The 288,358-nt window shown below is 41.8% G+C and overlaps 2 protein-coding genes and 1 pseudogene across 2 annotated transcripts; 2 read left to right on the forward strand and 1 right to left on the reverse strand.

The window, feature by feature from the left end:
- Nucleotides 1–61,048: 61,048 nt before the first annotated feature.
- LOC126484397 (diacylglycerol O-acyltransferase 1) lies at nucleotides 61,049–188,581 on the reverse strand. The gene is made up of 12 exons (XM_050107896.1): nucleotides 188,405–188,581; nucleotides 129,775–129,903; nucleotides 119,961–120,055; nucleotides 112,987–113,039; nucleotides 108,740–108,848; nucleotides 107,208–107,351; nucleotides 106,929–107,097; nucleotides 74,076–74,184; nucleotides 73,902–73,946; nucleotides 73,630–73,808; nucleotides 73,186–73,336; nucleotides 61,049–61,488 (listed from the first exon to the last, which is right to left on the reverse strand). Exons 1-12 carry the CDS (start codon nucleotides 188,527–188,529, stop codon nucleotides 61,312–61,314), a joined length of 1,485 nt encoding a protein of 494 aa, XP_049963853.1. The 5' UTR covers nucleotides 188,530–188,581; the 3' UTR covers nucleotides 61,049–61,311.
- A 38,638-nt stretch (nucleotides 188,582–227,219) lies between these two features.
- LOC126485003 (piggyBac transposable element-derived protein 3-like) lies at nucleotides 227,220–228,527 on the forward strand. Its single transcript, XM_050108608.1, has 2 exons — nucleotides 227,220–227,349; nucleotides 227,671–228,527. Exons 1-2 carry the CDS (start codon nucleotides 227,220–227,222, stop codon nucleotides 228,525–228,527), a joined length of 987 nt encoding a protein of 328 aa, XP_049964565.1.
- Nucleotides 228,528–267,815: 39,288 nt separating this feature from the next.
- LOC126485696 (5S ribosomal RNA) lies at nucleotides 267,816–267,933 on the forward strand (annotated as a pseudogene).
- Nucleotides 267,934–288,358: the final 20,425 nt, after the last annotated feature.

A 288,358-nucleotide genomic window follows, 5' to 3' on the forward strand; every position in this document is an offset into this window, starting at 1 on the left:
TTAGTCCTAATATCTCTAGTCGATAGTTCTCCTTCTCTTTTTCGACCTGTCTTAGCCTCCCTGCTTCTCTCAACGTCCTCACATTCAAAAAACCAATACGGGTTTTCCTTTTCAGGCCAAATGTAGACCCATATTACAAGAAAACAATCCGGCAACGTGTTGAAAAATTTTACTCCCACATAGCACATACCTTTGTAACACAAACTTGCATTAGCAGGAATTAAATCTTAAGCTTCCTGTCATTCCAGGCTGCTTTGCTTCTTTCTCTTCATAGCATGTTATAGTGTCATTGCATTGATTTAAAGACTTTCTCAATATCTATAAAACCCAAAACAGCAGTTATTCATACCCTTTGCCCTGTTCTATAGTTTTGTAGTGGCTCATTGATTGCACTGCATCTGCAGCTAATGCCAGTTTGCTACTGAAATCCAAGATTTTCTGGTATGCAATAGGCAATACTTTTAATGTATATCATGTAAATCACTGAGTGAAGCCTAAAAAATTTATTTTTCCCCTCCTTTCAATTGAGGTTGAATAATTCAGCATTGATTCAATCTGGGAATCATCTTCCTCCAAAGCTGTTTTACAAACAATTTAGCAATTTCCTCTCTATTGCTTTGCCATTTCTGTTGAAACATGATTATTTCCTATCACATTTATTTTTATTACATCTCAACTAACTGTATACATCACTTCTGGCACTTCATCCAGAACTCCATTGTTATCTGAGTTTCTGTTTCATCTCATTAACACTATAAACAATTAAAGAAATCTTCAGTTTTCTCTTCACTTTTAATTACTAGAAAATGGTATAGTCAGTTTTTTACATGCTTGTAAGTGGTTGGTAACAGTTTATTTATTGCCTGTGTTTAGTAGTGCTTTTTCAGTTCTCTTTTGTGTATTTATCTTGCTAGTATTAATATAGTTTTATCTGGTTTTAAAGCATAGTTTCATATAATAAGTATCACAGCTATACAACTAAATTAAATTAGTTGCTATTGATAGCCTGTAGTATTTCAGTCCCATAACTGAGTGTGGATAAGGGCCCACTAGCATTACCTGAGATCGCTGATGTAGCACTTTCCAACACCTCTGACCAAGTTGGTTCAGCCTCACCTGAGGGTGAATGGCAAACAATGATGGGCATGTGATTATCTTTGCAGAAGATGGAAGTGGTCATTTGGATCTCCAGTGTTAGGCAAGTGATGGAGCCCATCAAAGACTGGCTTAACAAGGAGGAAGGCCAGTGTCTGTTCAGTATGTTTGCCAAGGAGTTTTATAGAAGTTGTGAGGAAGATTCTGCTGGTTGCTAGTGGGGCATCTTGGCTCAGATGGCTGTAAATTCTGGCACATTTTGGCATGAGTGGCATCTGGTTCTTGAGTTCAGAGGCCATTCATAGTTCCTACAGATGACTGGCTGAACTGGTGAAGACAGTTAGCTTCACATGCAGGGTGGAAGCTGTACTAGCGTTTTGCAATGTTCATCCCAGAACAAGCAACAGGGCTTAAACTGGAGGTTCAAATGATTATATGATCATTTTGGATACAGACTGCTTGACATTCACTACAGGTGGAGAGTAATATGACTTCCCTTAATATACAGCCACATGCAAAACATAGTCAATTGTTATCAGAAGTTCAGAGGTTGGGACAGTGAGTATTTCATGAACATATTACTTTTTTTAGTGAGGCTAAATGCCTACACAGGCCCAAAAAAAGAAAAAAAAATTCTTAGTTTTGAGAGGATAGAATATCAGCTTCATTAATAACAGATGGCATCACTATTCACTAAAATGTTGACATATGAGGTGTTTTCAAATAGTAAATACTGTTATATCATAAAAAATATATTATTGTTGTGATCTTTGGTATGAAAACTGGTTTGATGCAGCACTCCATGGTAAGCTATCCTGTTCAAGTTTCTTCATCTCTGCAAGACCTACTGTAACTTACAACTATTTGAACTTGTTTACATCCTCCATCCCATTACAGATAGGCCCTTTCATAATGGGGTCTGAGTGAACTGCCCTTCCTTTCTAATCTTCCCCAACACATCCATCTCTCTTCCCCGAGGAAGGATCTAACAGTTCCAAATGCTAGGATTGTGTCATCACTTTTACCTTTGAATGTATGACTCTCCATCCAAGATGACATATTGCTTTCTCGCTACCAAAAAATCCTCAATTCAGCCACAAATTTCACTTGATACCCCATATGAACATACTTTTGACAATATCTGTGGCTATAGGTGTGGTACTGAGTCAAATGTTTTTTGGAAATCAAGAAATACAGCACCTACCTGATTACCTTGAACCAAAGCTTTCATTATGTCATGTGAGAAAAGTGCAAGTAAGGTTTCACGCAATCAATGTTTATGAAATCCAAGCTGGTTGGCATTGAGGAGTCATTCTGTTCAAGATACCTCTTTGAGCTCAGAATACATTCCAAGATTCTACAACAAATTGAGTCAAGGATACTGGATGGTAATTTTGTTGATCACTTCTACTACCGTTCTAGTAGACGGATGTGATATATGGATTTTTCCAAGAACAGGCCACAGTTTTTGTTTGAAGGATCTGTGGTAGATTATAGTTAGAAGATGGGCCAACTCAGCCACAAATTCAGTAGAGAATCTGAAGATTCCTTCGGGCCCTGGAGCTTTGTTCAGTTTTAACCATTTCAACTGTTTCTCAACACCACCGACACTAATACTTATTTCATTCATGTTTTCAATGACACAAGGACTAAATTAGGGCAATTCTCCTGGGTTTTCCTTTGTAAAGGAACATTTGAAAATGGAGTTAAGCATTTCAGCTTTTGCTTTGCTGCCCTCAGTTTCAGTTCCTATCCCAGTCACTAGGGACTGGACACTAACTTTGGTATCACAAATAGCCATTACATATGACCTTAATTTCTTTGGATTTTGTGAAATACCATTTGACAATATTCTGCTATGGTAGTCATTGAGGGCCTCATGCATTGCTTTCTTGATTGCCAAATGTGTTTCATTCGTCATCTCTCTATCTCTAGCCCTATGTTTCATTTTACACCTATTGTGCAGTAATCTCTGTTTCTTTAGAAGTTTCTTTACACTGACTGTATTCCATGGAGGTTCCCTCCCATTATGAACTGTTCTATTGGGTACATATCTATGCAATGTGTGGTCAACTATTCTTTTAAACTTGAGCTGGAGTTCCTCTACATGCCCCTGCACTGTGCTGAAGTTTCAAGTGCCTACTGATTTTTTATCTGGTTTACTGAACATGCAGGGTGTTTCAGAAGTGATGGTCAATAATCCACACATGGAGGCTAAAAGTAGCTAAAAAGCTCCAATGAACATGAGTCCACAAATCGGTGATTGTCAAAATACATAACATTTTCTGTTGCGGTTCATCAGTGCCTAGGAACACATGGAATCTCTAAATGTTAAAGCAGGTGTTCAAAATGTTGTCCATGCATCTGAATGCAACACTGAACTCATCTCTGAAATGAGTTGTGAATCCTCTCCGGCAGTCCTAGGGAATTCTGTAAATGCTGAACGGCTGCTTCAATCCACAAGCATAATTCCTCAAGGGAGCTGACCTCAGTAGCATAGACCATGTTTTTGACATGATCCCACACCCAAAAATCCATGGGATTTAAATCTAGACACTGTGGAGGCCATATCACATGGCCTCTCCTCTACCTATTCAATGTTGGCTATACATCTGAGCTGGAAGCTAGTGCACCCATAAATGAAAATGTGCTGGAGCACCATCATGCATGAACCACATGTTCAAGTGGGACATCATCATGTACATCTGGAAGCACAGTCCACAGAAACTGCATTTACTGTCGTCCAGTTAGTCTCTGTGATAGGAAATGTGGTCCAGTTATGTAGTCTCTGAGGGTCCTGCACAGATATTCAATGAATAACATTGCTGATGTCGTGATATGTGTGTGGCATTAGAATTGACACTGGTCCAAATGTGACGGTTATGTTAGTTAAAAATACTGTCATGGGTAAATCCAGCCTCACCCGTGTACAAAATACTGCTTTCAAACAGGGGATTCAGGGTACACTGTTGTTGCACCCATTGCCAGAAATTCTCTCTGGGAGGGAAGTCTGCATTGTTGACTGCTACTTATATTTCTTTGGGTTCTGTGAAAAATCACTTGTCAGTATTCTGCTTCAGTAGTCTTTGAGGGCCTCACACATTGCTCTCTTCACATCCAAATGCGTTTTATTCATCATTTCTCTGTCTCTAGCCCTATGCTTCATTTTACACCTATTATGCAGTACTTACTGATGTAAAATCCACCACTCACTGGTATGACTCAGGTCACATTCTTGGATAGCAATCCTCCTTGCTGAAGTACTCAGACATTCATGTACAATGCATAACAACCTTTCCTCAACACTTGGTGCTATGGATCTGGGTCAACCTTCTCACACACAGTGTGCAAATCTCCTACTTTCTCTAAGGTACTGATATAACCAGCAAAATGTAAACCTGTCAGGCTGCCTGCAGAGAGGAAAAGCTTCTTCATACAATAATGCAACTTCAAGGACACTGCCATTCCCTTTGTCACACATTAAGTTCTTGTCACCATGGTCTCTGCTGGTGTAACCTCTGTCCAAGGTGCATTAATGTTCATAATTGATTGAGAGGTCATTATGGCACAGCACACAGAGAGGGAAAGAGAAGTAGCTGCGCATGTGTAAACAAACAGATAGCCAATCCCAAACCTTGAGATACCAACGTAAATATTGTGGTGCCCAGAGATACCATAATATTTACTCAAATTAATATGATACTTCAGCAACAGTTGATTTGCAGATCCATGTTTATTGGAGCTGCTTAGCTACTTTTGCCTGTACTTTCCAAGTGTGAATTATTGACCATCACTTCCAAAACACGCTGTATATATCTTTCTGCTTGTTTTTGCTGTCCTTTGTACTTTGGTAACATTGTTTCCACAACCGTGTTATGATCACTGATACCAGTTTCGATGTGGACATCCTCAAAGAGGTCAGGCCTATTTGTTGCTGTTAGATCCAATACATTTCCATCTTGCGTGGGGTTCATAACTATCTGTTCTAGGTGGTTTTCAGAGAAGGCATACAATAACGTTTCACAGGATGTCTTATCATGTAATGAAATGAGATCCATTGTCTCTGAAATTTTGCCCACCACACCTAGAATAGCTTTGTCACTCTCCTAATCTCTGCAATATTTTTGTCAGACCCTATGCTACTTCTGCACCCATCTCCCTACCCTTTGGCTACTACCTCTGTGATCATCCTCACTGCAAGACTTGCTCATGCACCCTCCTACCAACACCTATACCAGCCCTGTAACTGGAAAAGCATATAATATCAAAGGGAGAACCATCTATGAAATGACATGTGTCATGACTACCACCAAATTATCAATTAGGATGAACGGCCATAGGCAAAAGGTGTATCCCAGCAACCCGCAGTATCCTATTGCAGAGCATGCTCTACAACATGACAATCACGAACTTGGTGCCCATTTCACCACACACGCCATCTGGGTTCTTCCCCCAGATACCAGTTTCTCAGAACTCAGCAGGTGGGAACTAGCACTGCAACATATCCTTGGTTCTCACCACCCACATGGCATTAATTTACACTAATTTCTTCTCTCTCAGCATTTCTTCACAGTAACTACTCTTCTCTTCACACTGTTTTAGGTTTCTACATCTTTCATTGTCTTACTTGTCTATTTTTCAGCGTCCCCCTCCCACCTGTATTATGTACAATGCACTTAGGTTTTCACTCTTATTAACCATGTTTAAGCAATAATCTCGGTCTTGTGTAATACCCTTTCTTGCATCCATAAGCTCTCAGGTTTTCAAATCTCATCCAATATAGTCCCAACAGTCAGTCTTTCCTTCTCATCCTGTGCGATAAGTCTCCCCTGACCCACGGTTTTGGGCGACTTTCCCAAAATCTACCTCTTTTCCTAGACCTCTTCAGTCCTTGTCCTTCACCCTTCTTCCTTCCCCTTCAGCCCTTCTGCCTGAAGAAGGAGCCACTGGCTCCAAAAGCTTGACTAGTTATAACCTTCTTTTATCTGTGTGTTCAACGAGTAGATTTTTTTACCTATCCTATTAAATTTTTTTAGGAACAATTGACCGTTTTCATTGTTATAATTTATTGCTAGATACTCAGATCCTTTATACATGTTTTCCAGTCTAAATTCTTAGCTTCATTTCAATCCATTAACTTAACAGAATCCATTTTTGCCCTGTCTTAATTTTTATGATGTTTTAGTTTTTAGCATTATGATTGTAAATTCTGAATTATTTGGGTTTTTACAATGTTCAGATTCAGCTCATTCAGCTGGAATCACGTTGCTTGGCTACTGGGTGTTTTATAACTTGGTCATGAAACTTTTTCTATGAAGGTTTTCATTCATAGAGATTTATTAGCTTTATATAAAACCAGCATATGTTAACATCAAATGAAAACAGAATTAGTCCTACTACATAATTTTTGGAGAAACTTTGTTATTTATTGTCTCCTCTGTTGACACAGCCACCATATTGACTCTTGCAGTTTCATCCACTTCATTAGTATGCCTACCACTCTAGAGTATGTATTTGCATTAGCCACTTTTCTAAAGTACTGTTCTACAACAGGTAGATTCCTGTATTTCTCAGCTGTAACTGATCTTAAAACTGTGCTTAATTTTTGCAGGAAACACCGTTCCATACATTCAAAACAGGCATCAGAGGGCAGCACAGCGACATTGTTGATACTGCTCTCTGAGCTGTTCAATGAAGTTGAAGAAGAATATTCCACAAAAGACTGTCCATGTAAAAGAAAAAGATTAGTATGATAAAGAAAACTTCAGACAAGTAGTCTTTCCTGATTTTTTTCCATTTGTGATTTATTAACAAATTAAAAGAACAACAACAGAAATTAAAATTGTGCGTGTTTTAACTTTTCTGTACATCAAACACATCTTTATTTTGCCCAGCAGAAGTTCTGTTGGGTGAACTGAAATTGAAGTTTTTACTAAAAACTGTCTTTGTAACTGACTTAACTAATATTTTAAGTAACATATGGAGTGAGCATGATATGTCAAACTTAAATTATTTGCAAATGAGCTGTGAAACAGTTATACATCTGTTCAGCTATCATTTTGACATATGTCAGTTTGATATTTGTTGTGTTTAATACTCCTTTTAAAGTCCTTTGTAGATTAATTATGTATTTTTTATACACTCCTGGAAATGGAAAAAAGAACACATTGACACCGGTGTGTCAGACCCACCATACTTGCTCCGGACACTGCGATAGGGCTGTACAAGCAATGATCACACGCACGGCACAGCGGACACGCCAGGAACCGCGGTGTTGGCCGTCGAATGGCGCTAGCTGCGCAGCATTTGTGCACCGCCGCCGTCAGTGTCAGCCAGTTTGCCGTGGCATACGGAGCTCCATCGCAGTCTTTAACACTAGTAGCATGCCACGACAGCGTGGACGTGAACCGTATGTGCAGTTGACGGACTTTGAGCGAGGGCGTATAGTGGGCATGCGGGAGGCCGGGTGGACGTACCGCCGAATTGCTCAACACGTGGGGCGTGAGGTCTCCACAGTACATCGATGTTGTCGCCAGTGGTCGGCGGGAGGTGCACGTGCCCGTCGACCTGGGACCGGACCGCAGCGACGCACGGATGCACGCCAAGACCGTAGGATCCTACGCAGTGCCGTAGGGGACCGCACCGCCACTTCCCAGCAAATTAGGGACACTGTTGCTCCTGGGGTATCGGCGAGGACCATTCGCAACCGTCTCCATGAAGCTGGGCTACGGTCCCGCACACCGTTAGGCCGTCTTCCGCTCAGGCCCCAACATCGTGCAGCCCGCCTCCAGTGGTGTCGCGACAGGCGTGAATGGAGGGACGAATGGAGACGTGTCGTCTTCAGCGATGAGAGTCGCTTCTGCCTTGGTGCCAATGATGGTCATATGCGTGTTTGGCGCCGTGCAGGTGAGCGCCACAATCAGGACTGTATACCACCGAGGCACACAGAGCCAACACCCGGTACCATGGTTTGGGGAGCGATCTCCTACACTGGCCGTACACCACTGGTGATCGTCGAGGGGACACTGAATAGTGCACGGTACATCCAAACCGTCATCGAACCCATCGTTCTACCATTCCTAGACCGGCAAGGGAACTTGCTGTTCCAACAGGACAATGCACGTCCGCATGTATCCCGTGCCACCCAACGTGCTCTAGAAGGTGTAAGTCAACTACCCTGGCCAGCAAGATCTCCGGACCTGTCCCCCATTGAGCATGTTTGGGACTGGATGAAGCGTCGTCTCACGCGGTCTGCATGTCCAGCACGAACGCTGGTCCAACTGAGGCGCCAGGTGGAAATGGCATGGCAAGCCGTTCCACAGGACTACATCCAGCATCTCTACGATCGTCTCCATGGGAGAATAGCAGCCTGCATTGCAGCGAAAGGTGGATATACACTGTACTAGTGCCGACATTGTGCATGCTCTGTTGCCTGTGTCTATGTGCCTGTGGTTCTGTCAGTGTGATCATGTGATGTATCTGACCCCAGGAATGTGTCAATAAAGTTTCCCCTTCCTGGGACAATGAATTCACGGTGTTCTTATTTCAATTTCCAGGAGTGTACTTATTCAGCATGACACACAAGAGCAAGGCAATATGAACATAACTCTGCTGAATAAATGTAATTATTCATTTAACAACATCTACCTTAGTAGCTGGATAATATTAAAGGGTCATTTATGAATGTTAAGAGGGCCTGCAAATCCATTGCCAAACCTTGTTTGGCTTCAGTGCAACTTTATTGATGCCACACAGGTGGTCATTCTGACCAACAGCTTTATGTAGTTAAGACTCAATTGATGAAAATGACATTAGTGCCATAAAATTTCTTCTATTCTTTGTACAGAATCCTTTACCAAAGTCAAACTGAGAGGAATTTAACAAGCTATACTGTGGAAAATAACTAATTGCATTTCTGTAGTCTCAAAAGCTTTTGAAAAAACTGCGAGGAAGGAAATCAGTCTGTAATAAAATCAATTTTATCATCTCCATTTTCATGGATGGTTATTACTACTGCATATTTAATTTGTATTGAGTATTGGTTAATTAATAAGAGAAGTCGTGGATGTCCCATAAAGTTAGCATGTGATTTTAATATTGTGCTAGCAACACCATCATAGAACTTTCTATAATTCTTCTTTGGAATAGTAGTTTCAAAAACTATGTCAGCTAGTGGTAGCGACAGCTCTACAAGAGTAAATGTAGGCCATCTGTATGGTTGCTTATTAGCAGGTGTAATGTTTGTTGCCACCATGGGTAATCATTGAATGTGACGGCCAACAATTTCAAAGTTTCATCATTTCTTCAACAACTGTTACCTGGGAAGTCAATTTCATTTTTAAATTTTATTTTGTGCTATTAGTTTGTATAGGATTAATGGTCATAAGTAATGGCATTATAAGAGAATTGAAGCAAGGAAAATATACAATATGTAGATGATATTTTATAAAATTAATGAAGTCCTGTCTTTATTTTAGTTTTAAGTGTCATAATGAGAACAGTTTTGTTTCAGCACTAACAAGATTCCTTCAGCAAATTGTAAGGTGAATGGAAAATGAAAGAAGTGTCAGAATATATGAAAAATCATATTTAGGATCCAAAGTTATCAGGTAATGTGTGCAGTCAGCAGCAATTTGTGTGGCAGCAGTAGTAAAGATTAGATTAAGTTTTCATTCCATATACCCAAAAAATGAGATGATTCTCATGGGTGTGGAACATGTCAGAAAGTATAACATAAAACATTGGAATATAATACTTACTACCCTGATCATTTGTCAGGAGATTGTCAAAATAGGTGAATACACTGCAGTAAACTGGAACAGCTAATATTTATAGAATTAACACGCTATCAAAATGAAACAATGTCATGCACTATTAAAAAATTTATCATAAACAAAATATCTAATCTTGACTGTTGTGGCCAAGTGCTGTCAAAACTGAAAACTAACAGACATTTTTAACTTAGCTGGCGTAAGTCTCCGCTAAGATAGTCATCTATAGAGTAGGAGGAGCTGCCTATCAAAAAGTCTTTCAAACTCTGTTTAAACTGGCCTTTATCTGAAACCAAGTTTTTAATGGTTGCTGGCAATTTATTGAAAATGTGTGTTACTGAATATTGAACCCCTTTATGGACCCAGGTAAGTAATTTTAGGTCTTTACGTAGATTGTTCTCATTCCCAATATTGATACTATGTATTGAACTATTTGTTGGAAACAGAGATATATTACTTGCACCAAATTTCATTAAGGAATAAATATACTGAGAAACAGGAGTTAGCATACAAAGTTCTTTGAACAGGTTTGTACATGATGTTATTGAATTTATGCCACAAATGGTTATTATTACATGCTTTTGCACCCTAAAAACATTTGCTTGGTTTGATGAGTTAACCCAGAATTTGACCCCATATGATGTAGTAGAATGAAAGTAAGCAAACTACGCAAGTTTTTTTTTTTTATATCTATACCTCCTACATCCAACACCATTCTCACTGCAAATACAGATTTGTTTAAGCACTTCAGCAATTCTATGGTATACCCTTCCCAACTGAATTTATTATTGAATTGATATGTTATCATACCCACTGGGTCATTCCATATCAAATCACCCAATAAAAAATAAATTTTACACCCACCTCCTTAGATTTTCATGAAATTTGGCTCAAATGGTTCTAATACCATCCTGACAACACCTGGAAATTTTTTTTGCTGTATCTCTTATAGTTTTTTTTATAAATTTTTAAAGTTTTTATGTTTTGCGTTTTCCGAACCTTCGGAAATGGTAAATTTAATTTGTATTCAAAACTTTAAAATTGCTTATCTCTTTTAGATAACATCATGAATTTTTGCAGCAAGTTTATTTATTACAGATATTTGAAGATAAAAATGATACTATTAAAATATATTAATATTTTCTATGAAAAAAAAATATATATATGTATTTTTTTTCTTTTTTTTAACGGATGTTTTGTTTTATAAGAATTGCAATATCTAGAGTCTCAGACCTGATAGAATGCTCAAATTTTTTTAATTTACTCTTAAACATATAGGCTACTTGATAAAACAAAAATAATGATGGCTTTTTAACATGTTTCTTAATTATAGTAGATTACATTAGAATTATGCACAAAGATAGTGTTCTTACAACACTTATGTATAACCCAACTGATTGCTTGAAACATTGAATTTTTTGAGTAATTTTGTCTTTTTTAATAAACATTAATGCTGATTCAAACTGTTTTTCCACTTCATCCAAAAGCTTTCAGTTCTTTTGATACAGTCTTTTTTTTGAAGTAATACATTCTTCCAGTGCTGCTTGATTGAGGTGCGTCTACTACACAGACTATGTGCTCCAAAGGCACTCTGCAAGAATCTTCTCTTTCAGGCCAATAAAATGATGCAGCTGGTCCTGAAGGATGTAGAAATAGAATTTCTGCATCTTCTTCATCATTGAATATTGTTTTTACCTGTCCAAAGTACCAGTTACCATCATGATTTGCATGGTTCAACACGAACCCAATCAGAAGAAGAATGGAAAGAAAAGACTAAGGAGGGTTTTACACTATCTGTAGTCCTTCTAATTTCATGGTTGTTTGTTGGAAGTGGTTTGAAGTTATGAAAACTTCTTGTTCCAGGAATGGTTCGGGTTGCTGAAAAAATGTTTTTCTAGTTTTAACCATAGCAAATCAGCTTCTGTTTTGTCAATAAAGTGAAAATGAATGTTTTCAATATTTTTTTTCACAAAACTTGTACACATCGATTGCTGTCATTATTTGTTCTTCATCCAAAAGCTGTAGACTGGCTTTCCTTAAAATTCTTTTAATAGTTCCTCCTAGGCCATCACAAATTGACTTCCCATGACTTGTTGCAAAAAAAGAGTGTTGGGCCTTCAAATTAAAGTCTCTCAAGTGTTCAGTCAAATTTTTAAAACTGTTTCTATTTTTGTACTGCCCAGCACAACCATCTGTAAAGTAGTGAACTGAGTCAATGTCAGTATGATGTAATGACAGCCAATTTGTAATTTCTTTTTGTACAAAGTTAACAAAACCAGTGTCATGTTCTTGGTCATCACTAATAAAACAGTGGTTGGAACCAAAAACATTGTTTTCCTCATATCCTAGGAAAATTCCAACTGGGTGTAGAGTATAACCACCTCTATTCCAGTGGTAACTTTGGATCTCATTTTGTATAACAAAGGAATAATTTTCACTGAAATCCATCACAATAATTGCTGTTTTGGGTGGGGGGTCCTCTTTCAATCTTTTAAATGCTGCTGATTGGGATTTTGCTATAAACGAGTGTGGGGTGAGCTTTTCCAATGACCTAACCAATAAAGAAATGTAGTCTTCAACACTGATAGACTGTTTGATCATTTCTGCCCTGTCTGTGTTAATCCACTGACTGATTACAATTTCTTCTTCTAAATCATAATCTTCACTTAGTTTTTCAGTTAAGTACTCAGTTAGTGCAGCATTTGCAGGACAGCTGTCGCAATGATGTAGCATGCAGTTTTGGTTTTCCGTATTGCACACAAGCATCTTAATTAGGTCTTTCTAAGATTCTTCAATTTTCACAGCATCCAATAATAGTTTAACATTCTGGTGGATACTGCATACACATACAGTGTGTGTGCCTGCAGCACCAGCAAGGATACACCATTTAGGTCTCAAGAAACAAAATTTTGAAAATCCTACTTCTACCTTGGGGTTATCCCATTTGCAAGAATAATAGAGTTCTCTCAAGTTACACAAAATGAGTCTTTTTTGCATGTACAAATTTTTTTGAACACTTACATTGTCTTTTGTTCCAGGTAGCACTCTGGAACTTTCATCCTTTTCATAAAAATCTGTTACAAGTCTTACTGTATTTTCAGAAAGAGTTTTACCTTTTTTTGGACCAGGAGTTTCCAAAATACCCTTTTCAGATTTTAGCTTTCTAGCTTGTCGCACCATGTACTCACTTACATTAAATTCTTTCATCACTTTATTTCGACTCCAAGAATCTGGAGCCAGGTCAGAATCTGGATTTTTCTAGACCTCCAACAGATGACATCTACTCTTTCATAAGAGAAATCATTACATCAAAATCCTTTGCTTTCTCAACCACACTTGTATCTTCTTCGTCATCATCAGAACTTGGTGCATCATATTTTAATGCTTTTGAAACCGCCTTTTTTGCAGTCTTTTCAATACTACTAACCTTCCTTTTAAAATAAGACCCTTTACTTTGTTCTGACAAGCAATGAAGCTTTATCAGTGTTAAACCTAAATTATCAAGAGTAATGTTTGTTTGTACGAGGGATTCATTTCTGGATTCCAATGATTCTAATTCAACCATGACTTCATCATCTGTTTCACTTTCATTGACTTCAACTCTTAATTTTTCCTCACAAAAGTTACGGCATGTTGAGCAAAGCTTTTGTCCAGGTTTTATGCTACTATTTTTTGTCAGCAACTGTTTAGAAAGATCCAAGCCTACACTTCTCAACAACTTTTGATGGGCTTTTTGTGTTTTTTTTTTAGTGGGTCTACACATGTTGTTTGATACTTTTCAAAAACATTTACAAAGTAGTAGCTGTGGTGTGAACATATATTCTTAAATTCACACAGATTAATTCCAGATCGTAAGTGGATCAAATTTTTTTCTTCCTCACTCAATTCAAGTACTGGTTGTAACTTTTTTGAAGGTGTGTAGGTTGTTTGGAAACAGATTTTTTAAATAACCCTACACTACAGGTTTGAATATCTGACATACTGATTTCACTTTTGGTCTGAATACTGTTCTGGTTACTTTTATAGGATATTGGAAAAGAATCTCTGTAACTAAGTAACAGTACTTACTGAAAGATCGAATAAATTTAATAAAATACTATCCAAGCATATTTAACACTGTAATAATTTTTTACTTCAAAACACAGGAATAACAAAACAAAATCCAAGCATACATTGTTACTCCAAGAAGACAAAAACTTATTTTTGGTGTCTAAGTCATTTGGTACTTTTTATTTTTAAAATATAATTAATATTATTTAAAGAATTAGATAACTATTGAACAGGTTAAAAAGTCAACATAATTTTTCTTTTCTCTAATAGCCTATACAATTAAGAGTATTCTAAAACAAATTTGAGCTTTCTATCAGGTGTGAGACCCTAGATATTGGAGTTTTTGTAAAACTAAACAAACAAACAAAAACCCAACAACTAATTGTAATTTTTTTCATTTGGAAGATTTTAATATATCTTTATGGTAATTTTTTTAACATTTAGATATAATACACAAACTTATTCCAAAATTTCATACTGGTATCTTGAGTATTCTTTAACATACACATTTTTTTAGTTGTGAGGGCATGTTTAAGTTACGATTTCCGACTGCTGAAACAACGCCAAATCTAAAAACTTTAAAAATTTATAAAAAAAACTATAAGAGATAGAGCAAAAAAATTTTACAAGTGCTTTCAGGATGATAAAAGAAGTAATTGTACCAAGTTTCATCAAAATCTGACATGATTGGTGTCAAGGCCTGGGTGACTTGACATGGAATGACCCCACTGGAATACTTGGATTTTAAGGATTTTATGATGGATGCTACTTCTGTGGGAGACATGAGTGTCATTTCCTGGTCTCAGATACACCATTGCACTGTTTGCTGAACATAGTAACCTCAAGCTGTCAGTAACAGAAATGAAGTACTTGTTTAAGAGGTTTGCAACATGACATGCATTTGTTACCAAAGTCTCATTTATTTTTAGAGCTATCTGTTCCTCTTCCTTTTTGGCCCCACTTGTCTCTGTCTTCACTATATCCCATAGTTTTTATTTTGTTGCCTGATGTTATTATCATTTTCTCATAATAAAGCTGCTTCAATTTCTGGATTACTTGCTTCAATATTTTGCAGTATTCTTTGTGATTCATTACAATTCTGACATCAGAGCTGTTCCTAGATAGTACAGGGCTATTACAAATGATTGAAGCAATTTCATAAATTCACTGTAGCTCCATTCATTGACATATGGTCACGACACACTACAGATACGTAGAAAAACTCATAAAGTTTTGTTCGGCTGGATCCGCACTTCAGGTTTCTGCCGCCAGAGGGCTCGAGAGCGCAGTGAGACAAAATGGCGACAGGAGCCGAGAAAGCGTATGTCGTGCTTGAAATGCACTCACATCAGTCAGTCATAACAGTGCAACGACACTTCAGGACGAAGTTCAACAAAGATCCACCAACTGCTAACTCCATTCGGCGATGGTATGCGCAGTTTAAAGCTTCTGGATGCCTCTGTAAGGGGAAATCAATGGGTCGGCCTGCAGTGAGCGAAGAAACGGTTGAACGCGTGCAGGCAAGTTTCACGCGTAGCCTGCGGAAGTCGATGAATAAAGCAAGCAGGGAGCTAAATGTACCACAGCCGACGGTTTGGAAAATCTTACGGAAAAGGCTAAAGCAGAAGCCTTACCATTTCGAACTCATTGATGGGGACATGCTGCGCCGAGTGTGGGAGGAACTTGATTATCGGCCTGATGTCTGCCGAATCACTAAAGGGGCACATATCGAACATTTGTGAATGCCTAAAAAAACTTTTTGAGTTTTTGTATGTGTGTGCAAAGCATTGTGAAAATATCTCGAATAATAACGTTATTGTAGAGCTGTGAAATCGCTTCAATCATTTGTAATAACCCTGTAGATACAGTCTCCTTTTTGTCCCACATGATGTCTTTGTATCTTGTGTAAGCCACATGTTTACTTTTTGACTTCTGTATGATTTGAATTACCTTTAGCGGAAAACAATTTTCAAAAGAGGAAGTAACTTTATTAATTAATGCTTTGTATTTTCCATTTGAGTCAGAAGTATTGTAAACATCTATCCAGTTCATGTCTCTGAGCAATTTCCCGAATTTCTCAGTTTTTGACTTATTATTAGTCATGCAGAACTTGTAAAAAGACCTTCTCTCCTTCTTCCGGTCCCTACAGTGGAAACACTTTCGTCAACAACCCTGCCAATCAGACTCAACTAATGAACAATGATGAATCCTGCCTAACTCAGTACACTGCTCCATCAAACCGTGATTCACCACCACTGTCCCCAAATCACCCCCTGTTAACAATCCAGAATTTCTTAACCTAGAACCATGCCCCACCATCATTCCCAAAGTCCCTCAACATGCAAACTAACCTTACATCCGCAGAAAGAAACACAATCCACCATCCAAAAACTGGTCCCAACTTTATAATCCTACTTACAGACAAAGGCTCCACCACTGTTGTTTTGAACTTCAAAGATTATCTGACAGAAGGACTTTGCCAGCTGTCAAATACATCCACCTACAAACATTGCCACAATGACCCCATTCCAGAAATCCAGCAGTATCTCCAGTCACTCCTCAAATCCTTAGACCCGTCCTAGAACCTCTCTGCAGAGTCCATCTCTCTACTCATCCATACCATTCCCCGCACTCCTACCTTCTACAAGTTTCCTAAAGTTCATAAATCCTACCACCCAGGACACCCCATTGTGACCAGTTACTGGTCCCCCACTGAGAGAATTTCTGCTCTTGTTGACCAACACCTTCAGCCTATTACCAAGAACTTACACTCCTGTATAAAAGATACCAACCATTTCCTCCACTGACTCTCCACAGTTCCTGTCAGTTTACCACACAGTGCCCTGCTCATCACTATTGGTGCCACCTCCCATTACACTAAAAGCCCTAATGCCCATGGCCTTACCATTATTGAACACTGTGGTGTTTCTTTATGTACTGGTTTTTATACATTATGAAACATCACTATTGGTGCCACCTCCCATTACACTAAAACCCCTAATGCCCACGGCCTCACCATTATTGAACACTGTGGTGTTTCTTTATGTATTGGTTTTTATACATTATGAAAAGTTGAAGTTAATGTTATTGTGTCTGCTTCACAACTGAAAAATAATTTGCGTCAGTGACTCAGTTGTGGGCCTCTTGCAGTTAATTTGCCCGACATGGTGTTTTTATATTAAAAGATACGACCAACAAACAAAATTCCAGATATATGACTGTATTTGTTGTTAAAACTGATTTTTGTAAATTATTTTTACTTTGGTGAAAATGCAAGGCTAAGCAGCTTCTCGCAATTTCGTTAAGTGGGGCTCAGAATAATTTACTGAACTCAGGTTACTCAAATATGATTCAATATTGGAAATATTGATTAATTTTATTGTTGCAGAGGAAGAACCTCTAATCAAGAGAAATCTTCTACATTTACATTTATTTTTATTTGTCAGGATTAGTGAATATTAAGATATTTATTGCGACTCTGGGCCATTATTTAGAACGACGGTGCTGACAGCACCAGTGTTCCCTTATAAAATTTGCATAAAGACAATTTTGCCGCTTCATGAATATAGGAGCTGGTACATATAAGATTTTACTACACTTAAGTAATATTTGATTATACTTGTAAATTATATATTGCAGCAATCAGTTGTCGTACTTAAATTTTATTATGCAAATCTAGATTTTGGATAGAAGCTAGCCATTCTCAATGCTAAGAATACAGTAAGTATATAGTCAGCTGATGTCATAAAAAGTTACAAGTAATGGCTTAACTCATACGGTTTGTATATTACATACCACTATTATTTTATTTTAAAAATTCCACTGTCAAAAGATGAACAGAATTAGGAAATGGCAACAATAAGGCACATTGCAAAAGTGAATAACTATCCACATGACTTTGTAGGTACTATATGTAAGAACATAGCTAATAAATACAAAAATAGGATGATGCTTTACAATAATAATACGGCTTCTAAAGAACATATTGTTTTACCGTACTACAGAAAAATCAGCGCTAGGATTGCAACTATGCTTAGAAAGTACAATATGATAGTGTCTTTTGGCACCAAAAATAACTTCATGTGTATTTTGCAACACTCTGTAGACATAAAAAACATGTTTCATGGTTCTGGAGTTTATGAAATTGATTGCCCAGACTGTAGGGCCTGTTATGTTGGCCAAACAGGAAGGAGGCTGGAAATCAGGTTTGGGGAACACGTGACATTGGGAAGAAAAGATACCATGGAGAAATCGAGTATGGCTGCACATTTACTTACAACAAAACACAATGTGCTGACTTTGACATCCAATGTGAGGCTGCTGCATAAGTTTGAGAAGGGCAGGTTCCTCGACCTCCTAGAAGAGCTTGAGATCTTCTGCCATCACAAAAATACCGACAACAACATGCTTAATGATCAAGTTGTTATGAAAAATGCAAATTTCTGGGAATTGTTCGAAGATTTGTGGCTGGGACACAGTATAGGGTTTGACCCAGGAGGAATGAGGTAACACCTGCTGTCTTGCCAATATGTAGCAGCCATTTGCATAGTACTGTACGAGTATGATGATTATAATTCTGAACCAACAGAACTACTTCCACGATATGTTAGAACAGATGCATATACAGTATTATTTACAGTAATTCAGCATATTCGTTGTTATGCATTTACAAGGAAAATCGGTTTTAAGGGATAATGAGGTTAGTACCCTCTATATCTATAGCAGAATAGCCAAATTGCACCAATCATGCATCTGACAGACATTTGGTGCCATCTATGAACTATTTAGTAAATATGATGAACAATATACTTATTATGTTTTAATAAAGGGAGATGATACACTACTGGCCATTAAAATTGCTACACCACGAAGATGACATGTAACAGACGTGAAATTTAACCAACGGGAAGAAGATGCTGTGATATGCAAATGATTAGCCTTTCAGAGCATTCACGCAAGTTTGGCGCTGGTGGCAACACCTACAACGTACTGACATGAGGAAAGTTTCCAACCCATTTCTCACACACAAACGGCAGTTGACCGGCATTGCCTGGTGAAACGTTGTTATGATGTGTCATGTAAGGAGGAGAAATGCGTACCATCATGTTTCCAACTTTGATAACGATTAGATTGTAGCCTATCGTGATTGTGGTTTATCGTATTACGACATTGCTGCTCACGTTGGACGAGATCCACTGACTGTTAGCAGAATATGGAATCGGTGGGTTCAGGAGGGTAAAACGGAACGCCGTGCTGGATCACAGTGGCCTCGTATTGCTAGCAGTCACGATGACAGGCATCTTATCTGCACGGCTGTAACGGATCATGCAGCCATGTCTCGATCCCTGAGTCAACAGATGGGGACGTTTGCAAGACAACAATTTATTTATTTATTTATTTATTTATTCTTTGCCCATGGACTCCAGCTGAAAATCCAGCTGAGAGTATTGGGTGTGTCATACAATAGCCTATTAACATCAAACTTGATTTCAATATATATATAAATGAAACAAATGGTTAAACAGAAATAGTCCATAATCATACAAAGGTTTTACATGTTTCACATTATACGTACACACAAATCAAAAAAACATACAGAAATGATAATTTTTACAGGTACATTTCAGTAATGATATATTTAAACACCATCTTAGTATTCACTCAAACTGTATATACATTTCTCTGTGAGATATAGTTTCAAATGATTTTTAAAACATTTTACATCTGTTTCTTTTTTAATGATTTTGGGGAGTTTATTAAAAAACCTTTTGCCTGCTTCTTCTGGGGCAGTCATAGACAATTTTAGATTTCTGTTTATCATGTAGTAATTTTCATTTCCTCTTGTACCGTGTTTGTGTGCATCTTTATTTAGGAGGTGTTTATCACTTGACCTTACCACCATTATGCTTTGGTATATATACAGTGAATATACTGTCATAATATTATAGGGTACAAAAGCTTGCCTACAGGTCTGTCTTGGTGGTATTTTTGCAATGCATCTCACTGCCCTTTTCTGAATTGTGAATATTCTTTTTAGGTAGCCAGCTTGTGCATTTCCCAATATATGAACTGAATAAGACAAATGTGGGAAGACAAGTCCATAATACATTGATCTGAGGACTTTATCATTCACAGTCTTAGCTGTTTTATGCATGATGAAGATCTGTTTGTTTATCTTTTTACACAGTGCATCTATGTGCTCCCCCCATGCCAAATGTTTGTCTATTATAGTTCCTAGAAAATTTGTGCTGGTTACTTCTTTAATAGTCTTTCCATTTATATTAACATTTATATTATAATTTTCACTATGCTTGGTCTGAAATACTACATTCATTGTTTTAGACTGATTCATAAACAGGTTGTTTTGTGTTAAATATTTATTTGCATTTTCAATAGTCAGGAGTGCTTCCTTCTCAAGCTCCTCCTTTGTGTCAGCTGTGCAAATGATTGTTGTGTCATCAGCATACATTATAAGTTTCTGATTTATATAGCTAGGGAAGTCATTTACGTAGAGTATAAATAGTATTGGCCCAAGCACAGATCCTTGCGGCACACCGTGTTTAACTGTTTGTAATTCTGATATGTAGTTTGTTATATTTCCCCCACTAGTATGTCTGATTTCTGTGCATTGTTTCCTATTTGTAATGTATGATTTAAGTATGTCACAGCATTTTCCTCTAATTCCATACTGATATAATTTCATCATTAATTTTGAGTGGTTCACACAATCAAATGCCTTAGATAGGTCCATAAAAATCCCACAAGTCTTTTGTTGCCTGTCAAGTAAATTAAGAATGTGCTCAATTATATCTGTTGATGCTGTTTTTGTTGACTTCCCTTCTCTGAAACCATGTTGTGATGAATGCAGTATACTGTACTTTGTTATAAAACTTACAATTCTATTCTTTATTATCATTTCATAGATTTTAGCAAATGTTGAGATCAATGATATTGGCCTGTAATTTCCTAATTCATCCCTGTTCCCTTTCTTAAATATTGGCTTCACTTTACTTACTTTCAATGAATCTGGAAATATACCTTCTTCTATCGCAGCATTCAGCATGTGTGTCAATGGTTTTAATATACATTCTCTGCATTCCTTTATGAGATGTGATGTAACACCATCCAAGCCAGAAGAGTGTTTAATTTTAAGTTGTTTTATTAGGTTTGACACTTCTGCATCTGTTGTAGGTATGAAAACCATAGTATGATTTGTATGTGGGGGGCTTAACAATTTACTTACTGCATTTGTTTTATTTTGACTTATTAATTCGTCTGCTACAGTAATATAATATATGTTGAAAGTATTGGGTACTTCTAGAGGGTTTGCGTTGCTTTTCCCATTCATCAGTGGGCAGATGTCCTCTGCCCGATTTGTTACTTTTCCTCTCTCTCCATTAATGAACGACCATAAACCTTTTGAGTAGTTCTTTCCCTTATCTATAGACATCCTGATGAATGATGCTTTAGTTTCTCTGATAAAACTACAGTACTCTTTCTTTTTTATTTTATACAGTGTGTTGTAGGCCTCATTATTTTTTGTTTGGAGAGTTCATAATACACTCTCAGATTATTTCTGGCATGGATTACTTCTCCAGTCACCCAGCTTTTCTTTTTTTGTTGCTGTTTGACAAGCCTTTTACTAACAGAACATGTAAAATCATAATAATGAAGCGGGAACGTGTTGTATCCCCGCTTACAGTCGCTCATGTGCAGTGAACCGGCATTTATCGCCGCGCCCACGCACTATGCTCATGGGAGAGGCTTTGTGGCAATAAATGACTAAAGCGGTTTCTGGACAGGACACGTTTATTTTTCCTGCCGTTACAATAAATGACAAATAATATACTTCGCTAATGTCCGTATACATAGGCGCGTTGCACTGGCGGCACGGCTCGGTCACCGATCCCGGAGGGTGTACACTCCAGTGACGAGCCGTGGCGCGACCGCGTGGACCGAGCGAGACAAAAGGCCGCGTCACAGAATGTTCTGCTCTTGGCGCGACCGGAGGCGCCGTAACGTCCGCGAAGAAGCGAAAGACAATTTAACGGCCACTGCGTTTACGACCGCGCGTACGCATTTACGGCGGAGTCACGTTGACTCGACGCACGTGGTCCGCGGCGGAAGAACTGGGGAGACGTGTGTCGCGTCGCGTCGACTAGCTCGCACTGGTGGCAGCTTTGTTCCCGTGCGGTCCGGTGTGCGACGCACCGTTGCCGAAATTCCGCATAACGGTACAGCTGCCCCTACTTGTGTCGGCAGTGCCGTAGTACAGCCCTTCGTGCGTTGGACGGTGCTGCCGCCACACAGATCCCCCCTTGGAGAGCGGAGCTCCGTAGCTGCGAAAACGCGGCGATCGTTCGGTGGTGCGCGTGCGAGATGGCAGTGCGGCAGCTTTGGCGGGGGTCGGTCGGCGTCGGAAGGGCGGCGGCCCGTGACGTCAGCGCGCCGGACCGGCGAGCGTGCGGTGGGCGTGTCCTCGCGCTGGCGGCTAGTGACAGCGGCAGCAGGCACTGGCTGCGACTGTCCGTAGCGATGCGCATGAAGGCGCGCGTTGCAGGTCATTGGTGGTGACGTCTCGAAGGCGCTTGCGCGAGTGCGGTACCGTCGGAACTCGAACGCGGGTCCGGGAGCTACTACGGACAAGCCGGGCGGTGTGGTGCGCGATGTCCGGAGCTCGACGGAGAAGCGAATGAGGTAAGCTGGCGCGGGTGCCGATCCGGCCTCAACGCCCGACGCGGCGGAGGCAAACGACGCGAACGCGGGTCCAGGAGCTGTGACGAACGCTCGACTGGAGTTACCGGCCGAAGGCACTTGCAGCTGGAGGTCGGGTCTCTACAGCGGACGGCGGCTCGTGGGCGCCGAATTCTGACGGCGTTCGGTGGCTCGGGCGCGTGATTGCCGGTTTGGGTGTCGTGGCGCGCTGGCGACGCAGCACGGCCGTTTGAATCGGACGCGGCGGCCGGCGCGCGTGACGTAGTCCGCTGGCGGCTGTGGTGGGGGCGACCGGTGCGCCTGTGGTGGGCGCGGTCCGGGCGGCCGTACCAGCTGCCTGGGCGTGGTGGAGGGAGGCGCACGTGGCGGCGCGATGACAGCAGGCTGCGGCTGTGCGTCACCGGTGGCTCCGGGTGCGGGTTCTGTCTGACCGCTGGCAGAGGGAGTGTCGTCCGTGAACAGATCTTCTGCCGGGTCGAAGAAATGCGTGGCTGATGGAGCGGGCAAGACGTAGGCTGGTTTCACGCGGTCGACTGACACTGTCGACGGCTTTCCGTTGCACTCGAGGACCAGCGTTTTGTCTCCTCGGGCGATCACGCGGTGCGGTCCACTGTAGGGCGGTCGGAGAGGTGGCCGTACTGCGTCGGTACGCAACATGACGTGCGTGCAGCGCTGCAGGTCGGCGTGGACGAATATCCTCCCGGTGCCGTGCCGCGTCGGTGCGTGCGCTCGGAGGCCGGCCATGTGACTGCGCAGACGTTCCGCCAGAGTGGGTGCCACGGCGTCGTGTGGGAGTCTTACATCTTCGACAAAATCGCCCGGGATTGTCAGGGATTGCCCGTAAACGAGGTCGGCAGGTGACGCGCCGATCTCCTCCTTCGGCGTGACTCGCAGGCCGAGCAGCACCAGTGGAAGCGCCTCTGGCCATGAGGTGTCGTGGCAGGTTAGAGCGGCTTTGAGAGTCCTGTGGAACCGTTCGACCATGCCATTCGACGCCGGATGGTAGCTGGTTGTCCTGTGTAACCGGGTGCCACACAGTCTGGCGACGTGCGTGAACAACGCGCAGTCAAACTGGCGGCCGCGATCAGTTGTCACGTGACTGGGACATCCGAAGCGTGCCACCCAGGTGTCGACGAATGCGGTGGCGACGGTCTCGGCTGTGACGTCCGCGACGGGCGTTGCTTCCGGCCAGCGAGTGAAGCGGTCCACCATAGTTAGGAGGTACCGCTTGCCTTGTGAGAGAGGAAGGGGGCCGACGAGGTCCACGTGAACGTGCGCAAATCGGCGTGTCGCGTCCGGGAAGGTGCCCACGGGTGCGTGGGTGTGCCTCCCGACTTTGGCGCGCTGACATGCGGTGCAAGTGCGCGCCCATTCGCGACAGTCCTTCCGAAGCCCGGGCCAAACGAAACGCGCAGCCACGAGCGTTGCAGTGGTGTTGATGCCGGGGTGTGACAGTCCGTGGACACGGTCGAAGGCACTGCGTCGGAATTTCTCCGGGAGAAACGGTCGGTGCGTGCCGGTTGAGGTGTCACACCAAATCTTCCGTGCGGAGCCGGGGACAGGCACCAGCTCCAGTTGCAGGCCGCTGGAAGTGTCGTGACGGAATCGGTGTAGTTCTTCGTCACTCTCCTGTACTTGGGCCACGTCCTCAAAGTTCACAGGGGGTGAAATAACGGCACACGCTCGGGACAAACGATCGGCGACGATATTGTCTATCCCCGAAATGTGTCGAATGTCAGTCGTGAATTGCGACACGTACTCTAACTGCTGGAGTTGGCGCGGTGAACACTTAGTGTGGTTGTTCTCGAACGCGTGGGTAATGGGTTTGTGATCGGTGAAAATGATGAACTGTCGGGCTTCTATGGACGGTCGGAAGTATTTCACCGCCGCGTACACCGCAAGCAACTCTCGGTCATAAGCGCTCCAAGCACGTTGCGAATCGGAAAGCTTTTTGGAGAAAAAACCGAGAGGCTGCCAACTCCCGCCGACGCGCTGTTGTAACGCCGCGCCGATGGCGGCCTGGCTGGCGTCCACGACTACAGCTAAGTCCGCATCATGTACCGGGTGCGCGAGCAGCGTCGCTTCCACGAGATTCCTTTTTGAGTCCGTGAAGCTCTGCTCCATTGCGTCTGTCCAATTCACGAGGGTCTTTCCTTTTGAGGTAGGACCTTGTAACGCCTTAGTCAGCGGCTCTTGCACTGCTGCGGCGTTGGGCAGGTGTCGACGATAAAAGTTCAACATGCCGAGGTAGCGTCGTAATTCTTTGTGCGTCTGCGGACGTGGCATGTTCTGTATTGCCTTAACTTTCTCCGGTAGCGGTGTCGATCCGGTGGGCGTAATTAAATGGCCAAGGAACTCAATTTCCGTCACGCCGAACTCGCATTTAGCGGGGTTAATGACGATGTCGGCTTCACTCAGGCGCTGAAAGATGGTCGTTAAGTGGCGGCGGTGGAGTTCGGGCGACTTGGAATACACCAAGATGTCGTCGAGGTACGCGAAGCAAAATGGCAAGCCTCGCAAGACGCCGTCCAGGAACCGCTGCCAAGTCTGGGCAGCATTCCGAAGACCGAAAGTCATAAACAGGCTTTCGAAAAGCCCAAAGGGCGTTACGATGGCTGTTTTTTCGATGTCTTCGGGCGCCACCGGAATTTGGGTGTACGCCTTTGCGCAGTCAATCTTGCTGAACACCGCGCAGCCCGCCAAGGCGTAGCTGAAGTCTTGAAGGTGTGGGACTGGGTATCGGTCTGGCACCGTTCGCGAATTAAGGGCGCGATAGTCCCCACACGGGCGCCACGAATTGTCTTTCTTGGGCACTAAATGCAACGCCGATGACCATGGGCTGCTCGATGGTCGCACGATGCCTTGCCGCAGCATGGCCTCGAACTCTGCCTTTGCTGCTGCGAGTCTGTCCGGCGCGAGTCGACGTGGGCGACACGATGTGGGGGGTCCGGGTGTGGTTATTATGTGGTGCACCGTCGAATGTTTGATGTCTCTCGGTGCACCGGCTGGGCGGGTGAGGTCGGGGAATTGTTCCAGAATGTCAGCGTACGGTCCGGGGCACTTCACGGGTTTAACGCTGTAGTATGCAGCCTGCCGGCACTGTCCCGCTATCTTTAACTTAGTCGTGGCGTCGATGAGCTGGCCGTTTGCGATGTCGGCTAGTAGCCCGTAGTGGCCGAGAAAGTCTGCGCCCAGGATCGGCTCATTGACGTCGGCCACGGTAAAAGTCCACGAGAACGTGCGCCGTAGGCCCAGATCTACATTGCGGCTGTGTGTGCCGTAAGTTTTAATAGTGGAGTTGTTCGCCGCTGTAAGGCAGAGTGCCTCGGCCCGCCTGCGGTCTCGTAACATAGAACGGGGGAAGATCGAGAGGTCCGAACCCGTGTCGACGAGGTACCTCACGCCTGCCCCCCGTTCCGTAACAAACAGACGCTTCGATATCATATTGCAGCCGGGTGCGCCTAGGTCCGGTCGCAGCTGGCGTTTGGGTGCGAGCAAGGAGCGCGGCACCTGGTTGCTTCGTTGCCGAAGCGGGCGTGGTACCAGCAGTAGCCGCTTTGTGCGTGGTGTGACGTCGGCGGGGTACCGTTGGAGCGGCTGTTGCTGCGTTGCCGGCTGCGCGAGCCACGCCGCCTGTCGCCCGGTCTGCTGCCGCTGCGGCGTGTGCTGCCCTCTTGCTGCGAGCGCGCCAACCGGTCGACTTGCGTCGAGAGAGCTGCCACCTGCGCGGTCAAGTTTTGCACTAGCTGGTGCAGGTCGGCATCCGATGCGGGTGCGGGAGGCGCTGGCCGCCACGGAGGTGGGGGGACGGAGTCGTAAGCTGCCGCAGCCGCGGGGCTAGGCGCCGTTGTCAGCGCGTCGTGCACCCTGTCGGCCAAGTTAGCGACGGCGTCCGCGCGTGTAGTCCGTGCCTGTAGCTCACTCTCTAGCCTCGTGTTGCGTGCGAGCAGTTCCTCGACGGTCTTTTGCAACTCCTCTAGTGTCGCCATCTTAGTTCAGAGTCGAATCCTCGTACAAGAGGAAAGTACACAGTGAAAATAACACAAGGGAAACACACGAAAAGAAAAAAAAAAAATAACACTAAGCAGTCCGCGATCAAAATATACGCACACAAAAACAATACAAAAAAAGTTAGTTAAAAAAAATTACTACGGAGCACTGTTCGGCGCGGGCGTATGCGCGCAAGCCTACTCGCGGTTCCACGTCTCTCGTACCGACGAACGTTTGTCACCACGTGTTTTTTTAGCCTCAAATCACGTCGGGGTCACCAGTGAAGCGGGAACGTGTTGTATCCCCGCTTACAGTCGCTCATGTGCAGTGAACCGGCATTTATCGCCGCGCCCACGCACTATGCTCATGGGAGAGGCTTTGTGGCAATAAATGACTAAAGCGGTTTCTGGACAGGACACGTTTATTTTTCCTGCCGTTACAATAAATGACAAATAATATACTTCGCTAATGTCCGTCTACATAGGCGCGTTGCACTGGCGGCACGGCTCGGTCACCGATCCCGGAGGGTGTACACTCCAGTGACGAGCCGTGGCGCGACCGCGTGGACCGAGCGAGACAAAAGGCCGCGTCACAGAATGTTCTGCTCTTGGCGCGACCGGAGGCGCCGTAACGTCCGCGAAGAAGCGAAAGACAATTTAACGGCGACTGCGTTTACGACCGCGCGTACGCATTTACGGCGGAGTCACGTTGACTCGACGCACGTGGTCCGCGGCGGAAGAACTGGGGAGACGTGTGTCGCGTCGCGTCGACTAGCTCGCACTGGTGGTAGCTTTGTTCCCGTGCGGTCCGGTGTGCGACGCACCGTTGCCGAAATTCCGCATAACGGTACAGCTGCCCCTACTTGTGTCGGCAGTGCCGTAGTTCAGCCCTTCGTGCGTTGGACGGTGCTGCCGCCACAATAATAATGGAATAAAGAATAAAACTGGTTCCATTTGGTGTTTGCATCTTTAGCTGCATATATTGTTTCCCAGTTTTCTGCCTCTAACATCTTTTTTAGCAGATTTATGTTATGTGGGTAGTTCTGTCTTCTCATCTCCCATATCTTCTGCACTGAATCACTAGTCTTTATATTTATGTCTATCATGATTGCAAAATGGTCTGCTAATGTGGAGTTTATTACCTGTGTGTCACAATAGCATGTAGGAATATTTGTTATTACATGATCAATAATAGTTTCACTATGCTTTGTTACTCTGGTTGGTTTATCTATTTTTATTTTTAGATTGTATATGCACAATAAGTCCAGTAGGGTCTTAGTATTGTCTGTATTTTTACTCATGTCTATGTTCAGATCTCCTATAATGATCAAATAAGCATATGTTTTTGAGAGGTGTTGGATTATATCTTCCAGCTGTTCAAAGAAGGTTTTAATTATACCATTTGGTGATCGATACAAACCTAATACACAACATAAATTCCCAGCAATTTTAGTTTCCAGTGCTGTAGCTTCAAAGCTCAATTCTATAGCATATTTTGTTATATTTATGGCTTTAGTTGATTTATAGTTAGAAAAAATGGCAACCCCACCACCTTTATAGGATGTTCTGCAAAAACTGGCTACTTTCACATAATTCTTCAAGTTGTAAATTCCTATGTGATTTTCTTTTAGCCCATGTTCTGTAACTACTAGAATGTTTGGCCTATACTCCCGTAATATTACCTCTAGTTCCTCTGTTTTATTGTTTATGTATTGAACATTTTGGTGAAGTATTCTAACAGTTGGCTTTAAATGTAATAGTTCCCCTTCCTGTAATATACTAAGCACTTCACTTGCTCCCTTTGCTTCTGGTACTATGCAGTGATTTTTTTCAGTTTGTGTCATTAAACCTGGATCGTATCTTTGTCCGGTGTTTATATTCCTCTCACTATTGTCACACTGGTATTTAAGATGGACAGTTTTACTTACATCTTTTTCCATGTTCTCTTTCTGCTTACTCGGTACCATAAAAAATCCTCACTTAGTGTAGCAGGTCTCCTAGTTCTCAGGCATCTGTCTTGATTGGAAGCTGCTTCTGCTGTTGATCTCCCAGGCCTCAGGCACCTCTTCTGTGTGGTTGCTGTTGCTGGTGGCTCCTGTGCTCCCCGACTTGGTGACTGCCCTTCTTTGTTAGCTGCTGCGGCTAATGACCTTTGTATGTTTTCCTCACATGCATTTTCATTGCCTTGAGGTAGTATTATGGGGTCTGCTGTTCTGGATGCTGTTGCTGATGACGACAGCTCTGCTGATGATTGTGGTGATTCTGCTGCTATTGGTTTATCTGACACTGCTGCTGAGAATATCTGAGCCTTTGCTGCTGCTATTGGTGTTTGTTGTAGCTCTACTGCAGATAATGATGGTTCCACTGTTACAGACAACTCTTGTTTTGGCGGAATTGGGATTGGAGACACTTCCATTACAGATGACTCATTAATAAATTTAAGTATTTCGGCACTAATAATCTTTTTCCCTTTTACGTTCATGTGGAGACCATGTCTTGTGAAGTGCTCTCTTTGAACACTGTTTATCTCTACGAAAGTCGTATTCTGGAAACCTCTACATATTTTCTCAAATAGCCTGTTTACTGTAACAATCTCGATGTTTACGCACGAGTTTTCCATCAGATCATGCCTCCTGGGGATACTAACAATGTAGAAATGCACTCGAGGCATCCTTTTGATTGTTTCCTTTAGGATTCTCGTTGCACGCCAAGTTTCATTACAGTAAACATCATTTGCGCCTCCTATTATGATGCAGCTGTTACCTGTCGTTAATATGTTGTCACTGTTTTTCAGAATTTCGCGTAATGGCGCCCCTGGTTTGATGATGCCTGTTACATTAAGGTCTGGGTGATTTCTTCTCATAATTTCCGTAACTCCTCTCCCATGACTATCTGCAAAAATATATGTCTGTTGCTTGTATCCTTGCTTATGCATAACGTGGTTGTTTACTTTTTTTTCCTTACGAATATTTACCTTGTGTTTTTCTCCATTTAATCCACTTGTATATTTTTGTGTGTATAGTTTGTTCATATTTTTATCCATAGATGAACTATTAACACTTTCTTTTCTTGCGTTTAATTCACTTGTGTCTTTTAGAGTGACCAGTTCGTTCATATTTCTAGTTACAGTCGTACTGTTTACACTTTGTACATTTGGTTGTGCATACCTACGAATTTTATGGCTAGCATTAATGAGATCTTGTTGCCTTGACAATTCAGACAGTTCCTGTGTGGTTAGTACCAAATTTTCCATTGTTTTTATATATTTTTTATAATGTCAAGTTCTTTTTGAAGTTCGTCATGCACGCTGTCTTCTATTCCCGCATAGCACTTTTCACTCGCGATCTCGCGGCCGTTACACTCTATGTCACATTTACACTATATTTGTAAATGTTCTTGAGCATAACAGCGTGAATGGCACCATTTATGTTTAAACACGCATATTCTAACTCCATTTAGCACTGTTTCGTCACAAACAATACACTTGATTGAAATTAAGTCCTCAAAAACTGCAGAGTGTTTTAAAATTACATGTACACTTGCCACCATATTTCAAAAACCATCTGCACGAACAGTTCGACGACATTTGCAGCAGCATGGACTATCAGCTCGGAGACCATGGCTGCAGCTACCCTTGACGCTTCATCACAGACAGGAGCACCTGCGATAGTGTACTCAATAACGAATTTGGGTGCACGAATGGCAAAACGTCATTTTTTCGGATTGTTTACAGCATCATAATGGTCACATCTGTGTTTGGCGACATCACAGTGAACGCACACTGGAAGCGTGTATTCGCCATCACCATACTAGCGTATCACACGGCGTGATGGTATGAGGTGCCATTGGTTACACGTCTCAGTCACCTCTTGTTCGCATTGACAGCACTTTGAACAGTGTACCTTACATTTCAGATGTGTTACGACCCGTGGCTCTACCCTTCATTCAATCCCTGCAAAACCCTACATTTCAGCAGGATAATGCACGACTGCGTGTTGCAGGTCCCGTACAGGCCTTTCTGGATACAGAAAATGTTCGACTGCTGCCCTGGCCAGCACATTCTCCAGGTCTCTCACCAACTGATAACATCTGGTCAATGGTGGACGAGCAACTGGCTTGTCACAATACGCCAGTCACTACTCTTGATGAACTGTGGTATCGTGTTGAAGCTGCACAGGCAACTGTACCTGTACACATCATCCAAGCTCTGTTTGACTCAATGCCCAAGTGTATCAAAGCCGTTATTATGGCCAGAGGTGGTGGTTCTGGGTACTGATTTCTCAGGATCTATGCTCCCAAATTGCATGAAAATGTAATCACATGTTAGTTCTAGTATAATATATTTGCCCAATGAATATCCATTTATCATCTGCATTTCTTCTTGGTGCAGCAATTTTAATGGCCAGTAGTGTATATAAAGATAAAAATATTATTAAAGCCATATTAACTAATAGGTTGTATACAGCACGTGTCTTCTTGTGTCTTATAAATTTTTTAAAAAATTTTAAACAGTTTTACCCATCTGACATAATTTAGATGTCTTAATAATAACAACGGACTCACAAGGAGTGAACATGGAAATTTTATTACTTGCCGGAAAATATGAAATAAGTCAAACTACAATGTAAAGAATTTTACTTATGTTTCATTTTATGTAATTCTGATGCAAATATGAAGTGCTTTACTTCCTTTGAATTTTATATATGTAGTTCATGTAGATGGCATCATGTAACCTAACGATGTGTTCTCCATACAGCCTGCCTTCCGCAAACAGTAGTATTCAATAGACTGTGGGTGAAGCCTGATCAACAGGAACTTACATCCACTGAGCAAAAACGATAGTGGTATGGTATATACAAACCATAGAGTTAAGCCATTACTTGTAACTTTTTATGACATCATCTGACTATGTAATACTTGTATTCTTAGGATTCTAGATCTGCATAGTAAAATTTAAAAAGGATGACTGTTTGCTGCAATCTATAATTTACAAGTCAATATAACAGTCGCTGAGAGCAATCACTTCCTGAATGGAAGGTTGATGACATCTTTGCGATGTGGGTTGAGGGTGAGGACACCCTTTTCACATTTCTCCAGAACACAATAACTTCTCCCCCATTTCTTTCACCTGATCCTACTCATCCCAACAGGCCAACTCCACCTCAAAGATGGTTACATCAGTACCTCCACCCATATCAAACCTACTGAACACCAACAATACCTCCACTTAAACAGCTGCCACCCATTCCATGCCGAGAAGTCACTTCCATACAGCCTAGCCAACCATGGCCATCGCATCTGCAGTGACGAGCAGTCTCGCTCGAAACATACTGAGGTCTCAATGAAGCCTTCACAGACCATAATTATCCTCCCAACCTTCTACAAACACAAATCTCCCATGCCTTATCTTTCCAGTCTCCCACCACCTCCCAAACTCCCACCATCCGACCACAGAGGAACATTCCCCTTGTAACTCAGTGCCACCCGGAACTGGAGCAACTGAATTACATTCTCCATCAGGGCTTCGACTACCTCTCATTGTGCCCTGAAATGAGGAATGTCCTGTGCACTTTCTTCCCACCCCTCCCACAGTGATATTTCACTTTCCACCAAATCTACACAATATACTCGTCCATCCCTACACAACCCCTACTTCCAATTCCTTACCTCATGGCTCATATGTCTGTAATAGACCTATATGCAAGACCTATCCCATACATCCTCCTACCACCACCTACTGCAGTCCAATCATAAACATCATCTATGCTATGAAAGGCAGGGCTACCTTTGAAACCAGTCATGTGATCTACAAGCTAAGCTGCAACCTGCTGTGCTACATTCTGTGTGGGCATGACAACTGACAAACTGTGGCCAAAAAACAAGTGGTCCACCCGGTTGCTGAGCACACTGGCAAACGTGACATCCTTCATTTCAATGACTGCTTCACAGCCTGTGCCATATGGATCCTTCCCACAAGCAGCAGCTTTTCTGAACTGCCCAGATGGAAACTTTCGATGAAGTATATCCTACATTCCTGTAACCCTCCTGTCCTCAGTCTTTTAGTCATTATCCTTGTCCATCCAGTCTCCCTGTTCCCATTATTTTGTGACTATCTGTAATTCAGTATCTCTGCACATAGCAGACCACAGATTGAGGAAAGTGGTGTGGGAAAATCATTGATGGCAATTATGAAAAAGAATGGTCAAGTACTGACCCCTGTGGTACCTCTGTGTCTATTGTTTTCATTAGAGAATGTCTATTTCTCACTGAAACATAATTTTTTGTGGCTTAAGTATGAAGCAATTATTTATATGGGGGTAGTTTGTACTCCATTAAAATTCAAGTTTCTCAAGCAATATTTTGTAAGGGATACAATCAAAGACTTTACGTAGGTCACATGAAACCAGTGAGGCTTTATCCCTATATTCAAAAGCAGTGGATATCTGGTTTACAATGTCAAGAACTCCTGAAGTATTTCTTTCCTCATCTGTATACAAGCTGTTTGTTCGAAAGATGGTTATTTTGGAGAAAAAAAAAACCTTTACTTGATTGTATCTAAGAGTTTTAAATATCTTGGAAATTATAGGAACTATTGACACTGATTGATAATTTTGGGGGATATTTTTGTCTCCTTTTTAAAAATTGGTGTAACCATTGAAGTTTTTAATGATGCAGGGAAAATTCTGAACAGAAGAAATTTGTTAAAAATGAATTATTCACAGATAAAATGAATAGTTTTCTTGATAATCGAATTGGATAGCTAGTAATTATTCATAGTTTTAAAGTTGGAAAACTATTTTACAGCTTTTATTACTTAAATAGCTGTGATTTTCCACTGAAAAGATTGTTTCACTGGCAGCTGCATAACAAGTAGTTCACTTGGAGATGGGTTTGTCAAGCTCATTCTGTTTCCAACTTCTTTTACTGCAGTTATAAAGAACTCATTCAGTTGATCCGGTTCAAGTGATACTTCCTGTTGTGGTTAGGGGAGTGTTCTCATGTGATAATCAGCCAAGCTACTTTGCACTTGTTTGGTGCAGTTTCTACAAACCCTTCAAACACTAATTTTTCCTCATTAAGGAGCTCAGTATTATAAAAAAATTTATACTTCACATACTTCCTACAACGTGTATCAGCCTATTGAGTGCCACACTCAGTTTTTTTTAAACATATTTCACAATAATATTTGTTCCCTAATGTTTTCAAGCTGTTTAGTATACCAGTTTACTAACTTTGTTTTAGGCTTACATTTAAACATATTTTTTCTTAGTGGTGAACAAGTGTATCACAGTTCAATATATTTGCTAAAGAATCTGTCAAACACAGTTTCAACAATAGTTTGTCCAATCTGAGTTTCATACAGAAAGTCCAATTTTATATAACTTAGTCTATTGGCAACTAAGTTAACAAATTCATCTTTCTGAGCTCTCATTCATGGTCAGAGAAACATCCACCTGCATGACTAACAGTAAAAATCTCACTATAGAAGTTAATAATATTATCTAAGCAGGCTTCTCTACAAACGGCACTTTTATTTGTACAGAATAACTTAAGATATTGAAAAATATTCTTGATACTCGTTTGTTAGCGTTTGACATTTGTATATTGATGTCACCACACAAAACACTCAAAATTTTTCAAGAATACATCTACCACTCCATTCAGAGATCTATAGACACTTAAAACTTTCATATTCTTGTCTATCAGCTTTATGCAGCTTAACTCACATTCTACTTCAGAACAAACCTGGCTAAAATCAACTTTTGTGAATTTCAGACTATCTTTGAGAAAAATTACAGTTCAATTTTTTTCTCCCTTTTGAACACATAATGTTGGCCACAACAAACCCTTGGGAACAAAAATATCTATTTCAGATTCAGTTAACCAGAGCTTTGATAAATAATCAGCATCCACCTTTTTCCTTCCACAGTAATGTTCCTAATGCTGCACAGTCTGAATTGTAGCATCGAGTTATTTATGTCTGTCAATACTTGGGCTTATTGAGCCTGATATTTCTTTCTTTGGAGAAAAGGGGCATTTCTTATAAAGATAATGACACTGATCATTTTAGGCTGATTGATGTAACTTACATGTGAACTGGATCTCATCTCATTCTTCCCCAATACCCTAAAAATCCTCATCCTGTATTGTGGCTCTTCTTAGTCTCAGTTGCATTCTTGGTTGCTTGCTTCTGTTGTTCCAGCGATAATTTTTCTATTAGTTCTGGGTCTGAGGCACATTTTCTGAATACTGTTTGGTGTTCATTCTTCTATGGACCTTTTTGAGTTTAGACTGCTTTCTGCTGATGATTTTAGAAGACTCACTTGCTCTTTGATAGATGCATTTTGTGTACACTCTTTCTTTGATTTATGGCTGTCAGTGGTGAAGTGTCCTCTTTATAATATTAGCATTGACTGCTTGTTGCAGCTCGTAAAACTCCCTTCAGTTATAAATCTAAAAAAAACACTATGTATGCAGTGTTTAAAAACAAGGAGAAGGCTGTAGACATGGATTTAGAGGTTGATGGAACAAGGCTGGAAGAAATAGAATGTTCTAGATTCTTAGGTATTCTTGTGGATAATGAACTGAAATTGGAAAAAAAACATTAACAATGTCTGTAAGAATCTGAGCTCTGTCATATTCTTAATGATGCAATGATCACAGTATTCAGACAAGAACCTTCTGTGTACAGTGTATCATGGACTTTTTGAACCATACTTATGGCATGGAGTGATTGTGTGGGGGAAACTCAAACAAATGAGAAAATGAGTGTTCACATAACAAAATAAAGCAATTAGGACCATTTTAAGAAGAAAGACCTCTGAAATATGCTGAAACTGTTTCAAGAAGTTAGGTATCTTAATTTTTTCATCATTGTATGTATGAGGACTGGATTACAAATGCTAGTGTACACACTCACAATACAAGAAGGAAGAATTAAGTACGGAGCATACCCCACCAACTGGCAGTACTACAAAAAGGACCCCAGTACTCTGGGTCTGTCTAAAAACCTGCAAGATAGTGTAGTTGACAATGACTTTCCAAAGAAACTTAAAGACTATCTCATTGAAAAAAGTTTTTTTACAGTGTTGCAGAATATTTATACCATTAAATTTGTATATACATTATCAATGATGTAAAAATGTAAGCTAAAGGGGTAGAGAAGTAAGTGATAATGAATGTTACTACTTTGACATGTCTTATATTACACGTACATTTACTGTACACAATGTTTAGTTTAGTTTAGTTTAGTTTATTGAGCACCAGTTTTATCATGTACAATGATATGGGATTTGTCATATGTTACATACAGAAAAAATATGAATAACAACATATTATGTAAAAACTATCAGTGAATAATGTTTAGTTTAGTTTAGTTTAGTTTATTGAGCACCAGTTTTATCATGTACAATGATATGGGATTTGTCATATGTTACATACAGAAAAAATATGAATAACAACATATTATGTAAAAACTATCAGTGAATAATCTGAATTAAATATATGGGCAAAACAATTATAGCTTACATGATATAAATTTGTAACAATATAGGACACAAATAAGTTACATATATTCTGTGTATAATGGACAGCAACAAGAAACAATGATTATAACACTATATATTGACAGATTAATTAATTTTTGTGTGTACATAAAAGAGTCTACCCCACAACACAAGTTTGTATATGAGTAACTTATAAGATGGGTGAAGGCACGCTATCTTTCTGAAGAATTCATATATTCACTAACACTGTAAAAACTATTACTGATTAACATTCTTTTGAGTTCACTTTTATAACTGCTCAGCTGCTGAATCCTTTTTATTTTTAAGGGAAGAGCACTATAGAGAATTTTTGGGTGGTATATTGCACTCTTGTTGTATTGGGCTTCCTTATGCACTTCTCTGTGAAATTCATTACTCTGTCTTGTTGTATAGTCATGGAACTCACTGTTTAAAGAAGAAAACTGGGGGTGAGCCTTCAGAAAGCATATACTTTCATAGATGTAAATGGATGGAAGAGTCATGATTTTATATTCCTTGAAAATTTCCCTACATGGATCTCTAGGTGCAGCTCCTTTTATGATTCTTATCGCTCGTTTTTGAATAATAAAGGAGCGTTTTGCCTGACTTGAATTGCCCCAAAATATGACACCATATCGCAAAAGACTATGCATAAATGCATAATATGTACACAATACTGTTTGATCACTGCAGCAATTTTTGAGCATTCTAAATACATAGCAACATTTACTTAACTTTTTATTGAGCACATCTATATGCTCGTCCCATTTTAGATGCTCATCTAACCAAATTCCTAAGAATTTTGTATTTGGCGTTTGTAGTATATTCTGTTGGCCTAGCTTCACAGTTATATTGGGCTTAATATTATTTGAAACATGTCTGTAATTCATCCATAATGTTTTCCCCTCATTCACAAATAAACTGTTGTCCCTGAACCATTTACTTGCTTCAACTGCTGTTGTTTCAATTTTGCTGTTAAGGTCAGTCTCATTCTGAGCTTTAATAAAGAGACTTGTATCATCAGCAAAAAGTACACAATCAGCTTATGTTAAATAGTTTGGCAAGTCATTTATAAAGATCAAGAACAACAGGGGTCCCAACACCGATCCTTGGGGCACCCCATAACTAACTTCCTTATAACCAGAAAAGTATGACTTTCCATCATGAACTATTTCTACTTTCTGGGATCTGCCAGATAAATATGACTTAAACCATGCATGAGCAGTACCATGGAGTCCATAGCAACTAAGTTTTTCGAGCAGTAGTTTATGATCAATAACGTCAAAAGCCTTTGATAAATCTAAAAAGACCCCACAATTTACTTCATTATAATCAATGGAATTTAGGACAAGTTTTAGAAAGTTGTATATAGCTGTTTCAGTTGATCTATTCTTTCGAAAGCCATTTTGTTCATCGACCAATATTCCACTCTTTTTTTTTTAGGAAAGTAGAGAGTCTTCCATTCATTACTCTTTCTATAATTTTTGAAAAACAAGATAACATTGATAAAGGCCTGTAGTTTTTTACATCATAATGATCCCCATTTTTGTATAATGGTTTTATAATTGATTGTTTCAGCTTTCTAGGGAAAGTGCCAGTACTGAAAGATGCATTAATTATATCTACACGCTCGCATCTCGTGGTCGTGCGGTAGCGTTCTCGCTTCCCACGCCCGGGTTCCCGGGTTCGATTCCCGGCGGGGTCAGGGATTTTCTCTGCCTCGTGATGGCTGGGTGTTGTGTGCTGTCCTTAGGTTAGTTAGGTTTAAGTAGTTCTAAGTTCTAGGGGACTGATGACCGTAGCAGTTAAGTCCCATAGTGCTCGGAGCCCATAATTATATCTACAAGAAGAGGAGAAATATATCTGCTGTGTTTAATGATTTTGTCTGGAATGCCATCGGTGCCACAGGATAATTTATTTTTTAGTTTGCTGATGGCATTCTCTATCTCATGTACTGTTACAGGATACAAAAACATAGTTTCGGAATTCAATGTGATGTTATGACTGATGTCTGTACTACTTTGGGTTTGTATGAGGTTTTGAACTACACTTGTAAAATGACAGTTGAATATATTCGCAATTTGTAATGGATCATTTATAGTTTTGTCCTCAGTTTTAATAACAATGTTGTTTCTTACTTTGCTTCTTCCTAAGTTACTATTGATCACTTTCCAAACTGATTTCATTTTTTTGTTGCCATTATTTCTACTGATATATGAATCATTATTTAACTTTTTTGCTGCAGTGATTACTTTCTTGTATAATTTCCTATAACAGTTAACACGTTGTTTCAAAGCAGGATTTTGCCTTGCTGATTTACTTAACATTCTGAGTTGCTCTCCAGATTTTCTTATGCCCTGTGTTATCCATGTGTTAATTTTGCCTTTTACTTTCATTTTCTTAAGGGGAAAAGCAATTTCAAAGTTATGTTTGTAATCAGCTAGAAATGACTCAAACTTCATGTCTATACTATCATGTTTATCTAGATCCCAACTTTTATTTTTTAACAAGGAATTAAAAATCCTAATGTTGTCCTCATTAATACATCTCCTGTGGATGTGTTTGTCACTTGGTCTAGAGTTTTTACAGAGCACATTATTTATACTAAGTTTTAGTGCTTTATGATCAGAGAATCCAGTGTCAATCACTTCTACAACGTTGTCTAGTTTATGTAAGTCAAGAAATATTTGGTCTATTATTGTTTCAGAGTTCTTTCCATGTCTAGTGTATTCAAAGATAGTTGGTGCTAAATTATGCGAACAAAAGACATTGGTCTATTTTGTAACATTTAAACAGTTGATTTTGAAGTTGACATTGAAATCTCCAAGTACAATAATGCTTTCTGTAGAATGTCTTAACTCACTAAAAAGACTTTCAACACTGTCCAAAAATTCCATAGAATTACCTGATGGGGAACGGTATACACACACAATAATTATTTTAAGGTCTGTTAGTTTGCAAACGCAATATTCAAATACTTTTTCAATGTTTTTTATCTTACTAAACTTGATTTCTTTATATTCAATTCCTTGTCTGACATAAATGCATGTTCCTCCCCCTTTAAAAGTTTCTCTACTGAAGCTACCAACCATTTCATATCCTGTTATTCTGGCAGCAAAAGCTTGATTTTCTTTTAACCAATGTTCACATACACATAAAACTGAAACATCCTTTAGTTCATCAAGCAATAGTACTTCTAATTCTGGAATCTTACTAATTATACCCTGTACATTTTGATACAAAACTACTAATTTTTTATGATTGGCATCTGTTGCAGTGCTCACCGCATTGGCTGATTGGTGCCTGCCTCCAATAAAAAATCTTTGAGATGGCCTGGTGGTGACACTTTTCTTTTGCTTAAGGGGCGGGTGGTTTTCATTGCTTCTGCTCGGGTAGTTGGTACAGTTGTCGAACCTGTTAGTGATGTAAGTTGATCTGCTTCTACTGAAGATGGTGATTGTAGTACTGGAGAAGATGCTGTAGACTGGGCTAATGGAGACAGAAGAATAGTGGGCTCACTTTCCTTAGTAGGTACTGTTGTTGAAGCTGCCAGCAGTGTAGGATGATCTGCTTCTGTTGAAGATGGTGAGTGTTGTCCTACACACGATGCTGTAGACTGGGTTACTGGAGGTGGAAGAATAATGTGCTCACTTTTCTTGCATCTGCCTAGTGAACAAAGGAAGTCTCGGATTTTTTGTCCTAATACAATCTTTCCCCTGTTGTTTAAATGCAGGCCATGTTGGGTATAATGTTCTCTCTCCAGTGAATCTACACTAATGAAATGTGAGTTCTGAAATGCTTTGCATATCTTCTTGAACTGTCTGTTAGCCTTAATAATTTCTTTGTAATCTTACAGGATAAAATTCAGTTCAACAATTCATTTCAATTCAGTAATTATGGTCCTTGCTTTCAACCATGTTTTCATCTCACTTCATTTTCTTGCTATTTCATTAGTAACTGGCAATTACTTACTTGCTGCTTTGTTTTTGAACTATTTTCATAGGCAGTTGAAGTGCAGTTCATGCTTTGTATGGAATCTTCATCCTAAGCTGCTTATATCTACAATTTGTACTTTTAAGGAAGTCTTACAAATTTTTTATTTGCAGGTCTGTGCTGCACATTTCAGTGTTAACACATGACCATGGTTGTAGAATGTTTATGTTTATCACATTTGTTTTAGGTTTTTGAGATGCATGTATATAGCTGTGACAGGCATACATGATTGGCATGATTGGTTTCTGTACGTCATTTTAACCCCCCATCAACACAATAAAACTGTTCAAATTTAAATTGCTTGCTTCTGAGGAATAGTGTTATTTGTCTCATAACACACAATTTCTAATCATATGATTAGTGTACAGGAGACATCAAAAAATAGATAACACAACTTAGGCCTAATTGGTAGAAAGAATTTTAACATTAATATAAACTTTTATTTTTATTTCCTCCCTTTTGTGAAGGACAGCTACATTTACACACAAGACTATATGTAAATTTATCCTCCTCAAATGCTCAGTTCATCCTTCATCAACCCCTTAACAGTGTAGTAGCAGCGATTGACAAGTATATCATATAGCTTTGTTTTCAGTGTCTCTAGGTTCATACTCAGTACATTCTTTCCTTTTAACTTGTTATGAATTTTCATTGCCATATACTGAGGAGACTGTGCATATAGGTTCAAGCAATGAGTGGAAAGCATAAAATTGTCTTTGTTTCTCATGTTATACATGTGATTGAAACAGTTTTTCTCGAATAACTCTAAATTGCTGCGTAGAAAGATGGTAATATCATAGAGGTATAACTTGTTTTTCAAATAGTGGGCGACATGATATGTCCTTGGATGGGCAGTACACATTTCTTATTATTCTTTTCTGTAACTTTAGTATGCGCAATATATTGCTTGAATTTCCCCAAAAATAATACCATACCTTACAACTGATTGAAAGTAGCTGTGGTATGCCATTTTCCTTGTATTCATGTCTGTTGCACCAGCTAATATTTGCATAGCAAATGCAAAGCTACATAATTTGTTTAACAGGTAGTCAACATGTTTATTCCAATTTAAATTTTTATCTAGGTTTAACCCTAAAAACTTCACAGAATCCTCTTCCTCTATATCCTGATTTTTATGAGTTATTTTAATTTCTTGGGGCTTTGACTTTTTTGTTCTAAATCGGACCATGTGTGTTTTGGGGATGTTCAGTCTTAATCCACTGCGTTGGAACCATGTTTCTAGTTTGTTCATTGTGTTTATTATGTAGAGAGGGATGTTTTCTGGCTCCTGGTTTTCAAAATACAAAAAATGGTTCAAATGGCTCTGAGCAGTATGGGACTTGACTTCTAAGGTCATCAGTCCCCTAGAACTTAGAACTACTTAAACCTAACTAACCTAAGGACATCACACACATCCATGCCCGAGGCAGGATTCGAACCTGCGACCGTAGCGGTCGTGCGGCTCCAGACTGTAGACCTAGAACCGCTCGGCCACTTCAGCCGGCCCAGTTAATATAGATGTGTCATCTGCAAATAAATACGATGGAGCATTTATATTGTTCAGTAAATCATTAACATAGAACAAAAACAAAATGGGTCCTACAATCGAGCCTTGAGGACACCTTGGGCTACTGTTTTCCATTTTCAATAGTAATTTGCTGCATTTGATGAGACAACCCATTTGATATATATGAAGTAAGCCAATTTAGAACATTACCCTTGATCCCATACTTGTCAAGCTTATAGATGAGCAGTGCACGATTTACAGAGTCAAAGGCTTTTGTGAGATCACAAAAGATTCCTGCAACTTTATTAGGTTGTCTAATGATGTGCTGATCTTGTCGATAAACTTGTTAATTGCATCAATAGTACTTTTGCCACACTGGAAACCAAATTGATTGTCCATAATAATATATTTCTCCATAAAATTTCGAATCTGCATAGCAGCAGCATTTTCAAAGATTTTTGGTAAGACTGGAAGGAGGGAGATAGGATGATAATTCCCCATATCCTTTCTTGACCCTTTTTTGGGTAACAGTTTTACTTCTGCATACTTCAGCACCTCTGAGAAGCTTCCTTGTTCAAAGAATTGGTTTATTATTTTAGATAGTGGGTATCCTATTATTTTATACACAAATTTAAAGACTTTTGCTGGTATTCCATCCCAACCTGCAGAACTTTTGTTTTATAGTTTTATATAATTTTTTCTGCATCTATTGTTGAAACTGTTTTGAATTGTGTGAGGCATTCAGAATTATGATTTAGTCCAAAGGGACATACATTGTTCTCATAATCTGTAACATTAACCTCTGGTTTCACTGCATTAATGAAGAACTCATTGAAGCATTCTGAAATTTTAGCTGGATTTACAGTGACCTCATCTTCAAACTTAATTGTACTAGTTCCATGTCTAGAGGCTTTGACACCTAATTCGTGTTTTACAACTGACCACACTGCCTTTGATTTATTCTCATGTTTTAAGATTAATTTATTATTTGTCATTTGCTTTGCTGCTTTGACAACTTTCTTAAATGTACATTTATATCATTTAACATATTCAATAAATTCAATTTTTTAATATGCCTTAGTTCCTTATGTAGCTACCTTTTCTTAGCACTAGAGATTTTTATACCTTTAGTGATCCATTTTCATTTTGTCATTTTATTTTAATAAGTTTTTTGTGGAAACATTTCATTGAAAACACTTATAATACCCCTTAGAAATGCTTCAAAATTAGCTGTGCATGAAATATTTTTATCAAAGTGCCATTCTGACTCCTTCAGCTTATCGTGGAATAGAGTCAAAGTTTCTTGACTGAAGATCCTTTTCACATAAGCTTTTTTGCATGGGACTTCTCTACCTGCTCTGGGTAGCTCAGTGAATAATGCTGAATGATCAGAAATTCCTAGATCTAGACAAAATTTATATCCATCTTCAAATACGTAATTCGTTAAAATATTGTCAAGGCATGTAGCTGACTGAGCATTTTCTCTTGTAGATTAAGAAAAATTTAATTTGAAGCCACATTTTTTAATTAAGTCTGTAAATTCTGATACCTCACATGCTTCATTCAACACGCTGATGTTGAAATCAGCAGCAACTACAATTTTTCACCTCTTTTCTTTACTGAGGTTTTCTAACAAACTCTGAAATTTACATAGGAAATGCTCAGTTGTCACCTTCCCTGGGATTCTATAAATTAATGTTATAACAACATTTAAGTCCTTTAACTCAAAACAGGAACCCCCAAAAATACACTCTTCATTAAAACAATTGAAGTCACATCTTACATGGTAATCTAAATCAGAATGAACGAGTATGCATGAACCTCCTCATGACATATTTATCCTACAATAGCTGGTAGCTACCTTGAAGTTTTCAATTTTATTTAAGATTTTTATGGTATCACTACTAACCCAGAACAAATTACTTTAACATTTAGAAATTCAGATAAAAAACTTGTAGCTCACCTAACAGAGCTGTCACGTTAGTATTCAGCACTTAAACCATTTATATTACAATGCATTATATAGTTACTACCGAGATAATCAATTTTACTTTTTAAAGACCTAATATTTAATAATGAGCCATCCTCGCAAAAGGGTAGGTCTGCATTCTTCTGTAGCAGCCCATCAGCTTGCTCACTTGGCTTGTACATTTCTTTGTCACTTTGATACTGTGTACTTACATCCATAGTTACATTCCTGATGGCACTGGATCTGGATGGTGCTGAAGTGATTTCCCTGGTGCCGGCCATTTAAAAAAAATATCACTGTTCCTCTCTGGAGCTTTCCTTGTTCTGAAAGACACACGTACAGCAGCTTGTTTGTCTTCCAGTATTTTTGTAGCTCGCAAAATTTGTGCTTCATTTCTTTTTGGCTTGAACCATTTCGTAATCTGAGTTTGTTTCCCAGCTTGAATGTTACTTTCTGGCCTATTGGTTTTAATCATTTCGTGATGTGACACTGATTGGTGGCTACATTCTTCGCTGCATGAAAAGAACGCTTTGTTATTTACGATCGATTTCCACTTGTCCTGAGTACTTCACTGCACCGCAAAATTTATTTATTTATTTATTTATTCATCCGTGGAACAATAAATATTGTATGGATGTCGTCAGATTACAACACATGAGCACACATTTACATTTACAATTAAACAGGTTTCTCATATTTTGTGTAGTTTTTATAACTAGTCATACACATATTTATAATTACATAATATTTTGGTGATAATGTCATATGTTGCTAATAATCTACATCTATGTTAAATATTCTTTTACAGTATAAAAACTTTTACTTACTAAAAAGGTTTTAAGCTTTTGTCTGAAAGTGAGGGGCTCATTTATTTCTTTAATTTCTTGTGGTAATTTGTTGTACAGTTTTATCCCATTGTAAAATATACGAGTAAAAATTTTTTTCCGTAAGTACCTCCTTTCCTAAAGCATTCAAATGAAGACTGTGAAATGTACGGAGCCTTCGCGCCAAACTGTTTATGTCAATAACGTCTGCATTTACGATGTGGGTACATATTTCAGTGAAACTTGTTGGCGGCATGAAGTTCACTGTTTACACACGACTACCTCGGTAAATCGTGACGATGCGGGATATTTACGAGTACATTCGTGTGAAATAAATTATTGGGGCCTTTTCTCAATTTTGTGCTGGCCTTTAACGACTCATTTCTATACACGTCATTTGATCCAGCAATACAACAAAGTCATCCTCACAGAAACTAGTTACTTCACGTAATTTTGTAGGGTTTTTCAGTTCACTTAATGGATCCCCAGGCTACACGAAACCGTTTGCCCTGTAATTGTATTTTTCCATCAGCACTGCGGCTATTCCACGGCCGTAGCTATCGCCTACCACACATTTTTCCGTATTTTACAATGTTAGCAGTCGGAAGTTCATCGAGCAACGGTTTGTTTACTTTTTGTGGTTCATTTCGTAACTTTTCGACTTCGGCTGGCGTGTTCATTGAATCTTCAGTAGTGAATACTCCCACAAGGTCGTTACACGTTCTAGTTTGACAGTTTTTATGCATTGAAGTTTCACTGCTGGTTTGAGATTGTACTTTCTGAGTGCAGTTTTCTCCCGTCATTGTTTGCAGAGGTCGAGTGTTCTTGCTTCTTCAGCAACACACGTTTTTCCGCATGAAGTTTCTTCATGTCCAGCTTTAAAGCACCGATTATAATTTGTAAACTAGATATTCGTTCGTTTAGCTTCGAGATCTCGTCGTTACAATTTACACACGTATTCTTTTAACTAACGAAATTTACTTTTTTTGCAGAGATACACAAATTACTTTTACACTCTCCGCCATCTTCAATATTTCAGTTGATGTGGCACCAGATTTAATAAAGCTGAAGGCGTTTACACTAATGATTTTGGTTATACCATTGTGGCGGAACCGGTTTATAGTATTTCGTGACTCAGGTAGATCAAAAAATATATAAAACCAATTACCTATTGTCAGCGTAACAATTCATTTGATCTCAAAAATGATTATCCCGGCTAATATTTGTCACTCTGCTAAAGAAATCTCCACTTGACGTTGTGTAGAAATGTTGCCTGTAAAGTCTTGGAGTGGCACTAAATCGCATATCATTTATCACGTTTTACACAACTGTTACTTAATATGGAAGCACCTTTCTCTAAGAAACGAAACATTTAGTCACAAAAAACTACCCGCACGCAACACTGACGTATGACTCCTATTAAAATATTTCATGTAAATCGTCCGAAATAATTAGGCTTCATACATCAGCAAGTAAGAAATTGATGTTATGAAACGTGCTGTGAGCACTATTTTTAAAGGCTTAATATGAGCTGAATCCTGTCTTTTAAAGTAGATTCGGGACCACCGGTAAACATTTATTTCCATTCATTTATATCTAACATCATTTATGTTTGTTAAAATTCTCGATTCAAAACTGCCGCGGAGATATTTTTGCTAAGATGGCGGCGGATAGACGATAGTCAATTTGTCTATTGTTGTCGATTTATTTTATATCAAGGTAATATATTTAGATAAAACTCTTTAAGCCTTTTATCTCTATTCTTTATCATTTTCAATGATAAATACCGTCATATTTTTTTTATGCCAGCTACTAGTGAACTCCACTGTGAGTTACTAGTGCTAATGGCTGCGCTCCTTATTGCGGAGCTGAAAGTTAACACTTAAAAACATTAATTACATTGGAGTACTATTGAAATACATGCAAATCCACATCTAGACAATAGCTACTCTGTTTTTCAAATAATAATTAACAATATATAGTTACAGGTTTTTTCTTTACAGACCTCACACATCTGACGTCCGAACAGTTCATCCGTTAGCACAGGAAGAAGAACTGAACCACAATTATCACAGATAACAAAAAAGATTATAACTGTCGTTGTCTATGAATGTAGTTCTCTAATAATAGTTTTAATTCACCCAGAAAATAAATTTATTACGGAAATAATGAAATAATTATCGACATTTTTACACGATACTGTATTTATACGTAGTATCGATAGTATTTGTTGAAGTTTGTGCACTTAGTTCATTTCAACATCTTGTGGCTAGAACATAGTGTCGTGGATATTACACGATGTCCATGACTGTCACCCAGAATGGTCACTGCCCCCCTTCATTCCCGATTTTACTGGTATTTAATGCCATTCTTTTCATTTTCGAGTTTGTTTTGTCACTACAAACATTTAGTTTATTTGATCACAGGCTGATACAGTTGACTATATGAATGTTTCCTGTTTTGTTCTTTGCTTATAGTTATTTTTCTCATGTTTGTATTGTTTTTCAATGGTCATGTTTGAGTGTTTTATTTAGTAAGTCTATGGTTTACATACGGAAAACTCATCAGTGAGCACAAAGAACGAGTTATTAACTCTCTGAAAACTGAAGTACTCAATTTAATATCGGAAATAGCAGCAATGAAACTACAAAATAGTGAGCTGATGTGACATGAAAAAAGAAACTGTGAAAAATGTGAAAATGAAAAACACAATCTCAAAAGCTGTAACAGATTTGTAAACAAACGTAACAGTGAAAACTCACGAATGGACTACACCCAGTTTACAAAATCTTCTAGCCGAGATATATGTGTAGAAGATGAAAGTGAAACTCAAAAAACCTCCTTCCAATGCAGAAATAATGTGGTAAGCAAACTTAGCGGTGAAAACTTGCAAAATGTTGATATCCAGATTACTGAATCATTAAGTCCCACGGTTTGTGATGGTCATATTGAAAATGAAAAATCTATCAAAAGCAGGAAGGTGTTATAAGTAATCTTACATCTACATTTATACTCCGCAAGCCACCCAACGGTGTGTGGCGGAGGGCACTTTACGTGCCACTGTCATTACCTCCCTTTCCTGCTCCAGTCGCGTATGGTTCGCGGGAAGAACGACTGCCGGAAAGCCTCCGTGCGATCTCGAATCTCTCTAATTTTACATTCGTGATCTCTTCGGGAGGTATAGGTAGGGGGGAAGCAATAGATTCGATACCTCATCCAGAAACGCATCCTCTCGAAACCTGGACAGCAAGCTACACCGCGATGCAGAGCACCTCTCTTGTAGAGAGTGCCACTTGACTTTGCTAAACATCTCCGTAATGCTATCACACTTTCCAAATAACCCTGTGACGAAACGCGCCTTAACAGTGAAATGATACCCATTTTTCTGAACCTTTAATATCCACTGTTTGTGAAGAAGTGCAAAGTGAAAACACATATCCAAGAAACAAATATCACTGGAACAACGTCACATACAGAGAAAAAATAAATTAGTCATCACAGTACTCAAAAGGAAAATCAAGAAGACTTTCTTATTATAGGTGACTAGCTACTAAAAAGTGTTGATGTGCCAAATTCAAGACTGTACATTCGCCTTGGTATCAAGATTCATCAATTAAATAATCTCTTGATCAATATTCGAAATTCAAATCAGGGATCTTCAGGCAAAGCCACAAGAATCTACAAAGGTGTTTACATTCATGTAGGAACAAATTCACTATGCAGCACCACCGAGGAAGAAATTGTCAGTTAAACTAGAAACATAATCCGATCAGCAAGAAACTTGTACTGGCCGTCAAGAATTGTAATCAGCGTAATAATCTACAGAAGGTCTGAGTGATACTTATATGGAGAGGATAAATTGTGATATTCGTGAGATCTGTAATAATCTAGAAGCAATATTTATTGATCCAAATAAGTTTTTAAGCAACAAGTGTCTGTGGAAATATAGTTCTCAAACAGGTTAGGCTCCAATACGTTCACTAAGATTATTACTAACATATGCAACATTATAAATAATAAGGGAAACTAATAAGCAGAAGAGGGGATGATCATGCACAAATGTACCTGAAGAAAGCAATACTTCTTTCCTACATTATAATGTAGAGGGATTAGGTAATAAGATAGTGGTCAAAAACAATCTTAGAGATATTACACGCCACACACTAGTTGTCAGTGAACACCAAAAATCTGCAGATAACAGACTTGTTTAAAATCCAAAATTATTCATTAACTGATTTTTATTGTCGTTCTAACCATAAAGGTGGAAGAGTGGCTATCTACCTGAGAACAAATAACTTAGTAGAATCTTATGAAGATATCACTTGGGTAAAAAGATTATTCCCCTGATTTGCACTGTTAAATTGTAGCAATTAAGCTAAAATTTCCATTTGGTGATCTATACAATGCTAAGATAAAGTACACAACAGACAAGAATTTTGAGTTATTTCTTAATTCCTTTGATACAGTATTATGTAAATTAATGTCCTAGCAAGAACATATAAATGTTATATCATTAGGGGACATTAATGTCAACATGTCACAAGATTCCCAAGAAAGCAAACACTTCAAAGACTGTATCCATTTTTATGGTGCAAAAGATCTGTTGGGAGACATACCCACTAGAATCACTCCAACTAGTATAAGCTCTATAGACCATGTTATTACTAATTGTGAAAATATTGCCACAGCTGCTGTTGTAAATGGTCACATCTCTGACCATCTAAGCCAACTACTACAAACAATATGAGTACCAGTTTCGCAAGCAAGTCAAAAGATTGAAGGCTGAAAAGATTAACTCGAAGGTACAAAACTCAGTTTGTATCTCCAAGATGTGCTGGTCAATAGTAAATGAAATAAGAGACAAAACAAAACTAAAAGGTAACATCAGCATACAAATATCTAATAACAGTATTGATGTCACCAATCCTCAAAAGATCAGTAAAATTTTTAACTACTATTTCATAGATATCTTAGAATCTGACTTTGGTACCACAGATAAAGTACCTGTTTAAAGTCTTGCTGAGGATAATTCTGAACCAAATCAACTCCATGAACATGAAATCAAGGATATTTTGTAGCTCATCATCAGAGAATGTAAAATCAAAAAAATCCGTTGGCTGGGATGAAATTACACATCTCTGACCATCTAGGCCAAATATTAGTGCTAAAGGGAGATCCTTGTCTAGCATATCCTTTGGTGCAACTAATAGTGTCTTAAAATGAGGTGTGTTCCCTGACAAATTAGCCATTGTTAAACCTCTCTACAAGAAAATTGATAACTAGTAGAAAATTACAGACCACTCGCTTTAACTTCCATTTTTATCAAGTTAATTGAAAAAATAATTCTGAAATACATGTTAGAGCATTATAATAGGCACAACATCCTGGGAGATTTTCAGCATGGTTTCAGAAGTGGTCATAGCACCATGACTCCAGCACTTCAAATGGCTCTGAGCACTATGGGACTTAACATCTGAGGTCAGCAGTCCCCTAGAGCTCAGAACTACTTAAACCTAACTAACCTAAGGACATCACACACATCCATGCCCGAGGCAGGATTCGAACCTGCGACCGTAGCAGTCTCGCGGTTCCGGACTACAGCGCCTAGAACCCCTTGGCTACCACGGCCGGCCCAGCACTTCAATTTATGCTGAAAGCTCTTGACAAAATTGAAGGAATGCAAGTAGTTGAAGTTTTCCTAGTCTTATCAGAGGGTTTTGATAGGGTTTATCGTAAGATAGTTTTGTCAAAACTGGCCAGAGATAGCATAAGTGGAAAACTATTGCACCTCATCATATTTAAAAAACAGGACAGTGTACCTCAAGCTCACACAATAATAGAGAAACATTAAAAAGTTATACGTCAAGTATCAGGAATATTAAATTTGGTGGAGCAAACAGTCCATATATTAATGTAGCAAATACTTCAATGCACTGCCAAGTAAATTGAAGGTAGTAACTGGAAAGACACTCAAAAAACTCTAAAATTGTGGCTCATTGAGCAGTGTTGCTATAGCCTACTGTAGAAACTAAAATCTGAAGTATTATTATGTCAAATAATTTGGACTACATTCTTAAGTTCCTATTATAAAGTGAATTTAGATTGTATACTGTTGTATTGTACTACCAGTAGCTATGCATGTAATTAAATGTTTCACGCAAATAAATTACAAAATTCCTCCTTTATCCTCATACATATCCAGAATGTTGCACTTCTCTCACTGGTACCACATAATCCAATTTAGGCCTCATTCTTTCATGTATGTGAAAAGTCTCATCGGTACTTTGACTCTTTATTTGTACATTTTAATAGTTTTTCTTGTTCACTGACTTATTTGCCTTCCTTTCTACTCCTATGTGGTGAACCTATGACATCACCCTTAAATTCAACACTTATTTTCAGATCAGTGATTTCATCAATTAACACTGATGATTTAGGTTATGCTGTCTTTCTTCACAGGCTTTTTGTCTAATTGAGAGTCACATTTTGTGCATACCTGTGTTTTCTGTTTTGTTCAGCATTCACACAACTATAACAATGTGTCACTTTGCACTTAAAACACACACTTCTTTCCATGAACATTTTCCACATGAACAAATGTTTTCTTTCAGAATACACAAGTAATTGTGGCAATAACTTCAGCAAGAAATGAAATACGAGTCGTTATTTTCAACTATTGACTTTCATTACACGAAGTGTTAACAAAGTTGATCTACCATCTGTGGACTGAAGTTTCTTTTATTCAATTCTATGTTGTGTGTGCACAGACAGAATTGTAACAGTTCTTTTATTATGGTGGTTATCCAACAGTATTTTAGTTTTATGGCAGCACAGGGTGTCATTAGCCCAGTAAAGGGCCCTACACAAGCACCAAGAGCTTTCTCTCAGCTTTTTTTTTGTGCCTTGTTACCTCTAAAACAACCAAGGCAAAAATCCCATGTTTTAGTGTAAAACTGTACAGGATCTCATAAAAAAACTCAACAAACTTATGATAAACAAATCACAAACAAGAGGGTAGTAGTGTAATTGCCGAGTTCAGTGTTTGACAAGTGAAACTTTCAGCATTATCTCACAGCAATGTGGCAGGCTTGCCAACTGTTGGTATATAACTGTTCACTATTTATTCAATAATAAGACCTGCTGCAAGAGACTTTGTAACATACCATGTAACATAATTTGTGAAAATGTCATAGTGCTACCACATACTTAACTACTCCTTTAGCCAATGGTGAAGATCTGCAATGTCAACTGCAATAACTTCTAGTGGTTTTCTGGGTATTTAGGGTGTAACGTATCACAGCATTTATTTATGGGCTTTGCCTTTTGATACAAAGGCATGTTTTTACAAGTGCTGTATGTCTTCTCATGTTTGGAAAATATCAATAAGCTGCTGTTATTGAGAAACTTAGATGTGCCATAGTGATCCCATGCACTGTATGTGTACCAGATAAGGCATCCTCACATGCAACTGGAATACAAATGCCTAGTATGTGAGGTTAAGTATCCTGTCTATAAATAGAACAACATCCTGTAATTTGTAATGTTATTTTAGCTTATCGGTAAGATATAGTGTAATGTAAGGACCTCAACTTTATTTTTGTAAAAACACAGACCAATGTACCAAGTGCAGATACAATAATGTGGAAGATGATAAACTCAATGCCTGATAATCACAATAAACCTCAAGTTCTTTCCATAAATATAATATTTAAAATTTTAAAATGTGCATCTTACTGCTTGAGTTTCCAACTCTGGTTGATTAGGTGCATTCACACTCCAAAAATTTCCAACTTACAAAACCAATAAAACAAGTATCTATTTCCATATTCTTCACTTGCTTGAAATAAATGAGCTCCTACACCACAAAATGATGCATCAGTCACCAAGCAAAAATCTTTGAATATGTCTGGATGGTATCGAACATTCAAGTTAATTAAATCATCTTTTGTAACATCAAAGTCTTGCTTGCAGGTGCTGGTCCACTCCCACATGACATTTGTCTTCAATAGATGTAATAGAAGAGTACTATTCAAAATCTGATTTGACAAAAGTCAAAACAATTAATTTAACCTGAAAAAGGCTTTAAGCTATTTTGTTCTGTGATAAGGTAAATCCATAACTGCATCACTTTTGTCATGTCTGACATGATATCTGGTATGATACCTGTAAGATGAAATTATGTTCCAAAGAAACTTAGTTTTGTCACTCACAAATTTCAATTTTTTTCAGGGTTACAGTCGGCCCTGCTTCAGAAAATTTCTGTAAATTATTCTAGCAAATTGACTTGTTCTTCCCAGGTACACATGGGTATAAATATAACATCAATATGTAACTTTAAACTTTACTAGTTCAGGCCCTGATGCAGTGTCTAAGGCTGTTATGAACATGCCTGGATCCCCAGACCAAATGTTAGTACATAACACTGGTAACTTCTTCATTTGAATGTAATGGCAGTATACTTTCTATATTTCTTACCGAGACTTACCTGCCAATAGGAACATCTTAAATTTAGTGAGATATTTAACTCCATGGACCTCCTGTAATTTTTTTATCCAAGTTTTCAGGTCAGTTTCTTACAGGAAAACTACAGTAAGATGATGGGCAAGGTTCAATTATTTTCCTTCCCAGCATCTGTTTTATCTCATTGGTGACTGCTACCATCTTGGCCCAAAGGATGGAAGCTGTGTTGCAACAATAGAGCTGGTGAGGACAAACTTCCATTTCATACTGGTACATGTTAATACCAGGCTTGTTTGCAAATACATGTATATACTTCAGAAAAACATCTCTTAATTCTGTTCGTAGCAGTGTAGTAACAATGAACTCCACGGTGGTGCCTTTCACCAGATTTTCAGTACTTCTACCTGACCACTGGGTGAGAGTGCTACTGATGTACAGTGTGTCTGTCTTAAATAGACTTACCCTTGAAGTCTGGCAGTATTTACCATGCTCTTATTTTGTTTTTATTAAATCTACTACAACATTTTGGCTACATATGTTTGAAATACATTTACCTGATAAGAAATTAATTATTGCATCCTCCTCTCATAGAAATTCAATGCCAAGAATGTTGGTTTTGGTCTTGTTTTGCTTTAGAGTACAGGAAACAACTGGGGTCATAAGTGCCCAAGTCGAAACTATAGACCATGAAGACAGAGAGGAGTTAAAAAATGACTAGACATCAGTCCCAATTGACGTAATAGATGCAGTTAAAACCAGGCACTTGAAGAAAGGGCTAAAAGAAACACCATACAGAAATGGAGGTCAAAAACTAAAAATTAAATGGCCTTCACCATATTGCTTTGGCAGATAAAAAGTAAAATGCGGTTGACAGCCCATGCATTATTTGCTAAAATGGCTGATAACTCCAACGGCAAACCCAAACAGGAATGTAAACAGTTAAAAAGTGGGCATTCCATCATCAGGAAGTGGTGGAGAGTTAAAACTTGGGCACAGTATGTACAAGGTGGGTGGGTGAGAGTGCGGGGTGCGGCATAGTGCCACTTATCAAATGATTATGGCTAAAATGCAGTGCCCACTACGCAACCTAGTTAAGATCTTCTCCCAGTGGGAGGGCTGAGAGGAGACCATCCAAGCTGCTGGGAGAGGCTTAATAATCTGGAGCTTTTTTCCGTGAAGAGACTACCATTGGTGATGCCAAAGGGACACCACCTTGTGACAGACAGCAACACAGAGGTCATCTGAGGGAATATAGGAACTCGTGGGCTGAGGTACAAGGACTGCAGCCTTGTTTCCTAGCAGATCGACATGACCCGGAACCCACAGAAACATCACAATGGCTCCACCAAGAGTGAGCAGGTGACAGTTTTCCTGGACCTGCTGCACTAAGGGATGGGTGCTTTACAGCGCTCAGACTTTGAAGGGCACTGAGTGAGTGAGCAGAGGACACAATTGAAAAGGCTGTGTCACCAGATGTACTCTGTGGCCTGATACAGGGTAAAGATCTCACTAAATACTGAGCAGTGTACCAGAAGCCAATATCGAAAGACATGGGTGCCAATGATGAAGGCACACCTGACCCCATGGTCGGTCAGAGCCATCAGCGTATATAAAGGTACTATCACGAAGTTCCATGTGTAAGTCAAGAAACTGAAGGCGATAGACCGAGGCTGGGGTAATGTCCTTAGGAAGCGAATGAAGGCCAAGGTGAACATGGGCTGCTTCATTACGCCAAGGTGGTGAAGGATTCACACCCACAGGGAAATTTGAAGGTAGTGTGAAGTTAAGCTGCTGTACCAAGTGCCAAAAGCAAATTCCAAGAGGCAACAGAAGTGAGGGACACACCCCATACTGTTGATCAAAGGAATCATAAGAGGAGGAATAGGATGGGTGGCCATGCACGTCACACAAACAGCATGCATACCTGCTGAGGAGAAAGTCACAGTGGTAAGGCAGTGGTAGTTCAGCAGCTTCAGCATACGGACTCTTAACCGGGCCAGTGTAAAAGGCGCCAGCGGCCGAATGGATGCCATGATGGTCGATGGTGTTGAGACAGCATAAGAGGGATGGATGTGCAGACACAAACAAGGCACCCATAGTAGAGTTTCAAACTGACAAGGGACTGGTACAGACAGAGGAGGGTGGTTCGATCGGCACCACAGGAAGTACCATTGAGGACACGTAGGACATCGAGGAACTGCATATAGTGGTTTGCCAGGTAAGACACATGAGAGGACCAAGAGAGTTCCCTATCTAGCATAGGCCACAGGAATTTTGTAGTTTCAATGAATGGAAGGGCAACAGGCCCAAGATGTAAAGATGATGGGGGAAACCATTTGTGCCGCCAGAAATTCATGCAGACTGTTTTGTCAGTGGAAAAACGAAAGCCATTGCCAATGTTCCAGGAGTAAAGACAATCAAGAGATCGCTGAAGATGGTGCTCAGTGAGACAGGTCTCTGGAGCACTGCAATAGATGGCAAAATTGTCAACAAAAAGTGAGCCAGTGACGCCCGGCAGGAGATAGGCCATTGTAGGGTTAATGGCAATAGCAAAGAGGGCAACACTCAGTACGGAAAACTGAGGCACACTATTTTCCTGGATAAAGGTGTCTGACAAGGCAGAACGACATGCACCTTGAAAACCTAATCTTTTAAAAATGATCTAAGGAAACAGGGTAGGCAGACCTGGAAGCCCTATATGTAAAGAGTACGGAGGATACCAGTTCTCGAACAGGTGTCTTAGGCCTTCTCCAAATCGAGAAACATGGCCACAGTCTGGGATTTCTGCAGAAAACCATTCATGATATGGGTGGACAAAGTAATAAGATGGTCAACTGCAGAGCACTGGACTCTAAATTCACACTGTGCATTAGTCAGAAAACTGCGAGACTCAAGCCATCATACCAGCCAGGCATGACTCATACGTTCCATCACCTTGCAAACGCAGCTGGTAAGAAAGATCGGGTGGTAGCTAGAGGGAAGGTTTCTGTCCTTACCGGGCTTAAGGTAGGGGTATGATGGTGCCTTCACACCAGCATTCAGGGAATGTGCCCTCTGCCCAGATGTGGTTATACGTATTTAGCAGAAAGTGCTTGCCCGCAAGAGAAAGGTGCTGCAACATCTGAATGTGGATGGCATCTGGCCCTGGGGCGGAGGATCGGGATGAACTCTGAGCGCGATATAGCTCCCTCATAGTAAAGGCGGCATTGTAGCACTCACAATTTGGAGAAGAGAAGGGTATCGCCTGAGCCTCCTCTGCTCATTTCCGGTGGAGGAAGGCAGGTTATAGTGGGAAGAGCTCAAAACTTCCACAAAATGGTGGCCCAAGGTGTTGGATGTGGCAATAGGGTTCGCGATGACATTGTCTGCTACTGTATCTTGGTCCCAGAGAGCCATTTGAGGTTGGCCCACACAACAGAGGAACTTTGAAAAAACTAGGCAATGAAAACCAGCTAGCTCTTTTGCTATTCCGAAGAACACGATGACACTTTGCACACATCTGTTTATAATGAATGCAGTTTGCCATCATATGGTGGCAGTTAAAAACGTGGAGAGCCCATCTCCATTTGCGAATTGCATCATGCCATGCCTCAGTCCACCAAGGGACTGGGACACAACATGGTAAAGAGGAAGTGTGAGGAATGGAATGCTTTGCAGCAGTAAGGAAAACGTTGGTAAGATATTCCACTTTGTCACCACAACTGGGGAAATTTTGTTCTTTGAAGGTTGCTATGGAGGGCAAAAACTGCCAGTCAGCCTTAGTAAGCTGTCATTTGGGTGTGTACATGGATGGGGTAGGAGTCAGCAAATGGAAAGCACATGGGAAATGGTCGCTCCAGTAGGTGTCAGAAAGAATGGACCACTCAAGATGACTGGCAAGCTGTGAAGTGCAGAAGGTAGGTCCAAATGGGAATAGCTGTGTGTGGGGTCTGAAAGGAAAGTGGATGCTCCAGTGTCAATACAGAAGGGGTTAAGTTGGTTAAGGTGGTCAGCCAAGAGGGCACCTTTCTGACAGGTCTTGAGAGATGCTGCCTTGACACTGAGTGATTTCACAACCTCAGAGCTGAACTGGAGGTCGCATGCCTGCATGACCATGTCCTTCATGGAGCGAGAGGTAACTAGGACAGAACTATAGGTGCCAGATGGAGGAATGCAGGGCTTTTGACTAGCCAGTAACTTGCAAGCAACTGGGTAAGACACATTTTCCTTTACCCAGATCCCTCTGACAGCCCACTTATCAAGATACATGGGGCAATTCCAAGTGGTGATGGCATGGCCACCATTGCGGTTGATACAGCACGGTAAAGGAGGAAGACAATCGCCCTCGGGCACATCCCTACCACAGGTTACACATTTGGCTGGGTGTTGGTAAGACCTGCTAGTGTGGTTGAAATGATGACACTGGTGGCAGAGCATCAGGTTCAGAATGTATGGCCGGACTGTGATTATTTCATAGCCTACATTGATCTTTTACACAAGCACCACTCTATCAAAGGTGAGAAATAGACTGTGGGTGGGCACTAAGGAGGAATCTACCTTAGTCATTACACAATGGACAGCAATGACACTCTGATCAGAGAGATAACGATTTTGGCTTCCGTTAGACCATCGAGCAGCCTGGTGTAAATTACACCATGCGAAGAATTCAAAGTTATACAGGCCTTGAACAGGGTACCCGCAGAGAAGCGAGGCAACAAGCAGTAGTTGTGCTTGAGAATGAGAAGTGATCTCCAAAAGCAAAGTATCATTCTGTAAACGAGAGCAGGATTTCACAGGGCTGGCAATTGCATCAACAACTTTCTGAATAATAAACGGATTTACTGTGGCAAAGGACTGACCATCTTCAGTATATAAGACAACGAGGAACTGTGGTGCAGCAGGAAGGGTCTTTGAATCATTAGCCTCATTACATTTATGTTTCGTAGACATTGAGTGGAAAGATAGTTGACTCATTGTGATAAAGTCCCCACGATTGCTAGCATCTTCGATGGTGTGCTCCTTCCAACTGGGGGCCTCCATTCACAAGGGGGGCACACCCGCCTTAGGTGATTGTTCACACTTCCTGAACACTTAACACAGGGACCAATTGGCAGTTTGGGAAAGTTGCAGCTCAGGCAATCATCCCTCCCTGAAGAGGAACCTCAAACGCCAAAGCGGAGGACAAGAGAAGATACAAGAGGAGGAGGGAAACAAAAAGGAAATGGGGGTAAAAAACAAAGGTGAGACTGATCTTATTTCAGCAACAGACAATGCAGAACATTCCCAATAACACCCCAGACCTGTTTCCCAATGGAAGGGGAAAGAATAGCAAGAGGGCAGACATGAAGCACGGAAGGGAAAAAATTCTGCAAAGGCTGGGGCCCCATGGTAGCCAAGCATGAACCCACCGAAGAGTGGCAAGAATGTGTTCTACTATCTGTCCATTTGTGTAACTTAGCATCCAGCACAGAAAGGTTTTCTGATCATTTTCAGGTGCATCAACTGATTTGTCCAGATCAAGTGGCAGTTTAGACCAATACACTAAGAACATCCCAATTAGATATGAACTCACTACAGTACCCAATTTTATTTAGGTATTTTTTAAAGTTCTTGTGGAGTCTACTTTGTCTGCTACTAAAGGGTCTCAGGTTAAAGCCTTTTTGGAGTCTTTCCTGGATGCACCAAGACCACTACTTAGCTAAACACACTATCTTGTTGCTTACAATCTTGACAATTCTCTGCTATTTCTGTGGCTTAAAGGAAGGCTTCACCTTGTATTAAACCTATGATTAAGTGAATTCTTTGTTGGTCAGCCTATGACCTCACTAGTACACCCTTCAAAAAAATTTATGAAAAGCGATGCAGTGGCGACTTTTCTTATCTGGAGCAAAAACTTTGAACTGTGTTTTTGACAGACTTTCATGCAACTGGACACATGACAATTGAGGTGATGTCCCCATCCCAAATGGTGCAATGCTGGGTGGCATGCCTGTACTATTGTTCCCCTGTGACAATACTTCATTAACCATCTGTTGAACACAACATAGCTTCCGAACAGACTCCAACTTTTAATTGTGTGTCAGAAAATATTCCCATTGTGTTGGGGTGGACCTTGTTATGCACCTTTCAATGCAGTGACTTACATTTTATTTTGAGTGAATTCACCTATTGTTTGCCAAAATAAATCTCTTCCATTGCACAATTTCTTAGTAGTCATGTTCAAAGTCATGGCTGGGAGGAGAGAATCTTGGTGATTGTGGACAATGAGAATATTAAGTACAATGTGACGAAATGTTTTGCATTTAGTAAAAAGGAAAAATGATGAGACTGTGTCAAGAAATTTGGAGTATAAGGTTTGACTTGTGTAGAATGCATGTATGCAAATAATGATGTGCCGATGGCATCTAATTCGACATGTCACCCAACCAGTCACTCCCTAATACTTAAAAACGAAAACAGGAAAGTTCTAGATTTATCAGTATTAACAGGATCAATATTGATTTACTATAAAATAAACCACATGAATGCATATGAATACCACACCACCACCACCACCACCACCACCACCACCATTATCAATAGCATAAATAACAAGAAAATTTGTACTTACATGAAAGTAGACAGAAGAAGAAACATGATATCCAGGAGACTGTGTGTGTCTCTGGTATTTTTTAAATTGAATAACAAAAATCATACCAACGATGGCTATAAGGTAATACATATGCTACATACAATTTTATGTTGGAAGTATAAAAACACATTAATTTATTACAAAACTAATATCAACAATTTGCCTACATTTGAATTGACTTAGATCTGACATAATGCACTCTCAGCTACAAACAACACTATTTTTACCACAACTGACACTTGGTGTGTATTGACAACATTGCACAGGTGCTGTTGATGGTCAAATAAAACAGCACAACCTGCAGGCTTGGCTAGCACCTGTGTTTATGTTCAAGTATGTATTTCTCATAGTGTTTCCATATTTTTGTCCAAACCCGTATGCACAGATAAGTGACAAAATGTTTTATGTTTGTACTTGGTCAAATTTATATGTAATCAAATCTACATGCTAACACTATCCAGCACACATCTGCCCTAAAAAACTTCCACATATGGTATCATATCTTGTTTACTACATGGCATTTTAAACTTTGTACATTTGTGTTGGATTAAAAGTGAAGAAAATTTCAAAGAAATCTACAAGTAGTAAAGTGAAGTGGGATCCAAACTGTACCTGAGGACTGACATCACAAAATAGGTCCACCTTTAAACATATTTCCAACAGTCTTTGTCTTGTGTTTGATAGAACACACTAAGACAATTGTTCTGACATAGGATTTACAGTAATTCTGGTCAACATTGATTATATAGGTCAAGAAAAGTACTGCTTACCTTAGACCTTAGCCAAATTATATGGCTTTCAAGTTCTGTAATGTCAAATTTGATGCCTATTCTAGAACACACTTACTTCATATTTTCTGCAGGCAAGAAACTACTGGAACAAATCTCCAGAAATAATCCATTCACCAGTTTTGAATGAGATTTATTCTAAACTTTTAACTGAAAGTTAATGAAGGAGCTGTGTTTGGCATGTCTTGTTTGTCCTGAATCTTTGTCCAAGCATGGTTACTGTAACTATCTAGTTTTATTGTATTGTATTGTACCTGTACTTCCAGGCAACAAGGAATTTAATTGATGTTCCTATCCTGAATTGTGCCAGGGAAATTTATTGACCATATAAGATTAAAAATAGCATAAAGTACTGTTTTTCTTTTTTTGAGGGAATTCATCAGCTACAACAGTGATAGAAAAATACTCAGTTGAACTAATATTCATAAAGGGGAGTGGGTGGGAATTCAAATATCAATCAAGTTTTCGATTTTTTCCTTCAACTGGGTCACTAATATGGATTACCATTACCCTATCTCCTACACCCAAGACTACTTATAACAAACAGCATAGTATGAAGTCACTGATTATATGCCACTATGTTCTATCAACAGAAAATTATTCTTTGTATTTGGCCTCCTACAGACACTAGGATTTTTTTTTTACAACAGATGGCAAAATTCAGAAGATTAACTTTTGTTATAAATTTTAAATGAACATTGTAGCAAGATAATTATTAATACAAATGAGGAACCTTATCAGTACAACAATTTTTATTTGATCATCACATATAACTGGTATTTTTTTACATAAATAAAGTTACTAATCATATGAAAATAGACATCATTGAACACTCTTTATATACATTAGGAAACAAGGCATTCCATTAGTAACAGTCTTATCACATTGTTATACAATGTTATTTAGTACTAGTAATGACAGTATCCTATAGAGTTGTAAATTACTCTCCAAACTGTGTCTTGTGTAAATGATACCTACACAGTAGGCAAGAAACTGGAGGATATTCACATAATATCTCATACATGACCATAAGCTTCTAATAATGCCTCACCATGATGAGTGATTACATAATCATGGTAATACATCATAATACATAATGGCTGCCCAAGTATTAGTGATGCCCAAACAATTATGTTACTCCACCTTGGACCAAATGTCTTTTCAACACTGCGACTGAGCATTGACAGTGGTACCTGAAAGAGAAAATAAGAGGATGAAGAAGAAATTATATATTTAGCTATAATAAGAACATGAACTAAAATTAGCCCATATTATCATTCCTTCTTATTTCTTGCTTTTACATCATTAATCTTTGTACTTCCTTAAGACTTTTGTACTCAATAGCAGGAACTAGCATTGTTGTTAAGAACCTTTGTATGTTTTAAAGGTAGCCTTGTGGGCATTTCTTATTTAAGTCATACAGTCAAGGATAATATTCCTGATGTAATCAGTCCTCAGATAAACCACCTCTTGAAAACCCAAGTACTCTCACTACTTCATAATAAATTTTACATGCCTCTGTACCATCTGCATATGCTTCTGAAGTTTCTTTATTTTTTTCTTTCCAAGAAGTGTTTGATCCTGTCAAAAGACAATGTCTTTTTAAATCTTTTTTTTTAAGAGGCGTACTAAACATTTTTATGAAGATCACTGTCTATGGACCTCTTACTCATATAGCTTCAAATTATCAAAATCAAACAAAAACTTAAGGGAGTTCAGTCTGTCCAAAGATATCTCACTCATTTTGTAATGAAACAACTAGGGATAGTTTAACTTCCCATCTTGTTTTGCCACCTGCCTTCTTAAATTCGTTTTTTCACTTTTAAATGATTACCATTAACATACATGAATATAATCTGCATTTCCATAAAAGAGAAAGGTAGGCCCTCAGTTTTAAAGAACATAACACCAGATCTAATTTTATGCTTAGTTTTATGTATGTAATTGAGGGGAGGGGAGGAAGAGAGGAGGAGGGGAGGGGAGGGGAGGGGAGGAGGGGAGGGGAGGGGAGGAGGGGAGGAACCAAACTGCGAGGTCATCGGTCCTTTGTTCCCAGTAAAAAAATTACACAATGGGAAGAAGAAAAGAAAGGAGACATACAGCACAATAACAAGAGAAAGGGAGAACCAGAAGAATGACAAAAGGACAACCAACACTATTATGGACAAAAAACAGGAAAAGAAAACCATACAGAGAAGCAAGAAACGGTAGAAGAGGTAAAAACAAGATAGCAGATGACCGTGGCTGGTCAACCAAGAGAATAAAAAGGAAAAGCCAGTCACTCTGCTACACATTAAAATATCCACCGTAAAAGTATTAGAGTGGAGAACACAAAGACAAAGGACATGCTGTGAAACTTATATAGAATGATAAAACCCACTGTCACATATAAAACATAAAACTAAACTAGCCGATGAGGCATTGTCAGATAAAATTAATGGAAACCAGTCCGGTAACTGAGGAGTCCGTCGCAAGGTAGCCAAAGAAGGACAGCTCACCAAGATATGGGCCACTGTAAGCTGGGTGCCACACTGACGCTGAGGTGGGTCATCATGGCAAAGGATGTAGGTGTGTGTCACCCAAGTGTGGCCAATGCAGAGCCAGCAGAGAATCACGGAGTCCCTGTGACATGCCTACATGGAGGACTGCCACACATTCATACTCTCCTTAATGGCAAGCAGTTTGTTGTGTGTGCTGAGGTTATGCCATTTTGTCTCCCAGAGCAGACAAACTTTGTGGCATAATACTGAATGCAGGTCAGTTGCAGAGAAGCTGATCTCCATAAGCAGTTTCCGCATAGGCTGTTTGGTCAGCCTGTCAGAAAGTTCATTGCCTGGGATTCCAATGTGACCTGGGGTCCAGACCAACACCACTGAATGACTGGACTGTTCCAGGGCATAGATGGACTCCTGGATGGTCTCTATCAAAGTATGATGAGGGTAGCACTGGTTGAGAGCTTGTAGGCGGCTCAAGGAGTCAGTACATAGAAGAAATGCCTCCACTCAAGAGCACGAGATGTAGCCACCAGCTCAGCAGTAAAAACACTGCAGCCATCACACTAGGAATGCTGTTCAATAATGTAATCCATGGACATACATGAAGCAGACATGAGTATCAGCCATCGAGCTGTCGGTGTAAACCACTTTCTGGCCTCGGTACTTGTCAAGTATCAAGAGGCAGTGCCAGCAGAGAGCCATGGAGTTAACCGAGTCTTTAGGACCATGTGAAAGGTCCAGGATAAGCTGCAGCCTAGGTGTGCACCATGGAGGTGTACATGAATGGACCTCAAGTATAGGTGGTAAAGGCAAAGACTCCAGTACATAAAGAAGGGAGCAGACATGAACTCCAATTGGAATCCCTGACCTGGACTGCCGTGGGTGGGAAAAGGAGACAGTGATCCAGATGTGCAGGAGAACCACGAACATGTGCTATGTAACTGGTCAGTAGTTGTGCATGCCCAACCTGCAGTGGAGGCACTCCGGCTTCCACAAGGACGCTGGTCACCAGACTCATCCTAAAAACTCCTGTCGCTAGGTGAACACCACAGTGGTGCACTGGGTTGAGTAAACACAATGCTGAGGGCGCCACCAAACCATAAACCAGGCGCCCATAGTCAAGGTAGGATTGAACAAGGTCTCTGTAGAACTATAGCAACGTACAGGGATCTGCACCCCAGTTGGTGTTGCTCAGGCAGCCGAGGGTATTGACGTGCTGCCAGCACTTCCACTTACGCTGATCAAGGCAAGGAAATCAAGTCAATCGGGCATCGAAAACCAGTCCTAAGAATCGATATGTCTCCACTACGGTGAGTGGATTGTCATTAGGGTAAAGTTCTGGTTCCGGATGAACGGTACATTCCCGACAAAAGTGTGTAACACACGATTTTGCAGCCAAAAACTGGAAACTGTGGGTTAGAGCCCATGAATGCACCTTATGGATGGCTCCCAGTAGGCACCGCTCGGCAACACTAGTACTGATGGAGCCGTATGACATGCAGAAGTCGTCTGCATACACAGAAGGTGAGACGGATGGCCCTGCAGCTGCTGCTAGACCATTAATGGCCACTAAAAAGAGAGAGACACTCAATACAGAGCCCTGTGGGACTCCATTCTCCTGGAAATGGTGAGGGGGAGGGGGGGGGGGCTATGGGAGGCACTAACTTTGACATTGATTGTAGGAAGCAACAGGATGAAAGTCAGGAGCAGGTATCTGAGACGCCACTCATACAATGTGGCAAGGATATGTTGTCACCAGGTCATGTCATATCATATGCTTTTCGTAAATAAAAAAAGACAGCAACCATGTGTTGGGATCTAAAAGGCTGTTTGGATGGCAGACTAGGAACAAGATTATCAGTGATAGAGTGACCCTGTTGGAAGCTGCCCTGACATGGAGTCTGTAGGCAACGTGACTTCAGGACCCAACCCAACCGCTGACACCATACATTCCAGCAGTGTACAAAGAAGATTGGTGAGGCTGATGAGCCAATAGCTATCCTCATCAAGTGAGTTTTTACCAGGTTTGAGCATTAGAAGGATAGTGCTCTTCTGCCATTGCGATGAAAAGAAGCCATCGCAACAGAGCCGGTTGAAGATGACAAGGAGATGTCACTTGTATTCAGATGAGAGATGTTTCATCATCTAACTATGGATCTGATCTGGTCCAGGAGCTGTGTTGGGGCAATGTGAAAGGGCACTGAGGGGTTCACATTCCGTAAATGGGGTGTATAGGATTCACTGTGGCATGTAGAAAATGAGAGAACTTCCTCTTCCAGCTGCTGTTTTAGAGTTCAAAAGGCTGGGGGGGTAATTCTCCAACACAGAGGCTCGAGCATAGTGCTTAGCAAAGAGCTCAGCAGTCATGTTTGTGTCAGTACATAACTCGCCATTTATGGTAACACCAGGGACAGCTGTTGGGGCCTGGTACTTGAAAAGAGGTTTGATCTTTGCCCAGACTTAGGAAGGTGACATGTGGCACCCAATGGTGGAGACGTATCTCTCCCAATACTACTCCTGTTTGATAAAGTAGCGAACACAGGCACGGAGCCATTTAAAGGGTATGAGGTGCTCCAGTGAAGGATGCTGCTTATGCCGCTGTGGAGTTCGCCAATGCTCCTTAATTGCTTCAGCGACGTCCGGCGACCACCAAGGGACTGCCTTGCACCTTGGGCACTCTAAAGAGCGAGGGCTCATGTTTTCTGCCACAGAAGCGATTGTTTTAGTCACTTGCACAACCATCACATCAAGGTTCCCATATGGGGGAGATTCACTGGTGACTGCAGAGGTGAAAGTTTCCCAGTCTGCCTTGTTTAAAGCCCATCTGGGCAGGCATCCATGGGCTTGACGCTGGGACAGTGACAGGAAAATGGAGAATTGGTCACTATCACACAGGTTGTCATGAGCTCCCCAGTGGATAGATGGGAGAAGTCCTGGGCTGCAAATTGATAAATCAATGGCCAAGTAACTACCTCAAGCCACACTGAAATGTGTGGCGACCCCAGTATTTAAGACGCAGGGCAGAGTTCGAACTGAGGCAGTAAAGTTTCGACATCTCTGCCTCGCCCAGTAAGCATGGTGCCACCCGATAAGGAGTTATGGGCGTTAAAATCTCCCAAAAGTAGGGACAGTTTAGGGAGTTTATCGATCAGTGCTGTTAATACACTCAGAGATACTACATCATCTGGAGGAAGATATACATTGCAGACAGTTATTTCCTGCGTCATCCTTATTCTGACAGTCACAGCTTCAAGAGGTGTTTGAACGGGCACAGGTTCACTACAGACCTAGTTTTGGACATAAACACAAACTTCACTTGACACTCAATTACAGTAGTTACGTTTCCTGTAGTGTCCCTTATAGCTGCAGAGGGCAGGGGTCCGCATTGCTGGGAACCAGGCATGCAGAAAGCAGGTGTAAAGCTTAGCAGTTGCCATAGCCCAGCCAGGCAGTGGAAAAAACAGCTGCAATTCCATTGCAGGATGACATTGTGAGACTGGGAATGCATGGAACACTCAATGAGGCAGTTTATGCCTCAGGGTCACCTGCTGCCACCGACTTTTTGCCTGAGCAGTCTATATCCACTTTGTCTGAGGGTCCGGTGAGATCTAGGTCCTCAGCAAATGCCAAAATCTCCACCCCATCCACAGACAGAGAGCTAGTAGGTAGTGGTGGTGTGGGTACCACCGCAATTCCTTTGGTCTTGGGGACCATCTTTTTAGATTTCTCTCACTGTTCCTTGGGTTTCCATGGCTGGGAGGACTTCACTGATACAGTTTCCAGGAATGAGGATGAGTGTGAAGCCCTGCGACCAGCTGCTTTTGGGTTCTTCAGCCACTGGTGGGTGTCATCTTTCCTACTAGCAGAAACCTGGGAAGGGAGTGACCCAAGGGACCCCTTCCAACCAAGAGCAGCCAAAGGAGTTTTATGCTTCTCCAGCTTAGAAGTGGGGACGAACATCCCAGATGGTTGTGGCATGTTGCTCCTCAAGTAGGTGGTGCAGGAGCAACAGGGAGGGAAGTGCCCCCACCATCAAGGGGGCAGGTGTAGTCTTCTGAGTCAGAGATAACTGGGGTTGGTGGAGCTGATGGGGCTAGAACTGTTGTAGCAGTGGCATAAGATGTTGCCATGCATACAGGATGTAGGCGTTCGAATTTCCTATTGGCCTCAGTGTAGGTCAATCGGTCCAGGGTCTTTTATTCCATGATCTTCCTTCCTTTCTTTCTGGAGAATCCTGCAGTCTGACAAGCAAGGCGAATGGTGCCCTCCACAGTTGACACAGATGGGAGGCATGGCACATGGAAAATTGGGGTGTGATGGGTATCCGCAATCTCAACATGTGATGCTGGAAGTACAGCTGGAAGACATATGACCAAATTTCCAACATTTAAAGCACTGCATTTGGGAAGGGATAAAGAGTTTTACATCATGTTCGAAGACCATCACTTTGACCTTCTAGGGTAATGTATTACCCTCAAATGCAAAGATGAAGGCAGTGGTGGCAACCTCATTATCCCTCAGACCCCAATGGACACACTGACCAAAATTTACACCTAACCATTCTAAATAGGCATGCAGCTGATCATTGGACTGCAAAAGAAAGTCCCTGTGAAATATGACACCCTGGATCATATTTAAGCTCTTTGGGGTGTGATGGTTACAGAAACATCCCCCAGCTTGTCACAAGTGAGTAATGCCTGTCACTGGGCAGAGGATGCTGTTTTGATCAAGACTGACCCTGATCTCATTTTGGACAAGCCTTCCACTTCCCCAAACTTGTCCTCTAAATGCTCAACAAAAAACTGAACCTGCATTGGCATAAAAGACTCCCCATCAGCTGTCTAACATACAAGGTACCAGGGTGAATAAGAGCCACCACCATCCTTAGTCTGACATTCCTCCTATGGTGTGGCCAGGGAGGGGAACAATTTGGGGTTGTACTTCTGCGCATTGAACTGAGCCTGTGAATGCTTAGAGACTAATGGTGTTTGACTATCAGCAAGAGATGATGTACTACGCTTCATCGCTTGTCATCCACCCTGATGCCATCCACTCCAACCAGGGGCCTTCCCCACAGGCGCCACCCAGCTGCAGGATGGCCATTGCCAGGAGTCCAGATGCCCCAGGGGGATGGGCATCTGCCCCTTGGCATACATGGGGAGTTAATGTCGCAGGCATCAGCAGAGCAATCCCTGTGTGTTCAGGGGGCTACAACCAAAAGGGTACATGGTGGCCCCACTGTGCAGGATATCAGGTGCAACCAAGCAAACAAGTCCATTATCATCTTCAGTGTAGAAAATGATACTGCACAGTTGATGGAAAAATATGCACCCAGGAGGGCAATGTTGCCCGACAGTTGGAGAATGAGCGGAAGTGCAGATCCACGTCGACAAAGGCTGCGATAAGACTTGGCACATGATGGACACGATGCACCATGTAAGGTGTCCTTACCCAATTGGCTCGCTCTTTGGGAAAATTTTGAAAAATGGCGGTCCAACTCTACAGGGGACCATCACAAAGGCCGGAATGTGAGACTCTCCTTTTAGTCACCTCTTACGACAGGCAGGAATACCTTGGGCCTATTCTAACCCCCAGACCCGTAGGGGGTCCCAAACAGTCCTTTATTTGTTAGTTGTAAGAAATTTAATGATTTGCCTAAAACATAGAATAACAAAAAGTAAATGTCATTTGTGAGAGGTTTTTTGAAAGAGGATTCTTATGGATGGGCAGTTCAGGTAGCTGATAGTTGTAATTTGTGGCAGGGGTTTGAGAAAGAATTTTAAAATGAATATTGGTCCAAAGAGTGAAGTTTGCAGAGGAGAGAGATTTGCCTCTAGGAAGGGTACTGTGAAAGGTTCCTGTCAGCTTTGGATAAACAAACTGAAATATTTGGGCAAAGAGGTAGGTACTGAATCAATAATTATGGGTTTAAGAACTAAGTTGCCTCAGAAAGTTAGAGAATTGCTTGTACCTGCCCCTAGGGGTTATATTAGTGATTTCTTGAATTATGTTGATAAAGTGGAGAGGGTGAAACCCTCAGTGGAAGATCGTAGGAGAAATTTTGATGACAATGATCAGCCAGGGAGAGAATTTCAGGTCAATATGATGAACAGGACTAATTACAGCAGGAATTCAAGGAATGGTTGGGTGGAGGATAGCCAGTATGGGCACAAAAATGTTAGGAGAAATTTAAGTAAAAGAAATGGAGGAGATGATTTTAATTCTGAACCAAATTATTTACATTAGATAACGCTCCAGTTTTGGCTCGCAGTAGAACAGTTAGTGATGAAGAGCCACTTGTATATAAATGTGCTGTAATCAAAGGTAAGGGCAATGTAAATGAGAGTAGTAAGATGAGCATAATTACTATTTCTAGTGAGAGGTTGAATGATGGTGTGGGTAGCAGTGTTTATCCAATAAAATGAGAGGAGGAATTTACTGTAATGTGCACTGAACTAGAAGTAAAACCTACCAGCACATAGGGGGTTCAACATTCTGTGTTGGATTCATTATGCGGCAATAATGCTTACTCCAGCTATCCGTCTTTTTTATGTTTCCTGAGGTAGTAAAACTCTTCTATCTTATCAGTAATTTATAAGTGAATCAGAATTATTCTGTCTTTGACTTCCATGTAATTTTGTACAGTAGGATGCTTTATTGTAGGAATATTTTAGAAAATGTTTCTCCAGTATTATTTATGTATATTATGTTGTGTTAGGTATAAGAAATGGAATCTTAAGAGGATGGAAGAAAATACAGTGATACCATGGTTGAAGAATTTCTGTCAAACAATGAGAAAAGGTAAACTGAAAATGAAAGGTGTCAGCATATGTGGATGATAATTACCATTGAAGTAATCAGCTCATGCGTGAAATTAGTATAATTTGGTGAAATTAGTTTAATTTTGTGCAGCAGCAGAGACAATGTGCAGTATAAACTATCTCTAATACTAGAGCTTAGTATTAATTGTGGTCAGTGCAGTCAATATATTGAGATAACTATCTACCCATAGAAGCGTGTCATGGTACAGCCTTTTCTAATATTAAGGAATTACAACTTTAAACCTAGTTGCCTGGAGTAATGTGTGTGGAAAGAATAACCAAGATTTGTATGTACACCCTTCTGGCTAGAATATCAAGCAATTTGATGGGATACAGTGAAATAATAGTTTTTCTGAGGGATAATTTTGTCTGATGGGAAATGAGAGTTAGGTTTGCCTTAGCATAAGGACCAGTTACTGTGGAGTGTATTTCAGTAGAGTCAATTTTGCATTAGATAAGCAGAGCAGGTGTTTAGTTATTGAATAATGAAATAATAAACTAATGAATGATGTTCGCTTCTTAATGGTTAGGGAGCCTGTCTCTACAGTAGGAATATTTTTTGATAGTGCACTCCACTAGTTAACGAGTTAAGAAATTTAAGTAAAATAATGGAGCTGAGAGGCATGCTTGAGTAATAAAAAAGGTAACTCTATACAAATGGATGTGATGTAACTATCTTGATGATCTATTTTTGAACTAGGCTACATGGGGTACTGTGTATATTGTGCAATTCACGACACTGCAGCTGGGAATGAAAAGGTAACAGAAATAGAAATATTGTAGTGATCTCAAAGTCACAATGCTGCATCATTGGATCTATACGTTATCTGAAATACTTAAATATATTTGTGTTCTGAGGAATTACAAGCTGAAAGTGGTAATGCTGGGATGAAGAAAAGTAATTTTGCTGATTAACTGATAACTGTGGTGCTAAACTGATGTGAATATTCTGACAGGTCAGTTATTTGGTAACAGTTTATGATTTTGTGAGGACTTGTCTTCTGATTGAAGAGTAGTGCTCAGCATGGAGTAGAGAAATGGGACAATGATTTGGTATAACTTCCATACCTTTAATTTTGATTTCAGTAGCAATTAAGTTATATGATGGCGACTTTTTTTTTTTTTTTTTTTCATAATGTAATGATTAGTAAATCTATGCTACTGCACATCTTGAATTTTTGCTATTTTTCAAATGGGAAAGAAACCAAATTCTTTCAAGTTTAACTAGTTTCAGACAGTTATGACTTAGAGTAATGTTTTGTAGTGTAATGTGCACTCGATTTTAAATTTTTACTAGTCATTTCCTTTTGTACTATAGTCAATTTTAGTGCTAATTATTGTAATGTTATGATAACTATGTAATGTACCTGTTTATGATGTAATGATTATCATCTGCCATTAGTGAAACATTTTTTTTAGACTTACTTAGAAGTAAAAGTAGGTGTACTAAAGTAGGCTACTTTGATTTTTTCATGTACTGTGGCAGAGGAGAACAACCTTCAAGGGAACTGGTAGCAATGCATTTACTTACTAACTGCCACTTTGACCTGTTGATGGGGTGGACAACTTTGTGAGAAAATGTGTAAAAGTTCATTAAAAGAGTGAATGTGCTTGTGAAAAACACTAAACACTGAGTAAGTGAAATTTTCTGTCTATTGTAGCTCATGAGGATTTGTTATTTTAAGCAAGATAGGACTTATCAAATGACATGTACCTTTAAATGTATTCTTCACTTACCCAAAAAGTACATCACTTATGATGAAGAGGCAAAATTTTGTTGAAAGCATAACTTGTGGATATTTTACGTAAATGTACAACACACTGTATGTAATTATTTTGAGATTTTCACATGGCCAGTTCACATAAGTTAGAATTTGAAAAAGAAAACTATGTATTGTAGTTTTGTTAAGATCTCTTATGTAATATTTTAGTGTGTGTGTGGATTTTAAACCCAATTTCTGGGGTCACTTGTGGTCATTGACTTGTCCAGTTAGCTATTTTCAATATCTATCTGGTCAATCCAATGAGGGGGTGATGTGACGAAGCAAGTAGGAGTATTTTTACTCCCCCCCCCCCCCCCCCTCCTTTTGCTATCTGCCTCCTTAAACTAGTTTTTTTTTTCACTTTTGAATAATTGTCATTAACATACATGAATATAATCTGCATTTCCATAAAAGAGAAAGGTTGGCCCTCAGTTTTAAGTAACTTAACACCAGATCTGATTTTGTGCTTAGTTTTATGTATGTAATTGATTTTCTTATTTATTTTGACTATCACTAGTTAGTATCTTTCATTATAGGGCAAAAATCAGTAATTTTTTTTGTAACAAATTATATTGTTGATGTATAAACAAATATGAAGTCTGTACTAATTGCAAACATTTGGAAAAAAATTAGTAGTTTTCTTGAAGTATCTATTTGGCTCTATTCGAAAAAAATGTTAGCAAAGCCAGCCCTTAATTCCAAAGTAATTAACAGTTTTGTCGAAAGTATTGTTTGTGTAACTATGTATGTTAATTTTGTGATTTAAACAAGTAATTCGGCGTAACTCTTGTTGTAGAAGAAACTGTTAAAAAGAACAAAGATTTCAATGTATTCAGTTAATTTAAGGAGTTCAGTTTTAATTGTAATTTCTGAAAATTAAATTTTGAACAATGTGTAGTTCCAGAACCTATTATTGTGGTGATACGTAAGGGCCCGATTTTTGGTCACGAGACCGTCAGTCGACGGCCATGTTTCAGACGAGGAACCTGTGTTGGTTAGAATGACAACAGTGCATCAACTAAACAGTGAAGTAAGTGTTACACAAATAGACTGTGTGTTAAAGCAATGACAGTGTCTGTTCCATACGTATCTGATTATTCCGAAAGAACTGTGAATTACGTGGTTATGTTTTTACTATTAATGAGGCTTATGGGTAGTTAGAACAATAGTACACAGCCATATATAACTGTGTATTATTGGGAGGTTGTGAAAAGTGAAAGTAAAAGATTGAAACACAATTGTGCGTTGTCGGCTACATCATTTACAGTAGACAGTACTGCACACCCAACACCTATTTTTTCAGCCAGTACATCAACAGAAGACAACAAATCAAGAAATAAAGTAAGCCAACTGCTAAAATTTTAAGATGCAAGGTAGAACTAGAGTGACGGTGACATAGGGAGGAGCCAAAGAATACTTTCTGCAGCAGTACTGCCACATGCTGTACAGGTCATCAGTTTGTGTCCCACTTTTTGCAGTAGTTTATGATTTGACATGTCTGTTTTCTGGAAGGTTGAGAGACACTTTCACAATATTTTAGTTCACTATAACATTATATGTATGCACAAACAAAAACACTCACTACCGAGGCGCACACACACAGTGTATACTTTATATACATTACATAAACGTGCTTCTGTGATGTTCCTGCTCTCTTAATTGGCACCTTATTGAATTTTTATCTGACAATAAAACAGAAAGCTCAATCTTGAAAATTCACCATTTATGATTCCTTTGAATTACCTTTTTTTGGTAACTTCTCACCTGAAGTCTTTTTCACATACTGTGGTATAATATGACAAGTTTCTTACCTGCCCCATCATTCCCATGAAAGCCCAAGTCTTGAATGTTCGTAATGGTACACTCACTAAGTACTCATGGAAGAAAGCACTTACAAAGAATACCATCACACTTGCTACTGTCCTTCCATAACCCATCTCAACCAGTGGTAAATACAAGTGCCTGTAAAACAAAATTAACAACAACAATAATAATAATAATAATAAACACACAAAATAAATCATTTTACAGTGCTTTAATCTTTACTTTGTTATATAAGACAGTATCTTAAGTAAAGCTTTAAGTGGACAAGTTAACAGCAGTCTTGTACTTTTGTACTGTGTTCAGAAAATCTTACAAAATCCTTGATGCTTTTGTCTTTTGTCCGTGGACCTCAACCTTCGCTTATCATACCAGCACTGTGGAGCTGTGAAAAGCATCTCATTTTCACATTACTGTGTAATAACAAAGCTTACCTTACAGCCCAGCGATGCACAGGCATGTTCCATGTTCTCCAGAATATATCTATGTTATTTGCATTCCACCAATCACAGTAAAAATTTCTGTCAGCAAAGTGCAGGAGTTCACCCACCAAATTTAAGAATGAATGAAATAATAAATAAAAGCCGATCAGCCACAGTAAATGGTTTGGTATCTGAAAAGATGGAGGGGGGAAAAAAATAAAGGTAAGTGATTAAATATTTCAGTCGTGGTATATAAATGCATCAATATGAGCAAAATTACTTACAGCAAGTTTTAGGAGACGTTCAGTTGCCTTTGCTACATCCATATTCTGTAAAGATATTGAGACTTAAATAGACCACAAACACACAACAAAATTAAAGTTTTGTTGCTCTATTTCTCTAATTTTTTGTACATGGGGGGGGGGGGGGGGGGGGAGCAGGATTTCTAATATACTCACTGAAAATGGTATGAGTGAATTTTTGACAGATGGTATGATCCACTGCTGACACAATGACATCATTACTTGGAAACCAACTAGAACTTCCAATATCCTCTTCAACAAAAACCTGGAACAAGCAATGTGAAGTTTGGCTCATTTTTCAGTGTCCTCCTAGATTATTAGACTACAGAAATTGTCACTTGTATTCACAAATCTCTAACAAAAACCTTAGGAAACGAAAAGGAGAAATAAAGGACAAAGGAAATAATAAAAAAACATGAATTCTTTAAATGCAATTATAGTGCAACAGAGAAAGAATCTTGATATATGTGTAGTACATAGCTTTCACATCTTGTTATGATTACAGAAGAGAATTTCACAAAAATATCTTAACTTGTATGTAAAATGAAGTGGCAACCATTAATCTATTGTGGACTAATGTTTGAAGCAGAGAAACATTTAACATAAAACAGTATTAACACTAGCTTTCAACTCACGCCCGCGTGCACCCCTTTCGTGCAGGAAATTATGAAGTAGGTCAACCATTCACAAATTGTTCATCAATATTAGAGACAATGAGTCCTGAAGTCTATACTTAGCATGGAGAACCAAAAGGAGAGGGCATTTTACCAAGGTATGAGCCAATATCTTTAAGGCTGCACAATCACAATGTGGACGTGGCTCATTACACACAACTGGATTAACCTGGTATGACTGATGCAGAGATGACGTAAGACTGTGGATTCCTTCGAGCAGAAGGAAGAGTGCAATGACACAGTCTCCCTGATTGTGCAGAGTATGTTAAATAGTGCAGTACCCACCAGATGACATTCCATTTCTGAGTGAGCAGAAATCTCATGTGCAACTGCAAACCTACAGCTAGGATCAGCAAAGCTGACAGGAAGCAAGTAACTGCTCTGCTAGACAAACTTTGGCTGGTTTGTTCTCCAGGACACCCACATTACATGGGACCCAGAGAAAAGAACTATAGGCAGCACAAAGGAAGGTCAGCAAGGTGGTCATGAATAGCAGAGACCACAGTGCGGCAAGAACAGCAACACTCAATAGCCCAGAGACTGCTCATTGGGACAGTATGGTTTAGAATGTGATCAACAGAAGGAAGTTTAATAAAACACAGGGCTGTGCTATCTGCTGTAAATATAGTACATGGTCCCAGCAGTGAATGGCAGCCCATACTATCAGAAAATTTAGAAGTGTATCCTGTCTGATCCATAGTTGTAGAGCTGTCAGTAAAAGATACTATAGCACCCTGGAACTCTTTAAGAATTGGATGTAATAGATGCCAAAGTAGTCTGCAATGACACTTTGGCTTTAGGGTCTTTGAAGATATCAGTCCCAATCCACAGTCTTGACACCATAAAAGAGGGAGTGTATGAGAAAGCAGAGTGCATGAGAAAACATCTTAGCAGATGGAAGCAATGCAAATTACAACTGGTAATCCCACCAAAGTGCAGTTATCACAATGACACACCTCATATGAAAAGGGAAAGAGATATATGAGCTGATCAGGGAGTAGTTGAATGGCAATTGCATAGGAGACCAAGAATTGGTAATGTCCAATTTTAACAGGGAATATCCCCAATTTGCAACGGGGCTATCTACGAGACCAGTCCAGAAGGTACCAATTGCCCCATGTGTGCCACAATTGTGGACCAAGTCTAACAGTTTCAGAGCTGAAAGAGCTACCAAGTCAAACCTGACAACTGTAGGCCAGCTGGGACAAAAGAAGAGCCCGGTAAATACAGGTAACAGTGGCATTATCCGCACCTCGAGATTATGCACAAGGAAGCTTAGAGTGTTAAACCTCCACACACAGCTAGCCTTCAGGTGATAAATATGTGGAGACCCTGTCAGCTTTTTATCAGAAAGGAGCCCCAAGAAATCGGACTGTGCTACAACATCCAGGGGCTGGATACTAAAGTAGAGTTCTGGGTCAGGATATACCTTGGTGTGATGGCAGAAATATATAACCCTTGCATTTGTAAGAGAGAATTGGAAATCATGGGAAAGAGCCCATGCAGATGCCTGCCTGATACCATTTGAGTAATGGCTACAGAGTGGGAGCTGTACCAAATGGAAAAAATTGACGACATTCAAGACATGTCATCAGTGGCCCAGCAGCGGTCACTAGCCCACTGATTGTGATGAGTGATTCTCAACACACAGCCCTGTGTGGGACATCCTTTTCTTGGACCTGTGGGAAGCTGAACAAAGTGCAGGTTGGCTGATTGGTTTAAAAGAGGGGGGAGGGGGAGGGGGGCAGGGACCAAACTGCTAGGTCATCGGTCCCTTGTTCTGAATAAAACAATACCACAAGGGTGAAAATAAAACAAATGAGACTTACAACACAAAACTGAAAGAAAGGAAAAATCACAAGAACAATGGAAGGGCAACAAACACTTAAAGGGACAAAAGGGGACAAGAAAACCACAGAGACACAAGAAACAGGTAGAAGAGATTAAAATGAGAAAGCAGATTACCATGACTGGCTGACCATGAGAATAGAAAGGAGAAGCTAGCCACAAGCAACACATTAAAATCTCCTTCCTAGAAGTACTAGGGTGAAGGACACATGTTAAAACTTACATAGAAGTATAAAACCCACTCTCGCAGTTAAAACTAAATCAGCCTATGAGGTGTCAGATAAAATTAGCAGCAACAAGTGGAGTAACCGAAGATTTTGTCGCAGGGCAGTCAAAGTAGGACAGTGCATCAGAATATAGGCCACTGTCAACTGGGCACTGCACCGACACAGATAAGTCTTCACAGTGCAGGAGGTAGCATGGGCCACCCAAGCATGGTCAATGTGGAGTATATGGAGAACCACAGAGTCCCTGCGAAATGCCTACATGGAAGACTTCCACACATTCGTAGTCTCCTTAATGATAAGCAGTTTGTTGTATGTACTGTTATGCCATTCCATTTCCTGAGGTTGAAAAACCTTGTGGCATAATATTGAACATATGTCAGTTTCAGAGATGCTCATCCCCAGAAGCAGTTTTTGTGTCATCTGGTTGGGCAGCCTGTCAGCTAGTTCATTTCCTGGGATTCTGACATGTCCTGGGATTCTGACATGTCCTGGGATTCTGACATGTCCTGGGGTCCAGACAAACACCACTGAATGATTGGACCATTCCAGGGGCATAGATGGACTCTTTGATGGTCACTACCAAAGGATGGTGAAGTAGCACTGGCAATATCTTGTAGGCAGCTCAGTGCACAGAAGAAATGACTCACCCAGGCATGAGCAGATGTGCTCTAGGCATGAGACATGGCCACCAGCTCTGCAGTGGAAACACTGCAGCCATCTGGCAAGTAGGGCTGTTCAATATTTCCTCCACGATCATACATGAACCCTACGTGACCATCAGCCATCAAGCTGTCAGTGTACACTACTTCATGGCCCTGATACATGTTGAGGACAGATAGAAAATAAGAACGAAGAGCTGCAGGGTTAACTGAGTCCTGAGGACCATGTGAAAGGTCCAGGCAAAGCTCCAGCCTGTGTTTACACTATGGAGGTGTATGTGTATGGACCTAGAGGAGAGGTTGTAAAGGAAAGGACTCCAGTTCAGACAGAAGGGACTGGATGCGAACTGCAGTCATGAGCTCTGACCTGGGTTTCTGATGCGGGAGATGAAACACTATGGTTGAGAAAAGGAGACTGTAATTAGGATGTTCAGGAGAGCTACAAATGTGTGCAATGTAACTGACCAGCAGTTGTGCACGTCTGATCTCCAACGGAGAGACTACAGCCTCCATCAGTACACTGGTCACTGGACTCAACCTAAAAGCTCTTGTCACTAGTTTAACTCCACAGTGGTGCACTGGGTTGAGTAAATGCAACACTGAGGGCGCCACTGAACCACAAGTCACACTCCCATAGTCAAGGCTGGATTGAACAAGGGCTCTGTAGAGCTGCAGCAGCATGGAGTGATATGCACCCCAGTTGGTGTTGCTCAGGCAGCAGAGGGCATTGAGGTGCTGCCAACACTTCCGCTTAAGCTGACAAAGGTGTGGCAGCCAAGTCAAACAGGCATCGAAAACCAGTCCTAAGAATCGTTATGTCTCCACTACAGCTAGTGGATCATCATTAAAATAAAGTTCTGGTTCTGGATGAATGGTACGATGCTGACAGAAGTGCATGACACGACTTTGAGGCTAAAAACTGGAAGCTGTGGGCTAGAGCCCATTGACTGTGCCTTGAGGATGGCTCCCAGTAGGCACCACTCAGCAGTACCAGTACTGCAGGAGCAGTACAAAACACTTAAATCATCTGCATATGGAGAAGGTGCTGTGGCCACTAAAAATAGAGATACACTCAATACAGAGCCCTGTGAGACCCCTTTCCCCTGGATGGGGTGGCACTATGGGAGGCACCAACTTTGACAATGAAAGGATGGAGAGACAGGAAATTTTGGATAAAAAATTGGGAGTGGGGCCCGGGAGACCTACTCATAAAACATGGCAGGTATATGATGTTGCCAGGTCGTGTCTAAGCTTTTCGTAAATCAAAAGAGACAGCAACCAGGTGTTGGGATCCGGAAAAGTCTGTTCAGATGGCAGACTTAAGGGACACAAGATTATCAGTGGTAGAGCGACCCTGGTGGAAACCTCCCTGGCATGCAGCCAGTAGGCCATGTAACTCCAGGACCCAACCCAACTGCCGACACACCATACATTCTAGCAGCTTACAAAGAACATTGGTGAGGCTGATGGGCCAATAGCTATCCACATCAAGCTGGTTTTTACCAAGTTTGAGCACAGGAATGATGGTGCTCTCCCACCATTGTTATGGAAAGATGCCGTTGCGCCAGATCCAGTTGAAGATGATAAGGAGGTGTTGCTTGTAGTCAGACAACAGCTGTTTAATCATCTGACTGTGGATCTGATCTGGTCCAGGAGCTGTGTTGGGGCAAAGTGCAAGGGTGCTGAGGAGCTCCCACTCTGTAAATGGGGTGTTATAAGGCTCACTGGTGCGTAGTGAACGAGAGGACCTTCCCTTCCATCCACCATTTGAGGGTGTGAAAGAATGGGGGCTAATTTGGTGACACAGATGCTCTGGCATAGTGTTTGGAAATCTCATTTGCATTGGTAGGTAACATGCAAATTGATGTTAATGCCAGGGACAACTGTTGGGGTCTGGTACCCAAAAACAGGTCCGATCTTCATCCAGACTTGTGGAGGTGATTAATGGCACCCAATGGTTGAGACATATCTCTCCCAACAGTCCTGTTTCCATCTTTTTGTAAGCTGGAAAACATGGGCATCAAGCCTTTTCAAATCTATTAGGTGCTTCAGGGAAGGTTGCCACATATGTAGCTGTAGAGACCATCTACGGTCTTTAATTGCCTGAGCAATTTCCAGCGAACACCAAGGTATTATCTTTAGCTTGGGGGGGGCACCTCGATGAACACAGGATCGCGTTTACCACCCCAGAAACAATCTTTTGAGTGACCTGCTCAACCACCACATTGATGGTACCATGTGGGCGAGATTCAATGGTGACAGCAGAGGTGAAAGCTCCTCACTATCTTGTTTAAAGCCCATCTGGGTAGGCGTCCATGGGCATGTTGCTGGGGGAGTGACAGGAAGATGGGGAAGTGGTTACTACCACGCAAGGCACTGTGGGCTCTCCAGTATACAGGTGGGAGAAGCCCTGAGCTGCAAAGTGATAAATCAATGGCCGATAAACTACCATGAGCCACAATGAAATGTATTGGGGCCCAGTATTTACAAGGCAGGGGTTGAGCTGAGACAGTAAAGTTTCAACATCTCTACCTTGGCCAGTATGCACGGTGCCACCCCAAAAGGGGGTTATAGGTGTTAAAATCTCCCAAAAGTAGGAAAGGTTTAGCGAGTTGTTGAATCGGTGCAGCCAAGACCAGGGGTGATACACCATCTGGAGGAAGATAAATGTTGCAGGCAGTTATTTCCTGCATTGTCCTTATCCTGGCAGCAACAGTTCAAGAGGAGTTTGAAGGGATACAGGTTCACTACATACCGAGTTCAGGACAGATGCAAACTCTGCCTGACACACTATTATATTCACTGTGGTTCTTGTAATATCCCCTATAGCTGTGGAGGACAGGGGTCTGCATTGCTGGGAACCATGTTTCCTGGAGGGTAATGCAGGAAGCAGGTGTAAAGTTTAACAGTTGCCGTAGCTCAGACAGGTGACTGAAAACACTGCAGCAATTACACTGGAGATCAATGTTATCGTGAGGCAGGGAAGGCATGAAACACTATGAGCCAGTTCACGCCCAAGGGTCACTTGCTGCCACTGACAGTTCCTGAGCAGTCTATATCCATTGTGTTTGAGGGTTTGGCAAGGTCTAGGTCCTCAGACACAGATGCAGACGCAGACGTTCTAGGTTGTGGTGGTGTAGGTGGTGCCACAATTTCCTTGTTCTGGGAGGGGGGGAGGGGGTCTTTTTGGATTTCTCTAGCTGCTCTTTTGATTTCTCTGGCTGGGAAGGCTTCTTTGATTCTGTCTCCGGGACTGAGGCAGTTCGTGAAGCCCTGTGGTTGCATCAGCCACTGGTGGGTGTCTGGTTTGCCACTGGTATGAACCTTGGAAGGGAGTGACCCAAGGCACCCCTTCCTAGTGAGAGGAGCCACAGCTGTCTTACACTTCTCCAGCTTAGAAGTGGGGACTGATGTCCCCAATGGTTGGGGGAGGGGGGTGTTGCTCCCAAAGTAGGTGGTGCAGGAGCAACAGAGGTAGAAGTGCCCCACACCATCAAGATGGCAGGTGGAGTCTTATGGCACTGGGAGCCAACTGTAAGTAGTGGAACAGATGGGGCTGGAACAGTAGTTATAGCGGCAGTATAAGATTATGTCATGCACACGGGATGGGGCCTTTCAAATTTCCTCTTAGCCTTAGTGGAGGTCAGTCAGTCCAGGATCTTGAATTCCATAATTTTCCTTTATTTTTACAGAATCCTGCAGTATGTTGAGCAAGGCAAATGGTGCTTTCTGCTGTTGACACAGATAGGAGGCAGGGCACATTGAGTATTGGGATGTGAAGGATGTCCACAATCCCAACAGGTGATGCTTGAAGTACAGCGGGAAGACATATGCCTGAACTTTCAGCACTTAAAGCACCACATCAGGGGAGGGATACATGGCTTTACATCATGGCAGTAGACCATCACCTTGACCAACTTGGGTGATGTGTCACCCTTGAAGGCGAAGATGAAGGCACCCCAGTGGACACACCAGATGAAATGAACTACTCACCGTTCTAAATTGGCGTGCAGCTCATCAGACTGCAAAAGAAAGTCGCTGTAAAATATGATACCCTGGACCATATTTAAGCTCTTGTGGGTGTGATGGTATCAGAAACATCCCCAGCTTGTCAAAGGAAAGTAGTGCCTGTGACTGGGCAGAGAGTGCTGTTTTGATCAAGTGACTCAGATCACATTTTGAATGATCCCTCCACCTCCCAAAACTTGTCCTCTAAATACTCAACAAAAAACTGTGGCTTCATTGACATGAAGGATTCCCATCAGTTCTCGAACATAAAAGGTACAGGAGTGAATAAAATTCGCTGCCATCCTTCGCCTAACGTTCCTCCCATGGTGTGGTCAGGGAGGGGAACGATTTGGGATCACATTTCTGCACATTAAATTGAGCACTTGAACACTTAGAGACTGTTGGTGGTTGACCACCAGCAGGAGATGACATACTACGCTTCATGGCGTGTAATCCGCCCTCATGCCGCCCACTCTGAGCAGGGGCCCTCCCCACGGGTGTCACCCAGCCTCAGCAAGGGCCACGTGGCAGGATGACCCTTAACATAGAGAAATGTAATGTATTGTGAATACATAGAAAGAAGGATCCTTTATTGTATGATTATATGATAGTGGAACAAACAATGGCAGCAGTTACTTCTGTAAAATACCTGGGAGTATGCATATGGAACGATCTGAAATGGAATGATCTTATAAAATTAATTGTTGGTAAGGTGGGTGCCAGGTTGAGATTCATTGGGAGAGTCCTTAGAAAATGTAGTCCATTAACAAAGGAGGTGGCTTACAAAATACTTGTTCGACCTATACTTGAGTATTGCTCATCAGTGTGGGATCCGTACCAGGTCGGTTTAACAGAGGAGATAGAGAAGATCCAAAGAAGAGTGGTGCATTTCATCACAGGGTTATTTGGTAAGCGTGATAGCGTTACGGAGATGTTAACGAAACTCAAGTGGCAGACTCTGCAAGAGAGGCACTCTGCATCGTCGTGTAGCTTGCTGGCTAGGTTTCGAGAGGGTGCGTTTCTGGATGAGGTATCTAATATATTGCTTCCCCCTACTTATACCTCCCGAGAAGATCACGAATGTAAAATTAGAGAGAGATTCAAGCATGCACAGAGGCTTTCCAGCAGTCTTTCTTCCCACGAACCATACGCGACTGGAACAGGAAAGGGAGGCAATGACAGTGGCACGTAAAGCGTCCTCCACCACACACCATTGGGTGGCTTGCGGAGTATAAATGTAGATGTAGATGGCCATTGCCGGGAGTCCCAATGCCCCAGGGAGACTGTCATTTACTCCTTGGCATACGTGGGGTGTTAACAGTGCAGACATCAGCAGAGTGATCCCTGTGTAATCGTCAGGGGGCTGCAGCCAACAGGGTACTTGGCAGCCCCACCACAATGGACTGGTTACCGTGCTGAATATCAGATGCAAACAATCAAACAAGTCTATTACCATCATCGGTGCAGAAAATGATACTGCGCGACGGATGGAGGAAAAAACACCGGGGAGGGGGGGAGGGTGACCTCACCCAGCAGCTGGATAATGAGCAGAAGTGCAGATCCACATTGAGAAATGATGAGGTGGGTCGTCGGACAAAGTGCAGACTAACCTGGAACAACTGGTGGGATAAAAACTGATGAATAAAAAAATCAGTAGTCAGCTCAGAAGCCCGACTCATGGAGGGTAACTATAATGTGATAAAGCAGTACCTTACACCTCATGCAGATCAAAAGAGACTGCAGTAAGGTACTGGACTTCAGAGTGAGCCTGTCAGATTGCTGCTTCAAACCTAAGCAGACTGGTGGTTGTGGATCATCCGTCTCAGGAACCATACTGATGGAGGCATGAAAAAACCACGAGAGTTCAGAAACTAGCAGAATCTGTTGGCAACCATCCTTTCAACCAGGTTACAGAGTACAATGGTCACACTAATCAGCTGGTAAGTGTCAACAGATATAGGGCTCTGGCCTGGATTAAGGATTAGGACTACTATGCTATGTTGCCATTTTGAGGCAAAGGCACCTTGCAGCCAAATACAGTTGAAGATCCTAAGGAGACGTTGCCTTTGGGGAACGTTCAGGTGTCTGACCATCTGACTGAATTTAATAAGGACCTGGGGCTGTGTTGTGTGATTAGGCAAGAACCTGAAGTAGTTTTGATTCAGTCGAGTTCTTCATAGGATTCAGTTTGGTGGGCAGTGAAACATAAGAGGATCTCTTCAACTTGTCATTCTGCAGTAGAAAGGTAGTAGGATAGGAAGAGGACCCCGATGCTGTTGCAAAGTAGGTTATCTGGCGTTCTGCAAGAACTGTTGAATTGATACAAGACCCAGAACAGCTTCTGATCATAGACCATGGTGCTTGGCCCTTCCAGCATTCCTTCTTACTGTGTAATTACATAATGAGCCTTAGCACACAGTAACTTAAAAGTGATAAGATGGGTTTGCAAAGGAGGATGTTAGAATAATTGTAGGGCTCAACAGGTAGCACTGAAGTGGATACGAGAACCATCATTGGGGAAGCACATATCATGGTCTGTGAGAAGCTGATCAATGAGAAGCCCTATTAGGTGAATTCATGCAGATTTAAGACCCCCTTTAGGAGAAAATGGGGGAAGGGGGGGCAGACATGTTTTATTGATGTTGTCAATTCAACATACATAAGTCACCTGGAGGTAAGCAAACATTGCAAATGTTAATCACCGAGGTCATTGGCACCAAACACTGCTTTTGCTGCCAATGAAATTTGAAGGGGAAGCCATTTACTGATGACAACTGTACAAATCAATGTACAAACCCCTCCAGATACCCTCTTGAGACCAACACAGTTCTGACAGGGGGCACAGTAAGCATGGAGCATTGGAGAGTGGTCATCAGTGAATTGTGTTTCTTGAAGAGCAATGCAAACCACTGAAGAGGAGGAAATAAAGTGTTATAGTTCTGGCAGGTTAAAGTAGTAGCCATTTTATTTACACTGAATGATCACATGACTAGTGGCCAGGTCAGTCATGAATGGGCCAGGAGGACTGGTCTCACTACAGGATCACTGCCTGTCACCAATGAGAATGAGACCACATCAACAAACATCAGTTCAGAACCCAACTGCATGAAACAGTTTGACACTCACAGGGGTAGCAGAGAAGGCTTGTCCCAATTGTTATTACAGTTCTTTTCACACATAACCTTTGATTGGCAAGGTTTGTTCAAAGGGCTCTCTGCATTGAGCATTGGGACAGAACAAGATTGGTTGGTTGGTTTAGGGAGTAAAGGGACCAGACTGTAGTGTCATCAGTCCCTTTTTCCACATTCAAACAGGTCTCAGGTTAAAAGCATTCCCAGAAGGAGTCGCGAAAAGTAAAAAGCATTAAACTAGCTTTGAACCACACTGAAAGACAAAACGAATGTTGCTAACAAAAAGGGGAATATTTACACAAAAGGGAAACAGTAGTGGAAAGCATTAAAATAATATAGCAGATGGCCTGGGCTGGCTGACTGCAAAAATAAAAAAGATGAGCCAGCCACTCTGCAGTGCACTGAAACCTCCAACCTAAACGACAAGGCTAGAGGCACACAGAAAGGAAAAAAAAAAAAAATCAACACCAATGCGAACAAGAAGCAAAGAAAGAGTGAGGAAGAGTTAAAATGGAGGGAGGGTGGAGGCCTGGGAAAGAAGGGCTGATGTCCACCCTTAGATTGAGTGATAAAAACCCCACCCTCACGAATGAAACTTTAAATATCAGCCATTGAGGCATTTTCTCACACCACCATTGGGAATGTGGTGGGAAGGTTAAAAGTCCGCTGCAGAGTGGCCGAAATAAGGCAGTTGAACAAGATGTGGATGACAGTCATGTGGAAACCACAGCAACACCATGAAGGGTCCTCACGACGGAGGAGGTGCCATGAGTTAGCCAAGGATGGCCGATGCAGAGCCGACGAAGGACAACAGAGTGCCTGTGAGTGGCTCGCATGGATGACAGCCACACATTTGTTGTCTCCTTGATAAAACATAGTTTATTTAGTGTACTGAGTAAGCACCATTAAGTATTCCAGATGGTGAAAACTTTACTGTGAAGGAGCGATGAGAGATCAGTCTCTGGCAGGCCAATATCCAGAGTTGGTTAGCTGATAGCCCATTGGCCAGCCTGTCATGAAGGCATTGCCTGGGATCCCGACATGCCCTGGGGTCCAAATGAAGGACACTTAATGTCCACTGTATCTGAGGACATGAAGTGACTCCTAGATAGTCATTACCAAAGGACAGTGAGGGAAGCACTGGTCGAGGGCTTGTAGGCTGATTAAGGAGTCACTACAGATGACAAAGGACTGACCTGTGCAGGAGCATATTGGCTCAAGAGTACTAGAGATTATTTCCAACTCTGCAGTGAAAACACTGCAGCCATCCTGAAAGGAGCACTGTTCAGTATGGCCAAAGTGAGCATAAGCAAGCCAATGTGACCATCGAGCCATTGGTGCAGACTATTTCTGAGCCCTGGAACTGGCTGAGAATAGATAAAAATTACTGGCAGAGGGCCTCAGGTGGAACTGAGCTTTTCGAGTCTTGCAATTCATCCAGATGAAGCTTTAGTCAAGGCATGGACCATGGAAAAATACGTGAATGGACCCGCTGGAAAGCTCGTTGAGGGAAACTGTCAAGTGCAATTAGAAGTGACTGGACATGGACTGCAATTAGAATCACTGATCTGGGCCAGCATTGTGGGGGATGGATCATCATGTTAGGGAAAAAGGGAGATGGTAATTTAGATGGTGAGGGGAACTATGACATGGGCAGTTGCTGTCGCCTAATCCGCAATGGAGGAACGCCAGCTTCTATGAGGAGGCTGTACACTGGGCTGGTTTGGAGAGCTCCTGTCCTAAGTCAGACGTCACAGTGGTGTGTAGGGTCCAGCAATTTCATCACTGAGGGTGATGCTGAACCATACATCAGGCTCCAATAGTCAAGACGGGACTGCACAAGGGCTTTTTACAGCTGCAGCATTCTAGGGCAATCAGCATCCCGGTTGGTGTGGCTCAGGCATTGAATAATATTAACATGCTGCCAGCACTTTTCCTTATGCTGGCAAAGATAGGGAAGCCAAGTTAAGCAGGAGTCAAAGAACAGTCCCAAAAAGCAGTAAGTCTCCAATACATTACATAGTTGGTCATCGAAGTAAAGTTCCAGATGGGCATAGACAGTACGACAATGATAGAAGTGCATGATTTAAGTCTTGGCAGGTGAAAATTGATAGCCATGATTGAGGGCACCACGACTGCACTTTTTATGTGGCTTTCTGCAGTCGATGTTCAGCCACACCAATAGATGAGAAGCAGAAGGAAATACAAAAGTCATCAGCATATAGGAGGGGAGATAGGGAGGATCCCACTGCTAGTGCAAACCATAAATGGCACTTAAAAAGAGGGGGATACTCAGGACAGAGCCCTGTGGGTTCCCATTTGCCTGGATATGGAACAGACTGTGGGAAGCACTGACCCAAACTCAAAGTGCCGAGTGACAGGAAGTTCCGTATAAAAATTGGGTGTGGATCCCAGAGGCCCCACTCATGCAGAGTATCAAGGATGTGGTGTAGCCAAGTTGCATTGTATGCTTTCATCAGGTCAAAAAACATGGCAATACGGTGTTGTTGCCAGGAAAAGACCAATTGGATGGTAGACTCCACGTGGATCAAGTTGTCAGTGGTGGACTGCCCTTGGCAGAAACTGACCTGGGACAGAGTCAGATGCCCCCCCTAGACTGAAGAAGCCAACACAACCGCTGGGTGACATGTTCCAGCAGCCTGTACAGAATGTTGATGAGGCTGGTAGCTACCCACACCTGGCTCATTTTCACCAGGATTTAGCACTGGAACAATGATACTTCCCACCACTAACAGAAATTCACCAGTGTTCCAGATGCAGTTCAAGACAGCAAGGTGGCAGTGCTGGTAATCTGCTAACAGATGTTTAATCATTTGGAAATGGATGTGGTCTGGTTCAGGGGACATGTCAGGACAGTCGGTAAGAGCACTGAACTATTCCCATTCTCTGAATGGAGCATTATATGGCTCAGGGTGGCATGTAGCAAACAATAGATGATGTGTTCCACCCACTGTTTGAGAAGATGAAAGGCACAGCTGTAATTCTCAGCCACAGAGGTGTGAGCATAGTGCTCAGCCAGACCCCCTACTATTATGACTGAATTGGCGGATACAGTTCCAAGTGTGGAAATTCCAGGGACACCTGCAGGGGTCCAATAACTGTGAAGGCATCTGAGCTTGGTCCAAACCTGGTAAGTAAAGGTTCATGTTCCAGTGTTGGAGATTTATCTTACCCAACATTCCTGCTTCCATCATTTGATGAGTTGGTGGACCCAGGGACAGAGCTGTTTGAAGGCAGTGAGGTGCTCCAGGGATGAGTGATGCTTATGTCATTGGAGAGCCCACCTATGGTGTCTAATGGCCACAGTGAATTCTAAATGTCATTAAGGCATTTACTTTCACCAGGGGCAACCTGAGGAACAAGGGGTTGCTGATTCAACTGCGGCAACAATGGTAGTGGTGATCGTCTGTATCACCTCATCGATGGGGCCATGCAACAGAGATTCAACAGGGGTAACAGAGGTGAAAGCATCCCAGTTAGCCTTGGGAAGAGCCCATCTGGGCATGCATCCAGGTGAGGAACATTGGGTGAAAAGTGATCAGTACCTCACAGGTTGTCATGATCTCTACAGTGGATAGACAGGAGAAGGCCAGGACTGAAAATAGAGAGAACAATGGCCAAGCATGTGCTGTGTGTCACACTGCAATGAGTGGTGGCACCTGTATTGAGGAGGCAAAGGTTGAGTTGAGTTAGTAAGTATATCCTTGACATCTTTCCCACGGCCAGTAATCTTCGTTCACCTCCACAACAGGTTATGGGCATTAAAGTCACCCATAAGCAGAAAAGGGGAGGGGAGTTGGAAAATTAGTGCAGCCAATATGTGGTGCAGCATTTCACCATTTGGAGGAAAGTAGATTCTACAGATGGTAATTTTTTGCGTTGCCCTCACCCTGACAGCCACAGCTTGTAAAGGGATTTGAAGAGGCACAAGTTTGCTACAGACAGAGTTAAGGGTATAGATACAGACCCCACTTGACAGTGTCACAGGCAGTACAGTTTTTGCAGTACAACCAATAGTCACGAAGAGCGGGGGTCCACACTGCAGGAAACCAGGTTTCCTGAAGGGCAACACAAAAAGCAGGTGTAACACTTGAAAGTTGTCATAACTCAGCCAGGTGGGAGAAACAACAACCACAGTCCCACTGGAGGGTGATGCTGTCTGTCGTCTGGAAGGGGATGAAGGGATCAAGGAGGCAGATTATGTCTCAGTGTCACCTGCCACCACCAGTTGAGTATTTGTCTCCATTTCCATTGTGGCTGAGAAGTCAGCAAGAGTCAGGTCCTCAGGGGATGCTAAAATCCCCAACATCCTCTGATCCAGGCCTGATAGGGATTGTGCGATGGATCGCCCGCCTTTTTTTTTTCTTCATTTGTCTCCTCTGTGTATGTACTGCATTGCTTTACTGGTTGAAAAATTGTAGGCTGAAAGTCAAACATGGACTGCTTTAAATGATGTAGCTGACAAGTGCACACTTCTGTCACTCAGATTTTAGTTTTACTATTCACAATCCCACAATAATACAGTTTTATGGCCAGTGCACTATTGTATAACTTTTGATAAGCCTTGTTAATAGTTTGCAGGCAAACATCCACACACTGCTAGAGTAGTTTACTATTGAACATCTACGAGTAGTAAAAACCTAACCACACAGTTCACAAGTGTTACAGAATATTGCAGTACATATTGAACAGACACTCATTGTTTTAACACATGGCCTAATTGTGTTACACTTATTTCACAGTTAATTTGATGCATTGTTGTTCTAACGAACACAAGTTCTTGTCTGAAAAACTGCCACGGACTGACCGTCTCGGGACCAAAAATCAGGCCCTTATATATCCTCACAATAATAGGTATGAATAAGTTCAAAGTTAAATTCACAGAAATTACAATTAAAACTTAACTCATTAAACTAACTGAATATATCAAAAAATTTGTTCCTTTTAACAGTTTCTTCTACTACAAGGGTTAGGCTGAATTATTTGTTTCAATGATGAAATTAACAAATATTACATAATACTTCTGACAAAACTTAATTATTTTGGAATTAAGGGCTGGCTTCTTAACATGTTTTTGAATAGAGTCAAATAAACACTTAAAGAATGTTATTGTTTTGTCTCCCAAATGTTTAATTAGCACAGAATTTATATTTGTTTATAAGTCAACAATAGAATTTAAGTTACGAAACAATACTGATTTCACCCTATAATAAAAGATACTAACTAGGAATACTCAAAATAGATTAGAAAATCAGTTACATACATAAAATAAGCACAAAATTAGATCTGGTGTTATCTTCTTTAAAAGTGGGGGCCAGTCTCTCTTTTATGGAAATGCAGATTATACTCATGTATGTTAATAGTAATTAGTCAAAAATGAAAAAAACAAATTTAAAAAGGCAGATGGCAAAACAAGAGGGGAAGTAAAAATATCCCAGCTTGCTTTGTCACAAGTGGTGATATGGGGACTACTGAAGTTTCCTGTTTCTTGGCAGACTATTACTTCACCTGCTTGCTCTCTCACTTCTCTTTAGGGGCAGGCTGGGAGGACTTCTCCGAAGTAGCTTCAGGTATGGAGGAAGACCATGAAGCCTTTCATCCAGCAGCTTGTAGCTCCTTCAGCCACTGGTGAGTGTCCACCATGTCATTGGTGGAGACATTTGAAGAAAGTGCGCCAAAGGACCCCTTCCATGCAATAGGAGCCAGGGGAGGCTGTTGATTCTCCAGCTGGGGGAAGGGTGGGGGGTTATTGCTCTTAAATGCCAAGATGAAGGCACTGGTGGCAACCCTATTATCTTTAGGCCCCTTATAGACATGCTGGTCAAAGTGAAGGCTAAATCATTCTAAATTGGCACATAGCACATTGTCAGACTGCAGCAGGAGGTCACGATCAAAAATAATTCCCTGCACCATGTTGAGGCTGTTATGGGGACTGACTGAAATAGGAATATCACCCAGCTTGTCACAGGCAAGTAATGCCTAGGTCTGGGCTGGGGATGCCCTCTGAATAAGGACCGACCTATTGTGCATTTTGGACAATGCTGTCACTTATCCAAACACATCCTCCAGATGTTCAACAAAAAATAGGCCTCATATCCAGAAAGGAGTCCCCATCAGTTCTGCTGCACACTAAATAACAAGACAAATAAGACTTCTTTCCATAGCTCTGCTTTCCTCCTGTGGGGTAACTAGGGAGGGAGGACAACTTGGGGTCATATGTCACAGCAATGAATTCTACCTTCCCTGTCTTAGAGACATCTGGGACCATTCGGTCCCCAGAAAAACATGACTTTGTACAGTTCATTGCATGTCATCTGCCCTGATGCCACCCATGCAGATTAGGGGCTCTTCCCACAGGCACCACCCACCCACAGCAAAGGCCACCTGGCGCAATAGCCATTGCTGGGAGTCCCAATGCCCCAGGATGTTGGGCAACTACTTCTTGGCATATGTGAGGGGAGGTTGCAGCTCAGGCATCAGTAGTGTGATCCCTGTGTAGTCAGCAGCTACAACCAAGATGGTACTTTACAGCCCTCCATGATGGATTGGCTGCTGTACTGGATATTGGGTGCAGAGAAATCCAATGTTGTCATGGGAGCAAAAGAAGGTAGTGGACAACAGAAGAGGACAATGTACCCTGGAAGGTATATAGCTGCATTGTGGGTGAAGTGGCAGAGCCACAACAATAAGAGGTGCAGAAGGTCAAAAATGGCTCTGAGCACTATGGGACTTGACTTCTGAAGTCATCAGTCCCCTAGAACTTAGAACTATGTAAACCTAACTAACCTAAGGACATCACACACATCTATGCCTGAGGCAGAATTTGAACCTGCAACCACAACGGTCACGCAGTTCCAGACTGTAGTGCCTAGAACCGCTCGGCCACTCCAGCTGGCTGCAGAAGATCAAATCGCACTATGGATATCTCGTGCATCATATAAGGTGTCCTTCCCCAAATGGTCTGTACTTTGGAAAGATGGAGGTCAAACATGAAACATGGAAAGCGAACCACAACTTAGTAAGCCAAAAGGTTGGAGAGTCCTTTTAGTTATCACCTATGACAGGCAGGAATACTTCAGGCCTGTTATAATCCCCAGACCTGCAAGGGGGGGGGGGGGGGGCTAAAGAGTGGACAGTGGACAGCCCTGGATCTCCATAGGCTGTGATTCCTTCAGCCATTGTCTGGCGTCAGGCCTCTGGTCCACGGGTTGCCAGGGAGAGGGATCCTGAGGGGTCATTGGTTGACACTGAATATGAATGCTTCTGTGGCTGGGTGGGGGAAGTGGTTCCTGAAGAACATACTGCATTAACCATTGGAGGGGGAGGGGGAGGGGGGGGCGGCAGTCAGAGGTACAGCTTGGTGCAAGTGGAGGTGGTGTGGGTTGGGGGACTGATCGTTGTGATGTAATTGACTGTCATATCCACAGCATGTAGGCATTCATATTTCTTCCAGCCTCAGTATATGAAAGACACTCAATAGATTTGTATTCATGTATGACCTGTTCTTTCTTTAAACCTGGGCAAACTGGTGATTGTGAGGGGTGGTGATCCATGCAGTTGACATGCAAAAGGTCAATGTTCACAAGGACTAGCTTGGTGGTGAGATCGTCCACAGCTGCCGCATTTTGATTCTACTGTGAAGCAGGGTGATGTGTGCCGAAAGCATGAACATTTGAGGCACCTCGTATGATGGGGGACATGGTTTCACATCATACCTGTACACCATGACCTTAACTTTCTCTGTGAGGACATTCCCTTCACAGATTAAGATAAATGCACCTGTATCTGTACGATTATCCTTCGTCCCTTTTTGGACACATCTGATAAAGTTTATTCATCACCACTGAAGATTAGTCCAGAGCTCTTCTCTTTGGAACTCAAGATCTCTGTGGAAGATGTTTCCTTGGATGATCAAAGTTGTGTGTGGAGGGCAACGGTCACAGGTATGTCACAGATAATCACTTATCTGAAGAACTGGAGATTGGGCTACGGAGGAATAACAAACAATAACAAACCATTTCGTATTTTTCCTAGAAACTCAACTGACCCAAATTTGTTTTCAAAAGAAAATAACGGTTTCATTGCGTGTAAGCATCCCCATCAGTCCAAGTTCATGCCTAGTATTGGGTGAAACTGTGACGAAGCAAGCTGGGATAATTTTACTTCCCCTCTTGTTTTGCCATCTACCTACTTAACTTCATTTTTTTTTAATTTTAACTAATTACCTTTGACATTCATGAATATAATCTGCATTTCCATAAAAGAGAAAGGTTGGCACTCAGTTTTAAAGAAAATAACACCAAATTTAATTTTGTGCTTAGTTTTATGTATGTAATTGATTTTCTAATTTATTTTGACTATTCCTTGTTAGTATCTTTTGTTGCAGGGTGAAATCAGTAATTGTTTCTTAACTTAAATTCTATTGTTGAGGTATAAGCAAATATAAATTCTGTACTAGTTATAAACATTTGGAGGAACAACTAATAGTATTATTGAAGTATTTATTTGCCTATATTCTAAAACATGTTAGCAAAGCCGGACCTTAATTAATTCAAAAGTAATTAACAGTTTTCTCAAAAGCATTGTTTATGTAACTATATTTGTTAATTTCATGATTTAAACAAATAATTCAGCTTAACCCTTGTAGAAGAAACTGTTAAACATGGAATTTTTTTTATGTATTCAGCTAATCTAATGAGTTAAGTTTAAATTGTAATTTCTGTAAATTAAACTTTGAACAGTGTGTACCGTATTTACTCGAATCTAAGCCGCACTCAAATCTAAGCCGCACCTGAAAAATGAGACTCGAAATCAAGGAAAAAAAAATTTCCTGATTCTAAGCCACACCTGAAATTTGAGACTCGAAATTCCAAGGGAGAGAAAAGTTTTAGGTCGCACATCCAAATTGAAACAAAGCTGGTCCACTGTAATATGAGACACAATTTAGGTCGAATGAGTGACTACAGTAGTTTGGTTCGAGTCTTAAGTTTAGCAGTTAAGCTTTACCATGTAGCCATTGCTATGCGTCAGGTGCTCCGTACCTATTTATACGGGTACCATTCCTTTTTCACGTGCTTCGTCTGGTTTGAATTGATTGCTTGTTTTTCTTTGATCTGGTAAGTGTCGTTCTCTTTGTTATAGATGTTTATGTCACTCTAAGCTGAAAATGCATTACTGTACTGTGTCATGCATTGTTTGTCGCATTCTGATACTGAGTGTTTACGACCTGTCGCCGCTCGCGGCATGGCTTGCTTATGCGCGCGCTACCACCGCTTTTTTTTTAAAAAAGAGGAATTGTCTCATTAGCGAAACAATGGCAAGAGACTGCTTGCTATTTGCTGTTACTTACACTGCTGCTTTCTTTGATAATGATCAACAAGAACCAAATAATAGACTGTGTATGATAGATGATGTTCTGAACGAGAGTTTAGCGAAAATTTTTCTCAGGTTGAAAATCTTTGCAGACGCCTCTGTAGTACATTACATTCTGCACAGAAATTAGTCATCTTAGATTTAAAAATCTTGTCAATTGTCGTGCTTCATTTCTGACTGTATCACTATTAGGCATAAGAACAATACGAATATAAACATGGCATGATATTTATATTATTCCGCGTTTGCTGTAGTCTTACCCTAGTTTCGTAGTTTATTAGGCAGACAGGATTTAAATGAGATAGCAGCAAACACAAAAGAATACATGGCAACATGTTTATATTCGTACGGTATTATTCTTATGATGAAAAGAATACTGCATGCGATTCACAATTCATAAAAGTTCTTATTAGCAACGATCTCTTGTCACAGGTAGGAAAAAATTTAGAACGTAGATTTGGCCATATTGACAAACATCCCAAACAATCTTGCCAGTCAGAGTTTCGTAGTACGTTGAAATGCTGCTACATTCGAAGATGAACAATACGGAATTTGTATTTACTTCGTTGGATAATGTATGAAAATGCAGTGGTCGAAACTCGGGGCCGTGAAAAAAAGCTCGTCTTACACCTTTTTTTCTTTTTTTTTGCTGATGCAGAGGTTTTGTCGCCAGTACCTTTGTGACTGCAAAGCATGCCTGTGTGGCGCTACATAATTCGACAGCAGAAGTTAGTTGTGGCGGCACCTACCAACGTTTTTCAGAACTTCCGCTTACTTTGCACTCGATTCTAAGCTGCAGGCGGGTTTTTTGATTACAAAAACCGGAAAAAAGTGCGGCTTAGACTCGAGTAAATACGGTAGTTTCAGCACCAATTATTGTGATTATATGTAGGGGCCCAATTTTTGGTCAGGAGACACTCATTCCACAGCCAAGTTTCAGACGAGGAACCAGTGTTGATTAGAATGACAACGATGCGTCAACTTAGCAGTTAAATAAGTGTTACGCCAGTAGGCCATATGTTAAAGCAATGACAGTGTTTGTTCCATATGTACCTGATTATTCTGAAAGAACTAAATTATGTGATTATGTTTTTGCTGCTCATAGGTGTTCAACAGTAAACTATTGTAGCAGTATGTGGAGGTTCACTTGGAAACTATTGGTTGGTTGGTTTGATGTTTAAAAGGACCAAACTACATGGTCATTGGTTCCTTGTTCCATCGAACAAAGTCCATGGGATAAAACGGAAAACATACAGGACAAACCATATGAGTTCAAGATGGACAAAAAACACGAAGTTGAACACACTAGAGACAACAGATGACAAGAAAAGCATAGACAGACAAGGAACAGACAGAATAGCTTAAAACAGGAGAGTAGATGTCCAGGGCTGGCTGATCACGAGGATAAAAAAGGATGAGCAAGCCACTCTGCAACACATTAAAACCTCTAACCTGAAAGTACTAGGGTAGAGAAGACAGGGAGACAAAGGACAGGAATGAAAACTTAAATGGAAGAATAAAAACCAGCGTCATGTAGAAAATTTAAAACCAAGTTAGCCGTGGAGGTGTCATCTCCTAAAATTGAAGAAAGGGAGTCAGGGAGATTAAAATTCACTCTTAGAGTGGCAAGATGTGGACAGTCCACCAGAAGGTGGGCCACTGTCAAACGTGAACTGCAGCAACAACATGGTGGGGACTCACGCCGGAGAAGATAACCATGCATCAGCCAAGGGAGGCCAATGTGAAGGCAGCAGAGGACCACAGAGTCCCTGCGAGAAGCCCACAGAGAAGACTTCCAATTATTTGTGCTCTCCTTGATGGCATGGAGGTTATTGGGTGTAGCCAAGCCACACCATTCAGCATCTCAAATCCTAAGAACTTTGTGGCATAGCACCGATTGGAGGTCAGGTTCAGGTATTCCAATCTCCAGAAGCAGCTTACGAGTGGACTGTTTGGCCAGTCTGTCAACAAGCTCATTTCCTGGGATTACAACATGTCCCGGGGTCCAAACAAAGACTACTGATCGATCAGATCTTTCGAGGGCACAAACTGACTCCTGGATAAAAGCTGTGAGAGGATGGTGTCGGTTGCACCCACTCAGCGAATCACTGCATAATATGTAATATGTAGGACACGCCAGGGCAGAAACGAATATGTTGAAGGGCATGAGAGATGGCCACCAGCTCGGCAGTGAAGACACTGCAGCCATCCGGCACAGAGCGCTGTTCGATATGGGCCGAGTGAGTATAGGCAAAGCCTATGCGAATATCAACCAGTGAGCTGTCAGTATATATGACTTCAGAACCCTGGGACTTGTCAAGGATTGAGTAGAAGCGACTGCCGAGTGCCTGAGGAGGAACAGAGTCCTTATGAAAATGCGATACGTCCAGCCATAGTTTTGGCCGAGGAATACACCATGGAGGCAAGTGTGTTTGGATCCACATGGGATGCTGCAAAGGAGAGGACTCTAGTTCCAACAGTAGGGAATGGACACATACAGCGATCATGATCCCTGACTGAGTCTGCCATTGTGGGAGATGAATCACAGTGTTTGGGAACAAAAGACTAATTCGGATGCTGAGGAGAGCTATGGACATGCGCTGCATAGTGGGTGAGCAGTTGGCAGCACCCGATGTGCAATGGAGGGACTCAAGCCTCCACTAGTAGACTGGCCACTGGACTCGTTCGAAAAGCGCCCATCGCTAGACAGACCCCGCAGTGGTGTACAGGATCAAGCAGCTTCAGTGCTGAGGGCACTGACGAGCCATACACTACACTCCCATAGTCAAGTCGTGATTGAACTAGGGCTGTTTAGAGCTGCAACAATGTAGAGCGATCTGCCGCCCAAGTGGTGTTGCTCAGACAGCAGAGGGCGTTAAGATACTGCCGCTTAAGCTGTCGAATGTTGGGGAGCCATGTTAGTCGGGCGTCGAAAACCAGTCCTAAAAAGCGATACATTTTGAATACCCATAGTAGAAGGCCATCAAGAAAAAGGGCAGGGTCGCCAACAGAGGTGCAAAATGCAGGTCTTGTTGGCAGAGAAGTGAAACCCGTGGTCAAGAGCACATGAGTGCGCTTTCTGAATGGCTCCCTGTAGTCGGCAATCAGCAACACCAATGGTTGAGGAACTGAAATAAAGGAAGAAATTGTCAGTGTACAAGGAGGGCGACACTGATGGCCCCACAGCTGCTGCTAGGCCATTTATAGCGACCAAAAACAGGGGAACACTCAATACAGAGCCCTGCAGGACCCCATTCTCTTTTATATGGGAGGAGCTAAAGAAGCCTCCTACTTTAACACAGAAGGTATGTAGGGAGAGAGAGTTTCGTATAAAATTCGCCACGGAGGCCCCACTCATGCAGTATGGCAAGGATGTGTTGGTGCCAGGTCGTGTCGTAGGCCTTCTGTAAACCAAAAAACATGGCGAACAGGTGTTGGTGCCTGGAAAATGCCATGCAGACAGCAGACTCAAGGCACACCAAATTATCTGTCGTTGAGCAGCCTTGGCGGAAACCACCCTGGGAGGGAGCCAGAAGGCCCCGAGACTCCAGGAGCCAACACAACCTCCAGCTCACCATTTGTTCAAATAGTTTGCAGAGAATGTTGGTGATGCTAATGGGGCAGTAGCTATCGACATCCAGTGGGTTCTTGCCAGGTTTCAAAACAGGGATTACGATGCTTTCCCACCATTGCAACAGATACGGTTGTAAGGGTCTAGGAAGCATCGCTGGCAGTCCACTGAGAGGTGTTTGAGCATCTGACAGTGGATGCAATTGGGCCCGGGAGCCGTATCAGGACAAGTGGCTAGAGCACTTTGGAATTCCCACTCACTGAACGGAACATTGTATGATTCAGGGTGGCGTGTGTGAAATGAAAGGCTCTGACATTCCAACCGCTCTTTCAGGGAGCAGAAGGCCAGCGGGTAATTCACAGAAGCAGAATTCTGAGCAAAATGCTCCGTTAAGTGGTTTGCAAGTGTGGCGGAGTCAGTACAGACCACTCCATTCAGAAAAGGCGCAGGTACGCTGACAGGGGTCCGATACCCATAAATTTGCCTGATCTTGGCCTAAACCTGCGATGGAGAGGTACAGAGGCCAATAGTGGAGACATACCTTTCCCTGCACTCCTGCTTGCATCGGCGAATGAGGTGGCGCGCTATCGCACGGAGCCGTTTAAAGATTATGAGGTGTTCCAATGAGGGATGCCGCTTGTGTCATTGGAGGGCCCGCCTGCAATCTTTAATCGCCTCAGTGATCGCTGGCGACCAACAAGGCACAGTCCACCACTGAGGGGACCCAGAAGAACAGGGAATGGCAGATTCTGCGGCAGTAACGATGCCGGTGGTGACCGAGTGAACCACCACATCAATGGCGTCATCGGAAAGAGGCTCAGTAGTGTCAATGGAGGTGAACAAGTCCCAGTCAGCCTTATTCACAGCCCATCTACAGGGGCGACCAGAAGAGTGACGCTGTGGCAGTGACAGAAAGATTGGCAAATGGTCACTACCACACAAGTCGTCGTCCACATTGCATTGGACAGATGGTAATAGGCTAGGGCTGCAGATCGAAAGGTTGATGGCTGAGTACATGCCATTTGCCACACTGAAATGTGTGAAGGTACCATTATTTAAAAGGGAAAGATTGAGTTGTGACAACACTTGCGCAACAATGCTGCCTCAGCCATTTGCCACTGATCCACCCCACAGAGGGTTATGGGCGTTTAAGTCACCCAGTAACAGAAAAGGTGGCAGCAATTGGGCTATCAGCGCAGCCAGGACATGCTGCAGGACATCATCTGGGGGAAGATGGAGACTGCAGACAGTAATAGCCTGAGGCGTCCACACCCAAACAGCGACTGCCTCTAAAGATGTTTGTAGAGGGACACTCTCGCTGTAAAGGGTGTGAAGGATGTAGATGCAGACGCCACCAGATACCCTCTCATAAGCTGCCTGGTTCCTATAATAGTAACCCCAATAGCCATGGAGGGCGGGGGTTTGCATCACTGGAAACCAGTGCTCCTGAAGAGCAATGCAGTTCCACTGGAGGATGACATTGTCCATGACCGAGAAAGGCGTGAAGAGACTGAGGAGGCAGATTATGCCGCTGTGTCACCTGCTACCACCAATTGAGTACCCGTGCAAGTGACATCCATTGCGCCCAAGGGTCCGGCAAGATCTAGGTCCTCAGTGGATGCCATAATCTCTACCTCGTCCTCAGACGCTGAGCTTTTATAGAGTGGTGGGAATGGTGTCACCCCAAGGGCTGGATTCTTGGGTGCCTTCTTCTTTGTCTGGTTTTCTTGCTGTGCCTTCATTGGTTCTGGCTGGGAGGGCTTCGCTAGGTCAGTCTCAGGGACAGACTAGGACCATGAGGCCCTACGACCAGCTACCTGTGGTTGCTTCAGCCACTCAGCCACTGGTGGGTGTCCTCTTTTCCACAGGTCAGAACCTAGGAAGGGAGGGGCCCAAGCGACCCCTTCCTGGTGAGAGTAGCTGCAGAAGTCTTACGCTTCTCCGGCTGGGAAGTGGGAACTGATGTCCTCGATGGTTGGTTGGGGGGGTGGGGTGGGGTTGCTCCTGAAGTAGATGGAGCAGGAACAACAGGGGGTGAAGTGCCCCCACAATCAAGGGGGCAGGTGGAATTTGATGGATCAGAGAGCCAGCTGTACACGATGACATGGAAGACGGGAGAACCGTTGTCACAGCGGAGGCATAGGTGGATGTCATTGGTGCAGAATGTAGCCTCTCATATTTCCGCTTAGCCTCAGTGTAGGTCAGGCAGTCCAGGGTCTTATATTCCATTATCTTTCATTCTTTCTGGAAAATCTTACAGTCCAGCAAGCAAGGGGAATGGTGTTCTCCGCAGTTAACACAGATGGGAGGCGGGGCACATGGCGTATTGGGATGTGAAGGACGTCCACAATCTCGACATGTGATGCCGGAAGTACATGGGGATGACATATGCCCAAACTTCCAGCATTTAAAACACCGCATCAGGGGAGGGATATATGGCTTCACATCACAGCGGTAAACCATCACCTTGACCTTTTCAGGTAAGGCGTCACCCTCAAAGGCCAAGATGAAGGCACCAGTGGCTGCCTGATTATCCCTCAGACCCCGACGGACGCGCCGGATGTAGTGAACACCTTGTCATTCTAGGATGGCGTGCAGTTCATCATCTGACTGCAAAAGAAGATCCCTGTGGAATATAATACCCTGGACCATGTTTAAACTCTTATTGGGCATGATGGTAACTGAAACATCCCCAATTTGTCACAAGCGAGTAACCTCCGTGACTGGGCAGAGGATGCTGTTTTGATCAAAACTGACCCAGAGCGCATTTTGGACAAGCCCTGCACCTCCTCAAACTTGACCTCTAAATGCTCCACAAAAAACTGAGGCTTCGTTGACATAAATCATTCGCCATCAACTCGAGTACAGATGAGGTATCGGGGTGAATAAACTTCACTACCTTCTTCAGCCATGCGCTCCTCCCATGGAGTGGCCAGGGAGGGAAATGATCTCAGGTTGTATTTCTTGCCATTGAGGTTAGACCTCGATCGCTTAGAGACTGCTGGTGGAGGCCCACCAGCTAGAGATGATGTACCACACTTCATTGTGGGTCATCCACCCTGTATGCCACCCACTCTGACCAGGGGCTCTCCCCGCGGGTGCCACCCAGCTGCAGCAAAGATCACCTGGCCGGATGGCCTTTGCTGGCAGCCCCAATGCCCCATGGAGATAAGCATGTACTCCTTGGCATACATGGGGAGGTAGCAGCTCAGGCATCAGCAGTGCAATCCCTGTGTATTCAGGGGGCTACCACCATAAGGGTACATGATGACCCCACCATAACGGGCTGGCTACCATGCTGGATGTCGGATGTCTAATATCAATTTATATTGTGAGGGTGAAGATGGAAGTGCACAGTGGAGGGAATGTATGCTACCCATTACACACTGCAGCTGATGTGGTCGGAAGCTCGGTGTAAGTCCAACTCCATGACAATATCGAGTGTGCCAGATCTTAGGGCAAGATGGATTTATGATGCAACACATAAGGCGTCCTTCCCCAGATGGTACACACTAACAGAAAATTTTGAAGAGAGCGGTCAAACCCCTTAGGGGACCATCACATTAAGGCCGAAACATTGGAGACTCCTTTTCATCACCTCTTACGACAGGCAGGAATACCGAGGGCCTATTCTTACCCCCGGACCCGCAGGGGGATGAAAACTATTAATAAGGCTTATTGAAAGTTAAACAATAGTGCACTGGCCATATTAAATGTGGATATGGGGGTTTTGAAAAGTGAAATTGAAGTACTGTGAAATGCAACTGAGCATTTGTTGGGTACATCATTTAAAGTAGTCCATGTTTGACTTCCACACCCGATTTTTCAGCCAGTATGTCAACCCCGGGGACAACAAACGAAGAAAGTAAAGCAGGTGAAACCACTACAAAACTTTTCACACCCAGACATTTCTTGTTTCTCTTTCCTCTCTGCACTATAATGATCTTTCCCATCTGAAGAGATTGCAGTGGCCTTTCAGCCACCAGCAGAAGAAAGATTAATTCACTTGATGTGCAAATCTTTCATCATGGTACTGCGCTCACAAAATGAGGGCTCTCCCCACAGGCACCACCCAGCCACACTAATAGTTACCTGGCCAGCAAACCATTTCTCAGAAATTCCTTTGGCTTGCGTGTGTGTGGAGTTTCCAGCTTGGGCACCAACAGTGCAAGCCCTGTGTAGTAGTTGGGGGCTACCACCACACAAGTACCTTACGACCATGCTGCCCGCCACCACTCAGCCCCCACCCTCCACAATGGAATGGCTACTGTGCTCAGTTTTAGGCACAGTACCTTTACAAGAGAAGAAGGGTGCAAAGAATGAAAGGACCAAAAACGAGGAATTTACACTGCACTGGGTGACCTTTTCTGCACAATCTGTATATCTGTAAAATTTGGAAAAGAGTATTAAGTCAAACCCAACAGGGGGGTCCTATAGTTAAGATTAAAAAGTTGTAGGATGACAGAAAGAAAACAAGTGTCCACGATGATGCACAGATCCAAGCACGATCAGCACCAGGGAGACCTTCCCATGGAAGGGGTGAAAGAAAAAAAAAAGTAGAGAGTTGCAGCTTGGAAAGGGAAGTAGCTCTCCAAGGGCTGGAGCTCTGTGGTGTGTGAGGGGAGTCCCACAACTACAAAGAGATGGCTGGGGGGGAGGGGGGGGGGGCTCATTGCAAAGTAAAAGAAGAGTCAACCTAGTATGGCCAATATGAAGATGACAAGAGTCCCACTGGGAGAGGCAGAAGGCAGAGGGAAGAATGCCCCATGGTAGAGGTCTCCTTGATTGTAAAAAGTTTATTAGAGAGTGGAGTAGCCTGTAAGAGCTGGCCCACAATTGAGCAAGTACAAGTATGACATCATATTACACCTGGTAGTGCATGTGTCATTACCACCCCACCAAAATGTAAGAGACTAACATTAGAAAGTGCTCTCTTTTATGAAGATATTCATCAATGCTTTGAGTATTTAAACTCTTTTTCAGACTGTCTGGGTGAAGTAGGTTTTGGAAATTTAATTAGGATTTTGAGAAGTGCTAGACAATGTGAATTTTATTTTACAGTCTTATGTCAAGCCTCACTCAACAAGATTTTTTGTAGCTCTCAATGCTCCATTCACATATCTGACTGTTCTAGTCATCAATGCTGCATAGCACTGCTATCCAGGGAAGCAGTTCTGTTGAGAGAGGGGGTTACCTTCAAGTTAGTAAGTGTGAAATGGCTAGTACATCGCATGCAGTCCTTTCTGAGGAAGGATTGTAGAGTTTTTAAAGGAATGTCTAAGAAAAATGGACAGTGACAATGATTAAAGTGTCAATGATTTTGATGACAGTGATTCGTTTGTAAACAATTCAAGTGATGGAAATAGTCCATCCTAAAGAGTTCCAAAAAAAACTTCACACAATGGGAAAGTTTTGTATTGTAATGTTTATGTAACAATATTTGAATGAAATTACACTGTTTTATTGTAGATCTTAATTGTTGATCAGCTGCCTCATTTTTCCATGAAGAGATTTGTGCAATTCTGTTTTCTGCACTCACTGCTCAGGCAGCAGTGACTTAAATAAGAGCATACAGAGATGCCATAGTCTACATTACATAGTGCAAATGGTTAATATCATAGCAAATTTTGACTTTTAAGTGAAATTAAATAAGGGAAACCATATGACGAAGTAAATCTAGATGCATTATATATAGTTTTCAGTTCACTAAACTGAAAATAAAAAGTAACTTATGTTAACTGAACAGATCTGAATCTCCTCCATTCCGATCATGAAATTTTACTTTTTGCCTCTGGTGCCAGTAAACAGGAACAGATTAAAAAACTTGGAAAGGGCAAGTGTGAAAATATACTTTAAAAGGATAATGTTGTGTGGCCATAACATGAAAACCGCAAGTTAACAATGAACAGTTACAATCATTTGATGATTTTTGTATTTGGGGTTAACTAATGATAGTGACTGAATGGACATACAACAAAATGAGCAGAGCAAATGCTCTGCAGTTGTTTTGGTGAACTAAATAAATTTCTTGAAAGTAAATTATGGTTTGTCTGGAAAGGATAGTTTACTATCAGTTTACCAGTCATCAGTTTGTGGTGGTCAGACACAAACTTCTAATACAAAACCAGTGAACAATGAAGACTTACTTTTTCATTTATTTTTCATGTTGAGAATTCTTAGAAGAGACTAGTATGACCTAATTAATCAATCATCAAACTGAAATGGAAGACATGATTATGACAAATCAAAGTTACATGGAGTTGTATACGGGTGATTGAAAGAGAAATATTAAGGATATTGTTTGTTTGATTTCAGTAGTAAGAAGATTGAGATGACAGAAGGAATGCAGATGACATTAGGAAATATGTAAAAGGATTCTGGAGAAACATAGCTAAAGAACATAGAGAGAAAAGTTTAGAAGAGATCTTTTCAGCAGAGGATGCTTAACAGCTGAAGATTATGCATTTAATTGTAGGGTCCCCTTAAATGTGCCAGGTGTTCACTACATATCAGAAGCAGCTACTCTGATAGCCCACTGTGTGTGGGGTAAACAATAGTTTTTTTAGATTAGGCAACTCTCCTAATCCAGATAATGACAGCTGTAGGAAACCAAGAGGTGTCAGCATGGATCAAAAGAGATGCCTCCCGTGGGTGAGTGTATTAAAATCCTAATACTAAAGTACCAAAGCATTCACAACAAAGTGCCAGAGTTTGAGGCACTCAACAAATGGAGTGAAGCTCACATAATACTAGGTACAGAAATCTGGTTCAAACCTGAAATTGATAGTGAGATTTCTGACGAAAATTTAAATGTATATTGAAAGGATAGGCAAATGGGAAACAGAGGTGGTGTATTTGTTGCAGTAGACAAGAAACTCAAATCTACAAAGGTAGAAATTGAAGTTGCATGTGAGTGTTTGAGCAAGACTCAATATCACGTGTGGTCATAAAATGATAATTGGATCCTATCTCACACCAGACTCATCTCCTGATGTAACAGGAAACCTTACAGAAAACCTTAGTTAACCTGTACATAGGTTCCCCAATCACACTGTAATCATCAGTGGATACTTAAATTATCCAACAGTTAATTGGAAAAATTACAGGGCAACAAATAGACCTGACCTCTTTTAGGATGTCCACATCAAAACTGGTACCAGTGACCATGACATGGTTGTGGCAACAATGATTACCAAAGTAAAAGGACAACTAAAACAGAAATATATATGTTCAGTAAAGCAGATAAAAGAATGAATGGTATCATATGCCAATGATGAACTTTAAACGTTCAGCACAGAGCAGGAACATGCAGAGGAACTATGGCTAAAATTTAGAAGAATAGCTGATCATGCACTGGAAAGATGTACCCAGTAGAACAGTTCATAATGAGAGGGAACCTCCATTGTATACAGTCACTGTATAGAAACTTCTAAAAGAAACAGACTACTGCATAATAGGTGTAAACAGAGCATAAGACTATAGACAGACAGACAGACAGATGCTGAATGAAATGTGATTAGCTGTGAAGAGAGCAATATGTGATGTCTCCAATGACTACCACATCAGAATATTGTGAAATGGTACTTCACAAAATCCGAATAAATTTTGGTGGTACATAAAGGCTGTTGGTGGCACCAAAGTATGTGTACAGTCCCTAACAAATGAGACAGGAACTGTAACACAGTAGCAAAGCAAAAGCTGAAATGCTTAAACCCATTTTCAAATATTCCTTTGCTACGGAAAATTCATGAGAACTGACTCAGTTTAACCTTCATACCATTTAAAACATGAATGAAGTAACTTAGGTATTAGTGTCAGTGGTGTTGAGAAGCAGCTGAAATCATTGAAATTGTACAAAGCTCCATGACCAGCTGGAATCCCTGTCAGATTCTATACTGAATTTCCAGCTGAGTTTGCCCATCTTTTATCTATAATCTAGCACAGATCCCTTGAGAAAAGAACAGTGCACAGGTCACACCTGTCTGCAAGCAGGTGGTAGAAGCAATTCATAAGAAAGAGTCATGTGGAACCCAACTCGCACTTTTCTCATGTGACATACTGAAAGCTTTGTATCAAAGCATTCAGGTAAATGTTTTATTTCTTGATGTCTCTGAAGCATTTGACTCAATACCAGACCTACACTTATTGTTGAAAGCATGATCATACAAGGGTACCAAGCAAACTTTGTGATGTGATTGTGGACATTTTGGTAGCGAAGGCACAACATGTTATCTCTGATGGAGAGTCATTATCAGATGTAGAACTAACTCCTGGCATGCCCCAGTGAAGTGTGTTGGGATCCTTGCTCTTCATGTTTAATATTGATGACCTTGCAAACAATATTAATAGTAACCTCAGAATTTTTGCAGATGTTGCAGTTATCTATAATGACATACTACCTGAAAGAAACTACATTAATATTCTGTCAGATCTTGATAAGATTTGAAAGTGGTGCAGAGAATGGCAACTTGCTTTAAATGTTCTCGAAATGTGAGACTTTTGCAATTCACAAAATCAAAAAACATACTATCCTATGACTTAAGTAGGAATGAGTCACTGTTGGAATCTGCCAACTTGTACCAATACCTAGGGGCAACACTTTGTAGGAATGTTAATTGGAATGATTACGTAAGGGCAGTTATGGGTAAAGCAGGTGGTAGACTTTGGTTTATTGGTAGAATACTGGGGAAGTGCAATCGGTCTACAAAGGAGATTGCTTAGAAATCACTCATGTGAATGGTTCTAGAATACTGCTGAAGCATGTGGGACACATACCAAATAGAACTAAAAGGGGATATTTGATGTATACAGAGAAGAGCAGCACAAATGGTCACAGGTTTGTTTAATCTGAGGGAGATTGTCAACAGACACACTTAACGAACTGAACTGGAAGACTCTTTAGGGTAGAAGTAAACTATCCCAAAAAAGTCTACTCAGAGTTTCATGAACTGGCTTTAAATTATGACTCTAGGAATACACTGCAACACCCTATGTATTGCTCAGAAAGGGATTGTGATGATAACATTATAAAAATTACTGCACACACAGATGCATTCAAACAATCATTCTTCTCACTCCACATGTGAATGGAACAGGAAGAAGAAACCCTAACAACTGGTACAATCTGATGCACCCCCTGCCATGCACCTACAGTGGTACACAGAATATGCATGTAGATGCAGATAATACTAATTGTGCTCATGAGTATTGCTGAAGTGAGTGAAAGTAGCCTGACACCAAACACTCAAGACGACCATTCACTTAAGAACACCAACCAGAGCAATCTGAAATATCCTAAAACTGTGCTTTAAAATTTTGCTAGCTTGATATTTAGTTGAACATTTACATCAGGTAGTATGGGTTAAACCTTAGATTATGTAACTGAAGGCCATTTGTCACAAAATAATCACAGATTTTCCTACTGTGAAAAGTGAGATATCTATTAACTTTCATTTTAACAATTTGTTTACTTTAGTTCAGTTAAAAATAATTATGTACCTTTTCCGTATCCTTGTTGTTCTTGGGAAATTAAGTTCATAGCATAGAGTAGGTGCTAATATGTAGTAATACAAATCTTTTATATTTAAATTTTCAGGATACTGAACTAGATCAGGATGAGGACTTTTGTCTTTGAAGTGAATGGTTCCATTTTTCACACCAAGCGATTCTGTAAAGATACCATTTGTTAATATTAAATATTTCCCACTGCTATTCAGTATTTTACAAGAGGCAAGCACAGTGCTACAGTAATTCAAGTTGTGAAAAAAAGTTGTTTACCAAAGTTCTGGAGGGACAGAGACTGCCTTCTGAGAGTGTTTCTTTGATTTGCTCTGCTACTGCGGCACCACAAGTTCACTTGTACATATGACCACAGCTTCAAAAACAATATAGAATATAGCATACAGACAGCTGTTGCACCAACTGTGAAAAAAGTTATTTTTATAGTAACACTATATTCAATCACAGTATGTAGGAAACAATTTATTGTGTTGGTCAATTGTCAAGTAAAATTATAACTTTAATCCCTTAAGAAAATGATTTGGGCTACAATAGTGTACTTCCAATATGTGATCAAAAGTATCTGAACACCTCCAAAACCATACATTTTTCATATTAGGTGCATTTTTCTGCCACCTACTGCCAAGTACTCCATATCAGCGACCTCAGTAGTCATTAGACATAGTGAAAGCAGAATGGGGTGCTCCGCAGAACTCACGGACTTTGAATGTGGTCAGGTTATTGGGTGTCACATGAGATTTCCACACTCCTAAACATCACTAGGTCCACTGTTTCCAACGTGATAGTGAAGTGGAAATGTGAAGGGACGCATACAACACAAAAGCATACAGGCCAACCTCGTCTGTTGACTGACAGAGACCGCTAACAGTTGAAGAGGGTTGTAATGTGTAATAAGCAGACAGCTATCCAGACCATCACACAGGAATTCCAAACTGTATCAGGATCCACTGCAAGTACTATGACAGTTAGGCGGAAGGTCAGAAAACTTTGATTTCATGGCTGTTCATAAGCCACACACCATGCTGGTAAATGCCAAACGACACCTCGTTTGGTGTAAGAAGCATTGAACAGTGAGAAAACTGTGTGGAGTGATGAATCATGGTACACAATGTGGCGATCTGATGGCAGGGTGTGGGTATGGCGAATGCCCGGTGAACGTCACCTGCTAGCATGAGTAGTGCCAACAGTAAAATTCAGAGGCAGAAGTATTATGATGTGCTCGAGTTTTTCATGCAGGGGGCTTGACCCCTTGTTGTTTTGCATTACACTATCACAGCACGGGCCTATATTGATGTTTTAGGCACCTTCTTGCTTCCCATTGTTGAAGAGCATTTCAGGGATGGCAATTGCATCTTTCAACACAATGGAGCACCTGTTCATAATGCACAGCCATGGTGGAATGGTTACATGGCAATAATGTCCCTGTAATGGACTGGCCTGCACAGAGTCCTGACCTGAATCCTACAGAACACCTTTGGGATGTTTTGGAACACTGACTTCGTGCCAGGCCCCACCGACCAACATCGATACCTCTCCTGAGTGAAATACTCCATGAAGAACAGGCTGCCATTCCCAAAGAAGCATTCCAACATGTGACTGAACATATGCCTGTGAGAGTGGAAGCTGTCATCAAGGCTAAGGGTGGGCCAACACCATATTGAATTCCAGTGTTACCGATGGAGGGCGCCACGAACTTTTAAGTAATTTTCAGCCAGGTGTCCGGATACTTTTGACCACGTAGTGTATATATTAAGTCTTAACAAAGAAGTAAAATAACATGAAAGACTTACCTAAGCTAAATGCTCCTGATTTAACATTGATTGTTACCATAGGAATCAGCACCAACACCACAAGGTTGACCACATGTATGAACATCCCAAAAGCATTTGGAATAATTTCCTTCAAAAAAATAAATTACCATAATTATTTACTGCAGATTACATCAGTTATATTTTTATGCCTTGTAAATTTATAGAGTAGTACCTTAACGCTTTATGTATTACTTAGTTCTGGATTGTGAACATGAACATCTGAAAAATCAGCAATTGTCCCTAATGGTGAACACGGGAAAATCCAACATTTATGGACAGAGTATTTTCTTTTTTTTTAGTGATGTCAGCTGTTTTTAAACTTAACAGTAGGTCAGTTTGTAACCAATTAGCGTTTTTAATTAGTTTTCCTCAATAAGATGCACCATCCCAGAAATGAAATTGCAAAGTCTCAAAGTCTAACATGATAACAAAACATAATAATTCACAAAGTTTGTATTTTTCCAGTGTTGCAGTGGGGTTCTCAAAGGCAGATGCAACAGCAGCTAAAATAATGCAGTCTGCAAGATGTACATGTCACCCACCAGATCAAGACATCAGACAGTAATGAAGTGACTGTTGTTAAAGAATCACTAATTTGTCCAAAAGTTTCTGTAACTTGCTAAAAAATTAGTCACCATCTGAAGTACTTCAGAAGAGCAAAGAAAAGTAACAATGGAGATATAAAATACAGGTCAATAACAAGTTAAGTCAGTTAAAAAAAGAAAAAATTCTAATTTAATGAAACCTTCACAATGAGCAACAGCTTGATTAACAAAGTGACATTTGTATGCAACCAACAAATACTGAGTTCATATTCCTTTCACTTTATGAACATTTTTAGATTACTATCATATGCATGTATGAAGTATCTTTTACGATGCAGCACAGTGCGTAGTGTTTTTGAAACTTTGCAGCGTTAAGGCAGTTATCTGAACTGGAACTCAAACTGAGACCTTTGTGTTTTGTGAGCAATATTCTTGGTGACTAAGCTATCTAGCCACCCATCATTACCCTATCTTCAGCATCAAGTAAATTAGTACACTTATCATTCATTCCTAAATCTACAGAAGCTCTCCTGTGTACATTACTCATTTAAGGAGGAAGAATTTTAAATAAAACACCTATCCATCCAAACACATTAACCTTCACTATCTGATCAGAAGTATTTGGACAGCCATTGGCAAACAATGTGGGGTGTGTCCACCCTACCCCTGTATGACAACCTGAATTCTACTGGGGAATGTCAGTCACGTATCCAGGTCTGGAGGAATGGCAGCAATTTCTTACTCATGATCCAAAACCAGAGAAGGTAGTGTTGTTTGACGCTGGGATCAATACCACAGTCAGTATTCAAAGACACCCCAAAAGAGTGTTCCACTGGATACAGGTCAAGACTCTGGGCTGGCCAGATCATTTCAGTAATGTTGTTGTCCACAAACCACTGCCTTACAGATGCTGCTTTATGACAGGGTGCATTGTCATCCTGATACAATCTCTCATGTCCTAGCTGTCTCCTAACTGTTTTCTTACTGTACATAGTACACACTGATGTAAAATATGTTCATATTCTTTAGCATTTAGCATTCTTTTAAGAGCAATAAGAATACCACACACTAACCATGAAGAAAACACACACACTGTAACATTATCTTGCCCGTACTTCACTGTTGGCACTATTTATGTAGGCAGGCAATGTTCTCCAGACAGCCAACAAACCTAAGCCCTTCCATCACACTGCCAGAACACACACTATTATTTATCATTAGAATTCACTTATTTACAGCCATCCACTGTCCAGCAGCATCACTCCTTACAAACCCGAAGCGTTACTGTTTTTTTTTTGCAACTTTTTACAATCACCCTCAGCTATGCTATGTGACCTGTCTGCAAGTACAGCTCAAGAGAGCAACAATGTGATATCAATTTGGCTAAAGATATGCCTTCCACAGTTTCAGAAGGAAGATCAGCGTAGCCTCAACCCATGGGCTAGGGAAGTGTATCTTGATTTGCTTACGGCAACTATCACAAGCATTTCAAATGCAATTATGTTACTGGTTTCAGGCAGCCAGTGATCATCACTAGACTATTTAAAAGCTCATGCTGCAACCAGTGACATAAGGTTACCACTGCACTGTCATATATATATATATATATATATATATATATATATATATATATAAACAAAGATGATGTGACTTACCAAATGAAAGTGCTGGCAGGTCGACAGACACACAAACAAACACAACGACCTGCCAGCACTTTCATTTGGTAAGTCACATCATCTTTGTTTTTAGATATATATTTCCTACGTGGAATGTTTCCCTCTATTATAACTATATATATATATATATATATATATATATATATATATATATATATATATATATATATATATATATATATATATATAATGTTTTTGTGATTGTTATAAGGAAATGGAAGAAGATAATTGTTCAGTACCATTTTCAATAGAAAGACAACTTTTATGTCTAAGTGATGTGTTATAAGATGGTGAAATGGTAACAGTGGATTTAAAAAAATTGCTGTGCCCACCGTCGATGGGCTACAGTAGGAAATGATTTCCTTGAATTCAAATACTGCAAGCTTTTTGGACGTAAGTTTGTTAAGTACTATGGGCACTTCTCTAAATTTGTGGATGTATTGATATTTTTATGTATTTGGTATTATATTGTGAACCAAGCAGATGATCAGACAGTAAGATTTTGAATGGATAAACAACAGGGTTACACAACCAAAGGAAATCAAAACACAGTCATGAGCTGGAAGTTTGAAAGAATGAATGGCAATGAGACCCATCTGTCAGGAGAGAGGTTGTCTGTTGTAAATTAGTTTGGAGACTGTGAGAGCCATGGTTCTGGGTGACCAAACTTTTGCACTAAAATTCTGCTTTGGAAGTTTTGACAAATAGTACAATTTGCAATTTATATCACAGTCAAAGTTTGTCATCCACAATGGATATACTGAAAATAGTACAATGCCTACAGTTAAGAAGTGGCCAAACGAAGTAAAAGCCTGTGTAAATTCAGTACCACTGGAACAATACTGTTACCAAACAAATAAGTGTTATGATAAAAAGATAGTGTGTCAGTAGCACCAACTAAATGCCACTACAAACAGGCACTGGTTTGTAAGCAGTCATTGTCTAATGAAGTGTTAGTATGAAGAGCAAGTAACTGTACTATGAATAACCTATTGAAAACTGCTTACATTTTCTAAGGTATTAATCTCAAATTATCCAATGTACAGTGTGAAATTACACTTACTGTAAAACAAGAAAATACCACACTAAAAGGGTGAATTTTCTAGCGTGATAAAATATCAGAACTTAGCTAAACATGAAGAGGAGCCATCTTAAGATGATTAAAGAGCTCCACTTCAATACATACCATATTGTGAAGCACTATTGCTCCAATAAATAAACTGCGCAGTTTAACTTAACACCACATGAAAAAGTAAAAAATGAGTGTTACCAATACCTGACAGAAGATCAGCAAATATTATATGCTTAATCAGAGGTAATGAACAAAATTATAACCACTTCTTAAGATCCATAGCTTTGTGACTCTTCCACTTTTGCACCATAAGAGGAAAAGATATGCAAAGGAAACAAAAATTAGTTTTGTTGACTTTGAGCTAATCCGAGATTATGAAATTCAAACAAAATAAGGAAGTATGAGATATAAAACTGATTATGATATGTTTAAGCCATTCCGAACTCTAGACCTGGAGAAATTAAAGTTATGAGAAAGGATTCAACATCTGTAATTCACTGATAACCTATCTTAATTCCAGATTACAAATGGCAAAGTGCTATTTGTAATTTATAGACTAACGAGGGAAGCTCAAAATGAAATAATAGCTTGCAAATTTCTCTGAAGAAATAAAAGGAAAGATGAACAAAGCATTTATTAACTTTATTAGTACTGTCTGCATATTTTTGTGGCTTATCCTTCATGATACTTATTTACTGATATTGCCCGGCAGCCAGCAATATTTATTTTCATATAGTCAATCTCTTGAGATTCAGCACACACACACATGATCACAGCAAAACTTGCATTTCTTTTAAATGTGTGTGCTAGCCCGGCTCCATTTGTTCTTTTCTTAACCCATAGTAACTAGAAGCCCATCTACTGTTATATTTATAAATATTTTTGCTGCAAAGTTACACTAAAAATGCAATCAAAATTGCAGAATATACTTACAACAGAAAGTGACTTCTCTACCAAAAGGCAGACAACAACAGGTACAACAGAATCTAAACAGAAGAAACATAAATGACTAATTACATCAACAAAGCATCACTTAATTAAGTGTAACTCTTAAATTTAATATTGGGAAATTTTTATTAAAATAGGAAGCTTAACATAATTATCTTACTAGTCACTAGGGTGAACATTTACTTTTTGCTATTACATATGCATAACAAATTAACTGAAAAATAAGGTGGAGTTGGAAGAAGATTTATTTACTCAGTTGGAATGTTTTTAGTAAGTGATCAACAAATGTAAAATAGGAAATTAAAATCTCTAAAAATAAAAATCTTAATTTGAAGTATGTCTTACTAGCCTGTTTAGAAAATTAAGTTTGAAAACTTTATTTAGTCTACGTTGAATCATCTTAAGCTTCCGATGTGTTGACAATGGAAATTTTACAGTAAGTATTTCTTTCAGTTTTGATTTATGATAGTTAAGCAAGCCACTGAAGTGCATGGCAGAGGGGTACATCCCACTGTACCACCTATTAAAGCTTCCCTACCCCCCCCCCCCCCCCCAATTCCATTTACATATGAATCACAGGAAGAATTACTGTTTAAGTGTGTGTGTGTGTGTGTGTGTGTGTGTGTGTGTGTGTGTGTGTGTGTGTGTGTGTGCGCTGTAAATACTCAAGTCTTGACTTTACATTCCCTATGAGAGCAATATGTAGGGAAATCTTAATATATTTTTAGAATCATCACCTAAAGTTGGTTCTAAAAGCAAGTCTTCACAGGATAGTTTGCACCTATCTTTAAGCATCTTCCAGTATATTTGTGGCACACACACATGCACACAGGTTGAACAAACCTGTGACCATTCATGTTGCCCTGATTTGTTTCCATTCAATATCCCCTGTTAATCCTACTTGGCGTAGGTCTCTCACATTTGAGTGTTGTTCTAGGATGGGTTGTATGACTATTCTGTGTGCAGTCTCCTTTAAAGACTGATTGCATTTTCATAGTATTCTGCCAAAATGAACCACAGTTTGCCACCTGCTTTCCCTATGGCTAATCCTACATGATCATTTCATATCCCTACAAATCTCTACACCCAGGTATTTATACAATTTTCATTATTCCAACTGGGAATTACTGCTATTATAATTGTAGAATGCTTTTTCCATTTTCATTTTGTGAAATGCACAATTTTACATTTCTAAACATTTCAAGCAGTTGCCAATCTTTGTACCATTTATAAATCTTATGAAGATTTGACTGAATACTTTCATATCTTCAATCAAACAGTACTTCATTATAAATAACAGCATCTTCTGTGAGAAGTCTGCTGTTGCTATTAATATTTTTGCAAGGTTATTAGTACGCTACATGGATAGCAAGAGTGCCAATAGAGTTCCCTGGGGTACATCCAAAGTTACTGTTAGATCTCTCAATAGTTCTCCGTCCAAGATGACACACTGCATCCTCCCTATGAAAAAAAAATCCTCGGTCCAGTCACAAATTTTACTTGATAACCTTATATTATGATTCTTTTGATAATTAGTATTAATGTGATATCAAGTCAAATGTTTTTTTGGAAATCAATGAATACCGCAACTGCTCGACTGTCTTGATCCATGGATTTCAGTGTGTCATGTGTGAGGAAAGTGCAAGTTGGGATTCACATGATCCCTGTTTTTGGAATCCATGCTTGTTGGCATGGAGGGGGTCATTCTGTTCAAGATATTCCATTACATTTGAGGTAAGCATATGTTCCAAGTTTCTACAGCAACTGGTTGTTGAGGATGCTGGATGGCAGTTTTGCAAGTAAATCATTCCTCTATTCTTTTAGAGAGGTGTGACCTGTGCTTTCTTCTAACTAATGGGCACAGTTTTTGTCTAGGGGATCTATCGCAAATTATAGTTAGCAGAGTGGCTGATTCAGTTGCAAATTTCCACTTTTTTTGAATGCCACTGAAACTAATATCTGTTTCATTCTTCTTTTCAGCAGCGCAAAGAAAAACTGGGGCAGTACTTCTTGGTTTTCCTGTGTGAAAGGACATTTGAAAATGGAATAAAACTTTCCTGCTTTTGCTTTGCTACCCTCAATTTTAGTTCCTGTCTTGTCCATGAGTGACTGGACACCACTTTGATCAGTAACCAGTATGTTGGGCAGTATCTGCAAATGTCAGAATGAAGAAAGTGTAAGGAAATGAGTTACACCCATTGCATGGGCATACTCCACCTTGAGCTAGGTTGAAGTCTAGTAAGAGCTTTTTATAGTTGGCACTAAATACATCATCCAAGAAAGCTAGAGAAAGACTGGGCAGGTAAAAGATGTCATCTTCAAGCAGAGGTAAAGACAGCACACTGCTTGCCATGTGGACTATTTGGACTGTAACACATTGATACTGCGGCAACATTATGCAGAACGAGTGCTCACAGAAGAGATTTGCAGAATGACTGATGCAAACCCCACCGTGTCATGATTTAGACACACAGATCCAGCTTTGTGGCTTCCACTGGTGGAGACCATTTTTTATAGTCTGGAATTTCGGCAGATGCTACCAAGTTTGCACTGGCAGTAAGGCAAGTAGATCACCAATGCACTACGGAAGTGCAAGATATAATTACCGCATGACCAGAGGCTAATTTCTATTACTGGCTTAAAGCAGAATTGATTTGGTGAGTTTCAGCATTGCAGGAAGAGTGAATCTGTAAAGTCCTCACTTGGGAAGATATTGGAAATAAGGCATTTACAATATTTGTGGCACCTAAGAAGCAAAGTATTCAATTCATCTGTTAACAATATACATTGTATGGATGTAGTCCACTACAATATAATTTCTTATATTTAATTTGTTACAAAAACTTGGATAATAAATATAAATATTTCATATCAGTATACATAAATAATACTTTTCCATATTCAGATATACTTCAATGTTATAAAAACTATGTGTTAGTAAAAATTGTTTAAGATCTACCTTGAATTTATGAAATTCTTTAATTTTCTTTACTGTAAAAGATAATGCACTAAAAAAGTATTTTGGGTTGGTAGTTTACACTTTTTCGGTAAAGTGCTCCTTTGTGGATGTGTGTGTGTGTGAAAAATTATCTCTGTTCCATGTTTAATGGTTATGAACCAATTATTTAATGTCGATAATTCCTGGTGTGTTTTAAGAAAGCAGACACATTCATAGATGTATAAGCTAGGAGTAGTCATTTTAAATTCTTTAAATATTTTCCTGCATGATACACTACAGGGAACCTCTTTCATTATTCTAATAAACCTTTTTTTGACATTTGAAAGCTTGTTTTACCTTACCTGTATTTCCCCAAAAGATCACACCATATCTAAGCAAACTGTTCATATAAGCATAATAGGCACACAGCAATGACACAGTGTTGCAACATTCCCAAAGCTTTCTTAGCACATAGCATCATTTGCCTAGTTCTTTACTCAAAACTTCTAGACGCTTTTCCCATCTCAAGTGCTCATCCACCCATATACCTAGGAATTTTGTGTTTGGAGCTTGTGCAATAACAGTTTCCTAACTCAGCTTTTACTCTTCTTCTAGCTTTACTTTCAATACTACTGAAATTCATCAATACTGTTTTATCCTTATTTATGATCAAAGCATTATCACTAAACCATTTTCCTGTCCATTTACTGTTCTAGAGACACTCTGCTGTAGATTATCCTCAGTGTATCCTTTTATAAAAATGCTAGTGTTGTCAGCAAACATCACCATTTCTGAAACTGTCAGATGCTTTGGCAAATCGTTTATGTACACCAAGAACAACAGAGGGCATAACACAGAACCCTGGGGCACTCCATAGCTAGGTTTTTGAAGTCTAAAAGTTACTCTTTACCTTAATGACATATTTGTACTTTCTGTTGTCTGTCAGATAGACAAGACTTTAGCCCTTTGAAGGCAAGTCCCCAGACCCCATAAAATTCTAATTTCGCAAGCAGTAAGTCATGGCTGATTAGATCTAACATTTTAGATAAATCTAGAAATATCCCATAGCTTCGTTCTTGTCCAAGGCATTTAGGACCATTTTCATGAATTGGAAGACTGCCATTTCTGTGGATCTGTTCTTTCTAAACCCATTTTGAGCATTAGTCAGTATTTTATTTTTATTCAGAAAGTCAGCTAACCTTTCATACATTACTCTTTCAATTAGACATGGGAACCATTCTGGACATCATATTATATACAATATGGAGCAGTCATTTGTCACAGCCCATTAAGGAAATTATAGCATCGCAGTCTGACATACCTTTGGATGTAATAGTGGAGTTGGCAGAAAAGATCCAAGATGCTATGATACTGGCTAATGTCACCGAAATCACTGCACAGTGCGCTAGTGTGATGCGAAGTGTTTCAAGTGTAGATTACGATGCTTTGGCAGCCAAGCTAGATTTATTGATGAAGCAGTTCAGTGAACGTAGCTCGACAATCTGAGCAATGACAGAAGCCTGAATCGATACTGCCAACACTTGCACAGCAGGTCACTGATGACTTTTTCAACAACCAAACCTGAGCAGCAAGATATCTGGTGGTATCACCAGAAATTTGGTGAGCAGGTGCACACATGCATAACCTCCTACAGTTACCCAAAAGGCAATGGCGTTCAGAATAGGTGCCTCCACTGATTTCCAGTCAGTGTCTGAGTGTTTGTTAGATATCAGTGGTCAGAAATATTTAATAGGCTCTAGATTCAATTTGTCCATTTAACTATGGACTATGTTGCACAGAAAGCAACCACCCACATTATTCTCCCTGAATACAGAATACAACTCTGTCATGACAATGTACAATGCTCTGTGTTTGTGACTAGACCTGGATTCATGACGACCCTAACCTACAATCAGAACAGACTACCTCACTCATTATAATCTACTGCTGGACATGAAATACTCACGTCTACATGACAACACCACCACAGGCTTAAAAGTGTCAGGATTTTGATAAAATTCAGCTGTTGATACTGCCAAAGTAATACAGATAGTGGACGGTGAGTAAGTGGAGCTGCTGAAGGGATTTCCAGCTCTGATACAACCACGTGGAGCTCCTAAGCTAGTAAGGCATGACACTGTCCACTACATGGAGACAACTGATGGTCCCTCATGTCTCACAGGCCACAATATTTGGCTTCAGATCATCTTAAAATTGTGAAAGCAGAATTTGACAGTATTATTCATGAAGGTGTAATGTGGCCTTCCAACAGCTGCTGGTCCTTGTCACTACATTTGGTCCCAAAAAAAGGATGGTGCATGGTGGCCTTGTGGTAACTACAGAGCCCTGAATGCCTGAACAATACAAGACAGATACCCAGTACCATTGTTACTGGAAGATAACTATATGTTGAGTGGTGCACTTATTTTTAGCACCCTGGACTGTGCAAAAGCATACTCACAGATCTCTGTAGCCGACTGATACATTCCGAAGACAGCAATAATCATTCCGTTTGGCCTATTAGAGAGCAGATTTATTACATTTGGACTTTGAAATGCTGCTCAAACCTGGCAATGCTTCATTGACTCATTGCTAAAATGCACAACTTTTGCTACTGTTTAACCTGGATGTTATTTTAGTTTTTTGTCATTGGCAAAGCAAAGTCGGCAGCAATTAACAGAAGTGTTTCAGCAGTTGGAACACTATGGAATTGTCCTGAACTCTGTCAAATTTGTCTTTGGCCAGCCCCAACTGGATTTATTGGGGCATAAGATAACAGCAGCAGGACCACTACCACTGCCTTATAAGTGAAAGGCATCTTATAGGTTTCATGCCCAAATACAACTGAGGAATTGCATGGACTCCTTGGTACATTAAATTTTTTATCGCCATCCTGTGCCACACACTGTAGAGTTACAGAAACCATTAACTGCAGTGCTCACCGGCCCAAAGAACAAGGGTAACCCACCTATAACATGGACTGATAGTATTTTTGTGGCATTTCATGTGGTCAAACAGAGCATTGAAGATGCCGCACTACTGACGCACCCTGAGCCTGCTGCACCTTTGACACTAGTGGTCGACACTAGTCAGATGGCAATCAGTGCAATGCTGGAATAACAAAGTAGTGACACACGCAACCACTCATTTTTCTGAAACAACCTATCAACTTCACAAAAACTGGAGCACCTATGACAGAGAACTTCTGGCCATATATGAGATTGTTGTCAGTAACCATAATGCCTTAATAAATGAGAATATACTAAGTGATACAGACATCTGTACCCTAAAAATCGTAGGCTCATCTATGGAATATTTCCATTGTCAGTAAAGAGATTGGCGAGTGCTTTACTTCATCTTTGTACACACAGAATTTCTGGCAATGAAGATATGACACCACCACCACCACCACCACCACCACCACCACCACCACCACCACCACCACCACATATATGCTATAATTTTTCTTCTTGAATGTGGCAGTTCACTTTTTCAGCACACCATGCACATTGTTTACTATTAAACTTCGAAATTTGAGCTCTAAGTACAAAATGGAAACAGAATGAGGAAAGTTAGTACATAGAATGAAATGTCATCTGGATAGGGCCTCCCATCATGTAGACGGGTCTCCTGGTACAAGACTTTTTAGTTGACACCACTGAGGCGACTTTTGTGTTGTTGAGTATGATACAATATATAATGACAACACAACACCCAGTCTCCATGCATAGAAAATTCCCGACCCAGCCGGGAATCCAACTCTGTCCCATTGCAAGGCAATCTGCCACACTGACCACTTAGTTATCAAGGTGGACAGATAGTAGATGAAGCTGTATGTGGGCCTTCTTACTAAAATTTCACAATGCTCAAGACTGACATCAATATTTGCTTTCCTCTACTATTCATTAATATTGCTTCCTAACTGATTTGTTTCTTTGGTCACCAAGTGTTTTTTTTTTTTTCTTTTTACCAGGAATCATGAAATTATTCATGAAAGATTATTATAATTATAACAACTTACACATCAAGAGCACAACAGATGGATGGTCTGCTGTCCCCTCTTGTTGTCCGCTAAGGAATATTATCCACTGTCTCGGGTCAACGCGTATTCCATATCTGAAGAGAGAAAGAGAAGAACAAGAAACTTTTCATACATGTTGTTTATGTTCCATATAATACAATCAATTATTCTGATGCTTAATGAAAGTGAGCAAAATATTAAAAAAATGTAATGCACATTACCTTTAAAGTGAAGTTCCAGCAATCATATGGAAGTAAAGGGTGCATAAAATGTAGATCTTTTCTTCTGATAATTTAGTTCATAGTTACCAGAATCAACATAAAACCAACACAAACAACAGTATACAAGCCAATGTCACAAGCAGAAAATGAAGATTTAGATAAAGTATATAATGTTATTGAACAGGCAATTCAGTATGTGAAGGAAGATGAAAATTTAATACTCACAAATGACTGTAATGCAGTAGTAGGGTAAGAACTAGTAAAAAGAGTTACAAGAGAATTTAGACTGTAGTAAGAATGAAAGAAGAGAAGAGTAATTGAATTCTGCAATACATTTAAGCTAGTAATAGCAAATACACCATTCATAAATCAGAAAGGAGATGGTATAGTTGGAAAATAGCCAGCAACATGGTATAATTCCAACAGGATTACATCAAGGTTGGATGGAGTCTGAATTCAAATGTTGAACTGTGGGGCATACCCAGCGGCAGATACATACTCAAATTACAATTTAATAGTGATGAAGAGAGGCTGGAGTATGAGAGAACTGTCTGCAAGAACCAATGTGGAAAGAAGTGGTGTGCTGAAATACCAAGAGATAATGATAGGCATTTGGAGTTCTCTAAGGCTATAGATACTGCAATAATGACCAATACAGTTCAGTGGAAGAGGAATGGACATATCTAAAAAAGGCCAATCACAAAATCTGGACAAACATAGGAACTAGGCAAGCACCTGCTAAGAAACTTTTGGTAATACTTAAACTGATTAATGAAAGAAGGAAACACAAATATTCAGGGAAAGACAAGGATACAGCAATATAAATAAAACTAAAATGGAGTAAATATGAAGTGCAAGGAAGGGAAACGTGAAGAAATAAAAAAAATGGTCATATGAAGGTGTTAGCATGAGAAAAGTGAACACATTCAGTGAAATCAAAAGCATGGGGGACAATATTAAGTATGGAGTGGGAATTCCACTAGAAGAGAAAGCAGATATCTGGAAAAATTACATTGAGGGTCTTTACAAGGATGAGGAATGATGATGTGATGAAAGAAGAAATGGGAGTTGATATGCAAGACACAGGGTCACAAGTATTGAAGTCAGAATTCAACACAGATTAGGAAGACTTCGGATCAAATGAAGCAGATGTGATAGATAATATTCCTTTTGAATTTCTAAAATGAATGGGGGAAATGCCAACCAAACTAGTTTGGCTCTAAGAAAAGTAAAAGCACACAAGAGGCAGTTCTGACTCTGCAGTTCATACTGGAAGCAAGATTTAAGAAAAATCAACACACTTTCAAAAGATTTTTTAATGTAAAAAAATTTATTTAGAATGTGGTGTAGAGTGCCATAAAAATCGATATTTGTTCTGTGCGTAAGTGTGCTATCTTTGAGGAGGGGGCTTTGGAGAGCATGTTGGACGCTAACGGCAGTTAGCCTCCGGACTTGTATCTGTGTAGACGGTAAGTGTGAATAAATCTGTATATGAGAGAATTCTAGTTGTTTACCTACAACTATACCATATTCCCTCACTGGTGACCCCGTTTTTGTGTAATACGCGTCCGAGTTACCGCCTGAAGGTTATTTACGCGCCTATCGCGTCGGGTTTCTCCGCGATCGCGAGGGCCTTTGTTCAGCTCCAGACAATGGCCTTCCAGCATTCACCGCCGCCCGGATTCCAGCAACATCTCTCCAGCACTCCTGCCGTCATAGTGGACATGCCGCAAGAATCTTCAGAATCCTTCAGCCAGAACATGCAGTGGAATTCATCGAGTGCCGCCAGTTTCTTCCAACCTCCGACGGTCGTGGACTCTGGCTTTGTTAGCCTGGACCTTCCCACGTGTTCTCCACAGAGTGTTGGTCGGAACATTTCTACTCCTGTGTCGAACACACAATTCAATACAGTTTGTGGCGTCGAGTGAGGTTTTGCTACTTTGGAAAATACAGTAGTAAATTCAAACTCGAATCTGTTCCCGCCACATGTGTGTCCTTCCACACCGGCTAGTCAACAGGTGTTCAATGCTCGCCAAACAGCAAATATCACACCGAGTGTGCATCCTAGTGGACGTGTGTGGGATCCTTGTGTTGCTTCTAATCAGGTCAACAATTCTGTGCTGGATAGTAATTACTCCGACATCTACAACCAGCCCCACCACTCACGGTCGAGTGAATACTGTGTGCATAACGGACATTCACCGGCGTACTTAAGCACTTGTGGCTTCTCTCCGAGCTACCACATCAATGAGAATGCACATTTTGACTACGATCCTCACACCGTTCGAGCGTCCGTCGCTTCTCAGCCGCCCCCCGGCGTCAAGTGAATTTCGCGATTCCCGCATTACGGGACACTAATAATCCGGACTCGCAATCTTCCACATGCCCTACTTCCGTCCGAAGTAATAGGCGCACCTCCGCAGTGACTGCAGTGCCGAATCTGCCGAAATTACCAGACTTCAAACCCGCTCACCTGGAGTTCTGGTTTAACCTGGTTGAGCAAACATTCAATGTCTGCTTTGGACGACAACGCACGCTTCGCCTGCCTCATGAACCATCTTCACGACCGCGTCGATTTAATTTATGATCTTGTCAAAGCACCCCCCCTAGCAGGGAAGTATGCTGTGGCGAAACAAATGATACTGGAGCGCGTCTCTAAAACCAGGAGAGAAAATGTGTGACAGCTCGTCTACGAAGAGCGTCTCGGCGACAGGTCTCCGTCCCAGCTGTGGTGGTGCATCAATCTTCTCGTCGATGAGCAAGTTATGCCTGATGACACGCTCGCAGAAATCTGGACTGAAAAGCTGCCTTTGCCTATACAGACTGCAATCTCTGCGTATGAAGATAGGCCAGTAAATGAACGTTTACGCGCCGCCAACAGAGCATACTCCGCCAGGCAACGTGAGCTCCGTGCACTGCATTCTGGACGTGACTGCATTAAGACGCTTTCTGACGCCACGCCCTTGTGTGGTGCTGCTGATAATAAGTTTTTTAAACTAGCCGCCCAGCCTGCACCCCCAACTCCTCGCAATGACAGTGCATCGGCCTCTGTGGAAGACTCTGGGGCACATACTCCGTCACCTAGCAACTACCCACAAGGGCACAGGCCCACCCAACCTTACTGTTTCTTCCACGCGAGATTCGGGGAGCAAGCTCACAAATGCCATTCACCGTGTTCTTACCCAAACTCCAACCGCAGGTAGGCTATGGTGCCACCTCCTGCGATGTAAACAACGGTCACCATCCCACGTTGCACTCCGTTTCGGACAATAACAGTAAGTGTGGTCGAGTCTATGTTTGCAATTTATGATCAGGTGTATGTTTTCTGGTAGACACTGGCGCAGACGTCTCTTTGCTGCCGGTTCCCCTAGCAACCAATAAAGTGCAACCACACAAAACAGTACTTCGTGCAGTGAACTTGTCTGCCCTACAGTGTTCGGATTCCACTTTGTATACAGTGAAACTTTCGCCCGCGTGCAAGCTAGAGTGGACATTTCTAGTGTCAACAATTGAAGAACCTATTCTCGGAATTGATTTCCTCAAGCACTATCAGTTGTCACTAGATTTTGTGCAAAATACTGTGTTTTACCCCTCTCTTAACAAACATATTCCTTTCGCTTCACCGAGTGACAGTTCGCCTAACACCAAACATGTGTGCTGTGCTAAGAAGTGTGTAAACCTATCCTTGGAGCTGCAATCTTGGACAAACAAGTGGCTAGTGGAGTGTGCCAAGTCTTCTAAGTTGCGGATGGAACGTATGGAAATGCTGCTGCATCTCCGCAACATACACCACGAGTTGGCCTCCACACAACAACGCCTCGCGGCACTACAAGCAGACGACTCGTCGGCTACAGACAAGATCAGTCCATGCCAATCTGGTGTTCCCGTGCCCACGCACGTTAACGACAATGTTGTGAACTCTGTAAACTGTGTCAGCACCCCCTTTTGTAATGATAGGGTATGCCCAAGTGCTCATGCTCCTTGCGTTCCGAATGGAAAATTAACTTGCCAAGCTTGTGGCAATGAACTACGGCCATCTGCTGTCCGGCCACGCCCACTCGTGCCTACAGTGCTCGTAGCGGCATGGCCCGCTACCAAGAACCAGTGTACCAACCTCGCCCATGTTAACACGTGTGCGGCCTTTACGCAGCCTACGAGCGGGTGGCACACCTGTACTTCCGTGCCCTCAGCGCCACAGCTTGGTCCGTCCGCCACTGCCTGCTCCACTTCACGGACATCTGACTATCATGCTGCGCCATGTATTGCAGTAGTCACTAACGGCACAGTTCATCGGTTACGTCTAACCAATGGGCCGCCCATATCGCAACGTCCACGCCGCCTCAAGCTGGAATTTATGAAAATTGCTAAAGAACAATTGGACGATCTGTTACAAAAGGGAATAATTGAACCTTCTTCCGGTTGCTGGGCTAGTCCTATCTTGTTCGACCAAAAGAAAGACGGTACTTGGCGTATGGTCGGAGACTATAGGCGTTTAAATGCCCGCACCAACATTGATAAATATCCGGTCCCACACATCGCAGACTTCAATCATGCACTCGCAGGTGCAAAGTACTTCTCTATTTTGGACTGTAAGCATGCATTTCATCAGATTCCTATGGCTCCGGAGGACATTGGAAAGACTGCCGTAACCACTCCCTTCGTGCTGTTCCAATACAAATTTATGCCGTTTGGGTTGAAAAATGCACCCCAAACGTGGCAGCGTTTCATCAATCAAACTTTATCCCATCTAGACTTTTGTTTTGTATATATGGACGACATATTGGTTTTTGCTTCTACTTTAGAACAGAGTGAGAAGCGTGTTCAAGTCGTGACAGATATTTTAGCAGCCGCTGGTATTGAACTGAACGATAAAAAGACTCAATTGCACCAGTCATCCGTCACATTCCTAAGTTATGTTGTCATCGGACGGTCTGACACCACCACAGGACAAGATCAAGCCTGTTCTCGAGATGCTACACCCTCAGACCTACAGGGAATTACGCAGGTTCATCGGAACAGTTAATTATTACCGGAAACATTTGCCAGCCGCTTCTGCGGTGCAGGCTCCTCTCACAGATGCTCTCGCTGGCCCACAAACTTCTGGCACCCACCAGGTACCATGGACACCAGACATGGACAAGGCATTTAATGAACTCAAACAGCTGTTGGCCTCCGCTGTCACTATTGCTCACCCACGGGCGGACGCCACAATGTTTATCACTACTGACGCTAGTGACAATGCTATCGGCGCAGTACTGAGTCAAACATACAACGATGTTACGACCCCCCTGCAGTTTTTCTCAAAAAAGCTAAACAACGCGCAGAAGAAATACTCAGCATTCGACAGAGAACTACTTGCAGTTTACGAGGCCATAAGACACTTCAGAACTGATGTTGAGGGACGAGATTTATATGTGCTCACTGATCACAAGCCGTTGGTTCCTGCCATAAAAAATCCTGCGGCTTATCCGCCCCCACGATGCTTTCGTCACATTGATTACATCTTGCAATTTACAAATGACATTCGCTACATCCGAGGAGCGGACAATGTGGTCGCTGATTTTCTCTCGCATGTTGGTGCTGTCACAACCTTAATTGACTTAACGGACCTACCTCGGTTGCAATCGGCAGACCCCGATACCATGCAGTTAATTTCAGACCACAGTTCCTCTCTCCAACCGGTACGCTCTACTTTCCCTGGCATATCTGACTTAGTGTTGTGTGATGAATCGATTGGTACGTTGCAGCCATTCATTCCTAAGCCCCTTCAACGCCAGGTCTTTGACAAACTACACACATTAGCACACCCCAGTGTCAAAGCCTCCACCTGTCTGGTAGCTGAATGGTTTGTCTGGAGAAACATGCGCCGTGACTGTCAGTCTTGGGCAAGGGCATGCATGGTGTGTCAACAGAGCAAAGTTTCCAGGCACACTTCTCCACCCCTTGGCTGTTTTGCCCAACCTCCAGGCCGGTTTCACCATGTTCATGTCAACCTCATAGGCCCTTTGCCCCCCCTCCGAGGGTTTCCGTTACTTGTTTACAGCTATTGACAGGATGACTCGGTGGGCTGAGGCTGTGCCTATTCTGAACATTACCTCTGAGACAGTAAGTCGAGCATTCTTAGATTCGTGGATCTCTAGATTTGGCTCACCTGTTTACCTCACCACTGACCAGGGGCGACAATTCGAGTCTTCAGTTTTCTCTGACTTATGTAAAATGTGTGGTATTGTCAAAATTCATACTTCTGCATACCACCCCCAAAGCAATGGGCTTGTCGAGCGATGGCATCGCACCCTGAAGTCTGCCCTGCGTTGCCATGACTCACTATGGACAGAGGCACTGCCCTTCGTGCTTCTTGGCCTTCGTGCGACTTTCAAGGAAGACCTCAAGGGGTCCGTAGCCGAGTTTGTATATGGCCAACCCCTGTTTTTGCCTGGAGAATTAGTCACTCCAACGCCACTTCCATGGGCCTCTGAACTCCCTTCACTTCTCGAGCGGGTGCGCTTGCACTGCAGCAAAATTCAGCCGCCACCTCCGGCTGCTCATACACCTCCGCGCGTGTACGTACCGCGCACGCTAGACTCTTGTGAGTACGTGTTTCTCAGAGATGACTCAGTCAAAGCCCCGCTTCAGTCGCCCTACACAGGTCCTTACAAGGTCGTCAAATGCTCTGAGAACAACATGGATCTCCTCATAAAAAGACTCTATAACCACGGTCTCACTCAACCGAGTGAAACTGGCTTTCATTGAGCCTCAGGTGAACCTCCCTGATTCTGCCCCTATTTCTCCCACTCCTGCTTCGAGCGGCCATCCATCTTCCCACACCATACATTTGGGTATTGATTTTCCACAGCATGTTTCTCTGCCGAGCACTGCTCCTCCTCCGCGTTCATCTAATTCGAGTGGCCAATCTTCTCGGGGCTTCACTCCTCACAGCCCTCGCAGTCGAACTGCCAACCACTCTGATTCTACCATTGTGTTACCATCTTCGTGTGACAGCTCTTTGTCACGCTGTTCAACCCACGCTGGCTCCTCGTTGCCTTCGGTCACGCTCCCTCGTCTGTCAGCTGATCGCCTGAGGTTGTCTCCTGCACAGTCTAGTGCACCTGCCAACCCCTTCTTAGCAGATGCTTCCCCCTACCATGGCTTTCCCACATCTCCCTGCCTCCCTACCATTGCTCGTACAGGTGCCATCCAAGAATTCACAACACATGTGCACCCTGATGACATACATAAATTATCTGTTGTCGTAGATGGCGATACAGTGTGTGTGGTACTCGCGTGTGGCAATATTGAGGGAGGAAGTGCAGAATCTCGTGTGGTGCGCCGCTTTAAATTGAGCAGAAGTGCTGCGTGTGGCAATTTGCGTGCCTTTGTTAGGCCTTCTGGCAAGGTGATTCTCCGCCTGCCGGCTGACGAAGTGCTACACCTTCACTCCAGGACGGGACGTCGTCTTCAGCCGCCGGCGTCGCTTGCTGACTTCACCATCGACGATCCGGGCTTCACCCCCCGGTCTCCTACCAGTCTACCGCTTCCACCTGACGCAGAAGAACTGTGCGTTACCTTCCTAATTTCTCACCCCCCCCCCCCCTCCATTCACGGGGACGTACTCCGTACTGCGCAGGGGGGGGGGGGGGGGGGGGGGGGCTATGTGGCGTAGAGCACCATAAAAATCGATATTTGTTCTGTGCATAAGTGTGCTATCTTTGAGGAGGGGGCTTTGGAGAGCATGTTGGACGCTAACGGCATTTAGCCTCCGGACTTGTATCTGTGTAGACGCTAAGTGTGAATAAATCTGTATATGAGAGAATTCTAGTTGTTTACCTACAACTATACCATATTCCCTCAGGAATAATAAAATAGTGCAATATGTTCAGTATTCCAAAGAAAGTAGATGTAAACTGTAGATGATAATGGGTATCTAAAATACTTAGAAGAACCAAAGTGGAACAGTACGACTAAGACCAAGAACACAGTGCCTGGATTAAAAAGGGCCCTCCTGCTAAATCTATACACAGGAAAAGCAATGATGGAAATAAAAGAAAGGTGCAGGAGTGATTAAAATTCTGGGTGAAAAAATGTCAATGGTAAGATTCACTGATGACACTGCTATCCTAAATTAGAGTGAAGAAGAATTACAGAATCAATTGGATTGAATGAACAATCTAAATGAGATGTAGCAGAAATGAGAATAGCAATAAACTTATCAAAATTAATTAAAATACTCATTTTTAAAAAAAAATAATGTAATTTGAGACATAAAAATTCTACTCACTAAGTGGCAGCAAGAGAATCAATCTTCCATTCTTATCCCATCTGGTAAGTCTCCACTGACCTGGGATTCTAGGCAACTTTCCCAAGCTCTCCCCATTTCCTAAACCTCACCAGCCCCTTTTCTTTGCCCCTCTTCCTTCCCCTTCAACTCTTCTGGAGTGGAGTGGAGTGGAGTCATAATGGATGAGTACATGCTCAAAAAATGGTGAAGACAGCAGTTGTCTTAGCTAATGGGTTAATCTGGAATTTTAAATTATTTAAGGTAATGATGATAGCAAGAGGACAGTTTAAACCTCCAACTGTAGTGATTCTCTGATTGTTCTCTATAAAATTGCAGACCAATTTTATTTGATAGTTACATTAATTTTATGGATGGTATTAGAGCTATGTAACAAGAAAATGAAAAACTAAATTTAGAAAAGATTTTTTATTTGACATTTAATGTAGATAATGTGGGGAGGGGAGGGGGGGTGAGGGATTAAATTAAGGAGATGGGACGTTAACAGACTGAAAGAACCAGAATTTGTTGAGAATATAATTTAACTGGACAGATAGGTTGTCGAAATTTTCAAAGGGAAAGGAATACAGTAAAAGACAATGGATAGCTTAGATAGAAAAAACAGTGAATGCAGCAGAGGATCAGATAGGTAAAAAGTCAAGGGTTGATAGAAATTCTTGGATAACACAGGAGATATTGCATTTATTTCATGAAAGCATTAAATGAAGCAGGTTAAAGGAATACAAGAATCTAAAAAAAATTAGTGACAGGAAGTGCAGAATGGCTATAAGGCATATTTGAAAGACTTAGAAGCATATTTCATTAAGGGAAAAAAGAGATACCACCTACAGGAAAACTGAAGACATTTCTGAGAAAAGAGAAGAGCTCAGATGGAAAACCAGTGCTAAGCAAAGAAGAGAAAGCTGAAATGTGGAAGGAGTACTAGAGGTGTACAAGGGAGCTGAACTTGCAGGCAATATTATAAAAACAGAAGAGAATGTAGATGAAGGTGAAATGGAAGATATGATGCTGCGAGAAGAATTTGACAGAGCACTGAAAGACCCAGAAGTAAACTATGTCCTGACTAGTAAATTGTAAGAGTGTGAGTGTGCACGCACCAGTTACCTCTGAAAATGGACATTATCCTAAAGCTTAGCATGTTTTCCATTTTGTTTACATGTCTATTAATCACTGAGCAATTCAGCCGTGTGAAGTGGTTGCTTTTATTTCTTCCATTAATTATGTTCCAGTATTCTCTTTTCAAATTTCCATGAAACAATTCACTTCCTAAAACCATCAGCTTAGTCAGTGGATAACTTACTTTATTAGATTCTCCAGAAGCAATCTCATTCCACCAATAGCAAGTAGCAGGAACGCCCAGTTAACAAATCCAACAAAGTTGTCAAATCCTGATGACCATGAAAATAGTGAATCCCTGGGTCTATGACATCTGAAACAAAGTTACATTAGATTAGGTGAGAGTAATTGATAGAATAAGGGTAAAAAGGATACTGTGCAGCTCCAAGGAATGACTGATTTGTTTACCCTCTCATATTTAGTAAGTTGTATGAGCACTCAAAATTACAATTTCACACAAAAGGCACTATATACAATATAAAGTAATTGTATCTTCAAATTACCCAAAATAGACAATTTAAATTTATCAGTAACAGTGCCTTTGTATTTATCAGGAACTTCTCATATGTTATCTAAACTTCAAAAAATATTTTATGGCAGTTGTTTTTTGTATTTGTTTGAAAGGAAAACCTTGTTAAAATAACCAAGTCAAAACTGTTAAAACATTTGCTATTTGTGTGATACTTTGTTTACAATCCATATTTAAATGCAGCTACCGTATGTCTGAAGTTATCCAGGTGGAAAGAGAGTGGCCACTTTTGTGAAAATGCCTTTTTAAACTATAATTATAAAGCTACATCTACACCTACATAATACTCTGTGAGCAACCACAAGATGACGGTGGTGGAGTGCATCTATTAACACTACTCGTCATTTGCTTTCCTGACCCATTCACAAAGATAGCAAGGGAATAACAACTGTCTATAATCCTCCATACGAGCCCTAATTTCTCTTATCTTTGCAGTCATTATATGACATATGTTGGTGGCTGTAAAATCATCCTACAGTCAGCTGCAAACCCTAGTCCTCTGAATTTTCTGAATAATGTGTCACAAAAAAAGTGTGGTCTTCCCTCCTGAGATTCCCATTTGAGTTCACAAAGCATCTCTGTAACATATGTATGCTGAGTGACCTTACTAGTAACAAATCTAGCAACCCACCTCTGAACTGCTTTGATGTCTTTCTTTAATCTGACCCAGAGGGTATCCCAATCACTCTACCAGTACTGAAAAATGGGTCACACTAGCATTCTACACACAGTCTCTTTTACAGCTGAACCAAATTTTCCTAAAAGTTTCCTAAACAATCAAAGTCTACCATTCATCCCCATCATTGTCATCACAAGCTTGTTCCATTCCACATTGCTTTCCAGCTTTACATCTAGATATTTAACCAATATGGCTGTGTCAAGCAGCCAACTACTGCCACTGGACATCACTAAATTATTTTTCCTTATCTGCATTAAATTCTATTTTTCTTCATTTAGAGCAAGCTATCACTCATCCCATCAATTAGACGTTTTGTTTAAGTCTTCTCTTATTCCACTACAGTCAGTTATGATACCTTCCCATACACAACAGCATAATCATCCAATAGCTGTGGATTGCTGTCCACCCTGTCCATCAGATCACTTATGTGCACAGATAAGAGCAGCCTCATCTCTCTTCCCTGGGGCACTACGACAATATCCTTGTCTCTGATGAATGCTTGCTGTTGAGGGTAACATATTGGATTGTAGGATATAATTTCCAACTGATGTTGAGAGTGAGCTGATATGAAACTTCCTACCAGATTAAAACTGTGTTTCCCTACTGAAAAGTCCCCAATCCAGTTACGAATTTCATTTTATAGACCATATGATCATGCTTTTCACAACAAATGTAGGTGTGGCACTTTGTCAAATGCTTTTCAGAAATCAAGGAATACTGTATCTACCTGACTGCCTTGATCCAAAGTTTTCAATATATCACATGAGAAATGTGCGAGTCGGGTTTCACATGATCCATGTTTTTGCAATCCATTCTGGTTGGCATTGAGGAGATCAATCTGTTCATGATACCTCATTATGTTTGAGTTCAGAATATATTCTAAGATTCTACAACATGTCAGTGTCAAGAATACTGGATAGTAGTTTTATGGATCACTTCTACTACACTTCTTGTAGATGGGTGTGACCTGTGCTTTTTTTCCAAGAAATGGAAATGGGTTTTTGTTCAAGGGATCTACAATACATTGTAGTTGGAAGAGGGCTTACTCAACCACAAATCTGGTACAAAATCTGCTGAGGATTCCATTAGGACCTACAGCTTTGTTCAGTTTTAACAATTTCAGCTGTTTCTCAACACCTCTGGCAATAATACTTATTTTATTCACCTTTTCAGTGATATGAGGATTAAATGGGGCCTGTTCTCCAGGGTTTTTCTTTGTAAAGGAACATTTGAAAATGGAGTTAAGCATTTCATCTTGTTTTGCTACCCTCAATTTCAGTTTGTCTCATTTGCTAGAAACTTGACACTAACATAAGTCTCTTTATCACATGACGTGTGAACTGTCGTGGGGTCCTGTAGTGGGCAGGTGTTGTGGCAACAGTAATACACCTTCTCACCTGTATCTGCATCCATACTCTGCAAATTACTGAAATCCATGGCAGAGGGTGCTTCCTACGGTATCATTAAGCTCCCTCTTGTTCCATTCGCATATGGAGTGTGGAAGGAATGACTACTATAACATCTTTATGCAGCCATAATTCGACTAATTATGTCTTCGCAGCCTGATTGAGTGTGACCTAGTAGTACTCACTGTATGTTTAAAACCTGGTAGATGGATAAAAATGAGGCGATTTTCAGAAGAATCAGCACTGAAAAGAATATGTGATAAAACTGAGAAGAAGCAGGGACAGGACAATAAACCACGTTTTAAGACATCAGGGGTAACTTCTATGGTACTAGAGGCAGTTACAGGCTAAAAACTAAGTGAAGACAGATACAGGAAAAAAATTTAACTGAGAAATTTGTGTATAAATTATACCACAATAAGAAGAGTTTGGCACAGGAGAGGAAATCATTTGTAGCTGCATCAAACTGATCAGGATAATGACTTTTTTTTTTTCAAAGTTATTGCCAGTTCAACCACATTGTCTGATCTTTCACCAAAAGATGCTAACACTGACACTCACAAAGATTGTGCCACATCGATGAAGTCAGCTAGAAACCCAACAGCCTTAAATTAAACAGCTTTCAAGATACCACAAGCAGTTACCCAAAGCAATGTCTTAACACAGACATTGGAGACCGACACATCAAAGGGAAGGAGTGTGTCGCTGTATATGGATTCAACCAAGTTGTGAAGGAACAGACAAAATTTTTGTTCTGTGGCACAGTGTAAGTAGACCACCACAGTATAGAAGTGCTTCATAAAGAGACATGATCTCTGCACACTGATAAGAGCTTTCTATGTATAAAATTCCTTGAAACCAATTCTGTAAGCAATACTGAGTTATATCCTGGTGACGAAACAGTAAAGGAAGATTATCCATGCCTTCCATGTATGGTGAAGTCTAAACAGAAATATTCAGTAGAAAGAACAGTCCAACTTCATGGACATCTGGATTGGTATTAGTACTTTCATCACTAGTCAGAATGTTTCTGCAAGCAAGTTTCTTAATATGGTCCATTGTTCACAGAACTTATGTCTCGTGGCAGATTGCAATAGAAGAAATGGGCTTCATCAATGAATTATAGGAATTTAAGTAGGGTCATACTGAGTGACAAATTATACTACACACTGTTGTGATCAATTTGACACTCGCTGACTTTGATGGATGTCAATCTTTACTCACTAAAATGTTTTGTGGGCATGGGCAGATGAGGACAGTACCATCAATTCCAGAGATATATATATATATATATATATATATATATATATATATATATATATATATATATATATATAAAAAAAACAAAGATGATGTGACTTACCAAATGAAAGTGCTGGCAGGTCGACAGACACACAAACAAACACAAACATACACACAAAATTCAAGCTTTCGCAACAAACTGTTGCCTCATCAGGAAAGAGGGAAGGAGAGGGAAAGACGAAAGGATGTGGGTTTTAAGGGAGAGGGTAAGGAGTCATTCCAATCCCGGGAGCGGAAAGACTTACCTTAGGGGGAAAAAAGGACGGGTATACACTCGCACACACACACATATCCATCCACACATATACAGACACAAGCAGACATAAACAACAGTTTGTTGCGAAAGCTTGAATTTTGTGTGTATGTTTGTTTGTGTGTCTGTCGACCTGCCAGCACTTTCATTTGGTAAGTCACATCATCTTTGTTTTTAGATATATATTTCCTACGTGGAATGTTTCCCTCTATTATAACCATATATATATATATATATACAATTTAGGGACCAGACAGTGAAGTCAGGTCTTTCAGTCAAGTGGATGAAGTTAGTAATGTCCACCAGAAATTTAATTTAATTTAATTTAATTTAATTATGAAAGTATCTAGGAGCAGTAAACTTTAGGCACTGAAAGCAATATTGATGCCAAAGCTGAGAAGGAATTCAAGAAGTAGTAGAAGTACATGGATCAAGCCAATGCATGGGTCAGAGCAGACAAATAGTCTTCCAGGGCACATCAGTGGTGAGAGAAAACCTCACCCATACCTGAATCCTTCCAATTCAATTACAAATGTTGTTTTCTTTTAGGGCACAAAAAATGACTGTGGTCATACACTCATATCAGAACCACAGAACATGAAGACAAAAAATGAGTTAAAAGTGACTATACATTAAGCCCAATTGATGTAATGAAAGATCACTAAAAATTGTGACTGAGAAAGGTCCATAAAATACACCATAGGGACAATGGAGGTCCTGAACTAAAACTTAAATGCCCTTCACCAAATTGCTACAATGGATAAAAAGTGAAACATATTTGACAGCCCCCGTGTCATTCACCTAAACTGCCGATAACTCAGATGGCAAACATAAATGAGAACATAAGTGGTTAAGAAAGGGCATTCTATCAGGAAATGACAAACCACCAAAGGTTGAGGTCAATGAGAAAGTGTTGGGGGAGCACCACTTAACAAATGGCAACAGCTAGAAAGACAGTGCCCAAGACACAACCTAGCTAAAATGGTCTCATGGCGAGGGGGCTGAGTGGAGGTCTGCCAAGCCACTGAGAGGAGGTTTAATTCCCAAGAGCTTCCTGGCAGATTAACACTGTGTGCCAGACAGACTCCAACTCGGGACCTTTGCCTTTGGTGAGCAAGTGCTCTACCATCTGACCTACCCAAGCACGACTCACAAGCCGCTCTCACAGCTTCAATTCTGCCAATACCTCATCTCCTACCTTCCGAACTTCACAGAAGCTATTCTGCAAACATTGCAGCACTCCTGGAAGAAAGAAAGCTGTGAGGATGGGTTGAGAGTCTTGCTTGGGTAGCTCAGATGGTAGAGCAGTTGCCCACAAAAGGCAAAGGTCCCGAGCGTGTGTCAATCTGGCACACAGTTTTAATCTGCTAGGAAGTTTCACTGTTTTCAGCAGTTATGAACCAATGGGGAGGGGTTTGTGGAGAGTGGAAGGGGTATGTGGTGACAGCACATTCTGAAGTTCATTTCTAAAAGATTTTGCTTGAAGTCATCCAAACCCACTGTGCCCAGCATCCCTCCCTCAGTCTTTCATCCAAAGTCTATTTACACTCCTGTTATAAGGCCTACTATAATAACTGAAGCCAGCAATTCCAAACACAAATCTTAAAACACCCACATATCAAATGACTGAAAATGCAAAATTAAAAAAGAAAAGAAAAACAAGCAATGTCAGAATTCAGTCTTTTGTAGTGACGCATTTTATTTTATTTTGAAACAATGTGTAACTACTAGTTTTCAAATTCTGCACTGACTTTGTGTAGCTGTGTGTGTTCAGCCACCAAGCTAGCAGTCCCTAGATTCAGGAGGCAAGGTGGTTTGACTCCATCCACTGGCAACCTCAAAAATGATTTTCTGTGGCTTTTCATTTTCAATTTAGGCAAATACTGGGGTTGGTCCCTTACCATAGGCCACCTTTCTTTCCTGACACACTCCAGTTCCCTTAAAGATACAGCCCCTCTACTTAAATGAAAATAGTTGCATTTAAGGCAAGCCAAGCATCTCTTCACAGATCTTGGCACTAAAAGCCACATGATAAATAAATAATAACCTAAATTCTCCTCATTTAGGCTCATGTATTTCTCTGCCAGGACATTCCTTAATCCGTAAAATGAGCTTTACATTGCACAAACTGATACACGCATACTTAAATGTCAAAATCTCTGAAGTGTGAGGAGGAATAATTCCAAATCATTTGTACTTTTGCCACCAAAAATTACTGTAGCTTCTCAGCTGAACAGTGCTCTCTTTATTCCAAAACCATTGTCAGTAATAAACCCAGTGTCACAAAATATTTGTGCTCATACATTCTCCATCGCTTCCTCAGCTCAAATCCAGACTGAAAGAAGAAGAGTGTAAAATGACCTTAGAGGGTGAAGGGAGAGTGGAGCATAACAGCTGTTTAGTGGTTTGCTGAAATACAATACTCCTAAGTAATGAGACTACTCCACTAGTTTTCATCAAGATCATTTTTGGATAAAATGATTTATTGTCCTCTATGGAAATTCAGAATTAATGAAAAAGTTGAGTCTTTTTAAGATCCTCAAACAAATTGGATCCTCCCCCTCCACCCTCCCCTTGATAAAATCCTGGTTATGTCCTTAGTATGGGTGATTTAAAGACTGATATTTTTTCTTGTATAAATCAAAGCACAGCTTCTAGCAAAAATGTTTCTCGGTACATTAAACTACATTACATTTTCTACAAAAAAGGTCATATTTATTTTGGCTTTAACAGTTTCCACATTCACAGGTCAGTAAAAATTAACATTACCCTTAAATGAAGTGGGTTAAAATAAATATTCAATGCATGTGCCACATATAAGTTCAGTAGAACTGTATTAATGGGTAAACTGTGTTCCAGGGGTGCAACAGAGTGGAGGGGAGGAGGCATATGTGGGGTAGAAGGGTGAGGGAAGTTAGGTCACCGAACTGTTTTCATGCACTTCCCTCTTTCATAGCTCTTCAGAATAAAGATTAACCAGGCAATTAGTCTACCTATTCAGCTATGTCACAAGAAGCAACTACAGGCTGTTTCATGATGATCTATCAACCAACCACATTGTGTCTTAATCACTGGTGACATGATCAGCTCGCCCTATTTGCCCAAGAAATTCACAGTGCCGTAGACACTGGCGAGCAGATTGATGCCGTATTCCTGGACTTCAGGAAGGCATTTGATACGGTTCCGCACTTACGTTTAGTGAAAAAAATACGAGCTTACGGAATATCGGACCAGGTTTGTGATTGGATTCAGGATTTCCTAGAAGAAAGAACACAACATGTCATTCTTAACGGTTCAAAATCTGCAGATGTAGAGGTAATTTCGGGAGTACCGCAGGGAAGCGTGATAGGACCTTTATTGTTTACAATATACATAAATGACTTAGTTGACAACATCGGTAGCTCCGTGAGGCTATTTGCAGATGACACGGTTGTCTACAAGAAAGTAGCAACATCAGAAGACTCGTACGTACTCCAGGAGGACCTGCAGAGGATTAATGCATGGTGCGACAGCTGGCAGCTTTCCCTAAACGTAGATAAATGTAATATAATGCGCATACATAGGGGCAGAAATCCATTCCAGTATGATTATGCCATAGGTGGTAAATCATTGGAAGCGGTAACGACCGTAAAATACTTAGGAGTTACTATCCGGAGCGATCTGAAGTGGAATGATCACATAAAACAAATAGTGGGAAAAGCAGGCGCCAGGTTGAGATTCATAGGAAGAATTCTAAGAAAATGTGACTCATCGACGAAAGAAGTAGCTTACAAAACGCTTGTTCGTCCGATTCTTGAGTATTGCTCATCAGTATGGGACCCTTACCAGGTTGGATTAATAGAAGAGATAGACATGATCCAGCGAAAAGCAGCGCGATTCGTCATGGGGACATTTAGTCAGCGCGAGAGCGTTACGGAGATGCTGAACAAGCTCCAGTGGCGGACACTTCAAGAAAGGCGTTACGCAATACGGAGAGGTTTATTATCGAAATTACGAGAGAGCACATTCCGGGAAGAGATGGGCAACATATTACTACCGCCCACATATATCTCGCGTAATGATCACAACGAAAAGATCCGAGAAATTAGAGCAAATACGGAGACTTACAAGCAGTCGTTCTTCCCACGCACAATTCGTGAATGGAACAGGGAAGGGGGGATCAGATAGTGGTACAATAAGTACCCTCCGCCACACACCGTAAGGTGGCTCGCGGAGTATAGATGTAGATGTAGATGTAGATGTAGATGATGTGCAGAAATGCCCAATGGTGTTTATTTGCCACAAAATGCATTAACACTACATAGAAAGCAAAGATGAGTTACTAATAATACCAATGCAAGTAATGCACACCATTCTACATTGCCAGAAGGGGAATTTGTTCTTAGTCATCCTTTATGGCAGTTCTAGTGTCTTCCGAAAAACAGCATTTCTGTCCAATTTCCTTATGAGAATAGAACAAGCAACTTCACTGAGCACATCTTTACATGTAGTAGTGCTATTTTCACGATGACCAAGAAGTGTAATTTGTAAGTTCTGCTGTTGCTTTAAAGCACAAAACAACTAAGGCCCTAAGCAGCCATGTCATAACTTAAAACAATCATTATCAAAGGAATTTGAAGTCAATAATACGCAGAGCCTAATCAGCTGTAGTACAGGGACAGCTAAAAACTTGTGGATGTTATGGGTCTTAGATCAGAAATAACACACTTAAGCTGTTGAATGAATATTTATTTAAGCACAGAACAAGGCAACTACAGCATAGCTGAACAAATTTAGTGCACTCAGTACACATAGACAAAGTGAATCGAAGATCCTCGGATCCAAAGATATGGTGCATTACAGCAGCGGCACCACAGTTCTTGAATTTCGTCGGCACATCAGACCGAACCGAAGGTAACTGCTTAGCTGAGGGGTGAAACAATGTCCTTCACATGACTATCATTCACAATGTCACTAAGTGGCATGCTCTGTGTATAGCAGCCATTTCTGCGTAGCTGCACTTGACTGGCCATGTCAGGACGGTCACGGTTAAGTGGCCACCGGCATGGACGGGCCCAGATAATTTTTCACTTTTAACCAAATGCACATTAGGTACACTAGTAAAGACACAGGCACAGTTAATAGGGTTCGAGGCACTATCACAGAAGGACACTGGTAGAGCCATTGTTCCAAATACAGTGTGGACCAGCACATGAAGTCCGTTAATGATGAAACAAAGCACAAAATAATTCCTGAACACATGACAACGATATTGGGGTCACCATTGTGGATATTACATGTCTTAGATCAGTAATAACACACTTTAGCTGTCGAATGAACATTTATTTAAGCACAGAACAGGGAGAATACAACACGGCTGTACAAACGGAGTGCACTCAGTACACATAGATAAAGTGAATCAAAGATCCTCGGTCAAAAGATATGGCACTTTATGCCAGTGGTGTCACAAACTAAACTATCACTTCCCCTTTGAGGAGGTTGCTCAAACAGTTGAAAATTCAGTTTCCTTGACCATATTACGTAAGCACAGTGGTGCTGGGTCTCCACTTAAGTGGTGGTGACAAACAACGATGCCCAATACGCAGCTAGCTAAAAATGTCTCCTCACGATGAGAGGGGGAGGTGTTTAATTTCCCAGAGTTTGCCCCCATATAGAAAAGACTAGTGGTCATGCCAGAGTGAGAATGTTCCTACAAGCAGCAACACAGGCATCTGTAGAGACAGAATAACTAAAATGCCTAGGTAGTCTGATTGTAGCCTTGGCAACAGCAGCAGAAACTTCATTTCCCAACACTCCAACGTCACATGGGACCCACATAAACATCATGTTTGATCCATCATCAGTGAGTTGACACATTCTTGGATACATTATACTAAGGGGTGGTATGTGAATAGCATATAGAAGCTCTGGAGCGCAATAAGTAAATCTGAACTTAATACACAACAGAAGTGTGTCATCAGATGTACTGGGTGGCCTGATAGAGGGCGGAGAGCCCTGAAAAAAAAAAAAAAAAAAAAAAAAAAAAAAAAAAAAAAAAAAAAAAATCTGGCACTTTACTAGAAGCCAGTATCTAAAATGTATGTTGCCAATCTGACATCACAGTTGGTTTTACAGCCATCAGTGTAGAGGAAGGTGCTGTCTCCAAGCTGCTTGCAAAGTTCAAGGAACTTACAGCGATAGGTTAAGTCTAGAGTAGTGTTGGTTGGTTGGTTGGTTGTTTTGAGGAAGGAGACCAGACAGCGAGGTCATCGGTCTCATCGGATTAGGGAAGGACAGGGAAGGAAGTTGGCCGTGCCCTTTGAAAGGAACCATCCTGGCATTTGACTGGAGCGATTTAGGGAAATCACTCCAAACCTAAATCAGGATGGCCGGACGTGGGATTGAACCGTCGTCCTCCCGAATTCGAGTCCAGTGTCTAACCACTGCGCCACCTTGCTCGGTCTAGAGTAGTGTCCTTGGGAAGCAAACTAAGACCAAGATGAATGTGGACATCTGCAAGAAGTCAAGGCATTTCAAGGCTCTCACCCCTCGATGATATGGCAGGTAACTTAAGATTATGCTTCTGAAGCAGTATACAAAAGCAAATTGTGGAAGGCAACGAAAAAGTTGCACTTACCCCATAAAGGTTATCAATGGAGTTATCAAAAAAGGACACATAAGATGGATGGTTGGGCATAGAGAACACATGACGTGTGTATCTGCTGAGGAGGTGATGATGATGCTGGTATTACAGTAGAACTTCGGAAGCATCTGCATGTACACTTCACTGGGCTAGTCTAGAACGCTCCTGTGGCCAAATGTATGCTTTGATGGTCGATTGTGTTCAGATGGCACATAAAATAGATGATTGTGCAGCTGAGTATAGGAGAAACACTCAGTCCATTTTTATTACCGGTAGATAAGGGATCAGTATAACCAGAGGATGATTTTCTGATCTGCTCCCCATGAAGTATCATTTAAAACACATTTGATATTTAGAGATCAGGTACAGCATGCTACCGGATAAGGTATGTGGGAGAACCAACAGTTTCCTATTGTGTGTGAGCCCCAAGAATTTCGTGGTTTTGACAAATAGAAGAGCAACAGGACCAAGATGTAAGGACAGTGGAAGAAACTCCTTATGCCACAAGAAGTTCAGCCAGACAGTTTTTACAACTGAAAAGTTAAAGCCTTTGTCGATTCTCCATGAATAAAGATGGTTGAGGCATCACTGAAATCACTCAACTAAATATGTCGATTGACAGCTGCAGCATATCACAAAGTCATCCACAAAAAGAGAGCCCGAGATGCCTGGCAGGGAACAGTCCATGACAGGGGTAGTTGCTACGGAAAATACAGCTACACTCAACAGAGCCCTGAGGCACTCTGTTCTCCTGAATAAAAGTATTCAACAAAGCTAAACACTTTGAAAACCTGTATTTTTAAAAGCTCCTGAATAAAATGGGGCAAGAGGCCTCTGAAGTCCCATGCATGCATTGTGCAGTGGATGCCCTTCCTCCAGCAGGTACCTTAAGCCTTCTCCAAACAAAAAACGACAGCTGCAGTTTAGTATTTGCACAGAAAATTGTTCATTATATGGGTTGACAGGGTGACAAGATGATCAACAGCAGAGTGGTGCTTATGAAATCCACATTGTGCATTTGTTAGCAAATTTTGAGAAGTCATCACACCAGTTGACCATTGATCGTGCAATCCATCACCTTGCAGACACTGTTTGTGAGGGAAACTGGGCAGTAGCTGGTTGGAAGATGTTTGTCCTTACCAGGCTTAGGTATGGGGATTACAGTCGTTTCACACTGATAATTTGTAAGTGTGGTGCTGTCATTGACCTATAGTGTTGGTGTTAAAGGGCTGGATTGATAAATGTGGCACCTTACAACCAAATCATTGACATCATACTGTAAAATCATGTAATTGTGTTGTATTCAATTGGTGAATTAATGAATGACCAAAAAGTGATTGCATTTCTCTCACTATTCACTGTGTTACTGGTATAATGCTCGAAAATATTTTTCATTCTGGAATTGAAAGCTAATATGTCTGATGGATTGACACTGATCGCATTCAAGTGTAAACCAATAATCTCATGTTGGTTCACTTAGTTACAATAGCTCTAGTTCTGTAATACCTAGGTGACACACTTCTGGTGTAGGACAGTGCAATTTAAGCCTCTGGCACTTCATATATTAGGAGAGCTGAGGGTGAGGTGAAGCACCTGGTACCCTTCATGCTGTTCAAAGTATTCCAGGCAGTGATAGTGAAGATAATTAAATCAACATTGTCAGATACATATTGACATGTTACACTTTGGACAAGCTCTTCAGTGTAATAGACGATAGCTCCAACTCTTTTGCTCTTTTACACAACTACTTACTTAACAATTTCAAGGAATTCTCATTCAGACTTAAAATTACTCCACTTTGTGAATATAATCTCAGTGAAGTAATTCTGTCTACTCATGTAAGAGGATAGTAAATGCTAGGGAGTTATAGTCAGTCTGGACTGAAAAGTGAGCACTGCTAGTCGTGGGGAAAGCCTCTTGCCTCTCCTGGAAGAACAGTGCAGTTACTGTACAGGTGGACTAAGCATCACTTTCTCTTCTATATGCAGTGATTTACACAGATTTGGTCCATAAGCATTTCTAATGTCAGTGTTATTAGTAACTCATCTGTGTTCCATGTAGTGTTAGCACGCCTCATGGAAAATTATCACCTCCAGCCATGCCTGCACAATGCATCAAAATCCATAAGGTGTGCTGTGGGGTAAACACATTGTAGTTGTTTCCTGTTAAGTAGTTTGGTAGATAGAGTGGGGAATCAGCTGCTTGATCTTCAATCTGTAGACCTATGACGTAAGTCCACGACCACAATCTGTCAACCTAACTTCCCTCACACTTCTAACCACGGCCCTTCCCCCCTCCTCCTCCTCTCCACCATGTTACACTTCTGGAACATAATTTAACCATTATATAGATCTACTGCACTTCACTGGTAATCCACGGTGTTTGATCTTGCAGCCTTTCTTGTCTCTTTACTTTGGGAAATGCTACATTAAAATGGTATTTAATTGTTGAAATAAATGCATCATATTTTTCCATTTACATTCTTGGCCTGTAGGGTTCCATTACACTTACAAGATCAGCCGTTTCGTTACGTAAACGGCCATGACATGTCCACGGAAAGTCATAGCTGACGAATTTTAGATTAACTTTCGGGCACTTTTCGTGTAACCAGTAGTTGCATTTGATACACAGAATACCCTTCATCACACATGTTTCACATTCTCTACTCTAAGAACTGTTCATTTTTTGCCTTTTTAACGAGAGAGAAGCGTCACTACACTTTTCTATCGGCGCCATCTTATGTCACAGCTCAAAGGCTGTTTGGAAATCAACTGGTTATAAATCTAAAAAAAGACTATATATGCTGTGTTTAAAAACAAGGAGAAGGCTGTAGACATGGATTTAGAGGTTGATGGAACAAGGCTGGAAGAAGTAGAATCTGCTAGATTCTTAGGTATTCTTGTGGATAATGAACTGAAATGGAAAAAAAAACAATGTAAGAAACTTAACTGTCATATTCTTAATGATGGAGCTATCACAGTATTCAGACAAAAACCTTTTGTGTACAGTGCATCATGGACTTTTCGAGCCATACTTACAGTATGGAGTGACTGTGTGTGGAAACGTAAACAAACAAGAGACAAAACGAGTGTTCACATTACAAAAACAGCAATTAGGACCATTTTAAGAAGAAAGACCTCAAATGGGCAGAAACTGTTTGAAGAAGTTAGGTATCTTAACTTTTTCATCGTGTGTGTATATATATATATATATATATCAACAAAATTGGCTCTGAGCACTATGGGACTCAACTGCTGAGGTCATTAGAACTTAGAACTAGTTAAACCTAACTAACCTAAGGACATCACAAACATCCATGCCCGAGGCAGGATTCGAACCTGCGACCGTATCGGTCTTGCGGTTCCAGACTGCACCGCCTTTAACCGTACAGCCACTTCGGCCGGCAATAAAACAACAATGTACTTCATAAAAGGTAGTGATGACTGGATTACAAACGCTAGTGCCCACACTCACAATACAAGAAGGAAGAATGACGTACGGAGCATACCCCACCGACTGGCAATGTTAGAAAAAGGACCCCAGTACTCTGGTATCAGACTACTAAGAAGTCTTCCTAAAAACCTGCAAGATAGCGTACTTGACAATGACTTTCCAAAGAAACAAAGACTATCTCATTGAAAAAGTTTTACAGTGCTGCAGATTATTAATGCCATTAAATTTTCATATATTGTTATTCATTATCAATTATGTAAAAATGTAAGCTTAAGGGGTAGAAAAATAAGTGATAATGAATATTACTACTTTGACATGTCTTATATTACACGTAAATTTACTGTACACAATGTAATCTTACAGGATCAAATAAAATTCAATTCAACAAGTGAAACACACATTGAATATTTATTTTTAACTCACTTCATTAAAGATAAACAATATTTCAACTATCTGCAGTTCTTCCAACCCCTGCAAAATTGAAACTATGAGTGCTAGAGGAAAAATTAATAGGCTTTTATATGTAGGAAATTTAATGCAGTTTAATTTTGCACTGGGAAACAATTCCGCAAAAGCAGCGGTTTTTGAGCTATCAAACAACAACATTGAAAGTGACCTTTAAATCATCCCCTATGTCAATGTTCACACTTCACCTGTAACAATTTTTAGTATGCTGTTCATATCATTCCCTTTTATCACTGTGCAAAAATTTAACTATACGAATTTCCCCTACCACCCCCACCCCCCCCCATCCCCCATCTATCTTCTCTGGTCTTCTTTGACTGTTCTAAGAACTCCACTGACAAGTATAAGCTGACTGTATAAGTGGCAGCTGTTAACGGTACCAATGTCCAACAGCAAGGGGGTGGTCATGAAAACACGACCTAGCTGTAGTCAAACTGAAAGGTATTTTAATTTTCACTCATGTGACGAGAAAGGGTTACGCACTGTCGATAGTAAACAAGGCACTCGATCGTTTTAAATTATGGATATACCGAAAGCAGTAACAGCCATCGCCCACCCATGCGTTAGCCAAGACCAGCTACTGCCCATTGTTGGCCGCACTCGAGCGCAGTTTTGTTAATTAGTCCAGTTCTCACTTACAGTTAAATTTAACGGAAGTGCTACCATTTATTGTTCTTGTTCTGTGTACTGCTGTGCTGTTTCTAAACACAGGTAAATGTGTAACCAGAAAGAATAGGAAAACCAATTTCGATTCGTCCACTCGTGTTATGGCGGGTTAAAAGTACGTACGCCCTACTATAATAGCCTTAATACCTATCTACAGCAGTTTAATGCTAGCATTGAAGTCGTCATTTGGAGACAGGGAGAACTTGGGAGTTGGCGATAATTCAGTATTCGACAAGGCAGTGGGGCAGTAAACATAACAACAAATAATATGAAAGTCAGTGTATAAAAATACACTGATTTGCCCATGTCGCTCAAAAATCGCTTTTATAAACGAAAGTATCTCCCAGAAAGGGATGTTGCATTTCTTTATAAACTTTGCTCAAAATTATCTCATTAGTTGGCCAAATGGCAAAATATTTCCCAATCCGGTCACCTGGGCAGTAGGCCTAATCAGTTATGAAAACTGAGTTGCATTATGGAACGATGGGGTCTATGGAGAAGGGAAGGGGTATATGATGGCAGCACATTCCTTAGTTCTTTCGTTTCTAACAGTTTTTATTTTTACAACAGGCTGCTTGAATTTGTCCGAACTAACTGCACCCCACCCCATTACCTTTTCGACCCTAATCGATTTGCAGTCTTACTACTATAATAAATCTTTTCCAGATATTACACGAATATATTTAAACTATAATGTTTTAAGTTACAGAAACAATTCTATAAAAGGTAATGTTTTCGTTATTTTTGTAACAGTACTTATCTTTATTTGGGGAATAATTATGTATTTCTCGGCAGTCAGAATTTAATTTTAACGTGTTTTGCGTAAGATTTTGACAATATTTGTAGTTCGGCGATATTTACAATGCAAGGCAGCTAGCGAACGTCATTTTGTACTATGTATATGTGCATAAAGATGGCTCGCTTGTGGAACGGCGATATATCATGTCTTCCAGCTTTACTGCAGGAAGGATCTACTGTGAAATGTCATTCGTAATATCCTTGGAACAGTGAGTCCAACCGTCGCAACTCTAAAGTATTTACAAATAAACATCACATAAAGGATAACGTATGTTGTACATCACAGACGACGATGTTTATCATCGAAGACTGTGTAACCATATTACTATCGATAAATGAGAAGCTACTGGCATTTTCTGTGATCTGTCAGAAGCCTCTGACTGTGTGAACCACAGCATTCGCGTATGTAAATTAGAATATTATGGTGTCACCAGCAATGCTGCGAAATGGTTTGAGTCTTATCTAACAGGAAACAAAGGGTGTCGTTGCGAAATACCTGTGCAGTAAGTAGTCAAACTTCATCTGACTGGGAATTAATTACATGTAATGTTGCTCAAGGTTCCATCTTGGGTCCATTGCTGTTCGTGTGTACATTAATGACCTCTGATCTGTTACATTGCCAGATGCTAATTTTGTTTTGTATGCAAATGATACAAACATTGCAATAAGTAGCAAGTCAAGTACAGATTTACAAAAGGCCGCTAATCAAATTTTTACTGACATTAAGAAGTGGTTTAAAGCTAATTCACTGTCATTAAACTTTGAGAAGACCCACTACATGCAGTTCAAAACCTGTAAGAGATTTCCTTCCAGCATGTGTATAACATATGAAGACATGCAGAACGAAGAGGTTGACAGTGTTAAATTTCTGGAATTACAACTCGATAAGAATTTTGGTTGGAAGGGCATACCACAGACCTGCTTAAGCGCCTAAACAAGTCTATTTGCCATGAGAATGTGAGACGTAGGAGATATAAACATAAAAGAACTTGCATACTCTGCTTCCTTTCATTCTATTATGTCATATGGGATCATATTCTGGGGCAAAACATCAAACCAGTCAAGTTTTTAGGGTGCAAAAGCGTGTGATAATCATTTGTGGTGTAAATTCAAGAACTTCATGCAGATACTTGTCAAAGAACTTTGTATTCTAACCACTGCTTCTCAGCATATGTCTTCCTTAATGAAATTTGTTGCAAGTAATACATCTCTATTTCCAACCAATAGCTCAATGCATAGTATCAATACTAGGAATAATAATCTACATAAAGACCTACAATCACTTACCTTGGTCCAAAAAGGCTTCCAATATTTAGGATCACATTTTCAATAAATGCCAGCAACCATTAAAAACTTGGTTTCAGATAAAGCACAGTTTAAACAGAGTTTGAAAGAGTTTTTGATATTCATCTATGGAGTAGGAGATGCCTATCTTAACACAAACTGTTAAGCCAGCTTAAGTGAAAATGTGTGTTAGATTTCAGTTTTGACAGCACTTTGTCACAACAGTCAAGATTAGGCATTCTGTGTATGATGAATTTATAGTACATGACAATGTTTTATTCTGACAGCATGTTAATTCTGTAAATATTAGCTGTTCCAGTTTACTGCACTGTATTCACCTATTTCGAAAATCTCTTGACAAATGAAGGAGGTAGTAAGTGTTATATTCCAATGCTGTATGTTATACTTAAATGTTCTACGTGCACGAAAATTCGCATTTTTTGGGTCTTTAGAACGAAAACTGAATCTAACCAATACATTACATATCTAGTGGAAATCAGTGGGTGAATCGATGTCAAGATTCACCAAGTGTAGCTCATAGTATTCATATTTTAGAAATTTAGTTGCTACGGTTTCAAGTTGACACTTTAAGTAATCATATAAAAATAAGTTCTTGATCACTAAAGGAAATTGAATTTTCATGAAATGAAAGGAATTGAAGTGACTTGCTTGGGATTGTTTTGATGTGCTGAAAGAATTCTGGTTTCGTTTCAGGTAAGTCGGGAGTAGTTACATATTGTTGGAATATATGTATTATGCGTAATTTTTCTGTTCTTTATTTTCTTACCATTTGTATGAAGACCTCCCGAAAGAAAGTTATGTACATAAAGTAAAAATAAATGTTTTCAGAATAAATACAACATGATCGTTTTCAAGGACCTCTTTAACAAATCTGAACTCCCTTTGATAATATCCTGGCTGCGTCTTTTAACCAGGCACGGAGCTAGAGATTAAATGACTGGCGTCGTAGCTGCCGCGACCTCTCCATCAGTGGCTGGCAGGAAATGCTCGTCCGGGCAGCTGTTCTCGACAAGCACGACAACCCGTCTTCTGACGTAGCTGTCTATCTGCAGGAACTGGGTTCCCTCGGCTTGTTGCCAGCTGATCGCTTATTTTTAGCCCCAGACTTCTTAAACGCGGAAACCCTTCATGTGCTTCGGCATGCAGAGCTGCATTTCCCAAAACAAATGCAGGCAGCACCAAACCGCGTTTCCTAACTCCCTCAGCTGAAATACAAATAGCTAACTTGCGACAGCAATAACAACTAAATCGGACAATTTAGGTGAATTGCATCACTATCACGTTCAATTAACTGATAAAATTTATTAAGTATGTACTATCACAACTCGACTGCAGAAAAAATGTCAGTCTTTCTGTAGCACTGTTCCAGTGTGCCTCAAATTATTGTACATGCAACTACACTGAAGAATTTCTTAAGCTCATACAAAGAAGGAGATACAAGGCCAGCTTCAACTAAAGTGAATCTACTTCCATCTAATTTTCTTAGATATTGATTGATATGTTTCTGAGATGTGGCCAGGAGCCAATGTACAAAACCTGTGAAATCTGATAAGTACCAAGACACTGTGAGGACATCTCTCCCTGGCAAAATGGCTTTCGAAAGCGACTACATTGTTTACAGAGTTACAACGCTTTAGAAGTTGGGTGAGAAATATCAGAAGGGAATAATCGAGAAGAGCCGGCCGGAGTGCCCGTGCGGTTCTAGGCGCTACAGTCTGGAACCGAGCGACCGCCACGGTCGCAGGTTCGAATCCTGCCTCGAGCATGGATGTGTGTGATGTCCTTAGGTTAGTTAGGTTTAATTAGTTCTAAGTTCTAGGCGACTGATGACCTCAGAAGTTAAGTCGCATAGTGCTCAGAGCCATTTGAACCATTTTAATCGAGAAGAATTAACGTAACACAAAGAAAGCCAGCTGTTTTATTTGCAGCTGAATGTAAGTAGTCGTTAAAAAGAATCAGCAACCTGAGTAGTTGGTATGCAATGGAATAGTCACTTTGGAGAAGGAAATTTCTGTGTTGCTGGATCTACACCTATACTCTGCAAACCACCGTAAGGTGCGTGGCAGAGAGTACGCCCCATTGCATCAGTTATTAGGATTTCTTCCTGTTCCATTCACGTATGGAGCGCGGGAAGAATGATTGTTTGAATGCCTCTGTGCGTACAGTAATTATTCTAATCTTATACTCGCGATCCCTATGTGAACGATGTATATGGGGGTTGTGATACATTCCAAGAGTAATCATTTAAAGCCGGTTCTTGAAACCTGGTTAACAGACTTTCTCGAGGTGGGTATAAAGTATCTTTAAGAGTCTGCCAGTTCACTTCCTTCAGTATCTTTGACTTTTTTTTTTTTTTTTTTTTTGTTTGTGGTTTTTGGGCGCAAAACTTCTATGGTCATTAGCGCCCAGCCCGTGACGTAGAAAACAGGAAAAAAACGAAATTTAAAATCAGCAGCAATGGAAACAAAGTCAGAAAATTTGAGAAACTAAAGGCAGAAGGAATGCTTAAAAGTCCACTATAGAAAGGGGTTGGTTGTCCCCCAAAAAAAAGCTTCAAATGACTGACGTCATTTCACTGTCATTAATAAACTGTAGAACGCGGTCAGCTGAGCGCGTGTCATCTGCTAAAATCGACGATAGATCAGGCGATAGCTGTAGACGGGAGCGTAACGGATTAAAATAGGGGCATTCGATTAAAAGGTGTCTGACCGTCCACAGCTGAGAGCAGTGGGGACAGAGTGGGGGAGGATCACCGCTTAAAAGATGTCGATGACTAAAAAGACAGTGCCCTATCCGGAGTCGAGCTAAAATTACCTCCTCCCGACGACGCGTTCGGGAGGAAGAGGTCCAAGCGCAAGGAAGGGCTTTCACTTCCCGCAATTTATTGTGGGGAAGTGTTGACCAATGCGCATGCCATAAATGAGTGACTTGGCGACATAAACCGCTCCGTAGATCGGTAAACGGAAGAGACTGAAGAGCGGGCCGAGGAAGAGAGACTGCAGCCTTGGCCGCTATATCGGCCGCCTCATTTCCGCAGATACCAGCGTGTCCCGGGAGCCAGAGGAACGCCACTGAGACGCCCCCCAGGTGGAGCAAGCGCAGACAGTCCTGAATCCGGTGGACCAGAGGGTGCACAGGGTAAAGAGCTTGGAGACTTAGGAGAGAGCTGAGAGAATCGGAGCAGATTACGTACTGTATCCGCTGATGGCGGCGGATGTAGTGGACAGCCTGGAGAACAGCGTAAAGCTCCGCAGTATAGACCGAACACTGGTCGGGAAGCCGAAAGTGATTTGGGGTGTCGCCAACAATATAGGCACTCCCTACACCTAACGATGTTTTCGAGCCATCGGTGTAAATAAATGTGGCTTCCGTCATTTGTGCACATAGAGCAGCAAATGCCCGACGGTAAACAAGTGTAGGGGTACCATCCTTGGGAAATTGACATAGGTCTCTGAGCAAGTCGATCCGGGGACGGTGCCAAGGCGGTGCTGTACCCCAAGTTGTCAAGAAGGTTTTAGGAAAGCGGAAGGAAAGAGAATGGAGCAGTTGACGGAAGCGGACTCCCGGGGGTAGTAGGGAGGAGGAGCGGCCTGAATACCAGACATCAAAGGAGGCGTCGAAAAAAAGGTTATGGGCTGGATTAGCAGGCATGGAAGACAGATGGCTAGCATAACGACTCAGAAGGATTGCCCGCCGATTGGACAGCGGAGGTTCAGCAGTCTCAGCATAAAGGCTTTCCACAGGGCTGGTGTAAAAAGCTCCAGACACTAAACGTAATCCACGGTGGTGGATAGAGTCGAGACGCCGAAGAATAGACGGCCGAGCAGAGGAGTAGACTATGCTTCCATAATCCAATTTCGAGCGCACTAAGGCGCGATAGAGGCGGAGAAGGACCACTCGGTCCGCTCCCCAAGAGGTACCATTCAGGACACGGAGGGTGTTAAGGGAACGCAGACAGCGAGCCGAAAGATAGGAAACGTGGGAGGACCAGCACAGTTTTCTGTCAAACATAAGACCCAAGAATTTAGCGACGTCGGAAAACGGAAGGTTGACAGGGCCTAGATGTAAGGAGGGCGGAAGAAACTCCTTACGTCGCCAAAAATTAACACAAACGGTCTTACTGGGTGAGAAACGGAAGCCGGTTTCGATGCTCCACGAGTGGAGGCGATCGAGACATCCTTGAAGACGTCTTTCAAGAAGGCTGGTCCGTTGAGAGCTGTAGTACATCGCAAAATCGTCCACAAAGAGGGAGCCCGAGACATCAGGAAGGAGACAATCCATAATTGGATTAATGGCGATGGCAAACAGTACAACACTCAGCACGGAGCCCTGGGGTACCCCGTTTTCTTGGGAGAAAGTACGGGAGAGAGTAGTGTTCACCCACACCCTAAATGTGCGCTCTGCCATAAATTCGCGAAGAAAAAGGGGCAGCCGGCCTCTAAAGCCCCAAGAGAACAGTGTACGGAGGATGCCTGTCCTCCAACAGGTATCGTACGCTCTCTCCAGATCAAAAAATATTGCTACCGTTTGGCGTTTCCGGAGAAAATTGTTCATGATATAAGTGGAGAGAGCAACAAGATGGTCAACAGCAGAACGATGCTTTCGGAATCCGCATTGGGCAGGTGTTAAAAGACTGCGGGACTCCAGCCACCAAGCTAAACGGTAATTCACCATACGCTCCAAAACCTTACAGACACTACTCGTGAGAGAAATGGGGCGATAGCTAGAGGGGAGATGTTTGTCCTTTCCAGGTTTCGGAACGGGAACGACAATAGCTTCCCGCCATCGCCTGGGAAAGGTACTGTCGGTCCAAATTCGATTATAAAGGCGAAGGAGGTAACGCAGGCTATGGGTTGATAAATGCAGCAACATTTGGACATGGATACCATCCGGTCCTGGGGCGGAGGAGCGAGAAGAAGAGAGTGCATGTTGGAGTTCGCGCATGGAGAAAACAGTATTGTAGCTTTCGCGATTTTGAGAGGAGAAAGCAAGATGTCGCACTTCCGCTGCACGTTTCTTCGGGAGAAACGCCGGCGGGTAATTTGAAGAGCTCGAAATCTCAGCAAAGTGCTGACCCAATGAGTTAGAAATTGCGACGGGGTCCACTAAGGTATCATGCGCGACAGTGAGCCCAGAGACCGGGGAGAAACTAGGCGCGCCTGAGAACCGTCGAAGCCGACTCCAAACTTCCGAGGAGGGAGTGAAGTTGTTAAATGAGCTAGTAAAGAATTTCCAGCTTGCCTTCTTGCTATCGCGGATGACGCGACGGCATCGCGCACGGAGCTGCTTATATCGGATACAGTTGGACAAAGTTGGATGGTGACGGAAAATGCGAAGAGCACGTCGCCGCTCACGTATTGCGTCACGGCATGCCTCGTTCCACCAAGGGACTGGAGGGCGCCGGGGCAATTCGGAGGTGCGTGGTATTGAACGTTCCGCAGCTGTGAGAATAACGTCGGTAAAATGTGTGACCTCATCGTCGACGCTGGGAAAGCGACGGTCATCGAATGTCGCTAGAGACGAAAAAAGTGTCCAATCGGCTTGGGCAAACTTCCAGCGTCGCGAGCGCATATATGGCAGTTGAGGCTGCAGTCGAAGAACACATGGAAAGTGGTCACTCGAGTGTGTATCATCAAGGGCGAACCATTCGAAGCGCCGAGCTAGCGGAACAGTACCGACCGCAAGGTCCAAATGGGATAAATTTGCCGTGGAGGCAGACAAAAATGTGGGGACCCCAGTGTTGAGGCAGACTAGATCCGCTTGGTGGAAGACGTCTAGCAATAGTGAGCCACGTGGACAAGGATGTGGAGATCCCCAAAGCGGGTGGTGGGCATTGAAGTCCCCAACCAGCAAATAGGGGGGTGGAAGCTGATCAAGAAGATGAAGGAGATCAGCTCGTGCCATTGGTGTAGACGATGGAATGTATACCGTACAAAGAGAGAACGTGTATCCAGAAAGGGACAGACGGACGGCGACAGCTTGGAAGGAAGTGTTTAAGGGGATTGGGTGATAATGGAGAGTATCATGGAGCAGAATCATGAGTCCTCCATGGGCTGGAGTGCCTTCAACAGAGGGGAGGTCATATCGGACGGACTGAAAATGAGGGAGAACAAAGCGGTCATGGGGACGCAGCTTTGTTTCCTGAAGACAGAAGAGGACCGGCGAGTAGGATCGTAAGAGGATCGACAATTCCTCCCGATTGGCGCGAATGCCGCGGATATTCCAGTGGATAATGGACATAGGGTGAACAGAAATGGAGGAACGTCACCAAGGGTGCTGTCAACTCAACGTCTGCTCAGAGCTTGCGACCGACAGGATGGAATGGCATTCAGTCGAAGGCAGAAGATCCTGATCCATAGGTTGGTCAGGAGCAGCTCCTGCCACCAACGATCGGCCAGTTGACCGGCCACCAACAGTGCGCCTCGGCGACACAGAAGATGGCCGAGGGCGATTTCCGCCAGGTGGTGCTGTAGATGGGACACGCCTTGGCGGAGAAGGAGAGGAACTGTGTTTCTTCGTAGCCTTCTTGGAGGTATGTTTAGATGAAGGAGGAACCGATGGTTGTGAAGTTGCAGTACGTAAAAACTCTTCACGAGAATGCTCTTTTTTGGAAGACTTGGCGTCTGACTTTTGGGCTCGAGATTTAGCAGAACCCGACGAAGGGTGAGCCATAGAGTGGGCAGGCGAAAGAGGTGAGGTTGAACGGGCGATCTTTGCGCTGGCCGATCTGACGACCGTGGTACTAAATGTGAGATCGCAAGTCTGCGTGGCCGCCTCCTTTGTTGGCCGAGGAGAAGCAAGGACAGCGCTGTATTTTCCTTTCTGAGGCACGGTGGGCTGTCGACTGGCGAGTAACTTTCGAGCAGCAAAGGTCGACACCTTTTCCTTCACTCTTATTTCCTGGATCAGCTTTTCGTCCTTAAAAACAGGGCAATCTCGAGAGGAAGCAGCGTGGTCACCCATACAGTTGATGCAGCGAGGGGATGGAGGTGGACAAGCACCCTCATGGGCATCCCTGCCACACGTAACACATTTGGCCGGATTGGAACAGGACTGGCTGGTGTGATTGAACCGCTGACATCGATAGCAACGCGTAGGGTTCGGGACATAAGGGCGAACGGAAATTATCTCATAGCCTGCTTTGATTTTTGATGGGAGTTGAACTTTGTCAAATGTCAAGAAGACGGTGCGGGTTGGAATGATGTTCGAGTCAACCCTTTTCATAACCCGATGAACAGCGGTGACGCCCTGGTCAGACAGGTAGTGCTGAATTTCTTCGTCAGACAATCCATCGAGGGAGCGTGTATAAACGACTCCACGCGAGGAATTTAAGGTACGGTGCGGTTCCACCCGGACAGGGAAGGTGTGGAGCAGAGAAGTACGCAGCAATTTTTGAGCCTGGAGGGCACTGTGTGTTTCCAACAACAGGGTGCCATTCCGTAGTCTGGAACAAGACTTTACAGGACCCGCAATTGCGTCGACACCTTTCTGAATAATGAAAGGGTTGACCGTGGAAAAGTCGTGACCTTCGTCAGACCGAGAAACAACAAGGAACTGTGGCAACGATGGAAGAACCGTCTGTGGCTGAGACTCAGTGAACTTACGTTTGTGAGCAGACATAGTGGAAGGTGAGGAAACCATTGCGGAAGAATCCCCCATGATTACCGGCGTCTCCGATGGCGCGCTCCTCCCTTGTGGGGGCCCTCACCGAGGGCACACCCGCCTTAGGTGATTGTTCACACCTCAGGTCACACCTCCCGACAAACGGACGGAGGGACCAATCGGCACTTTCGGAAGGTATCAGCTCGGGTAATCACCCCTCCCTGGGCCTGGCCTTTACCAGGGGGTACGTACGTGTCCTACCTGTCTACCCGGGGCGGGGAATTACGCGTTACCCCGTCACCGGCTACGCATGGAAGTGCGTGGGTCGGCCTTCAGACACGCACAGGGAGGAAGAAAGAGATAGGGAAAGGAAAGAAGAGGGGGTCTCAAACGCCGCAGCGGAGAAAAGGGTAAAGAGAAGAGGTAAGGAAAGGAGAAGGACAAAGGAAGGAAGAAGACATACAAGCAAGGAAGAAGAAGAATGCGGTACATTTACAAGCGTCCGTCTCCGGACGTAGGCGCAAACCATACTCCCAGAGGGGGAGAAAGTGAAGGAAACAGCCAGAGGTGAGGGGGGGGGGGTGAAGACAGGGGATGGGGAAGGATGCGGAAAGGGAAGGTATGCAGCCCGGAAAGGAAGGAAGGCCACATTAGCTCGGGGCCCCGTGCTCGCTACGCACGTATCCACAAAAGAGTTGTGAATCCCCTGGGGGGTGTATCTTTGACTGTCCCACGTATTAAACAAACCTGTGACCATTCGTGCTGCCCATTTCCGTATACCTTCAATATCCGCTGTTAGTCCTATCCGGTACGGATCCCACACACTTGAGCAATATTCCAGAACTCGTAGCACGAGTGATTTGCAAGCAATCTTCCTTTTAGTTCGATTGTGCTTCCCAGTATTCTACCAATAAACATAAAGGTGTATCACCTGCTTTACCCACGACTGAACCTGTGTGATCATTTCATTACCCTACGAATTGTTACAGCCAGGTATGAGTTGGCCTATTCGAAAAGTGATTCATTGATATTATAGTCATAGGCTACTTCATTTTTCCTTTTGTGAAGTGCATTTTACATTTCTGAACATTTAGAGCAAGTTGCCAGTCTCTGCACCATGTTGAAATCTTATTAAGATCTGACTGAATATTTATGTAACTTCTTTCAGCTAGCGGAATGAGATTTTCACTCTGCAGCGGAGTGTACGCTGATATGAAACTTCTTGACAGATTAAAACTGTGTGCCGGACAGAGACTCGAATCCCCGAGTTCGAGTCTCGCTCCGGCACACAGTTTTTAATCTGTCAGCAAGTTTTTTCAGATAGTTCTTCGTTATACAAGGTGTACAACTGTTTCCACCGTTTTTTCCAAACATTTGCGGCTTTAATGACACAAATAGATTACACATGTATTATTCAAAGTATTTTCCATCGCTGGCCACTACTTTCTCCCATCTTCCGCGCAGTGTACGAATCAAGCGTTGAAAAAGTTTTTCATCTTTTGAAGCGGTCCACGAATCGATCCAATTTCTGACTTCTTCACGAGATCAGAGGCAGCTGTTCACAAACACACAAACGGCGTTCAGCGTCTCGGTTTCAGCTCACACAAAACCCAAGTTACTTCTTAATCATGCCCATAGTCTTGAGACGTTTTGAAATGACTTGCTGTGTCACTCCCACTAATCGTGCCAATTCTTCTCGAGTTTGACGTTAGTATTCACTCAGCAATATCTCCAATTCTGCATCTTCGAGAACATTCTCTCTTCCACCACTATGCCGGTCTACGACTTTAAAATCACCGTTCTTGAAGCGTTGAAACCACTCACGACACGTTCTTTCACTAATAGCGTTCTTACCATACGTACTTGAGAGCATTCGATGAGACTCAGCCGCTGTTTTCTTCACATTGAAACAAAACAGTAACGCCTCCCGCAAATGAGAATTAGGCTCGTTAACTGACATTTTCCATCAATAACAACTTAATGATGCAGACACAAATCGACTAATGTTCGAATGAGGCTATGTTGAGCGAGGTCCTAGCTAACTGCCTGACGTCTGCGATCTGTTTCTTTCGACCACTACTTACCGTTGTCGCCACCTATCGGCAAACGGCGGAAGCAAAGTTTTACACCTTGTAGATAACTGTATTATCTGCAAAAAGCCCGATTTTACTATTAATATCGTCTGCTACGTCATAAATATACAACATGAACAGCAAAGGCCCTAGCACACTTCCCTGGAACACATCCAAAGTTACCTCTACATCTGACGATGACTCTCCATCCAAGATAACACTATGTCCTCCATACCAAAAACAACTCAATCTATTCACAAATTTCACTTCCTAGCCCATATGAGCGTACTTTTGACAATAAGCGTATGTGTCACACTGGCCCAGAAGCTTTTCTGAAACAAAGGAATACTGCACCTACCTGATTGTCTTGACCCACAGATTTCAGTGTGCCAAGCGATGAAAGAGTTGGATTTCACATAATCGGTGTTTTCGAAATCCGTGCTGTTTGGTAATGAGGACGTCATTCTTTTCAAGATGCCTCATTACGTTTGAGCTCAGAACATGTTATAAGATTCTACAACAAATCTATATCAAGGTAGTTGAACAGTAGTTTTGCGGATCACTTTTACTACCCTTATTGTAGATGGGTGTGACCTGTGCCTTTTTCCAAGTGCTAGGCATGGTTTATTGTTCGATGAATCTACAATAGACTAAAGTTAGATGTGCTAACTCAGCTACAAATTCCATATAGAATCTGATGGATGCCATCAGGCCCTGGAGCTTTGTTCAGTTTTAACGGTCTCAGTTGTTTCCCCAACACCACTAATACTTCAGTCAACTTTTCAATGTTACTGGGACAGTTCTCCTGGGTTTATCTTTGTGAAGGGGCATTTGAAAACGGAGCTAAAATTCTTAGCTTTTCCTTTGCTACCCTCTCATTCACTATGGGCTCAACACTAACTTATGGTGCCACTAACAGCATTTACACATGGCCACAATTTCTTTGGGTTCTGTCAAAGGTCACTTGTCAATATTCTTCTGCAGTAGTCATTTAAGGCATGACGCATTGCTCTCTTGACAGCCAAACGAGTTTCATTCAGCATCTCTCCATCTATAGCCATACACTTCGTTTTACAGCTATTACGCAGTAATGTTTCCTTTGAAGTTTCTTTACAGTGACTTTATACCATGGAGGTCCCCTCCAATTACGAACTATTCTATTGAGTACATGTATCTATCCAGTGCATGATCAACTATACTTTTAAACTTGAGCTAGAGTTCCTCTACATACTGCTGCCGTGTGCTGAAAGTTACAGGTTCCTCACCGAGGTAGGACACTGATTTTATATCTAGTTTACTGGACATACATAGATATCTTTCTGCTTGGTTTAGTTGTCCTATATACTTAGGTAATCTTTGTTGCCACAACTACGTCATGGTCAGTGACTTAAGCTTGCCTATCCAATTTCCAAAGCACAGCTGTCTCTTGTGAATAGAATGTCCGAGTTTGAGTCATGCTCTTCAGCTCTTACTATTCTACTCAGCATAAACGAAAAAGCGTCGCTCGACAGATTTCGTCTGAACTTCCAATAAATGAATTTGTAGCCATCTGCAGCCTCAGGACTGACTGAAAACGATAAAGAAGCGACTTTAACTGTTGCCCACTGCAGTGGACAAGTGGATTGGTTGTTTGAGGTTTAAGGGACCAAACAGCAAGGTCATCAGTCCCTTGTTTCAAATATGCTCCATTCCGCTAATGGGACATCTCAGTAAAGTCAGAACAATAAATCGGAAAAGGGAAAAACGTAAAAGGGCAGTCACGTTGTCATTGGTAAAAAAACAAAATGAGGGAAGTCGGCAAGAGAACGAACCCAACGCTATGCTGAAGCAGCATAGGCAAGACCACCTGTGACTTAAAAGGTACAACTTCTATAATGTAGAAAGTACGTATGGGAATAGACTAACCAACCCCTAAAAAAAAGGTAAAAACAGAGTAAAAGGGGAAGAAAAGAGGATTTCGGTCAGGGAGGTGAATCGGGAATCTCCCAACACTGCCTACAGTGGGAGACACCCAAACACTCACCGCCCTGCCCCAACACCAGAGAGATTAAAAACCTTAAAACTGAGAATAAAAACCACTTTCCCAGAGGAAACCGAGAGCCAGAGAGACCATCCGGGAATCGTCAGCCAACATCAAAGGTAAAGTGTGGGGGAGTCTGTACTTAGCACGCAGAGCCAAAAGAAGGGGGCATTCAACCAAAATGTGGCCTACTGACTGGAAGGCTCCACAACCACATAGTGGGGGTGGCTCATCACGCAAAAGAAAACCATGGGTCAGCCTGGTATGGCCAATGCGGAGACGACACAGTGTGGCAGAGTCCTTTCGGGAGAGGCGAAAGAAAGAATGCCACGGGCCTGGTGTCACCTTAATTGCACGAAGTTTATTAGACAGGGGAGTAGCGTCCCAAGAATTGGCCCATGACTGTGCGAAGTGGCATTTGATGTAAAGCTGTATATCAGCTGCAGGAGGGGTTACAGAAAACGGGGGTAAGTAACTGCTCCCCCAGCCAAACTATCAGCGAGCTCATTACCCGGGATACCCAAATGGTCAGGGACCCAAAGGAAGTCAATGGAACAAGCAGCACGGTGAATATCAGCGAGATGGTCATGGATGGCAGAGACCAAGGGATGGCGCGAAAAACATCTGTCAATAGCAAGTAGGCCACTCATCGAGTCCGTACATAACAAAACGCGGTTGTGTTGGGATTGTTTAATGAAGGTAAGGGCCTGGGAAATTGCCATCAATTCCGCAGTAAACACCCCACATGTAGGTGGCAACAGATGACTTTCCGTTCCAACAGAGGACGTGAAGGCATACCCAACATGATCAGCAGATTTAGAGCCATCAGTATAAAAAACAACAGCATCCCGAAACTCCCATAAAATTTGGCGGAAAAAGGAACGGAAACACCACCAGGGGGATGGAATCTTTCGGACCTCGGCGGAGATCCATCCGAATTCGAGGCCGAGGAACTAACCAAGGAGGGGTGGAGGGGAGGGAGCGAGGAAGACAGGACAAAGAAGGAAGCTGAAAATCACGGCAAAGAGACGCAAGGCGCAGCCCAACCGGCAAACCCGCCCGAGGGCGGGAGTCGGGTGGGCGACGTCCATGGTCTGAGAACAGGATAGGATAGGAAGGATGAGTGGGAGAGGAACGGATAGTGAGTGCATAAGACACCAGAAGCTGGGACCGCCGAACAGAAAGGGGGGGGGGGGGGGATCCCAGCTTCAACCAGGAGACTATCAACAGGGCTAGTAGGGAAGGCACCGGTGGCCAAACGGATACCACGATGGTGGACTGGATCCAGCACGTGCAGTGTGGAAGGAGCAGCTGAACCATAAACTTGACAACCATAGTCCAAGCGAGGCAGAACTAAAGCACGATAAAGACGGAGGAGGAGGGAACGGTCCGCACCCCAAGAGGAGTGGGCAAGGAAGCGAAGGACATTGATTTTACGGAATGGACAAGTGGACAAGTGGACAAGTGCACAATAGTGTCAAGGACTGATGCAAAGGAATTAGCAAAAACCGGAGATTGCATAGCTTTGAAAACTTTTTAGCTTCACTAGACGGTAGACAGCTCTTGACTTTCAACTCCTGAAATTTTTCTTTCCTCATCATTAATCTCACACTTTCTGCTCCACAATGGGTGATTCCAGAGCAGTTAACCCATTTCGGAGCAAGTGTACAAGTATTGCCCAGTTCTTGAGCTGAGCCTCCAGAATTGCCACACGTTGGTATGGCCACATCTTTGATATCTGAAGCATCGCACTGGGTTAGAAACAAACGGGCGAACATTAAAACAGATATAGCCTGTAAGGATAGGTTCAGGTAATTCTGGAGAATTAATTTATTCTAATTTGCTGATTTCTCCAATTTTCCATTGACTCTCCTCATATAGTTCTGCACTTCCATTGCGTCCATATTTTTTTCATTCTTCACGCAACTCCATAGGCTCAATCTCCATAATATCGGAGCAGGTAACCACGCTTTTACAAAAAATTAAAGAGTGTTACGCAACTCAGCTTGGACTGGCTAGTCACCTAAGGCCTCATAGCACACAAGCTTGGATACTTTGAATTAGCAGTTTCAACTATAAGTGTTCCATTACGAAGTCGTTTGACTTTTTTTTTTTTTTTTTTTTTTTTTTTTTTTTTAGGGACCCAGAAATACCTTCCAACGCCTTGCGAATATAGAAAAAGGAGATCTTCTCAAAGGTTCCCCCTGTTCTCTTGATTACAATGAAAGTGTTATGGCGGACTAATGCCTTATTACTATGATTATGAGACTTCTCTTTGAGAGGATTGACCAAGCGAGCTCTCTGATGAGTGGGTGTAGGTACTGCCTGACTGTACATCCGTCCCGTCAGTAGTAGTTTGATAAGATTGTTCCATAGCGATCCCACGAGACACTAGGAAAACAACCGTCGGCCCAGGCAGAGCCCTGCATGCCTCAGCAAGCCTTATAGAACGGGGTGGCGGCGGGTGCCCCGAGTTTGTCCGCTAATGACCGTTTTACCTCAACAGCCATTCACCTCATCAGCATGTAGCACACCTTGAGGTTGAGGGTTCTTTTGTAGAGATGTGTACCAACTTCCCCGCGGTCTAGGTGGTGTTTTGGTTTTGTTTTGCTTTAGGGCGCAAGAAACATCTGGGGTCCTACGCACCCAAGTCAGAACTATACAACACGAAGAGAGGAGTTAAAACACGACCATACATCAAGTCCCAATTGCCCTAAGAGAAGGCTGCTATAAACGGGCACGTGGAGAAAGGACTAAAAGACACAGCATACTGAAACGGAGACGCTCAATCGTGTTCGTGTAAAAGGCACCAGTGGCCATACGGATGCCACGATGGTGGATGGTGTTTAGACAGCGTAAGAGGGATGGACGTGCAGACACACAAACAAAGCACCCATAGTCGAGTTTCGAACGGACAAGGGACCAATACAGACGGAGAAGAGTGGTTCCATCAGTACTGCAGGAAGTACCACTGACGACATGTAGGACATTGAGGAACCACATGCAGCGGGCTGCGAGGTAAGACACATGGGGGGGGGGGGGGGGGGGGGGATCAAGAGTTTTCTGTCGAGCATGAGCCCCGGGAATTTTGTAGTTTCAACAAACGGTAGGGCAACAGGACCAAGATGTAAAGATGGTGGGAGAAACCATTTGCGCCACCAAAAATTCATGCAGAAGGTTTTATCAGCGGAAAAACGAAAGCTATTGGAGTAAGGACGATTAAGAGATCGCTGAAGACGCCGCTCAGTGAGGCAGGTCCGTGGAGAACTGCAATAGATGGCAAAATCGTCAGCAAAATGGAGCCAGAGATGCCTGGCAGGAGACAGGGCCATTATAGGGCTAGTGGCAACAGGAAAGGGGACAACGTTCAGGACGGAACCCTGAGGCACACCGTTTTCCTGGATAAATGTGTCGGATAATGCAGAACCCACACACGCCTTGAAAACTCAGTCTTTTAGAAATTCCTAAGGGAAACAGGGCAGGCGGCAATGGAAGCCCCACGTATAAAGAGTACGGAGGATACCAGTTCTCCAGCAGGTGTCGTAGGTCTTCTCCAAATCGAAAAACACGGCCACAGTATGGGGTTTCAGCACAAAACCCTTCATTACATGGGTGGACAAGGTAACGAGATGGTCAACTGCAGAACGCCGTGCTTGAAATCCACACTGTGTATTCGTCAGTAAACTGCGAGACACGAGCCACCATACCAGCCAGGCATGAGTCATACATTCCACCACCTTGCAAACGCAGCTGGTAAGAGAAATGGGGCAGTAGATAGAAGGAAGGTTTTTTTCTTTACCAGGTTTAGGTATGGGTATGACAGTGGCTTCACGCCAACGTCTGGGAAATGTATCCCCTGCCCAGTGCGGTTGTACATGTTATGCATAGAGTGCTTACCTGCAAGAGAAAGGTGCTGCAACATCTGAATGTCGACAGAGTCTGGCCCTGGGGCGGAGGATCGGGATGAACTGAGAGCAAGATTTAGCTCGCTCATAATTAAAAATCAAACAATGGAAAACCCAGGATAGATTGTTACATTTCCTCGTAGTAAAGGCGACATTGTAGTGCTCACGATTCAGAGAAGAAAAGGGTATCGCCCGAGCCTCCTCCGTTCATTTCCAATGGCGGAAGGCACGGAGATGGTGGAAAGAGCTCGAAATGTCCGCAAATGGTGGCCCTAGGTGTTGGAGATAGCAATAGGGCCCACGATGATATCGTCTGCTAGGCCAGTAACTGGGGAATGGATCTTGGTTCCAGAGAGCCATTGGAGGTTGGCCCACACGAGAGAGGAAGGGGAAGAACTGTTAAAAGAACTAGTGAATGGAACCCAGCTAGCTCTTTTGCTACCCCGAAGAACGGGACGACACTTTGCACACACGTGTTTATAATGAATGCAGTTTGCCATCGTAGGGTGACTTAAAAACGCGGAGAGCATGTCTCCATGCGCGAATTGCATCATGGCTTGGCTTAGTCCCCCAAGCGACTGGGGCACGACGTGGTAAAGAGGTAGTGTGAGGAATGGAACGTCCTACAGCAGTAAGGATAACATGGGCATCACAACTGGAGAAATCTTGTTCTTCGAAGGTCGCCAGGGAGGAGTAAAGCTGCCAGTCACCTTAGTAAGCAGCCATTAGGAGTCAGCAAACGGATAGCACGTGGGACATGGTCGCTCGAGTAGGTGTCAGAAAGAACGGACTGCTCAAGACGATGGGCAAGCTGGGCAGTGCAGGAGGATAGGTCCAAATGGGAAAAGGTGTGCGAAGAGTCAAAGGAAAGTATGTGTGCCAGTGTTAAGGCAGAAGAAGTTAAGTTGGTTAAGAAGGTCAGTGTAGAGGGCATCTCTGACAGGTCCTGGACAACCCCAAAGGGGATGATGCGCATTAAAGTGTCCAAGAAGCAAAAATGGGGGAGGTAGCTGCCCAATAAGCTGATGGAAGACTGCCCTGGTGACATCGAATAATGGAGGGACATAAATGGTACAGAGAGACAAAGTCAGGGAGGGAAAGGTAAACTGCAACAGCTTGAAGGTGGGGTAGTCAGGGAGATGGGTTGACTAAGAATGTCATCCCGTATGTGCAGCATGACGCCTCCATGAGATAGAATGTCGACCTCATGGGGAAGGCCAAACGAACAGGTAAGAAATGTGAAAGCCCAAAGCGGTGGTGAGGGTGCAATTTCGTTTCCTCAAAGCAGAGTACATGGGGACACTGCAATGCTAAAAGCAACCATAAATCCTCTTTGTGGGACCAAAGGCCGAAAATGCTCCATTGGGGGAGAGAGATGTAGGGTGTGTTTACTACAGTCACTACTACAGGAAGAGTCACTACTACAGGACACAGAAGCGGGAGAATCCTGCTCCATGGCGTCCACAGAAGCATCGGCTTGCATGCTCGGTCGGTCTGTGAAGTCCAATGCTGAAAAACGGTCCAGGCAGTGAAGCCAAGGCCCCTGTTCTCTGATACAACATTACACCGCTGCGCCGCACGGAGCTTATGGTAACTGAAGATTAATGGCACTTACCCATCCCATTTCACAAGAACGATATTTTATGAATGCGTGCGAACTGTGTGTCAATAGATCATTCTCTGCAAGATAATTCATTATGTTCGAATACGGTGTATGTTCCAAAATCCTACTGGAAATCTACGTCATTGATATGGATCTGTAAGTCGGAGTATTTCGTTTTGTGTGTATTGGTGTGACCTGTGGCTCTTCTTATTCATTAGGTACGAATCTTTCGTCGAGCGAGTGGCGGTGTATGATGGCTAAACATGGTGCAATTACAGAAGCAAACCCTAAAATGAACGTAACTTATGCAATCACTCTCCGTTTCCATCAAAAAGTAAGACCTGCGGCTAGCTTACTTAACCTGGACTGCAGTCCAGGCGCCATCTAGGTAGTTTCCGTGTGAGTATTCACCATCGACTCGTCAGTGAATCAGGTGACGAACATCAGTGTCTCCAGCGAATTAGAGTTCACCTCATAGCACCAGGTCCAGAGCCACAGAGAAAGTTGACAATACAGCACTCAATTTAACACCACACACCTACGTCAGATATAAGAGGTCATTTTGCAGAAACATCTGCAACTTACACCTCTTCTATGAATGAAGTGCCTACGGAAAAAAATGGGTTAGTCACATTTTGTACATTTTCGGGAAAGGAAATTTAAACGTTCAAAATCAAGTGAACCAATATAACTGACGCCAAATTTAATAATTGCGGAGGGTTTACATTAGAAAAAAATAGCAATTTAAATTATATGATAATGAAAATGCATGCAAAGAAAGTACTTCTTTACCGCAAAAGAACTTTTTGGTAGGCCCTCGTGGTTTTTAGCTTTGGAAGTTCCTTTCTGTTGGTCTTGGATTTTGGTTCTATATGTGGTAGATTGGAATAGAAATTCCATGCGTCTTGATCACAACATTTTATGTTCTTTAAGATCTGCACCTCTTCCATAAGTTAATGGCAGAAGCTCTCAAAACATACCCAAGAATTTGGAAAGCAATCTTTATTTACCTTACAAGAGGTCTTACATTACAAGGCACCAGTGCTTTCACAAAATTCGTCAGGTCCTTGCGGTCGACAGTCAGGCTCTATGCCTACCTCTAGACCGCCAGAGTGTTCCAAATCTACTAATGTCTAGTTCATTGAAGTAATCCTGTATTTGAACAGAGCTGGTCTGAGGGGTCATGTCTTCAAAAAAAAAAAAAAGAAAAAAATCAGTTCGTTTTGAAATATGGTTTTAAAAGGTTCGTCCAATCTCTAACAATTTCTTGTTTAACGGGAATGATTTTTTAAGGCCTTGATTCACTCTTGCGATTTCAAAAATATGAATGATGTCTTTTGGAAACAGTGTAAAATCTTTCTTTCTTTATCAACCCAAAGTTTTTACCATGTTCAATGTAAGAGCGTCCTTAGTGGAAATACTGTATTGACTATTTAATCTCTTAATGGTGTAAATGACAGTGAATGTATAGGAACAATGCATAGTTCTTATTCCGTTCTGGGCAAGACTCACAAAATTACAAGAACTCATACTTTTGGATCAAGGATTACAGTCATGTAATTGAGCAAAAAGCGAATAACTACATTCGTTCTTAATCCATGCGTCTTCAGTATAACGCCTGTAATAAGCATTAGTGCAGACTCTGGGCAAGGATAGGATTTTTGGCTAGTCCGTGCACATTGCTTCGTTTTCCAACATATTTTTGCTTTACCATGTCTTCCACACTAAGCACTTCATTTGTAATTACTAACTTTTCTTTTTCAGAGGTATTTTGTGCAAACACTGCATTCAGACATTATAATTCTGCTTGGGGACCCAACTAAGTTGATTTGCAGTTAAATATTTTCTGGTATCTCTCATACAGAACAGAAAGTTCATGGTATTTTCTTTATGTAACTCGTGGCATTATTTATCGATAATTTTGAAAAAATGGTTCAAATGGCTCTGAGCACTATGGGACTTAACTTAGGTCATCAGTCCCCTAGAACTTAGGTTAGTTAGGTTTAAGTAGTTGTAAGGACATCACACACATCCATACCCGAGGCAGGATTCGAACCTGTGACCGTAGCGATTGCGCGGTTGCAGACTGTAGCGCCTACAACCGCTCGGCCACCCCGGCCGGCGATAATTTTGAAAGGTAAATTCTGTCTTTCCCTTGCCATAGTGCCTCTTTCTTCCCTCAAATGCACTTGTGTTTTATAACGGCTGCCTCCTTTTCTTTGGATAATTTAAAGGTTGATTAACATGCGTACCTCTTGTTTTTTGGAGACATTCCAGTATCCTTCCCACACGATTGCGGAGTCTGCGCTTTGTTAATTCATGCACAGCAAAGAAGGTCTTTTGGCAAGCAGGAATTTCACTCATGACATCACTTCGTTTGATCCTAAGAGTGTATCGGAAAGAACAGTGTCTAGTATTGGGATCATCGTGGCTAGGCCTTGAACATGGAAATAATGTCACAGAAATTGAGATGTTTAAATAGGATGTCTGATCATTCTACAGTTGGAGTAACGAAAGATGGCGGTCGAGTTTAGGTCTGTTCTACGCATTACGTCACGCATTCTCCGACAGCCAATGACCTCTCAGTAGTGTTCTCACCGCTCTGCTGTGAATATCTCAGCCAATGCGAGCAGTAAACGTAATCTTAGCGAGTTATTCAGTGAATTTTTTCTATTTGCTGCGAGCTGTCACGGCTGATGGTGGCAGTAAACAACAAATTCTGCTCAAGCAAGCGAGAGATCTAATTTCTTCAAGCGCAGAGCATGTGTACACGCTTACCGAACCGTCGCTTGGAACCAGTAACAATGAAATCCCTGTCCGAGTTTCGAGCTGCGGTAACCGCCATCGTTCGTGGATCGGACCATAGTCACCTAACAAATCAAAATTTTGATAAGCTGTTCTCTTTCGTGGTGTTTGATTTGTTTTAAACACTCAATAACATTTGCAGTCCCTGCCTAACTCATGAGACATTGCCTAAGGTCTCTACATACATTACTCATTCTGACGGAACCTCTTTAGCTGTTAAACTAAAAAGGGAAATTCATAGGTTAAAGTTAGATATAGTGGGAATTAGTGAAGTTCTGTGGCAGGAGTAACAAGACTTCTTGTCAGGTGAATACAGGGTTATAAATACAAAATCAAGTAGGGGTAATGCAAGAGTAAGTTTAATGATTAATAAAAAATAGGAGAGCGCGTCAGCTACTACGAACGGCTTAGCTAACACATTATTGTAGCCAAGATAGACACGAAGCCCACGCCTACCACAGTAGTACTACTTTATATGCCAACTAGATTGAACTGTATGATGGGATAAAAAATTATTCAGACAGCGAAAATTTAATAGTCATGGGAAAGTTGAATTCGATGGTAGGAAAAGGAAGAGAAGGAAAAGTAGTGGCTGAATATGAAATGCGGGTAAGGAATGAAAGAGGAAGACGCCTGGTAGAACTCTGTACAGAGCATAACTTAATCATAGCTAACACTTGGCTTAACAATCGTGAAAGAACGTTGTATACGTGGAAGAGACCTGCGGACACTGGTAGGCTTCAGATTATATAATGGTAAGACAGATTTAGACACTTTTAAACTGTAAGGCATTTCCAGAGTCAGATATGGACTGACCACAATCTATTGGCTATGAACGGTGCATTAAAACAGCTGAGACTGCAAAAAATGTGGAATTTAAGGAGGTGGCACCTGGATGAACTGAAAGAACCAGATGGTAGAGAGTTTCAGAGAGCATTAGGGAACGATTGAGAAGAACAGGGGAAATAAATACAGTAGAAAAAGAATGGATAGCTTTGAGAGATGAAATTGTGAAAGGAGTAGAGGATGAAGTAGTTAAAAGGACGATGGCTAGTAGAAATCATTGGGTAACACAAGAGATATCGAATTTAACTGATGAAAGGAGAAAATATAAAATGCTGTAAATGAATCGGGCAAGAAGTAATACAAACGTCTCAAAAATGAGATCAACAGGAAATGCAAAATGGCTAAGCAGGGATGGCTAGAGGATAAATGTAAGGATGTAGAGGCACATATCAGGGTTTAGATAGATACCGCCTTCAGGAAAATTAAAGAGCCATTTGGACAAGAGAGCCACTTTTATGAATATCAAGAGCTCAGATGGAAAACCAGTTCTAAGCAAAGAATGGAAAGCAGAAAGGTGGAAGGAGTATATAGAGGGTCTATACAAGGGCGATGTACTTGAGGGCAATATTATGGAAATGGAAGAGGACGTAGATGAAGAAATGGGCGATATGTTACTGCATGAAGAATTTGACAGAGCACTGAAAGACTTAAGTCGAAATAAGGCACCAGGAGTAGACAACTTCCCATTAGAACTGCTGATAGCCTTGGTAGAGCCAGCCCTGACAGAACTCCATCTGGTGAGTAAAATTTATGAGACAGGTGAAACACCCTCAAACTTCAAGAAAAATATAATAATTCCAATACCAAAGAAAGCAGGCGTTGACAGGTGTCAAAATTACCGAGGTATCAGCTTAATAAGTAAGGCTGCAAAATACTGACACGAATTCTTTACAAACTAATGGAAAAAACTGATAGAAGCCGACTTTGGGGAAAATCAGTTTGGATTCTGTAGAAATGTTCGAACACGTAAGGCGTTACTGACCCTACGGCGTATCTTAGAAGATAAATTAAGGAAAGGCAAACCTACGTTTCTAGCATTTGTAGACTTAGAGAAAGCTTTTGACAATGTTGACTGGAATACTCTCTTTCAAATTCTGAAGGTGGCAGGGGTAAAACACAGGGATAGAAAGGCCATTTACAATTTGTACAGAAATCAGATGGCAGTTATACGAGTCGAGGGACATGAAAGGGAAACAGTAGTTGGAAAGTGTGTAGCTAATCCCCGATGTTATTCAATATGGATATTTAACAAAGCAGTAAAGGAAACAAAAAAATTTGGAGTAGGAATTAAAACCCAAGAAGAATAAATAAAAATTTGGAGGTTTGCCGGTGCCTGTAATTTGGGAGACAGCAAAGGACGTGGGAGAGCAGTTGAACGGAATGGACAGTGTCTTGAAAGGAGGATATAAGATGAACATCAAGAGTAAAACGAGGATAATGGAATGTAGTCGAATTAAGTCGGGTGATGCTGAGGGAATTAGATTATGAAATGAAACACTTAAAGTAGTAGATGAGTTTTGTTATTTGGGGAGCAAAATAACTGATGATGGTCGAAGTAGAGAGGATATAAAATGTAGACTGTCAATGGCAAGGAAAGCGTTTTTGAAGAAGAGAAATTTGTTAACATCGAGTATAGATTTAAGTGTCAGGAAGTAGTTTCTGAAAGTATTTGTATGGAAGTGAAACGTAGATGATGAGTAGTTTATTCAAGAAGAGAATAGAAGCTTTCGAAATGTGGTGCTACAGAAGAATGCTGAAGATTAGATTTGTAGATCACATAACTAATGAGGAGGTATTGAATGGAATTGGGGAGAAGAGGAATTTGTGGCATAACTTGTGTAGAAGAAGGGATCGGTTGGTAGGACTGTTCTGAGGCAGCAAGGGATCAGCAATTTAGTATTGGATGGCCGCGTGGAGGGTAAAAATCGCAGAGGGAGACCAAGAGATGAATACACTAAGCAGGTTCAGAAGGATGTATGGTGCAGTAGTTACTTGGAGATGAAGCTTGCACAGGATAGAGTAGCACGGAGAGCTGCATCAAACCAGTCTCTGGACTGAATACCACAACAATTATCCCGAGAGGACCATGCTTCTGTGACACTTCAAAATTAACACTGTTACTTTAAGGAAACAGTAAAAAACTATCACGTCTGCAGTCTGAATGCAACTGACCTAACAAGTCTAATGTAAACAGTGGAAGCAAACCTTGGATTTATCCCATTCTTGCCATGACTAGGACGACTTTGAATGTTCGTTCCGTTACTAATAAAAGTGAAACTCTTTGTATCTTGCTAATTTGTCTCGTCATTTGAACTGTCTTGCAGTAACGATGGGTAATGTTATTGGCACTGAACACTTTTTGAAATATCACGCTTTACTGTGCTCTGATTCGACGGATAGCAAATAATGTACACTTTACAGTTTCACAATTAGATACCTATAATATTTGAGATATGACCTAGAAGGTAGCACTGTCACTTAAATCTGTGGGTACTATTTTGCGTGTACAAATTTCCAGATGTATCAGTTTTAAGTGTGTGCAAAAAGCTATACTTAATTCCTAGGGCCAAAAGAAGGGGACATTCCACCGATATATGGAATACTGTCAGTTTGGCTCCGCAACCACGTTGTAGGGGTGGCTCGTTATGCAAGAGAAAACGATGGGTGAGCCTAGTATGGCTGATGTGTAGACAGTATAAGACAGTGGACTACTTACAGGAGCAGAAGGAAGGGCACTGAACTGCAGTAGTCTCCTGGATCGTGCAGAGTTTATTACTGAGAGCAGTGGCGCACCAGATGTCACTCCACTTTTGGGTAGAGAGTGATTTGATGTGTATCCGCAAATCAGTACCTAGAATCGTTAAAGGGAATTGAGAGGGGGGGGGGGGGGGGGGCGCGCAAGTATCTGCCCCTGTAGCCAAACTGTCAGCCAGTTCATTCCCAGAGAACGATAACTGAGCAGGCAGCATGCCCAAGAGCAGAAAGAAGGTCATGGATAGGGGAGACCAACAGGTGATAGGAGTAGCGTCGATATACAGGGTGAGTCACCTAACGTTACCGCTGGATATATATCGTAAACCACATCAAATACTGACGAACCGATTCCACAGACCGAACGTGAGGAGAGGGGCTAGTGTAATGCACGGTAGTATGTTTAACACAAACCTACGTTTTTTTTAAATGGAACCACGTTAGTTTTGTTAGCACATCTGAACATATAAACAAATACGTAATCAGTGCCGTTTGTTGTATTGTAAAATGTTAATAACACCCGGAGATATTGTAACCTAAAGTTGACGCTTGAAACCTCCGACGTTCAGTTGCGTGTTGTAACAAACACGGGCCATGGTCGGCGAGCAGCATCTGCAGGGACATGTTTACGATGAAGACCGTGTTTACGAGTGTGGCTGTAGTGCACTGTTGTGGTTTGGTCTAGCTGTCGCTGTGTCCGCATGTAGCGCGTGCTGCTATTGTTATTCTGCATTCGTCTCCGCACGCAGACCAACTGTAGTACACTGTGTTACCAGACGTCTGTGATAGTGTAGTGTTGTAGGAACTGTGACCATGGTGTATTCGAACTCTGAAAAGGCGGAGATGATACTCATCTATGGCGAGTGTCGACGAAATGCAGCTGAAGCCTGCAGGGTGTATGCAGAACGGTACCCGGACAGAGAGCATCCAGCGTTCCGCACATTGCAAAACATCTACCGCCAAATGTATGCAACAGGTATGGTCGTAGCACGCAAACGGGTCCGTAACAGGCCCGTCACAGGAGAAGCGGGTGCAGTTGGTGTGTTAGCTGCTGTTGCCATGAACCCACACATGAGTACACGGGACATTGCGAGAGCCGGTGGACTGAGAAAGTAGTGTCATGCGCATACTGCATCGTCACCGCTTTCACCCGTTTCATGTGTCGCTACATCAGCAATTACATGGTGATGACTTTAATCATCGAGTGCGATTCTGTCAATGGGCATTAACAGAGAATGCGTTGCAGTTCTACCTGTTTACCGATGCAGCGGGTTTCACAAACCACGGGGCAGTGAATCTACGGAACATGCATTACTGGTCCGTGGACAATCCTCGCTGCCTCAGACAGGTAGAGCGACAGCGACCGTGGACTGTAAATGTATGGTGGGGAATCATTGGCGACCACCTCATTGGTCCTCACTTCATTGCAGGGGCACAAACAGCTGCAACATACATCGTGTTTCTACATAATGATCTGCCAACGTTGCTCGAAAATGTCCCACTGGAAACGCGTCGACGTATGTGGTATCAGCATGATGGTGCACCTGCACATTCCGCAATTAACACTAGGCTGACCCTTGACAGGATGTTCAACGGGCGTTTCGTAGGACGTGGAGGACGCATAAATTCGCCAGCCCGTTCTCCCGATCTTACACCTCTGGACTTCTTTCTGTGGCGTACGTTAAAGGAGAATGTGTACCGTGATGTGCCTACAACCCCAGAGGATACGAAACAACGTATTGTGGCAGCCTGCGGCTACATTACACCAGATGTACTGAGGCGTGTACGACATTCAATACGCCAGAGATTGCAATTGTGTGCAGCAAATGATGGCCACCACATTGAACATCTATTGGCCTGACATGTCGGGACACACTATTCCACTCCGTAATTGAAAACGGAAACCACGTGTGTACGTGTACCTCACCCCTCATGGTAATGTACATGTGCCTCAGTGAAAAAGACCAATAAAAAGGTGTTAGCATGTGAACGTAATGTGCTGTTCCAGTCTCTTCTGTACCTAAGGTCCATCACCGTTCCCTTTGGATCCCTACGTAATTTGGTGCTCTCCGATACACACGATCGAAGAGCCGAGGAGTGGTACTCAAGCGTCAACTTTAGGTTACAATATCTCCGGATGTAATTAACATTTTACAATGCAACAAACGGCACTGATTACGTATTTGTTTATATGTTCAGATGAGCTAACAAAACTAACGGGGTTCCATTAAAAAAACGTAGGTTTGTGTTAAAAAACACTTCCGTGCATTTTTTTATGGTTTGTATTAACCAATTACACTAGACCCTCTCCTCACGTTCGGTCTGTGAAATCGATTCGTCAGTATTTGATGTGGTTTACGAAATATATCCAGCGGTAATGTTAGGTGACTCACCCTGTATAGCCTGCAGGCTGCTCATTAAGTCGGTATACATTAAAACACTGTATATATTAAAACACTGGAGGAAGGCCTGAGTAACAAAATGGAGGGCCCATTAATGGCTAGCAGTACTGCTGAGAACACATTACATGATCCCATCAATAAATCGTGTCCAATGCCAGTAGGAAACATAGAAGTGTGTCCCACCTTATCTATCGTTTTAGAACTATCAGTGTAGAAGGTAGCACCATGTAACTCTTCAAGGGTAGAACATAAAAAGACACCTGAATACCATAGAGGCGACAGAGACCTTAGTACCCTGGAATGGGTCAGTGCTAATCTATGGTCGAGGCACCATCTGAGGGGGAAAATACATGGGGAACATTCCAATGTGTGGAGAGAGACATCCTGACAGAGGGAAGTAAGATGCATTCCAATGGGCAATCCCACCCTAAGGCGGGAATCAAGGGGGATATGCCCCTCGTTTGCGAGGATGAGAGGGTACGCAGGATGAATAGGGTCAATTAGCTTCAGAGTGGAAGGAGCTGCCGAACATACATCTGACAACCGTAAGCTAGTCTGGACAAACCCGGAATGATAACGATTGAGAAGAGTAGCACAGTCTCTCACCCCCAGATGTATCAGCCAGGAGGTGGAGACCATTAAACTTCTACATGCAGGCAGTCTTCAGGTGGCAAATATGGGGCAGCCATATCAGCTTTTTATCTAAAAGAAACGGGACTGTGCTACGACATCCAGGCGCTGGTCGCCTAAATGAAGTTCTGGATCGAGATGTACTGTGGGTCAACAGCAAAAATGCATAACCCGCTTTTTGGAGGGGGAGAACGAAGCCATGGGAGGAGCCCACACAGAGGCCCGTCAGGTTGCATCTTGGAGCTGGAGTTCAGCAGATGCTACTGCGTGGGAGCGGCACCAGATGCAAAATCTTCGACACACAACGCCGGGTAACCACAGGCTCAAAGGAGCTTACAAGCTTATTGATGGCTATGAGAAAAAGTGTGACACTTAATACACAACTCTGTGGGATATCTTTCTCCTGGATCAGATGGGGGTGCTGAATGCCAACTGCAACCTGGAAGAGCCAGTGGGATGCAAACTCGAGGATAAAGATCGAAAGGGGGCTGCAAAGTCCCCAGTCACAAAGAGTAACTGAAATGTTGCGCCAAGCTGTGTCATATGGCTTATGTAGTTTAAAGAAGACCATGGCAAGGTGCCAGCAGTTAGCAAAAGCCTGTTGATTGCTGTTTCCAATGTGAGTAAATGGTCAGTTTTAGATCGTCCTTCCCAGAAGCCACATTGATATGGGGACAAAAGACCCTGAGATTTGAGTTCCCAACATAATCTGAAGCTAACCATCCTCTCCAGCAGTTTACAAAAAAAAAAGAAAAAAAACTGGTCAGCCGAATTGGGCGGCAACTGTCTAGAGTCATTGGGTTCTTCCCAAGCTTTAGGATGAGGATAACTATGCTGTCTCACCAATTTCGAGTGGAAGACACCCATGAGCTAAATGTAGTTGAAGACCCCGAGTAGATGTTGCCTCTGTTTAACTTCGAAGTGATGGATCATCTGGTTGTTGAAGGAATCTGTGCCTTGGACTGTGTCATATGGAGAGGTAAGAGCCTGCAAGAATTCCCATTCAGTGAATGGTTCATTACAGAATCCGTCTTGATGGGGGTTGTAACATGGGGGGGGATCTTCTACTATTCGTTTCCGTCTGAGGAAGGTAGCAGGATAGGAAGAGGACGCCGATGCTGTTGCATAGTGTTTTGCATGGATCAACTGGATCAGTACACACAGCGCCCCATACGGCAAGACCCTGGAAGGTTGATTATCGCTGGCAGTCCAGAAGGCTTCAGAGCTTGGACCAAACCAGTGATGAAGTGGCATACTTCATCAAGGAGGAAACGTAGTGCCCAAGCATTCCGTTTTCCTCTGCTTAATAGGGTAGCGAGCCTTAGCATGGAATCACTTGAAAGCGATAAGGTTGGTCTCTGAAGGGTATTATTGAAATCGTTGCAGCGCCCGTCGGCAGTTCTGGATAGTAACTGGTACATTCTTGGTCCACCACGGTACTGGTCGACGATGATGGGGGGACCTGTGGTTAGGAGGATAGCAGTGCCAGAGACTCTTTGCATGACTGCATTAATGCAACCCAAGAGAGAGCTGTCAAACTGCAGAGCAAATATATGTATGGGGGGTGGGGGCTCGTGGCAGCAGAGGAACGATAGAACCATCGGAAAGTGGTCACTCTTATTAAGGTCACAACTGGATGAACAATGTAGTGAAAGCCATGATAGCAGCGGAGGAGGTAATGAGACTGATAGCAGTAAAGATACCACGAGTGGCACAGAAGTGGGTAGGGGAAAAGTTTGTAGCAAGTGTCAATGAGAAGACCACCTCCACTGAAGTGGCACTCCCTCACTGCGGATGGTCTGCACTGAAGTATCTGAGGAGGAGATATGGTGGGCAGGAGTTGCTACAGGGTGTTTCAAAAATGACCGGTATATTTGAAACGGCAATAAAAACTGAACGAGCAGCGATAGAAATACACAGTTTGTTGCAATATGCTTGGGACAACAGTACATTTTCAGGCAGACAAATTTTCGAAATTACAGTAGTTACAATTTTCAACAACAGATGGCGCTGCAAGTGATGTGAAAGATATAGAAGACAATGCAGTCTGTGGGTGCGCCATTCTGTACGTCGTCTTTCTGCTGTAAGCGTGTGCTGTTCACAATGCGCAAGTGTGCAGTGGACAACATGGTTTATTCCTTAGAACAGAGGATTTTTCTGGTGTTGGAATTCCACCGCCTAGAACACAGTGTTGTTGCAACAAGACGAAGTTTTCAACGGAGGTTTAATGTAACCAAAGGACCGAAAAGCGATACAATAAAGGATCTGTTTGAAAAATTTCAACGGACTGGGGACGTGACGGATGAACGTGCTGGAAAGGTAGGGCTACCGCGTACGGCAACCACAGAGGGCAACGCGCAGCTAGTGCAGCAGGTGATCCAACAGCGGCCTCGGGTCTCCATTCGCCGTGTTGCAGCTGCGGTCCAAATGACGCCAACGTCTACGTATCGTCTCATGCGCCAGAGTTTACACCTCTACCCATACAAAATTCAAACGCGGCAACCCCTCAGCGCCGCTACCATTGCTGCGCGAGAGACATTTGCTAACGATATAGTGCACAGGATTGATGACGGCGATATGCATGTGGGCAGCATTTGGTTTACTGACGAAGCTTATTTTTACCTGGACGGCTTCGTCAATAAACAGAACTGGCGCATATGGGGAACCGAAAAGCCCCATGTTGCAGTCCCATCGTCCCTGCATCCTCAAAAAGTACTGGTCTGGGCCGCCATTTCTTCCAAAGGAATCATTGGCCCATTTTTCAGATCCGAAACGATTACTGCATCACGCTATCTGGACATTCTTCGTGAATTTGTGGTGGTACAAACTGCCTTAGACGACACTGCAAACACCTCGTGGTTTATGCAAGATGGTGCCCGGCCACATCGCACGGCAGACGTCTTTAATTTCCTGAATGAATATTTCGATGATCGTGTGATGGCTTGGGCTATCCGAAACATACAGGAGGCGGCGTGGATTGGCCTCCCTATTCGCCAGACATGAACCCCTGTGACTTCTTTCTGTGGGGACACTTTGAAGACCAGGTGTACCGCCAGAATCCAGAAACAATTGAACAGCTGAAGCAGTACATCTCATCTGCATGTGAAGCCATTCCGCCAAACACGTTGTCAAAGGTTGCGGGTAATTTCATTAAGAGACTACGACATATTATTGCTACGCATGGTGGATATGTGGAAAATATCTTACTATAGAGTTTCCCAGACCGCAGCGCCATCTGTTGTTGACAATTGTAACTACTGTAATTTCGAAAGTTTGTCTCGCCTGAAAATGTACTGTTGTCCCAAGCATATTGCAACAAACTGTGTATTTCTATCGCTGCTCGTTTAGTTTTTATTACCGTTTCAAATATACCGGTCATTTTTGAAACACCCTGTATATTAAGGTAGGCAGGCCCACATAAGGAAGTAGCCTACCCGGAGGGAGGTAGACATTGTAAATGATGATTGCTAGGGTTGTTCGCACTCCTACTGCTACTACTTCGAAGTTGCTAGGAAGGGTGATCCAATCACTAATGACACCGGTGTGAGCCAAAGAGCAGACCCCTGCAGATACTATCTCACGGCCAGCATGGTTCTGCCAGAACGCCTGATAACCACAAAACACTGGAGAATGGTCATCACAGAACTGCGTTTCTTTAAGGGCAAGACAGAACGCAAAATAAGAGGACACAAGTTGAATTTTTGGTAGGTGGCGGTGATGTTCGTTGCATTTCCACTGGATTGTCTTGTGGAAAAAAAAAAAAAAAAAGAGTCCAAGTTAGACAGAGAAGCCAACGGGAGGTCATATCACTGGCTCAGTTGTCATCAATGAGGATGGGGTGACATCCATAAAAGCGGGTCTGATTCGGAATGAGGAGCGAGCCAAGCCCTCTGGGATACTCCTCCTCCTCCTCCTCCTCCTCCGCCTCCGCCGCTGCCGTCCCCCCCGCCCCCCCTCCTCCTCCTCCATGCACTGAAGCTTGCTGGCACACGGCGCACATGTGTAGCTCATACACAGCTATGAATGTAATGGGGATTTTCAATGTTTCCGTTTACTACCATTACTACGCTTTATGTTTTTCTACGGTTGATAAAATGCTAGTATAAAGCCTGCGAACATTGTCTTTTTCAAATTTTGTTAATAACAGTTTTCAAAATACTAAACCTTAAATCATATCTGGTGGAACGCTAAATTGCCCGAGTCTTCTTTTTAATAGTGAACTCACTAGGGAGACTATATTTCAATACGCCTCTGACGAAAGGTAATGATTTTAAGATAGGTAACCTTAAGTCATAGCCTTTACATCATCTTCAAATGACCAGTTAGTACACCGTCCTTTCATGCCCATTTGTTAACAGAGAAACAGCCCTCAATCACTTTTTGAACATGTTTTAATTTAAATAACTCAGCGCTATATCGAGAGAGACGATCCTGTAACTCTGCATTCTTTTGCCAAAGGTCTTGCATTTCTGTTTCCATAATTTCTTTGATTGCTTAAGGACGCATTGTCGGATTCACAGCAATGTTAGTTTACACGACTAAAGTTTCGTCTAGTAGTAATTTCTTCATTAGCTGGTAATATATTTACCCGTGAAATATTCTTTACTTGTTTACGGTAGCTTCGCTTTTGTGCACTAATATTTGTCTCATTAAGCTCATTGCTACGTCCTAAGTCAGCGCCGGAGGATGGTATATTTAAACCTGGAACAGCATTAGTTTTTAGCTTACGTTCCGAGGGAATGTTTAACAGTTCACCTTTCAAATCCCTTTCATAATTCGAATCAGTAAAATGTGCTGAGTAGGCACGAGAATTTTCAGCCGAAAACGAATCTGTACATTTAAAAGCATTTATCCAATTTCGTTTTCTCTCACTGTGTTTAGGAAATTTGTGAATTCCTAACTTAAAATCAAACAATGAAAAATCCAGGACTGACTGTAACAATATTATGAAATTGATTGTTTCTATCCACCATATAGCAGAGATGCTGCTGAGTCGACGATAGCCAATCTGGCTTCAGCAGCCAGAGACTGTGCGTGTTCGATTTCCGACCTGTTGTGCCTATCTGCGACTGTCTCCGCTATATGGTCAGTAGCATCTGTCCTTTCCACAATATCGTTAATTCCTAACTTACTTGACCGAGCGAGGTGGCGCAATGGTTAGAACACTGGACTCGCATTCGGGAGGAGGACGGTTCAAACCCGTGTCCGGCCATCCTGATGTAGGCTTCCCGTGATTTCCCTAAATCGCATCAGGCGAATGCCGGGATAGTTCTTGTCAAAGGCCACAGCCGACTTCCTTCCCTATTCCAAAGGGACTGATGACCTTACTGTTTGGTCCCCTCCCCCAAACCAACCAACCAATCTTAGCTTGCTTTGTTTTCTGCTGTATTTAGTACAACTGCCGATCGCTCAGCACACCATTATTTTTCAGTTGTAAACTTACCCGAAAATATCCCGCAATATACTGATTACGGCGTAACTCTCAACACAATCGCCGGTTACCATTAAAATTTGACACTGTCGTAAGCAACCTTATTCTCGCTCGTGAACAAAATTGCAATACATTACGGCAATAGCGGGCTCTGAGCGCTGGTTGGGTTCACTATGACGTCAGTGGCGTGACTTACTGCTGCGTCTACACCTCGTGATACCTACCGTGTGTTCTAGTATCCGTGGTTTGTATCATAATCCAGACGAAACGTCAAAATATAGCTTATCTGAGCGAATGATAAAAATAAAGGATGAGTAACACTTATTAATATTCAAGAGAATGGTGATAATATCCGCTTTTCGCAGATAACAGAGACTTGGACCCAAATTAGACAAATTAATATTTCAAATATTTTCAGAGAAGCACGTGTAAAACCTGAACTTATTTTGGTCTCCAAAATAAAGTAGGAGCCTGTAGCATCTGAACTGTAAATTGACAGTCACACATGTTCAATTAAACATATCTAAATTTGCTTTATACACTATGCGCAGGAGTGATGAGCACATACGTCGTCAGTTACTCACCAAAGAAACTTGAGTAACATAATGAACTGAGGGCAACCACTGCACACACGATGTTCGTAAACCTGGAGAATGCTATAGACTTAGAATAACACTTTGGAAGTTTTGTAGAAAGTAGGAGCAAAATATAAATACAAAGTAATTTATGGTATTTTCTTAGGGCTGGGGGCTACGAAAAACTATTCAAAACTAAGCACACGTATGGACATGAGTTTACCTAAAAATTTCTGGAACTCGAAATTGCTGTCTGTGGAAACAACATTCTAGTTAAAACACATTTGACTTGAGCATAAACAGGATAAAATTAATGACGATATTGAAATACCTGTAATATGCTTAAATTTGGTATACGGAAAGGAACAGTCTAAATAAATACAGAATTATATAATACAGCAGAAGCCAGAAAATGGATACTAGAAAGAAGTAAAAATACAAATCAGCTCTCAAACAATTTTTAATCACAAAAATATTTCTGAAGGCACACATCTGGAGCCTTTTACTGCATAGATGTATGCCTTGCCAGAAGAAAATACTACACGAAACAGGAATATTTTTAAATGGCGTTAGAGGGGTAACTAAGAAGCTGCATGGATGAAGTGCGACAGGAAACAGCTTTGAATAGACCACAGAAATATTCTTTGAAAAACGAGTAGTAAAAGAAGTAAGTTAACGGCAAATATCTAAATGCATACACAAGAGAGACGCAGCCCAAAAATCCGGATGGAAATGGTTTACTACTGGGAACGTTAAACTTCCTTTTGAAATTCTTATTTACGATAGTTTCAGAGTAAAAAATAGTGTATGAAGAATAATCACAAATTGAGAAAAAATTTTTTTGAGGAGCTATAAACGTAAATGGTTGTTTACTTCTGTGTCCGACGAACCTTCGTTTCACCTCACTTGCGCACTGCATCAAACAGGACGAATGAAACCAGTAAGTAAATGGCGTGACGTAAGCGTCTGCGTTGCATAACGCGAAGTTGTAATCTGCAGTAGTATTGACGCTGAAGTTAAAGACACAGGCCATAGTTCGGAAATAATAGTATGTGACGACACCTTCCTGTGAACGTTGTTACTTCAGAGAAAGTGCCATTCGATGACACTACAAGACTCGTCACTGAAGTCTATTACTCCAAATAACGCATCCATATCAGTAAACGAACGATAAGGCGCGCGCGCACGCACACACACACACACACACACACACACACACACACACACACACACACACACATCAGAGCTGACAGCACGCACTTCAAACAGTAAAACAATGAACATAACACTGCAACATTTGGCTTCTGTTTTGTTTGGAAAAACTTGTAATTGTGACAAAGGTAGCGACATATTAGTTAGATTAGATTCAGTTTTCGTTCCATAGACCCAACAAATGATGATTCTCTTGGGTGTGGAACATGTCAGAATGTACAACATAAAAACGTAAAGCATTTGAATATAATACTTACTACCCTGACCATTTGTTAGTAGATTGTCGAAATAGGTGAAATGGAACAGCTAATATTTACAGAACTAACGCGCTGTCAGAATGAAACATTGTTATGCACTATTAATAAATTTATCATACACGAAATATCTAATCTTGACTTGTGACCAAGTGCTGTCAAAATTGAAATCAAAGGAATATGTCTTATTTGCACCTGCTATCTCACTTCGTGAACGTTGTTATGCCGATACTACCTGCGCATACTCTCTTGTTGCCACTAGCGCATGCTATTCGTGAGATCCGTAATGTTAGGTCCCTTTGTCAGGACCTAACTGTATACACCTTTACTGTATTGCCTATTTTCGTCTTTGTAATTTCACTGTCAACTCGTTTGTTCAGTAGGCTGATGTCGTGAAAAGGACAGCTTTTCTGGCACATGATGTTTCTACAGATCTTGGAACGCGGTACATAGTGCACTTTGTCCATAGCCACAGTTGTGTATTTATACTGCCGACGTTGCAATATTATTCGTATCCTTTAGAAAACCCAATGTACTTTTTACACAAAATATTCCGCTTGACATGGAAGAGTGTCCTGTTAACACTGTATCCGTCCACAGAATTTATGCTGACTAATCGGCAAGGCACGGATTCGGATCTCAGAAGATTGGCCTCATGCGCTTCCCCGCGGTTTTGCCACTTTGGGAACGGGAGAGAGTTGTTTTACATTGAAGAAATTAGCGTTTGTATTCAGGTAACGAATTTTTGGTCTATAGTGACGACACACTAGCAGGTTTTACCCGAATCTCATTGGGAGTTTCAGGTTTTGTTGAGAAAGCCACATCCACTTCAGATGAAGTGTCAACGTGTACTGCCCATGTCCAGAACATAATTAAGGACAAGTTGAACGTCTTCGTTGATATCCTTTCATAGATTGTGTCAATTGTTAGTCATCCCTTGGGAGGTCAGTATTTCATTTGCTGTTCCGGGCTTGTAACCGCTTACGGTCGCCCATGGCGAATGCAGTCTTAGTTCTGCTCCTGGGCCTGTTGGAATTCATTTTCATACATTTCCACTGTCACACAGAATGGTGCATGTGTATCCGGTGCAACTGCCGTGTTTCGTGGGCCTGATTTTCGGTCAATCCTTTTCTGTGTACGTAACGAATGACTGCTGGTTGGAATCTTTGCTATTTCTCGTTGCGTCCACTACCATAAATTAGTTGCTGCAGCTCTCACAGTCAAGACTGCGGCTTTTTAACATTTGCAAGCTTTTTGGCTGCACATAGAAACACATTGTCGAAAGTTCCTGAGAAAGGCTTAGAAGATACAACGTGATGCATTTGTTTTGATTTGCCTGAAACTTAATCTAACTTATCTTCGTATTAATAAAACTATGTACGGAAGAGTTTATGAAGCAGGGTAACTTATTTGTGTGCCTAAATTTAAAATGTTTGAATATGTTTTCTCTTATGAGTATGCATGTGCTCGTCGTCCGAAACACCATTGAACTGTCCGATTCAAATTTCTTTCAATTTCGCGAAACTTAAAAATCAAAGTGGCCTTTGGGAACATCAAATCATGCTGCTGCGTCATAAAATGAAAAATTGTTCTATTCCAGTTCGCAAATGTCTAACTCAGTGCCTATGCTTTTCTATTGGAAGTAGCATCTGATTAAAAATTACTTTAACCACCGATAACGTAGTAAATACTTATCTATTTTGCAAAGTAAATTGAATCAGGCTTCTCAGAACGTAGAATTTTACTACCACGTTATTTGGGTATATCAATTACAGTAGTTAGTCTATCGAAATCCTGAAGACCACATTACAAGTAGAGAAAAGTACATTGTAGGTGTATTCGGATTTGCACGTGCTGTTAGTGTCCGCCAGAGAAAATCCTTCAGAATTTCGAATTCTGATGTGAGATTTCTTTGGATTGAGTGCGAACTTCCTAAAACAGTCTTCGTTCGGAGAACCTCGCACCGACTATAACAAAGCACAGTTTGTGGTTTCCGTTGTCCATTATAATTATGTTAACATTGTTTCTGCCTGGCAGTTTGGCAAAAACGTGATGATATAGTGGTTGCTGGTGACAAAATATTTTGAGACAGAATCACTGTGTATTTTTCTGTCTTGACTTTTACAACCTTTCCTTTCACCGACCAGGCGTACTGCAGTTTATCAGTGCCTTATCGTAGTCAGTGCACCGCACGGCAATCGGTTTTGGTTGAAACATCGCTTGGACTTGGAGCCAATGAAAATTGGAAAGGAAGTAGACACACTAAGAGCAAAACATGTATAACTACAAGATAACTCGATGTAACAGCATAGCACACGTAGGATTAAGGATGTTCGTGTAATACAAAACAGGACATAAATCATTTCTTTAAACTTATCTAACTAGGGGAGTAGACTAGGTTATCAGTTGAGGTCGATGACCTGTTTTGAGGTCAACGTTGGCAATGAACATTCAGCGTGCAGAAATCCTCAAATTTCTCTGCGTTATATTTTTTCAAACAACATTCGGTGTTTGACTCCATCATTGGTCATTTGTTGGAGGGTGACGGCTGATCTGCTGAAGTCTTTCCGTAGCTTTGTGACTCTTGTCTTGCCAATTGTGGCTTTAATTTTCAATACGATATTCGGGTCCACACTTGCCCTCTTAGCTTGGAAGAAAACATTCTAGGCAGTAGAGAATGCGTCCTCTTTGAGAAGGAATTCGCGCACAGTGTTCAACAGCTAGAAACACTTCCCCAGTATCTTCAGATGTTTCTCGCACGTGCTTTATCAACAAGACCAATTACTAGCTGTGAAACAGTATTCCGGAAATTGGCTTGAGTAAATTTACAAAATGAACCTGTCTTTGCAGTAGAATGTGTGCTTTTTTTTAAAACTCTGAAACTGTTTACGGGGTCAGAACTCTAAACCGGAACCCTGACTTCGTCAAGTCATTTTCTTAGGGGTGAGTTATACATCCGCTACTCAGAACCCGCTCTCACAGCTTCATTCATGTCGGTGTATCTACTTTCTGCTAGGAAATGTCAGAACATTGCACACTTCGCTGGGGAGTCAAAGATTCATTTTGAAAACAACTCCCTAGGCGATGGCTAAGCCATTTCTTCGCAGAATTCTTTCTTCCAAGACTGCTGGCCCGGCACGATGTGCAGCAGAAATTCTGTGACGCTTGTTATGTACGAGGGAGAGATGTGAGGGTGGGTCGTGCCTTGGTAGTTTAGGTAAGAACACTGCTCAGGAAAAGTTCTGGATTTGAATCCTGGTCCGCATACAGTTTGGATCTGCTACAAAGTTGCAGAACTTCACAAATTGATCTTTATCCCGTCACTAGAGACGGCGCCCAAGGTGGAGTAGTGGATGGTAGAAGAAACTGGTCACTTTCCCTTACAGAAACTCTCAGCATTCTTCTCATTCGTTTTTGGGAATCAATTATGGATTTGAAATCCACACATTTGCGAGTCTCGTGCGTTAGCTACAGTCCCAACTCGGTACGAGGACAAAAGGAGACTGAACGAACTACCAAAAGGGGCCACAGACTGGAATCCTGTGCGCAGTTCCTCAGGTAAAATGTTAGGGATTACTACAAACGAAACATAATTCTTCGAAGGACTGCACTATTCTAACGGAGTTCTGACAGGATACGGTATAATCTGTATTTAAAACGAAAACACGTAGCGAAAGGCTGAACGAAATATTTAATGAATACTACAACATTAACCACCGTACTGGAGCTCTTTTTGTTACGTAAGTGTCTCCAACACAGATTCTTTTACTGGACACCTTCTGAAACAAAACTGCTATAGACTGTATGTGGCTTTTAGATTGTTAGGGACTGTATACTGTCAATTTTTATCTGATGGTCATGTCGCCGCTTTGAAGTGACTTAGATGGACAGTAACTGCCGTATGAAGACGCTCACGTCAAAGTTATTGTGATGGAACTCATACCTACTGTTTTGAACACAGGAGCAAATTGGAAACAATATACGATGTTAAACGTGTGCTTTTGCTACACGCGGCTCTCCGTAAGGCAGACGCTAGGCCAAATGGTTCAAAGTTTGTCGCATATTATCGATAACTGTCAGTGGCACAAGATTAGAAATTACTTCCAGTGCTACAACAGTTTTCCATTACACTACTGTTTTTGCATCCTGAGTACTCAGACATGTTTAATGCGTTTTATCAATTATGACTTGGAAAATAATTGCAAAATGTTTATTTTCGGCGTTTCATGTCGAACGAACGTTGATCAGAACAAGGCTTCGTTTACTTGTTTGGGAGCCGACTATCGCCGACGGCCCGGTATCGCAGTTTTGTTCTCATTGCTTCTGATTATTCCTTAAACACTGCAGCTGTAAAAGAAAAAACTATAAAACTGTACGAATTTATCTGTTTTAGTAAACAGTTCCATATTGTGCCTAGCACTGAAAGATTTTGTAACACAAGTTCTGACTTTAAACAAGAGGGTAACAATATTATCTGATTTACAACAGTGCAGGAGATAATCATTTTAACAGTGGAGATTAATAATTTCGTCGTTTGAATAAGTTTATTTGCCAACGTGTTCTTATCTCAACTAAGTTTAAAAACGACAATAAATGGTCTTAGGACAGCATTTTTCAATTTACGAAATATTTCATTAGCAAAGATTGTATTGCGGTACTAGTCGTCTAACATGAAAGATTTACCGCCAAGAATGGTAATTTTGTGGAAAACTTAGTTTATTCACAAATGAGAACGAAAACGTAGATATCTTAGTACAACATATATAAGTAACAACAATTTAATTAATAGATTTCTGAATTTCAGAATTCTCTGTAGCTTCTAGTTAAGTATTCTGTTTAACGCTATAGCGACGTGGCACACAAAGTGTTAAGCATAAAAGAGTAAAAGAATTCATCGTGGATACGATGCGCTGATGCTTTCTCAGGCCGGGAAGAAACCGTTTCCGACGTGACCTGTCAAATCGCCGGTCAAATTCCTGCAGATAAGATTAAACCGGTCGCCACACTGTGTACCGAAGGACTTTGATCCGTGAGACAACCAGTTCGCAGAAAAACACTCCACTCTGCTTGTCACTAGGCACGTGGGCCGCACTACAAAGTAGTACGGGACTGTCGCCGGTGACTACAGCGGGTTCCGTCCCTTACTGGGAACTCCAGAGTTGCGGTGCAGTTTCTGTGCCAAGGCAAGATGAATCATTTCCGACGGACAAACAACAAGACAAGATAAGCTACGGGAGTGTTAATGTAACGAAAGTATGTTCAAGCTGTCCTGCACGGGTGAGGCCCAAAACTTGTTGGCCGAGTCAAAGCAACTCTCTTCCAAATATTGGAAGGCTTGGCTATAAATTATTAGCCATTTTACGTAGGAATCAGAGGATATGTCGTTCTTGCATGTGTTTGCAAGACCTAATTTGTGAGGGGGACGGGGGTAGAGAAAAATTGCTCAATGGCAAATTCATGGCAATTTAAAGTGCCGTTCACGTTTGCGAAGGATATGTACGTGCTGATACTTCCGTGTTACGCTGTGGTTACGAAGGAAGGAGGCAACACTGGGTCGTCATTAGCCCTAGATTACTAAATCCTCGTAAAATCTGCGGCTGCAGTAGGGCATAAAACAAGACATACTTTATTTGGGAAATACGGAAGCGTCCGATCCCACCCGTCTGCTTTGACCCATGGCGTCACAAATATGGCGGAAACAAAAACAAACACACACACTTTCCACAAGAAGCCTAATGACACTAACGGGACAAGCGCGGGAAATGAGGTGTTTTGGGTGGGGGCAAACTAAATATAAACAAATTTAGACGCCTTGCGTAGCTACAACGTGTAAGTGAAGACAGCCATGCATGAATACCCACCTCCCCAGGGGTCTTAACCCCTGCAACCCATAGAAGATAAAGATGCTTCAGTAGCTGATTAGTGTTTTTTGTCTTTTTAAAAAATCTCACGGGATAGAACGAACAGATCAGAAAAGTAAATAAAATAAGATAAAACAGAACTGGAGACAGCCACACTCAAACCAAACTCCGCGCCGCCATGACGTCACACACGACAACACCCTTACGTCACGGGTCAAAGCCGACGCGTTGGATCGGACGCTTCTGTCGACCCTTTATTTGGTATGTAACATACAATTGGAGATCTATTCTTGGTAGAACATTATAATGTCCGAAGATGGCCTTTTAAGCCGAAAACCGGTTAAAACAATAAAAGTAATACTGTAGAACAAAAGCAAACTGGTGCTTTTCATTTATCATAACCTATAAATTATGCCTTCCTTTCAAATAAAATGTCGAGCAATAAACTTGAGTATCGTTTAGTAGCAATTTAACATGTCTTCCCCTCCCCCCATTTCAGTGTTCCAGGGTTAAGGACTTCGCATTAGCTTAGTTGGGCAAGCCAGGGAGAGAAAAATCAGTCAATCTTGTTACAGAAAGCATCTGTGAATTTGGTTTAAGTACTGAAAAACATGCGAAAGCTAGATAAACGAACGGATGGATGAAAGTATGTATAAGAATTTGAACTCTAGACGCTAAGAATCCAATTGTAAAATTGTGGTTGGACATACAACAAACACACTAGGCTACTTTAACGGAAATAGTAATAGTAAATAGCTATTACGAGCAAGAAAAATTTAGATGGCAACAATATTTTCATCTGTCAATTTTTTTTACCGCATAGAAATTCTTTCCCCAATTGTATTTGTAAGAATTCATTAAATCGGCAACATATACACCAGTAACAGTCTCGCTAGCCTGTCTTTCACTGACAATATTCATTGCGCAGAAGTTGCCCCCAGTGATCTGTTTTGAAACAGAACGATGGTTCGTCAGTATTGCGGCAACGAACCTTAGAAACCAGGTCACCTCCTAGCAAGCGATAAGTTCAGAGGAAAGTTTTGGTCGTGAAAGAGGTATTTGGAACGCCCCCTCAGGAAGGAAGATTAGGGCTTAACGTTCGGTCAACAGCGATGTGACAGAGACGGTACGGAACTGGACGTCACAATGGTTGCAGATGTTTACTGTCAATCAGGAGAGATCCAGCACTAATTAACGACTCTCTTAGCACGGACGTAAAATGCAATGGTACGTGCTCGGATTAGTTCATCTCCGCACGTGACTGCGCGGCGTGAAAGTGTAGCTGCGGCGCAGCGTCGTCGGCGCACGCAGTCAGCTGTATTGTAAACAGCCGCTGCTAGGCTGGAGAGTGGCGTAGCGACACTTACGGCCTGTCGGGCTGCGACTTCCTGGCCTTGGCCTCCTCGTGCTGGATCTCCTCGGCCCTGGTGACGCTCTTGGTGCGCCTGTAGCGCACGCGCGTCGCTGCCTCGCCCGTCGCCGTCGTCGCCATAGCTAGTCTAGCACTGTAGCGCCCGCCGCTGCTGCTCGGCCTCACAGGTCTCCCTAGCAGGCGGCTGCCGCGCCTGCCACAGCCGTATCAACAGCACCCCCCACCACCTGTCCTCCCGCTTCCTCCCCTCCCCGCCCCCTTCAACGTCCCGCTAGCCGGCAGACAGCACACTTTTCCCCGCGAAGGCGGCCTGACGCAACGGCCACGCAACACAAACATACGTGGCCCGCCCAACGTTGCACCCGCGAGCGCTTTACGTTATCCAGAAGCTAGCTTCCGTTCACCACGTTATCGGAAAACGGTTGAATACACTTGTTGGTTGTTGCTATAGGGACCCTACACACCCACCAACGGACCGGCTGTCGTACCGACAAATTGGACGTTTGTAGGCGTTTCGACAGACCGACCGACGAACTTCCCATGTCGGCCAGCTTCGGTTCACAACGTTATCGGAAAACCCGACAGTGCCCCCTCCCCCACCCAAGACCTTCCATTCTTTACGAAAAATTGGACCGTGTGAAGCGCTGTCGTCCCAACCGCCCGACAGAAGTTCGTCTTTCGTCACTGCGAGAGGGATTAAATGCTGTTCTAATATGAAGGGCTTATTTCAATAGTAGTAAAGTCCATTTTTGTTCATTCTGAAATAGCGTGTCCTAAAGTTAAATAAACGCTGATAAATCTGCAGTTGAGATGCCAGAAATATTCACGTATATATACTTGAAAAATCTGCGGTTGAGATACCAGAAATATCAATTGCAGATTTTTCAGCGCTCATTTAACTTTAGGACTCTGTATCTCAGAATGAACAAAAATGGACTTGTACTACTATTGAAATAAGCCCTTCATATACATAAGAAGATACGAGGCGGACGAACCTTTAATTTCTGGAGAAATTTAAAGGCTGCAAATGTTTGTGGGACACGTCGTACGAGAGATATAGCAATGTAGATGCAAGAAATGAAGCACTTTTTTTTTTTTTTTTTGAACGAATCTGTAATGGTTTCGTGTGGGACAGAAAGATAATAAAAGTCCTTCGCCCTTTCGTATTCCTGTTTTTAGGTTTTATTTCCGATACTTTAATATACTTTTAAAAGTAAAAACCGAAATATCAACATTTAATGGACATTAATTCATTAAGCACACTTGCTTCATTAGTATAGGTGTTAAAAAAAGTCCAGTCTATACCTGCTTCATTAGTAAGGTGTTAAAAGAAGTCCAGTCTATATACAAGCCATCTGCTTCGAAGAGCAAAGTGAGGCTTTTTTATTACAGTTCTAACAGTTGCTAAATGATTCATTTCTTAACCGTCTGTTGTTTATTTATTAGATAATGTGCGCCATCACCATGTCTAGTCTTTCTTCTCTGAATTTGAAATGAGTTTCTTAAGGCTTTGTTACCTCTAAAACAGCGAAGACAAATGCACGTTTCTGTTCCTGTATGAAACCAACATAAACACTTAACTTCAGACAAACAAATTACAACAGGGCGACACTGTAATAACTGGATGCAATCGGTTGGGACGTAGGCTGCCACAAAATTGATCGGTCGGACGGTCGATCGGTCGTTCGGCTGATAAGTTGGAGCGAGGTAGGGGCCTTATGCCATCCACCATGAATTCTGAACCATGAGGTGCTGTGTGACAGACAACTCGCGTTTTTTTCATATGACATCATGAAAGCCGTACATCAAAGCAGTGGTCATGTAGGTACAGTATTTATTGAATTTTGAAAAGCTTCTTTTATTCGGTATCACAGTAGCACTTAATAACGAAAATGCGATAATACGCGGTATCAAACGAAATTTGTGACTGCTTAGAGGTTTCTTGGTAGCGGGGACGCAGATGAAGTGAATTTAACCGTAGCCCAGGAAAGTATGATTGTGTTATTCATTAATGACCTAGCATAAAATGATAATAGTAACCGAAGACATTACGCAGCTGATGCAATTATTTGTAATGAGGTACCATCTGAGAAAATCTGCACGAATATTCAGTCAGATAAGATGTCAAAGAGGTGCAAAAGCAGAGCAACTTTATTCAGATTTATAGAAAACTAAAACTGTGCACTCCACAAAACACAACACTTGCAGTATCCCACGCTTTAAATATCAGTGAGTCACAACTGGAAACTATTAAGTCATATAAATAACTTGGGGCAACAATTTGTAGGGATATGAAATGGAACTATAACATAGGCTCAGTAGTAGATACATCAGATGGCAGACTTCGATTTATTAGTAAGATACGGTTACTGGGAAAGTGCAAACACTCTAAAAGGAGATACGTACGAAACATCGCACTACCGTGGTTAGCACACTGGACTCGCATTCGGGAGGACGACAGTTCAATCCCGCGTCCCGGCCATCCTGATTTAGGTTTCCCGTGATTTCCCTAAATCGCTCCAGGCAAATGCCGGGATGGTTCCTTTGAAAGTTCACGGCCGACTTCCTTCCCCGTCCTTCCCTAATCCGATGAGACCGATGACCTCGCTGTCTGGTCTCCTCCTCCACAACAACCCAACCAACCCATCGCACGACCCGTCCTCGAACATTACCTAAAGTGAGATAGTACGGCTATTGTTCTCTACTCACATAGCCTAAATGATCTGGCGGACAAGGTGGCGCTGGCCGCTGTGGTCGAGCGGTTCTAGGCTCTTCAGTCCGGAACCGCGCTGCTGCTACGATCGCAGGTTCGAATCCTGCCTCGAGCATGGATGTGTGCGATGTCCTTAGGTTAGTTAGGTTTAAGTAGTTCTAAGTCTAGGGGACTGATGACCTCAGATGTTAAGTGCCATAGTGCTTAGAGCCATTTGAACCATTTAAGGTGGCCAGCAATCTGCTGCTGTTTGCTAATGATGCTGTGATGAATGGGAAGGTGTTAAAGTTGATGATAAAAGATGACTTAGACGAAACATCTAGTTGGTGTGGTGGATGGAAGCTCGTTCTAAACGTAGAAAAATTAAAATCAGTACCGGGAGAAACATCGGATACAACATTAGTAGTATCCTGCATGTGCCCAAGCCGTTTAAATATTAGGATGTAACGTTGCAAAGCGATATGAAGTGAAAAGAGCATGTGAGGATTGTGGTACAGAAGGCGACTGGTCGATTTCGGTTTATAGGGAGAATTTTGGGAAAGTGTGGTTCATCTGTAAAGGAGATTGCATATACAGGTGACACAGAAAAATGGGAATATTTCCACAATCCAATAAAACTAGAAGTGATGAAGGAAAGAAATTGCATTCATAGTAACTGAAACCTTAACAACTTGATGGCATTTATCATTTTTTTTTTAAATACGTCCTTTATAGTGGTGTAGACTTTGCTCTTGAGGTAGCCCCACAATAAAAAATCACAAACGGATAAATTTGGCGATCTAGGGGGCCAGAGAATGTTACCGAATCGTGAGATTAGACGGTTGCCAAACAATTCTCGCACCTATGCTATTGATTGCCGTGCAGTGTGTGATATCGCTCCGTCCTGTTGAAACCAGGCTTCTTGGACGTTTGGAAAGTTGTTCAATGCAGGTGTAAAGGAAGTTCGTAACATCTCCAAGTAACGATCAGCATTGACAGTTTTTGTGTTTCCCTGTTCATTTACGGAAAAATACGGTCCGATAATCCTATGTGATGAGATACCACTTCATATTGTCACTTTACTAGCGTGTAAAAGGCGCTCATGAATGTCATTCGGATTTGTGTTTGCCCAGTAACGAACCAAATGTTCCAATGTGAGTGAATTCTTAAGGGATCAAACTGCTGAGATCATCGGTCCCTAGACTTACACACTTCTTAAACTAACTGAAACTAACTTATCCTAAGAACAACACACACTCCCAAGCCCGAGGGAGGACTCGAACCTCCAGCGGGAGGGGCCGCGCAGTCCGCTACAAGGCGCCTCAAACCGCGCGGTCACTCCGCGCGGCTGCCCAGTAACGGTAGTTCTGTTTATTCACATAACCTGTGAGATGAAAATTGCCTCATGTGACATCCACAATTTGTTTAGAAATTCATCGCCATTGTTTATTTTTGTTATCATTTGCTGACAGAATCCTAATCGTAACTCGCGTTTAACATCATTGTTCGCTGGAGAAGGCACACTTCTTGGTCGTCCTGTTGGTTTCTTCTTGAGCGCAGATCCAGTCTCTTCAAAGTTATTAATCTAAAATTCTATCGTGTGTTTCGACGGAACGGCATCATGACGTCCTAAATTATAAAAACATCGAAACTCCCTCGGCGTCGCTACCAAACTATCATAGTTTTTACAAAACGTTTTTATTGCTAACGCACGATGTTGTACGTTCAACTGATTCAAGATTACTGAAATGGCGGACTGTTTACTCACTAACTGTCACGAACCAGCATTGCTGTCACCTGGCCATGGCTGCCATTACTCATTTCAAACATTCCCATTGTTCTGTGTCACCCTGTAGGACCCTGGTGCGACCTATTCTTGAGTACTGGCATAGTGTTTGGGATTCGCACAAGGTCGGATTAAGCGAAGACAATGAAGCAATTCACAGATGAGCTGCTGAATTCGTTACCGGTAGGTTCGAAGAACACGATACTATTACGGAGATGCAACTCAAATGGGAATCCCTGGAGGAAAGGCGATGCTCTTTTCAGGGAACAGTATTGAGAACGTTTAGAGAACTGGGATTTAAGCTGATTGTTCAAAAGTTCAAATGTGTGTGAAATCTTATGAGACTTAACTGCTAAGGTCATCAGTCCCTAAGCTTACACACTACTTAACCTAAATTATCCTAAGGACAAAGACACACACCCATGCCCGAGGGAGGACTCGAACCTCCGCCGGGACCTTCCGCACAGTCCATGACTGCAGCGCCTAGACCGCTCGGCTAATCCCGCGCAGCTTAAGCTGATTACGGAATGATTTTGCTGGCGCCAACATGCATTCAACGTAAGGGCCACGAAGATAAGACACGATAAATTAGAGCTCATGCGGAGGAATACAGACTCACTCTTTTTGCCTATTGAACGGGAATGGAAATGACTAGTAGTAGTGGTACCCTCCGCTACGCACCTTACGGTAGCTTGCCGATTATGTATGTAGATGTAGATGCGGTTATGTGATACTCATACAAAGTAATATTAAAGGGACATATTGAACGTATACAAAGGAGGGCACCACAATGGCCACAGGCTTGTTCGCTCCAAGGGACAGCATCATGAAGATGCTGATAAATCTGATTTGGTGGACGCTTGAAGATTTACTCCAAACTATACTGCATAGTTTCAAGAAGCAGAATTAAGTGGAGAATCTAGGAATTTACTACAACTCCTTAGGTATCAGTCCCATAGGGTGGCGCAGACAAGATTAGGCTAACTACAGCGCACACAGACACATTTAAGTAGTCTGTCCTCCCGCGCTTCTTAAGCGAATGGACTTTGAAGAAACCCTAATATGTGATACAATGGGGAACGCCCTATGCCATTAACTTCAGAATGGCCTGCAGCGCGTAGGAGGAGCTGTCAATCGTTGTCCACTTGCCAACTGATGTGGTTTTCGAAGGTCAAATGAACACTGATTTCGCGAACGCCTATCACGTGAAGCCAAAACTTTGCGTTCATTTGTGTTCGTAAGATAAAAAGCCCGTATGCGAACAAGAATTCTAGCAACAAAATCGATTTATTCGCCGATGGCACCCGGCAGGCAGCAGATGAGAGAGTCCTGGTTGCTGCTGTGCTTGTCGAATTTCGAAGATTTCGATGCATTTCCATGTCATCGCCTGGTAAGAAAAATACTTGCTTTCGGAATGTCTGGACAAGTATGCGATTATATCGAAAACCTTCTAGCAAACAGAACGCAGTAAATCGTAAGGAGGTGGTCCTCGTTGAACGCATAAAACATACGAGGTCTGTTCAAAAAATTGCGGAACTTTGTCCACAAAATTTTTCTACACTTACATTTTACTTATTATGCACGGTCTCCTTCGAAATATTCTCCTCCACAATTGATACACCGCTCGCAACGCCGTGTCCACTTCGGGAAGCAGTTTTGGTACGCCTCTTACTGGACGGCGCGAAGCGCCGTCTGAGAATTTTCTTTTATCTCATCTATCGTTTCAAATCTTCGTTGTTTCAATGGTGCTTTCATTTCCGGGAATAAAAAGAGTCGGCAGGGGTCAGGTGTAGGGAGTACAGAGGCTGAGGTTGCACAGTGTTTTCGTTTTTTGTGCAAGCCACGCAACAACAGGGATGAATGAATGTGCGGGTGCGTTTCGTTATGCAAGAGCCATGAATTGTCTTGCCGCGTTTCAGGCCCTTTCTTTCTTACATTTTCTTTCAGGCGTCGCAGCACGTTCCAATAGTACCATAGATTAACAATTTGTCCCTGTGACACGAATTCATGATGAACTAATCCTTCAAAGACAAAGAAATCTATCAACATGGCTTTGACATTTGACCTGACCTGACGAGATGTTTTTGGTCTTGGAGAACCTCTCTCGACCCAGTGTGAAGACTGAACTTTGGTCTCAACATCATAACCGTAAACCCACGTCTCGTCACCAGTTACGATTCTCCTAAGGAACATCTCGTTCTCATTTGCGCAACCCAAAAGCTCTTCACAGATTGCGAAACGAAGGTCTTTCTAGTCTTCACTCATGAGAGGTGGGACGAACTTGGCGGCAACACGATGCTGTGTCAGGATTTCATGACATGATCCAACTGAAATGTTATATTCTTCTGTAATCTCTCGGACAGTCAGCTTTCGTTGACGTTCCTGTCATGAGCGTCGTCTGCAGGCGTAGAAGGGCGTTCTGAACGAAGGTCATCTTTAACTCACTATTCGTAACAGTGAGTATGGCTTAAGCACTCATCACCGGAGACTTTCTGCATCATTTGGTGTGTCTCTGTGAAGGTTTTCTTGACTTTCACGCAAAATTTAATGCAGAAGCGTTGTTCGTCTAACTCTGTCATCTCGAAGTTCGCAAACTTTGTGACACTATGATCCACGTCATACAACACTGAACAATAACAACAGACATAACAACAATGAAACTTCCGGCAGATACACATTTAGCACAGGCATCTTCAGGGATGCCAGGCGCATTTCGCTCCAACGCACCATTGGCGCGAAACTACGAATGTTCCGGAATTTTTTGAACAGACCTCGTAAATGATTGTCCTGATTGTTTTTCAAGTAAAATAAAAAATAATGCTGAATCTGCTGATGTAGTTTAATTCTTTACACTTTTTTCTTTAATAAATCATTTTCGTGTCCACATCGGATGCTCCGTCTAACTGCTGCACCTGGTAAAAGGACCCTTTATAGCCGGAACATTGATCATTGGCGGGAATTTCCGACGCTCTCCTATTGGACCCGCACTAAAATATTTTTTTGTAAGTTATTTTCAGTATATTTTCTATCAGCATATATACGATGAACGAAGAATATTAATGTCTAACAAAATGATGATGTGTTGAAAAATGTAACGTTTTTCGCCCAGACAATTGAGACAAAAGCTGTGCCTGGTGTTCATCGTTTCAGCGGTTTGAATTGTCATGCCCGTCCGCCTTACGCCGAACTTGGCGCTTGCTTGGCGCTCTACGTTGTCGGCGAAGCGCCCTCTATGGGAAGCGTGCAGTGCTTGGGGCAAGCAAATAGCGGCAGTTGCCTCTGGGATTTACTTAAAGTATCATCTCCTGTTTGTGAGCTGCCGATTTGGTGTACAGCAGCTGTAACAGAGAGTGTTAATTGTTATTCTTTTGGGATCACTGTTGGCTGGCAATAGTGAACTGCGGATTTCATTTAGCTCTTTGAACTATCAGTCTAAAGCAATTGTTTTATTTTGCCTGTGGTACTAATTATCCAAAAGCGGACATTGTATTGTACTGTATTATATGTTAACCGGGGACCTAGGAACGGCGGAGAGGCTTCGTCCCCGCCGCAGCCGCAGTGGTCCACAACCCCACGACGACTACCGTAGTCTTCACCCCTCCGCCGCCCCACACCGAACCCAGGGTTACGGTGCGGTTCGGCCCCCTGTGGACCCCCAGGGAACGTCTTACACCAGACGAGTGTAACCACTATGTTTGCATGGTAGAGTAATGGTGGTGTACGCGTACGTGGAGAACTTGTTTGCGCAGCAATGGCCGACATAGTGTAAATGGTTCAAATGGCTCGGAGCACTATGCGACTTAACTTCTGAGGTCATCAGTCGCCTAGAACTTAGAACTAATTAAACCTAACTAACCTAAGGACATCACACACATCCATTCCCGAGGCAGGAATCGAACCTGCAACCTTGGCGGTCGCCCAGCTCCAGACTGTAGCGTCCAGAACCGCAAGGCCACTCCGGCCGGCGACATAGTGTAACTGAGTCGGAATACGTGGAATCAGCCCGCATTCGCCGAGGCAGATGGAAAACCGCCTAAAAACCATCCACAGACTGGCCGGTTCACCGGACCTCGACACAAATCCGCCTAGCGGATTCGTGTCGGGGACCAGGCGCTACTTCCCGCCCGGAAAGCCGTGCGTTAGACTACACGGCTAACTGGGCGGGCAAAGCGGACATTACGTGTTGAAGCTTTTTTTTAAAAAAGTTTGTAGGTGACTGGTGATTTACACTGTTTGTTGGTGAGAGTTCTTAACGTCGTTGTAACAGTTGGTTGGTTTTGTCCAAGCACGCCTTCTAAGGTGATATTGGGTGATGTGTACACATGCAAATGCTACACTGTGATCGGTTGCCAAAGGCTTTAGTTTAACTGTGTTCCCAGTGTTCATTTTTGATATAGAATCTGGAGCGGTAGTGCAAAGTTGTCTGATTGTATACCAGCAGCCAACGTTGAGAATTGCGTAAACTACTGGACAGTCGACACTGATGAGGAAATACTGTTTGGTGCTAAGGGTTTTGTGCAACAAAGATCGGCGCGGAACAAGACTAGTGTTGTTTGAGTCTGATGCGGAGTGCTATCACGAAGTGTGACCCCTTTAGCTGCTCCGCCGTTGTCTTGTCCCTCGCTGCTACTGGTCTGGTTTGCCGAAATTACGCAAATTTGCGGTTTGTCCATTTTTTCCTATTTTGCGGTAATGGCCGGCAGTGTTGCTTTACACCCTTACATGGGAATGTGGTTACACACATCTTCGACCGTGCGAAGTCGCGCAGTGGTTAGTACACTGGACTCGCGGTTGGGAGTACGACGGTTCAATTCCACGTCCGACCATCCTGATTTAGGTTTTCCGTGATTTCCCTAAATCGCTCCAGGCAAATGGCGGAATGGTTCGTTTGAAAGAGCATGGCCGACTTCCTTCCCCGTCCTTCCCTAATCCGATGAGACCGATGACCTCGCTGTTTGGTCTCTTTCCCAAAACAACCCAACCCCAACACACGTCTACCCAATGTGTGTTGTCTGTGCAAACGGCTATCGAATTTAACAAAATTATTGAAGAGTTTACGTCTTGTCCTTCGTGGGCGATGCAGTGGAAGTTTCCACTGTAATCATAATATTGGTTAATGTGTTATATGCCATAAGGGCTAAAGGGATTATACATTAAACGTTTGTATGTGGTGTCCCGCATGAGTCTAAGTAAAACCGGGGCATTAAGGCGCGATGTCCCACCACCATTGGTCAGTTATTACAAATGATTGAAGCGATTTCACAGCTCTACAATAACTTTATTATTTGAGATATTTTCACAATGCTTTGCACACACATACAAAAACTCAAAAAGTTTTTTTAGGCATTCACAAATGTTTGATATGTGCCCCTTTAGTGATTCGGCAGACATCAAGCCGATAATCAAGTTCCTCCCACACTCGGCGCAGCATATCCCCATCAATGAGTTCGAAAGCATCGTTGATGCGAGCTCGCAGTTCTGGCACGTTTCTTGGTAGAGGAGGTTTAAACACTGAATCTTTCACATAACCCCACAGAAAGAAATCGCATGGGGTTAAGTCGGGAGAGCGTGGAGGCCATGACATGAATGCTGATCATGATCTCCACCACGACCGATCCATCGGTTTTCCAATCTCCTGTTTAAGAAATGCCGAACATCATGATGGAAGTGCGGTGGAGCACCATCCTGTTGAAAGATGAAGTCGGCGCTGACGGTCTCCAGTTGTGGCATGAGCCAATTTTCCAGCATGACCAGATACACGTGTCCTGTAACGTTGCAGAAGAAAAAGGGGCTGTAAACTTTAAATCGTGAGATTGCACAAAACTCGTTAACTTTTGGTGAATTGCGAATTTGCTGCACGAATGCGTGAGGATTCTCTACCGCCCAGATTCGCACATTGTGTCTGTTCACTTCACCATTAAGAAAAAATGTTGCTTCATCACTGAAAACAAGTTTCGCACTGAACGCATCCTCTTCCATGAGCTGTTGCAACCGCGCCGAAAATTCTAAGCGTTTGACTTTGTCATCGGGTGTTAGGGCTTATAGCAACTGTAAACGGTAAGGCTTCTGCTTTAGCCTTTTCCGTAAGATTTTCCAAACCGTCGGCTGTGGTACGTTTAGCTCCCTGCTTGCTTTATTCGTCGACTTCCGCAGGCTACGCGTGAAACTTGCCCGCACGCGTTCAACCGTTTCTTCGCTCACTGCAGGCCGACCCGTTGATTTCCCCTTATAGAGGCATCCAGAAGCCTTAAACTGCGCACACCATCGCCGAATGGAGTTAGCAGTTGGTGGATCTTTGTTGAACTTCGTCCTGAAGTATCATTGCACTGTTATGACTGACTGATGTGAGTGCATTTCAAGCACGACATCCGCTTTCTCGGCTCCTGTCGCCATTTTGTCTCACTGCGCTCTCGAGCGCTCTGGCGGCAGAAACCTGAAGTGCGGCTTCAGCCGAACAAAACTTTATGAGTTTTTCTACGTATCTGTAGTGTGTCGTGACCATATGTCAATGAATGGAGCTACAGTGAATTTATGAAATCGCTTCAATCATTTGTAATAGCCCTGTAGTGCACCACGGTAGTTTAAGTTATTGCCTTTGCCTTTCTTGGTTTAAGATAGTCAAAAATTCGTCAGCATAACTTTATCTTAAGCTGCACGCAGCCATCAGATACCGCTGCGCGATTTCTTTGGGTTGTGGTTTTCGGGCGAGTTAAAGCGCATGATAAATCATTGCAATGGGCATTAGTAATCGCGTTGTACATGTGTGGTTTGTAGTGGTTATGTCCAAATTGTATATGTCCGTTGTGTATGGTTTACATACATTGATTGTTGTGCATGGGGCCACAGTAATTAAAATCAGATTTTATTTCTTATCAGTTTCATTATTTGTTTCATTGAGTAAAACTTTTATTAATGAATGGATATACATTAAGATAGTAATTTCAATGAGTCTGTCAGGATAGATGTTTTAAAATTTGTCCTAGTTATTGAGAGCTTAAAGGAAATGAAATTGTTTTTGTTACTTGACTGCGGTTTCAGCTATCCGCAGCACTTTCAGTCTGCACGTATCGTTGTTGGATTGACTACTATTCATTGTGGTTAAAGGTTCTAGGAACATTGTAAGTGGTCCAGTCTGTTACACATTGAGATCGGTGCTCATGAAAGGAGAAACCGTGGTGCCCAAATTGTTCCCCTGAGCTGATGGCCCTACAACCGTGAGGACGGCAGCCCTGTAACCAGCTAAGAGTACCAGGTTCACCTAAGGGATGCTTTTGTTAATGTTAGTCAGCTCCGTCTCATCAGTTAATTACCACAGCCCTCCACTCCCAACCGCGAAAAAATCTGCACGAAACGTGCACCGAAAATACTCTTAAAGATATCGCAGAATGGTTACGTTTGCTGATAGAGAATTCAATGTAGAAAGCCGGCACCAAATTAGTCACAATTGTATGAAGCGTTCCTACGGTCGCAGGTTCGAATCCTGCCTCGGGCATGGGTGTGTGTGATGTCCTTAGGTTAGTTCTAGGGGATTGATGACCTCAGAAGTTAAGTCCCATAGTGCTCAGAGCCATTTTGTATGAAGCGTTCCAAAGTAGTTTCCCACCAATTTGAAAAATAGTTTGGAGAAAAACGCGTTCAAAGTTTAGAGTTATATTTCGTGTAGTTACGTTAATCACACATCTGGTCAGCGATCTGCAGACCATCCACCAATTCTTCCAAGTCCAAAAGGAGGCCCTCCTCCATCTTCTTCGTAGTCATGGTGGTCCTGCGGGCGTCTTAGGCAGCTTCTGTTATCCGTTGCTCTTCTCCCTCGATACGCTTTTCGTCCACTTTTATGCAGATGCTGTACCAGGCTAATCCCATCTAACGTCTGAGAACTTTCAAAATTTCCGTAATGCCTATTAGGTCGTCGTTGAAATTACATGCTGCCACATTGGTTGCAATATGGACAGTTTTTTTCCGGCTGTGAATGGTTTTCGGAGACATTTTTTTTCCCAAATCGCCCTGTAATTCGCTAACGGAGTTTCTAGCGAACTAAGGATGAACACAACCATAAAGCAGACATCCCAGACAACATTTTAAACAAAAATCATTTTTTTTAAGTTTTCAAAGAGGACTACACTGTAAAGGGGAAGACATTGTGAGAAGCATGAGTTGTGTCAAGTATATGCTGAGAAAGTATGATTCGACGATTCTCAAAAACGTACCCAAGGATCTGAGCTGGAGGAGTGGAGCTCATTAATTTTGTGAAAAGAGGAGGCGTGAAATAAACGAAGCGCAATTTCTTAAAAAATAAATCCCAGAACTACATTCATTAAACAATCACCAGACTTTTAATACTACCGCTTTATAATAGGTACCTACAACTGAGCGAGAGTAATTTGTGAGATATTTGTACATACACATCGGAGGAAAATGACCTGGAGAACAGTTTCAGGGTACAAGGAAAGCCAACAGAGGAAAGGAAATACGGTATTAACCTGACTAAACAGGTGTTGAAAGTGGCCACCACTTCTCTCGGCGCTTTTGGGCCCTGTTCAGCTAGCTGCTGAAGGTGGATCGAAGCTGGCCTGCTGAAATAGCTTCAGTCTCATCCGAAACGTTCTGCTGCAGTTCTTGAAGATTGAGCGTTGTTATGATACACCTTATACTTGAGGTCTCCCCGTACAATGTAATCGCACACTGACAGATTAGCTGACCTGAGTATTGGAACAAGGCTGACTCTGCCCCAAAGTACTGTTATCCAAGATGACGTTGATGATGTCATGTAAGATGGCAGCTATGACATCATACAAGATGGCAAATTTTGGCGGGAAGTTTGAATTTTGGTGGGAAACTGCCACACCCCCATCACTCATAAAAATGGCAGGAAGTTAAAATTCCAACAGAATAATGCGTCACACCAAGAAAAATGGCGAGAAAAAGGGGCTCGTCTTTATTATTTAACCAATTTCAAACATGCGTGTTTTCCTGAGCTCTAGTGCCCAACTGGCTTAGTTGAAATCGTTGACACCAGAGGGCACCATTGTGACATCATCCAAGATAGTGACTGTGACGTGGTGTAAGATTGTACACTTGGCCTACACCCACTAACCTAACACTCTCCCCAATAAAAATTGCGCAAAGTTCAAATTCCAACATGGTAATGTGGCACACCTACGATAATGGCAGGAAAAACAGACTTGTCTATATTAGCTAACGAACTTCAGACAGATGTGTTCGCCACTGAGTCTGGCCTCCAACTGGCTTAGTTCATATCGGTGTCACCAGAGGGCGCTCTCCTGATGTCTATTCCTGACACAAGTACCATTATGCAAGGTGATGGCAGCCACTGGTAAGAAAAGGTAAGAAAAGGTGTTCAACTATCTAATTTCAACTACTTTTCAATGTACAGACTGCCACCTCTTCCCAGGAACTGGTGCTGAGTTTGAATTCCTCCAGTAAAGAAAGGTCACTTGCACTTTCACTATGTGTTGGGCTATGGAGCTCGTGGTGAATGCAGTGGCTGCCATCATCTGGAATAACGGTACTTGCGTCATGACATGAAGTCAGGAGAGCGCCCTCTGGTGACACCAATATGAACTAAACCAGTTGGAGGCCAGACTCAGTGGTGAACACACCTGCCTGAAATTCGTTAACTAATAAAGACAAATCTGTTTTTCCCACCATTATCGTAGGCGTGCCTTATTATCATGTTCGAATTTGAACTTCCTGTCATTTTTCTGGGCATGGGGGGTATGACACTTTCCTGCCAAAATTCAAACTTCCCGCCAAAGTCCGCCTTCTTGTGTGATGTCAACGCCGCCATCTTGTATGAAGTCATCGCCGCCATCTTGGATGACGCCATTGCCGCCACCTTGGACAACAGTACTTTGGGGCAGAACCAGCCTTGTTCCAATACTGACCAGGAGGCCAGCTAGGACCACGACGAAACAATCGTCTGCTAACAATTACTTCAGGCATGAAGATTGTGTAAATGTGCTCTAAGGTTCAGCTGGCTGTATGCGCTGTTGCTCCATCCTGTTGCTTTTCCTTCTTCGTTATTGCTGCCACTAAACTCCAGTCGCATCCACTTTTATTTGGTTCAAATGGTTCTCAGCACTATGGGACTTAACATCTGAGGTCATCAGTCCCCTAGTACTTAGAACTACTTAAACCTAAGTAACCTAAGGGCATCACACACATCCATGCCTGAGGCAGGATTCGAACCTGCGACCGTAGTGGTCGCACGGTTCCAGACTGAAGCACCTAGAACCGCTCGGCCACCCGGGCCAGCTTTTATTTGGCCCACACTGTGTTTCGAGGAGCGTTCAGTAAGTAATGCAACATCTTTCTCTGCCAATTTCGGCAAAGAAATGCGGAATATGTTGTGGAACATCGTAGAATATTCCCACTTTAGCACCTGTAGTTTTATGAAGTTCCGATAGGTGGCGGCGCTATAAGTAGCTACAAACCAGAGCATCACAGGTGTTCATAGGCTCATGTAGAAGACCTACAGAGACGTGGCAGTGAACAAAAGCACAGTGAGTCGTCGGGTAGGGCATCTGTCATCATGGTAAAAAGGACGCTGCACAAAGTGGACATCTCTGTTGGTAGTGGGGTTCCCAAAGGTGTGTGCCCACTTGGGTCCTCTTCGTCTAACAGAAGATTATAAAGAGCACGAAGCACCATCTATGTGTAATTGCTTTTGCGTTACAAAGCTGATCATGATAATTATATTTCGAACATGGGCTCGTCATTTCGAACCGGAAACAAAACGCCAATCCATGGAGGCGCGACACACCACTTCTCCTACAAAGAAACAGTTCCAAGTCGCACCCTCAGCCAGGAAAGTCATTGCGATTGTCTTCTGTGGCTCTGAAGAGGTTATTCAGTTTGATGTCCTCCCTCATGGTGCAACCATAATCTCTGACGTGTTATACTACATTCAGGAAATTGAAGAAACTAATTCAGGGTTCATTGCCACAAAAATGCAAGCGAACTTCTCCATGACAACGCAGGGCCTCAAACAAGTCTATGCTCCCAAGAGGAGCTCACAAACTTCATAGGACTGTTCTTCCTCGCCTGCTCTACAGCCTGGATTTCGCACCTTCAGACTTTCATCTGTTTGGCACATGAAGGATGCACTCCATGGGAAGCAGTACATGGATGATGGGGGGGGGGGGGTCGTGTGGCTAGGGCCTCCCCTCAGATAGACCGTTCGCCAGGTACAACTCTTTCGATTTGACGCCACTTCCGCAACTTGCGCGTCGATGGGGATGAAATGATGATGGACAACACAACACCCAGTCCTTGAGCGGAGAAAATCTCCAACCCAGCCGGGAATCGAACCCGGGCCCTTAGGACTGACAATATGTCACGCTGACCACTCAGATACCGGGGGCAGACATGGGGAGGTTATTGATGCAGCAGGACGTTGGCTGCGACGTCGACTGTTAAAGTTGTACTGTATGGACATACAGGCTCTCCCACTAAGGTGGCGTATGGCCATCGCACTAAATGGATATTATGTAAAAAGATAGGGTTTCATAGACAAAAACGTGAATAATTTTGTGTATTGGAACGCTGAATAAAAACTACATGCTTTCAGAAGAAAAATTGTTACATTACTTACTGAATGCTTCTCTATTATGTTGTCAGACAGGTTATGTTCAAATGCAAGCGAATACTTTTTATATTCACTTTTTAATAGTTTTTTGACACTAGTCAGTAAAACGACAGTTAGCACGAACTGAACTTAAAATGGTACTGCAAGCCTTTGAATTCCAAGCAAGTGCTATCAGACATTTTCAGTTCCAAAGCAATACAGGCGAACGACGAAATAGTTTCTCAAAATATGGCTGTGGGTGTACCCGCTACTGTCCAGTGTCCATTACATGCTCTGACTTTCCTGAAGCTAGTACTGAATTGACACGTCCGTCTGTGGGACCTGGCGGATTGGGACTACGGTTTGATAAGATAACATTTAATACGTGACGGGGAAGATGCCCTCCCGTGTGCTCTGATGGTTATGCCCATCACAGGTATTGTTCACGATAGTTTTTTACGTTCTGAGTTTGTACGTGGAAGTCCCAGTTGAGTAGTGGAAGGTGGAGCGTCAGCAGATTATTAGGATAAACGAACTTGCAGCTGACCCTACACCTTGATAAATGGAATGACGCGTGAAAATTTATGCCATAGTCCGCCTCCGTAGTGTAGCGGTAGCGTTACCGCTTACCACGCAGGGGGCCAGGGTTCGATTCCCGGCCGGGGACTGGGTGTTGTGGATCCATTATCATTGACTTGCAAGTCACCGATGTGGCACAACTAAAAAGCAATTGCAATACGGCGGCCGAACTCCCCTGAATGGGACCTCCCGTCCAACAATGCCATACGATCACTTCACTTCCTCGTTTGTGCTATACAGGGACTCTGTATATATTACGTCGCGATCGTCCATCGTAGCAGTTGCTCCAATGATCCCGTCCCGGCATGGAGAAAAACATATGTTTGCACTGAAGTAATAGCAGGAAACATCAGTGACAGTAAAAGTTTGAGAGACATGAAAACGTACTCAGATAGTCTAATGATTAATGTAACTGCTCGCAAAAAGTAAACATTCAGAGTTCTAATCCTGGTGCACAAATTACTCCACTGATATTACTTGTTATTTCCTTCAGTTCATCCTAATGATTTGATGTCACTGTAGTCGTTTCAGTGACATAAATATAACTTCAAGATGAAATTAGAAGAAAAGATTCGATTTCAGTTTCCTATAGAATCGGTAATCAAGTACTGCAGTATCTGGGAAACAACCACATGAATCTAGCTGTTGGGAAGACTGATGCTAGACTGAATTTTATCATTCAATTAATTATTGAGCAAAATTTGTCTATCTTTTGCAGTTCGCTGTAAATAAAGATAAAATTCAAAGTGATAGGTTGTTGGTAAAAAGTTATTGCCAGTATGGCAAGTAATTGATACTAGTTTCATTCATAGGTCTAGATCATTTGCAAAGGTTATTGAATGAAGGACAGGGTGAAGATTCCTAGATGAACTGCTTATTCAGCAGGTGACGGTCAGGTAAATACTCAACGAACTGTAATGAAAATGTGACAAATAAGGCATTGTATTTTTTTGTACCACATCCACCAACATTAGGTTTCGCTTAAGAACCAAGAAAGTAAAATTAGAGAAATTCAAGGTTAGGAGGAGGAGTACCCACGAAGGCGAGATGTTGAACTATAACCTTTCTTTATCGATGTTACACTGCTGTCGGAAACTGCAGCTATATTTGCAGCTTACTGGATACATTATGGTATTAGGCACTGATGGGAGATTTAAAAATCAAAGATGACGATGGATGTAAAGTTTAAACAATTGCAAGATGGCGATGGAGGGAAAATTTAAAACATGTAAATTGGTGTAGGTGGGAAATTTAAAAACTGTAAGATGATATTGAAAGGAAATTAAAAAAATATGGTGAAAACATTGACAGGAAATTAAAATGAAACAACCTGGTGGGAAGAACATTTTTGTACATTCGATAAAAAGAAACACCAAATTTTTCTATACCGAAAATGCAACAGGTCAATCAGTACATGCAGCCTGCCATGTTCAAAAGTATTCATATGTACTACAGTATTTCCATAAACTTACATAGACCTTTTCACCTGAACTGCAAATTGCTGTCCTTTGTCACCCCCAACCGCATACACACGACATGCGAACAAACTATTTTCTGTAACTCTATTTCGAGTGTGTCAAAAAATATATATACAAGCTCATAAATCTTTGAAGCAGCAGTTTTATACTCCATTAAAAAATGTTTGTCAAACATTTTACCACTTCATCAGCAAATTTCATCTCTCTCCATTTTATAACAAACTAATGTTTGTCAATTTTAACATCTCTCTCTGTAATGGTTACATGAATGAGCTATCAGCATTATATTACACGGGGAATGGAAGAAAAAATACTCTAGATATCAATTTTATTATATTTATTTAACCACTTGCAAAAATAAATCTTATTTAAAGTTTTCTATTTTACATTTTCACACATACACTAAAACCACAGCTAACTTCGTCTTGCCGCACAAATCATTTGTCATATTATGCTGTAACAAAGTGGAAACATACAAATTAATACACATTCTATCATCTTCAGAATATTATCTACTGGAAATAGTATGTTGCAACATGAACACACATACATCTGCTAAGCTATCCCCTTCCACGATGAGCAGCTTTTAATGTTGGCACTAGAATTATATGAACACATTCAAGTGTTCTTGGAAAGCTGATACAGTTTCTCACTATCTGCTCCCAAATTCCAAAGCGTACTGTTCAGTATGCGAAATCCCCTATGTTGATTATGTTCCCAAATCTTTTGAAATTGTGAAATGCAACTTTTGTGGATATATTTCAACTGACAAATTATTTGTACATGCAGCTTCCCAATCTTCAATTGAGTCATTCACTTTATTATTTTTGACAGCGATCGTAACCTTCAAGCAATAATCGATTCTTCTCAAAATTCCTGTACAATAGATAGTATTTCAATAATCATGTTAGTTATCGCCTACTGCTTTCAAAGATGTCGAGAAAAATAGTCACTCTACCAATTCATTCAGGCATTCAGATGAATAAAATATTGTATGTTGGTTATTTGTTGAACAGCATCTTCTAGTTGTGAATTTCATCATCATCATCATCATGATAATCATCATAACCATCCTTCTTCTTCTTTATCTTCCTCCTAATAATCTTCCCCTTCTTCTACCTCTACGTATTCCTATCCATAATCGTCCTCTTCTTCTTTTTCTTATTTTCCTCCAATATATCCATCTTCTTTCAAAAATACGTTATTTTCTTTGGTGTAATTGTCTTTCACTTCCTTGTCTTCGTCTGTCTTCTCCTATAAGAATTACTGCCATAGTGTCTGCAGCAGCTGAGAAATGGTGGAGACAGAAAGTAGAAGTTCATATTTCATGAATCACATCTTCTACTCTAACAAAACCTGTAAGGTTTTCTGTATCCATCATCTGGCCTAGCTGCAGTAGGGTCAGAATTTGAGAAAAGTAAAGTATCATATTGATATTTACATTAAGTGACAGTAAAAGACTACATAGATATTATATTTACCATTCTTTTACATACGACTCAATGGGTTTATTGTGGATGAGTGCAATAAATCCAAATATGAGTTCCTATCGATACATATTAACTCAATTACTTCTAAGATAATTAAACTTTAGAATTATACAGGGTATGTATGTATAACATTTATTGACAGTAGAATCAGTTTTAATTTTTGGACCTAATCGCTGTAGCCTCGATAAATTTATTTCATATTTATTAGCAGCTTTCCTCTTTGAAGAACCAACTATAACTTTTTTATCACAATATAATATGCTGTTTGTGGTGCTGTGACTCTATATCTCTTCTTTGAGTAATTTAACATGTTGCATTCACAAGGAAAATGCAAAATAAGAAACTTCACATGACAGTGGACAGGTTGTTACATTTTAACAATTTGTAAAAAAAAAATAACAAGCCCTTACAACACCTTTTTATATTCAGTTACAGACAAGCATCAAACGAAAGTAAAACAAACTAGCCTCAGAAGTCGCCACTGTTACAGTGAGATTGTAACAAATTGCCCCATCCTGCAGCAAAAGTGTAAATAATTACCCATTTTACAGCGTAATTATAGCAAATCGCCCTAGATTTTCTGATCAAAAGTATCTGGGTACTGATTCTGGCTTGAACGCGGCTGCAGGCTGCAGGCGTCTGAAAGTCTGTAAGAAAGGTAACCTCAAGAGCCAGTGTTGGACACTGTGGCCTGGAACGAAGTCGATATTCTAAGTAGTCCAGGGGTCTTGTATCGGGTACAGGTTGGGACTCTGGGCAAGCCAATCCGTTTCAAGAATGTTATTGTGCATAAACCATTGCCTATCAGATGCTATTTTGACAAGGAGCATTGTCACACTAATACAATCATCGTCTCTGAACTGTTCCTATAGCACATGCAGTACACAGTGTGTTCATATACTTCTGCATTTAACATTTTCGTAAGCACAATAAGGCGACCAAGTCTGAACCACATAAAACATCTCACCTGTTTCGCATTTCACTGTTCACACTAAACATGACGGCAGGTAACATTCTCCATGGTAGTGCCATAGGATATAGCACGTTTTCCAAATCACTCGTTTCCAAGCATCACAATAGGTTTGTTTATAAATAACGAACCTGTTTCCAGTCACGATTTTCTTTATTTTAATTTTCGCACGATGTGTTTTGGGAAATGATTCTCATTTTCAAGTGCGTTTTTTGTGTTTGTTATGCCATTTCTATGTGTTGTTGTCGATGTGTGAGAGTCTGCTTCATTTAGTTAACTTTACTGCAATATATAGGAAAACACGCGATTTTTAGCTGGTTGTCGATCTTTTTTTGAAGGTAGTGGTGAAATTTAGAAGAATTTGTACTTAAAGTTTCCTGATGGTCTTTTGTGCAGAGTCTCACACACACTAAACATCATAGACAACTTGTTGTACACTTTTAAACATCGAAAACATTTTACATAAACAAAACTGTTGCACAGATGTTCCTACAAGTAGTCAAAACCGATGACATAGGTCTTCCACAGAGTATGATGTGCTTTTTGTACAGAGGTTATTTACCATAACAATTTCGATCATAATTTATTTATATCTATTTTATAATTGTTTTTATTTCTAGGGGATATCAAAGACATCACAGACTTTCTAAATTACTTCAATAATCTACATGAGAAAATCATATTTACAGTGGAACACAAGCAAACTAAAAGCATCAACTTTCTGGATCTAAATATTTACAAGACACAACACCACATGCACATTCAAAATTCATAGGAAATACATAATGACTGACACCACAATCCCTGCAAGCTCATGTTAACCAAATATCCATAAACAGGCAGCATACAGATCAGTGCTACATAGGGCAACTAAAATATTGTGGAACCAAGAAATAAACACAGTGAAAAAGACTGCAGTTGCCAATGCTTACAATGCTTCCATGGTTGACACAACCCTAGAAAAAGTGAAGAAAAACCTAAGTACAAACTGCACCACAGAAGAAAAAGAGAAAAACAGATGTATATCTAGTACCCCATATGTAATGTATCACGGAAGATGGCAAATATTTTCAAAAATCACAAAGTAAAAATTGGATTTTCTACATCTAATAAACTACAACAGAGACTAATACATAATATAAAGTGTAAGCGTGATCCACACTCAGACTCTGGAGTATACAGGTAACATATCAGGAATGCTCCATGTTCTACCTAGGACAAACAGGCCGACATTTCAGCGCCAGGTACACAGAGCACGTAAAAGCCTACACACACAACAGACACACTACATCAGACATAGCAACACTTATACATAATACAGACATCCATTTCAAAAAATAGAGCAAAATGTCAAAGTACTCCACCCAGTAAATGAAGGACATAAAATGGATTTGCAGGAAGAACTGGAGATATATTATCACATTACAAAAAATAGGAAGATAACATATTAAACGAAAAACTTGAAAGTGAATCAATGAATTTCTTCAGATATTTCGACAGTATACTTAAATAAAAATAGTAACACATAGAAATAAGCATAATTATAAAATAGATATAAGTAAATTATGACCGAAATTGTAAAGGTAAATAACCTCTATACAAAAAGCACATCATATTCTGTGGAAGACCTATGTCCTCGCTGTTGACTACTTGTAGGAACATCTGTGCAACTGTTTTGTTTATGTAAAATGTTTTCGATGTTTAAAAGTGTACAACAAGCCGTGTGTGATGCTTAGTGTGTGTGAGACTCTGCACAAATGGACCATAAGGAAACTGTAAGTACAAATTTCTAAATTTCTAAAAGACCGACAACCAACTGAAAATCGCGTGTTCTCTTATACATTGCAGTAAATTCAACGAAATGAAGCACTCTCACACATCGACAACTACACATAGAAATGGCATAACAAACACAAAAAAACCACTTGAAAATGGGAATCATTTCCCGAAACGCTTGTGCGAAAAATAAAATAAATAAAATCGTGACTGGTAGCAGGTGAGTTACTTGTAAACAAACCTATTGTTTTCACAGTCACAGGCTTTCAGAACCATTTATAATCGATCGAATCAGATCCAGTCACCACCGCCAATTGATGTCACTTTTTCACCTCCCCAAGTGCTGCTTTGCACTGACATCACTGAGTTCTCCTGGTCAACTCATTCTGCTGTTACTGCTTCTCTCTTGACAACACAGCACTTCCCACTTCTTTTATACTGGTGGGTTCACTTCTCATAACACCTACTGGTCAGTTTCGCATTACACAGGGCTATTTAGATACTGTTAATCAGACAGTATTAGTCACAGCAAAATTTTAAGAAATTATCCTCCATATTACAGCAAAACTGTAAAAAATTCTTCATGTTGCAACAAAACTGTAACGAACTACAGCAAAACTGTCCCTAACAAATGGTTCTCTGTGTTACAGCAGAACTGTTTCAAATTTCCTATGTTACAGCTAAACTGGAATACATTTCCGTCCATGTTGTAGACGAACTGTAACAAATTGCCCTCCATGGTAGTATTGTCTTTTCTTTACTTGCAGTCAGAACCATAAGATTGACTGATCTCAGCTGGAGTATGCCATCTTGCTAATATAATCAGAGGCGGCAGTTTGCATACTGCAGTGTTGTACGTCGGTAACCACGATTTGTAAATGGTGATTATATCTTATATACAAATAGCAAATTTGCTACATGTCATAGTGTGTTTCATTTTCGAGGGCATTTTCACTATGACGTACTAGGAAGTAAGTTGCAACGTCACTACATCAGAATTGTCATTGAGACTCATCGGTATGATCGACACCCCAAACACCCCCAACACCCCAAAAATAGTAGCGATTCTCTTTTCTTATGCTATGACGTAAGAAACAGCGGCATCCGAGTCATAATGCACTTATGTTTCCTTAGCAAGAAATACACTGCTGCTTCATCTAATAGAGATTAACATATCCAGAGTGAACTGATTTTACGTGGTGCTTTGAAGAAAAATACTTTTTTTTGCACCTACCTGTGAAAGGCTGCTGCGTAAGGCTCTTGCCCAGCAGTGGCTCTCAAGAGAGAACTGGTAGATGCTCATCTCAGGTTAAGTGCAGTGATACACTGTGTGGCATACTTGCAGTAGACAACCGCTGCACCACAACGGACAGCCTTACAAGCAGTAACACTGCCTGCTGTTTTCAAAAGCATCCCAAATGACCTGAACTTTGCATCATGTTCAAAAGTATTCAAACAATTAGAAGTCCATGCAAATTGGTATTGTGTTTAAAAGTATAAAATCAGTTTGTTGGACATGTTAATAATGATCCATTTTATTAAAATCAATAAACATACTCCTTATGTCAGGGATGGAGGTGACTTTAATATAGCCGATGGTTGACAAAATAATGCTGGATGTTTGTATAAACTATTTTGAAATTTATTAGAAATTTCTTTAAGCAGCTCACGGTTCTCGTCAATGCATTTGACAAGGATTGACATAATATGACACCCGTGCTGATTACTTTCGAAAAGCAGGCAGGCATCAGCAAGTCTGAGGCTGCTGACAAAACATTTTTGTTTGTTGGAATAAGCAGTAGCTTGTTGTGGCTTGTCTGGGAAAACTATGCATACATTTTTGTCGAGTTGCCAATATTTGACATGCTGGAAGATTGCAAAATTGTTGACTCATCGAGTAATCAAAAGGGCAGTTAACAATGTGAGACTGGTACTAGCAGAGATAAGTCATTTGATGCTGCTATCCTCTCCGAAAGTGTCATTGATATTTCTGCACATCAGAATACTATAACAAGGAACAGGCCTAGAACTAAGTCTGACAGTTTTGTGGTGAATGTCAAAAATAAGTTTGACCTGTTGCTTCAGTTAGAAACTGATGAGATTCAAGCAGAGGTAGGTGTAGACAGAACACAACAAACTTTCAATAGGAAATTGAAAAAGAATGTAGGAAAGTCATCGAAAAGGAAGAAAATTTTGTTGTTAGGCAGTTCTCATGCCAGAGGTGTAGGCCAACTTCTGCAGGATGCAGCAGGAATTAGGACCAGAATACGAGGCCACAATTTTTTTCAAACCAAGTGCTAGTCTGGATCAGATGACAGAGAATTTAGGTTCACTCTGTAAAGGATTTACCAGGGAAGACACCGTGGTTATTGTGGGAGGGCCAGGGAACAGCATCGACAGAGATGCTGGGTACAGTATAGAGTGTGACCTGGTAAAGATTGCGTCAGCATCGAGACACACCAATGTTGAATTTGTATCTGTCCTGAGACGCCATGGCCGGCCTCACTTGAACTCTTCTGTTGGGAGAGTTAATTTGGAGTTGGGACGGCTGCTTGGGTCGGGTGTGGGGGCTCATATTGGTGTGGTTCCTGTTGATTCTCTCAGTAGGTGGGACTATACCAGGCACGGCCTACATCTCAACAGGAAAGGGAAGGGGAAACTGGCTGGGGTAATAGCAGGAAATTTAAGGGGGGGAGGCACTGCCATGAATGGTAAAATACCAGTGGTTACAGGTGTTGGAGCAGCACCTTTTTTAGGATAGGTAAGACAGAAAGATGTCAAGTTCTACGAGAGGTCAGGATTGAAACAAATCTTCAGTTTAGGAAAGAAATTAAACAGCACAATTCTAGCACATTGGATCACCAATCACAGCTGTCAGTTATAAATTTTCACCAATCACCCGAAATTTTATCTCCACCAAGTTGTATCTCAGTCCTAGGTAATTGCATTGATGAATTAAAGTCACTCAACCCAGTTGACATAATCTGCCTCTCTGAACACCATGTGACCACTGGTATTGGAACTAGGCCTAAGCACAATGAGAAACGCAGACAGGAGAGTACTGCAAATGTTAGAATAAGAAAAGGTTCTCATGAAAGTATAATTAAAAATAATGTAAGTATATTTCATCAAAATATTGGGAGTTTAAAGAATAAAACAGATGAGCTTCTGGTTTGTTTAGAAGATTTAGAAGCTGAGGATGAAATAGATATACTATGCCTGTCTGAGCATCACATTGTTACTGATATGGATAAGGTAAATGTAAGTGGATATAAGCTCTCTGCACATGTAATGAGAGAAAATATGGAGAAAGGAGGAGTTGCCATATATGTCAAAAGTTATCATTGTGCAAAAAGTATAGAAACAAAAAAGTTTTGTGTAGAGAAACATATAGAAGCATGTGCCTGTGAGCTTAAATTAAATAAAAGCACATTTATAATTGTAACTGTATATAGGTCCCCATGAGGAAATTTTCATCTATTTCTGAAAAATGTGGAGTCCTTGTTGTGCTATCTGTCAGACAGGGGGAAGCAAATTATTATTTGTGAGGACTTCAATGTAGATTCTCTGAAAGAGGGTAATAGGAAAAATGACCTTGAAGTATTACTCGGTTCTTTCAGTTTGACACCCGTTATTGATTTTCCTACTCGGGTGGTAAAGGATAGCAGCTCACTGATAGATAACTTCTTTATAGACCAATATAAGTTTAACCAGATAAATGCTAAGCATGTTGAGAATGGTCTTTCTGATCATGGTGCACAGCTAGTTACAATATATGACATAACTCTATTCCGCAATACTAAACAGTCCTCCAAAGTAGTACACTCAGTCAACGATTTAACAATTGCAAATCTCAGGGAAAGCCTACAGCAGTTAGACTGGGATGAGGTGTACCGTGAACCTGATGCCAATTTAAAATATAATTTATTTAATGACATTTTTGTAAATGCATTTGAAAACTGCTTCACCAAGAAAATAGTTAAATATACTCGTAAGAAACCTTGTAACAAACCATGGCTTACTAAGGGTATAAAAATATCTTGTAACTGGAAAAGGGAAATGTATCTGACAGCAAGAAAGAGTAGTGACCCAGAAACTATCAAACATTATAAAAACTACTGTGTTATATTAAGAAAAGTTATTAAAAAATCCAGAAGTATGTGTATCATGTCTGAAACCAGCAACTCTGATAGTAAAATTAAAACAATTTGGAATATTATTAAAAGAGAAACAGGTCAACCATGAGCACAGGAAGACAGTATTACCATCAAATTGAATGAAAACTTTACGAACAAAAAGTCAGAAGTTGAAAATATTTTTAATAATCATTTTCTAAATATTGTGGATATAGTAGGATTCAGGTGTTCATTAGAAGATGCTAGGCTGTTAATGGAAGAGGCCATACCTATGAAATTTGATACAATTGAAATCTCACCCACTTCTCCTTCTTAAATTAGGAAAATAATAAATTTGCTTAAAAGCAAAAACTCACACGGAATTGAAGGCATTTCCAGCAAAATACTAAAAGCTTGTTCTCAACAGATAAGTAAGATTCTCAGGCACCTGTGTAATAGCTCTCTGGAACAGGGCATTTTCCCTGATAGACTGATATATGCTATTGTTATACCTTTGCATAAAAAGGGGGATGGATCTGATGTGAACAATTACCGTCCAATCTCCCTTCTAACAGCTTTATCCAAAATTTTTGAGAAAGTAATGTATTCAAGAGTAGCTTCACATATCTGTAAAAATGAAGTACTAACAAAATGTCAGTTTGGTTTCCAGAAAGGTTTTTCAACAGAAAATGCCATATATGCTTTCACCAGTCAAATTTTGAATGATCTGAATAACCGAACACCACCCATTGGGATTTTTTGTGATCTCTCAAAGGCTTTTGATTGTGTAAATCATGAAATTCTGCTACACAAGCTCAAGTATTGTGGCATGAGTGGGACAGTGCACAAATGGTTTAATTCATACCTAACTGGAAGAGTGCAGAAAGTTGAAATAAGTAGTTCTCGTAACATGCAAAGATCAGCACATTCCTCAAACTGGGGAACTATCAAGAATGGGGTTCCACAAGGGTCAGTCTTGGGTCCTTTGTTGTTCTTAATATATATTAATGACTTGCCATTCTATATTCATGAAGAGGCAAAGTTAGTTCTCTTTGCTGATGATGCAAGTATAGTAATCACACCTGACAAACAGGAATTCACTGATGAAATTGTGAATACTGTCTTTCAGAAAATTACTACGTGGTTCCTTGTAAATGGACTCTCACTGAATTTTGATAAGACACAGTACATACAGTTCCGTACAGTGAATGGTATGATGCCATTAATAAATATAGACCTTAATCAGAAGCATATAGCTAAGGTAGAATATTCCAAATTTTTAGGTGTGTCCATTGATGAGAGATTAAATTGGAAGAAACACATTGATGATCTGCTGAAACGTTTGAGTTCAGCTACTTATGCAATAAGGGTCATTGCAAATTTTGGTGATAAACATCTTAGTAAATTAGCTTACTACGCCTATTTTCACTCATTGCTTTCATATGGCATCATATTTTGGGGTAATTCATCACTGAGGAATAAAGTATTTATTGCACAAAAGCAAGTAATCAGAATAATAGCTGGAGTCCACCCAAGATCATCCTGCAGACATTTATTTAAGGATCTAGGGATATTCACAGTAGCTTCTCGATATATATACTCTCTTATGAAATTTGTTATTAACAACCAAACCCAATTCAAAAGTAATAGCAGTGTGCATAACTACAATACTAGGAGAAAGGATGATCTTCTTTATTCAAGATTAAATCTAACTTTGCCACAGAAAGGGGTGAATTATACTGCCACTAAAGTCTTTGGTCACTTACCATATAGTATCAAAAGTCTGGCAGATAACCAACAAGTATTTAAGAAGAAATTAAAAGAATTTCTGAATGACAACTCCTTCTACTCCATAGAGGAATTTTTATATATAAATTAAGAAAAAAAAGAAAAAAACAAACAAAAAATTATAAAAAATAAAAAACATAAAAAAATAAAAAAGGTGTTATATTAACTTAAGTATGTTGTTAAATTAACTTAATTATGTCATGTATTGGGAAATTTGACTCGCTCCGCATCATTACGAAATATCGTATTCATGATCCATGGAACTAGTATTAATCTAATCTAATCATCTCCATTTTTCGATCTGTTGGCGAGGAAGAGGGCTGCTAGAGACAGTTCAGTAGTCTAAATTATGAGTAAATAATGGTCGAGCACTCTATACAGCATGTTAAAATCAATGATATTCTAGAATGAGTTTGAGTGGATTCACCCTTAAAAATCAAATATATTCTACTGTAATAGTTATGATGGGTTTGATTAACATAATGTAAAACTGTTATAACATCAGAATTCCATGTATATTGCTAATTATCATCATTAGTTAACTCTTTAGCATACATCTGTTTCTCACTCTTTACTCTGTACACTACAGCCCAGATTCAACCTCGAGAGCATGCATTTTGGTCCAAAGGCTGACAAATTCAGTAATAAGTTCACCATTCAACTCATCATTCAATAATCCAATCTTCTTACATGTGGAATGTTAAATCTATCATTTACAGGGAAATCTAAAGTATCAAGCCACTTGATATCTCTAAAGCACAGTTTTACAAGCTTTGCTGGAAACTTATTCGGTATATGTTGTTGTAGTCTTCTGTCCGGAGACTGGTCTGATGGAGCTCTCCATGCTACTCTATCCTGTGCAAGCTTCTACATTTCCCTGTAACTACTGCACACTAAGTCCTTCTGAATCTGCTTAGTGTATTCATCTCTTGATCTTCTCCTACGATTTTTACCCTCCACGCTACCTTCCAATACTAAACTGGTGATCCCTTACGCCTCAGAACATGTCCTACCAACCGATCCCTTCTTCTAGATAAGTTGTGCCACAAATTCCTCTTCTCACAATTCTATTCAGTACCTCATTAGTTACGTGATCCACCAATCTAATCTCCAGCGTTCTGTAGCACCAGATTTCGGAAGCTTCTATTCTCTCATTGTCTAAACTATTTAGCGTCCACGTTTCACATCTATACATGGCTATACTCCATACAAATACTTTGAGAAAAGACTTCCTAACACTTATATCTATACTCGATGTTAACAATTTTCTGTTCTTCAGAAACGCTTCTGGTGCCATTGCCAGTCTACATTTTATATCCCCCCTACTTCGACCATCATCAGTTATTTTGCTTCCCAAGTGGCAGAACTCGTCTACTACTTTAAGTGTCTCATTTCCTAATTTAACTCCGTCAGCATCACCTGATTTAAGTAGACTACATTCCATTATCCTCGTTTTGCTTTTGTTGATGTTCATCTTATGGCCTCCTTCCAAGACACTGTCCATTCCGTCCAACTGCTCTTCCAGGTGCTTTACTGTCTCTGACAAAACTGCTATGTCATCAGCAAACCTCAAAGTTTTTATTTCTTCTCGATGGATTTTAATTCCTACTCCAAATTATTCTTTTGTTTCCTTTACTGCTTGCTCTGTATATAGACTGAATAACATCTAGAATAAGTTACAAACCTGTATCATTCTCTTCCCAACCACTGCTTCCCTCTTATGCCCCTCGACTGTTATAACTGCCATCCGGTTTCTTACAAATTGTAAATAGCCTTTCCCTCAAAATTTGAGAGTATTCCAGTCAACATTGTCAAAACTTTCCCTAAGTCTACAAATACTAGAAACTTAATCTATCTTCTAAGATAAGTCGTATAGTCAGTATTGCCTCGAGTGTTCCAACATTTCTACGGAATCCAAACTGATCTTCTCAGAGATTGGCTTCTACCAGGTTTTCCATTTGTCTATAAAGACTTATTGTTAGTATTTTGCAGCAGTGACTTATTAAACTGATAGATCGGTAATTTTCATACCCGTCAACACCTGCTTTCTTTGGGATTGGAATTATTATATTCTTCTTGACGTGTGAGGATACTTTACCTGTCTCATACATCTTGCTCACCAGATGGTAGAGTTTTGTCAGGGCTGGCTCTGCCAAGGCTATCAGTAGTTCTAATGAAAAGTTATCTACTCCCAGGGGCTTGTTTCGACTTAGGTCTTCCATTGCTCTTTCAAATTCCTCACGCAGTGTTGTATTTCCCATTTCATCTTCCCCTACGTCCTCTTCCATAATACTTGCCTCAAGTACATCGCACTTGTATGGACCCTCTGTATACTACTTCCACCTTCCTGCTTTCCCTTCTTTGCTTAGAACTAGTTTTCCATCTGAGCTCTAGATATTCATACGAGTGGTTGTCTTTTCTCCAAAGCTCTCTTTAATTTTCCTGTAGGCAGTATCTATCTTACTCCTAGTGTTATGTGCCTCTGCATCCTTACATTTGTCCTCTAGCCATCCCTGCTTAGCCATTTTGCACTTCCTGTTGATCTCATTTTTGAGACGTTTGTATTCCTTTTTGCCTGCATCATTTACTGCATTTTTATATTTTCTCCTTTCATGAGTTAAATTCAATATATCTTCTGTTACCCAAGGATTTATACTAGCTCTCGTCATTTTATCTACTTGATCCTCTGCTGCCTTCACTATTTCATCTCTCGAAGCTACCCATTTTTCTTCTACTGTTTTTCTTTCCCCTGTTCTTGTCAGTTGTTCCCTAATGCTCTCTCTGAAACTCTCTACAACCTCCGTTTCTTTGTTTATCCAGGTTCTATCTTCTTAAATTCCCACCTTTGTTCAGTTTCTTCAGTTTTAATCTACAGTTCGTAACCAATAAATTGTGGTCAGGATCACATCTGTCCCTGGAAATGTCTTACAATTTGAAACCTGGTTCCTAAATCTCTGTCTTACCGTTATATAATCTATCTGAAACCTTCCAGTGTCTCCAGGCCTCTTCCGCATGTACAACCTTCTTTCCTGATTCTTAGACCAAGTGTTAGCTATGATTAAGTTAAGATCTGTGCAAAACTCTACCAGGCGGCTTTCTCTTTCATTCCTTATCTCTATTCCATATTCACTTACTACTTTTCCTTCTCTTCCATTTTCTACTATCGAATTCCAGTCCCCTATAACTATTAAACTTTCATCTCCCTTCACTATATGAATAATTTCTTTTATCCTATTTCTTCAATCTCTTCATCTGCGTGGCTAGTTGGCAAATAAACTTCTACTACTGCGATAGACGTGGGCTTCGTGCCTATCTTGGCTACAATAATGCGTTAACGATGCTGTTCGCAGCATCTTACCTACGCTCCTATTTATTATTCATTATTTCACCTACTCCCGCATTACCCCTATTTGATTTTGTATTTATAACCCTGTATCTTACTTTAACCCAGCTATTTCCGTTTTTAAATTTTCTAGCGTACCTGCCGGTTAAGATCTCTGACATTCCACGCTCCGATCCGTAGACCACGTTTCGTTTCTTCTGATAACGACGTCCTCTAGAGTAGTTCCCACCCGGAGATACGGATGGAGGAATTCGGTACATATAACGAAAGTCTATAAGGTGGATATTTCAAATATCGAAGATAGCCATTCATACTGCTGTTGGCTTATCAAGCAGTCCATTAAACCTGTTCAATTCGATACCATCTACAATTTCTCCAAAAGTTACCCTCCTTTATAAAGTTGGTTTTGCAATCAGTTCATCTGCTCCATATCTACCTTAGCACGATGTCAGTTTTATGTCTCTTATCTTTCACAGATTTTGCATCGTTTCTCCAAACACACTGATAAATTGAGCGCTGTTCTGACTTCATTTAGCAGTAGACTACTGCAAGGCAAAAATAAGAGTACATGTTACAATACACATTTGTGCTCTATAAAAGTTGTTTTCTGTACAACATCATTCTCATTTCATTAAACCACTCTGACGTGTTGCACATGCACTGACGTTATTCATTCCAACTGCCATATAGTTTTTGCAGCTCAATAGTGCAAGCTATGTTTATCAGTATAAACGATGAACGTTTTATGCTTAGAGATAAAGTGAATACCTTAGCTTGGGGTCACTACCACCTGAAAAATGATGTCCGGTTTCATTGTGTATGTATTAAAATGTAATTTCTACTGCAGGAAAAAGTTAACTGTGAATCTTGTGTCTGTGAAAGAGTAAAAGTAAATGTCATTTGTAACTGATTTACTGTGTGAAAAATTTCATCTTAAAATTTCTTCATTTTAATAGGAGTGTTGACCTTAATCTGACACATGTTGATCATTCTGAAAAACTTGAGCGAGCCTGTGTGAAATACGTCTGAATGTATTTGCGTGAGAAAATCTATACTTACAAACATATCAAACGAAATTTAGAAGGCAGTTAACTTGTTCTATTTCTAAGTGTCAAATATCATCGAAAACTATTTTCCTCGGTGAACAAAGCTGACTTTTACTCTTGAAATAATTTTCACTGAAAGTACTTGTATTTATGTTCTTATTTACACGCAGTACAGGCTATTTCTTTGTCCAGTCATTGAAAAACCTAAATATTTTTTTGCTTTCAGACATTTCGTCTCCATTGTGGTGGAACACTAGTAGAGATAATACCATGCTATCGAGCAACCTTCGGAATGTGCCGTGTAAGCAAAGCAAACAACAAAATAAATATTAGATTTAGTGCTTTCATCGCGAGGTAGCATATGGGTAACGAGTTTCCGGCAGTGGACTCGATCAGCTGCCAAGTTTTCATCTACCTCCCAGCTCATGTCCACGCACTGAAGATCTTCTGCAAAAGTTCACTTCCAGGTGTTCTGAGATATTCCTCTACTTCTGTACCCATCCGTTGGTTTCCACAACAGTGCTGATTTGGGGAGTCTTGCTTCAGCAATGATTTTATTATATAGACTGCATCTACATCTACATGGATACTCTGCAAATCACACTTAAGTGCCTGGCAGAAATAATTCTCTGTTGTTCCACTCTCTTAACAGCGCGCGGAAAGAACGACCAGTTACACCTTTCCGTGCGAACTCTGATTTCCCTTATTTTATTATAATTATCGTTTCTCCCTATGTAGGTCGGCGTCAACAAAATATTTTCACTTTCGGAGGGGAAAGTTGGTGATTGAAATTTCGTAAGAAGATTCCGCCTGAACGAAAAATACCTTTGTTTTAATTATGTCCATCCCAAATCTTGTATCATGTCCGTGACACTTTCTCCCCTACTTCTCAATTTGAAAAAAAATGTGCTGCCCTTCTTTGAACTTTTTCGAGGTATTGCGTTAATCCTGTCCGCTAAGGATCCAACAACGCGCAGCAGTACTCCGAAAGAGGACGGACAAGCGTAATTAGTGAAGGCAGTATCTTTAGTAGATCTGTTGCATTTCCAAATTGTTCTGCCAATACAACGCAGTGTTTGGTTCATCATCCCCACAATATTTTCTATGTTTTCTTTCCAATTTAAATTGAAATTCCTATGTATTTAGTTGAAGTTACGGCCTTCAGGTTCGACTGATTCATCGTGTAAACGAAGTTTAACGGACTCTTTGTAGCACTTATGTGGATGACTTACACTTTTCATTATTTACGGTCAACTGCCAATTTTCGTACCGTACAGATATCTTGGCTAAATCGTTTTGATCTTCTGATGACTGTATTACACGATAAACGACAGCATTATTTGCAAACAACCAAAGACAGCTGCTCAGATTGCCTCCTAAATCGTTTACATACATTAGAGCAGAGGGCCCCTAACACTATCTTGGGGAACGCCAGAAATCTCTTCCGTTTTACTTGATGACGTGCCGTTAATTACTATGAAGTGTGACCTCTCTAACAAGAAATCACGAATCCAGTCGCATAACTATGACGATAATCTATAAGCACGCAATTTGATAACTAGCCGCCTATGAGGTACAATTTCAGAAATCTTCTGGAAATTATAAATACAGAATAAATATGGAATCCCTTGTCGGTAGTACTCAGCACTTCGTGTGAGAAAAGAGCTAGCTGTGTTTCACAAGAACGATGTTTTCTAAATCCGCGTTGACTGTGTGTCAATACATTGTTGTCTTCGAGGTAATTCATAATGTTCGAATACAGAGTATGTTCCAAAGTCCTGCCGCATATCGACATCAATGACAAGGGCCTGTAATTTGCTGGATTAATCCTATTGCCTTTCTTGAATTTTGGTGTGACCTGTGCAACTTTCCAGTATTTGGGTACGGATCTTTTGTCGAGTGAGCGGCTGTATATGACCGTTCAATATGGAACTATTGTATCAGCATACTCTGAAAGGGACCAAGTTGGTATACAGTCTGGACTCGAAGACTTGATTTTATTAAGGGATTCAAGTTGCTTCACTACTCCGAGGACATGTATTTCTAAATCACTCATGTTGGCAGCTGTTCTTGATTCGAATTCTGGAATATTTACTTCGCCTTCTGTGGTGAAGGACTTTCGCAGTGCCTTGACAGAGCATTCCAAGCCTTTTGTTTTGAATTACGCGTCAAGTTTATCAGTGTTTCCCAGTATCGTACGGCATTGAGGGCTTCAGCCTGGGAAGGAAATGAACAAGCAGTTCTGTACAAGAACACAGTGCACACAACGTTGTTTTCGATTTTTTTCGGGGGGGGGGGGGGGGGGGGAGGGATTGCAACTTAAGTGCCTTCACTTCATCGACTGTTGGTTTGATTCTGGAGTGACAACATGACAAACCCAAGTTTCATCAGCGGCCACAATTCTGTTTAAGAATTCATCTCCCTCATCACTGTATCGGGTAGGAAATGTAAAAACACGACCAAGTTGCTTCGTTTTGTGGAAATCTGTAAACATTTTCGGAGCCCAGCGGAAACGTAATTTGCGAGAGTCTCACTCAAAACTGTTTTTGCAGTTTGTGCAAACTCATCAAAAAGCATTCTTATTGAGAAGCGTATGTTTTCACGAATTTTCTCATTTATTTTCCCTGCCAAATCATCATTGACAACAGAAAGCCACCTACTCTATTCTTCTTCACAAACATTGCTTTCGTCCATTATTGATTGTATCAGTCATTACATTTCACCATAAATCTCTACAAGTTGACGATGAATTTTAGCTGGCTTAATACTCTTTGAGTTCAAAAACCGTATCACAGTAGGCACTTCAGAGTCGATGCTCAGATTGCCTTCAACGTCTTGAACGATCACTAAACACAACCCAATCCGGCTCGACGCCCACGAGAAACACAGGCCGTGGGGCGTACGTCACGGCATCTGACACTGCATATTTTAGTCGAGTTTAATAATTCTTGACTACACGCTTAAATGCATGCAATTATGTAGTGATTTCCAGTGGGGCCTGTACGGAGCCGAGCGTTCGCAGTGTGGTGGGCAAGCCGGCTAGTGTGACTTTACAAGGTCGTTGCGAGGCCTGTAATTCTCGTGAACCACGATCCGGTTCTAATGGCGTCGATGGAAAGACAATGAACCAAAGAGAATAGTGCGAATGTGCGGGACTGCGATGGGCACGCCTGTTATTTGATAGAAGTTTATCGCTGTGGGTAGAGAAATGATGCTGGATCGTGTAAGGGCAAGTCCATCAATAAGCTCCTGTCAACTTGCCTATGAAGTGCACATTTCGAAGTGTACAGCGTCGAGAATGCTGGTAGAGCAACAGTTATATCTTTATCACAACACGATGTGTTCAGGTAATAGAGCTAAAAGGCATTGAATCCAGAATTCAGTTCTGTCAAAGGATTATTATTGTTCATCGATGAGACCTCTTTCACTCCTGATAGTCCTTTCAAACGCCGCTCCTGCCATGTCTGGAACGATGAAAATTAATATGTCACTCCTGCCTCAAACCACCAACAAGATCCTCTAGCAACTTATATGGCGGATTAGTACAAGCCGGTCGGTGTGGCCGATCGGATCTAGGCGCTTCAGTCTGGAACCGCGAGACTGCTACGGTCGCAGGTTCGAATCCTGCCTCGGGCATGGATGTGTGTGATGTCCTTAGGTTAGTTAGGTTTAAGTAGTTCTAAGTTCTAGGGGACTGATGACCTCAGATTTTAAGTCCCATAGTGCTCAGAGCCATTTGAAGCATTTTTTGAAATTCACACAAACAATAATTTGCTCCCCTCTGTCTGACAAATAGCGCAACAAAGAAGCCATGTTTTTCAAAAATAGCTGAAAATTTCCCAGTGGGGAAATATACACAGCTACAGTTATACAAGTATCATTATTTAGTTTAAGCTCACAAGCACATGCTTCTGTAGTTTGCTATACACAAACATTTTTAGTTTACAAATTTTTCACACTATGACAGATGTTAACATGTATGTCAACTCCTCTCTCTGTAGTGTCTCTACTTACATGTGCTGAAAGCTTATATCCACCTACATACCTATGACTATATGATGTTCAGACAGGCATAGAACATCTATTCCACCCTAAGTTTCTTAATCTTCTAGACAAACAAGAAACTCATCTACTTTGTTTTTTAATCCCCTAATATTCTGATGCAATATACTAACATTATTTTTCACTGTGCCTTTATGAGAATCTTGTGACATGCTAACATTATTTTTCACTGTACTGTTATGAGAATCTTGTGTTGTTTTAACACCTCTAGTGCCTTCCTGTCTAAGCTTCTCATTAACCTTAATTTCAATCAATAGAAACTATAGAGGACTTGGTTTGTAGTATCCTAGCTATATACCCCGCCATACAGCAGAGAACAGGGACGTCTGAAAGACTGACGCAAGATTTTATCCGCTGTTGTTTTGCGAGCATTAATAGTGTCAGCTGTCACTTTGAATTGTTGCTATGAGCTTAGATTGTTGCTACAAAACGTAAGTTGTTTATGGCGATCAAAAATCAGAGAAAGAATACTGTCACCACACAGTTTAAATCTGTTAATAACTTTCATTCCAGTGCGCTCTACAGTAATTTATAAAGAGAAAGCTCGCTCTCGTTCTTAGAAGGACCACGTTATTCGTGACGACCCTGTTCAGCGAAATCACTAGATTTCACTGCAGGCCTGACATCTAACGGATATTGCAAGCACCATCCTGTCGCTGGATACCGACCAGTAGTGCCGCCTTACTGACCGCTGGAATGTCGCCTTGGACTCTGAACATCACACTTTCCAAGATTACGGGAAGGCGGCCAGGATACAGTAGCACCGAAGAACATCATTTCCTCCTTGAATTTCTAGCAAACGGTTACTACTAATCCTCTCTGGCGCTCTCGGTACAACACTGCTCGTTATTAATGCTACAGTTTTGAGTTGAATCTGTATAACGCTGCCATTTGGAACCATTACGGCGAAGACAAGTGTCTTCCTTCCGTCTCCAAAATAACACTGAAACACAACTGTTGTGTAGTTATCCGGTCTCTTGCAGACCCACAATATTACCTCGCTGAAATTCAGTTGCTTACATAAAATGTGTTCGTCACGAAAGCTCTATAATCCAGCACGATATTCACACAACAGACCACTATTTCAGCTAGTCAAATACAGTTGTTATTATGTCAACCTTATCGTGTTCAATACTCCTTCCACAATTTAGTTGTGCGAATCATTGGCTTTTTCATCTTCAGTATATCAAGCTGATGCGGTGTTTCTGACATTTCTTTTGGGGTTTCTCGAATACTCTCTCAGCAATACCTGAATACTGCAACTAAGTCAGTCATTGAAATATTGTGCGCAACATTGGAAAACTCATGTCGGCTAGAATCCCGAAAATATATAATCAGGTTAATATCTCAGTTCATAAAAACCAGCTGTATTGTAGGAACAGTGCTTCAAATTGTATCCCCGAGCATGAATGTGATAGCTCGTAAATTCTATGTTATCCCCTCAACTATGGTGCATCACGTAATCTCCCGACGCTCAAAGTGATAATTTATTTTACCATTAACATAAAATTGTCTAACGTATATCTTAGATTTATGCCTTATCGTTCTAAGTCTGATTTCAGCGCGATAATATGACGGAGCTTTCAGATCTGTTTTCCATCTCTGGAGCTGCTTAACTGAGTATAAATACTCCTCCCCCGCTCCTCCCCCCCCCCCCCCCTCCACTTCCATCCTTAACCCTCTATTGCACTGTGTATATTTAAATATACATATTTTCAGAACTCTGTACTGGCTCATATAATGTAACTGTGCCACTGACGTGCACTGTATACTCAGATGTACATCTGTATTTTTCGTGCATCACGTCAGATGGCAGCATCTGCTTACGGCAGTTGAGTAAAAGTTTGCAGAACTGTTGGTATGTCTAGAAGGCTGTGGGTCTCCGGGCGTGCGATTGTTTGTATTTATTTATTCATGAGTGACGTGTCTTTTGAGCTTTTCTTTCGTCGTGTTTCTATTGGAAGAATCTACAAAAGCTATAAACGTATTGTTTCTTTCGAAATAATTGTTTCTTTGCTTTTTATTCAAACTTTTGTGTGTGTGTATCTGAATGAACAGTGTGCAGTAAAGGTAAAAGTGGACAATTCGTGAAGGAAACATGGATACCCGTTTATTTTACCGAAAAAGACAAGGAAGAAGCTACATTCCTCCAGAAAGCAGTGACGAGGACTGTTTGGACAGTGATGACAGTGATCTGGATAAAACCTACGTTCCTGAACGACTTACAGGTGAGTTAGAAATTGACTAGCAATTTTCATAAAAAAATCATGTAAAGAGTTACATCAGTATAAGAAGTTGATTGGATTTTCGCTACAGTGGCAACTTTTACTTGCTCTAATATACAACTCTTTACAGTTCTTTTCATGTGTGTTCTTTTTCTCGTGACAATATATCAATTGTTGTTGTCCCAAATGTGTTTCATGCTTTTTATCTAAAAAATTGTGACTGTGACTTAGACCAGCATTGTAGCCTAGTCAGCTTTATATAGTTTCCCAGCACCATCTCTTGTTCAGTTTCTGATGACAAGTAATTCACACTCTACTTTTCAGGCTCACAATCAGGTGACAGTAGCAGCAGCGAAGAAAACTGTGATGAGCCAGATGAAGTGGGAGTGCCTTGTGTTTCAAACACAGAGCAGATAGTTGAACCTGAAGTTGGTGATAATCTTCCTCAGGCACAATCTCCATCTCGTTGTAATGTGCCGAAATTGAACCTTCTTTGGAAGAGGAACACGGTAAAATCTGTATTTCCTTCTCCTGTTTGGACTGGAGAAATTCCACCATCTACAGAAGTATTTTCACCACTAACGTACTTCAAAAAGATTTTTGACTCAAGTATCATTGACTACATATGTCAACAAACGAATCTGTATTCGAAGCAGTGTGATGTGGCCAACACCTTCAGTGTTACCTCTACTGAAATTGAACAATTTATTGGTATTGCATTCTACATGTCACTGATTGCTATACCTGGGAACAGAAGATACTGGAACAAGAAATGTGGTGTGAAACAAGTGTCTGATGTAATGACACTACGCAGATGGGAACAAATAAAGAGATATTTACATTTTGCTGACAATACTCAGCAACATTCTGCACCTGACAGACTGTTCAAGGTTAGAATGGTAAGCGACATGCTGCGAAAAAATTTATCAAAAATACCAATTGAAGAACACCTTGCAGTGGACGAACAAATTGTGCCATTCAAAGGTCACAGTAGCTTGAAACAGTATAATCCCAAGAAACCAAAAAAGTGGGGCTACAAAATATATTGCATAGCAGGTGCCAGTGGTATTATTTATGATTTCGAAGTCTATTCTGGACCTGTCAATCAACCCAGTCATCTTCCTAATGTAAACGCCAGTGGAAATGTAGTGCTCAGATTGGCTGAAAGAATACCAAAGTAAGAAAATCATAAACTGTTCTATGATAACTGGTTCTGCAGTCCAGAGCTTCAAGTTGAGCTGGTAAAATGTGGTATTCACAGTCTGGGAACAGTACAATCGAATAGAGTGAGAAACAATAAGATGCCTTCTGATGCTGAAATGAAAAAGCAGGGAAGAGGCACATCTGTTGAATCCACTGCATCTGTTTCTGGATATGACGATTCTTGTGAAATGACAAGACAACAGGTGTGTCAGCCTTCTGGGCACCTTTTCAGGTACTCACCCAGAAAGCCAGGTTGCAAGATATGACAAAAAGCAAAGCAACATATCCAAATAAAATGCCCAAAGATTGTGAAGGAGTACAACAAGTTTATGGGAGGTGTTGACACTATTGACTCCTTATTAGCTCTGTACAGAACGAAAATCAGGTCAAAGAAATATTACATGAGACTGTTCTTCCATTTATTGGACATGAGTTGTGTTGTTGCTTGGCTACTTTATAAGAGAGCCTGTCATGAAGATAGTATTGAAGAGAAAACCCAGATGGCTTTGTTTGATTTCAAGCTTGATATTGCTGAATCCTTATGCTGGTCAGGAAAACCATCCAAGAGACAGTCGCTGGATAGCTCACCAGGCAGTGGCACCAAAAAGAGAAGGCAGCCAAATACAGCAAATGCTGACATCAGGAAGGACAGAATCGATCACTGGCCTAACTACTGTGAAAAATCTGCCAGATGTAAATATAATAAATGTCAAAAAATAACTAAAATAATGTGTACCAAATGTAACACCTATTTGTGTTTTGTACCAGATAGAAATTGTTTCTACAATTTTCACAATGTATAAATTCTGGAAATATGTAACTGCATAGTAGTGACATTTTGCTAACTGATGTATACCCAACTTTTATAATGTTTTTTATTTTTGTTTTTTAAATAAAATTTAATTTAAAGTCTTAATTTGTGGATGTACCATAAATTTTGAACTGTGTTCTCCAAAAATTTAGTACCTTATACGAACTAATATAAACGTACTCATTACATCCGTATTTGCGCAGTGTATATTTGAACATACAGAGTGATATTTTCCAAAATATATATACTAGAAAGTTTATCATCATCTATTTCTCATTCATGGGCACTATGAAGTATAAATCCAAAGTTGTTATTTGAAAATTCTTAGTTTTACTGTTCTTGTGCAATAGAGGGTTAATCCTCTATGTTTTTCCCGCATATTTTTCGAGAGTTTTTCGTTGAGCTCGTAGAAAAATGAAATATATTGCCTTAGGTGCAGTGTTTGTAAAGCGGCTACATAATCTGAGTCGCCCCACCAAGGTTAACCAGTTCATAAACGTTGCAAGCTACACTCTCGTCTTCTCGTCTGCGTGTCTAAGTCTCCACTGCACTGTTCTAAACATGGAGAAGGAAATGATCCACATGACAGATACCGAAGACTGGAATGAAACACAGCGTAATTATCTGTTCCCTAGAAACTGGTCTTCGTTGTTATTCGAAACTGAAAACGAAACAGACACACTTGAGAGTAGTTGATCTGATCCATAAGAAAACCAATAGCATTTCTTCAGTTGTGCCTATCTGTTATCACATACCGAGCAGCAAGATTCCGCGTATTAAATGTCGCTTTTTGTCAATATTGCAACTGCTAGTAAATGTTTGTGAAGATACATCAGGATACAGCGTTTCTGAACTGTTCCCGTTGTAGATTCGGGAAATCATCTTCCGAGTAGTATTTCCTACTCGGAAGAGATTGGCACAGGAGACGAAATGTTACCCTCCCTTGTTTCATTGTCCCGTATAATTAATTTATACTAAAAGCAGTTTATAATACATGCTGTTGATTTCCTGTCTTTCTCTATAATTTTTGATTTCTTCAGTTCCATAGAGTACTAAGGAAGTTATTCTAGTACCAAGGAAGTTATTCTATGGTGACTTAACACATGTCCTATTATCCTACGCTGTGTTTCCCTCACATTCCATTCCTCGCAAAGTCTGCAGATAATCTCCTCACTTCTTATGAGTCCGCTTGATTATAAGCATCCTTCTGTAAAACCACATCTCATACGCAACGATTCTCTTCTTTTTCGATTTTAGGTATATAAAGCGAAAAGCAACTATTACTGTTGCAGCGAATAACTAATGAACATACGGGTAATTTCTAAGTTCTTGCACATTTGTAAGCGCCGGCCAATTCTTATAATAACTGGTCCTCGGTGTATGTAAACAGTCTTATGAGCCCCTGCCTTTTTTACCAGTAGCTGGTCTTATCGTGCAGAGCGCATTATCTCCTGGTACAGTGTGCAACTGACAGTCCAGAGTTCGTATCCCACTGAATGGAAGCAGAATTAAATTATCACCATCCGACCATTGGCCGATCAGAACAGTATGTAAATCCTTGGAGTACTTTATTCGTGCATTGTTGACGGATTATCTTGAAACTTACAACATCCATGATAAATATCTGGCTTCTGAAAACGCTATAGTTCACCAACCACATCAGTCAAAAGTGATGACATAAAAAATTTCACTGTCAGACGTGCAGCGATCATTTTGTTCACGGAAAAATTCAAATGGCTTTGAGCACTATGGGACCTAACATCTGAGGTCATCAGTCCCCTAGAACTTAGAACTACTTAAACTTAACCAACCTAAGGACATCACACACGTCCATGCCCGAGGCAGGATTCGAACCTGCGACGCTAGCGGTCGCGCGGTTCCAGACTGAAGCGCCTAGAACCGCTCGGCCACAACGGCCGGCTTTCTCATGGACTCATCAAGGCTTTTGATAGTGTCGATTTCGAATTACCACCTATGACAGCGAAACAGCTGAACTTCTCAAACAGTTTAATGCTGTGTTTCGACATCTATACTGAAAACAGATACCAGAAACTCGTCCGTGGGTCTGCGAAGTCGTCAACGAAACATGTGCCCTTTCGACTCCTTCTGGGTTCTGTCAGTGGTTCATTGCTTTTTCTCGCTGTATATCAATGATATTTAATTTTTTGTGCTACGTTCTTATGACTACCGTGTATATGCCGATAACATGCAGTTGTATCTGAGCGACAACCCCAAGAACATTTTTGCTAGTCCATCATGTACTAATGACGATCTTCGTTCGGTATCACGGTGTCACGATATACTCAAAACCCAAATCTTAGACTAGCTGTAAGAAGTCACAGGTCAGCCTCATGTCACATAGGTGTTGCTTGTATCCAGCATTGACCTTTGTGACATGACTTTTTTATTCGTATGGCTCACTTGCATTGTGAATATACAGGTACATAACATTTGTATACGTATATAGCAAAAATACAGAAAGACGAAACTACATATAAAATTAACTAAATGTCAATATCTAAGTTCGTAATCCATATAAGAGCTATATCGTCAGGCTCCAATTCCTCTGATAGGAACGCGGGGGACATTCATCTCCAATGTGCTTAATTGTGTGGTTCGGAGCCACACAGTCAAAAACCAGAGCCTCTGTAACACCCCACTTGTAAAATGAGTCTGCACATCGACCATGCCCAGTGCGAGCTCTGTACAGTTTGTTCCATACTTTCTTGTCGAGTTCTGTGCCAGCAGGATGACAATTATTCTTTCGGAACCACTCAAGCTCTTCAGAGCTTTTAAGAAATTTTCGCTTTACTTTATTATGTACTACATTTTCTGTATTCCATATTAAGCACCAGTGATGAAGCTTATTTTAATGCTAAATTATGAGAGGCTATCAGAGCTTCTTGGCTCTTTAGAACTGCGGAACGTTAGAACCCTTCGTTCTATGGCTGTTACCATCTTTTACTCATTACATGTTAACGAAATATAGCCACTTCCTTTGACGAACATACTGGCTCCTTTGGAGCGTTGTGGAGACCTCTCCACCGCTGACAAAAGCCACTACAGTGAAGTACAGTGCATGCGACAGTCGGCTGCAAGGAACTGGTGCACTTATGGATCGACGTGGAGACATGGAAGAAATGAGTTATCGTGTTTGGATGTGCCCATGACCACATCGTAATGAATACGCCCGATTTGTTGGTCTATTAAAGCAGTGGAGTACCACTCGCAGTCATGTAACATAGCCTAATAACAGTGGCCGTAAAAATATTATGACTGACAGCAGCCGAGGATGGGAGCCACGCCTTGTCAATAAACAGCTGATGTGTAACCCGTCAGGAACTGTAGCTATCAATGAATGCAGGCTCCATCTCAACCAGTTTCCGAGCGAATAGAAACGGTTTCCAAGAAACTGGGCCCAGACTAATTTCCGCACAGTGAAATTTGACCTCATAAAAGGCTGAGTAAAGCTGGACTAACTAATCGAATTTCCCGAATTGCATCTTTCCCAGCAGGTGGAGTAGCCGAGGACTCTTGAGTGATACTTCTCTTCATAATATCTACTGCTGAAGAACTTTGTAATGACAAAATTTTTACAATCGGAAGTGATCATATTTGTTTTATTTCCTGTTGGATGAAATCACTGAATTTTTATTACGTCCTGACTTTCAGAAACTACGATGGAAAATATAAAGACGAAATTACAAACACGAATGCGAACGTTTTTGGTTAAGCTTTTTACTGATATCGAATGAAACTGTAAGTTTACAAGTCTGTTTATTTATATCCACAATGTGTTTCAACGGTTTGAAACTTCATCATCGGGTGTATTTGCATGTGTTAATATGATGATATGTGTGTATCGTGTTACGACTTTGAGGTAACCTGTGGTACTATGACTAATGCTTGGGGTAAGTTATGGCAATGTAACCGCTGCGGACAGTGCCGTAGGTTATCCCAAAGTCGTAACGCATATCGTATTAACACACATAAATCTTCCTGATGATGTACGTTTAAAGCTTTGAAGCTCACTGTGAACATAAATAAACAATGACTGGAAGAAGTAAACTTGTTGTTTCATTCCACAAAAACGAAAATTAGAAATTTGAATCTCTCCTACTTGACAAACTTTAAAATAAATAAAAAATAAAATATGTCCATAATTAAAATGTGGTACATGTAATGTACGTCTGCCCCCATAGCTAAGTGGTCAGCGCAGCTGACTGTCATGTAGAGGACACAGGCTCGGTTCCCGGAACTCTCAGGGATGTTTCCTTCATGGGAAGACTGGAGCAGGGTATGTCCGCAGCTCGTGGTCTAGTGTCTACCGTTGCTGCCTCTGGATCACGAGGTCCTGGTTCGGTTCCCGGCCGGATTGGGGTTTTTCTCCGCCCAGGGATTGGGTGTTTGTTTTGTCCTTATCAGTTCATCATCATTCGGGAAAGTGGTGAGACTAGACAGTGCAGAGATTGAGAATTTGTACGGGCGCTGATAACCACGCGGTTGAGGGCCCTACAAACCAAATATCATCATCATGGAACGGGATGAATCAGCCTCATGAAGCTGATAGAGGAACTATTTGACCAGACTTACCGACGTCTAGTAAAGAAAACTGACAACAGCAATGGCTGATGCCTCGAATGCAATCGGACTCTCCGTTAATCTTTCAGCAGGATGGGGCTCCACCCCATTTTCATTGTGAAGTTCTTGGGAATCTGAACATGGAGTTGCCGCATCGGTGGATCAGCCGTGCTACAGAAGGGGACAGCTGTCTCATGAAATGGCCTCCTCGATCACCGGATCTCACACCGGGTGATTTTTTTCTGTGGGGGCACATTAAATATCTGGTGTATGTACTGTCTCTACCACGTGATGTAGCAGAGCTCCGGGAGAGAATGCGGGAAGCCCCTGTCGACGATGCCACGCTGGGACGGATATGGCAAGAATTCGGTTACCCTACTGACATTTGCCGGGTCACTCATGGTTCGCATATCGAATGTTTGTAAAAAAAAAAAAAAAAAAAAAAAAAAAAACCTTTCAGAGTTTCTCTTCAAAATACAATATTTATGACATCTGTACAATGTTTAGTTCTTGTGCAATAAATAAAGTGAGAAATGAATGCTTCAACGTAAATGTAGATGCTAACCGATCCTGCCGATTGCGCTGCTGTATTTGACCACGAACGACACCTGTGCAGTGCCCACAATTCTTTGTAATTGTCACTAGTGGTCAGAGCAGTGTTCTGTGTAGGTGGAATTGCATTATATTGCAACTAAGTGAATACGACTGTGGGCAAATTGTTGGTGCTTGTATGTTTGGTGCTTACGTAACCAAGGTAACCGAAGTGGTCGGTGTCTCTAGAGACACCGAAAGGATTTATACCGCCTATTAGGGAACAGAAGAAATATCATTCGCTAAGTCGCAATGCGAACGATGTGTGTTGAGTGATCGTGGCGGACAGTTATTGAAGAGCATTGTGACGAAAAATAAAAGGGCGACAGGTGCAAAAGTCACTGCAGAACTAAATATCGCATTTGCGAATCCTGTCAGCGCCAAAACAAGACGAAGTAAGCTCCAGAAGCAGGGAACCGGAGGGCGAACTGGAATTTCAAAACTATTTTCCATTGATACAAATGCCCCTAACAAGGAAACGCTGTGCCGAGGACATAAAACCTGGACTATGGAGGAATGGAAGAAAGTCATTTGGTCGGATGAGTCTTGTTTCACACTCTTTCCAACTTCTGATAGAGTTTACGTCCCAAGAGCGAAACATTTCAGGAGTTCGGTTAGGATTTGGGTAGCCATCTCGTGGTATTCCGTGGGCCCCATGGGGAAATACAGAAGCGTCCGATCTTACCCGTCGGCTTTGACCCATGACGTCACAAATATGGCGGAAACGACCATAAACGACAATTCCAATACGGCGGATATAAAAACATCGCATACGTATCATAAACACTGAAATACACAGGTTTCACAAAAAGCCTAATGACTCTAACGGGACAAGCGTGGGAAATAGGGGGTTTTTGGGTGGGGAGAAACTAAATATACACAAATGTAGCCACCGACCGCCATACAAAACCACGCAAAACGACGAAAAAAATCAACATCACGAAACTGACCAAATACCAAAAAACACATTCTTATCCAGAATCAGACATTTCCCTTGACCTACATAGATCTACAGTAACTCCCGATCCCATAAATTAGGATCGAACACTTCCCTTGACCTATATAGCTCAACAGAACCTCCCGATCACATCCCCCGATACAAAACTCAAAATACACTTCCCTTAAACCTACATACATCTACAACAGCTCCCGATCCCATAAATTAGGATCGAACACTTCCCTTGACCTATATAGCTCAACAGAATCTCCCGATCCCATCCACCAATACAAAAATAAAAAAAAAAAACCACAAACCATAGCAAACAAACATTTCCCTTAAACCTACATACATCTACAGCAGCTCCCGATCCCATAAATTGTGATCGAACACTTTCCTTGACCTATATAGCTCAACAGAATCTCCCGATCCCAACACCCAATACAAAAATCAAAAACCACCACAAACCATAACAAACAAACACTTCCCTGAACCTACATACATCTACAGCAGCTCCCGATCCCATAAATTGGGATCGAACACTTCCCTTGACCTATATAGCTCAACAGCAACTCCCGATCCCATCTCCAATTACAAAAATCGACATACTCCACCAAACATTGAGATTAACACTTCCCTCCAGCTATATAGCTCAACACCAGTTACCAATCCCATATCGACCACTACCCATGACCTATGATCTCAAACACATCTTCCAATACAAATACCAATACCAACCTTCACAGCCACAAATCTCAATGAAACACTTCCCTATACCCAATACACAACACATACACCAAAAACAAAACAAAAATGGAACTTACCACAAAATAGTTCCAGCCCCACAGCCTAGATTGGCCACCACAATCACACACAAATGCACACACACACACACATGCACACACACACACACACACACACACACACACGCCAACGAAAAAATACTGAACTAAAATAAAAACCCAACCCACTCAAACGTCAACCCCCTCCCCCACAACCCCAAAATAAAAAACCCACAAACATAAACCAAATACAACACAAAAAACATCTCAATCACACACTACAACTCAACAAAAACTTCAACAAAATAGATCCTCCACAACAAAAAGAAAACACACACACACTCCCCCTCCCCCCCACCTTAACAAACACTATACAACAAAATAAACCACCCACCCCACCCTGAACCACAGCCACCCACCCACCTACCCAGCCCACCCTAACTAACCACTTTTGGCCTATACATTTTACCCATAGCCCTTAAAAAACCCGAACAATGCAATAGCCCTCTGGGACACTCTTCCGCCAACAGTACTCATCTAAATGAGACTGAAGGTTGGAAGAGCGCCTCTTCCCCCTCCCAAGAACTGACTTAACCGCCCCCCACATCCCCTCAATTGTGTTAGTGCAAGCCCCTGTATCATAATTCTTAAATTCTAAACTGTGGTTCACTACTAAATGATTAAATCCCCTCTCACCCAACCCCCTATAAGAAGAAAAAGCATCGGAAACTACTGTGGACCCCGGCTCTACATACTCCTCAATTAACCCCACTAATTCAGCCTTCGACCTCCCCTCCACAACCCTAAAAACACATTCGGAACCCCCACCCCCCGGAACAACAGCCCCCCACACCCAAAGACCAGCCACAGACTTCCCCCTCCCATACTTCCTTTTCCCAAACTGCGACTCGTCCACCTCCACAACCACCCCATGCCCCCCCAACTTACCCCTGTACTTAATAAATTCCGAACACACTTCACGACAAAAGGAATACCAGTCTAAAACAGTCCTCTCACTCACACCAGTCTCAAACGCGCAAAAACTCTGTGGGGATCTATAACAAAAATAATACGTAACAAGCACAATCTCACGCTTGCCCAATATAGACTTCTCGAACCAGGTACCGCGCCTTATGGAACGCCATACGCTATCTTTCCTGCAGCACCACGTGTACCCGTCCCTGGTCCGAGAGGCCGGAACTTTATCCAATTTCATCGCCTCACGGCAAAGAGAGCACTTTACAACTTCGGCAATTAATCCGAATAGCTGTAGAAACTTGATCAGGTCTAACGGTGTCTCGCCCATCATCGCCCTCAACCGAACACTATTCATGCGGTCTTTCATATCCATTCCTGAACAAAAAACCACAACCGAATACACTCAATAACAAACTCACCCGAGGTACAGCAATTACCATTACATTAACCATCACACAAAACTGTTAACTCACTAATACAAATTCCGCTTCAAAACCACGAACACAGCACTCACCACTGAGCAACAGCAAACTGACCCCAACAAACCAAACAAACGTAAACCATGAACACACCACCAGAGGGCACGACAAACACCCCCACGACATCTACAAACACGCCACAATCACAAACCAAACTCCGCGCCGTAATGACGTCACACACCACAACACGCTTACGTCACGGGTCAAAGCCGACGAGTAAGATCGGAGGTTTCTGTTGACCCCCCCATGGTTATTCCGCAAGGCTGCGTTACTGCCACGGATTTATGTGACCAGTTAGGCTGATATGGTCCATCCCATGGTACAATGGTTCTTCCCCAGTAATGATGCTGCGTTCCAAGACGGCAGGGTTGTAAGTAGGCTGTTTAGGTTTTTATGTTGGGAACGCCACGTAGCGCTCTATATGAAAATCACTGACTGTGCTGTGTGAAGTCTGTGGCTGGTCTGCATTGTTGGAATATTTGCTATTGTAGTGTTGGGCAGTTGGATGTGAACAGCACGTAGCGTTGCGCAGTTGGAGGTGAGCCGCCATCAGTGGTGGATGTGGGGAGAGAGATGGCAGAGTTCTGAGATGTTAATATGAGCGGACGATCTGGACGTGTGTCCATCAGAAAGAGTAAATTTGTAATGCTGGATATCGTGAACTGACATATATATGATGACTTTTCAACATTATTAAGGTAAATACATTGTTTGTTCTCTATCAAAATCTTTCGTTTGCTAACTGTGCCTATCGGTAGTTAGTGCCTTCAGTAGTTAGAATCTTTTATTTAGCTGGCAATATTGGCGCTCGCTGTATTGCAGTAGTTCGAGTAACGAAGATTTTTTTGAGGTAAGTGATTTATGAAAGGTATAGGTTATTGTTAGTCAAGGCCATTCTTTTATAGGGATTATTGAAAGTCAGATTACGTTGCGCAAAAAAAATATTGTGTGTCAGTTTAGTGAATAAGTAAAGAGAGAAACGTCTGAGTATGTTCAGTTTTGTTCAGCTGTTTGAAAATCAAATAACGTAAGAGGTTTATCAGCACAGTAATTCATTAAATATTCAAAGGGGATGTTTCAGGGTCCGTGTTTACACAGTCTTACATCCTTCAGAAGTGGTTCTATGAGAATGTAGATGAATTGTCGAGTCTCCCCTGGTCACCACAGTCGACAGTTCTCTGTGTTACTGACTCTTCGTGGTCTGGTATGGAGAGAAGGGTACGTGATCGCTATCCATCTCCATCATCCTTACCTGAACTTGCAGCCATTTTGCGGGAAGAATGAGATTCTCTCGAAAACTATACAGGATCGGTATTCATCCATTGCGAGAGGATTGGAAGCTGTTTTGAATGCCAACGGTTTTCCTACAACGTATTGGGTATGGTAAGGTATTATATTTTTGGATTTTCCATATTTTTGTCCAGCACACTCACCTTCTCCTCCCACTTCAATGAAAACAATTTTCTTTATAATTCTCCATATTTCCACCATTATTGCCAAGTGAAAGATACACTGACGGAAAAAATAGCAACACCAAGAAGAAGTTGTGCGAGATAAACGAAAGGTGGTACGCATGTTCCTGCATCTGGAAGATGTCTCGTCGAATTTCGCGCCAGTCACATAACAGCGGCGCTAGTAGCACCGTTATGAGACTGAAAATCACGTTTGCTTAAAATATGCGTGGTTACGGGCATGAGCGTTATACTCACATCCACGAACGATGGCGGTTCGCGCAGGTTGAGACAAGAAAGGGGCCTGCAGTGTTGTCAGTTCCAAGCGACAGCAGAGGTACGCGCATACGCTTGCTTTGCGCCTGATAAGAGCCTGTATCTCGCAAATTATGTCTCTCGCTTACTTGTTTAGAATTTGTAGCTCACCACCACCACCAGCCATAATAAGCTGCAACAAATGGAATACGAAATCGCTGAACAACTGCTAGGATCGTGGTATAATGCTCGCATTGCATACAACATTCACAGCAAAGCCATGGAACACTTCTCAACTCTAATTGGCTGTCGGAGAACGCGTGACGTAGATGTGTAGAACAAGTGTGAACTCGACTGCCATCGTTCGTGACTCCTACTATAGTTACCTTTGAGATTGAATTTAGTGAGTTGATGTTAGTCAGGAATACCTATCCGGCAACAGAGCCGCCAATACCAACAGCTCACTTAGTGTTAAGGTGGTTGTGTAATAGTAATGCACGGAGACTTGACAGCAGGGGTGATTCTAGAAGTCGGTCAAGGGGGGGGGGCTATTAGGGAGGGGAGGGGGTATGGAATATGGCTTAACAAAGGAGAGTTGGGGTCCTCTTCCGACAAACTAGTAAAACTTGGAGTTGCTTAAAGTAGTTTTTGGTAACTGTTTTGGAGTTCAGGGTAAAAAAGTGTATTAATAAACAATAAGACGCCTATTTTAAGTTAAATGATATTTATTGGTTCAGGTAGTAAGCTATTTGCCGCTCTTATGCTTTTCTTAAAATGTGTTTGGAATACATTGCAATCTATATTGCTACATAATTATTAAAAAATGATTGAATCTGTTGGAATAATACACTACTGGCCATTAAAATTGCTACACCACGAAGATGACGTGCTACAGACGTGAAATTTAACCGATAAGAAGAAGATGCTGTGATATGCAAATGATTAGCTTTTCAGAGCATTCACACATGGTTGGCGCCGGTGGCTACACCTACAACGTGCTGACATGAGGAAAGTTTGCAACCGATTTCTCATACACAAACAGCAGTTGACCGGCGTTGCCTGGTGAAACGTTGTTGTGATGCCTCGTGTAAGGAAGAGAAATGCGTACCATCACATTTCCGACTTTGATAAAGGTCAGATGGTAGCCTATCGCGATTGCGGTTCATCGTATCGCGGCATTGCTGCTCGCGTTGGTCGAGATCCAATGACTGTTAGCAGAATATGGAATCGGTGGGTTCAGGAGGGTAATACGGAACGCCGTGCTGGATCGCAACGGCCTCGTATCACTAGCAGTCGGGATGACAGGCATCTTATCCGCATGGCTGTAACGGATCGTGCAGCCACGTCTCGATCCCTGAGTCAACAGATAGGGACGTTTACAAGACAACAACCATCTGCACGATCAGTTCGACGACGTTTTCAGCAGCATGGACTATCAGCTCGGAGACCATTGGTTACACGTCTCGGTCACGTCTTGTTCGCATTGACGGCACTGAGGACGTTACATTTCAGATGTGTTACGACCCGTGGCTCTACCCTTCATTAGATCCCTGCGAAACCCTACATCTCAGCAGGATAACGCACGACCGCATGTTGCAGGTCCTGTACGGACCTTCCTGGATACAGAAAATGTTCGACTGCTGCCCTGGTCAGCACATTCTCCAGATCTCTCACCAATTGAAAACGTCTGGTCAATGGTCGCCGAGCAACTGGCTCGTCACAATAGGCCAGTCACTACTCTTGATGAACTGTAGTATCGTGTTGAATCTGCATGGGCAGCTTTACCTGTACACGCCATCCAAGCTCTGACTCAATGCCCAGGTGTATCAAGGCCGTTATTACGGCCAGAGGTGGTTGTTCTGGGTACTGATTTCTCAGGATGTATGCCCCCAAATTGCGTGAAAATGTAATCACATTTCAGTTCTAGTATAATATATTTGTCCAATGAATACCCTTTTATCATCTGCATTTCTTCTTGGTGTAAAAATTTTAATGGCCAGTAGTGTATATTCGCTGATTTCTGAAGTAATTTTATCCAGTGTAATATATACTCCATGGTGGGGGGGGGGCTATAGCCCCCATAGCACCCCCACCTTGCCACCGACCCTGCTTGACAGGAATGTAGCAACTGTGCATCATTGGTGGCAGCGGAGTTCACGAGAAGGTATGGATGCAAGAAGACCGGGCTCCGGACGGCCACTTGGTACTTCAGAAAGGGAACACCGTCGTCTTAGACATATGGCTGTGGCGCAACTGCAGCAGCAATTCGAGTTTTCAGCGATGGCTGTCTGTAGGTTAGAAGGAGGCGAGGTGAGCGACTACAACCAGCCTGTCTGCGGCCTAGACACACTGAACCTGCGCGCCGAGTTATGGTCTCGGGCACCATTCCGTATGACGGTTATCTCAAGCGCCCTGACTGCAGATTTGCACGTCGGTCTGGTGATTCGACCTTCTTTGCTGCCGTTCATTAACAGCATTTCAGGAACTGTTTTCCAACAGAATAACGCTCGTCTACATATCGCTGCCGTATGTCAACGTGTTCTACCGAGTGTCGACATGTTGCTTTGGTGTGCTCAATCACCAGATCCGTCTCCGATCGAGCATGTACGAGAACCAATCGGACGAACTCCAGCGTCATCCATAACCAGCATTAACCGTTCCTGTATTGACCGACCAAGTGCAACAGGCATGGTACTCCATCACGCAAACTGTCTCCACCACCTGTACGACACACTGCAAGTACGTTTGAATGCTTACATTAATCATTCTGGCGTTACAGCCGTTATTAATGTACTAGCATTTCACGTTTGCAGCGGCTCTTCCCGCTCCTGGATTAATCAGTGGCCTTCCAACTTTAATCGCTTAAATATGTTACCTAGACAGATGTATTCCAGAAATTTCATTACTCGACATTAGTTAATTCTTGGTGTATATGAGTATTATGACATCGTATATTAAGTAAGATATACTTTAAAAGGACGGAGTAGGCTTCATGAAATAACTTACGTAATAACAAACAATTTTTTAAGCTGTAATGCATAACATGATTTTTCATATTAGGACGGAATATATATCACAAAAGAAGAAAACGCAGGATTTAAAAATGGTTCAAATGGCTCTGAGCACTATGCGACTTAACTTCTGAGGTCATCAGTCGCCTAGAACGTAGAACTAAATAAACCTAACTAACCTAAGAACATCACACACATCCATGCTCGAGGCAGGTTTCGAACCTGCGACCATAGCGGTCGCTCGGTTCCAGACTGTAGCGCCTAGAACCGCACGGTCACTCCGGCCGGCGCAGGATTTAAATGTTAAAACAGAATCAGTGCAACATGCAAGTGTAAGGGGCCATATAGTAGAAGGTTATGTCGAGGATTGCTGGCGCTCTTCTTCCGATAGCAGGATGTTTACGTTGGTGGTAACTTGTTTGGTGCCATAGATGCAGCTCGGACTGGGAGACACGGCACCTTACTGCAGCAGTACGCAGCTTTTCGGTGAATGAAGACTTCCAGAATGCAGCTAGTCCGTGACTTACTGAGAAGGCAGTGTCCAGGAATACTGAACGTAAATTTGGCCGATTTTTGTGTGGGCACTGTTTTCTCTTGATGCCTTTTTCATACATCCAACAGAAGCTGAGAAGTAGCTGACTGCCAGCGCTCTAGTGTGGCCCGATGAGTGGCGATTTTGTCCTTTCCTTCCATATGCTGCAGGGTGCCGAGTGCACCGACGACCCCGTGGAGGGTTTAAATCGCAGTGAGTGTAGAGTGCAGTTCATGCCGGAGGTAGATCTGTGACGCTGAGGGGTTCTTTTTCGTATCATGACTTTGGCCCTCTCATTTATGTTACCACGAACATTCTAGGTGACCAAGTGTTCCCCTTCCTTTTACGTCTTCGTGACGAACGTGCTGTAGGCACTGCTCTCTTACAGCCAGAGGTCTACATGCACATATTCCTGGTTTGACTCAAGACACCACCGTACCTCGATTAGTCCAATAAATCACCTGATCTTAATCTCAGATAATATGTCTGGGACAATCTGGATCAGCGGGTATAACGTGGCAGTCAACATCCCGAAAATCGACAGCTATATCGGACCTAAACATTGTTTCACCTGGGTATGGTATATGCGAAAAACTTGTGGGCTCCCTTCCTCCAAAAGACCATTATCAGACCTAGAAATGTAGTCCCCAGGGGGTGACTTTCTTCTGTTGTCCGGCGTGCTTATCTACGTAACTAGCAACGTCAAATGCCAGTATCTACATCTATATCTATACTCCGAAAGCCACCTGACAGTGTGTGGCGGAGGGTACCTTGAGTACCTCTATCGGTTCTCCCTTCTATTCCAGTCTCGTATTGTTCGTGAAAAGAAAGATTGTCGGTATGCCTCTGTGTGGGCTCTAATCTCTCTGATTTTATCCTCATGGTCTCTTCGCGAGATATACGTAGGAAGGAGTAATATACTGCTTGACTCCTCGGTGAAGTTATGTTCCCGAAACTTCAACAAAAGCCCGTAGCGAGCTATTGAGCTTCTCTCTTGCAGAGTCTTCCACTGGAGTCTATCTGTCATCTCCGTAACGCTTTCGCGATTACTAAATGACCCTGTAACGAAGCGTGCTGCTCTCCGTTGGATCAACCCTATCTGGTACGGATCCACACCGGTGAGCAGTATTCAAGCAGTGGGCGAACAAGTGTACTGTAAGCTACTTCTTTTGTTTTCGGACTGCGTTTCCTTAGGATTCTTCCAATGAATCTCAGTCTGGCATCTGCTTTACAGATGATTAATTTTATATTGTTATTCCATTTTAGATCACTCCTAATGCCTACTCCCAGATAATTTATGGAGTTAACTGCTTCCAGCTGCTGACTTGCTAAATTGTATCTAAATGATACAGGGTCTTTGTTTCTATGTTTTCGCAGCACATTACACTTGGCTACATTGAGATTCAATTGCCATTCCCTGCACCATGCGTCAATTCGTTGCAGATCCTCCTGCATTTCAGTATAATTTTCCATTGTTACAACCTCTCGATATACTACAGCATCATCCGCGAAAAGCCTCAGTGAACTTCCGATGTTATCCACAAGGTCATTTATATATATTGTGAATAGCAACGGTCCTACGACACTCCCATGCCGCACACCTGAAATCACTCTTAATTCGGAAGACTTCTCTCCATTGAGAATGACATGCTGTGTTCTGCTATCTAGGAACTCTTCAATCCAATCACACAATTGGTCTGATAGTCCATATGCTCTTACTTTGTTCATTAAGCGACTGTGGGGAACTGTATCAAATGCCTTGCTGAAGTCAAGAAACACGGCATCTACCTGTGGACCCGTGTCTATGGCCCTCTGAGTCTCGTGGACGAATAGCGCAGGCTGGGTTTCACTAGTGCTCGAAGTTGACAAACGAGCAACACAAATGTTTTCAAATCATGGACGGCACGTGACACTAACAGCAAACGCAGCTAGTTGGTGCAAGGTGAAGCAGTTCAGTAGAGAAGGCCGTATCAGGTCTCTCCCACGAGTTCTAATCGCAGCTCGTTCTTGGCTGCCTGTGACACAACAATGCATTGATTAATGGAACGGAGGGGAGAGCGATGACCTCTTTTTCCTCCGGCGCTCTGTTACAGAAAGCCAGCGGCGTCCGCTCACGCGTGGAACTCAAGTCGACGCAGCACTCATTCCAACTCAGGAAATCTCCACTCATTAGTGACGGATACTGCGCTCATTAGGCCATCCATTACGGAACCGGTAACTTTTTTCCGAATTGCATGAATATTTTTGACTTTGCAAGTAATATTGAAGATATTAGTCTTTCATACGAAATACTACGTAATAACATTTATTTCCAAACAACTGGGTCATTCTACTTTTTCTGAAACCCCTAAAACTGAAGATCTAGTCAAAGGGGAAAAGTTATTTTGGATTACAAGAAAGAAGAGAGCGTGTTGTCACTGGTTTTAGTAAGCACGTAAGCGTCACAGATATGCTCATCCAAATCCAGAGGCAGACACTACAAGAGAGGTGTTATGTCCCACGGTGTAGTTTAAAATTCCGAGAGCGTAATTTGCTAGAAAATGCAACCAACATACACTCCTGGAAATTGAAATAAGAACACCGTGAATTCATTGTCCCAGGAAGGGGAAACTTTATTGACACATTCCTGGGGTCAGATACATCACATGATCACACTGACAGAACCACAGGCACATAGACACAGGCAACAGAGCATGCACAATGTCGGCACTAGTACAGTGTATATCCACCTTTCGCAGCAATGCAGGCTGTTATTCTCCCATGGAGACGATCATAGAGATGCTGGATGTAGTCCTGTGGAACGGCTTGCCATGCCATTTCCACCTGGCGCCTCAGTTGGACCAGCGTTCGTGCTGGACGTGCAGACCGCGTGAGACGACGCTTCATCCAGTCCCAAACATGCTCAATGGGGGACAGATCCAGAGATCTTGCTGGCCAGGGTAGTTGACTTACACCTTCTAGAGCACGTTGGGTGGCACGGGATACATGCGGATGTGCATTGTCCTGTTGGAACAGCAAGTTTCCTTGCCGGTCTAGGAATGGTAGAACGATGGGTTCGATGACGGTTTGGATGTACCGTGCACTATTCAGTGTCCCCTCGACGATCACCAGTGGTGTACGGCCAGTGTAGGAGATCGCTCCCCACACCATGATGCCGGGTGTTGGCCCTGTGTGCCTCGGTCGTATGCAGTCCTGATTGTGGCGCTCACCTGCACGGCGCCAAACACGCATACGACCATCATTGGCACCAAGGCAGAAGCGACTCTCATCGCTGAAGACGACACGTCTCCATTCGTCCCTCCATTCACGCCTGTCGAGACACCACTGGAGGCGGGCTGCACGATGTTGGGGCGTGAGCGGAAGACGGCCTAACGGTGTGCGGGACCGTAGCCCAGCTTCATGGAGACGGTTGCGAATGGTCCTCGCCGATACCCCAGGAGCAACAGTGTCCCTAATTTTCTGGGAAGTGGCGGTGCGGTCCCCTACGGCACTGCGTAGGATCCTACGGTCTTGGCGTGCATCCGTGCGTCGCTGCGGTCCGGTCCCAGGTCGACGGGCACGTGCACCTTCCGCCGACCACTGGCGACAACATCGATGTACTGTGGAGACCTCACGCCCCACGTGTTGAGCAATTCGGCGGTACGTCCACCCGGCCTCCCGCATGCCCACTATACGCCCTCGCTCAAAGTCCGTCAACTGCACATACGGTTCACGTCCACGCTGTCGCGGCATGCTACCAGTGTTAAAGACTGCGATGGAGCTCCGTATGCCACGGCAAACTGGCTGACACTGACGGCGGCGGTGCACAAATGCTGCGCAGCTAGCGCCATTCGACGGCCAACACCGCGGTTCCTGGTGTGTCCGCTGTGCCGTGCGTGTGATCATTGCTTGTACAGCCCTCTCGCAGTGTCCGGAGCAAGTATGGTGGGTCTGACACACCGGTGTCAATGTGTTCTTTTTTCCATTTCCAGGAGTGTATATTGCATTCTCAGACATATATCGTGCAAATAGACCCATGGGGCAAAATAAACATTTGAGCTCCCACCAACATTCGTATTTCTCGAGACCATTCGTGGATGGAATAGGAAAGGATTGATACATTAAGTACCCTCCGCCATTCACCGTACCGTAACTTGTGGAGTACAGATGTAGATGTCGAAGCTGTTGAATTCTAGAACATTACAGATAGAGAATTAGTTCAGTTGCGTAAGGATGGAGAAAAGAAGAACTCGTGGTCTCTCCCATGATGTAAGTGAAAACTAATAAATTTAAATCGTCAGCGCCAAACCAAGATCTGAATCACATTCCTTCCGAATGCAAATCCAGTACTTTGGATGACCCCACTCGGTAACTGCAAACGAAAACCCCAAGATTGACGATCTTTTACAGAAGCTCGAAATTTAGCACGGACTTCAAAGCGAGATACTTATCACAGTTTCCACAACGAAACTTTGCCTCGAAACCTGGCAGAAAATCCAAAGAGATTCTGGTCGTATGTGAAGTATGTTAGCGGCAAGAAACAATCAATGCCTTCTCTGCGCAATAGCAATGGAGATACTATCGAAGACAGTGCTGCCAAAGCAGAGTTACTAAACAAAGCCTTTCGAAATGCCTCCACAAAAGAAGAATTCGAATCGAGAACAGCCGCCAACATGAGTAACGTAGAAGTAAATATCCTCAGAGTAGCGAAGCAACTTAAATCACTTAATAAAAGCAAGTCTTCTGGTCCAGACTGTGTACCAATTAGGTTCCTTTCAGAGTATGCTGCTGCATTAGCTCCATACCTGACAATCATATACAACTGTTCGCTCGACGAAAGATCCGAGCCCAAAGACTGGGAAGTTGCACAGGTCACACCAGTATTCAAGAAAGGTAGGAGTACTCCACTAAATTACAGGCCCATATCGTTAACGTCGATATGCAGCAGGATTTTGGAACATATATTGTGTTCGAACATTATGAATTACCTCGAAGAAAACGGTCTATTGACACATATTCAACATGGGTTTAGAAAACATCGTTCCTGTGAAACACAACTAGCTCTTTATTCACATGAAGTGCTGAGTGCTATTGACAAGGGATTTCAGATCGATTCAGTATTTCTGGATTTCCGGAAGGCTTTTGACACTGTACCACACAAGCGGCTCATAGTGAAATTGCGTGCTTATGGAATATCGTCTCAGTTATGTGACTGAATCTGTGACTTCCTGTCAGAGAGGTCACAGTTCGTAGTAATTGACGGAAAGTCATCGAGTAAAACAGAAGTGATTTCTGGCGTTCCCCAAGATAGTGTTACAGGCCCTTTACTGTTCCTTATCTATATAAACGATTTGAGAGACAATCCGAGCAGCTGTCTTCGGTTATTTGCAGATGACGCTGTCGTTTATCGACTAATGAAGTCATCAGAAGATCAAAACAACTTGCAAAACGGTTTAGAAAAGATATCTGAGTGGTGCGAAAATTGGCAGTTGACCCTAAATAACGAAAAGTGTGAGGTCATCCACATGAGTGCTGAAAGGAAACGCTAAACATTGATTGCATGATAAATCAGTCAAATATAAAGGCCGTAAATTCAACTAAATACCTAGGAATTACAGTTACGAACAACTTAAATTGGAAGGAATACATAGAAAATGTTGTTGGGAAGGCTAACCAAAGACTGTGTTTTATTGGCAGGACACTTAGAAAATGTAACAGATCAACTATGAAGACTGCGTAGACAACGCATGTCCGTCTTCGTTTACAATAATGCTGCGCGGTGTGGGATCCTTACCAGATAGGACTGACGGAGTACATCGAAGAAGTTCAAAGAAGGGCATCACGTTTTGTATCATCGGGAAATAAGGGAGAGAGTGTCACTGAGATGATACAGGATTTGAGCTGGACATCATTAAAAGAAAGGCGTTTTTCGTTGCGACGCAATCTTCTCACGAAATCCCAATCACCAACTTTCTCCTCCGAATGCGAAAATATTTTGTTGACACTGACCTACATAGGGAGAAACGCTCACCACGATAAAATAAGGGAAATCAGAGCTCGTACGGAAAGATGTAGTTGTTCGTTCTTTCCTCGCGCTATACGAGACTGGGATAATAGAGAATTGTGAAGGTGGTTCGATGAACCCTCTGCCAAGCACTTAAATGTGATTTGCAGAGTATCCATGAAATTGTAGATGTGGATGTAGATGTAGAGGGCTACGGCGGCGGCGAAACTTCTCCGTCGTTTCTAGAACCCCGGTTCCATACAATACAATACAACATCAGATGCTGCTGTCTCATCAGTAGGAATGATAAATAAAACATTTTTATCGATGCTATCATCAAACGGACTGATGGTATTTTTAGTCGCTCTGATCATACTGTGAAGACTTGCATTATCTTTCCTTTATTCCGGTTTTTTTATGCAAAAAATATGATGTATCATCTTGTTGTGACAAACCCAGATTCTTCTTGACAGAAGTCAGTATTTTCTTTCTCATACTGTGGTTGAGAGCGTATCTTTGACGCGCAGATATGGAGTCCGCTGTAAGGTTATTATCTGATTGTACATTTGCATTTTGAGTGTGCTTCTACACTCCATCTATACAATACATAACCATTTCGCAGTGTTTTTATACATGCCAGTCGCCTGGCAGCGCTGCAGTAGAGGTTACAAGAAAACTGAAGGGATTTCACGACTCATTATCATGGAATTTAGTCAGCGAAAAATATTTAATTAAACAATTTTTAATTAAAACAGCTGTGCAGGGATATGGGGCGGCAACCGTAGCATGTTTTGTTTGTTTATACTTTACATTGTATAAAATAAACACATTATTAGGAAACTCGGTGAGGGAAGATTGGTTTAAGTGGCTGTCTAAGACTATCAGTTTCGCATTGGCCAATATTGCGCGCAAGTTAGCTGGGAAGTACTGCAAGAGCTACTCGGGTCTGATCACCTACCGATGTTGATTAAATGTCGTAACAACCTCAAATCGGGAGTATAGGTGTATCTGCATTTAATTGAAATAAACGAAAAGCAAAATGGGCAGAACATATGGAAATGCTGGCGGGGAATCTGAAAGACGTTAAAGAAAGTGGGCATGTGAGCGTTGACTATGGCAGCCTAGTACATAACACTGAAAAGATGGCCGAAACCTCAGCCCCATACAACTCGCCTGTCTATGTTTCTTCTGCTCCTCTGGCGGGACTAAGAATGTGAGACAGCAGCTGAGGAGATGATAGAAGCACTCAAAACCTACAAGCGACGAACCACGGAAGAGAATTTTCTTAATACACTGAAGAGTCAAAGAAACTGGTACGCCTGCCTAATATCGTGTAGGTCTCCCGCGAGGACGCTAAAGTGCCGCAACATGACGTGGCATGGACTCGAGTAATGTCTGAAGTGGTGCTGGAGGGATCTGACACCATGAATCCTACAGGGTTGTCCGTAAATCCGTAGGAGTACGAGGGGGTGGACGTCTCTTCTGAACAGCATGTTGCAAGGCATCCCAGGTATGCTCAATAATGTTCATGTCTGGGGAGTATGGTGGCCAGCGGAAGTGTTTAACTCAGAAGAGTATCCCTGTAGCAATTCTGAATGTGTAGGTTGTCACATTGTCCTGCTGGAATTGCCCAAGTCCGTCGGAATACACAATGGACATGAATGGATGCAGATGATCAGACAGGATGTTACGTACGTATCACCTGTTGGAGTTGTAACTAGACGTACCAGGTGTCTCATATCACTCCATCTACACGCGTCCCATACCATCACAATGGCTCCGTCAGCTTGAACAGTCGCCTGCTGACATGAAGAGTCTGTGGATTCATGAGGTTGTCTCCATACCCGTACACGTCCATCCACTCGATACAATTTGAAACGAGACTGTTCCGATCAGGCAACATGTTTCCAGTCATCAACAGTCCAGTGTCCTAATGTCGGTGTTGACGGTCCCAGGCGAGGCGTAAAGCTTTGTGTCGTGCAGTCATCAAGGGTGCACGAGTTAGCTTCGGCTCCGAAGGCCCCTATCGATGACGTTTCTTTGCATGGTTCGCACCTTGACACTTATTGAAGGCCCAGCATTGAAATCTGCAGCAATTTGCGGAGGGGTTGCACTTTTGTCACGTTGAACGATTCTCCTCAGTCGTCGTTGGTCCCGTTCTTGCAGGATGTTTTTCCGGTAGCAGTGATGTCCGAGATTTGATGCTTTACCGGAATCCTGATATTCACAGCGCACTAGTGAAATGATCGTACGGGAAAATCCCCACTGCATTGCTACCTCGGAGATGCTGGGTCCCATCGGTTGTGAACCGACAGTAACATCACGTTCAAACTCACTTAAATCTTGATAACCTGCCATTGTAGCAACAGTAACCGAACTAACAACTGCACCAGGCACTTGTTGTCTTATATAGGCATTGCCGACCGCAGGGCCGTATTCTGGCTGTTTACATATCTCTGTATTTCAATACGTATGACTATACCAGCTTCTTTGGCGCTTCAGTGTAAAATCGCATCCAGGCAAGGACGAAACGACTATGCAAAAATAAAAAGCTGGCGAAATTTAAGTAATAGCTTATCTCTACTGAATCTTCCCTGACTGTCTTTTGGAATAAGATCAAGAGGATGAGACGAATAAACACAGCAATACGAAAAGTATAACCAACACCTAAAAACCTTTTTGGAAATATTTTATGCAAACTGCTGTAGAACAGACGCTGCAGAACAGGGAAAAAAGAGCTCACGATAGACAGTCAGATGTAATGCCTACCACATGAAAATTGCTCCCTGTCGTAATTGTCTCGAGCAATATACCCAGCAGCAGAAGTACGATCGGAGCATTTATTCAGTGCTTCGACACATGCCGTAGAAGAGACGAATTCATCTATTGAACGTCTTAAACAAAATATGGACCAACCAAATCTATATCCCAGAAATGAAGACTGGTCGGGTCGTACCAATTTATAGAACGGGGAAGGCGCCAAGTGCGCTTCTTCATACAGGCCCATCAGTCTGCTATCAAGTGTTTACAAGACGTTGGAACATCAGATTAAACACAAGTTAGAATAGTGGATTGAGAACTGAAGAGATCTGCCCCATTGACAGACCGGTTTCAAACAGGGTAACGGCACAACTGAAACGTTCGTATCATTAGCTACTGATATACAACTCAAATTCAGTGACAATAAAAATGTATGCAGATATCACAAATGCTGCAACGATTATTATCCGGCACAACCCTGATTATTACAAGAAACAGTGAAACAGTGAGACCAAGGAGAACAAGCAAAGGGTTTTCACAAGGCTCGGTGTTATCGTCATTGCTATACAATCTATGGCCAATGTTTCACTCAAGTGCATTGTGCAGATGATTTATGTATTTATACTCGAAGCGATAGTTTTATAAATTGTCAGCAGCAGATGGGTAACGCTATGATAGTATTCAATGGATCGCTGAATGACATCTGCCTCGACATGTCGCCTCATAAGTCAGCTATGTGTGTGTATATATATACGAGACATAGGCTTAACGAAAGAAGGATTACAAGATTAAAACCTTTTATATTCCTTGTAGGAAGAGTGGTCAAGCACTTAGGATTTACATCGATCATAAACTAACATGGTCACGTTACGTCAACCATGTAATTCAAAAATGTAAAGGTGCCACTCAATACCTTTCGCGCTGTGACAGTAGGTTGTTGGGGAGCAGATCCAAGGCTCTACATTAACATATATCGCGCGCTAATAAGACCATATATGGATTACATATGCATCTGTTATGGTTCACCAGCACAAAACAGATTAGAGAAACTAGATAAGGGTCAGTTTAAGGCTATCAGAGACTGTATTAGAGCATTAAAATCGACTCCAACTAACGTTTTGCTAGTGGAAGTAAATGAAACGCAATCGAAACCATGCAGGAAATACATAACTGTCAAATTCATCTTGAAAAAGTTTTCACTTCTTAAATGGCAAATTAGTGACAAGGATTAGATATCTCCCTACAAAGTGCTATGTAGGTAGGTATTGAATTAAGAAGAAACGACCGCCCTTAGCAGAATTTTACTTTGATGCTTCGTCTTCCCTTGAATACTTTGCCATTTCACAAAATATAAGCGGCTTCAGCACGCCTTAGGCCGACACCTTAGTTAAGCTGAATACCTAGACGCGCCTTCCATACAGCCGAAGTTTACTGTATGAGAAAATTTTAGCTGTCAACCTAGCAGCAAGGTCTTCGTCAAGACAGAACTACACATATGGATCTAGACAAGAAGATGGGACAGGAAGTGCATTCATAGATTACAAGAGTAATCGAGGAGGCAAATTCAGTCTGCCAGATGTTGCGCCCCTACTCACTGAACAAGTCATTGTGGTTTTAGAGGGACTTATATGCGCAGAGGATGTGCAAGAAGAAACAATGATAATTTAATCAGAGTCACGCTCAGCATTGATGCTGTTAAAATGGTACAACGTCAACAATACCAAAAGTAATCTGTCTAGTCTATCGGATTATAGAAGCAGTGCAGGGGCTTTCCCATGTAAATAAGACGATCGTCATGTTACAGGTGAAAGCGCACAGCGGAATAAAGAGAAATGAAAAACAAATACTCTGACCAACCAAGTTGTACACATCGGTTCAGTAAAGTACAATGAGGTACGATGCAACGATATTCTTCACGCCATAAGGACTATAATCAGGGCCCCATGGAATGAAAATCTCCAAGAATCTTACGAAATTAAAGGGAGACACTTTGCTGCAGTGGTGCCTACTCTCCCATCACGTCCTTGATGCCATAATTGCAGACAATTCATAAATATTATGCTGACAGAGCACGACTTCGCTTCAGTCACGATAGCTTCCGGTAGCAACTCTACTGTCTCAACTTGGTCACCTTCTTCACGCGAATGCGGCAGTGAGGAGGATGTTAAATCATTTATTCTTCGGCCGCCACAGGAAGTTTCAAGAAACTATTACAGCCGTTGTTGACCTCTGGAAATGCCTCGACTACAAACAGGCCGAGAAGAAACTTTTACAAACTAACGTTGAAGTCTTAGTTTTTGTATGTAGAATAGCTGCAGACAACAATGCATGGACAGCAAGAGAAATGAACTGAAGTGTTAGAATGGCTATGACTGCTGCTGATAAACGAAATAGATGTTTCCGTGTTGCCTGAAAAGGAAGGTTTACAGACTCCGCAGTTTCGATGTTTTGCTATGAGACATGAATTTTTAATGCGAAAGTCATTCAAAAACTGACGGTTGCTTAGCGAGCATAACATACTGTGGTGATTATGAATACAACGGAACCAAAGTGGAGGTGAGCATGACATGTAGCCAAGAGACTGGACGGTCCACGACGAAGCATGTTTTTTGTTAGCTGAAAGAGATACCAAAATGTCGAGACGATGACTTAATGGAAGGTAGGAAGATGACGACAGGAACCATGCTGGAACAATATACAGTGTGGTCCATTGATAGTGACCGGGCCAAATATCTCACGAAATAAGCATCAAACGAAAAAACTACAAGGAACGAAACTCGTCTAGCTTGAAGGGGGAAACCAGATGGCGCTGTGGTTGGCCCTCTAGATGGCGCTGCCATAGGTCAAACGGATATCAACTGCGTTTTTTTAAAAATAGGAACCCCCATTTTTTATTACATATTCGTGTAGTACGTAAAGAAATATGAATGTTTTAGTTGGACCACTTTTTTCGCTTTGTGATAGATGGCGCAGTAATAGTCGCAAACGTATAAGTACGTGGTATCACGTAACATTTCGCCAGTGCGGACGGTATTTGCTTCGGGATACATTACCCGTGTTAAAATGGACCGTTTACCAATTGCGAGAAAGGTCGATATCGTGCTGATGTGTGGCTATTGGGATCAAAATGCCCAACGGGCATGTATGCTGCTCGGTATCCTGGAGGACATCATCCAAGTGTTCGGACCGTTCGCTGGATAGTTACGTTATTTAAGGAAACCGGAAGTGTTCAGCCACATGTGAAACGTCATCCACGACCTACAACAAATGATGATGCCCAAGTTGGTGTTTTAGCTGCTGTCACGACTAATCCGCACATCAGTAGCAGACAAATTGCGGGAGATTCGGGATTCTCAAAAACGTCGGTGTTGAGAATGCTACATCAACATCGACTGCACCCGTACCATATTTCTATGCACGGGAATTGTACGGCGACGACTTTGAACGTCGTGTACAGTTCTGCCACTGGGCGCAAGAGAAATTACGGGACGATGACAGATTTTTTGCACGCGTTCTATTTAGCGAAGAAGCGTCATTCACCAACAGCGGTAACGTAAACCGGCATAATATGCATTATTGGGCAATGGAAAATCCACGATGGCTGCGACAAGTGGAACATCAGCGACCTTGGCGAGTTAATGTACGGTGCGGAATTATGGGAGGAAGGATAATTGGCCCTCATTTTATCGATGGCAATCTAAATGGTGCAATGTATGCTGATTTCCTACGTAATGTTCTACAGATGTTACTACAAGATGTTTCACTGCATGACAGAATGGAGATGCACTTCCAACATGATGGATGTCCGGCACATAGCTCGCTTTAGGTTGAAGCGGTATTGAATAGCATATTTCATGGCAGGTCGATTGGTCGTCGAAGCACCATACCATGCCCCGCACGTTCACGGGATCTGATGTCCCCGAATTTCTTTCTGTGGGGAGAGTTGAAGGATATTTGCCATTGTGATCCACCGACAACGCCTGACAACATGCGTCAGCGCATTGTTCAAAATGGCTCTGAGCACTATGGGACTTAACATCTGTGGTCATCAGTCCCCTAGACTTAGAACTACTTAAACATAACTAACCTAAGGACATCACACACATCCATGCCCGAGACAGGATTCGAACCTGCGACCGTAGCGGTCACGCGGTTCCAGACTGAAGCGCCTAGAACCGCACGGCCACACCAGCCGGCCAGCGCACTGTCAGTGCATGTGCGAACATTACGGAAGGCGAACTACTCGCTGTTGAGAGAATGTCGTTACACGTATTGCCAAATGCACTGAGGATGACGGACATCATTTTGAGCATTTATTGCATTAATATGGTATTTACAGGTAATCACTCTGTAAGAGCATGCGTTCTCAGAAATGATAAGTTCACAAAGCTACATGTATCACATTGGAACAACCGAAATAAAACGTTCAAACGTACCTACGTTCTGTATTTTAATTGAAAAAACCTACCTATTACCAACTGTTCGTCTAAAATTGTGAGCCATATGTTTGGACTATTACAGAGCTATCTATCACAAAGCGAAAAAAGTGGTCCAACTAAAACATTCATATTTCTGTAGGTATTACACGAATTTGTAATAAAAATGGGGGTTCCTATTTTTTTAAAAAACGCAGTTGATATCCGTTTTACCTATGGCAGCGCCATCCAGCGGGCCAACCATAGCGCCATCTGGTTTCCCGCTTCAAGCTAGACAAGTTTCGTTCTTTGTAGTTTTCTCGTTTGACGCTTATTTCGTGAGATATTTGGCCCGGTCACGGTCAGTGGACCACCCTCTAGATGCTTTTAGCTTACGATAGTGATGCTCGGAACAGATTAGAAAGGGGCTTTATCGAGCAATCGCTATTAATTGCTTGATGGCGATGACGATATCTATTTAAGGTTCAATCTGAACTCGTACATCTCTGAGCTGTTCTTAGTCATTTCATTTCTGGTACTTGCAGATTCGGTACGTCAGCGATGAACCATGCATTGTCTCCGCCGATATCACCCAGTCAATTATTGATTTAAAACAGGCATCCTCAATAGCCTCACTGGACTTGTACCTTGAGAATGATGAGTAGTTTATCCACCGCAAACTGGTTGTTTTGGAAGAAAATTCCCGGCTTCACACACGGTAGTTTCTCATCAGTAAAGATATTGTGGTTTCTTAGATACTTTTATTGCTCCTTACTCTCCGACAGACTAATGAATTCGCAACGCGGTCCTCACAGTCTTCAATTTAGAGTATACTAGAAATACTGGACCAGCCGTTTTCCTCGGAAAGACTGCTTAGGGGAACAGGGTTGTAGATAAATCCCAAAGGACGAAATGAGCAGCGAGCTTCATTTCACTAAGAAACAGGAAGAAACGAGGACCATTTCAGGATGTTTAATGGAAGATTGCACTTAGTTAGTGCCATCAAGCTGAGAGTGCAATCTGATAATTTTTTGTAGGGAAACATTTTTGATATGTTCAGCGTATTCGACGATCTTATCAAAACCATGGCGCTGATGGTGAACAACTCTTGGTAAAATAAACATTAATTTTCTAAGATAAAAAGCACATGTTTAAAATTATAGTGAAGAAAAATTATTTATTAAGTAAAATTTTATAATGAACAAAAGCTCATGAAGAAACTTGTGTGCTCTTTCTCGACGAACGGAGGCCATTATCAACGCTAGAGGCTGTGATACTTGAGATTAATGTGATCTCTGGTGGAGATGAGTAACTTTTTGTCGAGTGTACGTTTTTTTAAGCATACAAGATTTGTGTCTCCTTCGATAAGAGTGCTTCAACCCGTCAGAGACAGCATACAGTGGCTGCAAGGAACGAAGCGTAGATAGTGGTGGAACAAGAAATGTGGGGGTCACGAGCAGGGTCTCTGGGCGTTCCGGTTTGGTCGCCGGTGTCGGGAGAGCAAGCTGATAGCGCGCTGCGGTGCGTTCCCGCGCGGTCGACGTAAGCCAGCTTTGCTGCTGCGCGGGGCTTCATCAGGCCGTCGACTGTGGCGTCTCGTTTGGCGCAGAACAGTATTTGGTCGCAACACTGGAGACGCTCAAATCCCATAACGAGACCAGGTGTGGAGTAATCTTTTCAGGATTCCCCATCATGGCGTTTCAACCGTTTCACAGGATAACGCAGTATCTGGCATACAGACGAGCCTGCTACAGTGAAGGGGAACGTGCGATCTTTCTCAGGAATGCAATACTGAGGATGCAAGAAAGTATGCCAATTATACTGGACGATATCTATGAATTACTTCGCAAGTTTGGTCGTAGTCTTGTGCTACACGTCTACAGCATAGAGAGACACAACTTGGTAACAAGGTTAGAATGGGACGGGAGACATGGAATCGATCAAAATTTTCGAGATAGCAACAGGTTGGGAACGTATCGTCGTGAACTTACGACAATAAACCGACAGTCAGTCAGCGAAGAGCGAGAGAAAGTCAACACCCGCGGACATCTAGTCGCAAGAATTTCTGAGGTCGCGACAGTTGTTCGCACCGTGCCGGGAATTATCGAGAGGGTGCGCCAATCATTCCCTCGACGATGCCCACTTTGCAGCGGATTGAAGGCAGAAATTTCGAGCAATTGCTGTAAAAATGTGCTTTGAGGGAAAGAAAGTGTTTAAAATTCAACATCCTCGAGTGCGGAACTATAAGACTATCGACATTTCAGGGCACTGGGGTACGTTAACGGGATGTACAGGGGGCTGTACAAAAATACGTAAACACAGCAAGAAATGCATGCTTGAACATAAATACATCATGCGTTTCGTCACAGGGTTATTTGGTAAGCGTGATAGCGTTAGCCGGCCTATGTGGCCGTGCGGTTCTAGGCGCTTCAGTCTGGAACCGTGCGACTACTACGGTCGCAGGTTCGAATCCTGCCTCAGGCATGGATGTGTGTGATGTCCTTAAGTTGGTTAGGTTTAATTAGTTCTAAGTTCTAGGGGACTGATGACCACAGATGTTAAGTCCCATAGTGCTCAGAGCCATTTGAACTATTTGAGAGCGTTACGGAGATGTTTAGCAAACTCAAGTGGCAGACTGCAAGAGAGGTGCTGTGCATCGCGGTGTAGCTTGCTGTCCAGGTTTCGAGAGGGTGCGTTTCTGGATGAGGTATCGAATATATTGCTTCCCCCTACTTATACTCCCCGAGGAGATCACGAATGTAAAATCAGAGAGATTCGAGTGCGCACGGAGGCTTTCCGGCAGTCGTTCTTCCCGCGAACCATACGTGACTGGAACAGGAAAGGGAGGAAATGACAGTGTCACGTAAAGTGCCCTCCGCCACACACCGTTCGGTGGCTTGTGGAGTATAAATGTAGATGTAGATGCCAGTCAAGAATGCAGGTTGCCTATAATCAGCGATCTGTATACGATCTGGATGTAGAAGTTCGGTATCTGAGCATAGAAATGCAGAGTGTCTGCAGATTCATTCGCTTTGCACCGCCCACCATTTTGTAGTTTGGCAAATAAATTTCTATGGATCTATATATGACAAAGAATTCCAGACTGATTTCTTGTTTTGAACTTTGTCAACATGTGATGTAATAGGCTGACGTGGGAGCGGAACCGAAAAATATTTTTTTTTTCCTTTTTCTAGTGACATTTTGTAGGAGCCATGTTGTAGTTTGGCAAGAAACTAAATATAAGCATCTTTGGCTGGCACGATCAGACAGCTCTAAGTTCAACATCCAGGTAGTATAGAGATCACTGGCTGTTGTATATGACTGCTAACGACATCTGTGCAATGTCTTCAGTAGGCTACAACTATCAATCGTGATCAGAACAGTGTTCTGTGTAGTTGTGAGTGCGTTACGTCGCAGCTGAGTGAATTCGCACTTGGGAAAATTGTTGGTGCTCGTATGGAAGGCACTTCCGTCACCAATGTAGCCGAAGTGTTGGTTGTTGCAAGAGGCACAAGACTTATACCGCATACAGGGAAAGCTGAACAACGTCATTCGACAAACCGTTTCTTGGACGATAATGTATGTTGAATAAACGTAACGGATGGTCATTACGCAGATTTGTGTCGAAAAATAAAAAGGTGTCAGTTGTCACTGCAGAATTGAACGTCGCACGCATGAACCTGTCAGCACCAAAACAACACGAAGGGAGCTCCAGAAGCAGAGCATTACAAGCCGAGCTGTAATTCCAAAACTACTCACCATTGATACAAGTGCCCGTAATAGGAGAACGAAGTGCCGAACCTATAAAACCTGGGCTATGGAGCGATGGAAGAAAGTCATTTGGTGGGATGAGTCCTGCTGCAAAGTGTTTCCAATTTCTGGCCGGGTTTACCTCCCAAGATTGAAACACATGGGAAAGGGGGGGGGGGGGGGGGGAGACGATGATACGGACAGCCATATCGGCGTTTCAATTACCACAAACAATTGTAGTGTCTTTAAATGTGTCTGAACTATCATCTTAGACCGATATACTGTGTGTTACCCCCAAACTAAGAAATTGTGTGGAGTAGCTTCGCACACTCCTTGAGACCTTGTAGTAAGAAATTGTGTGGAGTAGCTGTGCACACTCCTTGAGACCTTGTAGTAAGAAATTGAAATTGTGTGGAGTAGCTTTGCACACTCCTTGAGATCTTGTAGTTCGTAGGCCTTTTTCACTATCTGCTCAACCAGTCTGTCGTTTATTACTTAATGGGGCGAAGGTTTACCACTATAATATCTGCTCCTCGTTCACAGAAGAGCTGAAATAAAGACCTTATGTCACCATGTCACCCTCCGTGACAAATAGGAGTCAAGCGCTGTGTGCATATCATTATCTGTTAAGTAGACCGTAGAATACCAAGCTCTCTCATTTCTGCAAGTTCTACACGTTAATTCCGTACAAATGATCCACAATGTCTGCTACAATATTAACCTTCAAAAACGAGACGCAATTAAGGAAGAAGTTTGCGTCGATAGCTTAGCCACGCCGGTAACGAACGGCCTTCACGTTACTTCCTGTTTACGACTGTTTGCTGGAGAGAGCGGATCAAATAAAAATAAGTTTGTAAATATTGCGCTTCACCTACTCAAGAATTCTACAATTTCTTGCTTAAAGGTGTGAATCTCCTCTGTTATTGGTCGTTTACATTTCTACAAATGAAAGGTCTATTTCTTCAACAAGACCACGGTGAGGTTTCCGCTGCATCTTCAAAAGAACGGGCGCCAACTATGATTTTCTTTTCGGAGGCAATACTTAAAAAAAACCTAACATTATTTCCTGCATTCCACATCAGAACTATAAGAAAAAGGTTTTCCTTTTTCACACTTCCTTTAAAAGTTTAATTAACTCATTTGAACCATTCCTGCTATCAGAAGACACTATTCAACCGTCATGCGAATTCTGTCGATGATATATTTTATTTTGCATGGTAGGATCATTAAACTGAAGGGAACCGCTACAACAAAACAAGATATGCGGTTGCGCTGTTACCGCAAGAAATGGCAGCTCAAAAGAGGACAGTGGGAGCGATCTTTGGGTCACTGACGGACGTGAAAAACGGGTGGGAATACCCTTTATCAGATTTACAAGAGATTGTTTCCATGAATTGTAGCTGGTAAGACTATACCTCGTAAAGACAAGTGATTCTAAAGTTTCAAATAGATCTCCGAAAGTTCTGCAGTCGTCTTTCTTAATGCACCTACGTACACGATGAGTCCTTAATTTCAGAAAGAGACTGAAATCTGAAAAATGCCAAGATATTAATGCAGAGACACATTTATACCCTTAGGTACCAGTTCGTTAGAAAACCGACAAACATGTCGCACTATGGCAGTTTCTGTAGAAAGAATGAGTATGTTCAATTTTTTTATTTTGTAGTAGATGCGGAAGGAAAAAAAGAATGGCGTTAAGTTTAAGGGCGCACCTGCGTCACAACCATTAGGAATAGAGTGCTAACCGCCGCAAGGACGGAAAGAGAATCGGTAATGACATTGTTAGAGCAGTCGTTTTACCTGAACTAATTAGTGAGAACTGCGAAAAACCAAGTTCAGGATGACCTAGTAGGGATTTGAGTCCCCCTCCCCCCAAACCACCACCGCCACCCTCCCGAATGTGACCATGGTCCCAACGACTCCAGCGATTTTCAGGAGTACGCGAGGTTGCTTCCTACAAAGAACACCGCAACCAGGTTCCTGACCCATTCTTGTACCATCCCTGACTTCGACTCGACGGGAAGTTAAGCCGCCAGTTTCCTTCTCTGTTAACGACACCGCCACATTACGTGGTGTAAATAGGGACACCTTCCCCGTGTCACTGAATAGAGAGAGATGAAAAATCTGAAACATCGTCTCAAGCCTACAGTCACTCTTTAAAATGAAACAAAGGAAAAATTCTGGTCTTAAGGAATTCTGGAAATGTTTGAAATTTAATCAAAATATGACATCGTATTACTGAAATTACAGATAAATGAGCAACCCAAAAATTAAAACGACATGTTTAAAAGTCAGTACTTCGAAATGCTACCTCTCACTGCCAGAATAACTTCTAACCTTCGTCGCCTAAGGTCAGAAGTTTGCATAGATTATATTCAAAATTTGTGTGTGTGTGTGTGTGTGTGTGTGTGTGTGTGTGTGTGTGTGTGTGTGTGTGGAGGGGTGATGAGGATATTGTGCGAGCGAGACATATCCTTCAAAATGAGGACGAGCGCTGCCTTGCTGAAACACAGCTTCAGGAGGTGCATCATTCCATGCTCTAGTGGTTGTGCAGTCTGAAATTGTTAGTATAGGCCCTGTAATATTCTATAGCACCTGAAAATGTATTTACTCGGTGCAACAGTAATATAATCTGGAGGATAGTATTTGTCATGCCATGTACAACTCGTGCTCTGCCAACATTGCGCCGCTCATTGGAAAGTATGATAAACTAAACTCCACCCGAACACGCCATGAAAGACCAACGGTACCCACCGGCCGCCGTGTCATCCTCAGGCCACAGGCGTCACTGGATGCGAATAGGGAGGGGCATGTGGTCAGCACACAAATGGCATACAAGTATCCCTGTATACCCAATGGCATCTTTTGATTTAACAGCTTAAGCATTGTGCACGTTGCTCATGGTAAACAAATCCATCACAGTTATTAAATACTTAATTGACCGAAGTCTTGCATGACAGAAGTCGGTATGTACCACACAAGAGCGCCATCAGCGTTTGACTGCGTGCATTCCCGGTGGCAACTTTGGCACAATAGATATTTTCCCCAGGCCGCGACTGAAAGTTGGAGTTCTTTGCAGCCACAGTTTGGGATGTTATTTAACGGACCACCAACGGTACATGTTTGCCTATTAGTTATTAGGGTAGGAACATGACGTCCTGCTGCCGCTAGATTTCAGATGCACCTGATGATGGGGCTAAGACCCCGAAACCTTGGTAGTGTATAGCGGCTTCTATCGTGCAAGACTTCGGTCAATAAAGAAATGGAATGGGTGTGTGTACCTGTCTACATCGGTGTTAATTGTGAAGTATTTTAACCATTTGTCCATTTCTTCTCACAAATTTTGGCGTTAACACTCCATGACACGTACAAGGTACTTCAAAAAAGTTGCATGAATAGACCTGCATGTAAATGCTAACATGTATGACGAGTACGTGCAAGCGTTCGCGGATGAGACATGTCAAAAAGTGCTAGTAGTGTCGAACACAAGAATGTCGTGGATTTATCATTTGGGTGTTGTAGTTCGTGACTTTCTCCAAAAAGAAAAATGGAGAAACTGGTATGGAAATTTCATCTTATACAAGACACTGCTGATATATTTTTCTTTCACCCATACATATTTCATCACATAACCCGTTAAACAAAGTGTATTTGTCATTTATTTATCTGCCTTACGTTCAAAACTTTGCATGATATAAGCTATTACAACCTGTCGTAATTTTTTGTGCTTTCTGTTTGTGTGTGTATGTGTAATTTCTGCATTTTGAAACATACTGAGCTCAATATTGCGATTTTTTACCAGCTTATGTGCTTGATGAAACATTTATAACAGTTCCTGTTATCAGTTAATGATAACACAACAGCTGTTCACAACTTTTGTTAATGCCTCATTAAAAATCAGTATACAAGTAATCTTGTTAGAAGAAACTAAAGAGGCCTCTTCCTTTTACCAAGGAACACGTCAGTTTGTATCCAAGGAATTCTTTTATTATTTTTTTATTTGCTTACTTATTTTTTATGAGAAAGCTTACAATACGTTTCGGAGAAAATCACGCTGAATTATTCGGTGGTTTATGCCCCGCTATTTGCACTATACTTCATAAATCTTAAATGACAATAATGCGGATGAGACTTCCTGGCGGACTGAATCTGTGTCCCAGACCGTGCCTCGGAAGTGTTATCATCTCTTTCCTTGCGCAGGCGGTTTTAATCTTCTATGAAGTTACAAAACATCGCACACTCACCTGCAAAGAGAAATATTTATCCTGGAATGCACATATTGCCGAATTGTTTCTCTTTTTCTTGTTTTGTGTTCATTCCTTCCTCTCTTTTATCCGGAGGGCACCTGTCTTTTTTCTTGATGGCTTGTCCTGGAACCCATTTTGCTTAAGCGTTCTCCTGACCGATGTCTTGTCTTTTAAGTATCTTTTTGTACCTCTAAGTTCCTGCAGATCATTTACTACGTCCATCATCCATCGTGAATTCGTTTTACTCTTTTGCCAGTCCTGCTGGGACGCATCCTGTAGACATCTCCATACAAGGCTAGACGGTTCTCCCTAGCCATGTCCGTGATTTTTTCACAGTGTTTGTAGAGCACCTGCTTTGGTCCTCTTTTATTTTCGTTATCTTTCTTGACTGGTCCCATTATCTTCCTCATTATCTTTCTCTTCTCGCTCTCATGTTAGCCTATGAGACCCTTCTTGTGGAGTAGTAGACACTCGAGGCATATAGTGCTTTAGGGCGAATGACTGGTAGTGCTTTATTTTTGTGTTATAGGAGAGAATTTTTTGTTATAGATGCTCTTGGTCACTTAATGCCAATTCCAGCTTGTTTATTCGAGTTGATAATGTTGTTCTTTCGGAAAGCTTGGGTTCTAGTCATTCTCCAGGTCTTTAAAGCTGTTAGTTTCCTGTAATTCTCCAGGCATTTAAACCTATTGGTTTCATCGATTTTTCCCTTCTCCATGTGCAGCCTGCAAGAAGGATCACTAATGTCCATCAGGTATTGTGCTTTTTTAAGCGACACATTTAGCTCTGCCTCAGCTGCTTGCTGTCTGAGAAAATTGAGCTGATTCACTAAAGTTTCTACTGGATTAGATAGAAGTGCCAGGTAGTCAGCAAATGCCAGGCAGTCAACATTGAACCCATCGATTTTGTTCTCCAGAGAGATACCGTTTGGAAGACTCTGTCTAGCTAATTCCTTTCACAACCCTATTATTACCAATTAAGGAGGAGAAGGTAGAGACCATCTCTCTGCCTTATTCCTGTCTTTATTTCAAAACTTCTTGAAACTGTTTCTCTGTACGTTGCCTCTGGTTTTGTGTTGTTTAAAGTGTGCTGGATGAGATTATGGGTCTTCTAGTCTTATCCTAATTTCTACAGAATCTACAAAAGAGCAGGGATGTCAGTCGAGTCATACCCCTTCTTAAAATCAACAAAGACGATATAGTTCTTACCAGCCATTTTCACTTGTTGTAACACTGTCTTCAGGCTGAGTATCTATTCAGTAGAAGTCCTTTTCTGAATCCTTGCTGTCCTCCTAGTTGCGCCTCTAGCTGGGATTCGTTTCTGTTCAGTGTGACCTTGGAGAAAATCTGGTATACGACGGTGTGACGTAATTTATTCAACTAAATGTATTTCATTTCTTGAGAGCTGAAATGATATAAGTTTGTTGCAACTGAGACTCGAAAAAATATAAACACTTCAGATGGGTAGTATAACTCAGACACTTAACTCCTTCTTATTCGATGACCTGGAATTCTTCACAAGAACAGGTTTTGTATGTATGTCCATCCAGCATACTAAGTGAATTAAGCACAAGATACACTTTCCTACGATTTATAACATTTTATACTCAGAACGACGCAGGTGGGCTATCGCGAATATTAGATCAACAGTGAGCAATGAACTCTCCAACTCACGCCTTTATATGCATTTCCAATTACTTCATTATCAATATTACAATTTTTGGATACAGCAGTTAAAAATACCTGATCAAGTTAATTTGACATACGTGTAGAAATACTGCAATCGCTAATATTCATTAAATACATACGAATCAGCCGGAAAACAATGTTATCACTTGAAATTACATCAAATATGCACAACGAATAATTGTACAATTACAAAATTAATCAGTTTTCTACCATGTTTTCGATATACATTTGATTAGAGTTGATGGCCAACATTAACAGCAATTCAGTCTGATCATACAGTGTAAGCTTTCACGGCCGGTACTGACTTCGCTTAAAGCTTCCGGGCTACATATAAAACTTCCTGTGGGGGAGATCTCACCGCTTTATCTCTGAATATGTCTCCCGTAGTCGGTGGTGAAACGTTACGGGAAATTTTTATACATCGGCCACGGCATATTAGCCCGGAAGTTTCAAGTGAAATAATTGTGCCTTCCACACAGAAAGTATCTTTTGGCGATTTGTTTACACTATTGGGTTTTATTATTTCTCAAAGCCTCATAATTATTTTGAAAATTAGTAAATTTTGTTACATACATTAATTACAAAGACGGATAACAGCAGTTCTCACGTAATTCTAAACATTGCTTCAAGTACTTTGGCCGGCAAAACGAAAATAAGCTATGTAATATAACACGACTTCATTATACATGGAAGCGCCAAAGAAACTGGGATACGCATCCGTATTCAACTACAGACATTTGTAAACAGGCAAACCGCAGAGCTGCGGCGGCAACGCCCATATAAGACAAGTATCTGGCGCAGTTGGTAGATCTTTTACTGCTGCTACGTTATCAAGATTCAAGTGAGTTTGAACGTGGTGTTATAGTCGACGCACGAGCGATTGGACACACCATCTCCGAGGTAGCGATGAAGTGGGGATTTTCCAGTAAGAGCGTACCGTGAATATCAGGTATTCAGTCTGGAACCGCGCGACCGCTACGGTAGCAAGTGCAAATCCTGCCTCGGGCATGGATGTGTGTGATGTCCTTAGGTTAGTTAGGTTTAAGTAGTTCTAAGTTCTAAGGGACTGATGACGTCATATGTTAAGTCCCATACTGCTCAGAGCCATGTGAACCAATATCAGGAAACCGGTAAATCATCAAATCTCCGACATCGCTGCGGCCGGAAAAACATCTTGCTAGAACGGGACCAACGACGACTGAAGAGAATCGTTCAACGTGACAGAAGTGCAACCTTTCCACAAATTTCTGCAGATTTCAATGTTCGGATATCAACAAGCGTCAGCGTTTGAACCATTCAACGAATGGTCTTTCGGAGCTGAAGGCCCGTCCGTGTATCCTCGATGACTGCACGGCACAAAGCTGTAAGCCTCGCCTGGGCCCATCAACATCGACATTGGACTGTTGATAACTGGATACATGTTACGAGTCTCGTTTCCGATTGTATCGAGCGGAAAGAGGTGTACGGGTATGGAGACAACATCATGAATCCACGGACCCTGCATGTCAGCAAGGGACTGTTCAAGCTGGTGGAGGCTCTGTAGTGGTATGGGGTGTGTGCAGTTGGACTGATATGGGACCTCTGACACGTCTAGATATGACTCTGATAGCTGGCAAGGTCGTAAGCATCCAGACTGATCACCTGCATCCATTCATGTCCATTATTCCGACGGCCTTGGACAATTCCAGCAGGACAATGCGACATCCCACACGTCCAGAATAGCTACAGTGTGGCTCCAGGAACACTCTTCTGAGTTTAAACATTTACGCTGGCCACCAAGCTCACCAGACATGAATATTATTGAGCATATCTGGGATGTCTTGCAACGTACTGTTCAGAAGAGATCTCCACTCCCTCGTACTCTTACGGATTCATGGTGTCAGCTCCCTCCATCACAACTTCAGACATTAACTGAGTCGATGTCACGTCGTGTTGCGACACTTCTGCATGCTCGTAGGGACCTTACACGATATTAGGCAGCTGTACCAGTTTCTTTGGCTGTTTAATGCATGTACGCCACCGGCCTTGCCGCAGTGGTAGCACCGGTTCCCGTCAGATCGCCGAAGTTAAGCATTGTCGGGCTGGGCTAGCACTTGGATGGGTGACTATCCGGTCTGCCGAGCGCTGTTGGCAAGCGGGGTGCACTCTGTCCTTGTGAGGTAAACTGAGGAGCTACTTGATTGAGAAGTAGCGACCCCGGTCTCGTAAACTGACATACGGCCGGGAGAGCGTTATGCTGACCACATGCCTCTCCGTATCCGCCTTCCAATAACTGTTTGGACGGGGTTTAGTTTTTTCTTTTTGTTTTGTTTTCAGTGTATGTGCAACATTTTCAGATGTTCCTACAAATTGACCGAGTTTCATAGGTTTGATACGTTGCTATTTCATAATCATACACATATTGCATCACTGAGATGGTAGAGATTACTGGTTCTCATGTTATAATTATCTTGTTAAATGGTATCCACGCAGTGGCCTGCCCTTACTGAACTTAGATTGTGGTACCTCCCTGTTCAATATGCGTTCCAGACCGCTCGGCTACGTTTCAATACCCCCCCCCCCCCCTCCCCCTTTCCGAAGAGTACTGCACACCTGCAGGATGTGCAAGACTCTTACAAGCAAAACACGTAACATGAAGCCGGTAATGGGTACAGATTTGAAGTTAGGCAACAAAATTTGTGAACAAACATGTACACAAAAGCTATAATATACAAAGGATTACACAGTTACTTAGAATGAGTATCTTTGCACTACAGCAATTCTGTAAAGAATGATGTATCTGAAACGTCCAAAGCTTTGACCTTCCATAATTTAACTCCTCCTTCTCTTCTTTCATTGCAGTAGGTAATTTTCTCCTGTGACGTATCATATGTCATTTAGTCATGGAAAAAATCATATACAGATCACTTTTGCTGACAACTAGGACATGTACATTCTCCATACTAGCATGATGGCCCATGTCTCACCGAAAATGGCCGAGCGCTTCTAGGCGCTACAGTCTAGAACCGCGCGACCGGTACGGTCGCAGGTTCGAATCCTGCCTCGGGCATGGATGTGTGTGATGTCCCTAGGTTAGTTAGGATTAAGTAGTTCTAAGTTCTAGGGGACTGATGCCTTCAGAAGTTAAGTCCCACAGTGCTCAGAGCCATTTGAACCATTTTCAATGTCACCGAAAATTTGTTCCCGGATATGTGTTTATAGTATTTTTTCTTTTTTGTAGTTTTGACCGGTGCTATCTCCTGTAAGCACATGGGACCATTAAGTCAGCGTGAATACATCTTTAGCTTCCTGTTCTCATTTCCACCAAGCATGACGTTAACACAAGAACTGTGACTCAGTTCAGAGTACGTAGAAAATGACACGATCGTTACGAGAAAAAATGACGTTTCCAGCTACGTAAACAATGTTCTCTGCCCGTCTGATAAGGTTGGGCGTCATGGATTACACGCGACAGCTGCGGGATTGGCAAGCTTCAAGTAATACAACATATGGAGTCTGATATTACGATCACGTGATTCAGTTTTGTTGCACAAATGTATTTACAGATTCAGTAGGCACAATGGCGGCTTTATCGTAAGATTACACGTGTAAATTTCGTTGTTCATGTTTCCAAGACGAAAAAATTGCAAAAAATATGCACATCATTATATCGACCTCCCCATGATAGTCGGACTCTTATGTAAGAAGAATGTAAACTGGTTATAAATGAACATTTAGTGTAAACTTACCTGGGCCCTTCTAAAGCTAGAGGACAATGAAGAAATGCGTAATTGGATACCTTATAACCGAATATATGAATTATTACGTGTTACTTTTATTTTGTTATAAATAAAGTAACATTAAGATTCAATTTCCAACAGTGCAAGTGAATCGCGAAGGGCATCTGCATCAGTATACTGCAAAGAGAGATTCTCACTTTCGTGATGCGGCCTTGCGGGCAGCACGTTATCTAAAACCTGTCAAAAGCGCTAACCAATGTAAATAATATCCCAGATAAATCTCTGAACTGTGAGACGGTTAAGGATGCTAATCGAAGACTGGTAACAGCTCTGTCAGACACTTCTGTAGCTGCGTATCTAGACGACGGAATACAGCGTGACGCAAGTATTCAAACAAAATGAGTGATAACTTTCTTTTTTGAAAAAGATGTAAGCTTTCGCACGTTAGTTACGTACAGAGACTGATTTTAGAAATTTTTATTGTTAGAAAAATTGTTCAGTTGTACTCAAAAAAAGAAATGGGAAATCTGTGCGCTACTGTAGCAAGTAAAAATAAAAAAAAATAAAAAAACAGAAAGCAGGCAACACAGATAGTGATTAATTGTAATTACTTTTTTTTAATTTTCGAAAAACTCTGTCGGATTGCTGCAGAAAATTTGCGTTTGTTTACTCAGTTTTTAATTAGTTTTTGAACTGTCGTTCAATGTGTACTCCTTCCTATTTAGACACGTCCTTTTGAAATTATTGCCAATGGAAGAAGCACGGGAGTCTAATGGTTACAACAGTCTATGCGAGATTTCTCAACTAATTTTTTTGCTGCTACGTAACTATTGACAGGAAAATAATACACAAATACGGAATGTTTAAATCCGTCCACCCGTTTTCTTAAATAAAAGTAAAGTAAAGGCTGAGGCGCTCAACCGTTGACCGAATTACCTTCCTGACTCCAAGTAGAGTGTAAGCATTTCGTCGGTCGCTGCGGGAGGAGGGGGAGAGTTGTAGTGGGACGCGAAATTGAAGCGTCATCCATCCCCCAGTGTCAGCCCAGTTTGCAGGTGAATATAAGTTTAATTTAGTGTTTTGTTTATGTATTTTGTAATATTTGTAATGTTTGTGAATTATCTAAAGTTTTGTATTTATTTTTATGTTTCATGTACGGAGAGGGCGGCGCAACGAACGGAGACAGCATCTTCACTGCCGGGACCAGAGAGAAAATTGCTGGCCACTATACGTCGCGGGTCGACAGCCAAAGAGCAACAGAAGATCCTGAAACCGAGTTGTTGCGTCACGCTTCTAAAAACTGAAGAAATAAGAATTTGTAATGTTTCTACAACAATGAAGTCATAGAAAGTTTAATCATGCTGTAAATGTTCAGTCCTATCTTGTCAAGGCTCAGGTTCACGTTTATATGTAGTATATATGAAGTTAATAAACTAGTGTATACTACAAAAGTTTAAATACGTGTTCCGAGAATTTATTTATGAAGAATTATATTAAGGAAGAAGGATTACTGATTTATTTGACAAGATTATTAATTTTTGACAACATTCATCGCGAGTTTGAGTCTTAAAAGTTTATTCCATGTGGCTTTAATATTTATTAAAGCAGATAACTTGCATTTCTGAGAAGAAACAAACGACATCTAAATTGAAAAAGTTTTCGCAAACCAATTCGACTGAGTGACGTAATTCTGCGCATACGACTCAAATGAGGATATTTTAATTACAGTTTCTTTCAAGAACCATTCAGAGATAACATTAAAAAGAATTTAAATAATTTTGAAGTTTTTTGTAACTGACGTAGGTGACGAAGTCTGCACATGGTCATATGTCAAAATAAAATCATTTATACAAATCTTACGTCGTTACAATACAGGGTGGCGGTCCTTGTAACCCTGTGGAAGATCTCCAGTACTCAGTTTGATAGCAGGCTGAGTGGACCTGGGCCCATCCTTGAGGAACTGGAACAAGGAAAAATCCCTGTTCCTTCCCAGGATTGAACCTGGGACCTCTAGAGTCGAAGTCTAGTCTCCACGCACTAACCACTACTGCCACATTTTTAAAAATAAATGTTGAAAATGAAGGAAAAACTCGTTATAAACCTACAGCAAGTCTGGATGAATTCTGGTTAACGACAAGTCAAAATAAGAGTTTTACGATGATGCTGTACTCAGTTTTACCCGTCTGAGTGAAACATGCTAGACGCAACAACTCCTTTCAATAAGTATGGTGAGACTTATTATATTACAAGAACCTTCATGATGTTAAGGTACCATCTCTTGTGTACCGGGTACATTGCCGGGACTCTTGTGGACCAGGAATACGACTTGTAGACCCAAGCTGCGGCGCCTTCCAGTTTCCATCAAGTGCTCCTAGAGGCATGGAGCACACCTATAGCATATCCTATGTATACCCTTCCAATACCGATTATCTGTACAATAGTATTAATCGCTGGGATAACTAATACGCTCATATTGGCGCCTCTAATCATTATCATAAGCATCGATGGTGTAAACAACTGCAAAATAATGCTCACGGTGGACTGTAGCTTCAGACTGCTCAGTTCCTTTTTAGTGTTAGGGCGAGAAGAGAATCACTCGACCTGGAACAAAGAAATCGTTGGTAATAATAACACTTTGTTTCTACTTAACTGGTGAATAAAGACTTATCTACAAAATGTAATATTTCTGCCTTGAGCTGCTGCTAAAATACCTTATTTTACACAACCAGTTTCAGTCGTCTGACCGCCATCAGGTTTCTACATGCCAAATAAAATAATAGATAAGTAACATTACTGGCTTAAGCTGTCAGGAGTCTGTTAATTGACGTAAATGTTAACAATACACGCATAATGGAATGTGACGTACTCACACTGAAGTATTCATACCATCATGTTTGGCGAAATATAAATGATTATGATAAAACCATGAATTATACACTGAAAATGAAAGTACACCATAACACAATGATGTTACTCATTACAAAAACCACATATCATAAAAACGGAAATGATTCACATTTGTACAGAGTAGCCTGTTGTCATATCGTAATATAAATTACGTCGTCAGTCTATAAAAATTCTGCTCCGTAATGTACTCACTCAGATCAAAACTGTAACAGGCGTAAATGCTGTGAACAGACTCATACCACACAGAGGCGACTAAACAGTCCATCGATAATGTTTACTGGTAGAGCCAAAGATCACACCCTGCCCCCCCCCCCCTTCCCCTCTGCTCATATTTAGTTTCAGTGGTAACGCACATCAAACATGAAAACAGGAAGAAGGTGTACTGAAAAGTGAGGAAAGACGCAAAACAAAAACAATTAACGTTCCAAGCTGAAGATGTGCAAGGCTGAGTGTGTTTCAGCAGTCGAACCGTGCTGGTTGTCGGCCCTGGTCTTGGACTACGAAAAAGAAGATTCGTGTTCAAATCTCTCTCATGTCTAAATTTTTTTCACAAAATTTTGAGCTGTCTGTTCGGACACTGCCATGTCTGTTTTCCTTTGGTAGTCTTGACAATTGTCGTACTATACATTGGTTATAGAATATGACTCATGTGGTACGAATATGTTACCGTCTCAAGTAAACGTGACGAATAGCGACAGGAGGTGAGACGCTGCATAGACCTCTCGCAGAAATGACAACAAATGAACGGGTGTGAACTACGTTACAACAAAGGAATTCATGAGTCAAAACTTGCGAAACAGAACGCAAGTGTCATAATATGTGGTACTTACATAGAACAAATGGAAGGTACGTCTATCTGGAGGCTCGTTCCTTACCCTTCGCTGTTGCAAATGGACGCTGCACCACGACACAGAAACAAATTTAAATACAGCTAACAGACACGTCTATGACCAAACAGACAGTTCATAATTTTGTGAAAGAAAAAAAGTGGGGCACAAGGGAGATTTCAACCTGCATCTCCCACATCACTACTGGTGGGGTATTCCTCAGACATCATGGCATCTCCCACACCACAACCGGCAGGGGCTTCCCTTGACATCATAGCATCTCCCACACCACTAACATGAGTGGTTTCCCTTGACATCATGGCGTCTCCCACACCACTACTGGTGGGGGCTTCCCTTGACATTATGGTGTCTCCCACACCACCATCAGCAGGGGTTTCCCTTGCATTCATGGCATCTCCCACTCCACTACCAGCGAGGGCTTCCCCGGACATCACAGCATCTCCCACACCACTACTGATGGGGCTTCCCTTGACATCATGGCACCACCGACACCACTATTGGCAGGGTCTTCCCTTGAGATCATGGCATTTTCCACACCACTATCAGTGGGAAATTCCCTTGACATCATGGCATCTCCCACACCATTACTGGTGTGCTTCCCCAGACATCATGGCATCCCCCAACCCACTACCAGCAGGGGCTTCCCTTGGCATCATTGCATCTCCCACACCACTACCAGGAGGGGTTTCCCTTGACATCATGACATCTCCCACACCACTACTGGTGGGGCTTCCCTTGATGTCATGGAACCTCCCACGCCACTACCAGTGTGACCTCCCACACCACTACCAGTGGGGCTTCCCTAGACCTCATGCCATCTCCCACACCACTATCAGCGGGGATTCCCTTGACATCATGGATCTCCCACACCATTACCAGTGTGCTTCCCCAGACATCATGGCATCTCCCAACCCACTACCAGTGGGAGCTTCCCTTGACACCATGGCGTCTCCCACACCACTACCGGGAGGGGTTTTCCTTGACATCATGGCATTCCCACATCACCACCAGCGAGGGCTTCCCTTGACATTATGGTATCTCCCACACCACTATCGGTGGGGGATTCCCTTGACATCATAACATCTCCCAGACCACTTGATAATGGAAGCTAGCCTGAAGAAAAATCAAGACACGTTCATAGATTTTCTCGATCTGGAAAAAGCGTCCAACGATGTAAAATGGTAAAAGATGTTGGAAATTTTGAAAATAGTAGAAACAAGCTATAGGGAAAGACAGTTAATATACAATATGTACAAGAACACCTGGAAGACCGAGAACAAAGTGGTCGGGTTAAAATGTGTGTAAGGCAAGGATCCAGTCCTACGCCTCTTCTGTTCAATCTATACATTAAAGAAGCACTGACGAAAATAAAAGAAAGGTTCAAGAGTTATTTTAAATGTAGGATAAAAGGATAGCAATGACAGGATTTGTTGGTGACATTGTCGTCCACAGTGAAGGTGAAGAAGAATTACGGGGCCTGCTGAATGGAGTGAACAGTCTAATGAGTACAGAATGTGAATGGAGAGTAAACCGAAGAAAGAGGAAAGAAATGCGAAGTAGCAGAAATGAGAATAGTGAAAAGCTTAACATCAAAATTGGTGATAACATAGTAGACGAAGTTAGGGGATTCTGCTACCTTGGAAACAAAACAGCCCGTAACGGATGAACTAAGGAGGACATAAAAAGCACACTAGCAGGGAAAGAGGGCATTTTTGACCAAAAGAAGTCACTAGAACCAAATACAAGCCTTAATTTGAGGAAGAGGTTTATGAGAATGGACGTTTGGAGCACAGCGTTGTGTGGTAGTGAATCATGGACTGTGGGATAGCCAGCACGGAAGAGAATCAAAGCATTTGAGATGTGGTGCTACAGAAGAACATTGGAAAGTAGGTGGGCTGATGAGGTAAGGAACATATGGAGAATACGCACTAGAAGAGTACGACATACGCCAAGAGAACAGAGAATAGCTTCAATGGTACTAGAGGGAGCTGTGGAGGGTGAAAACTGTAGAGGAAGGCAGAATTTGGAATACATTCAGCAAATAATTGAGGCTGTAACTATGACCCTTGGTGGCGGCGTTAGCTCTGCTCTAAACATCCACCCCTCGAAGCGGCACCTTTTTCCCAGTGATGGATGATTTGGTGGAGACCCTGGATGTAGAAGCCTGAATTTTGGCTGTGCAGGAAATGTTCCACAACGAAAATCACAACGTCGTCATTCTCGCAATGAGTGCCACTCGGCAGTTTCGTCATCCGAGGAAAGAGGAAAAAGTCAAGAGAATACGTGGATGACACAAAATATTGTCCGAAGTAGTGTGTGTGATTGTTCCTGTGCCGAATGGGCCGGAATGTTGCCGTGCAACTAACACACACACATAGCGGGACAATTTCCCGCAACACTTCGTCTTGGCAGACTCCCATAACCTCGTTAGGCGATTTCGGTTCTACGTTCCTGTTGCAGTTTGCCCCTTACGAACCCGTCAGCACCAGATACTCAGATACACCTTGCGATCGGAAGGTTGCGCCTTCGCCTTTTCCGACGGTGGTGAATGCACATGTTTCCAGTGCTTTGCTGTACTTCTTTGTCTCGAAGGCACAGTGATAACCCAGTACTCGCCCATGGTGATCAGGCGGCTAAAGAAGTACCCTGGACTGGCCTGACACAGTTGCAACGTTTCCGCTGCTACCTCGGTCTGGCAGGCCTTTCGCATGTATGTGAGCAGTCGCGAAACCCAGCGGGTGGCGAAATTTTTCGTCTTCAAAATGTCGAAGCAACTCTATGAAATCTTTGCAGCGGGAAGTATTATCTATGAACTAATTTTTGCCAGGCGGTTTCTCCCGCGTTCACATATGTAACATATATTTTACACTTGAATATACTTCACATATATGTAACATGTTTCACACATACTTGTACACATATTTCATCCGCATCACTAGCGAATTTTGTACCTCAGTTTCATCCGAATCCTTAGGAAACTTCGAGTTCTGCCTGGGTGAGAAGTACTCGTATGCAGAAAGTCATGGACAATGATTCAACTTTTCAGGTGTGAAAATGGAACAAACATACTGTACATTTGTAAGAGGGTAAGTATTTTATCTAATTTCTTCACATTCACTCATATTCCTTATTTTTTCTTAATTTTGTTTCTTTAAAGAGTTTAGGTTTAAATGAAAAATCAAAGAGTTTTGAAGTCAACTGTTATTTCAACTTGCAAATAAAACTCCAAAAACAAACGAACTTCTTATGGCCACGCCTGTCCCTGGGAGTTCTAGTGGGCTCTTACTCGTACAGTATTTTTATGTAAATAATGAGTGACGTATATACAAAAATCAACTGAAATTTCTCCAGGTGTGCCTGAGTACGCTTTTATGTCATCCCTTTTCACCCCCAGCCTCCACCTAGAGGAGTTAGGTGGGTCTTGCTGTCAAGTAAATTTTTCCATATAATGATGATCACACGAGCCAAGTTTAGTAGAAATGGTTTCACGCTTGACGGAGATGTACTGAGGCCACACTGTCTTTGCACGCCCCCCCCCCCCCCCCCCTCGCCCCAATTTCCTGTCTCCAATGCAACTAGCGTCCCAGAAAACTATATACACGATAGTAATATCTGTCGTTATCAAATAGTTTTACATGTTGCAGCTTGTCATCCCCACCCCCACCCCCACCCCCAAAGGTGGTAGGGGTATAAAGCTGATGTTATCCACATAGTATTATTATGCAATAATACAAATAATGAGTCACGTATATACAAAATTTGGTTGAAATTGTCCCGGACGTTCATGAGTTATGCATCTTCATCACCCTCTTTTCCACCCCACAGTGTTTCTTTCGAAACAATAAGTGATATGTGTGCCAGGTTGGATTGAAACCGACCCAGTGTTTTATAATATATGAATTAGTTTTATGTTTTTCTGACTTGTCGGTCATTTATAAATTACAGAGAGGGAGTGATACCTGCGTAAATATTGGTTTGTTTGAGAAAGGATACTTCTCGATTCTTTCCAGGATTATCTACATGTTGTTTTACTTTCCGTGCATATAAAAAATCATCGTGTGTGTACGAGTAGTTGACAGAGAGAAAAGTTTTCGTAAAATACTGGAACAAATTTGTAGGTTTTAGGGCAATTTCATCCAGCTTACTTTACACAATTTACTTATTGTCTCCCTCACATCCAGTACACAGTCAAGCGGCTGATGTTTGAATTTATTCAGTCTGTCAATCTGATTTTCACGCCGAGGAATACCCAAATTACGCAATGAAGAGCATTAACAACTGTCTTTTCTACAATGGGTTTTTCAGCAGAGAAATCATAAGTTGTTCTATTTTTCGTGAATAGTTTTATTACCATTCTGTGTCACAAGGTTCTGTATTCCACAGAGTTTCCGATAAATGTACAAGACATATTCATGGAAATAACTTATAAAACTTGGCTAAGCTGGAGACGACATGTTAATAACGTGTCACGTCCCGTTTAAAAACACCCAGCGACGAACTATCACCTCTATTTACATAATGAAATTAAGTCGCAGGTACTCTCAAGTATCGACGAAAATTGCAAAACTGTAAACTTTGGCGGCCGACGGATGAATGTGTGGCGCTGCAGCGCACTTTCAGGCAGCTGGCAAGGATAGAGAACAGGGAAAATGTCGATACCAGAGTATAAAGACTTTGCGAATTTCAGTCCTTATACTCACCATCAATTCGGAGAAGACGCAGGTAATGCTGATTACCCGCAGGCTCGGAAGGCGCGAACCTCCTCAACGTCCCCCCCCTCCACCTCCACCTAAATGGAACCCAACTCCCCTGGCGCAGAACCGCCAAGTACCTTGGCGTAACCTTGGACTCTCGTCTTACGTGGAAACCCCACATAGACGAGGTCCACAGGAAGGTCTGCGCCAGAATGTCCATCCTATACCCTATCCTGAACACAACCAGCTCCCTTCCTTGCCCAGTAGCAGTAAATGTATACCAGGCCCTGATCCGGCCGGTAATGGAGTATGCGTGCCCTGTCTGGGGATACGTGGCAAAGCAGCACCTGGACAAACTCCAGAGGCTGCAAAACCGCGCCCTCAGAAGGGCACTGCATCTACCACTCGGATTCCCCATAGACGACCTGCACGCCGCAGCCGAAATCCCACTCCTGAGAGAGCGTTTCCAGGATCTGGCAAGGGCCTTCTATGAAGGTACTTCCAGATCCGGAAATGAACTCATCCACTCCCTAGGTCGGTATGACATGTCCCGCGATAAACACAAGCGCCCTATGACGATCTTCGACGATTAAGTCGAAGAGAAAAATCCCAATACCCAATCCCTAATCCAGTTCCTTCCCATATATCACAAATCATCTCGCCTACCTCAGGCAAGTCCCAGACACACTCACAACAATTCATCACAAATCACAGACACCAAAAATATATAGAAATATCACACACACATGTACACAGGGGAGTAAAAGCCAAACGGCTACAAACTCCCCCCCCCCCCCACACTTCCCCAAAGAGGGGAAAGTATTAGATGAAAGCAGCAGCAGTCCTTATACTCAGTTGGACAGTAACTACGCCTCGCAGACAGTCACGTGAACAACATATGCAAATGTCACCATTTGAGACAGGACGTTTACTTGGGCTCAAAGAAGCCGGTTGGAGTGATCGGCGATTCGCTCGACCTCTGAATAGGATCGATGCCACTATTCGACGATATTGGCGAGAATGGGTGAACCATGGCCGAAATCAGCATCAAGAAGGAAGCAAGATGGCGGCGTATATGGATGTAGTGGCAAATCGCTCCGTGAATATCGGTAAATTACCATCAGTGAATTGTATGCTATGTGCAAAAAAAGTGATAAAAGGTGTTAAAATATGTGTAGTGGCGCATAAATGGTATCATTCTTGTTGTTTCGTGGAAGCAAATCTCGGTCAACATAGGCCTACATGTGACTGTGGAACTGAGTGCAACGGTCTTGAAACTGCATTTGAAATGTGCAACGCTGGACTCGAAATAAGTGTGAGGGAAGAACTGCAAAGTGACTTAAGTAAAGCTAGACAATATGCAGAAATGCTGAAAAGTTTGATCGACTATATGGACCTTCCGACAGATACGCAAACAGGCAAACGAGAATGTGTATATACTAGGCCTAAGAAAATCTCTCGACCTGTCTTAAATACAAATGTTTTTCGTGTTCCACTAATGAATAAATACGATGTTCTAAGTGCAGACAGCTCAGAATCACGGACAAAAAATCTCAGTGTAACAGGTAACTGCTCGGAAAGATCTGTTGAACAAAAAAGTGCCAGCAGAAACACGTTACCATCAAATACTATTAAACGAAAAAATCGTGTGAGAGCAACTTGTAATAAAACTGAACACGAGACAAAAAAGGAAACAGAGAAGAAGAAGGAAGAAATATACATATTATCGACGAGTCATGGCAGGGGACTGGCTACAATCATGTCTGATATGCAGTCCGAATATAAAGTGATTGGAATTTCGAAACCTGGTGCTCCTCTACGAGAAGTGCTGAAAAACTGTGAAAGTTCCGTGAAAAGCGACGTCAACTGTGTCATAATCGGAGGGGGAAACGATGTCTATAAAAATGAAAGCAGCCTTGCTGTAAGAACACTGAAAGAATCGCTAGGAAAGATTTCACAGGCGAAGGTATTCGTTGTAAACATTCCCTACAGACACGACTTAACGGAAGACTCGTGTGTAAACAAAGAAATCATCGCGACAAATCGGAAATTCAGGAAGATTTGTAGCGGTTTTGTGCACACAACTTTCATTGAAGCAACGAGTTCAGTAAGAGAGCATTTTACTAGACATGGACTGCACAGAAACAACCTAGGCAAGAAAGTGCTGGCCAAAGAAATTCTCCAGGTGATAAAGACAGCAGGAGTGGATTCCTATGTAAAAATAGCACTACCTGCAACAGGTTTTCTGCCAATGACAACAGAAAAGAAAAGTGCACCAACAGCATATGAGGAAGAAACATCTGCAGATACACCCTACGATGAAAAAATTACAACTGTACAAACATGTAAAGCGTCACAGTCACCAGTGGCATTATCAGTAGCAGCAGTGGAAAAGGAAGTAACAGTAGCATCAACAGCAGAAGTTTCACCAGCAACAGTAACTATAGTGCCTCTAAAAGGAGAAATGAGAATTGCAGCAGGAGAAGCAGCATCAAGTGTTACGGGTAGACAGAAAACAGCACCTCCTGTCCGTTTATATGATTTTTTAGTGGAAGGCAGCAAGATGAAGCAGCCCAGGAGATAAGTAGTGTAACAAATTTCATAACACCTCACCAAAACGTTCAATCTAAAATAAACAACAATTATGATCTTAAAATTTGCTATCTGAATGTTCAAGGACTAATAGATAAAGAATTTATTGTAAACAGTTTTGGACTAGATAACAAATTTGATATTTTCTGTCTGAGTGAACATTGGGTTACTGAGAGTGTACTTACAGTTTTCAAACTTGATAACTATAATGTAGCAAATAGTTACTGTAGAAAACTGCATATAAGAGGTGGTGTGGCAATATATATTAATCAGTCATTCAGCTGCTCCATTGTTAAGTTGGACCTAGATTATTTATGTGAGGAACAGAACTTTGAAGCCACTGGTATAGTTATGGACAGTCTTAAGTTAGTAATAGTATCCCTTTACAGGTCACCTAAGGGTATCATCAATGTATTTCTAGAAAAATTGGACATGCTGCTAGATGTACTAAGAAGGACCAGATGGTTGCATTATGACATAGTAATTGGTGGAGATCTGAAAGCAGATTTTGATATAACAACACATAAACGTACTGTGACTGAGTTGAAAAACCTTTTAAGACAGTGCAATTTGCACTCAATCAATAACAGGCCCACAAGAGATAAAGCATGTCTTGACAATATTTTTGTCAACTTTAAAACTACAGAAGAGTCATGTGCTGTTACAGCATTTCCATTTTCAGATCATGACTCTGTATCTTTAAACTATACAAGTAGGTTCTGTATTGATAATAGTAATATTCCTAAGCCTGTCCCAAAAGTTATAATCACCAGGCCTGTCACAGATGACAAAATTGTTCAGCTCTGTAAGTCCCTTGCTGAGAGAGACTGGTTCAACCAATGTCATGGTGACACAAGTTATAGTCTTAGTGCTGATTTGTCAGGGAAACTATTATTTGAGAGATTTTTTAAAACATTTCTGACACAATTTAATGACAATATCCCCATAAGGAAATGCAAATTAACTGACAAAGGCTTTACAAACAGGGCTACAAACAGACAAAATTCATGGTTCACTAAACAATTATCAAGTATGAAAAACCAAGTTATGGTGTTGCACAATATATGTAGCAATCAGAAAACAGAACATGACAGATTAGCCTATATAAAATGCAGGAATGAGTATAAAAAAGCCATCGTGGAAGCCAAAGAAGCACATAATTTCAATACCGTTGATAATTCCACAAATAAGTGCAAAGCTGCATGGAAATTAATAAATGGTGTTGCTAAAGATGTAAGAAGCAAAAAAATTAATATAAGTCCCCAAAAATTCAATGATTTCTTTATTAAATCTGTTGAAAATGTAGGAAATACTATAATCAAACCTGATATCAGTTCATCAGAGTTACTTTCTAAAAATGTTTGCAGAACACCAACAGACACAGGTACGTTTATGTTCTCTGAGGTCTCACCTAGTCATGTCCTAAGCATTGTAAAACGGATGAAATCTTCAGACAGTGTAGATATATATGACATATCCTGTAATTTACTAAAGAAAGTAATAGACTATATTGTGTACCCCTTAACATTCTGTATAAATAAATGCATATCTGAAGGATATTTTCCCGAAGAACTCAAAGTGGCTAGGGTAATTCCAATATATAAAAAGGGAGATATGGACTCCCTTGCAGTTACAGACCAATCTCCATAGTCCCAGCTTTTTCTAAAATACTGGAATGTGTAATTTACCAACAGTTATCTGTCTATTTTGAAAAATTAGGAATAATTAGTGAATCTCAGTATGGTTTTAGGAAAAAATTGTCTACTGTGGATGCTATAGACTTTGTAGTCAAATACTTACATCAAGTGTTTGAGGATAAGGGCTATGCTCAACTCACATTTTGTGATCTAAGCAAAGCTTTTGACTGTGTAAAGCATAAGCCACTCCTACAAAAACTGGAATTCTATGGCATTAGACATAATAGCCTTAAATTAATAAAATCATATCTTCAGAATCGTAAACAAGTTGTTTGTGTAGGGAGAGAAATGTCGAGTATAGAGCAAGTCAAGGTAGGTGTTCCGCAGGGATCTGTGCTGGGCCCCTTTTTGTTCCTGATAATGATAAATGATCTGCCGTCATTTATCAAGTCCACCACTGTGTTGTATGCAGATGATACAACATTTCTTCATGCTAGTGAGGATTTCAATAGCCTTAAAACTTGTGCAGCAAAGACAATTGACCAAGCATCCTATTGGTTCAAGGCAAATGGATTCCTGCTGAATGAAAACAAAACACAGCAGATGGTCTGTAGTCTTAGAGACAAGTTTCTGTCAGATGATCCAAGTTATGTCAAATTTTTGGGGGTATACATTGATGATAAATTATCTTCGGGTCAACATGTACAATATATTAGTGGTAAATTGTCAAGAGTTATTTACCTGTTAAGGCGACTTATGGATTGTGTTCCTGAAAAATATGTTAGAACATCCTATTTTTCATTCTTTCAGAGTATAATATCATATGGAATTATTTTGTGGGGGAACTCTAGCTGTGTACATGACATATTAATACTGCAAAAAAAAAGCTATTAGGATAATTACTGGTTCTGCATATAAGGCACACTGTAAACCATTGTTCTGTGAACAGAAAATCATGACTGTTATAAACTAGTACATATACTATGTTCTAATTTATACGAAGAAGAAATTTCCAGAAACAAAAACCAGAGAAAATGTACACAGCCACAATACAAGAAGGAATAGGTGCCTCTATATTCCTTACCACAGGTTGTCAAAGTCACTCAACAGCTACGAAATCATGGGGTACAAATTATTTAATAATCTTCCTCAATCTGTTCAAGAATTACCTGAACAATTAATCAAACAAACAATTCATGACTGGCTAGTCCTCCACCCATTCTATGACATAAGAGAATTTATCAACTGTAATATAATACTATAATATTAACAAGAAACCTGTTGTTTCTTTCAAACTATTAATTGTATTTTAGTATGTATATGACGTTGTCTATTGCTGTAATGGCCGAATCACAATAAAATTATTATTATTATTATTATTATTATTATTATTATCATGAGAAACGACAGAACGTGGGGACCTAGCAGTCGTCAGAGAGGCCTCACAGCCCCGGATTCATCATCATCATCGATCCGTCGTGCAACTGGTATTTCAGTGACCACAACGAACATAAACAGGCGGCTCACAGAATTGGGGCTGAGCTCACTGTCGCCCACCATACGAGGGGCGTTTGAAAAGTCTGTACAAAAATAAAAACTACTTACGTGATTGGGGTAAACCTTTCTTTTATTTTCTGACATAGTTTCCTTTTAGACTTACACACTTTGTCCAACGCTGTTCTAATTTGTTGATTCCTTCCGAATAATGCGAATTGTCCAAGTCTGCAAAATAGCTATTAGTTGCTGCAATTGCCTCATCGTTAGAATAAAATCTTTGTCCCACCAGCCATTTCTTCAAATTGGGGGACAAATAGTAGTCCGAGGGAGCCATGTCTGAAGAATAGGGGAGATGTGAAACGAGTTGGAAACCTATTTCCATTAATTTTGGTACCACAACTGTTGAGGTGTGTGCTGGTGCATTGTCGTGATGGAAAAGGACTTTTTTGCAGTCCAATCGCCGGCGTTTTTCTTGCAGCTCGGTTTTCAAATGGTCCAATAACGATGACTAATATTCATCTGTAATAGTTTTACCCTTTTCCAGATAGTCGATGACGATTATCCCTTGCGAGTCCCAAAAGACAGTCATCATAACCTTTCCGGCCGAAGGAATGGTCTTCGCCTTTTTTGGTGTAGATTGTCCCTTGGTAACCCATTGTTTAGATTGTTGTTTGGTCTCAGGAGTATAGTAATGTATCCATGTTTCATCTACAGCGACGAAACGACGCTTAAAATCCTGCAGATTCTTCCTGAACAACTGCAAACCATCCTTGCAACACTTCACACGATTCAGTTTTTGGTCAAGCGTAAGCAATCGCAGAATCCAACTTGCGGATAGCTTTCTCATGTCCAAATGTTTATGCAAAATATTATGTACCCGTTCATTCGAGATGCCCTCAGCACTAGCAATCTCAAGCAGCTTAACTCTTCTGTCATCCATCACCATATCATGGATCTTATCAATGATTTCTGGAGTCGTAACCTTCTCAGGTCGTCCAGAACTTTCAGCATCACTTGTGCCCATATCGCCACTCCGAAAATTTTGAAACCACTTATAAACTGTTCTAATCGGAGGTGCAGAGTCACCGTAATGTTTATCAAGCTTCTCTTTAGTCTCCTGAGGCGTTTTGCCTTTCATAAAGTAATGTTTAATCAGCACATGAAATTCTTTTTAGTCCATTTTTTGAGAATCACTCGACTTCCTTGATTCACACGAATGCCAAACACAAAGAAATAGGCCAATATGGTTGAAACTTGGTGTGCGCTCTTTCCAAAGATGCTACTAACTAAACATGACCTCGATAGGCGCCGGTGTTGCCATCTCTCGGACTTTGCATGGACTTTTCAAACGCCCCTCGTACATCCCGACAACCAGGAGTGTTGGTCTGGGGTGGCATTTCATTTCATTGCAGGATCCCGTTGGTTGTCATCTGCAGCACCTTCCCAGCACAGCGATATATCGACGATCTTCTATGTCCCGTTTTGTTGCTCTTCAATGCAAGCCATCCTAGTCTTACACTTCAGCAAGATAATACTCGCCCGCACACGGAGAAAGTTTCTACTGCTTGTCTTCCTGCTTCCCAAGCCCTACCTTGACCAGCAACGTAGTTGGATCTCTACTCGATTGAGAACTTTTGGAACATCATGGATAGGGCCCTCCAACCAACTCGGAGTTTTGACGATCTAACCCGCCAATTGGACAGAATTTGGCACTGTATCCCTCAAGATACCCAACATTCTGTCAATCAATGCCAGGTCGGATAACTGTTTACATAAGGGTCAGAGGTGGACCAGCGTCTTATTGACTTGCTCAATTTGAGAAGCTCTTTCTTCTGAATAAGTCATCCAATTTATCTGAAATTGTAGTCACTTGTTTGTCCGTCCCAATCGAATAATTCATTTTTGTCTTTTTTCTCTTAGAGTGAATTTCTCTTCCCATACGTGTAAAAGTAACATCACGGGAAGACACTGTATGACTGTGATACCACTTATTGCTCTCATAAAGCGGCGTGGTATACAAAATCATGCAGTGAATAAGAACATTAGATGTTGACTTCCCACAAAACAGATCAATATTCAACTAGGATACTCTACAACTTCTCATGGCAAGCATTTCTGTTATATTAAGAAGTAATTTTGCTGCGTAAATAGTGCATATGACATTATTTGTAGCAATTTCTTGTGACGTAATTATGTAAATGCATTATTTAAATATCTGTCGACAACTGTTGTGTGGCTTCACCTTAGGCTCGACCTTAGGAAATTTTATGCGGCTCATTTGAAATGTCAGATGATCGTCATAACACGTTTTAATTTCAGTGTACAAGCGGGATGACTGTAACGTGTTATTGGACCAAATGTTCATAAAAATAACGAAAAATATCTAAACAGACGGCATAACTCGAGTACTACGAGCACGAATAAGGAGTGAAGAATTCACCCGTATTTGAGCCACGCTGCGCTCTTCCCTCACTGTGGGTTGCTTGTGTGAAACAGCTTGCGTCGAGAGTGGATTGACAAGGTGACACAGTAAAGCCTTGAACGGTGTTTAAGCGGCGTGTCAAGGCGAATACTCAGGGGTCTGTCTACTACGCCGCTTCGTGTAGCGCCTGCAGGCCGCTACAAATAGGGACCTGTAGCTCCCTCAGGAAAGAATGAGAAAGTCAGTAATTCGTACTACTGAGAATCGATGCAAATTTATAGTTTTGACGGTAGTTTACACGTTCAAGGTTGGTGCCATATGTTTCAGCAGCTGGCGGTTGCCTACGCCGATGAACCTTTAACTTTTACGCTATGTAACTAGAGCCATGAGACATAATGAACGGAATGTACATTTAAAAGAAATAATACGATGTAAAATAGTACGATCCTTTTTGCTTGTGATGGCAGAAGGAACACATCGAAGCAAGAAAGTGACAAGATTTCTGCGCCGAAGAACGATTTCGCTGACGAAGGGAAAAAACTCGTTCTCTGCATAATGAATACCACATTTTTCCTCCCGTCAGTTTCTTGTTGGTGCTAGAAAATCGCGAGTGAAGCACAAACGTTGTGTGTTTCTGCGTTATCTATCGAGACAGTGAACTGATCACAGACTGGTCTCTAATTGAGCGTGTTTGAACGCATAAGTTTCGACGTGTGCTGCCACTCATAGGCTGCTTTATATATAGGAATGAGTTCTCGTGCACTGTTGAGTCTATAGAATCATACCAGAAGACGTAGTTTTTCTATTATCTTGTTGAGCAGCAAATCGGGAAGAGCGGAGATACGTACTCGTTACGAAAGGTAGACGCAGATGAAACTGACGATGAAAAATCAGTAGTAATTAGAGGTTGCGCAAATCGATCGACGAGGAGTGGCGGGAGATATGAGACTAACAGTAAGTAAACATTGTGATAAGGACCATCTGCTGGTACGAGACGTCGTGTTTCAGACGAAGGCTAAGCACCAGCAAGCATCTAAGGACATCATGCACTTTGTTTTCATCCATGGCCCATATCCTACCTAAAGACGTAAAGTAAATAGGTACCGGGCGGTTATAATTAACGTGCAGGTACTCCCGGAGTTACAATGTGGGCTGTAATGTCAGCAAAACTTGATAGATATGCTAATGCGTTAATACAGAACCGATTTACACCGGAAAAATTTAGTTCCAATTTTGGCCACCATGTGCAGATCTAACGCTGTACACCGTTTGTATGACAGTGTGACATCCATGCTATCATTTGACAAGCAGGAACGTGAGTGAAGAGTGTGGTTATTGAGAAGAGAGACCGTGTGCTGTTACTGAAACTGTTTTATGTGAACGGCATTGCTGCATTGAGAGAGTATCGCCGACTGAAAGGTCTGAAGAGAAGCCTGATGTCATTAAATGGTTTAAAGAAGGTGATAATGAAATTCGAAAGCGTGGGTGAGCTTGGCGTGGCAGTTGAACGAAGAAGGCGTCCTATTCCAGTGGAAGTTACTGACGAGGTTGCTGTTACTGTAATTGACTATGAATCACGTGTCCTAGGTAATGCTCGTACAATGTCACGAGAATTGCCCGTCCCATGATCTACAGTACAAGAAGTTTTGCGAACACTGGTACCCGTATAAGATCCAGACGGTGCCGCAACTGAAAACTCAAGATCCGCAGCGACGTTCTGAATTTGCCTTTCGGCCTCTGGCATGGATAGACCTTGATGACCTGTGGCTGGGCAATATTCTATGGAGTGTCAAGGAACATTATACACTACAGGTGCAGTGAATACACCGAACTGCAGAATTTGGGGTACTGTTGAACCGCTTGTTGTGCACAAGGAGCCACTGCACTCACCTTATGTGACCGTGTGGTAGGGGTTCATATGCAACTTTATTCGTGGTCCATTGTTCTTTGAAGAGAGCACACCCAGAGGGCCTGTCAGGTGTACTGTGACGTCTGCATGTTATCTAGACTTCCTTGATTGCTGCTGTGAAAGAGCGCAACCGCTGATTTCATGCAAGATGGGGCAACACATCCTGACGGTCGTCCAGTGGAAGATCTGCTTAATGCAACCTTCCACGAATGTGTTACTTCCAGAGATTTTCCAGATGTACAGCCTGCAAGATAACCTAATCTTCATCCATGTGACATTCGACTGAGCGGATATGTAAAAGAAGGCGTTTAGCAGGCACACATTCTCCCTCCA

This window comes from Schistocerca serialis, chromosome 6, assembly GCF_023864345.2.
Source record: "Schistocerca serialis cubense isolate TAMUIC-IGC-003099 chromosome 6, iqSchSeri2.2, whole genome shotgun sequence".
NCBI lineage: Eukaryota > Metazoa > Arthropoda > Insecta > Orthoptera > Acrididae > Schistocerca > Schistocerca serialis.

What these genes read in the sequence shown, in the direction of transcription:
- LOC126485003 (XM_050108608.1), top strand. Translation starts at nt 227,220, where the DNA reads ATGGATACCCGTTTATTTTACCGAAAAAGACAAGGAAGAAGCTACATT. An exon ending in CGTTCCTGAACGACTTACAG is followed by an intron (nt 227,350 to 227,670) that starts GTGAGTTAGAAA and finishes TCTACTTTTCAG; the next exon opens with GCTCACAATCAGGTGACAGT.
- LOC126484397 (XM_050107896.1), bottom strand. Translation starts at nt 188,529, where the DNA reads ATGGCGACGACGGCGACGGGCGAGGCAGCGACGCGCGTGCGCTACAGG. An exon ending in ACAACAAGGATACGGAAAAG is followed by an intron (nt 74,185 to 106,928) that starts GTACATAATTAT and finishes TGCTTGTTCCAG; the next exon opens with GTTTTTGTTGAAGAGGATAT. An exon ending in GTGCATCGCTGGGCTGTAAG is followed by an intron (nt 73,337 to 73,629) that starts GTAAGCTTTGTT and finishes TTTGTTTTACAG; the next exon opens with GCACTTGTATTTACCACTGG.